Here is a 288,358-nt window from a genome sequence, read left to right on the forward strand (position 1 = left end):
CTCCCCGGGCAGCTCTTGTTGGCGTTAGAGGGTTAGAGCGCTCTACCAAGACGCAGCGGTTTTTTTAAGTGCCCTAAACGTGCAGTTAGCTTACAGACGTCACCAACAAGTTGTTTAGTGCGCGGAAAGGCAAAGAGAAGCGAAAGCGAACCAAAACACTGCATGACCACCTATCAGCCACGCAGCGCTAATCCCGCAAACGCCGCGGAGAAGCGGCGGCAGGCGGAGCAGCGATCGCGAATCTCGAGGCGTATAACACACACCCATTGGCAAACATTTTTATTTGCACACTGTCTATTTCTATGCTAGCAATGGCATAATTGTAACTTGGAAATAACAAATAGCGCAACACACATTCCTGTAGAACACACGATTTTACTGGTTGTGTACAAAACTCTCAATCATAGGTTAAATGTTTAGTGCGGTTAGTTAATATGAAAAGACGAGTTTCTGAAAATTGAAGTAACCTACTTGTTTGCAGCGTCTGAATTAGTTTGTCGTGATTAAAAAGATTAAACGCGTTGCCGAAATTTAAAAACAGCATCTACCGGACTTGTTTTGTCAACAACTATTGTGAATCTGTCAATCACTATAATTGGTTGCGTCAGGGGGCACCAGGCTTTTCCTGAATCGAAATTTACCGTGGGGAACTAAACATATAATGTATGGAAATTTGGTCATGTAAATGTAGTAGCTAAATGGTGCTCGAGTAATTTACAGCACGACGACGTCATTGAGTCTTAACGATAATGTGGCACAAGTCAATCATCACCTTTTTTAAACAGAGGCACAACCCATGCTGTAGCGAGTCTGGCGGGTATTGTACAAACAACATATTCGCAGAGAATATAAAAAAAAAACCGAGGGATCAGTACAGCACACCGGTGGTTAGAGATTCCGTATGCCATCGGGCCTAGATAAGGCTTATTTTTTAAAGTTTAGAAGTGTGAAAACAACGCTGTGCGGAGATTAAAATCAGATTCCAGCGCGGCGTACAACGACGCAATAGGATCGTGTAGAGAAGTTCGTACCATGGAGAAGACACTATGAATTTACTTTTTCAATTTACAAGGAATATCATGTTTGTCACTCAAGAGCACGTTACCGTGTTTGCGTGGATGGTTTCGTTTGGAAATATTTCAAAATTTTGATGAAACATTGCGAATAAAAGTAGATAGACTGGTGGGGAAATAACAACATTTTCGCGTTTTCAGGACTTAATTAATTTATGTTTGGTCAAACTGTACGTCTACACTGGGACACCTCCTTTTTCTGCCCTCTTAACTTGCTTTTTATGGTTCATGACGTCTCGCGTCACCAAGGGCGTTATGTAGGATGTCTTTTTTTCATTTCTGATTAGAGTAATTGAGGCAGGGAATACATACTTCTTAAAATCGGTTCCGTATTTGTGTGAGGTGGGTATCATAAAATCAGTAAGACATTATTCGGGGCACTTAGGCGCACTTTTGGTTGTTGCATTACAGAAATCTTTTACGCATGGCTTTTAGAGAAGGGCGCATTGCACAAACATAAAACAAAAAAAATTCCACGTTTTCTTGCAAGGCACTACACCATCTACAAGTCGTGTTTTATGTTCACTCCCGCGACTAATACAAAAATAAAATTATGACGAAAGATGATGCATCGCAAATTCTGGTTCGTTCAGTGAGAATTTGTAGCTTGTCATGACTACGTACATGACCAATAAGTGCTGAGCAGGTCAACCCAACACAGGACCGAAATAGCTGCACTTGACACCACGGATACCAATATATTCAGTTACAATGACCTCACGATTTCTAATAAACTTGATATAATTGTGACGGTCACACACAAATTTGGTATCGGAGTCTGGGGCACGGTACATTGCAAAAAGTAACAAATACCGCTCACATCACAAAAGCCACAAGACGATGCTTTCATGGCCGGCAATGTGATAGACAAGCTATCCTAATAAGTTACTTTTCCCAATCGAGCAACACCGCCACCTCTCGTAGATCTTTCCCGACAAAAATCTGCGAATAGGATGAAATTAAGTCCCAGGCATTGATTTCAGAACACACCCAAGATTTGGAGATGATGGCCACTTGGGGTTTTTACCCCAGAATAATTAATTTCAGCTATTTTCTGCTCTCCTTGAAAAACTGCGGGAATTGATGGTAAAAATGCAGAAATCTTTGGCAAAAGAGGGCGAAAGTCACTCATTGTGACTGGAGTTTGTTTTTGCAAACAAAGTGTTTGCATTTTTCGGGTTTTGGACGATAATTTCGGTGGATGACTGAACACTTGCTTTTTTGCGTCAACCCTGGTATAGAAAATATGTTCAACGCGAACACGGCAGCAGTTATTTTTTTATTGTATTTGTGCTGCATGCAAACATGTATACCCTAAAGTTTGTCCGCAGTTTTTATAACGATCGTGTTTTTGTTGCAGTCATAAAAAACCATATATGCTGGCCTTTGCTTACCAGAATTCTCAAAAACATGTATTCTGCCAATCGTATTGCAGGTAACCGCGTATTAGTCTTCAAATTTTGCTTGGTTGTCGCTTCACTATTATTGTTATTTTAGTCAAAAATTTAAAGGTTCGACCGTCTACATCGATCTTATATTTCCGAGTTTCCACCTTCAACGTTACGTACTGCAGGTTCCAAAGTATCAATTTCAGCCCGTTCCTGTTTTATATAATCGAACTGCGCAGTAATGTATTCTATCCTACATCCAGTAATTTATTCGATCCTACATATTTTATTCTATACTACGTTAGCTTGGTAACTTTTAAAAGCTACTTCTGTGGTCAACCTATCCTTTCCAGCTAAGAGCTGCTCCGAAAACTTTGCAACAGGCGTGCCAAGCTTCAATTTCAAATCATCGCTCAATAGTAGTTTCAAAAAGCAGAAGGCATCAGACGCAACCGTAATACACTGTTGGTGCCCGAGCAGGTCCAAAATACCACTACAGTTACTTTTAATTTAGCTACCTAAGTAATTGAACTGCAAAACTCAAAAGGATAGATAAAACTACATGTCGTCATGTCTTCTGTGTTTTCACTTAGATGACTTGATGTGAACGGTTTTTATACTCGGGAAATTTGACGCCCCTTCCATAAAACGCGATTGAGCATGCGGAACGTCACATAATGACAAGAGCCACTGGCCTGATGGTTGCTGTGCACTTCTATCTGCATGTACATGCGTTCCTCTATGGGGATCTTGCTTTTGGGAATAATTCTGCACGATTATCACATAACGCAAAATGCCGAGGAAGGCCTGATGCGTTCACATGCTGAGGGTAGGTTCAGCGCTCCCTCTCCAGTGCCTACTAGTTACAATGCTTGGCCTCTCTCAGCAGTCCCTGTCGCTCAGTGGCACGGCAGATATTTTATGAGTGTCGCTTGTAGGGCAGCGTGAACCTGAAAATAAATATGGGTGGTTTAATTAAAAGGAAGTTTGTTTGTTTATTACAACAGCAAAAAAAGGCCACTACTTTAAACTGCAGCTTCAAAGAATGGCAACCGAAGTAGTGCTAGCGCTTAGAAATGTTGAGCTGAATTGAACAAACCACATCACGCGTGCTCACCAAAGAGGAGGGAAAGAGCATGAGGAGTGGAAAGTGGACACAGGATTGCTAGTTACATTGCCGGGACAGTTGATGCCCCATCTTTCGATGATTTTTTTCAAAGGACCAAACGGATATGCAGGAAGTAGTTCTCACTCCGAATTGGTTCGGCAAATATTCGATATCAGATGTTTTTCGCACATCAAACACTGGAAAGCTGACGCCGTCCATACACATCTTTTATGCAACTCCGTCGATATCGGAAAGTACAAGGACATTTGTAACGTTTCAAAGCATTCAATGAAAAAAGATCAATGCCAGTATTGAACAGAAAAAAATACGAAGCCCATTCACCCCTGTGTGGCTTAAAATGTAACTGCGATTGGGCTTGGATGCGGTGTATTCTTCAATTTAGGCACAATACCCAATTTGTGTTTTAGTGTGTACATTTTCAGTGTGCATATTGCCAGTGCCTGCACTTCATTGTGTGTCTCCATCTATCACTTGAGCTACAGCGCTAATAGAGCCATGGCAAGTGGGAAGTAAATCTCAATTTAGAGCAGTTGGACATGTCTTTGAGAACTTCAAATTAGGATCACTATTTTAACTCAACTTAAATTAGAGAAAACATAAAGAAGGAAAGACGTTGTCTCAGTATTTCCTTCTCCGATGGGGCTGAAGCCTGTGGTTACAACGGGCATCTTGTGCCAATTATACAACCTTGAGTTGCGTTAGTAATTCTTATTGCAACCAAAAATGTCTCCCAATATGCTGATTCGTTTATAGTAAATGCGCTTGTACCGTTGGTGGCTGAGCCTAGCAAGGAAAAATCATGTGACTCGCTGGGCCATCTTCCGTCCACCACGGGCAATGATATCTATAGTCCTGAGGTTAATGTGGGTGAAGGATACAGGAATAGGCAATGCATTAGCAAACTGTCGTTGCCAGCTACCTGGCAACGACAACTTTTATACCTGGAATGCCATGCGGTGCCCTGTGGTGCCGTATTCGTTATTCTGTGACACAGAGAAAGGGTCCTAGAATGTCCCTGCCTTGCGTAGCCTAGCAATGCTTTGCTAGAAGGTGAACTGCCTGACGAAAGCGAGCGACAGCACTTGCGAAAGCATCACTGACCACCAATGTCAGCCAATGCGAATTTCCCTTGAACATTACCCGCTCAAACGCTCGGAGGCAGTCTGATGCAGCTATACCCGGCCGGTGTCATTTTATGCGCCTCGTTAACGACCTGTAGAGAACCAAAGTCTCTTAAGTCTTTAAAAGCGAAAGCAAAAGTTGTAAAAACTTTTGTATTTTCTAAGAATCCTCTAAGATACAAAACTTTTCTTTATTGCCATACGGGACTGGAGTGGAGATTGACGGCAGAGGCTACCATTTACCGTATCTGCATGATTTCTTTACAAACAATGAGCTGCACAAGAGAGGAAACACGGGGCCAGTTTAGGTGCATTGCCTAAGCAGACCAAAACACAGGAGAAAGGAAGACTAGACACACGCAGTGCTGTGTATAGTCTTCCTTGGCGCTATCTTTAACGCTGCGTTATTCCATTTGTACAGAAAAAAGTCATTCACACTGTCCCTGCAGTTTTGTAACAGTATAAAGGTGGATGTTCTAGAGAACACAGAGTTGACTCGTGGCGTCATGCGCTATTTTGTAGACAATTTAGGCGGATGTTTTTGTCACACTTTTAACCTCTCCGTAAGAATGCTTCAGAAAAGCAGCTGTAGGAAAAAAATGTTTTTCTTCCTGAGAAAAAAAAAGATAATCATGAGCATATGCATTGGTTCGTTAGAGATTTTAAATGGGTAGGCAACGAAATACCTCAGATTGTCTCTGACGAAACCATTTCAAGATTTGGCATTTGTAATGCTTCCTAAAAATTATTTTTTGTCTTAGCCGCCTCTGCATACAAGTATTTGGCCATCACTGGCACAACTATTAGGTTTGTTCCGCTGAAGCGTTTTGCTTAGCTTGACGTCAGCGTGTAAAGACTCGCTAAGTACAGACAGAAGCAACTTGGCCGGTATAAAAAAAAGCTATAAGAAAACATAGGCTACCAGACCATTTAAAATTTCTTTTAACACCAGTAACTTCCAAAAATTAAGAAATCTTCTATACACAAAAGAAAATAGGGCGGGCTTCGGCTGTTATTATTCAAAGGGCCAGACACGTGCTCATGTGTTCATTTCTCTTTTTCAGCTGGCAACTTGTCTGTTGCGTAAATAACGTGATATCTGTTATAACCGCAGTCATTTTGTAACTGCGTCAGAGGGTTCTCAAAGAAGTAGAACTATTTCATTCAGAGTACAAATAAATATCTACACACGTGCGAGGGCAAACTCATCAGGGGAGTTGTCAAAAAAGCCAGTTTTCGGCCCAAGTGTCTGCAGGCATGCTTGAACGCAATAAAATATCCGACTGACAGAATGTAACCCCACGTGGAGTTCCTTTAAAACATAATAAAATGCCAGTTTGTGACCTGCTGCGAGAGTAACATCACAGATGTCGCGTAATCGTGGCCTAGCCCAGCAGTGCTTGTGAACTCCATGCTTCAGAATAAGCTCCCACTTGCTCCGGCCAGTTCGTAGAAGGCGCAAACTCCAATGGAATACGCCGTTACCAGATTCAGGCTCCCATATTGTTGTCTTCGAGAAAATCCAGAAATCATCTCTTATTTGCTTCATAGCCACAGGTCAATTTCCACTACGAGAGCGACACCGTGCCGGAAATACCCAATTTAGTTCTTAGGCTGTTTTGGCGAAGCTATACGCTTCCCCAACAGGCGTTCCCATTAGAAGCAGTGTTTTGGTTTTCTCAAACCATAAATGCTCGCAGTGAAAGCGCGGTCTGTTGTAAATAATAAAAAAGCGTAGAGAAGGATTTGATTTTTCGCTTCACATAACTTGACAGATGTACGTTCTCTGAAACGTACTTGTGAACGGTTGCACCCTGTGGGTACAAAATACGACTAGCGGCGTCCGTTGAACCTTTTGCTGCTTTCAATTACTGAGCTTTTACTTTTGTGGGGTAATGCAAGAGTAAAAAAGCTCTGGGTTTGACCGAGCCCATGATAAGAGGAGCGAATCCAGAGCCAAAGCCGTTGTTATACCGCAATCGCAAAAAGCATCACTTCAAAGGATATATTTTAGTAGAAGGTTGATGGTGCTATAAATATACGCCTGCTCACCTACCCTACGTAAAACAACGGAAGAAGGTTCGTATTTTCTTCACATTATACTCCCAGAAAATGCTCCGCGGCCGGTTAGTTGCATTTCAATATTTTTGATACTTCGTGGTCTGATAAAGCATAACAATAAAATCGAACCGCAAGCTTTTACTCGTTCGACCTGAAGGGTTCAAATGTATGAACACATAGTGTACGTTTGCAAAACATTCGTTCAGAGATTTTGGCGTTCTGTTGTGTAGATTTATTTTGCAGGTTGACTGATCCTTCCCAGGGTAATGAAAAAAATTGAATTTGTGGAAGATCAACAAACATCCCATACTTGTATTATTTTTTTAAATTACTTTTGTCGCCTTCGAATATTTACTGTCTACTCATTATCTACACATTCGGTCCTACCGAGTGTACTGTTTTATCTGATCATTATAATAGTTGCAGAATGAAACGCTGCTTCTACAGTGGACACGTATTCAGCTATCAAGTTTACCACAATTATATAGAATTATAGTTCCTCAAAAATGTTTCAAAACTTTCTGACTGGGAACAACCTTCATGAAAAAAAACGCGGGAAGCCTATTTCAGTTTTAATATTCGATTCAAACAATCGGTAATTTTAGCATTTTTGTAAATGGAAGGTTTTGGGAAACGCCATTTCATACTCTGTGCCTACAAAACTCTCATTAGAATGAAGCGTACATTTAAAATTGTCATTTATTTCTGTCCAATTAGGGCTAAATGAGGAAATAGTAGTCTTTATCCTTACGCCTAAACAAGATTCTCTTATGGGTACCAGGTAACATGCGCTGCATATTCACTGTGTCTCGGTAAAAAATTTTGAAGAACAACAAAAAAACAAAATTTAGCTTCCCCGATACTACATATATTCCCAGAAGTGCTGTATTTTTGTGTGCGTTTAGGTCTTTTACTACATTTAATAAAGGTTGGTCCTAATGCAATTGCTAAAATACATTATATAGTATTATGTTGTCAGTTACGATATTTGCAGATTTTACTGCGTAGCTTTTGATTTCGTACAATTCTTATATTTGTGAAACGGCAAGGCAACATAAGCATTTCTACAAAAAGGCATTCCGACAAGCATGAGTTCTTAAACAGGGTATTTGGTGAAAGCTTTCGTAGAATGTTTAATAAGTGCTCGTGAAATATTCTCCACAAGTCTGGATGTTATATCAATCAAACTGAGTCACTGGTTAAGAGCGCCTTATTTCTTTCACCTAGGTGCTTCCAGGAAGGTGGATCTTTCTAACAGACCCGGTCAGCAATTAGTTTCGAAATTGCATATATCTTTGGTCAACCCTTCAACACGGAATGCTTTTTTTAAAACTGGTACTCAGCAGTACGCCTGGGTTATACTTATAACAAAATGACGGCTTTCAAACGAAGCTAAAAATACCTACCAACATGCAGAATGGTTGCTTCCATTAGGAAGGCCTCTGGTTTTTTTCCCGTCGGCGTAAGAAATACACCTACGATATATACACTTACAAGACCGGCTCCGCATCGAATATTTTTTGCTTGTTTGATTGAAACCTAAACGAGGTAGAAGACGCTCTCCAGCCCTGAAGAAGTTCTCGTTGCATGCAAGAATCAAGGCAAATGCCGAAAGCAAATAAATCGGTGTGCTGCTTAGAAGTAAATATAAAGGTACTCTGTGCCATAAATTTGCATTGTGAGGGCTTTGGTGCTTCAAAACAATGAAAACTTCTTTTTTTTTGGCTCTAAAAGATTTCCCACTTTTCGTTTTATTTACTGAAGCTGTAATTGTGCAAGTGAAGAAACAAAAAAGCAGAACAATAAAACTATGAGGACATTTAGTTAAATCCTTGCAGTTTTGTTTTAACAAGTGTTTTCAAATTCCCATTCAGGATGACCACAATAGAGTTTCGCATCCTCATTGCAATAACTTGTGTCCTGTTGGTCAGCATCTGCTTATGGGTGCTTCGGAGCCTCAGGCAACTAAAACTGTTCAAGAAACTTGGTATACCAGGTCCGGAACCACAATTTTTCTGGGGCAACATCAAACAAATGCGACAGAACCAAACTGAGGTATTTCCGCTGCCTTTCACAATATTGATCGTGTTTCCCTTTAACTGTTTAAATATTGTAGGTCTCCCGTACACTGTCTTGATTGCAATTTATGCAGGAGCTGCCAGAAAAACTTCCAGCAAGTTTTACGCCCTGTGGGTACACAAAATACCAAATTAGGTATATTTTAGGTATAATAAGTTGTTAAATACAGGAATTGTAGTTGTACCCGCGGAAATGTTCCCACATAATTTGGCAGTGATGTCTTGTTTATGGCTAAAAAATTTTATTGATAGCGATTCTTTCTCAAACAAATTGCCATTTGATTTCACTTGTGCTTCTTCCATGCGGCGTCATCATGTGGGTAGCGGCTACCGCCGCTTTAATAGGTGCATTTTGAGCTTCGTGCTTTTTGGTGATGCATGTGTTGTCTTGATTGGTAGGAAATTGTCGATGAAAAGATTACATTACTGGTAATATATTGTTATGAGATGGATTTATTTACAGTGAGGTCGGACGGTGTACGACGAGCGCAGATGGTAGAGCGGTCCGTGAATGATGGTGCCAAGCCGGAGTGCAACCTCGTTCTCCTCTTCTTCCAATCAGCTTGCTCAGATGGTTGACCGTTGAAATGTCATAAACGCATCCGCGAATATACGGCATTGATGGTGTGCGTAACATTTCCCCCGTCGCAGACGAAGCCCCCAGGGCGAGTCAGCTTGTGGAGCGTTCTTCACAGCGTTTGAGCCGGGCAACATGGACTACTTGCGTTCTTTTGCTCTGTCCGCCAGTCGAAGTCAATCGCGAGACGACGTATGTGACATCGCTGAGACGTTGTAGCACAACAAGCGGACCCACGTAATGAGGCAGGAACTTCTCACACAAGCCGCGCTTACGCAGTGGTGTCCAAAGCCACACTAAATCACCCGGTGTGTATGTTACATCACGCCGACGACTGTCGTAACGCTGCTTAGAGCGCTTCTGGGAGGCCAGGATTCGCAGGCGGGCAAGCCGACGTGCTTCTTCGGCAAGGCAGAGCGTCCTAGCTAAGGAAGGATCGTCATGGTTGAAGAAAGGGAAAATCGTGTCGAGACAGCTACCGGGCTGCCGGGCATAAAGGACGAAGAAGGGGCTGTAGCCGGTTGTTTTGTGCTTCCCAGTATTGTACGCGTATGTGATAAATGGTAGCAGATCGTCCCAGTTCTTGTGGTCCGAGCTGACATACATAGATAACATGCTCGCTAACGTGCGGTTGGTACGTTCCGTCAGTCCATTTGTTTGAGGGTGGTATGGCGTAGCATGGCGAAATTGGACGGAACAAAGGCGAAGCAACTCTTCAACGACATTTGCAGTAAACTGACGTCCACGGTCACTGATTATGACTTGAGGTGGTCCATGGCGTAACAAAATGTAGCGAAGCAAGAAGACGGCGATCTCTGTAGCAGTGGCAGACTGTAGAGCAGCCGTCTCAGCATAGCGGGAGAGGTAATCCACACATACAATGATCCAGCGATGTCCATGCGATGAGCGGGGGAAAGGCCCTAACAAGTCAATCCCAACTTGTTGGAAAGGACGACTGGGCGGGTCAGCAGGGTGCAGTCGCCCTGCTGGAGCAGTTGTTGAATTTTTGTACCGCTGGCATTGGGTACAAGTGGCGACATAGCGCTCAATAGTCTTGCGCATGTTCGGCCAGTAAAACCGTTGTTGAGCGAGGTGCAGAGTGCGCGCGAGCCCCATGTGGCCCGATGTGACGTCGTCATGCACAAAACTTAGAACAGCGCTACGGAGGCTTTTTGGCACAACAAGTAGGAGACGAGGTCCGACAGCCGAATAGTTCTTTTTGTAAAGTATTTCGTTTCGCACGCAGAAACGGCTAGTAGGCTTCGATTCATCAGCTAAAGCGAAAAGCGAGTCCAAAGTTTTGTCGTTGCACTGCTCCCTTTTGAAAACCGCCGGCTCAGGGAAAGATGTCGAAATAGAGGCGAGATACTGGTCAAAGTTGTCTTCGTCAGAGGCCACTGATTCCAGTGGCAGCCGGGAGAGGCAGTCAGCGTCGGCATGCTTGCGGCCGCTTTTGTATGATACGGTGAAATCATACTCCTGCAGACGGAGATTCCAGCGTGCCAGCCGCCCACAAGGATCACGAAGGTTGACGAGCCAGCAGAGTAAGTGGTGGTCTGTGACGATGGTAAAAGGATGCCCATAGAGATAGGAGCGAAATCGCTGTGTGGCAAAAATTACTGCCAGACACTCCTGCTCCGTGACAGTATAATTCCGCTCCGACTTGCTGAGAGTGCGGCTGGCGTAAGCAATAACATGCTCACCATCACTGTGGCGCTGAACAAGCACGGCCCCAACTCCAATCCCACTGGCATCGGTGTGAACTTCTGTAGGCGCCTGGGCATCAAAATGGCGGAGAATCGCTCCGGACGTCAGAAGATGTTTCAAGTGACGAAAAGCGACGGCACAGTCGGTACTCCATTTGAATGGAACGTTTTTCCGCAGAAGACTTGTCAGAGGATGGGCTATGTCAGCAAAGCCAGGGATAAAACGACGAAAATAGGAGCAAAGTCCCAAGAAGGTGCGAAGTTCCTTCGCAGAGGTGGGTTCTTTAAAGCAGGTAACGGCTCGTATCTTGTGTGGATCGGGTCTGACGCCATGTTTGTCGACAACGAGGCCTAAGACAAGAGTTTGCCGCTCTCCGAATCGACATTTTTTTTGAGTTCAAGATGAGACCAGCCTTTTTAAACAGTCCAAAACAGTGGCCAAGCGCGTGTTGTGTTCCCGAAATGTGCGACCAAAAATGACGATATCGTCGAGGTAGCACATGCACACTTCCCACTTGAGGCCCCGAAGTACCGTATCCATGAAAGGCTCAAACGTAGCAGGGGCGTTACAGAGTCCAAAGGGCATAACATTAAATTCAAATAGTCCATCGGGTGTGATAAACGCTGTTTTTTCTTTATGGTCGGGGTTCACGGGAATTTGCCAGTAGCCTGATCGCAAGTCAACTGAAGAGAAGTACGAAGCCGAATGAAGACAATCTATTGCATCATCTATGCGGGGAAGAGGGTAGACGTCTTTTTTAGTAATTTTATTGAGGCGCCGATAGTCAACACAGAAGCGCCATGACCCGTCTTTCTTTCTGACCAATATTACCGGAGCTGCCCAGGGATTTGAAGACTCTTGAATCACGCCATTCTGCAACATGTCTCGTACTTGTTCATTGATAATCTTGCGCTCGGATGGTGAAACGCGGTACGGTTTTTGTCGAATGGGCCGGGCTTCCCCAGTATGTATTGAATGGTGGGTCCGTGTGGGTGGTATTGACGAGCATCGATGTGTTCGCCCGAAGTCAAATACGCGTGAGTATTGTGCAAGCACGGCAACCAACGCATGGCGTTTTTCTGCTTCAAGGGATTCGTCGATCATACTTTGCAATTTGGCAGGGTCCACCGGGGAAGGATCAGTGGACGGATTTATGGCTTCGGACAAAACTCCTACTGAAGTTGAAACATATTCGATCCCTTCGGCAAGTTTCAGCCCGCGTGGAAGTAGAGTGGGTTCGGGCGAAGAGTTGATAGTCCACACAGAGGTTTGTCCCCTGTTTACCGTAACAACCGATCGAGGCACCAATACATTTTTCTTTGCACAGTTTAGGGGAATCGGCTCCAGCAAAGCTTCAAATTTATCCAGATCAGTTCCCGTGCAAAGGACTGACACGAATGCGGCTGACCGCGCCGGCATGATGGTGTCGCTCAATACGCAGAGTGTGCGGGTGGTATCGGGAGAAGGATCTTCTACAAAGGCAGATAGGGCGGTCCCGTCCTCATATATCTCCCCATTACGACAGTCAACTGTGGCACCACACTGCTTCAAGAAGTCTAGACCTAAAATCACATCGTGAGTTGACCGCGGCAATACTGCAAACTCCGCCCTGAATGTGTGGCCGCCAAACGAAACAGTCACTGAGCAGATTCCAAGTGGGCCTAGGGACTCACCACCGACACCTTGAAATGTTACCATTTTGCCCCAGTGAAACATTACTTTGCGGCCAAGACGGGATTTAAACGCAGAACTCATTACCGACACTGTTGCGCCCGTATCAATCAAAGCCATCGTTCGGGTGCCATCGACTAATACTTCCACTGTGTTTTTTAGCATTGATACAGGCGAAGGTAGTTCCCAGTTAGGCTGTCCGGTAAGAGGCATTTCACGTGACAGTTGTGCCGCGGCCTCACCTCCATTGGCCGCGCTGGCTAGTTTTCCGGCAGCGGTGACCGACGCCGGGGTGATGGTGAACGCCGCTGTCGTGAGCGGGTGGGGTCAAGCTGCGGTCAGAAGCCGGTGAATCGCGGCGCGGTGGTGCCTCGGAGAACAAAGCTGTTGGCAGGCGAGTGTCGTAGCGGGCATTTCGGGCGTTCGGGCGATTCCACATGGGAGTTTGCTGGTACCGTGGAGCTTGGCCGCGACGGCGGCAGTAGCGGGAAATGTGGCCCTCAAAACCACAGTTTTAGCAGACGGGAAGGTCACGCTCACGGGGAGGGAAGGATCTCTCGTAGACGCCATCAAAACGGCGATCATAAGCCGGGCGCTGAGGACGCTGGTCGTAAGTTGGACGTTGAGGGCGCCGAGAGAACTGCTGGACATCGTGGCTGTAGCGTGGTGAATCCCATTTGTCGAGGCGCTGCGGGCTTTCATTGCGAGGCGTATAGCTCGGATCACGGAACTGAGCACTCGAAGGCGAGAGGGTATTGGCCTGTACATTTTGCAGCACATAACTTTCGTGAACGTGCAAGCCGTCAGTATAGCGCCGAAGCTCTTGGTGTCGCAGCAACTCCTCGCGGACGATGCGCCGGATAGTTTCAGCGAAGTCCGGTGGTGGGGTCACATCAACGCTTGCAACAGTAGTTACATTAGTCAAGCGACCGAACTTTGGCGTAATACGACGCTTCTTCAACGCCTCGAAGGTTCGACAGTGCTGAACAACGTCTGACGCGGATTCCAACTTTTCACGTCCTATCAAAAAGTTGTAAACGTCTTCAGCGATCCCCTTTAACAAGTGACCCACTTTATCGTCCTCAGACATTTGCGGGTCGACGAGTCTGCAGAGCTTTAGCACCTCTTCAATGTAGGTGGTGCATGTCTCACCTGGGACTTGGGCGCGATGCAGCAACGTCTGTTCAGCCTGCTTCTTCTTTCCGACGGAGTCGCCAAAGCGGGCTGAAATTTCTTCGACGAAACGGTCCCAGGTTGTGAGCTTGCTTTCGTTGTTTTCAAACCAGGTCAGGGCAGTCTCATCTAGCGAGAACACGACGTTCGCGAGTTGTGCAGCGGTATCCCAGCGGTTGTACCGGCTCACTCGCCGATAGTGCGTCAGCCATTCCTCAACGTCCTCATCGGCGTTCCCAGTAAACATTCGGGGCTCTCGCGGGGGATGCCAGCCAGGCGTGGGGGCTGGTGCAGTGTTCCCACCTTGAGGCATCGTAGGAGACAGCGGTGGCAGACCCGCGACACGTCGGCTGCGGCGGAAATCCTGGAGGCCCGACGTGGCGTACCCCGCTCCTCCACCAAACTGTTATGAGATGGATTTATTTACAGTGAGGTCGGACGGTGTAGGACGAGCGCAGATGGTAGAGCGGTCCGTGAATGATGGTGCCAAGCCGGAGTGCAACGTCGTTCTCCTCTTCTTCCAATCAGCTTGCTCATATGGTTGACCGTTGAAATGTCATAAACGCATCCGCGAATATACGGCATTGATGGTGTGCGTAACAATATGTTGAGCTGTAATTCAACCAACTTTAAAGGGTTCAGAGACGCTGGCCCATGTGTACCTTAACTATGTACGCTACCACAATTGAAAAACAAAATATTCATGTCCCGACGGCACATTTATTTATTAATGTTCAGATATTTGCTCATTCTCCAGCAGCCATAGACTGATACTGCTAGCATTGCTCTCTTCGTGTAATATTTACCTTTGTAAGCTGAAATTTTTGTTTAAAATTAGCAGTATAGAAGCCTTTATGATCGGTCAAACACAGGACAACAATTCATACCTGCGCCGACCATGAACATTTCTAAAAGCAAAAACGTTTGAGATTGGGGGACGGAAGCTTTGTTCACACTGAAACAGCGGCAAAAGACACCGAACAGTGTTCCCTTTAATGTGTGACGTAGGCAATGTGCGTACCAGTGTGTGAAGTTGCGTTATTAGAATCAAGGCTCTGCTGCGTTGTCTGTGTTGTCAGGTATACAAAATAAAGCGGAAGGTCTTGTTGCGATGACAGAATGGAGGAAGTTACATCGGCAACGTCCCACACGTGTTCACGTTCACTACGTCACACCTTGAAGTAAAAACAACGGATTCACTCTAGCCCCCATTTCATTGTAAAGGGGGCTCCCATGTGGGGCCGAAAAGTCTTTGTTTTTATAAACTGTCATGGGTGGAGTCAGGTTTGAATCATCGTAATCAAATTGCGCTAACAACTACCCATGTAAACATAGAAAAACTTATGATAATTGTTTGACAAGTATTAACGCTGCGGTGGATATTTATTCTAAGAGGTGCAATATTTATTCTACCTGGTTGGTGTACAGAGTACCAGGCCGGCATGAGAAATGTGTGAACCCGTATTGTACGTTTGTAAAACATTCGTTCAGAGATTTTGGCGTTCTTTCGTACAGATTTATTTTGCAGGTTTCCTAATTCTTCGGAAGGCAATAAAAAAAATTGATTTTGTGGAAGATCAATGAAACTTTTTCTAGTGATGTCTACGTGTGTCCACTACTAAACCTACAACCCGTTTCACTTTCAAACCTGAGAGAAAATTTGTTATTACCGCGATAAAACGTTTTGAGCTGTTGTGAACTCTGAAGCTCAGTACACACTTGCCCAAAAACAAACATTTTTTTCAATTGGTTAAGGTCCGCTGCAGTGCCATGGCTGAATTCTTGAGTATGTCAAGGGTCACGACACAAAAATACAATCGGGAGGGTAAACAGGAAACCTACATAAATACCCCCTATCTCCAACTTTGATAGGAAAGCCTGTTAGTTGACCGTAGCCTTGGTGGGAATAATTCAGAGCAATTAGGGCTGCGAAGAATCCAAAGACCATACCGTACATATTGTTTTACATACCGCGTAATTACCCTACCTATTCAAATGATATATTCTGGAGGTCATGAAGCAGCAAAAAATGCCTTCTGGCCCAACGATTTTCCTAGCACGAACGTGCATCCTTTTCTTTATTACCAGAGCAGAAAGGCCACATTTACCTTCACAGAACTTGGTGGTCATAAGCAACATTTCCGACTTTCTTTAGCTTGAAGGGGCGAGGAAAAAGCTCGACGTTACTACCTGTGTAATGTAAGCAGGTGCAATAAACAACTAAGCCACAGGAAAAAGTTCCGAAAGGCAGCACCAGTTAACCTATGAGGTTTGACTTATCGAGCAGCAATACACCTGCAGCTCAGCACAAAAAGTCAGTCCGTCTCAAAAGAGGTGCTACCCTATCATTTCTTGTCATAGGTAGGTGAACAGATTTGATTACCAATCAATATAATTATATATTCGTGCTCCTTTCCTTTCTCTTCTGAGTATTTTCAATTTGCTTTGGCTTCATTGCTTTTAAACAGGTCTTGATGAGATGGAAAAAGAAATACGGACGCACTTTTGGAGTCTACTTGGGAAACGATCCTTGCTTGTGCATCACCGACCCAGGCATGGTGTATGAGTGCTTTATGAAGGAAGCGGCAATATTTCAAGACCGGCCAAAGTGCTTTCTTGACGCAGAACCGTTTCGTAGCAGTCTCTTCCAAACAACCGGTAAATGAAAAGCGAGATAACCAGAACTGCTACCCAACAACAGATATTTATTTTACGAACGGCGCTATTTCTCCAAGACGCCTGCGCCCTGCCTATGGTCATGACGACTGTGAGTGGTGTCGTAGCGCAATACTAAGACAGACCGTTATCAACACTCAATAGCTTATAAAATTTCCGTGCATACCAAAAGTAAAAAACGCCCTCCTGCAAGACGTTCCCGCATACCAACTCATTCCACACGTCATTAATTCCAATATTTCACACACCAGCGATATTCGTTTTGACGCCGCCTCGCTGGTTGTTTTGTTACCCGTTTGAGTAAAATTGATAAGTTCTGTGATCGGGTTTCACCATGGTAACACCAATCGTATTTTCTATTTGGGCTATATTGCCGACTAATCACGCTTAGAGTTATGGGGTTAACCCTTAACCACGTTGAACTTAACACTTAAACCTTCAATTTTTTGTTGCCATCCACAAATATTTTCTGTCGGTTTTCATTAACTTTAACGCCCCATCACCTTACAAATGAGAAAATGAGTTTGTGGTGCAAGTAATTAGCACTTTACAGGCACATCTAAGTAGGTGATAAGGTAATTTCACCTTTATAATCAGTACAAACGTTTCTTGCTTCTTTTTGCAAGTTATTCCCCATCGCAAAAAAGCTAGTAGTCCCGCTATTTTTAGATTTAGAGGCAAGGTCTAAAATTACGACTTTGGTGGGGAGGATCATCTCAACGTCTGCCTTGTGGGGTGGCCGCTATGTCAGCCTTGTCCTCGCTGCAGCCCCTTCGTTTTTCAAGCGTTCAGCTGTAGAAAAAACGAAGAATGAAACCATCTATCCCATAACGCACCCTTGAATAACGGTTTCCCAGAAAACCAGTTATTTTGAATTTGTTCTCTATGCGTTAAGGAAATTTTGGAGAACTTCCTCGAACAAAACACTTGGCCAGAGAGAGTTAACGTTACTAGAGTTTTACGTTTTTCAGACCTGTTTTTAGACCTAACGTTTTGTTTTTAAGTGTCACATCTTTAATCGGTACCCGTAGTTGGACGTACAATGATCGCATTTTCAAAAGACACCACTCGACCATATCTGAACTCTTATTGAGGCATAGCACACTTTGTTAAGGTTATTATGACGTCTTAACGTTTCTATTCACGTAAAAATAAGCCTTAGATCTTGGCTTACGACGTAAAAAAATAAAATTCTCACTGCGCCCGCAGCTGTAAATACTGGTTCAAGACGTTAGCCTGGGGTATGTCCTTTACTCAACAAAATCCTTTTGTAATGGCACGAAGGCCCTTCTTTTTGTACACATGCACATGTACACAACCAAACTTTATACCAAAATAACGAGAATCTTCCAACAATTGGTTTCACGATCCAAAAATAACGCAGAAGACTTTACAAAACGGGGTTTACGTACTTCCTGTGAAACATGGAAAGGGAAGTTGATGTGCATACTAAGCAATAAATGTGGAATCCGAGACCCCAGTGCCCTTTTAATAATCAGTTCTTTTAAATATTCCTCACGCATTATTTACTGTAACAATTAGACGGGTGCTCGTACTGAACTATTCAAAACAACGCAGTATGTGGACTCGTTTTCTTAACTCATCTAGTGAGAAACTGTCTTTAGTAGCTATTTGTGCTGTACAGTAACGTTTGCAAAGGTAAGGTAAATTACCCATGATAAAACTTTTACTTGTTTGCGTCTAATGCAATTAAAAACAATTCCCGGCCATGGCGTCCGCTTTTCTGAAGGAGGCAAAAAGCAAAAACGGCCATATATACGAGATTTTGGTGCACGATAGAGATCCACAGGTGGTTCAAATTAATCCGGAGCCCTCCACTACGGCGCGCCTCATCGCCTGCGTTGCGTCGGCGCGTTAAACCATACACTCAACTCAACTCAGCAATTAGAAACTGCATGCAATTAAAGGGCCTGAAGAGAGAACGGTTGAGTTAACCTCGTTTAGTACTTGTCTCGGTGTTCCAAACTGAGCAAATTCACTTGCGTGCGCCCCCATGAACCACGCCCCTTCCCGTAAAGGCCTTCTTGAGTTCCCAAAAAGATCAGACATTTGTGTGGACGACAAAGAGCACCTGACTTCGTGGATATTTGATGTTCTCCGTGCTCTAGTAGACAGATTAGGAATAATAATCTATTGCAGATTCGGCAATGTTACTACACTAGCGTTCTATGGCACTGACTGCGAGTTCTTATACTAAAAAGCAACATCGCGAAAGTGTAGCTAATTCCAAGCAGAATGCACATGAATATAACTACAAAGTAGAAACATAAATATAGGTTTTTGAACAGAAACCAGTGCTTAAATTTTCTTAACCCATGCTCATGGCGAGTGATCTTTTATGAGGCCGCAAACGCAAAAAATATGTTTGTGTGCGCTTAGTCTTAAAACATCTGCTTTCTTTGTTTTTGTAAAAATAATAGTGTAGTGGCAATAGTTTTCTGGGGCTTACCTTCAGGCCCTTCAGTAATCTGACGTTGACAACTGCTTGAGCAGTTGCTCCGAGCAGGCTGAACCTTCAGGGCAAGACAATGCAACGTCACATGGTCCATTCGGAGAACTCCCTCCAAAATAAACTTTCCGTAAACTTTCTACGAAACCAATACGGCTAAGGGCTACTCGTATATATTTGACAGTCCTCCCAAAAATTAGGAAGATTTGATTGTTTTATAGTACGCAGCCCTTGTCATTTGTTCTCACGCAACCCTATCACAAGCAAGGAGTACCTTTGTTGGCCTAGGGTGAAGAAATGTTTTAATTAATAGCCCTGGAAATCGCAAGTTGAAAAAATAAATATATGCTATTTCAAGCCACCGTAGTCCGCCTACGTAGACAGGTTTATGATAGCTGAAGTCTGCGACACAAGACGGGTCACCCGAGAAATTTCTCCTCCTGAAAGTTTCAGGAAAACATAGTCTTAGAATACTTGTAACACTTTTGCGTAGTCCTTCTTCTAAGAGTCTCCAGAGCTCGGTGAGTGTACTACTACTTTGACCGAAATAAAGGTTTAGATATGTGCAACGCCGATTAGACTGTAAAAGTGCGTCCAGCTGATATCAGGTTATTTGGCCTCAGTTCATATTGCCGTGGTGATGTTGAATGCTACCACCAACAAAACGTAGCTGTCCATAATGACGTATTGGGAAAATCTTAAAATATGTTACCTAAAAGGCCATGAAAACAAAATACAGATTCTTAGCGGGAGAGGGTCGGTTTTGTCCGGAAACAACAATGACAAGTTTATAACCACTGCAAATATATAATTTTGATATTAAAGAAAACCAAAATCGACTGTGTCGATAACATATCCCGTTTCCGGCAGTTTTTGGCATCACAGCATCTCATTTTGTGCACTTAACGGACGCCAACGTAAGCCACCACAAAAATCTCTGACCGACAAATGCTGCTGGGGCCTCTGCTTCTGCTTAATAGCATACCTTCAATGCTAACGCACCGTGAGACCTATAACAAAAGTTTTTGTGATATTGGCCTGTAAGCCCCACCCCTGCCCATATTACGCAACTAAACAGCAAAATTTGGCTGACATTTTCTCACGCTTTTCTTAAAACCGCATACCGTAGTTCCACTAGAGGCTAATAAGCTATTACGGTGTAGTTTGTAAAGCCTAAAAATCGCGTTTTGTCTATGTTTCCCTTTTAAGGGTGCAAGCTCTCGTGCATGGAGAGCGCGAACCTTTTTGCAGTATGTCGCTCGTACGCAGTGCCGAAATATTGTTATTCCAAAAGTAGTGGGTATGCCAAAAGAGGTCCGATACGGCTTCAATTTTTTAGCATAGCGCGTTTCGAAAATCGTACACTGAAATCCCTAAATATTGCCCGACGGATTATGTTAATAAACCCTTCCGCGAAAATAAAGGTTTGGTAGTTGGGAGTTGCCCTGTGTCAGCGAAATATTTTGTTATTCTTTTAAAAAACTCCGCAGAGTGATTTTGTAACAGTCTGGAGTGATAGTATTGTGGGAGGGGAAGGGTTCCTGCCCAGGTTTGTACAAATCTCTGAGGTTAATCTCTTCGTAGGCTTATCAAAGGGTACACCACTTTGGCTTTGTGCCGCTTCATAATTTAGCGGCATCATGCCCCTTAAATTATTCACGTTTTAACGCCGTTGTTTGTAATTCAGGGGCACTAATTAGCATGCCGCAAACCACGCCACGGCAACGTGAGAAATTCCTCTGTGCTGTTAATGCCAATGCATCTTTGTTGATTGAAATTCCGCAGACTTTTGTAAGTTTTCACATTTAGACACGTTTCTTTGTATTCTTTGATGTGCGGACGTTTGATTGCGTTTCTTCAGGTTACCTTTCAAAGTATTAACGGCTAGCAGAATGCCTGCACACATAATGAAATTCCGCCTCATTGCTTAGAATATAGGCGCACTTATTCTCACACACAGCATTCGACGTGGTATTTAAAATGATGCAATCCTCAGTTGTCTTTGTTTGTTCTACAATTCCTCAATTTTCTGGCAGTAGATATTTACTCATAATAACACAAATGAAGCTTATTTATTTCTGAAGGTCCCACAGGCCTCTTCTCAATCGACAAACCACCCCGATACGCCATACGCGAAAATCATGGGTCTCTTATCCTCCCGAGAAACTTCCACGTGCAGGCATATGCAGCGACGTACGAATTAACTGCGCAACAAGCACGAACGCAAAGTACACACTGTACCACTTGTGGAGAAAATCAGTGCTTTGCAAAGATTCTCTATAAAGTATATGTCACTACTGTGGGCTGTATGCAAATGGGACTAGTGGAGCGGTCCCGTGAGATCGAGTGCTGTTTCAGCATTATCGAGATTCACTTGGTGGTCATCGTAATGTTTATCCGAGAGATAGGCTCATAATCCAGAACACATAAATAAAAGTCACCTTCAGTAGGCTCCGCTCGTGCAAATTATTACCTCACAAAAAAGGGGTTCGGTTACTGGGAATAAAAATTATGCAGTACAAGGTCTTGCTTTTGGTTAGCCCTTTGTCTGGCTACGCAATGGGCCGTGCGGCATGCATGTGTTAATTCGCTCCCGGCCAAATCAATGCCAAATTGGTTGATTTATTGCTTTCAGTACTGAAGTGCTGAGGTGCACGCCCTCCTGGAATTCCAAGGTCCTGTGCTCGTTCCTATTAAGACCAACCTTTTATTCTTTTGTTTTAACACAAGTTTTAGTTTACCCAGGAACGCAGGTAATGGGGACGAGGATAATGATATCAACTCTTTGAGCAGAGCAGATGGTGTTATTCGCTTTCCTGTGGGGACAGCTTAGTCCTAGTGACATGTGCCAGGCACGTGCCACATGTACCCTGGTGGCCGAGACCATCTTAAATGCTCCAACAAGACAGCAGGCCTTCCTCTTTCATTCTGGTTGGGAGGGGTGAGGGGGGATGACCGCTGTAGCGCTGCATTCTCACATGCAAGTGTACAGGGTGCTGGGCCAATGTTGAAGTGGCAGTCATGGACACCTTTTAAGAGAGAAAGGGCACAAAATAGCCCACTGCTGGCAGAGGCATTATTTTAAAGGATAAGCCTGTTTACGTTTTTGCTTTTTGGAGGATTTGGCGGTGCGCAAAAGCGCCTACAGTGAGAGTGTGGGGGCAGCGGCTTCAGCGGCTTGATTCTCCGGAAAAGACTCATGATAAGCTGGGTGAGTGACTTCGGCCCGAGACTCCTGTTGACACTAGGGATATTCTGCCTAGTTCGCAGTACGACATTCGCACTGTCAGTTCAATATCATGGTAGCATATATTCTAGAGCACGGGCACGCACTTAAGCGATTTTAGTGTATTTTTTTAACTTGTGCGGTGCTATTCTAGTGGCCATTGCAGTTTTTGTATGTTCTTCTGAGTCGGCTACTACCACTATAAATGTTCGATGAGTTTAGGCGTCGCTACGTTTCCGTACAGGTTTCAGTCACCAAATTAAACAGCGTTGTAGTGCTGCCGAGCGCAGCACGTGGTTGTGATTTTCACCTTTCGGTTTTTTACGCGAATAAATGGTAACGACAAAGATAATTTGATTGCTGTTGGTTGGCGACTAAATGCCTCAGGAGAAATAGCTGTATATTCAAGCTGCTGGAGGAGTAGTCACCCCGTAACCATAAGCAACAACCCTTCTCTCTGGCTAAGCCTTTGTCCCTCTGTTAAGTTCAGGCGAATCACCTAATGAGAACCTGCAATGAACTTGTATATTGGTGAGGTAGCGTGCATTTTTGTGATTCATTGAGTTATGTCGGCCGGGCACGCGTAGTTTTAAGCCGGGCGAAGCGTAGCCGCGCTGGCCTGTTTTACCTGACATTATTGTGAATCTTTCATGGTTAGAGTATGCTTAAAGTCACGACGACTTGCGAGAATTAGGGGACATTTGTTATGGTGTAACAAGAATTATTAGGTGGAGTGTTTTTCAGAATCAATTATCGTTTACTGCTTTCCTTTTTTGATTTATTTAGCAGTTATATTTAACCATCTACTTTTGTGCTTAAAAGATTCCGGCCATACCGAGAACACTCACCGCTTTCCCAACGGTCTAAGAGTCATTACCAGCGAAGTAGTAAAATAGAAATAGGATGCGGTAATAGGCGCAATGATATCTTTGTGCTGTAGCTACCGTTAATTCGACAGTCCCGGTGATTGATTTTTTTTTGTTACAGTGACACATCAAGCCTATAGGCGAACTTTGCCTTGAAACACTTCTTAATATTCAGTAGAGCTCAATTCTGTATGGCACCCAGGTTGTACACGTCTTGTAAAAACATCTGCAATAAACCACGCAATAATTGCAAGAATGCACAGCTTTCGGCGAGAAGTAAAAAACTGGTATTGTAAGAAATTGCAAGTCTGTAAGAAACTATCCGTTATTATGTAACTTCTGGCAAACTTTGAGCTATAATGACTACTCACTACATCCTTTGTCTTATGCAAAACAGTCTAGCATGCAGATACGTTGACTTTTTACACGTAGTCCAAAATTAAAAACAAATATGGCTATTGTTTATCACATATAAACACACAGTGTTGTAGCTGACACCATTATTTACAATTAACATCACTGTCTTAATTTCAGGTACACAGTGGAAGTTCGTTCGCCGAGTGCTGAAGCACGTTGCTCATTCAGGCCACATAATCCAGCTTTACACACAGGCCAATCAGACCATTACTCGATTAGTTGAGTGCTTAACAAACGCCATCAAGGAAAAAGAATGTGTTGACGTGACTGACTTCGCCATGCAATTTGGTTTGGACTTCGTTGCGAATATATTGCTATCATGGAAGGTATGTACTAAAGCTGACATGCTAATGGTTCTTATTACTTCGTGTGCATTCCGTTCTGCCATTATATTAACTTTGTCTTCTGTGAATTTTGAGCCAGGAGGTCCCCCTGACAGTTTTTACTTCGGGACCTCCTTCTGTACTAACCTCAATAACGCATTTTGTAAACCAAACATTTATTGAATAAACCTTGAAACCTTTCAAACAAAAAAAATCTTGTTTTAGGCAAGCGCGAGACGAAACCATTCCTTGTGGCCCAGAACGCCCACACCAGAACATGCGCTGGAGTTATAGAAATAAAGTTTGTCTAATGGCCACTTACTCGTCACGACAACGGGAAACGTTGAATAATAAAACTAAGAAATATAGGTCAGGATTCTATTGACAACTGTGATAATTCAATTTGCATTCTACAGAAGAAACACCCCACAGATTAGGAATGTGCGCTAACGTAAACGAAAGAATAAAACAAACACTTTTGCGCACGAAATTGAGGAAGAACAAGAGAGAAAATAGTAGTGCGATTCTTATTTCTATCTGAGCCACCTCACCACTACGCAACATCTTCCCCAGCGGATAACATTGACGGATGCCTTACCAGATTTTATTCTGCCGTCGTGCAAGTGTAAACCCTTCAAATTTAAAATCAGCCAAAATGTATATTTGTTAATTTGTTTATTTTTTGTTTCTATGTTGATATGATAGACTATCCACAGACGACGTCGGCCTTTGACCATCATTACTTCTGTGAGACTATGTTACAAACATTTTCGATAGCACGGCATCTCATTCACTTTTTTGATACCCACGGCATCCCATACAGATTTCGTTTTAGTGGTGAATGCGAGCCTAACAGCAAACATATATAATTACCTACCTGTAAACTCTCAAAATATTTATGTTTTTGGGTAGGTCCCCATTCATGTAAGGCAACCCATTCTTTCGCATGCACGTGTGAAGAACAATAATAAAAGAAGCTACTCGCATCATTACTGGACAAATGATAGCGGTCGCTCCTCCTTCTTTATCCAGAAGCGCTGTTCCATGGCATAGAAACAACACAGCCGAATATATTACATCTAAATATATATATATATATATATATATATATATATATATATATAAAATAATAGGTGTGAGTGTAGTGCATCAGTGTGAAAAATGAGGAGCTCGTTGAAGTAACACAGGTATAAAAATTGGCAGTCAGGAAGGCGTCAGAAAGCAATGGAGAGAATGCAGTAGGTCGTTGAAACAGATCAAGAATTTCGAAAGACACAAAGAAAGTGAAGAAAAAATTCCCGCCAGCTGCGATCCCAACCCGCGACGTCCAGAATATGCGTCTGGTGCGATACCCACTACGCTACCGGTGGGTCTGTTTCATCTCCAATTTCTCGGATATTTGTTAAGGTATTTTGTTTCCTGGGCTTGATGGTGGTATCCAGAGCCACTCAGAAAACTAGGCGTGAAAGGGACATTCTTTTTAACCCCGCGGGCCGTGCGGTATTTTGTTTCCTGTGCTGGGGGTGGCAGCCAATGCCACTCAGACTACTCTGGGTGAAGGAGACCTCTTTTGTAACCCATTCCCCGTGGGTTAAAAAGAAGGTCCCCTATACCTCGAGTAGTCTGAGTGGCGCAGGCTTCCACGCCCAAGCGCAGGAAGCAAAATACCTTCACATAAACCCCCGAGAGAGTGGACGGGAAACAGCCCTGCTGGTGAGGTAGTTATAATCGCAGTGGGAAAGGGTAGGGTAGCGGTTATTCTGGAGGTCGTGTGTACGGATCCCACCCGGCGGGTATTTTTTCTTTACTAACCGCTTTCTCCCCTCAGCTTTCCGAGGAATTTCTGACTACCGGTCCTCATTTCTGTATATATATATATATATATATATATATATATATATATATATATATATATATATATATATATATATATATACAGCTGAAGAAGAAAATTTTCCAATGGTCCAGAAGAAATATCAAAAATTATAGTCTCACGGACGTCTCAAAGAACAAAAAAACAGAAAACAAAACGTTTACTTACGTTTCGACTGCAGAACCAGTCTTCATCGGAGTAACAAGTAGAGTACACTGCAGCCCGCTTTTGATTGTACTTGTGGAGCGAGGAAGGTGCGCTACAGTGCGCCCTAAAAAAGGGCCCTTCTTTTTAACCCCTCAGGCAGTGAGGTATTTTGTTTTCTTTGCTAGGGGTGGTAGCCAGCCCCGCTTTGTCTACTCGGGGTGAACGGGACGTTCTTTTTAACCCCCGGGACATAGGTCAAAAAGAAGGTCCCGTTCACCCCGAGTACGCCGAGTGCCACTCGCGAACACATCTAAGAGCAGGAAGTAAAATACCTTAACAAAAATAGCCGAGAGAGCGGAGGATCCCACCCTGCGGGCATTTTTGCTCCACTTTATTTTTCCAAAATTCTGTATTTGTTTCAATGACCTACCGCGTTTTCCCCCCTGCTTTAAGAGGCGATCTTTAATGGCAGTCCTGATTTCTCTATAAATATATATATATATATATATATATATATATATATATATATATATATATATATATATATATATATACAGAAAGAAAAGCCGGCAGTCTACAACGCCAAAGAAGGCATAGGGGAACGGTTAGGCTATTTTTTACCGTTAGTGACGTTACATTGTTTATTATTATTATTATTATTATTAATTAAGTGAGAAAGAAAGAAACAAAAATACGCGCCCAGAGTGGGGACCGAACCCACGCCTTTCGATTAGATCTCGCATGCCTTACCAATTATGCCTTATATCTAGAATGCCTTACCAATATATATATATATATATATATATAGACTAGGGTTGGGCAGTCAAGAAAACCACGGAAAGCAAAGCGGGGACTGCGGTAGGTCATACACAGATGAAGAATTTTTTGAGCCAGAAAGAAAGTGGTGAAAAAATGCCCGCCGGGTGGGATGCGCACCCACGACCTCCGGAATACCGGTCTAGTGCGATAACCACTACGCTACTGGCGGGGCTATTTCCCCACCACCTTCTTGGGTATTTATGTTAAGGTATTTTTGTTTCCTGCACTTGGGGGTGGTAGCCAGCGCCACATTTTTTCACCACTTTCTTTCTGATACAAAGAATTCTTCATCTGTTTCTATGACCTAACGCAGTCCCCCTTTGCGTTCCGAGGTTTTTTTTACTGCGAAACCTTATTCTGTCCTAATTCACTGAGCCCCTCAATTTCCCATTTCTGATTCGCTACATGCATAGTGAGGGCCTCTGTTCTGGCAGTCTTGGTGCCAAAGGTAGCTTAAGAGGGTTCAACGCAGGTGGCCACTCTCGACATGTCGTAGACAGTCGAGTTAATGGCCGGGGGTTAAAAAGAAGGTCCCCTTCACCCCGAGTAGTCCGAGTGGCGCTGGCTACCACATCCAAGTGCAGGAAACAAAAATACCTAAACATAAGTACCCCAGAAAGGGGAGGGGAAATAGCCCCGCCGGTAGCGTAGTGGTTATCGCAATAGACAGGTATTCTTGAGATCGGGGGTTCGGATCCCACCCGGCGGGCATTTTTTCACCACTTTCTTTCTGCCTCAAAAATTCGTCATCTGTTTCTATGACCTACCACACCCCCCCCCCCCCTTTGCTTTCCGAGGTTTTCTTGACTGCCAGCCCTTACTCTGTAGTAATCACTTAGCCCCTCAATTTCATATATATAAATATATATATATAAATATATATATATAAATATATATATATATATATATATATATATATATATATATATATATATAAATATATATATATAGCCACCTTCACGGTTGGGATAGTACCCTTTTTTCATTTAGTACACTCCCGTGATGAGGAGCAATGAGACAATTCATTTATTGCAAAGCCAGTTTTATTATTGCCGAAACCGCTAATTCAGCCTCTGCCCCAACCGCTTCCTTCCTCTAACAAACTACTCAAGGAGAAAACAAAAAAAAACGTCATCATATTGAAGAACCTACGCAGATCCACTGGTGGACGTAGGCCTCTATTGACCTTCTACCACTCCTGTGCTGCGCTTCGCGAGTTCATTCTTGGCATCCCAACTTCTCATGCGGTCGTTTCATTGCATTACTAGATTTCCCCTTTTTCTGTACCCGCCTATTGGTATCCACACTGTCAGCCTGGTGATCCACCGGTTGTCATTTCCCATCACGACATAGCACGATGAAGTCGATGTCTGTTTTTATTTCATTTGAACTACTATTTTATACTCTCCAGTTTGTTCCGTGATACAGGAGCTTGTTTTGCGTCTCTAAGTGATACTCATGCCGTTATGCATTCCATTTACCGTTGAGGCAATATAGGTTTGCTTTCGTGCTGTTCAGGAAGGCGCAGATTTTTCGCTCCATACGTTATCACCTGCAGTATGCATTGGTTACATATTCTTCTGGTAAATGATAGAGGTAGCGTGCCTTTATTTAAGAGCGCCTGCCTTGTGTATCCCAGATTATACCTATTCTGCGCCGGTTTTATAGCTCTTTGTTTGACTCAGCACTGACAATCGGTGGGAGGTGGTTATATTATTCTCCTTCTTGTACTTATTTGTTACCTATGCCAAAAAGGGCGCTCAAGGCATTCTTATTTATAATAACGCTAGATTTATTCACATATATTTTTACCCTCAGACGCCTTATTTAGGATTGTAGTTACCAGGACAATTTTTGCAGATGTACTGCAGACACACTCCGCTAGAGTATTCCGTATGCAAGCATGAAATGCTCAAGTAGATTTTTGGTAATTCAGTGTTGCCCCGGCCAAGCGTCCCGATTGCCCCATCCAGACATGCAGTGACGAGTTTTCATGATAAGGTATCTCTTTGTCGCGTGCTTTTCTGATCAAAAATATGACCGTTCTTCGGAGGGATTCTTCAACCGCACATTTCTTATACATGTCGTCTGTAATATTTATTTTGGTCTCTTCTGTTCCCCGGCCTTAAATGCTCCAGGCACAATTTCGGCGTGGACTAACAAAACAGTTTTAGGTCTATAAGTGACATGTATTGTGTTTCGTGTAGTCTCCGGAGAACTTCATTGACAGCGTGCATGTTAACCATTTGTGAGCATCTTCATTATAGACACAGCCTCCTCCTTGGGTTCTTGGAAGTCTTCCCTGTCACCCGATCAATAATTAATTTTGTAAACGGATTGCTTGCAACTGGGAGTAGGCTAATGGGTATGTATTCTTAACGTGTGTGCTGTCCTCCTTTTCATGAATCACAGTTATGTTATCGTATTATCAGGCTATAGACACTTTTAAAGTGCTTAAGCATTCTGAAAGAAGTGCCACAAGTTCTCAGTACTATATGTTCACTGTCATGGAAGAATCCACGGATATGCAGTCGACACTTGCAGGTTCTACTCTCATCATGCTGTTGAGAGCTCTTTCTGCTATCTCTTTAGTTACTGGTGGGAAGTTAGAAGCTAACATTGTATGCTAGGTAGCTTTACCTTGTCAAACGTCACTGGCGTGTGCCTTGGCATAAGATTGTTCTGCCATATTCTTTATCACCTTCGTGATCTGTGTAATGTTACCCTGCTCGTCTAGAAGTGCGTATATTTTGTCTTGCTGAGACGTAGTTTTCTCGTAGTTGCTTTTAGGCTTCCCCCTATTTTTAATGGTTCCTCGATGACTGGCATATTGCGCGAAGGAACGCCCTTATTTCTTATTCCGCTAATCAGTTTCCCCAAGTCTGCTCATTTTATTTATCCGTCGTAGTCTAATAATTTATGCCCTTATTTTAGCAAGCAGTTCCTTAGTTTTCTGAGTACGTTTCCGGCCTTTTAATGCACCTTCTCCCGCATCAGCTTCTGATTCTCACATGGCTGTTTTTAGGTTGCCATTTCTACTGTCTACGCTCTCTTGGTTCTTCTCGTTTAGAATAGCGAATTTCTTTCGAAGGGTTATTCTAAATTTTAGTTTTCTCTTTTGCAGTTTAGCATTACTTTGAACCTAACCATGCTAAGATTGTTGCTCCAAATTTTTCCTGGCCCCTCCACGTCGTGCACGATACATCAGCTTTCTTGTAAAAAGTGAAAAGCAAAATTTCTTGTCTCGCTGGTACATTCTTTGTCGAATTTGTATTGCTTTGTGAGCACAAAAATGTTTTCATTACCCTCAAGGTATATTTATTTGCACAACTAGCGATTGCATCCCCTTGAGTGTTGCGACGGACCATTCCAAAGTTTCCCTCTGATCATTCTCCTTTTGGATGCGGAGCAGCTTATAGTCGCGCCTGTTCCCTCCGCCGTTGTGCGGCCGCCGTTATGAGGCGTCCACACCCCCACTGCGCATGCGCATTCTCATCCCTCTCCTCTCCTTTCCTGGTCTCATCTCCTCTCCTCTCCGGCAGTCATCCTCTCCCCTCTGACCCTCCTCTCCGGCATTCCTCCTCTCCTCTCCGAAACTCCTTTCCTATCAGGAATGCCCAACGAATGGCAACACGTGCGGTTCCGTGCGCGATAATGCGGAACAGCTTAGGGTTAGAGGCGCGACGGTAGCATCTGCCTACTCCGCTGGGGGCTCCTCTGTATCTCCGCGCTATAAATGACGCGCGCGCGCTGTCCGCTCCCCTCATTCTCCTCAGGCAACGCCGCGATTGAACTGAAAACTAATGGGAACTTCAGTCGACCCCATGGCTGATTCACGTACTACTCAGGGTTCCCTTAAGAGAAGATGGTGAAACTTCTTGCCTCCCACCTACTTTTGCTTTCAAATTTCACATCGCAATCAGGATCTGACTTGTTACCTCGCTGGCACTTCCGTTACATATTAGAAGTGTTTAGTTGCACTGCAAAAGGTGCTCCACTGTCGTTAATGCTGACGACTTCCGCAAGCCTTCCTGCTATTTATCGAGGGAATCAAAGGGCCACCCCGTGTTCTTTTTTGCCTGAGTTCCTCGGTAGCCCACAATATTCCCGCTAGTCAGATCAATAAAAATTACTCATCTTACTTCACATTAGCCTCTATTACCACCCCTAATGTTGGAAAGCTCTTGTAATATTACAGCTCAGCTTCCCTTGTTTGAAAAGTTTCGCACGTTGAAAGTCTCCAGGTTGAAGTTCCAAAGGTGGTCTGTGCGTACCCAGAAATTGTACCACCATCTGTTAAGCCGCAGGCTGGTAGAAAACATGGTCGTGTGCTCTACGGCTGCTGAGGACTAAGGGCCAAGAGTATAGTGTTCAGTCTTCAACGTGCCAGCTGCTTCAGGATTCACGAACATAAATCCCGCGATGTCTCTTACCTAAATCGTCTGGTTTGTGTCGCCGGGCACCGCGTGATACAGCGGATCCCTGCCCACTGAGGCATCATAGGCAATGAAAAAGCAGATGAGGCTGCCAAGAGAGGATTACGACTGTGGAACGGGAGGAACATTTTTTCCACGAAGCACGATGCCTCGAGACCACGGTGTAAGAATATTTAGGTGTTGACACTACGCGCGGCGGCGCGGCCAGATCTTGTTCGCCGCTTCAGGTGCTTCTCGGGAACGCCGCCACAGTGCGCCCCGCCACGAGGGCCTGTCTGCTCGCCGAGCTACGGCAGCCGTAATGCAGGTGCTGTGGGATCGTTCGGTGGAGCGGCCTGTACGTGAAGTTTTTTAATTGCAGATAGGCACAGACAGATTGAAAATGCTGCTGGCAGCAAATTATTTTGGGCAACTTTCATTTTCACTCACAGAAACTGCAGCAGTTTGCGGAACAGCAGCAGTCCGTGGAACAGCAGCGAGAACGCGGTCGTTCGACCCTTCCGAGATCGTAGTCGAAACGCTTCTATTGCGAATAATTTTTTTTCGCCCATCCGCACGATTCCCGAGAGTGTAGTTACTTTGCCGCCTTTTAAAGTAAAAAGTTGTCTCAAACGCACACGCTCGCCCTTTTGCGCCGAAGAGCCTACGCGTAGCATAAAATGTTGCTTGAGCAGTGTAAATCGCCCAAGGTGTCAGGTGGTAATGCCCGCCGTGTAGAGAATATGGTAAAATTTGTTCAGCTGTGGTTTTTTAACGTGTCCAGATACGTTAGTGACGCTTTTGTATTTCGCCTGTATCACAAATGCTACCTCCATAGCTAGGCACACAACCCGCAATGTTTTGCTGTGTAGCGGGACGCCTGCGCCGTTGTACGTGCGAGGGCACGGAACGAAGCTAAACGAAGACAATACATATGCGACATTTTAATGGCTAAGGCACTGCAGTGCTGTGCTGCCTACTCGATGCGAAAATGGTCAGTGAAAATTTCCCAAGCGTTTCTCTATCAAGCTCAGCTTTTACGACGATACTGGCGGTGCTGAGCGGTTGCCTATCTCACGGAATTACAGGCGTGCACGCCCAGACATAAAATACTGACGGGACTCTAAACTGGGATTGGCGGATATCAGTTTGGAATAATTGCAGTCGGCGTGGTAAGGCGACTTCGTGGACCACAAAATTCTCCACAGAACTTAGTAGGGTCAGGGCAAATTATACAGCTTTATAAACGTATTATGTTAAACCAAAATGTGCAGCGCGTAAAAACTGCGACCGCGGTGGCTGTATAAACTTAACCACATCGCTGCCATGGCATACGGCGTGTGGTGTGCCTGTGTAAATGCTTCTTTGAAAACACATGAAAGATACCGGCATCGGTTGCCTCAAATATTTCTAATAAATTTGGAACTTGGGCTAACTTGTTCTTTCGCCCATTTTGTCAAAAAAAAAACTGCACGTACACAGGGCGAATAAAGGAATATACAAGAGCTCGTGTTTGTATTTCCTTTATTTGTCCTTATCATGCACGGTTTTTTTTGTGAAAATTTGCGCAAGCCTCAATTATTTCGTCCGCGGACCTTGTGGCCTCCAGACTTTTGATATTGTGAGATTTTACTGATCAGGGAGCTCAATCTCACAATATAAAAAGTCTGGTGTGTAACACTGACTGCGGTATCAGCGAAAGAATGCAAATGGTGCCCAATTCTGTACAATTTAAATAATCCCATTTGGTCCTAATTTCAAGCCTTGCATTGCGGTGTCTATTATTTCCCGGAGAGGCGTATCGAGAAATTATTTCTGGGGGTTGCTATACGCCACAGGTTAAAAAAATAAAAACAAACAGATCCTGCAGGTGAAGCAATTTTCGTTTTTCTGCCGTAGTGATGTCTGTGTTATTTATTTCGTCGACGTAATATTTGCACAAAAATACGGGTACGTACAGGACTCTGAAGGTACCTTACTTCTGAACAAACCAACATACTTGTTATCCTTGTTTTTACATTTTAATATAGCCATTCGGTGTGTTTATAGCATTGCTCTGTATAGGCCCCTGATTACCCATGTATACATTCAGCATAAAGATAAAAGTATTTTTGTTCCACAAAAGCCAAAATAGCCGTTATGTGTAACATTCATTTTTAAATACAAGTCGCCTTTCTTGCTGGAGAAAACACAATGCATTACAAGTGCCGTTCGCAGAGATTTGCCATCGAAAAAGCACATGGGCCGCGATATCCACGCACTGCGGCGCCTTTCTGTACCGCGTGAGTTCCACAACGCTCTTCGCAGTGATCGGTGACGAACACAACGTGGAAGCTGAATCATAATGTCTACTCCTCACTCTGGCAGCAGAAAGCACCGAAACGCAGCGTGAATCACACGGAAAGTCAAGCACGCCCCGTATCCACCACAGCTGCGCCCGCTACTCCGCAAGCGATAGCCTTCCGCTCATTCACAGCGCCCCCGCGCCCCTGCGGTCTGCGCATGTACTAAGGGCGAACACGATCTGGCCGCGTTCTCCGCCGCGGCGGCCGGCGAGTGTCAACACCTAAATATTCTTACACCGTGCTCGAGACTAGCAAAGGAGCTTGTTTTCATGGAAAGAAGCACCTTCTGGTCTCTTCCGGAAAACCAGCACCCATTCCTGCATCATGTCGACCCAACCTTGGCACTGAGGTTACCGGAGCGACTTCCACGTCGCCTAGAGACTTTGCTCCATCGCTTACGTCTCAACGTGGCGCTAACACATACCTACCGCTATCGCCTTGGCCTAACCTCGAACCCCTATTGTGACAACTGCGGTTCACCAGAAACCGTCGAGCATATTTTACTGGAGTGCCAACATACTGTCCAGCAAGGAACAACCTCGCACAGAAGATCCAGTGCCTCAACCACAGTTCCTTGACTTTAAAAGCACTTCTTGGACCATGGCCATCTCCCTCCTCTCAGGGTGAAGTGCTAACCGCATTATTTGAATAGCTTAATGGCATCGGCGTCGCTGACCTGATATAGGACCAGACCATCCTTGCACTGTACAACCGTCCATACACTTTTCACGTGTCGCACTGACGGTCCCCAAAGCACACGCTACCACCTTTTTTTTACTTCTTTTATTTTCTCCTTTCTTCCCTCCCTTCCGCCTTTCTTCCTGTTGCAACTTTATTCCGTCCTCCCGTACCCCGCAGAGTAGCATGTCGGCGTTAACATGCCGGCAAACCCCTCTGCTTTCCTCTAATAAAGAGCTTTCTCTCTCTCTCTCTCTCTCTCTCTCTCTCGTTCAAAAAAGGGCAAACTGCTGCGCCATGGTGGCCAGATTCTTCTCTGCTGAAGTGGTACTCTTTTTGTACAAACAAGAGTCTATCGCGTGGTTGAGCCTCCTTATTTTAGCTTATAAGGTACCCGGGAGGATGGTAACTCTAGAGCATAAAACTACAGTGCATTCATTCTTATACTAAATAGAAACGTTTGAATCGCGGTCGTGTCTTGTGAATTTTGTACCTAGGCGGGTTTACGCTCAGCTCAGACGTACTACTGATGTGTGTGGTAACTTGCTTTTATGACCATGCGTGGTCTCTGAGCGGGAATAGCTCTACGAGGGGAATGCCTCTATGCTAAGTATGCATTTAGATCAAAACCTGTAAAAATAGTTGATGACTTCACTTTACCAACAATTGCTTGCCCCTTTTCTAGAATCTCGCAACAGCAACGTGAAAAATTATTTCACGAATAAGAGAATTTACATGAGTTGGAGGTATAGGTTTAAGATTTTGCACTCTCTTACAGCGAGAAAAAGCTCCGCGAGCTGGTTACAGGAAGTGGAGTTTAGAAGTGCTTGGTGTATTGCGTTTAAAAGACAATTACTAGACGGCTTATACCTTCTGACAATTAGGCTGGCCATGTTCGACTAAGAAGGACCGCAAATGAATTGGAGGTACCGCTTTAGAACTATGTACCGAAGACGCTCTGTGAGCGACCGAAAAGGGCTGCCGTGGCTGTACACCTCACGCACGCTCTGTATGATAACAGTTTTCCCCTGTTTCCCCAAGGAGACATTCCAATGACCCTTTTTTAAAAAACAATGAATGGGCATTCAATAGCTTTTTGAGGAATGCATTAAGTTTACAGCTACGAGAGATCGTCGGGTCCCAGCAAAAACGACGAAGCACTCCGAAAGGGCTGGCGGCGAATCTCGCTAAGTACCAAATGGAGGTCAAGTTTGCCCCAACAGGCCTTAGCCGAGAAGCCTCTGGAACACCTACAGCATTCCATGTCGTTTACATCTAGGAACAGCTGTCGTGCGTTAAGCCAATAGCCGCTATTTTTGAATGCCGATATGTTGGGCCGCCGTAATAAAATGCTACGTTAGAACAAACTTCAAATTATACGATGAGCACATGATTGCGTGACAAAAAAACAATGAAAGTAGCGTGTCCATTGTTGAAGAACCCGGGTGTGTGACGTCATGATATCGATGTGATTTTGCTTTGATATGGCTTCAAATTCGGGTCTTTCTGGCAAATTTGGGGAAGCAGCGCGTGGTTTTCCTACGAAACACGAATCCTCACCTGGAAGCGACCGCCACACATGAGAAGCGAGCGTGTCGTTCAGTTCTAAAAGCAGCAACATGTATATGTGTCGACTTCCCCATAGCCCCAAACCTAACACTAGGAATACTTCAGTCTTTAACCGCTACACGCAGCTTATGTTACACCAAGGTTAAGCAATACTTTGCAGTCCTTCGGTTTGAGGCTATAGCTATCAATCGTTATAGTAAGCAAATGAGTAATAAGGACATCTTTTGGTCGCTTTTTCTGCTTTCCGATGGCGAGCAAAACCGGAAGAAATACTTGGCGCCACTAGCGTAAGGCTGGAGAAACAGTATAGTGAGTGGTCGACCTAGCTTGTCCCAGAACGGACAGCGGATACCAGGAGAGAGAGAGAGACCAGCCGGACTCCAGCAGTGAAAAGCCATTTTGTGTGGCACTATAAAGCAAGGATCAATATCGTGTATACCGAGTTTTATTCACTAGCTATCGTGGTTATCACTTACTTCGTCATCGTATGTCGGCATGACGGCACATTCGCTGAGGGTATGTCTACCTGTAGTGCGTCCTCGCCTTGGTATAGCTCCACTTCGTTGACAGCTGGTCAGGTGGCACGTGTGGTGGATTGCAAAGGGGTGGCTTGAAAGATTATTTGTCCGAGGTTCCGGCGCGCAGGACTGGAGCACGACGGTCCTGAGATGACAACGAAGACTGAGGCCGAAGCTTCTAAAAGACGTAATTCCCCGTGCAAGTCTTGATGGCACCGGGAGGTCGCGGCGAGGCACAAGCTCATGTGCGCCCGATGTATTCAGGCTACGCCGGATGAATTGTGTCGGCGTAAACAGCTGTGCTGTAAAAATGCCACCGATGATGCCAACGACGATCACAATGACGACAATAACGATTACTATGACCATGATGTGAAAAAACGTGTGCTCCCAAAACTAACTTGCAATGCATTACTAACCTTAACTCTTTATCACTGCAGCCTGGCACGCCGCAGAGTTTTTTCAACAATACGGCTCAGTCCTTCCGGCTTTCGCATTGACAAGTAATAAAACTAACGCAGCTCTCCTTGTACCCATGACGCTGGTTCATTGTGATACTTCCTTAAGTGAGATTTTCTGTCGCCAGAGTAAAACTTTGACCCACAGACGGTTTTGATATTGAGGTTTGAGTTTGTCTGTACACCGTTTTATATTCGATGAAAGCAGCTTCGAATTGGACTCCTCGCCATTTCATTAAGCAGAAAGAATGCTTCCCAGCCAGCCATCATCGTCCTAAGATGGAGGGTGCCTAATTTTGCGTTTACTTTTGCACCTCGATACACTCCTCTCCAAATCCAAACTGCTTCACCCATGCAGAAATGGAGCTGAAGGACGGAAGTGCCCTATTTAAAGTGATTACCAGAACTAGCTGGTTGGTTTGTTGCCTAAGAGTATGGTGCATCCCTATGCGGGGATTTGGCTAAGAAGCTCTGTACCTAATCAGGACGTGACCTATAATAAATCTCAAAATTAGAAAAGGAAATACAGAGAATAATTTTTAATATGCTTATTTGAAATTAGTCAGGAAGAAAAAGTAAATAAATTTGAATGCTTACCTGGCTAGCAGAAAAACAGGCATGTCACCGCAACATAAGAATGAAAGGATTGGGCCACGTCTGAAGAAAAGGTCACCAAATTTTCCACAGAAAAACTTGAACTTGCCACTACCGGTGTGCAGTATGAACGTGTACACCGCCTTCGTAAATTTTCCATTGAAAAACACCGGCCCATTATAGCAAAATTATCTTCATTCAAGGACAAACAGAGTATCTTGTCCGCAGCCCGGAAACTTAAGGAAACAACGTTTTCGATTGGGGAAGACTTTGCGCCATCAACACGTGTGGCTAGAAGAAAGCTGGTCGCTTTTGCCGGAACATTTAATAAACCGTTCAAGTTGTTCCTTGACTTGTTCATTGACCTTGACTTAGATAAGAAGGTATATGTGTACGATGCCGTTAATGACAACGTTGCACAATCTACCAGATAGCTAGACGTAAGCTTAAACTCGCAAGCGCCGCCTCTTGCGCCCCACGCAGCCTTTTCGCTCTCAGTCGCATACACAAACATTCGAAGCCTGTTACCCAAACGTGACACGTTTTGTTCATTTCTTGATGATAGCGATTCGGACATAGTAGTGCTAATGGAGACATGGTTGAATCCAGATATTTGCGATAACGAAATACTACCACAAAATGACAGTTAAAAAATTTATAGGAACGACCGCATAAATAGGCGTGGTGGCGGCGTACTTCTTACCATTAGGAAAACGCTCCATTCGCACTCATTGATTCGAAATCTTCCATTGAAATTGTTTGGGCAGGTTTGTCTATGTCATCCAGTGTGGTATTGATTGGGGCTTGTTACCGTGCACCAGATTCTGATCATTCTTTTTTGAAAGACTTGCGTGATAGCATCTCTCATGCCATTCAGTTGTGTCCATCTAACCATGTTTATCTTCTTGGTGACTAATTTTCCTTTTATAGACTGGGAACACATGTCATCTTCATGTCACGCGTCTCTAGAACTAATATATCTAACGTTGGATGTCAACCTCTTCCAAGTAGTCAAACAACCCACCCGTGCTTCCAATATCCTTGACTTTGTATTCACTAACGCTCCTGACACAATACTTTCAATTTCAAATGTGAGTGGTTTTAGTGACCATAACCTCCTTCAAATTACTTTAAGCATTCCGAAGCCCATGTCTGGTAAAACAACAAAACGAATTCGCTATTACAATAGAGGAAATTACGCGGCCATTAACACAGAACTAGAACAATTTTTTTTGAAAGTATTACTACCTACATTCAGTTGTCGATCCGTAAATGAAAACTGGGTACTTAATAGGGATAAATTACTTGCGCTTGTCGATCAGCATGTTCCCTTACTGTCCATAACCAACGATAAATTAAGCCCCTATCATGTCCAAGAAAATGGCGTACCACAAGGTTTCGTGTTGAGTTGCACTCTCTTCATAGTAAAGATGAACTCTCTTGGAAAGGCACTGCCACCAACAATCTCTTATTCTATGTATGTAGATGACGTGCAAATATCTTTCAAATCATGTAATATGTCAATATGCGAACGTCAAGTCCAGCTTGGTGTCAAGAAGCTTTGCGGCTGGGCAGACAAGAATGGGTTTAAATTGAATCCTGCAAAAAGCTCCTGCTTTGTGTTCTCCAGGAAGCGCGGGGTCCATCCGGACCCAGACATTACTTTTAATGGTGTGTCGCTTCCTGTGAATAAGGAGCACAAGTTCTTAGGTGTGGTGTTTGATCACAAACTCTCACATTCATTCCCCACATCAAGGAACTTAAAAATAAATGTCTCAAAACAATGAATATACTAAAGGTTCTTTCCCACCAATCCTATGGTTCCGACAAAGAACTCTTACTTCGCTTGTATACTGCTTTGGTTGGGTCTCGTTCGGACTATGGCAGTGTGGTGTATGGGTCGGCGACTAAAACAGCGTTGCGAATGCTTGACCCAGTGCTACACTTAGGGCTACGGCTGGCGTCGGGTGCTTTTACGCACTAGCCCTGTTGAGAGTCTGTATGCCGAGTGTAATAAGTGGAGCCTTGAGAACCAACGGACGTACATGGACTTACTTTATGCTTTTAAAATTTCATCGCTGAATAACCATCCTTTTTATCCTGTCTTTAACGACACATCCACATCTCTGCTTTTTGTAAATCGCCCATCCGTTCCTCGGCCCTTTTCACTTCGAGTGAGAGAGCGAGCCTCGGATCTGAGCGCTTCGTTTTTAGACGTGTACAGATAATCCTTTTTAGACATTTTACCTCCTTGGAAAGTTCGTCCTCTTTCCTCTGACCTTTCTTTTATGAAACTTGACAAAAATCGGGTACCGCGAGCTGCTATACTGCAGCACTTTCTGTCTCTGCAGTTTAAATACCCACTTGCAGAATTTTACAGTGACGCGTCTAAAACCTCCACTATGGTCTCCTGCGCTGCTCATGGTCCGAATTTCAGTGCAGCCAGAACCATGAGCGTCCACACAAATATTTTCTCAGCAGAAGCATATGGAATTATATTGATTGTACGACCCATACTTGAAAATCAAATTCCAAAGTCTATCATCTACACAGATTCCTTGAGTGTTGTTCGCGCACTGTCATCGCATACACCCCCCAAAAACCACATAGTTAATCTTGTATTTAAATCTATCATGTCTGTGTATGCGCAGAAGCATCAGCTGCTCCTCTGCTGGGTCCCAGGACACGCTGGGATCGCTGGAAACGAGTTGGCAGACGAGAGGGCAGCTGCTGCTGCACTCAGGAACACTGTCGACATAACAAGCGTACCATATACAGACCTCAAGCCTCACATAAAACAACACCTGCGCAGAACATGGCAAACACACTGGGACGAACAGACAGACAACAAACTACACGTAATAAAGCCACACTTGGGACGGTACACAACTGACTCACACAACAGACACACAGAAGTCGCCTTGGCAAGGCTGCGGATAGGGCACACCCATGCGACGCACTCGCATCTGCTGACGGGATCTTCTAGACCCCAGTGCAGCAGGTGCGGAGAGGCCCTATCCGTAGTGCACATACTAATCACATGCAAGGCAATTCACACAACACGACACAAACACTTCAGAGAACTCTACAGACAACATATTCCCCTACATCCATCATTTTTTCTAGGTGACGATGCCATTGTTTCTGTGAAACGTGTGTTTGAGTATTTGTTAGACGTCAAGTTTTTAAACCTCATTTCCTATCACGCATAATCAAATCTGGCCCTATACACCAGCCATCACCATTTTCTTTAATTGATTTTACTATGTTCGGTTTACACTTTTTTTTCTTCTTTTTTATACCTACCTTTGTATGGTAATCACTTCTCCATTAAATAACGTCTTCTCTGGCGCTCTTTGCCCTCGTTGGCCTTGCGCCATTAAACACTAACCATCATCATCAAGTCCCTTGGCAAATTACGAAATAAAAATAAACGTTTGTACAATAGGGGTAAACGCCTAGGCACGGATGACGCCTGGCAGGCATACAAACACTGTTTGAAAACCTACTGCTCAGCAATAAACTCAGCTAAAGATAAATATAATTCGCAAGACCTACCAACCCTGCGTCAGTCTAATCTCAAAAAATTTTGGCAAACTAAATCACCAGCTAGAGATACAAACACTATCACTTTACATGGAACTGACAACAAACTCATTCCTAGCGCTTATTGCCCCTCTGTTTTTAACAGGTTCTTCTCATCTGTTCTCACCTAGGAGGATTATTCCAATGTGCCTACTTTTCCTGAACTTGACGCCGCCTATATGGAACCCATTACTATCACGGTTGGAGGCATTGCATCGCTCATTAGTAACCTAAAATTAGCCACATCAGCCCGTATCGATAACATTTGTTTCAAGATACTTAAAAACACCCTCCCCATATCAAGAAAAATATTATGACAAATTTTTAAAGAATCTCTAATATGTAGGATGCTACCCGACGACTGGTTAATAGGAAAGATAAAACCAATTCAAAAAACAGGAGATATTCACTCGCCCGACAACTATCGACCCATATCTTTAACTTGCATATGCTGCAAAATGCTTGAGCACATAATCAGTTCACACGTGTACAATCACCTCGAGTCGAACAATTTCTTTTTTCCTAATCAGCATGGTTTCAGAAAGGGATTTTCGTGTGACACACAGCTGTTTGAAATCACCAACGATTTACACTTTAACATGAACAGAAACCTTCAAACGAACTGTATGTTTCTTGATTTTTCTAAAGCCTTCGATCGCGTGCCCCACTGCCGAATAACCTCTAAGTTATCTGCTCTACGACTTGACTCTTTAACATTATCCTGGATTCGTAACTTCATTTCTTTTCGACAACAGTTCACTGTTGTTAACAATTTCGCGTCTCCTCTTTCTTCTGTCAGTTCGGGTGTACCGCAAGGCAGCGTCCTTGGGCCCTTACTCTTTTTAATCTACATTAATGACTTACCCTCCGAGATGACTTCTTGCATGGGTCTTTTTGCCGACGATTGTATACTATACCGTTCTATAAACTCCAGTAATGACCACTTAACTATTCAAGCAGATCTTAATCATATTTGTAACTGGTGTGACAAATGGCGCATAAATTGAACTTTACAAAATGCGAGGTAATGTCCTTCAGCCGTAAACACGTAAACTCTGAATTTTCCTATTACTTAAACAACACTATGCTTTTCCACACTTCTTCCTACAAATGCCTTGGTGTTCTTCTCACAGAGAATCTTTCATGGGCCTCACACATCGTGTCTACCTGTGCCAAATCGTCACGTTCACTGGGCTACCTACGCCGCAACATGCGAAATGCTCCTACTAAGATTCGAAAACTAGCCTTCCTTACCTTTATTCTGCCAATACTGGAATTCGCCTCAGCAATTCGTTCCCCTCATCAAAACTACTTAATCATAATGGCAGAAAAGATTCAAAATAGAGCTGTCCGCTTCATATCACATAACTACGACATCAGCTCAAGCATAACACAAATAAATTAGACCTTCAACTTCCGCCACAAGAAAACCGCCGCGATATTGCTCTTCTCTGTCTGTTGCAGAAATATATTACCTCTAATAAACGAACGCGGGTTCAGCTTCAAACACCTCACTCCTTTTCGCGCAGATTGGATAATCAGTTCAGCTTCATGCGCATATGCGGTACATCTAATGCATTCAACTCATCACCACTGCCTCGGGCCGTTCGTCTTTGGAATGACCTCCCTGATTGCGTAGCCTCCATATCTAATCCCGATACATTTTGCCATCAGCTCCTGACTCTCTTCACCATAAGACCATGTTCCTGAATTCTGAGTGCATTGCGTATTACGGCGATATGTATTTTCCTTGACCTTTATTTGTTGAAAATGTATCCCTCTTTCGCCATGTTCAAGTCAGCAAATAGTGTATCTTCAAATTTATCTTACCCTGTACTACGATATATGTGATTTCATTTATACTTTTTGTTGTTGCACGGACCCTGCCTGTAAACTGTATGTTATCTGTCCTGTACTTTCCTGATTTGCCCCTTTACCTAATGCCCTGTCCTGGGGCCTGTAAGGTTTTTTTGAATAAAGAATAAAAAAGGCGGACGCAACATCCCTATGGCAGACTTCTAGATAGGAAGCGTCTGGTGACAACCTCGGAAGCCGGTAGCGGAAGGTGGACGCGTCAAAAGGTTGACTACAAATGCGTGCGTCGCATTGGGGAGAAGCAGCAGCAATTAAACAGCAAATGTTAGATATTTTCCAGTTCATCGCAGAAACAACATTGTGGGGATGGAGCCTGACGAGATTTATAAAGATAATAATTTATTGGGGGAACTTTTCACAGACGTTTTATGATTGCTACCTCGCATAGCCATGATTCGCAAACAATCGGCTTCCATGCAGTACGAAGGTGGCTATAATCTCTAGAAGAGAGAAGGGTGTCTTACCGATAAGGCTGGAGTAGATGTAAACGTCTAAATCTTGCCCCCAAAAGAAAGCTATCATTTGGACACCGCACGGCCACAGTACCACTAAGAGACATACGGGCTAATTTATCAGCAACTTCATTGTATGAGATTCGTGCATGTTCTGGAAGCCACACTAGCCTAACCTCACAAAGCTGATGAGGAACAAATGACCGGAAAGAACTAGAATGGCAATGTACGTTATGTTTCTTTTCCCTCTTTTTTATCAGCCGAAGTTCGGAGGATGATTTTTATGAACCCCTGAGGTGACTTTTTCTAATGGGAAAACAAGCTAATAAAGAAAAATATTACGGCACAATGGCGGAACCGCATAGACGTCAGCCTTATAAAGCACTCGACCAAGGCTTGATTCCGATCACAGGAAGCGTAATAATTTTTAATCAGTAACCCCTTCATCACCATCATCAACAGAGAAAGAATAATTCTCTACAGTGCGTTTTGTGGTGCATACGGACGCTATCCGTGGGGCATGGAAAGCTGCGCTTGATAAGTTTCTAAGCATTTGGGAGGGTTTTTTTAGAGGGGGGCAGAAACCGAACACATCTGCTGAAATAAATTTACTTTTGGTATCAGATTCATGTAAAATACCGCAGAGCTAACGCCCTGAAACTTACGGCAGAGCTAATGCTCCGAGCTAACGCTCCGAAGAGCCTGGCGTTTTTTTTCAAAGGCAACTGTTGCGCCCAAGTAGTGAGAAGTGTTCATGTTTTAAAAGCAGGTAGTGCCATCGAATGGGCTTTCGAATTCAGGGTGGCTATTTAGCACAAAACTGATTTTAAAGAATCATCTTACTGGCCCAAAATATGTTTCTTGTGCGAGAAAAACTTCTTAATAGATGTGATAGGTTGCCTGTACTCATGTTCTGACCGCTGTAAAATCATAAAAACCAAAAAACAACGACCCGTATCAGTTGAAATGTCAATAGCACACTGCTTTTTACTACTCCCTTTAGGGAAATTACTAAGAAATATTCACAGTTCTATTTTTTTGCAGGTGAACACGGAGAAAAACATTAACAACGAAGCCCTCAGAAGCTTGGTCGATTTATCCAAAGAGATGAACAGTGCGGCCATCGACCTTGCTTTTACACCGCCTTTACTACGCTGCATTCTTTCGTGGCTGTATCCATTCACAAAGCACGCAAGAATGTTCAATTTCCTCATGAGGCGTGTACAGAATACAGTTGAATCGCGGAGGTCTGGCCAAAACACCCAAAATGCAGACTTACTACAAGTTCTAATCGATGTGCAGCCGTATGGTTGCAATAAAATTCTGCAGGGCAGTGTTAACAGAGAAAAGCACTTTTCTGACCAACAAATTTTCTCCAACGTTGTGATTTTTATGTTCGCTGGATTTGAGGCAATGTCCTCTGCTTTGTCTTTTTCAATCTACCTTCTGGCAAAGCATGCGAGTGAACAGGAAGCAATACTACGCGAATGGAATGAACGGTTCCCCGACAAGTCTGTGCGGGAGGTCACATTTGAAGAGGTGCGTCAACTGAAGCGTCTTGACATGGTCGTCAAGGAATGTCTTCGGCTATACCCACCCGTTCCGGTGGTAGTCGTCAGAAGATGTTTACAAGACACGGTGGTTTCTGGTCAGTTCATTCCCGCTGGCATCAACGTGGCCGGCTGTCCTTGGCTTATACATCGCGATTCCGATATTTGGCCAAACCCCGAAGTGTTCTGTCCCGAACGGTTCGCTGAAGGAGCTACAAAACAAAAACGAGGCGCGTATTTTCCATTCGGACTTGGGCCCAGGGTATGCCCATTCAAAGAGCTCGCCTTGATAACTTTGAAGTGCGCGTTGCTCAGACTGCTGATATCATGCACCCTCAAGTTGACAGGAGACAGCGCTGGAGAAGTTCAGGCGTGTGCTCGTTCGATGACTCTAGTGCCCGAAAGAGGCATTCATATCAAACTAGATCGTAGGATGGTTTAGACATTTTTAGTAAATTCCAGGCCATGGACTTTTTGTTCTTCCTACGTACAAAATTTAATTAACGCATGAGCTTTCTTCAGTGGCGAACCAGCCTAGCACTACCTGCAGAGAACGCACATAATAAAGCTACAGGCACCAATTTGGTTCTCCTTAACTCAATATGATTCCCCTTTATCAGCGGATGAGGAGGATAATTTTCCTACATTAAGCAACGCATTTGTTGCGGAGCTTTTAGAGAAAACGTTCATTTAAACATTCAAGGCCTAACATTTTGTACCAAATTTAGAGGGTGAACGCTCATTGATATGTGTTTTCACATTTCATGTTTTTATAACAATAAAAATGTTCGGTTTTAGTAGCGCACTCTGTACAAAATGGTTGCATTGGTGAAGTAAACCACTTCCACGCTGCTTGAAAGTTTTGGTAAAGGCAGGAAGCTCCAAATAGATGTACCATGTTAGGTAAAAATGAAAGAATACTTTATTGTACTGTTTTACCGTTCATATGGGAATAAAATCACAACGTTTTTCCCGCCTTTTTTCTTCGATGGGTAAAGCAATGTTTCCAGTAATTGTGACTCGGCTGCCTGCAGGACCTGCACATATTAAGAGAGGTTTTTTTTCAGATTACTGCTGCCGTTTGTAAACAGCAAAATCTGTGGAGGTGGCACGACAATTGCATAAGCGTTGAGAAACCACTGATCTGAGTAACTGTAAATGCTGTAAAATAGAACAAAACAATTTCATAAAGTACTCAAGCAAACTCCATCCTTCTACGTAAACCTTTCTTGTAACTTCGAGCGACTTGAGGTCTAATGTATGCATTATATCGCGAGAGGCTTGTGAATCGCTATATTTGACTACCTAACTATGCCAATGTTGCTTTTGTTAGGCAGTTTCAAATTACCCGAAAAAACTTTATTCGTGTGAAGTTGCATGTTCGTGAAAAGGGAATGCACGTCAAATGTAGCTTTATGGTTTGTTCATAGCTAAAGCGGCAAAATCATGACTTATAGAGCTGATACTCCCGTTAATCACTACAACATAAGTGCTTGTATTTGTAGAATGTATTTATTATTAATTTTGAAACATTCCTGAAAGAATCTTCCATCAGTTTTTTTCAAGAAGACCATGTACACGTGTCTACTGCAAAACCGTATCAGTCTGGTTCTTGTTTGTACACAATAAATTTCCAAAATTAGCTCTAGAACACAACCAGAAAGCATGGCAAGAATGAGTAGTGCTCGACACCCTCCCATTCACACTTTATTGTCCTGTTCTACCGCGGTTTTCAAAACTACATTGGTTTTCTTACCCCCCAAAATTGAGGAACGCGGCCAAAAAATATTGAGCATTTTTTTAAGTGAGCAGGCATGAGACAACCCGAAGTATTTTACGTCAGTTGTGCGCTTCATATCTCTGATTATTTTTGCATCCTCATACTGCAAGAGAGACTATCGCACACCACAGAACCCTAATATTGAAAATATCTGCCACATTACATACAAAAGCGCCCAAATATTTCGAAAAAAAGGATGAACTCTTTGAAAATGCAAACAATGTTGGCGGCTGTATTATTCCCACCATAGTTTTAAAAACAACAGGAATCTCATAGGTATTGCGCTACACGTTTTTAGCATAGATCTTGCGTCTTCTCAGTTAGGCTTTCGGGACGGGTTTAAATGTTATGCCTCACGCTCGTGATTTGAACGAACAACGAGATTGCATATCCTTAGACGGTTTCAGAACAAATAGAGACGCCAGGAGTGTGTTTACGTTCATCTACACAAAATTCCCGGAACACCCTGTCTAGCTTTAAAGCCTTGAATACCGCATCTATTGCGACAGTTACCTTGAGATGTATTGCGTAGGAGCACAGGTAAAAGTCCAACTCACATACACATAATAACTTTTTCTCCACGTTGCATGTCGGAGGCGCCAAGAAAGAACCATGGAAACTTGAAAGTGCCCAAAAAATGACAAATGGTTTCGGTGCGGAAGGTGCAATAGACATATCCGGCAAAACAGACTATGTCAGATTAGCCAATAGACACCTAGAGCAAACCAAGTCTTATAAAGCACTGCCCGGCTATCCCACTAACAAGCATTGGCTCATGTTCAATATAAACGTGGTGAGATGAAAAGTAAAGCCGCTAAATAGACCACCGGCAGCTCATCTATTTTTAATGGTTCTGTAGGTACATTCTACGTTGTTACTACGAATGTCAAAGAAAATATTACTGCCACTGTGACCTAAAATATCATACGTTTTGTTGTTTTTTATTAGCCGCAGTCAAGTCAATTGACGTGGCTTTTTAAAGAATACAAATGAATTCTTATCGCGCTGCTTTTGGTAACGAATCGACATTCTTAAAAAGGTATAGAGGCAAATTAGGTCGCAGCTACACCATTTAGAGTGAAACTCATAAACTGATTTTCTTTTGCAGAAAGAAAATTAACGTATATAAATTCCTGTGATTTGCTAATGACTACACGTTACATTTAGAATCCCACTTTTACATAATGAGATCAGTTCAGTAAGACCTGGCGGGAATCCCATAACTCTTCCAGGCCAGCTTCAATGCACTGCATCAATTACTAAAGGACGAAACAGATTGCCCGACGACAATTGCAATGGGCGAAATTAAGTTTTGTGGAGATTTTTAGTGTAATTTTGCTGCTTTTCTGACCCTTCAAAAGTTGGAAACCAAAGTGGGCATAAATGGTGCATCGGCTGAATGCTTTTATTTGAATCTAAGAAATTATGTGTTTAGTTCACACCCTGACACATTAAAGCAAACCTCAGATCCATCTTGTTAACATGTGTTCAAACAAGGTTATTTTTAAAAATACCTCGTCTTGTTCGAGCAGTAGTCGGGGCTTTACGGTAAAGCGTGAATGTCTGGGCCTCTAATTCCTTTTTTACTAGTGAAGCAACAAGGATTGTGAACGCGGCCACAAGACTGTTTTTCAACTTTTCCGCTACAAATGTGGGCTCTAGTATATTGAAATACGGCTGTTACTTGAACAGCATGCCATTTAATACAGGCCGTTTTAGCAACATCATTTTACGGAAAAATATATTACGATAATAAAAAGAAGGTACTTTTTTAACTGCAGGTTGACATGTTCCACTCCTAGAAGACGGAGACAAGGGCGCAATGTTTTTGTGGATAGTTGCCTCATTTCGAATTTGAAACGTGGTTTTGAACGTTTTTTTTAATTCCGGTGGAGAAACGACAAGCACAGAAAAACATTCACATTAACACGCTGCAAACACCCTTTATGTACTGTTTTTGAAATAGTGCAAATAATACCTTCTTGCTGAACACTGTTGACCTATAGAGCATATTTCTGGATCTCTTTGATTGGAAGTGTTTTACCTTTTGAACATTTCACTCAAGAATTTAGCTTCATCTTTGGCCGCGTGGTAGAATCGAGAAAAATCCCAGCCGATGGTTGTTCGTGACATAACTTCGAATTATTTTTGTATATGCGTATTACTGTGTCTGTATAGTAATGCAATAGCATGTCTCTTACCATTGTCATTGTCTTTGTGTGCATGTATGCATTGTACATAAATGTGCTTTTTCTTGTGGTTGAAGTGTACATATTTTTGTGTATTGTCAAATAAACTGTTTTTACAACCAGGCGGACGTTCAGAAATACTGAAGAATTCACGTTTTAGTAGTAAAAAAAAGCTTACGTCTCTAGAATATTCTTCTATGCTCTGTGCCGAAGCATCAAAGGAGAAATTGTTGAGGAAGTCGCAATAGTACGGTAGCAGAAAAACGCTACTGTTCACCGGAATGAATGCCTGAATTAGGAGTACCGGTTACACTTCATTTTGCTGGCATAACCGCAAACTTAGCCTTGACACATAGTTTGTTTCTATGCAACTAGGGGCCGCTGCATATTATGGAATTCCTGAATAAAGAAGAGCCCCCGCTCGCAGCTCGCCTGCTATGTCACACCAGCCGATCGTGTCATATGGGGAAGGGTGCCACCATTTATTCATTAACTTAAGGGTTGTTGTTTGATCAAGACTACTGGGAATTTTTTTCGAAGGCTCTCGAAACAGGGGTGGTTGAACAAAAATGCATTTAGAAAGTACGCCGCTCTTTTCGAATCGTCAACGCCCAAATCCACACGTCACTTTGTTGAAAGCTCCTTAGCCGCAACCTTCAGTTGTCAAATCACCTAAAATTTGTATCACAAATTATCCGCTCCAGATTTATCAAAAACCTATTGACAAAGTTTGGCCCAACTGCAGCTTCTACTAACGTTCATGAACTTCCTCATAATGATCCCCGTTAAGCTCAAAATTGCCACGTACGAGGAACGAATAGTAAAAATCTATTATCAGCCATAACAATTACATATTTGTCGCGTCAAGACAGCTTCTTCACGAATGAAACAAATGTTAAAGCGCCTGCCCGGCGAATACTTGACAACGGTAACACTCACTTTTTTATTTTGTTGTTATATTGGCAATGCTGACACGTGCACTATCAAGGACCGCTCAAAGTTAAAAGGTTGCTCAAAATTTGCTCCTAAAATGAACACTAAACTTTTTACAGCTGTCATTGTCAAGCTTTATAACAAGGGGGCGATGCCATTCCACCTCCCCTGTTTGGTTTAAGATATTTGATGGCATCATTTTTTTTCAGAACCTCTAAAGATAAACGGCTCTATAGCTCCAGCGACAAAACTGGACATTCGCGGCACGCTACTAAGGCTCCTTACCGTGCCCACTCATGTTCATTTAGCTGTGTCTAAGGCCAAATGAACATTTTCACAATTACTGTGACACATGTTTACCGGGCTCGCCCCTTGCCCTATGAGCAGCTGCAGCAGCCTTGCCTGCGTTGCTATTGCAATGACGAGATTGGTATTTTTATGGGGGCAGTGAGCGTCAGCTTCACAAGTGGCGCATTTAAAGGTTACAGACATACACCCACTGTCCCACCCCGCAACATGAATCGAAATCTAACCTTGTCAGCCGCATTCCCTTCATAATCATTAGTTTTCTTATTAGTAGCACTCGTCAGTAGTAGAAAGAATAAATTTATTTTCCGTCTGTCTCAAGGTCACTCCTCCAATTTCGAAATACCTCGTTCTGGTTGGTCTTTTCAAATGGATGACTGACTTTCTGGGAACTGACTGATCACTGTGCATACACCATGACGACCGACAAGACAACCATTGAGTTACCTGCGGCAACCACGATCTGGAAGAGGTTAAGTGCGAATTAAACCTTGGAAAGTACCTTTCTATTGTTACAGTGGTAACACATTGGTGGCGTGGGTACAGGCCGCCAGGACGTAGCAAAAAAGTCGCGCTGTCCGGAATTTCAACGTAAATAAAAAGGACGTGGTGTCCACCTGAAAACCCGCACCTCATGCTAGGAAAGAAGTGAACGAGGGTATTCATGCCGAGCACTGCTCCGCTGGGTAAGTGAATTACTCGAGCCGACTTATCAATCCAGCTCAACACCACATAAAAAAGCCTCCGTTTCTGAGCAGGTCACAAAAAGCTGTACATTTGCTACGTGTTGCAAGAGAATATTCAGCGACATTGGCTTTCCACATTCTTCATAGTAACCTCTTTTAAGGCTATGAGTTACAAACGTTACATAGAACTCGTTTAAACATTCGGACACAGCTTTTAATTTTCCCGTATATCTTCTTCGCTTGTAAACATTATGAAATCCAAAAAAATCAGCATGGTTTGGTTTTGAAAGCAGCGCACATTTGCCGGTCGGACATTTCAACCACCTTTGTATGTACACAGGCTGCGCGAGGAAACGTTTTTGTAGAAAACCATTAAAATTCACGGTATTTAAAAGCATGGAGTAGTTAAAAGTTTAACATTTGAAATTCATGCAAGAGAACAGTTAAGCCTGATTGCGCATTCCCATGTCGTGAATAGCTATCGACCAGACCACGCATTACCCTTAATCCTGCAAGCCTTCGAACTCATCATCATTGTCCACAAAATGGCCGCTCTAATCCCCACTGCCTCGCTGGAAAGAGAATATCATCTGGCCAATTTGGTTAGGGTAAGTCCTTCGGGTGCACTATCTCGCTAACAGCTTGCTTGTTCCAGGCACAAGTCCCCTACACGGACGTAGTGCACTGAGCTGTCTTGACGTTAACTATCTCCGTATCATATCCGTCCACCTCCGCTTTCTGCGGCCTCGGGAAATGATCGCCCTTATTTCTTTTTGAAAAATCAGAAAGTTTACCAGAAAGAACCAGAACGTTGACTAAACTATTGTAGATCCAGTGTGCCATGAAAATAAATCGCAATATTTTTCCTAGCACTGGCGGCCGAGTAGTTGTCTAAGACGTGGAAACGTCGTGGTATGTCGCCCTAGGCTCACCAAGTCATGGTAGTGAGTTCCCCGACGGCGTACTTTTCCAGTTCATCCCTAAGCTCTAAGGGTTTACCAGATGACACTGCGGCGGTGGTGAGTCTCCTTCAGACTTTTCAGTGCTAGGAGCTCCTTCTGCAACAAAAAATGCTGTGTACCAGTGGTGAGCAGGGTTTGTCTTGGTCCGTAATCACCAGCCAGCTGGTTAAGTCTGTCCCTGACAAGCTGCAAATTTATGCAGAGCACGCGCCTCCTACAGTTGTGTCACTACCAGATAACTGGATCCAGTTGGAGTGCGAGCGCTAAGTCACGACATCGGCTCGGGTAATCATGTGGCAAAGCGTTGGCTGTTGATTATTCCAGGTGTTTGACAATATCCTATTGTGTAGAGTTCTCTCTGTGTCAACTGTGCTAAAACATTCAGAACATGTCCATTTGACGCAGGGGTAAGATTAGGATGGCGTATTTTGTTTTGTACATAATCTCGGATTGAAAAATTTATAAAACATCCCCCGAATGCGAAAAGGGTAAGTGAAGCACTTATCCCTCAACGCAAAATTTGGTTGTCACAGTACGTAATCCTCTCTGTGGAACAAGCCACCTTGCGAATTGTCAAAGCCTAACGTAGGCAAACGTAACCTGTCCGGGCGACTATCAGGGTTTTAAAGGTACGACACAAAAATAAAACAATGGATGCCAATTAGCTTGGTAAACATGGGGACACGTTGCTTTAAGTAATATACTTTGTACTTTCGTTGTAATCGGTCAAGCGGGCTCTGTCGAAGAAGCAGGTTTTTTTTTACCCGCACGCAGCACAAATATTCTAAAACTAACTTATCCGGCAACCCTTTTTCAATACTATTGGTTTAATAAACTAAGGAATGAGAATAAAAAAAGCTGTGGGTAAACACTGTAATCGGAAATTTTGGAGCGAAGGCTTCGTCTGCGCGCCGAGAGACGATGTGAACTCACCCTAGAGTGCAACACAAGACAAGTTTAGGAACAAACGCGCAGTGATTGCGGGCGCAGCTGAGTTTTGAATTACTTTCTCATGTCGAACCTGCTAAGCCTTTTCAGCTATACCTTTTTTTGCACCCCCTGCCTTAGCACTAAGAAGTGATTACACGATTCCACTCTGCACAAACACTGAAGGCTTTGGATTTCCCTTCGCTGAGCTTCAAGGGAAAACTGACGCTGCGAGCCATTTTCGGTTTTGGTACCAAGATTAAGAGACGTATTGCTGTCAAGATGCAATTGCTCCACCATTTCAATCCCTGGTGTGACACTGTGCGGGTACCTACAAAATTTAAGAGGCTGCAAACTATTTTGTTCACCTGAATTCCCAAAAATTTGACATAAAATGTGGCATATTTTGGCACCTGAAGAGACACTTTACAAATTCTAAAAGGATATATTGGTTTGAGATTGACCATAAAACGTGGAATGGGGTGACATTGTAGTGAATCCTTCTGGTTTAGTGCGAAAAAAGCAACTGAACAAAATTTCAGACATGGGACATTGCAAAAGATTGACAGTAAAACAAAAATTGCACTATTTTTGTATTAGAGGTTTCCTTACCCCTCCCTGTGATCAAAATGTAGTAGGCCGTGTGACGAAGCCGTACTTTTCTTATCCTTTGTAAAATGTCTTTAAGAAATGCGCTATTCGAAAAGTAGCGGCAACAATTTATGCCACCGACATCTAACTTTCATCGGTATATCTTATTACACTTTATCCTAGTTTAACAAACAAGGAAATGACAATTCTTAAGCATGTGAACATTGTAGCATTCAAGTATTGGCATAATAATAGACATAAATAAGCACTATCTCCCCGCTATGTGTTCCGTTGTGTTTTGATCCTCATTTAGCATGTAAGAGAAGCAGCTTCTATACCATGGTTTTTTATTACGCAGTGTTCCAACACACAAAAAAAGCCACGATTCAAGTCGTTTTATAAAACAAATATAAAAATGAGGCCTTTTGGGATCCTTTGTCATGTTCGTTCAATACATGGACCCATTTAAATAAGCAAAATTTGTTAGTTCCAACCGATGACGCCATCGACAAAGCCAACTGACTTTTGTTGCGAGAACTAGGTGTTGCCTGCCTTCTACTGCTCACCTGCGATCTGACTCCTAAGGGTTTTCTAGCAATTGTGTACGCCATCGCTCTCGTGTAACTATCGACATACTTTTTCTCTACCTAAGCGTACCGTAGTTTCGTCATATAACCCGCCCTTTTTATAATACACACCCCCAATTTCAGCCTGTCCGAAAAGAAAAAATTCTCGCGCATCTTCCTCATATTAAATACAGGAAAGGATTCGCCGAAGCTACGGCTCAAGCAACAGATCACCTCCTATGAAAACAGAAAAAAATGTGCTTGGTGTCTCTTTCATCGGAATCGATAAAACACGCAAGTGAGCTGTGCTTTCACAGGAGCATTTAAATGTTTCTTGTGCATCCTTACGAACTTGAACATGGCTATTTATATTACGTAGTAATGGCACCGTTCGACACATCAACGTTAGACACTGGACTGCTCTCTCCGGATAATTGTGTAAATCTCACTGAAACAACATCACCTTGAAATCCGTGCAAACAAAACCGCACCGAAACAGAAACCGAAAGCATTAGGGGGCGAAGGGTGCAATTCACCCAGGTCCCGGGTACACAAATGCGCTGATATGAAGTCGTGACTGTCGGCGCTGCTCAGCGTCATGATGAACTACTTCGGGTCGCCTTTCCAAGGCGGCAGCACCATCTGAATAAAGATGTATGGGGAAAGATATAGTGCGTGCTCGTAAAACTACTTGCGCTTGAAATAATAGCGCTGTGTGCATAGAGCTGTATACCTCCCGTAGCGGCGAGGCAGTTCATGACTTGAATCCGCGAGTAGCCGGGTCAATAGAACTTTTTTTGTTGGTGCAATTCCGTGACGGATATGACGCCGGTGAGATGATGGTGTAACTGAGCAGGAAACACTTTCATGTAAAACGTATAATTAGTCAATAAAATACCCCGAGTGCAAAGCGAAAGGAAGAATTCACTCAGTGTCACTGCTCTCGCTCCAGCTATCGCTTGAGCCGCAGTACTCACAGCTGTACACAAGGTCATCTTCACGGCACAACGCGCATTGCCTTCAAGCTGCACGTAAGGAAAAACCCAACATACTGTCCGCCGCCCTACTTTGGCACTGAAATTTGCGCATTTTTAGGGCAAGGTATACCACTAAAAATTCGGTAATGAAAAGCTATCTGGACTGTCAGGCCGCGTGTTAAGCAGTCGGGCGTGCGGCCAGCGGAAGAGGATCGACGACAAGCGATGCCATGGCTTGAGAACAACTAAAAAGCATATATTCTTTTGCGCACACAAAAACACCCAGGAAAAGAACTAGGGATCTGAACGGCCACAAACTGCAGCAGACGTGCAAGGCGGAGGAAAGACTAAAAACACAAGTCCGAACCAAAGTTCGAGCGGAAGGAAAAACGAGGCGATACGCTCAAATTCCAGTCTTACTCCACGCTGGGCTTTGGTGGAACGGCTGAGAGCTCCCCGTGTACGGCTCTGGTGGTCCGAAAGCGTGGAAGGACACTTTGTTTGTGGAGCATGTTGAGACGCAGTGGCCGCAGGCTGGAATGGATATGCCCGCGCTCGTGCCTGGCCTCTCTAGGCCTCGCCCCGAATTTTCGCCCGGAACACGCCTTGGAATCACGCAAGCGGATACATTGACCCCGCGTTGCAGCAGAGGAACCCCCCGAACAGCTCCCGGGACGATTCTCGGAGCACGGTGCAAGCACGCTCCTGGCTTGACCTCGAACCGCCTCCAGAGAGGAATCCTTGCACCCGTTCCTCTAGCGCTGTCTGGTCGCTAGCCTCCGCCGGCTCTCTCTCCTCTCGTGCACCGGGTCCGCGTGGTCCCACTCGTCGTCGTCTTCTCTTCCACCGTGGGCTCGCCTCCGTCGTTTTCTGGCGCGCTCTCGCACCCCGGGTACATCAATCATCACAAGGACGAAAGACTAAGAACCTGTAGTACTCACAAACTTTTCTAATAGTTTCTGTGTTCATACAAGTACTTTAGCGGCATGACCAGTCATACTATAAAACCGAGTAAAAACAGAACTCCTGAACAGTAAAAAAGGGTTATTGAAAATACCCAGTTTTAGACGCAAGCAATCATGTGTGTCGGAAAATGTTTTAGTGTCCCCGCATTGTGTGCTTCAAGGAAAGACACCAACAACTGTTACGCACTGGCAGGAAAGGGATAGGGTACGAAGCAAAATGGCTGCATGCCCGTAAAAAGGGCATTCTTTTATATGCTGTCTGCGACAGAAAGAAAACCACAACACTAATATTGTTGGCGTGACAAAGACAACCACAACCGCAGCAATCATCACTCTAAACCGGTCTTTTCAGCTCTAGAGAACCCGTTGTTTCTAAGCATTTAGCTGAGTAGAAAATATCAAGGTTTACTGCATTTTAAAGCACTAAATACCTGCATGGTTTTATACAGATACAGGTTGCCCATGCAATACATATTACGGTTTTGCTGTATAAGAAGTATGCGTCCATTATGAAGTCGTGGTATTTATGTTATTATTCATGCAGCGCCTTCAAGATTCAGTTGCATACTGGAGACCTCCAAATAGAAACATTTTTCACATTGCGACGCTGTTTAAACTAGCTTATTCGCTAACACCCAAAAAAACTTGGTATTTTATTTTCGCAATGCAGTTTTAATTGCTATGGTACTTGTTATAACTCCTTAAATATAAAACGCTCATCTGTTTTTAATTGAGAATTCAACCTACTGGTTCGTGTCCACCTATTTATAATTCTCACTTCTGCATTCAAGGTTATCTACTCCATAAAAATATCCCCAAAGGTTTTCACGCTATGTTTTTCTTAATCGCGCCTGTTTGTGGCTTTTGCTTAGCAACTAGGAACATTACAAACTTTTACCATGCGTTGTTTAAAAATACCGATGCCATCAACCATTCGCCCATTTCGTAGTGCCCATCAACTGCACCACATTGATTACAGATTGCTGTCATTTTTGAAACGGACTGTCGGCGTCGTTGTGTCAACTTAGATTCTGAATTTCCTTCAAAAGACTATAGCTTTACACAAAACGGCTTAGTTCGTTCTCCTAGCTTGTAAATAATGGTATAACTGAGTATTAGTTCCAACTTCTGACACAATAACCATTTGCATTGTTTTGAGTTTGTGTGTGCATGTTTATGCTGAGTTTTGTTTATAAAAAGTCTTGTTTATGTAATAGTATTATTTAGTAATTGTAATAGTATACGGGCAAGTAAATGTTTTCGTATAGCTTTTTGAACCTTTTCTGAAATTGTTTCGATCACTTTATCACAATAGGAATGTATATGCTTCGAAATACCGAAACTAACAAACCTTTTCAATGAAACATTTCATAATTTTTGTACGTTCAGATTCTATCAGCTGTTTGATGCGGACGGCTATACTTAATGTTAACAACAACCGAGGGAAAGAAAAAATTGTCACAGAAACAAACTTCCGGGAAACAGATCGTGTGACGCTCATAGTGCAATATTGTTGTGGCCTGAGTGCTCTCGTCCGGTATGCCATGATTTACGTAGTCAGGCGTTATTATTCTCGGCAGCGGTACCCGGTCCAATTCAGTCAAATATCCGCTTTCCAACCTCATACAAATCTGTGGCTTGTGCAGAGTATTTGTCAACCCATTTCTGCGTTCAGAGAAGAAAAAAGCATTCGATTTTTGTAGACGTGTTTGAAGGGTCTCTCCAAAACGCATGGGACAATTTATGCAGCACCATTTCCACATTCGAGCTATCTAGGAGCAGATACGTTCGAAATTTACCGAGTCGAGCCCCCACTGCTTACAGGAAGAAAAAGGTAAGCGAAAGAATACAGTGCCGTTAAGAGTTTCGTATTTTATTCGCAGTCTTTTTAATAAGCGGCACGTATTCTCGTTGTCAGCTTGAAGTAAGGTAACATGTTGAATATGTAACGTTTTTTTTTCAGCAGCAAGAACCCGTAACTCAGGGTACCACAGTGGAATGGGACACTAATTCAATTAGACTTCCCAGTGCCTCTCAGAAAGTTTTTTTGACGTTAGAAATACTTGCTGCTTGGGTGTCGCCGATTTTGCTTCTGCACAAACGAAGTCTTTCTGTAGTAAGCTAAAATTCCACGACTAACAGTTGAAATCTCTTTAGCAATATCAATGCAAACGCTTAATATTTTACTTTTTATGTTTTTATGGTACATTGAGGCTCTATTCATGCAATATTAGTCACAAACAAAACTATTTTATAATATTGTCACGAAACCAAAGACAACGCAGTTGTCTTCAATGAAAACAACTTTATTCGAGCGAACTTGCGCTTCCCTAACAGCTTAAAAAATACACAGGCTGGGAAGCAGCATTTAACAAAGTGACGTGCGCAGTCGAGCGCCGATAAGTCGAATACTGCAGCGCCGGCTCTGCAAGCTTTTATCCTTCGGAGCGAATTTTTCTCGAACTGTCGATCTACAGCCAGAACATTGGAGATCAAAGATTATTCTGGGTTAGTGACGTTATGGCGAAAGGCCCTCCTTACAAGAATGAGATAACCCGGGCGGCATAAAAATAAAGAATAGAACACGAGCTTCGTTTGGGACACAGTTAACACAGCCTGTGTGCAGCCGTGCTATAAAAGCGAAAACATAAAGAACAATTTCACCATCTTCCCGTAGGGGAATCCTTAGTAGTATGCGAAGCAGCCACGTAGTCGACTCAAGCTCCAATCGGTTTTCAGTTCGTTCGCGGCGTTGCGGGAGGAGAATGAGGGGAGGGGAGCACGCGCGCGCGTCATTTAGGCCGCGAAGCTACAGTGTCGCCCCCCAGCGAAGTATGCAGCAACTACCGTCTTGTCTCTAACGCTAAGCTGCTTCGGATTATCGCGTGCGCAGCCGCAGGTGTTGCCATTTGTTGCGCAATCCCGGAGAGGGGAGGAGCTTCGGTGAGGAGAGAAGGAATGCCGGAGAGAAGAGGAGCGTTGGAGAGAAGAGAAGGAATTCCTGGCATACTACTCAGGGTTCTCCTACGGGAACATGTCGACGGTGTTGTAACGCGATGCTATCTCATGATGGATTCTTCGGCTGCCAAATCCCTAGGGGCATTTTGCCACAATCATCATCAGCGCTGCCTGGATAGGCATTCGCAGTTGGAGTGTGGTACTCAGGGTTCCCCTACGGGAAGATGACTACGGTGGTTGAACGCGAAGCTATCTCGTGAAGGGTTCCTTGGTTGGCCAATCCTTAGGGTCATCCTGCCACAATCATCATCAGCGGTGCCTGGCCAGGAATGCGCAGTGTGGGTGTGGAAGCCGCACAACGGTGCCACACAGCGACGGAGGGAACAGGCTTGACCAAAAGCTGCTTCGCATCAAAAACAAATCTAGTTCGTGGTTCGCAGCATTACTCCCCCTTTAAGAGTGCATCGACCCGATGCTAAAATGAAACGACCGTCCGAACAAACAAAAACAGTCTCTCATCTGGCGTAGTACGGTTTTAAGCAAACCAAATGGATGACTTCAGGCCGCGTGCGTCGTCCAGATGTTCTGCAATCACCATCTTGGATCACCTCGTTATAAAGTTTGTCAACACGTTGTAGAATCCGGCAGGTTCCGAAATACTGTCGCAGAAGCATCTCACTAAGTCCACTTCGTCGGATGGTAGTCCAAACCCACACACGGTCCCCTGGGCGGTACTCGGCGTCTCTGTGTCGGAGGTTCTAGCGTCTGACATAAACCAGCTGCTGCTTCTTTGTACGAACTCGAGCGCGCTGGCGGGCCCCCTCCGCATGCTGAAGGTATCCTTGGACGTCGGCGTTGAGGTCTTCGTCTTCAACGTGCGGAAGCATGGCTTCAGGCATCGTAGTCAGCCGTCTTTCGTAGATAACCTCGAACGGTGTCATCTGAGTAGTAAATTGGATACGTGTGTTGTACGCAAACGTGAAGGTAGGACTTCTTCCGAAAGGACTTCTTTCGAAGTCTTATCCTTACGTCATCGTACATAGATAGCATATCCACGATCGTCCTGTTCAGGCGTTCCTTTATTCCGTTCGTTTGGGAGTGGTACACAGTCGTTCTACTCCTTGCTTCAACTCCGCAGTAAATGCCGTTCCGTGTTCCGTGATTAGTACTTCCGGGGCTGAACGTTGCAGCACAACTTGGCTTATAAAGAACTTTGCCACTTCTTGTGCAGTCTCCCTCAAAAATGCGGTGGTTTATGTTTAGCACATCATTTATTCTGTCGCTATTACAATGCACTTGCTGTAGCGTCACGTAGGGAACGGCCCCAGAAGGTCCATTCAAATCGCTGGAAGGGCCTTAATGGGACGGCGATTGGCATTTTTGGTCGCTGGCAGTCACGGAATCTGCGGACGTTGTGGGTGACGTCACAGGTATGGCGCGGCCAGTAGTACCTTGCCTTAATTTTTCAAATAGTGAGAGCTTTGCCGAGATTTCCGGAAGACGGGTCGTCGTGCCACGCTTCCAAAATTTCGTCAAGAAAATCAGCCGGGATGACAAGAAAATAATTAGTTCTCATTCCAGGGCTGAAATTCTTCAAGAGGACGGTGTTTTTCTAAATGAATGATGGTAAGTAGCATTTGAAGGCCCTGGGCACGGTGACTTTGCGTCCCTGGAGGTAGTCGATCATGATGCGTAACATGGGGTATGCATTCGACTGGGCGGCTAGGTCGCTCTCCGTAACGACTCCAAAGAACGTGCTGTTTTCATCGGAGTATTGTGGTGGTGGGTCAATGGGGGCGCTGGAGAGACAGTCGGCGCCGGAGTGATTTCTTACCGGATTCATAGACTACTGTGACGTTGAACTCTTGCAGGCGCTATTTCCACCGCCCTAGACGGCCAGAAGAGTCCTGCAAATTGGCGAGCCTACACAGAGCATGCAGGTCTGTAACAACCTTGAATGATCTGTCATGCACGTGTGGGCGAAATTTGAAAATCACCAATGCAATAGCGAAACACTCTTTCTCTGATGCAGAGTTGTTTTTCTCCTCCTTCGGTAGATCACAGCTGGCCTAGGCGATTTCTAGACGAGGATTGCATCAAAGCCTGTATCACACTGGCGTCCGTGTGGGTTTCCATTTCGGCGTTTTCATCGAAATGAGCGAGCACGGGCAAGTTTCGCTGGTGTTGTTGCAGCTGGCGCAATGCTTTTTCGTTAGCGTTTTCTGAGCTCATAGGAGTGGTACCTTTCGTTAAGCGTGTTAGTGGCCCTACAATGCGTGTGAAATTTGGGACGAAGCGCCATCAGAATGCGCACTGGTCGAGAAATCTTCGCACGTCCTTCTTGTATTTGGGTCTTGGAAAGTTCGCTATGGGTGAAGTTTCTGCCGAGACAGGCTGGCCGTCTGCAGCGTTGACGACATCGCCCAAAAACTTGAGTTCCCTATACGCAAAACGATACTTTTGAGGCTTCAGCGTTAATCCCGACGTACGAATGGACTCGAGTACAGACTCCCACTTTGCTAGGTGTTCGTAGAAATTCTGGGCGAATACTCCAACGTTCTCGAGGAATACGAGGCAGGTGTGCCACTTCAGGCCAGCTAGCACAGAGTCAATGACTCTTTGAAACGTTGCGGGCGCCGTGCACAGCCCAAAGGCCATCACCTTTATTTCGTAGAGTCCATCTGAGGTATGAATGCAGTCCTCTCTTGGTGTATCTCGTCCGCTTCAATTTGCCAATAGCCGGTCTTCACATCCATCGATGAGTAGTACTCAGTGTCGTACGGAACGGCATTACAAGGAACGGCGTTCCTGGAACTAGTTCCTTTTTGGAGGAACAGAGGAACGCCACCGTTCCATTAAGTGTCGGTGGACCTGTAACGGGAACTCGTTAGGTTTTTGAAGGAATGGCAGTAACGGCGTTCCTGCCATTACATCGCTAGCATTTGGCGGTTTTTGATGCCAAGGCTCGAGTACAAAAATCCACAAGTCGCTACTGCGTTTCTCGTCCTATTAGCTGGTCAATTTGCCCGCCCTTCAGCCGTATGTGCTTCCTCGAAGGTGAAAGGCAGAAGAATAACCACAAAGCAGACCGCAGCTTGTGCTTACTTTTATGGTGGTTGAACTTACGCGGCGTTCCACGGGTGAATAGCGCCGCCGCCAGAATGCTTTTCACCTTTCATCGTTTGTCTGGGGAGGCCAGGACGCGCGTCTGGCCGATAGAATTGGTCCCTGGCGTAGAAAGATTGTCTAATACGAGATCCGGAGATTTCGGTGTCGGACATTTTGGTGCACGACGCCTTGGCGCAGACATTTTGAGTCACGGAATGTCCCAGGCATTCTTTGAACATTTTAGCTTGTATATTGTAATTTCGTGACTTTACGTTAGAGACATGTGCTTGCGCCGCCGTGCATGGAAACGAACGCTAAAACCTGGCGGAGCATAGGCCCGTAAAACCCAATTTCTGTAGTAGATGGTAAGAATTAACGTTTTTAATTTGCATCCGTTCAACGTTTTTTTTAACATTCATGAACACAACCCTGCTACTTTAAAGGGACCCTGCAACACTTGCCATCGACTATTAGTAATGTATTTTGGGATAAAGTCAATTGTCCCAGAAATCTCCTCCCGCAAGAATTATGAAAATCCGTTCACAATTAACAAAACTACGCGCGATGAGAAACATAATCGTTCCCTCTCAACTCGACCGCGGACAACGCGACGAAAGCTGCGCGCTCTGTCCCGGAAAGGAGGGCGGCTCGCGGCGTTCTTTTCGGCGGCCTTCGATATATCACATGCCGGGTAGTTTTCTCCGTTTCTCCGCAACGCGGAGGGGCCTGTTTCCGGTCTGGTGCCACAAAAAAGCAGGCATGAGTGCCTGCTCGCAAGTGCGCGCTCGGGCTGGTAGGGCGTTTTTGAAGCAATAATCGCTTGTAGTCGAGTGGTCCCGTTGAAAGGGAAGTAGTGAGCTCATCAAACAAACTCCGCGCGCACTCAAAACACAAAAGAAACCGCAAAACTGTGCCTACAGGTTCAGCCATAGAAGAGGTTCGTACACAGCCATTACGACGACAGAAATGGGAGAATCTAACCGCGAAGTTGACCAGTGACAGCCGATCGGGTAGCCATGGCCTATGTGACGTCCCTAAGGCCATGCCAGGGGTCGCATAATGAGGACAACTGAAGAGAGAGCGGTTGATTTTTCCGCGTCTTTCAAATCGATTTGCGCGCTCTCCGCTTCACGTGCACGTGTAATATTTGGCTCAGGTATTCCTGGAAGTGTAATCTAAACGTCGCGCAGGTTTACTTGCACTGCTCAAAGAGTGTTGCAGGGTCCCTTTAAGTGTTACCAAAGCGCTTTGCTTTCACTTCACCCAACTGTGCAAGACACGGCTGTTTTTAGTCCATTTTTCCACTCCCCCCCCCCCTACAGCAAAACATCCGCGAAAAACAACTGAAAAACGCGGTAGATTAAGCGCGAGAGCCTTCCGTTTTAATTATTTCCTCAATCAATCTCGTAATAGGTGCATTTGGTGACGGTTATACTTAAAACAAACCAACCAACGATCGCCCTTACGGTGGTGTTACTTAGGGGAGGGGAAGGCTGAGTCCCCCCGGCTACCAACCCCCATGGTAGAGAGGGGCGTCACTTGTGGTTCACCATTGAGTGAACTGGATTTCGAAAACTTGAAGCGACTGTTGCCGCTCTCCTCACACTAGCCTATTCAATTTTTTGCTCCTTATAAATGGAGAAAGCAATGTATGCCTCGGGTGTCCTGATACGCGCGACTTCAAGAGTTAATTCACAATGGGGCGACTTAAGACGAAGAAAGAGCGATTCCTGGAGTGGGGGTGCCATCGGCATGACTGCGACGCGCGGAAGGGCGTAGCCAGCAAACGTTAGTGCCATTGTGTTCTCAGCGGCTTTTTGGGTGGCTTTTTTTTTTGCACCGTATAGAGGTTTCGTGAGCTCCAGGTGAATGTAAAGCTTTTTCCTGTATCACTGCGGTGAGGCTTCGGAGACCGTGAACTCCGCCACGTCTGTAGGATTTCGAGGGGAAACCGAAAATAATATGACTGACACAGAAATCTGGCCGAGATTCGAGCGTGCAGGCGGGGAGGTGGGCGCAGGTGGGGGGGGGGGGAAGCAGGGGTGGGGGCGCTAGGACAAAGAGTTAAAATGTTGTGAATGTAGGCATGTAAACATAAAACGAAGGTTGGTTTAACCGAACAGATTGGGTGGAATTCGTACGCACAACCCGTACGCGCCTAATCAACATTTACGACATTAGAAGCTGCGGCTTTTTCAAAAAGGCCCGTTCTTCCTCCACGACAATATCCAGACCAGAGTTCGCAAATTCATCTTAGCAATGCAGCCCAGCCTACGTAATGCCCTTCATAAGATTTTCTGCATTCTGGGGGGCTAGCTAACGTTACGTTTTGTATATTGAGAGTGTGCATGTCATTTATGTAATTTGAGGGTGTGTTAATTTAAAAAAATACAAAAACGTGCCGGACCATCGTAAACACCGGTTGTCTTTGCTAAAAAAGAGCGAATATAAATTACAACCTGTTCTGAATAAAAAAAACACGTGTGCTGAAGACTTCAATCGGCTGAATAACAGGTGCCCCCAGGAATAGATATTAAACTTAAATATATGAATGTAGAATTTGTAAAAATACCTGGGAAAGATCAAACATGGCATCAATCAAAAAATAAATTCGCTGCTCCAGATTGTTGTCCATAACCCACGTTAAGCGGAAATAAAAATATAACGGCTGTCGCACACAGGCAAGCACCACATAATTTGGTCGACGAAAAGATTGCGCACCGAAATGTCCGTACACCGAAATGTCCGTGCACCGAAACGCCCGTAACCGACATGTCCGTACCCCGAAATTTCCGCACCGAAACACTGTGCACCAAAATGCCGTCTGGAGTTTGTCCGGTGCTCGCTGAAAAAAATCGCCTAGGTGATTTTTTTTTGATTATTTATATCTCCAGATAATATGCTGCCGGCGGTGTTAATATTCGTATTATATACGTAGTTCGATTTTAGTTTTGAATTTCTCGTTTAATTTGGCCCAGGATTATCCGACACTATATTTTAATTTAAAAACCTAATTGTAACGTAATGTAACGATACGTTCCAATTTTTGAAGTAGAACTGGAACGCGTTCCTTTCGCAATAAAGGAACTTGGTAACTGAAACTCGTTTCAAAATTGGGAAGGTACGAGGAACGAGCTTTCGTTCCTATTTTAAAGTAACGTGTACAACACTGGAAGTACTTCACGTGGCAGAGTTTGTAGAGACCGTCGTCTATTCGGGGCAGGGGTACACGACCTTTTTGGTGGATTTGTTCAGTCGACTGTAGTCAACGCAGAACCTTAATGTGCTGTCTTTTTTTTTTCACGAGTACGACCGGCGCAGTCCAGGGTCTTTTCCATGTCTGTATAATGTCGTCGCTGAGCTTCAAAAAACCAGTGCACGCTTCGCGGAAATACATATTTTTACATGATTACTGTTAGGAGATCTGAAAACTCAGTTAAGCAGATTTCTTGCTTGACTCTGTAAATTTATCTGTATCATCATCTTCCTTTAATTACCTTCGGTTCAAAAAATCCGCTACTTTTGAAAATATGTTATACTCTAACAATTAGGCAATACTTTCAAAAGCAGTCTGGTGTTTTACATTCGAGTTTTCAATACATATTATGATTTCACCCACAAATTGAGTGAAACATTGTTCAAAGCTTTATTATATGATGTTGCTGGTTCAAATCCTCTTACATAGAATGATGAATGCAAGGAACATAATTACATCCAAGAATTGAGAACTGCATAATATTTTCCGGTAGGCAAGAACATCAAATACATTGGCATTGCAAAGCTAGTTAATGTCAAAGCACTGACTTATGTGATGTGAAATTAAAGACCTGTATTAACGGTGCTGAATATGCACAATACCTTAAGCCAAGTGTAGTTCACTGCCGAAATTATACCTTTTCTGCTGATTTACTCCGGGTGCAGTTGTATTCCTGCGGTTCATGTCCTCTCCCGTCCTAAAGAAGCAGACAATATTCAGCCCACAAAACAAACTTTTTCCGTCATCTTCACACAATTTCATGTTACATTTATTTTCCCTTTCGAGTGCTCACCCTTTTTTCAAACACATTTCAAACACCTTTTTCAAATATGTGGTTACATCGGGCTCCTGAAAGATTCAATCGGCAAAACGCGGTTATTTGTGTCATTGCTCCTTAAACACTGTTTTTTCTGTTGTTCTGTATCTCTCAAAACACCATATGTTTACGTTTTATTCGAGGTGCCTCCCTGCAGTGCGAATGCACGACAGCCTGTACCGGTAATCCCGTTTTATTGTATAAGACATCATGGATATTGTCAACGTTGTAAACGCTAAGCTCTCGGCATACATGCACCGGCATGACCCTAGAGAGTAGCGACTGTATTTTATTCGCTAAAGAAAGGCCGTGGGTATGTCTTGCAGAGAGAAGAAAAGTGTGTTGCAGAAGTTCCTTAAATTTCTCTTTCTGCAGCTGATTATAGGCATCCGAGAAGCTCGGCGCTTAGCTCTCCAGGATAATGGCTACAGTGTGTGACGCATGGTGACGGGGGTCTCATTTAAACGTTTTGACATTTGTCTTCATGGAGTTTTGTTTGTTTTCGCATCCGTCTTAAGTGTCATTACTGAGCCTAGGTTTTATTCTTGACTGACTTATCAGTCTGCATCGTAAAAAATTAAAATAAAACTCATATACAGTGACATTTTTATTTGATGATATCCAGTTCACTTCGATCTAGTGTTGCGTTCTACACAGAAGCGGTATTACCTTGGCTTTCTTTAGTATATTATGCGTCCGCATCTCTAAATTCCAGTCGCTAACATCACTGAACATGAATTGTTTGTTAACAACTTGCGAACATATAGATATATGTCGGTCAGCTAAAATATAAGTATGACACAAGAAAATCTATATCTGGTTGTCCTTTTTATTATCAAGAAAAAGTGCACACACCTAAATTGCGAAGAGCAACCAACCGAATTACCACTGATTTTTTTAGGTAAACAAATTGAGATATAATAAATATATCCCAAAATATATTACCAGCAAACGAAGGTTAATCTGATGCTTTTTTTTAGTTAGGAACCATAAATGTAAAACCAATAGTTTTCCTAATATGACATGGTTTTCGAGCTGTGAATCTCTGTATACTGCGTATGTTTAAACTCAGGTGATAAAATTTTGTAATTTTCTCTCGTGCACAGATGAAAGCAACCATAGCGGGCGGTGTCGTTTACTCACCTTACCCTGACGTCACGCCAATAAAGGAATCAACCATTTTTGCACTTCTCAAAACGAGAAATAAATGTTATGGTGAAAAAGTTGCTTTGGTAAGGTTTATTCCTTTTTCGTTCGAAAACCTAATTCAGACATCAACTTCATGAAGAAACTTGATGTCACCTGTACTTTTGTGATTGCCAGCTGGAGCATTTTGATGGGGAGCTAAACATTTATTTTAGGTGCAGAGTACCTTAGGACCGCACAATGTCAGTCCGTGTCCACGCGCATAGCATTTACAATCGGAAAAAATCACACAGCCACCTGCAGAATTCGAGCCGGTGTCTGGTAGAGCAGACAGAGTTAGTGTCACTCGTCTCACCCGAGAGTCGAACGGTTTACTCCCTCGCCTGTAACGGTGCGGAGTACCTTAGGACCTCTCAATGTCCGTACGCGTCTATCCGGGCGCACACCACCATCAAGCGAAAATAAAGCGAAATTCAATTTGTGCCGTGAGTTTAAGTTTTATTTAGGGAATAATCAATGTGCAATTCACGGCTCAAATCGAATGATGGTCGGGGCGCAATTCGGATGGCACTCGGCGTGCAACTTGGATGTTATTTTGAGTCCCCGTACTCTGCACCCTCGCCATCATCCATGGAGTGAAGATGCTGCTATTTTTCGTTTAACATTAATATTCTTAGAGAAGTGCTTACCCTTCCTTTGCGGTATTTGTCGGAAATTTTTGTATTAATTTGTGCTTGTCTATGCAGAGATAATATTTGGCCGGCTGTAGCTTACGCACGTTTCGCTCGACTTTTTTCTGGTTTTCGCATAGTGCTAGCTCTCACGTTAAATATAAGTCAATGGTTACTTCAATCCAAAGTACAGACCGCAGCAAAATTTGACAATCCTGTAATTTGCGAACATATTCTCATAAAACACTAACCGCAATCTTAATATTCATAGGAATAAAACTCTCTACTTTGCTATTCTTAATCATTGAACAATTTATGCAGTACATCCGCCACGAAATATACCCTATTCATCTGCACTATTCTTTCCATTGGTATGCAAAAACACGTTCTACAAACATAGTGGAGCGCCGATGAAATATTTTTCTTGGGAGGTATATTGTGGTGAGCCAGACAAAACAAGTCCTTAACAATGTGACTAGTGTTTTCGGAATCACTAAGTTTTCCAAAGAGATAATTTGGGCGTTTGAATTTTTTCTTATTGAATAGACGTTTGTTTCTGAAGGGAAAGTTGCTCATTCAGGCTTGTAGGCGGTTTACTCTCCTACTGGGCGCATAGTATAATTTATAAAAAGACATTATCAACTCACATTTATGTATGTGATGAGCAAGCCATGGTGTGTGGTGTTCTGCATGTCGTTAAATTGGCCCTGTAATGTTCCCGAATCAGAGACACTGAATTTTCACAGGTGAATTCATAGGATTTTTTGTGCCTTCGTTAGTGTATTCGCCTATTATTTCCTAGATCCTTTTTGATAGACGCTTACTTACGAACTATTTCATGGTTTTTTACAAGACTTCTTTTTCTTTCCCTTAAATTGGAGACTGTCAAAAAAATAGTTATATTCAATATAAGGGCTGTCGCTCTCTACAATCGTCTGAATGATACCAAATACATAAAACATTGAGGACAGAGGCTATCACTTTTGATGCTTGTTTGCATGAGACCATAAAAAATAAAACTAAAACCCACAAGACGGTCATCAAAAACTCGATTTCGTTACGTCTTTTCGTTTAGAGATATACTGATTTTACCGCGCTCATGTATTGAAGAGAACCTGGCCATTTAAATTCTATACCAGCCACCTCTCTTCAAGAAACCTAAATTATAGCTAATTTGACGTCCGGAGACTGTCGACAGAGTAGCTTTCTACAAGTTGATCACTTGTAATATTTCTACATGAAGTGGCAGCCTCGACATTCTTAACTAATGGCAACACTGGTACAGGCATTCAGTAAAAGTTGCAGTGAAATGAACAATGTTTTACTGCAAAAACAGTCAAAACCTTTTAGCTTGTGTCATAAACACGAACGGCGAGTACACCAGTTCTAGGATGGTCCTTTCTGTGCACTAAGTTAGAAAGATAGAGCTATTATTTCTGGGTACGTTTCGTCGCAGGTGTTTCAATATTATGCAGAAAAAAAGATAACATGCTGAGACGACAGGCCTTACTATTCCCTTTCTTTTGCATATGCGTTTAGGAGCAACCTAAACGGAAAAAAACGGCATTTTTTGGTCTCCGATATTAAAAAGAAAAAGGCCCTGACAGGGTTTCAGAATAGTGGCCCCGCGGCGCACGTGTTCGTCGACCTACTGATCCAAAATGAAAAGCAGTGTTTGAACTGGATGTGATTTTACATGGGCATTACTGTCTGTGACTTTGAAAAGCTTTGCTTGCGACTTGACAAATATTCTAGATTTATATTTTATGATAAGTAACCTAATGCTGAAAATATTATACACTTTGACTGTTGTTACTAGTGTACTTCGGCAGATAGAAAGTAAGAAACTTGACGCCTGGGTCACTGGTGGTAATTGTGTTGGTTGAGTGCTGGATTTCGGGAAGGACGGTAGCGTCACAAGCACCACGCAAATGTTAAAAAGGGAAGTTTAGGAAACTAAGCGCTATCCCAAGTCCGCAATTTACTGTGAAGACAAAAACGAAGCGCTTTTTATACAGGTGACCTGGAAAAAACCGGTACATTTGTGTTTCTTTTTATCCCGAGAAGAGTCCGCAGTGTGCCTGGAAGAAATGCGGTCTTGTTTGTGTTCAGTAGACCTATATTTTACCCGTGTTTGTAATTTAAATATAAAAATACTACAAGAAACTTATTTTTAAAACTCACCTGTAATACATCTTAAACACAAGGTGTGCAACAAGGAGAGTAGGCGTTATCCTGCAAGCGCTATGTTACCTGTCGCAATTGAAATGCAAAAGATACAAAGGCTTAGTTACTCCTAATGAACTGGAAAAGATTAGATATTGCTTTGTGGTAAATGTGCATAGTTACTTCTAATGAATTAGAATATATTAGATAATGCTTTCTGGGAAATTCTCAGATGTTGCTGCTTTACTACGGTATAGTACGTGTAAGAAGAAGCAGCAGGAGCAGTCAGGCCCAAAAATATTTGGTGTACGTCATCTTTGTTATGAAAGACAACAAGCGCATTTGTCGCGTTTTAAGTAATGCGTGAAAGAAAGTACCTTTGTGTCCATTTTCCGATCCAGCATATGTTAAAAGTACATTGTCTGAATAAAACACGCAAGAACGAGAGTTTTTTTGCAACCAAAAAACACGAGGCTATCTGTTTACCCCCCTAGTATATCGCCGCCAACCATGTATGGGTTTGTTTATTTATTGTTTGTTTTTACTGCACGACTGCGCCCGGCTCTGTTATCTGTTACTGCCTCGGTATTCTTTAAGTTGTTAGGGGAGCGCAAGTTCGCTCCAATAAACATTTTTTACCTTCGAGTCAACTGCGTTATCTTTGGTGGTGTGACAATATGATGTATCTAAAGGAGACAATATTTTGGCAATATTTACAACATCTCAGTGAACTGCGCAATAAAAAATTAAGTGGAACACGAATTACTGCTAGAGTCACCATAATGGTAAATTGTCGTATATTTTGCTTTCGAGCACTTTTTAATAATTAACCACTTAAGCACTTTTTAAAATTAATAAAATTTAGGCATTTTCTGAAACCATATTCTCTCGGTAGATGACCCCATTTTGAGTACTGTTGTTTCGTTTCTAACGTTAACAACTTCACTTTGAAGAAATTGCAGCAGTTAATACTGGGCGTAATGTTAAGTCTTTCTAACAGGTTAATAATTATGGTTCTTTGCAAGATACCTGCAGTTGGCTGAGAACTACAAACCATTCGCCAAAGACTTGATTTTTTTGCAAGACTCCAAATTTTATGTCAACAAGTCTCCCACGCAGACGCCATACGGGGAAACAAAGGCATATGCAGCATTGACGTAAAGCGTTAGAAAATTTTAGTCCACATAAAAATTATCTAACAGCAATTCGAGCTTTGCTATAGGAAAGGGGGTATCGCAGGGATAACTGTACTAACTTTTCAGCGGTGTCAATATCTCATATTTAAATGCCAAGAAGCACTTTTTTCCAAAACTCAAGGACGGTGAAAAATTGCACCAAGGCTACGCAGAGTCCTATGGCACTCTTTATGTTGCTTGATATGATGAACGAAGTTTTAGCTTGTTCATTGAGTTTTTTTTCTTGCCTTTACAATAATGTAAAAAGCCCCTTACCTAGATTTACCATAAAACAAGGAGCGATTGAGATCTCGGTAGACGACCATTAGAAATTATGCATTAAAAAATTTACACCATCTTCCCGCGATGGGACCCAAGGGGTAGATGCGACGCATCGGGTGCTGCCGTTGCGTTTCCGTTATGTTAGCGATGTCAGCGTGTGGATTGCTGTTGTTGTGTATCCTATTTACGCAGCATGTTAACCCCCGATGCGTCCATCTACGACATGGTTCCTCTCGCGGGAAGATGGTATATATTTTTAACCGAGCGCAAGCTGCGCGCTAAGGCACAGCTGGCACGGTGACGGTAGCGAGCGCAGCCGAGCGCAAGCTGCGCGCTGACCGCGTTGACAGACAGATGGCGCTGCGGTGAGAGCGGCGGAGCGCGCAGCTGCCGCGGCGAGGAGAATGGAGGAGGGATGCGTACTACGCCGCGACAACGCGGGACAAGGCGAGTTAAAGAGATGCGTTGCATCTAAAACCGGGATGATACGACGCTCTAGTGCACATGGTCCGCTTCATACGACGTGCCCTGGCACAAATAAATAAGAGTTTTTGCCATAGTGTACTCCGCTTCGGCACTTCGTTCCAACCTTCTTTATTCTAACCCCGTTTGACGGTGGCTGATGGGCAAAGATCCGCAGGCGGGCCAGACCACTTGCCGAACAGACGCATGCAAGCAGGCGGGTAATTGCTAGCGGGAGTTAATTTTCGACTTCCCCATGCGGGAGCAGCACACAAACGCGCCTATTGCGAGAAGTTGCAGGCGGACTGGGAATTTGAAGCTCCGGTTAGGCCGCCGACCAACGCAAAAACAGGCGACAGAACAATACGGCGATGACCGACCAGCCGCTTTTCAATACCGGTCTATCCACGTTCCTTCCGTTCACTACGCTCTCTCTCCGTATATCTCTGCTGTCCGCTGATCAGTGTCTTTTAAAGCCGCGTTTTCACAAGGTCCTTTATTTGCTAGAGTGCCTCGATTCACGTGTGCCCCCCGCAAGGGTGGAGACACCTATAGGTTGACACCGGCGTTTTGGGTCCCTCGCTGGCTCCGCAGCAAGTCACCCTGAAATACCCCGCTATAATGTTCACCGCAACATTGTCTTCTCGCCACGGTTGAATCAACCTATCCATTTCGCGTTGATGGATCTTGTGGAAAACTAAAATAGCTCCGTTGAGCGCTTTGACCCAAAAGCGACTGCACGGTACCGCTCAAGGGGTGTATCCGCCGTGCACGGTAATGCCGTTTTTTCATCTCAGCCTTCTACTATCGTTCACACTCTTCTCTTCCCCTTTCCGTTTGCTCAACCGGATATATCTCGCACGCGTGAGACACGGTGCTGGCGGAGTATAAATAGCGCTGTGTGGCACGGGTGTACCGTAGCTCGGACACCATGGAGGGGAGGGGCAACAGAACATAGGCATTGCTTTATATTCAAAGTTGGGATTTCAGCTAAAATTCGTAAATCACGTGAGAAGGCGTTAATTACAATTGTTCAATATGTGTTTAGCCTCACTGTCGCGCTAGCCATTAATTTTGCAGTCATTTAGCCAACCCCGATCGTACAACGCCCCGGTCATACGACGCATTCTCGCGCTCCCTTAAAAGTCGCAATATAGAGGTTCCACTGTACCAATATTCGGGAACGGTTGTTTCAAGTGGCGCAGACAACAACCTTCCCTGTCTATTTATTGATTTCATAAGCGGTTGGCTCAAAACATCCTTTACCCCTATGTTATAATAACTACGTTTGCTCCGCACGCTGTTCTGGAGGTAACTGAAACTAAACGGACCTAACACTTCCGCCATATTAATAATCTTTCCCCGAAAACAAATTCTGGAATCAGAGCGAAATCTGCTGTGATACATGTAGGGCGAGGTGCCTCCGAGATCCTGCTGTGTCGAAACCTTCAAAAGCGCCACACTTAAAAAAAAAAAACTCGACACAAACGAAGGGAACACAGGTCGCGCGCTTACTCACAACTGAATTGAAGGTTTTCACATGCAATTTCACCAACTAACCCACCTCACCATTCTGCTGATCCTGCTGTGTGCGTCCACTGCAGGAAAAGGAGTCAAGCTATGAGCAATAACTGCCTATCAGCCCTGTGCTCTCCGCTCTAATTTTAGGACATCCTACGTGAATGTCAGATATTAAATTACGGTAAGCCATACTACCTGTAAAACACTGCCGAGACCAAAAGTAATATAATCTCCAAGTCAAGCAAAAGCCTACTGCTTTTCCTGAAATGTTTTGCCTTTAGCACGCTTTTGTTTCACTAAGAAACAATCGCAAATGAAAGATTGCTACTTCCATTCGTTGGAATTGGATGTTTTTGAGATTGGATGTTTTTGAAATTGGCCGAAAACATCTCACACTTCTATTCGCGTGTTCTTATAAGTGCATTCTTATAAACGACACTTTGCGTTGAACTTGCATAAAAATAAAATTGAGTCAGACAACATACATAAATTTTTTCCATGTGATATTGTTTATACGCATGCCAACGACGTCACAAGCTGCGATCCGCTTCTCTCTACTTTAGAATAAATATTTCCACGTGACCACAAGAAGTGCATTGTTCACTGACGTTGGTATGGTACCAAGGTATTTTTCTCTGACAGATTCTTAGCGCTGTCACAATTTGCATTTGCCCACACCTACTTTTATAACCATACTAGAGGTTATACCCTGCGATGCCCGAGTGGGCCACTATACTATTTACACGAAGGGGTGTAGCTCTTTTGAGGTTAACTCTCTGTTACTTATCATACCTTGGCAGTTCATGATCTAGTTCTACATATAGAACTGTTTTCAACACACGGGAACTTCCCTGACTGTGTGGTTACAGGAAGGGGCTGGGATTCATGGATTATTCGAATCACCCCGAAACAAATTGTACCAGGTTTGTGTGCTCAAAGGACTACTTACTCATAGAACCTATAATGTGGTAGGTGCAAAGAATACCCTATAGTAGCAGTTTTAAAATAAATAGCACGGGCTCCTGCGAGGGGTGCCTGGTTGCAGAAAGTCGCAACAGATGGCGAGCGCTGTGCGAAAGCGTAAAGATTGAAATGAAATACACGGCCAAAGGGGTAAATGAAGAATCCCGCAGGTCTCTGTGTACGCTTGTTAAAACCAAATCCTGAAATTGGTTTTTCGACGACTGTGTGTGCAGCATTTTTAAGGAAAAACGAAGCATGAATATAAACGCGTGCAATGGTGATTCAGGAATGTGTAAAAACCCGTAGTTTTTTCCGAAATCCTCAATGTCCCTGTTAGGTGGCTCTCACAAAAAAAAAAGGTTGAACTGTGGGTAGATACCTGAGTAAGTTGCCGATATCAACACCAACCAGCTCCGTATGTCAATCGGCCTGCAATGATGAATAAATTTCAGAAAAAGTATTACACCGCTTTTCACTATCTTCCTGGGGTAATTTTTAAACTTTTCAGCAATATGCAGCTCCCGCAATAAACTCATTTTGCTTATAAATGTCGAACAGTTTGAGCTGGAAGATTGACTAGGCATTGAAATCATTTTTCTTCCTTTGGGATCACCAAGCATGTCATTTCAAAAAACATCGCCCTTTTACAAACGTTGCGCTGGGAAATCCTTACAATCAATTTTGCTCCTTCGTAGGAGTAACATTCATTACCAAGAGCCAACTTGATAAATAAATCAGTGAAACATTTAGTGGATGATCTTTTAAAACACCAGTCTTTTTCCAGAATGCTAACTCGCACTGACAGTGATATTAGGTCGAAACCGTAAAATGTATTTCAGAGATTCTTTAAAGTTACACATGCAACCAAAAGGCACTTCAGTGGGATTCCCGCGGAGCGAGATGATGAATAAAAAAAGAAAACAATATTTCCTCTTTTCATCCGTTAGGAGTACAATTTCGAAAAATCCCGGCTTAGTGAGTTGCTACGCAAGGACAAAAACGTACACAGGAAGTTTTAAGTCACTACATTTGGCAGTTTTTGCTAGGCGTTGATCAACGGGTAAGTCATGCAATGAGCCAGTCGGTCCGTCAGTCAGTCAGTCTGGCACAAGTTTACATTAAGCAAATCACTTTATCACTTTTCTCACGTTATTGCAGTACATATATGGGCTACATAGGTATGATCACACAAACTCGCCAAGCACATGGCATCAGCTGTAGCGAATCCCCAGTGGGCCAAGGTGCTTCAATCTGTGCAATGATTACGATAACACTTATGTGTGACCGGACAATCATAGCATACAACCTAAGTTAAAACTAAGGAGTAGCCTTCATTGGAAAAAAATTAACTTGCGCGGTTTTGAAGGCAAACTTTGTAATCAAAGCTCGCCTCACGACAATACAAGCCCGAACCGTGCCTATGGGGTTTTCAAAATAGTCATTCATATAAAATAAAACAAGCAAACTGTCCAAACTAAATATTACTCTCAAGAATGATTCCGACTGAACTTTTTCAGATCTGTGAAGGAGAACGCATTACGCACAGCCAAGTACTGGAAAGGCTTCAATGGGTCGCCTCTATTTACCAGAGCAATGGAATTGGTAGAGGCGATAGAGTTTGCGCCCATATCTCAAATGGCATCGACGAGTTCATTGCCGTATGCGCAATCACTTTGACCGGCGCGACGCTTGTGACTTCCGATGTCCTTTTCAAAGAAGGTAACACCGCCACTACGAAAATACCACGCCCTCTTGGGTCTTTAAAGATGCAAATTTGTTGAGGCAGGATACTCTAACTACTGGTGTAAACGTTGTATTCACAATACTGCAGTCAAACCATTTACAGAGTGGAGAATAGAAGCGGTCTCTTTTAGGCTGGTAGGGGTGTGCGAGGTAACAAGACTTATTGCGTTCTCAAAAAATTACTTACCTAGCTAATTCGTTTTGCTTTTCTTTTTTTACCTTATCTTGCATTTTGCCCCACGTCATTCTCTTTATATAGGCTGCTGGAACCAAGCTTTCCTGCAGCCAGCTTTCCTACAACTTGTTTCCGAGGGCCTGTTATAGTAATATAACATACCTGTGTCTCTTTTTAATTTAGGAGAACTTCTGGCACACATGAAAAATACGGATACCACTCACGTACTTACGGATGCAACCTACGCACCTCTATTCAGCAAGATAACATTGCAACACAAAATAAAGGTATCGTAAACTCCCGTTGTTTTCTTTGAGAATTCGGGTAGCAAGAGAGCTCTGTTTCGATGTACCAGGACCTGTGCAGCTCTAACGTTTTTCCTGGTGTTTCGTTTCCAACTTTCTATACAAGGCAGCAGCTCTTGCTAAGGATTTTTTTATGAAGAACAAGATGTATTGTTGGTACCTTCTTCTTCTCTAAATTATGTCATCATCATCATAACCAGCCTATCTACACCCACTGCAGGGCAAAGGCATCTCCCATTATTCTACAATTATCCCGGTCCTGTGCTAACCGCGACCAATTTATCCACGCACACTTTTTAATCTCATCTTCCCATCTAACTTTCTGCCGCCCACGGCAACACTTGCCTTCTCTAGGGATGCACTTTGTTACCCATAATGACCAACGGTTATGTTGCCTTCGCCGTACGTGCCCTGCCCACGTCCATTTCTTCTTCTTAATTTCTACTAATATGTCCTTAACACGCGTTTGTTCCCTGACCCACTCCGCCTTCCTCTTGTCCCTTAATGTTACACCTATCGTTTTCCGTTCCATTGCCCGCAGAGCCGTCATCGATTTAGGTTGAACCCTCTCAGTGAGCCCCAGAGTTTCTGCCCCGTAGGTTAGTACCGGTAAGATGCAGCTGTCATACACTTTCTTCTTCAGGGTAAATGATAGGCTGCTACTTATTATATTAGGATACCTCCCGTATGCACTCCACCCATTCTTATCCTTCCAATTATCTCTGCAACATGGTTGGGATCCGGGGTAACAACTTGGCTACATTATGTACACCACGTTAAATGAGCCTAGCTTTTTCTAGGGGTGAACCACCTTAGGGGCTGCGGCTGTTGGCGTCTCCTCTTGTCGCCGTCGTAATCGTCGTGTCATGTAGTCGGTGTACCAAAACTCCGGGAAGCTCATTTACACCCGCCCTAGACCATATAGCGTAAAAAGAAAACACACGGACGCTCTATTACGCCTCGCGCTATAGAGGTTCGTAACGCGCACTAAAAAAACACGGGGACACTCGTTTGCGCCTCGTGCAAGAGAGCTTCGTGCTTCAGAGACAAGAGAGTTTTACAGCGAAGTTGTATACCGGTACCCCTCATCCGCCCACCCCGTCTCATCTCCTTTGGCAAAAATGCGAAGGCGCCACCAATATACTTATACGCTTCATGCTTCGCTTCTCCCCAGTTTTCAGGTTAGTGATGGTGGCCCGGGCTCTTGTTTTATTTTAGTTGCCGCTTCATTGATGTCTGCACAAGCTTTTACTACGACGTTATGGTTTCTCACCGTACACAGATGAATTAAATTGCTTTTCTGTTGATTTCAATACAAGGCGTATGAAAAGTAGAACGCTAATGTACAGTGATCAAAAATCTCATTCGAAATGTTTACACGAGAACATTATTTTGTTTAAATGCGGCTCTTTCAAATACCAATAACTCAGGTTTAACTGTGCCTGATGCAAAAAATACCTTCTATAAAAAATCACCTAAACTATTAAAAATACGTTTCAGGAAGATCGTAAACCCAACATAACTCTCTTATTTATTTGGTGTTACTTTAGCGAAAATATGTCACTATCTCTCTGTTGAGGGCATCCCTTTGCTTCCTTTACTGTGGAGATAATATTGAACCTAGTTGTATGGTATATCTCTTGCTTTTCACATCGTCATGTCGATGAAAAAAAACCATGTGACGTTTTTTTCAACAAGCGCAACCATGAGAAACCCCCGAAAGATATCCCACAGTCGTAAAAAACCACAACACTGGCAAGGTTTTTGTTAAACCGGGGAAAATAATGCAGGTATTTTGTCGTGGTATATACAACTCACAAATTCATAGCACTACGTTGTGTTCTTGCTTCAAGTGTTGGGAAGAATAACAGCGCATCACACCGTATGTAATTTGCAGAAAATGTTTGCAAAAGTTCGTTTGTGACAAGTTGGACACAAAAACGCCCAAACTGTTTGGACAGCTCATAAGTAAACAAGCTAATAGTTTATGTTCATGGCTACACCACACCGGGGGAAGTTACGCACGTTAAGGTTTACAGAGTGAATGCGCTTATAAAAGCCACTGAAGAAATTGGGCACCATACCCGTCACTCGTGAAGTCGCTCAAATTCATTGCCTTTTTCTACATTGATTGGCCGAACAAAATTTTACCATGGCCGTTTTTTTTTTGTTGGGGAATGGCCAGAAATTTATACCATTGATTCGATACAGATAAGTTCATTGGTTATACTAGGCTCACAATGCCGGAAGCTTAGAAGTCAAGGTGTCCCCGGAAGATATTTTCACTCAATACCTTACTTTGCCCTATTATATATGTTTACAATTTTCTAAACGCATTTTTCCAAAGGAATCTGTTTCCTTGAGAAGCCCTTTTAAAAGTATTGAAAAGCCCGGAACGTTGTTGAGTATATTATTCAGAAAATTATCATCTGCTCCCGCAATAAAATGACCGCGCTTTCTTGCATCATAATAAACCTATATCGGCTGCTGTAGTTATTCAATTGTGTCACCTACAATTTTGCACATAAATAAAAATTTGTAAGGCTAAGGAATGCACTTGCTTTTGCGAGAGAAACAAAGAACAGCATTGCTGGAGCACCCTTAAGGAAATGAATTGTGGTAAAACTTATAGCAGACGACGTCTAGAAGGTAGCCAATCGTTTTCAACAAAAATTACTGCAACAGCGAACAGCACGAGCAAAATTTTAATCAGTTACGTCGCTATTTTTGGCGATTCCGAAAGGCAAACTGTGGTTTATAAGCAAAAATTATATGATGAGAAGGGGCATTCTTTCTTGTATTTACTTGCAGCATATAGAATCAGGGATACCGGGAATGCTTCCCTCTACAAGGCTGTAATTATTATATAAAACTTACATATTTGCTGCCTCTCCGTAGTTACCACAATCAAGGTCGTGTGGTGACCTAATAACTGGAAAATACAGTGGCATAAGTAATTTGTGCTATGTTTAGAACTTGTTGGAAAGTACCACAAGACCCAAACCCGAACCTTTTTCCAGCATAATTGCGAGCTTCTCAATTCTTCCAACAGCCAAAATATTTGTATTGAGCTCAATTGTTCTTGACTGCTAGGTTTACATAGTGCAGCCTGCTGACTGTCAAAAGTGTTGAAATGTTATGTCTAACGGCATGACAACTGTTGGCTGTGGTGCAATTATGGATTTGGCCTTCATTTCTAGGCCATCTTCTCAATGGACGATGTCCCTGGAGCTGTCTTCTTGTTCAACAAAAACAACCCCCACGACTGCAAATATACAGAGCCAGAAGGTTCCCTACACAACGTCATCATAATGAGCCACACATCTGGAACAACCGGAACATCAAAGATAATGGAAGTGGACGAAAATCGATTTCTTCTGCAGATGTGTTGCAGGCAGTAAGTCTACCATGACGGTCCTGGGCACGACAAAGTTGGCGATAATTTGTATCGTTGGTCAACACTGCATCATCACCTGGTTATTAGTACCCGCCAGCTCAGTCACGCTCAATTATTTTGTTTGCTTGAACTCTTGGGTGTGAATGGTGTTCGGGTGCTTATTTTATTGAAACATTTCACGATGTAAGCGTTAGTGGGGCTGCCGGCACTGAATGCTTCGAGTCGGCGATATGTAAATGGTCGTGCCACCATAAGCAGAGATGCGCAAACGTAAACTTGGCAGGCAATTTGAAGAATAAGTGACAGGTATAGAAAGACATCGGATGAAACAAAATCGCAACCGCACTTGCTGAATAGTTGCCACGGTTGCGAAGCAATGTAAAGTCACACTCACGGAGACAGAGTACAGTAGCGGGTGCAGCCACAGCGGCTGCTTCCCTCTGCAACTGCATGGCATGGTTAAAGGCTATTTTCAACTCAAAATTTGTCGTTTGACAAGTGCGTTTAAAAAAGTATCGAAAGCTTCCAATGGTATCACACATATCTCCAGAATGGAGCAGCACACATTCGCAGAAATCTGAGACTTGTTATTGGGTAATTCCGGGCTGGCGACGAAGGAATTTATAGAGCTGTATCGGGCAATAACGCATCGTCGTGCAGATCGGATTTATGCAGAGTTTTTATTTTGGCTGTCTATAGTATCAAAGTAACAAAGCTTTGTTCTGGTACCAAACGTATTCTTCACTTTGTGACGAACAAGACACTTATAAATAATATATCTAGCGGACTACTTGACCATAAGGTCATTCTCAATCGTTCGTTTAAATTTAGAGGACTAATACCTACATTTCTTTTTTTTTTGTCTGCGTTGGCTGCATATTGGCATTCCCAATGAACATCAGGGAAGAACCACGCAAGAAATTCTACGATTTCGATAAATAAGCCTCACTTGTGGCGTGTTGTACTGTTCCACAATTTTATATGCAAAATTGCTTTTTAGGTGGAGGAAATGATCTTAAAAGATCATCAGTGCTTTCCTAAACATCAAGCAAACATTTTAATTGGTTACCTTCTGGGCTTCGTAGGACACACCAGCAGATTTTGCTGCTGATTTGGACCTTTGGGGAGGAAACATTGGTTATTAAGCCTGTATTCTGTCATGCCATCTAGTTGTCAAAAAAGCAGCACTAGGCCACACTCCACGCGACACAAACTCTGGACAACATTCGGGTCTTCAAAGAATGAATAATGAGCATACAAAGCAACTTCCTAAATTGGGAAAAAGAAATACCAAGAGAAATAAAACAGATGGGAAATAATTGAATTAGCAAAACAGAGCAGGAATAGTAGAACGAGAGACTGCAGAGGCATAAGGCGGGGGAGAAAGAAGTAGACAAACTGGGAAAGGGATGCGAAATTATGTGAAAGTGAACTGGCCAAAAAAGGAGAAAAATGCTTATGGAAAGGAAGATGTTGGAGTAGGGAAGACAGGTTGAGGGTGAACGTCAACTGAAATACGGAACTGGACAGAGGGCAAATAAAAATGGAGCAGTATTACTGAACGTCAAAGCTGCCAGGTGCGGAGCAATGATTCGGCAAAGAGACTGTGGCCCAGACTCGTGACAAATTTGACTATTGCGCAGGCGTTGGTACTGAAATAAATCGGGACAAGCAAATGCAGCCTTTGAAATCTCCTTTCAACCGACACTGGATTGCGTTTCGGTTGATTTGCGGTAAATATTGTGGTAACTCGCGATTTTATTTTCTGAGTATATTATTGCGTACTCATTTGTAGCCTAGAATTGTCAGTGACCATTGCAACGGCACTGCCCAAAGATAACCATATAAATTTCGCATATGAATAACAAGCGCCTGCGTGACCCAATAAAATTGACGTCACCTTGGCAATTCGAAGTATCCAGGTTTGATTCCTAACATGGGAAATGATCATTTTTTGAGGCTTTTGTTCGGATGGGGACGCTGCACTGCAGATTACGCCTTACTACGGTGGATAGATGACATGACCCTGGACGAGCTACGGCAACAAGCCGGGTCTGTACAGTGCTCCGCTCCTAAAAAGCGGACGGGAAGCCTGACAATAGTAGGTATGGAGACTGGCGGTGGGTCTCTTAAAAAATATTGTTATTTTATAAACGCGCTAGAATTTCCTGTTTATGTTTCCGTACTCTCTGCGATGTGAACCGGTGAAACGCGCAATGCCAGTGCGTGATTTTGGTTTATCGTTCGATGGAAAACTACTGTACTATACTCGAATGGGACCTCGTAGCCTAAAAATTCTCTCCCTACGCTTTCGGTTATTTCCCGTTTCACTAGTGGTCCAGCGGGAACTCACGCCAAGCGAACGAAGGCAAACTCAGCGGTAATGGGTCTTACAAAACAAAACATCAATTACAAAACATCAATACATATGAGATAATTAGTGTTTTCTTATTTGAAATGCACGAGTGCTTAAAAAGTACGACCGTAAATACAAAGGCTTGCACCCACGGTGCCCTTGGCGACATTTTAGGAAGTAAAACGGCAACAGTAACGAAATATTCCAATACGGGCACGCGGTACGGGCGTGGACAAAACGTGTGGAGTTCTATAAACGTTGGTTCTATAAGGACGCCTATAGCCTGCATGCGCGTGCGCCTCCGTAATACGCCGGCGTTAGCATAGATGTTCCCAGCGTGGAGAAGTGGCATGCGGTAAATTTAATTGACTTTGGCAACCCTCTCAAGTCTCGATCTTGGGAGGGGCCAGACCGGAGAGGAGAAGCGTGAGACGTTCCCGTAAATCAGAGGGAGGCATTTTTGTTGCATGGTCGCAATGCAACAATCGTATTTTAACAGTATTTGCCACGAAGTAAGCAAATCTGCGGGAAATTTTTTTTTTCTCTCCGTCGAGTAAGTACGTCGGGAGACTGTATTTTTAGAAAACAGTTGTTCACGTTCTTGCAGTAGCAGTGATCACGACATCTGTGTATTTGTTCAGGAATATTGGCATTCTTGCGCCCGAGGACGTGGCTGTCGGCGGAGGAAACATATCATTCTACTTCTTTTTCTCGTTTGTGTTCAACATTTTAACTGTTGGTGCGACAATCATCCTGCTGAAGTCAACGGACGTCCTTGATTTATACGAAACATGCAAGATCAACAAGGTACGTTACGCCTTTGGATTTCGTTTATTTAGTGCTGAGCATTTGCAGCAACAAGTGATGTCGATTGAAAATGGGGCCCATACCTTAGTTGACCAAAGTACGGAAGCGACGGCAGTCGGAGAAAAACAGTGTTTGTCGATTAACGTAAAACCTAAAAATAAAGAACGATGTTTGTGCGAATCAGATTATACCAACATGAGGTGGTATTTTCATACACTGGTTGTCTTTTATATTCCAGACTCAGAGGGCTAGTTTATTTTTTATATTTTCTCCAAAGCAAAATTCTTGAAATTTATGGCGTCATTTACATTTATCTAGAAAACGTTTCACCTTAAATGGGTATGGATATTGAACGTAGGTGCCCAACTACGTCTGATGTTAACTTGATTATTTTTTTAGCTATAAACTTGACATGTTAGAGGCTATGTGTAAAAGAATTTTAATAAGACTGTGCAAAATTTTATACAAAAATTTAAATAGTTCCTAAAATACAGGGTTTTAGTTTTTTTATGATTCTTTCTTGGCTTAAGAAACATTTACAGAACTTCTTTTACAGGCACAGGGCTGAAATATTTTCTACATTTGTTAAATGCCTCATGCTTTCTTTGGAAGCAGAATAATAATGGTGGCCATAAAGATTGATTTTTATAAACTGTATCAATTTTTTGCCCAATCACCAATTTAACTGATTATTGAGAGGAAAAAGTGTCAATGAAAGAAAGAAAAGTTGGTGAGAAGACGCTTATTCTTGTTTATAATGTACATATTGCATTTATAAATACACACAGAAAAAATTTTGGTAACTCAAATAGCGGAAGAGAACCTGTTCTTTTTTTTCATAGGACAAAGTATTCTGAGAAATTGCTGCTTCAAAGTTGTCGTTTTATTTTTTTTCAGCTTGTCGTTGCTTGTGCAGATTCTGAAAAAGGCTAGGCAAGGCTACTAGCCTAGCGATCTTCCGTCTTACAGGATCATTTTAATATGTCGAGTAAAAACCACATGCGTGGGCGACCACCCTTACATAGACAAACGTTCAGCAATTTATGCGCAATGATATTTCAACTAACGCAGTGCCAACGCGGCTTACAGTGTACCACAGATACATTCAACTACCTATGCGCTATATGGGCCTCTAATTCTACAAACAAAGATAATGACACGTTTTAAAGAAAAACTAACCGTGAAAACACAACTGCGCAACACACAAAACTTGAAATGAATAGTCCGGGTTAATTGGGGACCCGTTTGGCAGCAGTTTTAAATGACATCTGGTGCACATTTCATGATGCAACTTCGTGGGGACGTTCTCAAAGAGTGTTAAAATATTTTGGCAGTATAACAAGGACAATCCAATTTGTAGTCGGTTTTGCTATCTATCCCTCCTTAACAAACGCTTGGTGCTATGTATATGATGCTAAATTAGGGTAATCTTTTCATGTTAGTATCAGTTATCAGGTACTTGCCATTAGTAAAAAAGGTTTGGCAATATCTGGAGGCCATATTAAAAAGACACTTTTACTAGTGTGACTGCTTACACAGTGTACTTTAAAATGTTTACCTGAACAAGACTAAGAGGCGACCTAGCCGTATCCTTCCGCAAACCTTTCACTTTTCATCGCTGATCTTTCAAAAGAGCTTTTAATTGTCCTTCTAGGTAACATTGATGAACGGAACTCCCCAAAAGATGCTAAAAATTGCTGAGGCGTTCAAAAAGAGTGGCTTCAAATTGCCCTGTTTGAAGAAACTTCGCACTCAGGGAATGATTCTTCCTGAGCGGATAGCTCAGGAAGTAGTCTCAGCACTTGCTCCGAGTGAGCTTCGTGACTGCTACGGGATGACCGAAGTGAGCGGCTATCTCGCCGTACCACCCAACGGAGAAATTTCTAAGGGCGACGTTGGCTTTCCCGTTAGCAATACCAAGATGAAAGTAAGTCATCATTTGCAATTTGTTATCATTAAAATCTGCAGGTGTAAAATATTCACGTAATAAATCGAAGTGCTATAGTTCCTGCCTATTGAAGACGGGATAAGGCGATGTAATGCTCTAAACATTCCATAAGGCGATTGCAGGGGCCGTATTACGCAACAAAACTGTCTTCGGTAAAGTTCGCCGAATAATATGACCGCTAGGCCACACGCTAGAAAACGATTATCATCATTACGCTGATAGGAAGCAAAAATGTTTTTTAAAAATACAATACTGGCAGAAAAAGAAACCAAAACTCGCACTATGCGTCAACAGAAAGTGCTCGTAAAAGACACTTTAGGCACCACAACGGACAAGACTGAAGACACTTCAGAGTTTCACAGTACGTTCACACAAAACTGATTTTATATATTACATTAGCATTTTGTATCAAAATGTTTGTTTGTCGTGGTGCTTTTGGTCCACCCCAAGTTACATGTAAACGTCAGCGACGCCGTTATACTTCTGGAAATAATTATGAATTCTAAGACACTAACCCCCTTTTCTGTTCTTAGATTGTTCACACTGAAACGAGGCGACTATTAGGGCCTTTGCAACGTGGTGAAGTTCTATTCCAGTCCCCGTATGTAATGAAGGGATACTACAAGACCCCAAAGGCCACTTCAAGTTTTATTGACTCCGAAGGATGGATACACACAGGCAAGCAATCATTAATATTTGTTCGGGGTATTAAATGCAAAAATGTCGGTGCTTTTTGTACAAGCGGCCGTAATTTTTTATAACACTAGCGCAAACATTGTTTAATTTATTACACGGTAGCAAAGTTTCATATTCTTAAAAAAATTATTTGCTGGTTCTGCAAAATTATGTTGGCAACTTTATTATCGCCTTGTTTGTGTAATATATATGACCTGCCTAATTGCTGCGCGGGGTGTTCTTTTTCCACAAGGAGAATTTCTAGGCTAAAGGTCGTAATTACAGCATGGTAAATTTTGGAAAGAATAAATTTCATTTTGAACTTCCGCGAATCACATTGGTGTTGACGTTTCCTTGACGCCGTAAAACTTGACAAGCCATAAATCAAAAATGGTTGGAAAAAGCGCATGCCGGTCAGTCCTCTTTTTACTAAAGCTAGTAAGTGGTACCATTATTGATTGATTGTGGGGTTTTACGAGCCGCCGCAACGCAGGCAAGGACGCGCGCCGTAGTGGAGTGCTCCGGATTTATTTTTACCACATGGCGATCTCTAACGTGAGCCGAAATCTCGTACACACGGGCGATTTTGCGTTTCGCCTCCATCAGAATAGCGGCCGCCGCGGCCGGGAATCGAACCGGCGGCCTCGTGCCCAGCAGCGCAACGCCTTAGCTACTGAGCAACCGCGGCGGGTAAGTGGTACCATTATTCTCTTGCCATAATTTTGAACGGAACACCCCACTCTTCTTATTCAAATTTCATCTTCTGCCGGGGTGGTGCGATGACCTCAACTTGCAAAGAATAACTTTTAAACCGCGTTTTATTCTATTTTCGGCACTTCATTGGTCTACGGCCCTAGAAGGGGTGACACGGGGTGATTCTATTTTATCCTAGTTATTTGGCTCAAATTCTTAGGAAACAAACGTAATATATAGTAGGTTTTCCATCTCAGTTGTGAAAACAATCAGAAGAGTATACGGTAACCCTTCTACAGCTTTACAGCACACGTCGGGAATATACTCAATTCGTGGCGACAGCAGCTTATTCACGTGTAGTTTGATATTTGTTCCTTTCTTTTTTTGTAAACGTGTAGCATTTACGACGCTAAATTAATATATATAGTCCGTACTTTCTACTTATAGCACAAGCAGTGTGGACCACTTGGATTGTTTCTGCACATAGATATTGTTTCAAAATACACAGACGAGCTGACGATTGTTTCTCCATATTTTGTTTTTGGTTTTTGGAACTCGTACTAACGTATCTCCCACCGTCTTCGACCTGCCCTGAAGGACAGCTGATGGTTCGTAAAAATACGTTTTTGGATGATTGTGCAAATTAGTGGAACGGTCTGCAATGCTGGTATCTAAAACTGCGCCAGTTAAATAAAACGTTGAAGCAAGCAAATTCGCTTTTCCGTGCTTTCACGCGCTTTTAAAATGTTCTGAAAAATGTAGTCATCTTTATACTTCCCCCATAGAAATCTTTATATACCTTTCTGCATTTATGCCTTACATTGATATGCCTTTCCCCAAGGTTGTGCTACCAAAAAAAAAGAAGCGTGCAATTTCTCTTCTCTGTCCCAATGCGTAGTTTATAAAGGAAAAGGACCTTAGGTGGCCCATTCTTCGCCAAAGCCCGTTCGTGTTCCAGTTGTGTGGTAAAAGAACTGCAGTAAAACGTAAATAAAGAACACGTGAAAAACGCCCTGCGGCCAGTATAAAAGAACAGTTGGTGTTGTTCATCCTTTTTGTGGCACTACTAACTTACCGGGTTGTCAATATATTGGGAGCATTAGGGGCTTTTCACCCACTCAATAAAAATCCCAAAACTATTACTTAACAGCTAAAAGATGTAGAATAGTGCGTTTCGCGTGTCTCCTCAATCTGGTGCTCGTGAAGTAGAAGTACACACCCGTCGTCCAGGACTTTTCCTTTACGATGTAGTAGTGTATGTCGGACTGCTTTCTGACGTGAATTCCGTCATAAGACGAAGAATGCAAAGCGAAGAAAGTTAAGACATGGGAAATGACCCAGAGACACGCTGTAAAAAAGTGGGCAGAAGTACACACTGCTAGAAAACAAAGGAACAACAGACCAGGAAGCGACGCAAACATGAAATCGCAGCAGGTAAACTATGAGAGTAGTTAGGCTGTCGCCTTCAATGTGCGGAAGCACATTTAACTGCCTAGAATAATTTCATTTAGCCGTTGCCCGCTATATCTGCACATGCCGCCCTCCGTTCTTAACATCTCCATCCGGCTGATTCTCCAGTCTTGTTTTGTACTTCGGGTCACAGAGCACTAAAACGCATTGCATATATATATTGCCTTAAATGTGGCCAAATTTTTATATTCTGCAAGTTGTCTGTTTATTACGTACTAATTTATAGGTAATTTCACCTAACCAATATATGTTTATATCGACATTCGTTTTCTGCCGTAGCCAACCTTAGCATAATCAATATAGTTGGAATTTTGCTTTTCTTAGAGACGCAGCACCCCTAAACAAGAAATAATATTTCACTTGCAGCGACACCATCGCCATCGTCATAATTAGCCCCACAATCACCATCAGCGGGGCTTGCCCGGGAGCGTCAGCAGTGCCACGCGCCAAAGACAGTTGGAACGCGACTTAGCAGCTGGGGGGCCGCTTGTTCTGGCCGGGCTTACGCGACCTCAATAAACGTGGGAAGCTGCATCCGCTACACGCCTGCTCCCTACAAAGTGGTGACCCGGACTATCCGCGCCTGTCACCCGCACAGCGGCACACCGACATGGTGACGTAGGGAGACCCGCTTATACCGGAGTTTGACCCACGCCACCTCAGAGGTTGACTTATCAATCTTGAGGCTACGTTCTCGCTCAACTACGTCACCTTACAGCCGTTCAAGCACTACATCCTTCGGGAAATGCTTCCGCTCGAGATGCGTTGCGCCCTCACCTGACGACCACCCCACGAAACCCCCTACGACGACCTTCGGGTTGCCATGGTCGCACACTACAGCCTATCCGGACGATCTGTTTCGGTCTGCATCAGAACGGGTACACGCACGCTCCGCGCCAGCTTCATAGCCGCACACTGTACTCTCTTCGCCGCCGTCCTCGCCCGTTGACACTAGTGTCGCACCGCTGAACTCCACCTTCAGCGCGGCAGCCTGACCTACACCGACGGAACTGGCAGCCGACGACATCGCGGACGCTCACCGACTACAGCCTGCCTCGTCCGCTAATAACATACCGCGAGGAGGCGTGGGTGAGCGACGAAGCACCGAGACTGCGACCTACATTCCGCCTCGGTTAACACTGGCGCCACCTACATATACGGCGAACCTTTCTCTGACATCACCCTACGACCAGCCCATCGTAACGCTGCCCCCTCCAAGCCAGCCAACACGGCAGGCGCTGTGGTCCATCGATGGGACACTCATCGAACGCACCCACCACCTGTCGTCGTTATACTGCGTGTACCGTCTCGGTGAAAGATAAGGAGCAGCATGAGTCTTCTGAGCAAGACGACATCAGCTGCAACAACATTGTGGATGCAACCGACGCGCCTTGGGGCAACCTGCGTGAAAACCAAGACACATGCAGGGCCGCAGCCTCTGAACCAGCGGAGATTGTTATTTGTGAACTTCTTGCGCTCGCAATTTTAAAAGGAACGGTTCAGAACCTGGAAGATACCATTCGCCCTCTTCCGCCTCCTTCCTATCCACCTCATGCACTTGCACGTGGTCCTTCCCCAAAGGACGCCGTGTCTTCTGGCCCAACTCAGGACAACTACACGCGAACGCACCACCTCCGTGTACCTTGCCCCCGACTCGTCACTCTAAATACATGCAACACTTCCATGACAGTGCAGACGTCACACGCTCAGTGGAGGCGACTTTTCGACCGTACCCATCGACAACAATTCGGTTGAGTTCGGATGCCAGTAACCACTCTACTACATGACTCGCGTGCCTGCACACAACATAAGCAGCGTCACTTCAACCCCTACGACGGTGAACGGCCTATCTCTCGCTCATTCCTAGAGGAACGTGGCGGAGACAGCGCTACTTACGCCGCACAAGTGGTCGACCTTGGCGCAACGAGAAAGCTGTCAACATATCGAAACCGCCCAACTCTCGTGGATCGTCTCATACCGGTTCCTTGGCAGCTTTTCTGGCTCCGACAGTGCACTCGAACTTTCGGGGACATCACCCTCGCCTCCGCGCGCTGCTAGCAACCTCCGCCCCGCACGATGCTAGTTTTCGCGAGCGACCACTGCACCACTCCCAGGCAAGGCTCACGAGGGAAAAGCACACACCCTATCCCTCCCTGGACGACTAGGACAGTGTAAGGACATTGACCGCGGACAAATCTCACTGATAACCGGTGTTATACACACCTATACATAGTTTTTTTGGTTCCGCTGAACATCCGTCCTCCATTTTCTCATAACGCACTAGGGGGGCGGGAGGAGCCCTATAGCGAAATCATCGCCATCGTCATCATGAGCGCCAAAATCACCATCAGTGGTGCCTGAAACGCGACTCAGCAGCTGGGCGGCCGCACTCGTTCTGGCTGGGCCTACGCGACCTCAGTAAATCTGGGAAGCCGCATCCGCTTCACGCTTGCTTCCAACACACTTACTTTCACAAGAGAAGCAATTGCACATACTCAGTATGTCATAAATGAACGTGGAAAAACTGCTTTTCGGAATTCAGCGAAAGTAACAGTGCCTGACCTATTCAGAATAATTTCTTCCTATCTCAGGGAGCACGGTGTGTCTTGACTTGATAATATTTTTTGGAAGAACGGTACCGCATTGGGTTTCCTTCTGCCCATATTTTAAGCAACGTGTTCTTTTTGTTTTATTTTTGGAACACCAATCAGGTGCGCGCTTCCAATAAAGCGCCATTAATGAAGCCTGAAGACTTTGGCACAGCTGGTTGCGATTTGAGGTCCTAAGGGTTACACGTTTTCTTAGAATATTGCGCCTAATGTATTTCTCTAACCGCTTCCTTCATGCGACCAATATGATGTCGAAGGGCGATTCAACTCAGTTTATGGAGAGAACGTTTAATTTTTGTGTCTAGGATTAATGTGGTTTTGAGCCACCAAACCTGAATCCACTGGAACCTTTTTCTCCGCAAACTCGATGATTGTAAAAAAGGCATAGTTCAGTCGTTTGCTGGCCAATGTTGCCTAACAACTACACTTACCTTAAACAAATTTTCGTTTCTTGTGGATGTACTCTTGTTAGTGAACATTGCTCTCATATCATTTCTCTATAGCTTCAATAACTATGCTGATAGCAGGCCGTCCAGGTGCCAAGGCAAAAGAAAATGTAAGTACGGCTATCGTGCCCTACACCTAAAAAGGACTGGCAAAGAGTGCAGTTATATTCACTTTTATTGTGCCAGATAATTTTGCACGGCTATAACGAAAAGTAACTTCAAAGAGCAAAGACCTATAGATTCCGGCTCAAAGCAGCGAAAGCCATTTTTGCGTGCAAGGAAAAAAACATTTTCCTAATGCCAGGTAAAAACGCCCGTCGCGCATTCCCGAAGATGCCTCTATGGCCGGCTTTGTGAACACGACAATCACGTACAGAAAGTAGCTGTGGCAGCCACCTTGCGGCGGAATTACAGCGGAAGTACAGACAATTTTTAGGATAACTGCACCTGAAAAAATAGTTGCGACAAAAATACCCGTTAGCATATCGAGGCGTAAGAATTTTGACCGTGTAGTGAGTGAGAAATGAAATTGTAGGTCAGCCGAAGACTTCGTGGTCAATAAATACGATTGCGGCCACCCTAACGGTGACTTAGTGGCTAAGGCATTGTGCTGCGAAGAACGTAGAAGCGTATGCAATTTACGGCCTCAGCTACCACTTTTCTCATAAAGGCGAACATCAAAAAGTTGCGTGTGTACGAGATTGCGGCGCACGTTAAAGATCCCAAGGGGGTCAAAATTGATCTGGAGCCCCCGCTACGGCGTGCCTCATTGCCAACGTTGCTTCGGCGCATTAAACCCTGCAATCAATCAATTAAAGTGTGACCTCCTATTCCTGAGAGGATAAAACCTCTATTCGAATGTACTATATGAATTTTTAAAGTGGATACATTTTGATCATTCGGAGAAACATTTCTGGTACCAGAGCTAAGCCCGTGTGCCGTCTCTTCTGTGTCCGGTTTTAACTATGCTAGGTTTCAACCTTATCAATATACTATCCAGCACATCAGTCTACACTCCCTTCTATTGGTGCTTGTTGATGACAGGGGACCTCGGCTACTACAACCACGACGGAAGACTATTTCTGGTGGGACGAATCAAGAGCACCATGTTCCGGCTAGGCAAACACATCAACCCTTCTGACATTGAGCAGTGTCTGTACGGCCATCCGAGCGTCGCAGAAGCTGCCGTCTTGCCCTTAAAGAGGCATGACACGGATGATGACCCGGCGGCCATTATTGTACCAAAACATGGCGTTGTCGCTGACGGAACGCTGGCCGAAGAAATAAGGACTTTTGTGGCAGGTAACTACTCAATCCTGAACGCACAAATCCTTTGGACGTTTGTCTACAAGAAATAGATCTCGAAATTATTTTTTTTATTCCAGCGAAATTGTAATTCGCCATTTCTGTATCCCTTACAAGAGAAACACAAGCTTTGCGTTATTCTTATCATGTCTCAGTTATTTTAATGGCTCAGTTTAGTGCAGTAAGCATAAATAAGGACTAAATTGAACACCTTCTTTGTGAATTTGGTAGTTTTCACCGCGACGTTTAAGACCCACAAGTACATTAGGCATACACTCTTTATATTGGCCAGTTAATTCTCTTTTAATGAAATTTTTTATTATGAAACAAATTACCCTTCACTGTCTTTCTCATCTGTCAAGAAGCGGGAACACGGTGAAGTTGGCCAAAAGTAGGATTTTTTTTAAAAACGACAAAAATGGGGCTGACATTTTTCCTACCACCTCAGAGGGTTTACGTCCTGTGTAACGGAGAAAACCAATCCGCTCGAATACAAAGGACAGCCGTCGGGTCGCATAGTGTTTTGAACCAATCAGATTTAAATATTCCAGCAGCACAATGAGCGCGTTATTGTTCTCTGCGTGAAGTCTGTCCTTGCTCATAACCTCCGGCTCCACTAACGTCTAGAGAGAGAATAAGAACATTTTATTGTCGGCTTGGGCTACTATATCTATTTACCTTACGAGAACAATTCACGTTTTTGTGAGTACCGCCAGTTTTAGTCGACATCAACCGTCAAATGTAGGGAACCTCCGCTGTGATTTACATCGCCCTTGTCTCACCCACAGCGGTCTTTTTGGTACTTGCGGCCACAGTAAAACCATGCTGTTCCTTTTGTTGTCGCGGTTTTGCTTCGCCTTGGAAATGTTTCCTATCTACATCACTTCAACGCATTGCCCTTACTCTATAACTTCTTTTCTTGCTTTTGTTGGAGGCTACATGCCTGTGACTTTTTGCAGGGGCGTGGGTTTGGGTCATTCACGCATATATTACGAATTCCACATGCCGGTTCTCTAACCTCTTCCAAAAACAGATCTTTTCCACTTTCTTCTAGCACTAACGTCGATCTAAAATTTCCGTACAATTATACTAGGCAAACACGTGGCAGTTTCTCCCCTTCAGTTTTACACTCATTTTACGGAATTATGCAATAAAACATCTATCCCAATTGTTTGCCAATGCCTTAGGTGTGTATCCCCTAAAGCGGAACGAACACCAACCCTGCCCCAAAGCACTGCATGCCTAGACCAAGTCACACCAAGAACCCTCAAAATCACACCACGAACCCATCAAGGAGGAAACAAAATTCTAGATGTGTGGTGCAAAAAATATTGGTGTGCGCCCGTTTATCTGGGCACGCGTTTTATAAAATCCGAAGCATACGCAATGGCGGCCACAGTAAGAGAGAACACGGCAGTGCATGGGGCCGGATACTACCTGAGCTGTTTAACGCGGGGGACAGATGTCAGTCCAATCTATCCTGTTTCCGATGTGCCGGGCGAAATATCTAGCAGGCTGGATGCACTGAAACAGTCGGTGTGGCGGGTCATGCGACCGCTCAACCGGGTCTCTGGGCGGAAACGCGTGCGGGGACCCTTCTCTTTGCGCTCATGTTTTCGACCCTTGACGGCGCCGCGGGGAAACAGTCCGCATGCACGTTGTGGGTGTGCGGACAGCACAGAGCTCATTGGGCGCATCGCGTCAATAGGCGGCAGCCTACAGTTAGGGTGCCACGAACAATGGAGAAACGTCCCCATCCCTGCTTAAAAATCGAGCCCCGCAGGTTGACACCCTTCCTGACTCTGCATGCCAGGCGCCGCACGTGGGTGAAATCGGGTATGCAAGTGATCAGCAGACACGAAATTGTGTGAGGCAATAGCGAGTCTCCTTGGTGTAAGCTCAGAGCGCAGTGAATCACAGCAGCATGCAAAATGCAAGGCAAATATTGGCACAAGAAGATGTTAGGGAAAGCTACACTTTCCGCGTCAGCAAGCTGCCTCTCGGCACTACGTTCGGGCCAAAGCAAGAACCCAACTATATAACTAATGTATCAATTATTTTGAAAGAATGTAGTTTTGAAATACCCTTGTTTGAAAGTGATTTTTTTTCTGCTTTTTATAGGCATCCCTCAGTCGAGGTAAAAAAAGGTAAACGTAAACGTGCAGAATAGTGTTTTGCGGTTTTAAATCTCCAAAAGCCTCTTACATGTAGCCTAACTGTCAGAACACATTTCGCGTTGTCCTTGGCATTTGTGCTTTCGTTATTTATGAGGAAATAAGAAAGGTGACCTTTCTACCCGAAAAGGGGGGTAACACTCAACGAGAAGTATACACTAAAATATTGAAGTACTGTTCGCAACAGCTGCACGTACGAAAAAAAAATGACGCACACTAAACTCCCAACCCTGTAAGTGCATCACCAGGAGCGCGGTGTGTAACTGATAATAATTAACCAAGCTCCACAAAGTATGCTTAGTGTCGTCTAGATCATAGCATAGTAAACTAGTGGCTTTACCGTAACAACGCGAAATGCGATGGCATCACATTCATTCCGGAACACTTGGGGTGTTTTTTCCGCCAAATATTCACCCTTTGAAGAACTTCAGTAGGAGCAAGAGCAGAGGAGAAAAAGATTATTTAATTAAAGCCCACAAGAATTTTTCTTTTCCCCGAGTGAAGAACGCCATACTCAATTCCCAGTAATCAGAATGCTAACGTGTTTTTTGCTTTTATCCCGGGCCTTCTAGCCTTTCCTTTTGTGAATTCCAAAGTTGTGTACAACCATTGTGACTTGTTTTTTTTTCCTTTTATTCCTCAAGAACGTTTAGCGCCATACAAGCACCTACACGGTGGAATATACTTTACGCATTCTATTCCGAAGACGAGCTTTGGGAAAGTGAAAAGGAAGCTTCTTCAGGACTTGGTTTTGTCTTTGAAACGCATGGATCACGAGCCTTCGTAGCCTGCTACAATGAATCTTCGTGGAAGCGAAGCCGCAATAAAAGGATACAAAAAAGTGCTTTGTTACACTTGAACCAGCGTTGAAAAGTAGTTTTTACCTGTAAAAAAAAATTCTTGCGAATTTTTCACAGAAACACCGAAGCATCGATTTCCGATAGATCCACAAGTGTACTTATTATTACGCAAATCGGTATAGGGCTAGGATCCAGCTGGTCGTATCGGGCAATGGAGCGATGTAGAGACGAATCGCACGCGAGAGTACCCCCATTGCGGCGCCCACTCACAACCCCAGGATCGTAAGACTGGAAGCCACACCTTCACCGCAAGTGAGAGGAGGAGGAAAAAACTTAATTTGTCCCATCCGTTGAGTGCAGTCACTCAAGACCAGTGAGGGGTGTCCTCAGTCCAGGACTCCCTGGCTGTAGCCGGCCTTCCGGGCCCTATTCACCAGCCGAAGCTGGGAGCAGGGGTCGTAGCTGGTCAGCGCCGCCGCCCACTGTGAAGGAGTAGGGTTGGGATTGGGAGGGAGGTCTGGGATGTTCGGGCATTCCCACACTATGTGGTATAGTGTTCCTGATGTGGGGTAGAAGATGCACCGAGGGGAGAATTGGATGGGGAATATTTTGTGCCAGAGCGTGTTGTGGGGAAAGGTGTTAGTTTGAAGCTGGCGAAGTATAACTCCTTCCTCTTTGGTCAGTTGCTTATGTGGGGGAGGAAACTGTTGGCGGGATAGTCGGTAGTGAGAGAGGATGTCGTTTTATGTTAGCAGGGGTTGGGGCGTATAGTTAGTGGGGGTGGTTGGCATAGGGTTGTGGCTGTCCTCAATGGCCCGGTGTACTGCTTCTCGAGCCGCGGTATGCGCCGCTTCATTGCCGACTACGCCTGAATGACTTGGTGCCCAGATAATGCAGAGGTCAGATAAGTGAGTTTTGGTTTTGAGAATATTGAGGGTTGCTGGGGAGAGAGAGAAAATGAAATAAGTCCGGGTTAACAATTGTCCTAAAGGGCGGATAAAAATTTCCCACAAAAACATGCCCACACAGCAAAACGTCTGTGCTTAGACCTGTAGCCGCCTTTATCGAGATCGTTGTAAGCTTTGCTTCATAAGATGTCTTTTCCACATGGAATATTGCTCATTGAAGCAAGTCGGTCTTCGGAGGGAGTGCCATTACAGAAACATGGGATGTCTTGTGCTTTATTGAAACTATCTTCAAGCACACTATATGACAGGCAGCCGCAAGACAACCCCAATACTATTGTGAGTTTTATTTAGTTTTGAAAGTTTCAGAGTTCCCAGTGAAGTGTTAAATATCATAGAATTGTCGTTCGGTTTAAAGACATGGTCTTCTACAAGAGAGAAACGGGCGGCCTCTTTTTTCCCACTCGAGTAAAACTCGAGTTCGCCAATGCTTGTATAGGCTGAATAACTAGAAATTATGCTCAATCGCAAAATACAAAAAGACGTGTTTTGTTTTGGGCATTCCTTGGACTACGACCCGCACAAAGCATACAGTCAGTCACATTAAGGCTCGGCACCATAGCTTTGCGGATAAGAATAAAACTGCGCAAAAGGACGGGACGGAAGAAGAGGACAACAAACCAGGCGCAGACTCACAACTAAATTTATTCAGAAACAGCCTACGCACCTATATACCCTTCCGTGCAAATGCGCACAGTCGCATGCGTTTAATCACAAGGACGCGTTTAAAAATTCATACTCACTACAATACAAAGATAGTGACGCTTCGCTAACGCATTTATCACCATTTTTTCGTATATGAAAGGCCTCTATTAGTTCCCTTGCCACCTTTTCCTTGCTCCGGCCCAGCACTGTGGTTTTTTCCAGTTGCGGCTTGCAGGACTTGTTTTCACATTTCTTGCAGTGGTGCGGAAGGTGCGAGCCAGCTCCATTCTTTATTGACAACTGGTGCTCTCTTAGCCGGTCGTTCACACATCGGCCAGTTTGGCCAATGTAAACCTTCCCGCATACAAGCGGAATCATGTATACAACCCCAGTTGCGCAACCCACATACGGTGTGGTATGTCCCTTCAGGCAGTCTTTTTTGTTGTCCGGTCCTCTCAGGATTTTGGGGCACAAACTGCCAACTTCCGGGGGGCAGAGAATACAACCGGCACTCTGTGCCTGTTGGCTACATTTTTGAGGTTGTGTGCCACCCTGTGAACATAGGGTACAACCACCGGTCTCTTGCGCTTAGTGGTGTCCGTCGTGTATGCGGCCCTGCCCTTCACCTTCTGTAGCAACGACTCGGCTACCGCTGTCAAAACGACCACAGGAAAGCCAGCCGTCTGCAGCCTGGCAACCTGAGCGACGAAGCTCTCTTGCACCCTGTGATGGCATGACTTCATCAGAGCACCTTGTAGACAAGAACTCGCAATGGCCCTTTTAACAGTCTTGGAGTGCGCGGAACCATACGGAAGCAGGCCTTTCCGCACTCTTGGCCGGTACAACCAACAAACGTGGTCTGATAAAAGCGTCATGTTAATATCTAAAAACTGCAGGCAGTCATTGTGAGGCAGCTCATGGGTGAAAGAAAGACCTTTCCCCAATCGTCTAAACTCGCCTAAAATCTTGTTAGTAGCGTCCAGGTTAGTTAATACCGGTGATGCCTTTACAAAAACCAGGAAATCATCGACATATCTAAAAACTTTAAGTACTATTTCTTCGTCAAGGTCACGCTCTAGATTTCGATCCATACTGGCGAAGAAAATTTCACAGAGAACAGGCGCCACGCATGATCCTATACACACACCCCTTCGCTGCACGAACAACTCGTCCTTAAAAGATACAAATGTAGACTGCAGATAAAATTCAAGCAATGACAGCTCAGTGCACTTAAGTTGCAGGATCCTTTCGTGACCAAAAATTCACTGGAGGTTGTCTCGTTTTTGAAAGAAGACCCGCCTGTTGGCTCTGCGTTTTCGGTGGATGTGACCGATCTGTTTTATTCTATACCGCACAAAGAATTGTTCCTTGCTGTAATAGATTGTATTGAAGAGGGTAACGTTGTTTCTTTCCAGAATGCCTGTGGCTTGACTGTAGACAATTTTATGACATTGCTTGAATTTTATCTGCGGTCTACATTTGTATCTTTTAAGGACGAGTTGTTCGTGCAGCGAAGGGGTGTGTGTATAGGATCATGCGTGGCGCCTGTTCTCTGTGAAATTTTCTTGGCCAGTATTGATCGAAATCTAGAGCGTGACCTTGACGAAGAAATAGTACTTAAAGTTTTTAGATATGTCGATGATTTCCTGGTTTTTGTAAAGGCGTCACCGGTATTAACTAACCTGGACGCTACTAACAAGATTTTAGGCGAGTTTAGACGATTGGGGAAAGGTCTTTCTTTCACCCATGAGCTGCCTCACAATGACTGCCTGCAGTTTTTAGATATTAACATGACGCTTTTATCAGACCACGTTTGTTGGTTGTACCGGCCAAGAGTGCGGAAAGGCCTGCTTCCGTATGGTTCCGCGCACTCCAACTCTGTTTAAAGGGCCATTGCGAGTTCTTGTCTACAAGGTGCTCTGACGAAGTCATGCCATCACAGGGTGCAAGAGAGCTTCGTCGCTCAGGTTGCCAGGCTGCAGACGGCTGGCTTTCCTGTGGTCGTTTTGACAGCGGTAGCCGAGTCGTTGCTACAGAAGGTGAAGGGCAGGGCCGCATACACGACGGACACCCCTAAGCGCAAGAGACCGGTGGTTGTACCCTATGTTCACAGGGTGGCACACAACCTCAAAAATGTAGCCAACAGGCACAGAGTGCCGGTTGTATTCTCTGCCCCCCGGAAGTTGGCTAGTTCGTGCCCCAAAATCCTGAGAGGACCGGACAACAAAAAAGACTGCCTGAAGGGACATACCACACCGTATGTGGGTTGCGCAACTGGGGTTGTATACATGATTCCGCTTGTATGCGGGAAGGTTTACATTGGCCAAACTGGCCGATGTGTGAACGACCGGCTAAGAGAGCACCAATTGTCAATAAAGAATGGAACTGGCTCGCACCTTCCGCACCACTGCAAGAAATGTGAAAACAAGTCCTGCAAGCCGCAACTGGAAAAAACCACAGTGCTGGGCCGGAGCAAGGAAAAGGTGGCAAGGGAACTAATAGAGGCCTTTCATATACGAAAAAATGGTGATAAATGCGTTAGCGAAGCGTCACTATCTTTGTATTGTAGTGAGTATGAATTTTTAAACGCGTCCTTGTGATTAAACGCATGCGACTGTGCGCATGTGCACGGAAGGGTATATAGGTGCGTAGGCTGTTTCTGAATAAATTTAGTTGTGAGTCTGCGCCTGGTTTGTTGTCCTCTTCTTCCGTCCCGTCCTTTTGCGCAGTTTTATTGTTGTCATGGAACACCAACTAGCCCAACAACGTGCTTTACTTTGCGGATAATCCTTCTTCACAAACTGGACGGGCACTGTATTTTTAATAAATTTGGATCCATGCTCTATTTTAAGTGCGAATGCACTTCTTAAGCGAGCCTGAATCGTCCGCCGCCGTTGTCCGCATAGCAACAGCTGCGGGTGCGCGCGCTCCTCGTCTTCCTCCTCGTCTTCCCTAGCAACGGGGGGAGATGGGCGCGTGCTACTCTCCTCCTCCTCTCTCCGCTCAGTGACTGCGGGTGTTGGGCGCCTCCTCTCCACTTCGGGCGGGAGAGCTCTCGCTCGCGTAGCGGGCGCTCCGCATTCCGACGCGTGAGGGCGCTCGTGTAGCCCTCGCCGTAACGGCGGGCGCTACTCTCCTCCTCCTCTCTCCGCTCAGTGACTGCGGGTGTTGGGCGCCTCCTCTCCACTCCAAGATCACGATATCCACCGTAATCGCGCAATCAACAACCGTGCATTCCCACTTACACACTCTCCCCCTCGGGGAAGTGCGAGGGAATTTTTTAAAATAGAGGCAGGTCAGAAGTGTCTAGTCTTTTCAAACAATACATAAAAACCACGGATCTGTCGAATAGCGAATGTGTGCAATTGTGTCGAATCTCGTTTAAAAGGCAGTAGTATTAGGACAGTAATTTAGTTCGTTATATCCAGAATTTATTACAACAGTATAGCCAAAAATCTTCAGAAGGTTCTGTAACCTAGTTCTCAAAAACATTCTTGCTAGAAAGACGCTATATCTTTATCTTCAAACCTGCTACAAGCACGGTAACTCTTATCTTTCTCTGTATGCCATTTCAAGCTCAATGAACCAGAACATGAAGGAGGAAATTATAACCTAACAAAGTGCATTGGACAAAACGGGCCGGTGAACCATTTTTGTTCTTCAAGGAAAGATGTGTTCTTTGTCTTCTGGTTATTCACAGCGCTTAGCCGCATGAACATTTACGTAGTGTCCACGAACAGCGGGTCCTCTCATATTTCTGCAGTTTTGGACGTCAGAAATTTTTCCAAGTTGTTTCACAGCCTACTGGTCAAAGATGTCTTTTGTGCACGCCGCTCTGACAGTTTCACTTGCAATACAAAAAAATAGGTGTCATTGAAATAAAGCGTGACAAACCCAATTTTGTATTTATTTTGCAATAGGCGATAGTTAGCTATACCATGGTTGGTTGTAACTAAGTTCAACAGTATAATAATGTCAAAGAAGAAATTTAAATTTTCCACCTTCGTAAGTATGTATATTTGTGTAAAAGTACCTATGTATTTATTTATGTATGTCTGCATGTATGCACGCATTTAGCTATGCATTTATATTTAAAGGACGATGAAAGTTTGAAGATACTGGTAAAACAAGAGGCAAAACCTAAAGAGATGTAGTGGCCTCTGTATGTTACGTACGAACCTTTCCAGAAGAAAACTTCCCTTGGTCAGCGTAACAACGGCCTACCCCGGCACCCTCAAAACAGGCATAGGTCCCCCATCTGAGAACGTGAGAAAGAGAGAAAAGGGGGTTGGGATATGGAAGTAGAGCGACAGCAAGTTGAGCTTGAAAAGAGCAAAAAACGCGAAGCAAATGAGGATGTATTTAGAAGGGAAGCTTTGTGTGTGCACACACCGACTGTGGTTTGTGATGAATTCCCAGATGGCGACAGGGAAAAGCCAATATGGAAGAGACTCTATAAACATGAGAAGAAAAATAAGGTGGGTAGAAGGCGTTTCGTAGTGGCGCTGTGCGACCTGTACTATTCATTCAATTTTTAAGCGCTTCATTTTTATCTTTAATGGTTGAAAATCTTCTGTAGATATTGTGTAATTTGAGAGAGCAGTTTTAGAAGCTAGTGTTTGGAATAGGCGGCCAGATGCCTTTGGTTTTATGCTGTTCGTTGAGCTATACGTTCGTTTTCAGCTCGTTCGTACACTTGTAGGACTTGTCCAGAAAACCACGGTGGATGTGACTTTGTCGAGTTAATTTAAGTCGTCCCTGTTATCAGTGAATCCTGTTCTGGTAGACTTTTCTACTAAATCTATTGTTTGAAATATTGATGGTGACTCCTAGTGCTGTGTAGGTACTGCTGCCTGTCGGTCGGTAATATATTAAGGGTGGTTTTAAGCTTACAACTGTCTAGAACTGCGGTAGCATCCTGGGAGCTGACTTCCTAATCTGAATGCAGGAATGTGCATGTAGCAACCAGATCCGAATAAATAGGAGGTTGGGGAAACAGAAGTTTGTGTGAGTACGCGTTTGTGGTCCCCAGCTATTGAGATAATTTCTATGTAGCGGATCTATATCTGAGGTTTATGCAAGAAAGTTTTATTAATGGTTGCCTAAAGCTGTATCATAGCATTGTTGGCGTAGTTCGTCGTGACCGGAGAGTAAATGCTGATTCTGATTATTTCCAACTCGTAAGATGAGTGAAGCACAAAAGAGTTAGGAGAACTTATTTCATGCGGCCGCTTACAACAATGCCGCCTGTTGGTGAGGGTACGGTACCAAAGCTTTTGGTATAGCTAAGATCACATCTACAAAAAAATTGCGTCTAATCCACACTGGGAAGGTGGTTGGAAAGCAAAGCTTTAAACGACTCTCACAATTATTGCCCATGTGGCATCACTTGAATTCACACACGTGCCTCTGCAAAGAGTAAAATCAGGGATTCTGCCAGCCATTCGCACCAAAGAGGGCAATCCCCCTCCCCTCACCAGCCGTTACCTGTAATTCGCGTGGGTAGCGTCCGGAGCGAACGTGCCTCGGCGGGAACAAAACGGAGAGGAATGTCTTTCAAAAGGTGAGCAGGCGGCGGCACGCGCGCTGATCCGTCTTCTCTCTCACTTCCTGCCGTCACTCTTCTTTCAGCTGTTGCCATCAAAGCACCCTCCTGCTCTTCATGCGCTGAATTTAAACCAGGCCCTACGTTACCTTAACTAAAGCAGATGGCCAGTTCGTCACGACGGCGCGCCCGCCGCTGTGAGCAAGCACCTGCGCGGGGAAGGCTGGGTAACCATTAGTGATGCCATCTACGCTGTGCTCCGTGATTGAACAAAACACCGCCGCCGCGGTGGGCGTTCCTTGCACCACACGCCAAAAAAAATTGTTGCCTGGTAAAGCTAGAAAGCTTCGCTTTAAAAAGCGTGTTTCAAACTCAATACTGACTAAACGTCATGCATGGAGTAGGCACCTTTAGAAAAAATATTCCCTCGCACTTCCCCTAGGGGGAGAGCGTGTAAGTGCGAATGCATGGTTGTTGATTGCGCAATTACGGTGGATATCGTGATCTTAATGAGTAGTCGAGAGATTACACACACGCACACAACTACAAAGAAAGATATTTCACTCGTTATTGCTGGTACCGTTGCCCGGTCCGCCATCATCGTTATCGAGATGCAGGACCAGCGACCGCTCTCGACAACGGCGCGCGCTCGACTAATACCCTCCCGCGCCGCGCGGCCGCTACATGAGCGCCCTCACGCGTCGGAATGCGGAGCGCCCGCTACGCGAGCGAGAGCTCTCCCGCCCGAAGTGGAGAGGAGGTGCCCAACACCCGCAGTCACTGAGCGGAGAGAGGAGGAGGAGAGTAGCGTCCGCCGTAACGGCGAGGGCTACACGAGCGCCCTCACGCGTCGGAATGCGGAGCGCCCGCTTTGCGAGCGAGAGCTCTCCCGCCCGAAGTGGAGAGGAGGCGCCCAACACCCGCAGTCACTGAGCGGAGAGAGCAGGAGGAGAGTAGCTCGCGCCCATCTCCCCCCGTTGCTTGGGAAGACGTGGAGCGCGCGCACCCGCAGCTGTTGCTATGCGGACGACGGCGGCGGACGATTCAGGCTCGCTTAAGAAGTGCATTCGCACTTAAAACTACACCCATATATTGAAAAACTAGTGTAACTGGTGCAGTGCCAATACTTGACTAGACAACCCGCTGCGTTACCAAAAAAAGACTTGTAGATAAGTATCAGACGTATAACGGTATACAGGGATGACACAAAATGCAAAATATCTACACAAACTCAAATCCGCCCAAGCAAGCTGGAGTCGCCCCGTCATCTAACGTGATCAGGCCAATATACGCCCTTCGAAACTGAAAATGGCGTAGAGCTCAACCGCCATGTTGCAGCGGAACCTACCGATCGCGGGCCCTACTAACTCAATTTTCAAGCAAAGCTTTCTAGCGCTACTAGCCAACGGTTCTTTCGTGGCGTGCGGTAAAACAAACTCTTAAAACTTGGGAGGTGAAGCGGAGGAGGGAGGGTTCCACTCACGAAGCACACTAGAGATAGCGCCGCGAATTTACCTTGCAATTCCCGAGCCGGAGTGCCTGCTTGCCGTCGGCGGCGTCTGCGGTAATAATTTGTCGTCTGCTTCAGCGGCGGTTTTTTTTTTGCCCTCTTTCGGTGTAGCTTCGCTTTCATTGGGTGGTGCATCGGCAAAGCTTGATGAACTTGTTCGACAGTGCCTCCAGCGTGACCCGCACCCGACACAATTAGGTGATCAGATGGCAAATATACGTTAAGGATTGGTTTGCATGGCGGGAAAAAAATGTACAAACCCCATACATACATCTGGCGGGTAGAGAAACGCTACCTTTTGCGCACTGCTTACGACTAATAGGACTCCATTTGCTAAATTGGTGATTACCAATTTGGTTGTGTTGTAAGAGGTACTACAAAAGGCGAAAGTAGTAAAAAGTTCTGAGAAATAGGAATTTTAAAAATTCCCTCAGCGTTCCTGCAATTGTCAACCTAACTAAGCTAAATAGTTTAAATCGACATAAACAAAAATTACTAAAGTCACATGCCGCATTGTTTGGCGTCTGCGCTTGTGTAGCGGGTGGTGTAGCCCCGAGATAGCAGATCAGGATGGCTATGTTCCGCTGTGTCGCCCTTCGAAAGACGCTCCTCCCTGATTTGTCTTTCCCGACTGACGGCTCGGCTACAGCGGCGGCGTCCGCCGCTGTAGCCCGGCCGTGGCCAACGCTTCTATTGCGTTTGGGACGTCGCCTCCGCGAATGCCAGGTAATAGCTGGCAGAATCTTTAGTTTCACTCTCTGCAGAGCCACTTGTTTGAATTCAAGTGACGTCGCATGGGCAATTGTTGTCGGTGTCATTTAAAGGTGTGTTTTCCAACCACCTTAAGAACGTGCATTCGACCCATTTTTTTTATCGCGTGCCTCAGCATGCAGAATATCCCCAGAAAACGCACACAACGTTACCAGTATTGGCTAACCAAAAAGACGTTCTCATCCGGAAATGTACGAACCTAAAATATTATGCATGCTGTCATGTGTCTGGGCACCCCCTAATAGGGGGACGCATCAAAACCCCCGAAAAAATGAGGAGAAAGAACAAAGGAACGGCCATTTGAAGTGCGCGCCAGGAGCGCGCCAATCAGCAAGCGCCAGTGCCGACGCACCAAGGAATCATGGGCAAAGGTGGCAGCACACTGGTCGGCCAATCAGGGAAGGCCACGCATGGGACAAGTGGCGAGATGGCCATATAAGGACAGGGAGGAAGCAAGAATCCAATGGTAGTGCGCCACGGGAGAGCCCAGAGGGTATAAAAGCGGGGCGCACAAAGAGAAGGAGGAGGCAAGGAACCGAAGAAACCAGGAGGTGGCCGGAGCACGTGGGCTTTAACGAACGAGCCAGGGGGACGCGGCCAGGCCATCGACTACGCCATCCGAGCCTGGGTGGGAGCGGGCCGACTTCGCATCGGCACCGTCATCCTAGGTGCACCACGAACCAGTGTTTTCGTGGCCCCAGTGGCATCGGTCGGGCAACAGCGGCCAGCGTCTACGCTCCGTCGACGTTCGTCTTGACGGCCCCGAAATGCTACGTTTGGGCCGAGCCTACCTGGAACCTCCAGCGGCAGCGGCTACCATGGGGTAGCCACCGAGGAGGCACGCTGCCGAAGGGATGACCGCGCGCGTCGAACGCCGGCATCAAGGACCTCCAGCGAGAGCGGCTACCAGGGGGTAGCCACAGAGGAAAGAAGTGACGATGCGCGGAGCCCACGCCGTCCAAGGAGTGACCGCGCGCATCGAACGCCGGCACCGAAGAAGCTAGACGAGGAAGGCGACCACCGAGTCACGGCCACGAAAGGGTGCGACACGTCAGCGCCGGCGACCAGGGTAGGCCAGTCCCATAGGGACGCAGTCTTAGGACACAACTAGGGAGTTGTGGTTTAGTGAGATCACCTTGAGGGTGATAGAATAGGTTGATTTTGACGAGTTCTGTAGAACTTTATATGGTAGAGACCTTTGGGTTAGAGTTGAATTGTATGTTAGGATTGTTAGTTAGAGATGTGAGTGTTTATCGTTTGTGTGTAGTTTAAATATTGAATGCTTTACCTGAGGGTTTTTTGTGTGTGCATTAAATGGATGTTGTTAAACAAGTCAACGGCTTCCCTATGTTCATTACTCACAGCTGGTAAAGACCACCCCACCATCCGTTCACGTGACACATGCTCTTTGACATTGCTGCTTCCCAGCAACCAGTCATAGGCCCCTTTTCTACTTCTTAGTTACAATGTCTGCAAGCATCTGCGGAGGGACATTTTGTTATACCACAAATCACCCATGTTTGAAAGACTCATTCATGTCTCCCGTGCCCGTTCACATATATTGTGCACGTGCACTTTCACATATATTTTTTCACAGGAAATATACAGGAAAACCTACCCAGCGTATCAAATCAAGCCTTATTATTTGTAAGGCGGTTACATCTAATGAGGACTCCATTGTATTCCCGCATCGGTTTGACAACCCGCGCCACATCTGTGAGGATCTCGAGCCTTATAAACAGCAATCAAATTTTAGAACTCCACTGCATAGAAAATTTTAAAAATTATATTATTTCGTAACTTACAGTGCCCAAAAACTTCTAGAAGTAGTGTTTAAATCGACGAATAAAATTCATTCCGGTAATAAAATCACCTTAATTATAATACACTTACACGACGCTTACATGGCGCTTTATATAAATCTCACATTTGCGCCTCCAACACTGTTACACTGATACTTTGTGCACTCAGCTGCGTACACACCGCCTGCTATTTCAGCGCTGTTTCTTGTTTTTCTGTAGAAATGTATTACATGTTTACACCTAAACTGAAACTTTTCTACCTCCTTGCAGCAGTTTTCTCGCGTTCTGTAACTGCTTCTCATTTCATATTTGGTATCGCTCGGAAGTAAATGCTCCAAAAAACTTTTCTTCCACTTATCTCAAAAGGAATTGTTAAATATCCGTTGTTTCTCGTTTTATTCGAAGTTTGAATGAATATATACATATTGAATCTTTGGTTACTCATACGTCTTTGATTTTCTGGCTTTCTTGAAACTTTTGCTCAACGTCCCGCATCGACACTACCGAAATACTTCTGCACCCCTCCTTTGGTCCCCTATGCAAGTAATTACCAGACAATTCAATCACAATGATGCATCGGTGCGGCCATACGTGATGGTGAGATCCTGTCGATGGTTTGTAGGTTCGCTTTTGGCGGTGAAAATTGACGTTTTTGGAACACGGCAGTCCATCAAAAGCACACTGGCCAATGAAGACCGAGTGGTACACGCAAAAACAAAACAATATTTACAATAATGCACAAGAAATTATGTACAGACCCGAGGGCAGAAACTTGTCTCTGAAACGGACCAAATGACTATTGACCTAGGTACACAAATTTAGCCTTGGACTGTTACGTATTTACACCTTAGACAGGAATTGTTTCACGTCCTGAATACAAGGAGACTAATTGTTCCCGTTGCAAAAGTACCGCCAAGACTGCCATTGACAGTCTCGCACGCGAATTTAACATGTTAAGCCCATTATACGGTGCATCACCGCAAGTTTCAGTGCTCTCTCTAGACCTTCCAAAGAAAAAAACAATAGCGGTTCCGAACGCTCCCTAACTCACCCTCCACAATTGACTCCTCTACAAACGCATTTTCATAATTAAAAGCAAAATAGGCCCAGGGGCGTATTTTGTGCAGCACGCGAGAAGCACAGCTGCCGTAGTGGCTTTAGGTGTCGATGCAGCCTGCCTGCTAGGCGCACCATAAAAATTACTCTTACCGCTAAAGTATGTGAAAAGACAGTTCGTAAACGACGCTCTCTCGTTACTGCCACAGAGGTAACGGCATCCCGTGACATCGCTGACGAGAACCGCGTCCCTCAAAGGCCATTGCGGTAGAGACTCCAAAGAGACAGGGGGAGGTTGTTCGAATGTGCGCTTCACTTGATGTTGTGCATCTTTTAGTCTCGCCACACCCGCGCCAGTGCGGAACAAGAAATGAACAGCTTTAAATGCGTAAGAAAAACGCGGCAAGTTCGTGTTACTTCCGCTGCGATCACAACACTGCTCATATAGGCCCCGCAGACACCGTCCGGTAAGAAAGAGCCCGTCCGCTTGAGCTTCACCAATGCTCCGTGCAGTCTCTTGTGTAAGTTGTTAATTACTGAAGTGGTAAGTTTGATAGTTTACCAGTGTTTGATTCTTGTAGCACTAAGATGAATGTTGATGTTGCGCAAAATGCAAAGCAGAGATGTCTCTTATCTGCTATGTAACTGACACCTTTATTACAAAAAATTGAAGTACGCAAAACCGTTATTCTGCGTGGAGAGCAAGGAGATGGTATCATATACGCTTTGGCCTCTCCCGTTGGAAAATTTCGAGCAAGATTTGTGGCTCCCTTTTATGTACGTTTTGATATTTGTAACAGCTTCTAACCCAGCGAGACCCGCCTAAATATTTATTTTTTTGTACATTTAAAATATATATTTGTATGCTGCGTTTGTCGTCCTGAATTTAGGGTGAAACAAAGGCGGGGACGAGGGCGCTTTTTGTTGTTCAACAGTTGGTGGGTTTCGGCGGGGTGTACGCATTGGCGTTTCTGCTTGTGCATCCAGGTCAGCTATCTTTTCTGTATATCGAAATTCTTGTAGGCTTTTCGGCACGTGAATAGTGGTTGTACACCTTTTCTGCCCAAGGTTAGGGGTTTAGAATGTCGATTTGGGGCAGAACAGAGACTCAGTAAACGAAGGGTGGGCATTTTTAAAAATAGTTCGACTGAAAAACGGTTACTTAAACCAACTGACATTGGTGTGGTCGGGCACCGTGCCAATTCTTGTATAGCCTGCGTTCCGTGCCTTTAAGAGAAAGGGGAGGCAGACTTGTTTTGCACGTGCTGAGTTACCATTTCCGTACCCAGATAAAAAACGGTAGCGACACACCTTCATTGTAATGGACTAGGCATTCCGTCAAAAGGACAACTGTTCAGAGATGCCAAGTTGGTGCGGACTAGTGATCAAATGGCGTATACTGCTGGCGGTCAAGCACATGCGGCTGTGTAGGGAAAGTTTACTCTTACGGTAGTGTCGTATGTTGGATCTAGGTTGTGTAACATTGGCAGTAAATATGTGGGGTTGAGTTCCAGCCAGAATAAGCTCCCAAATCTGAAGAAGCATGGCTTAGTTACTGGAAATAAATAACTGCAATGGTGCTACTCGGATTTTACGGTTTATAGAAGGCACTTAGCAGTGGGAACTTGTGGTGTGTCGTGAGGAATAGAGCAAGTGACAAGCTATTTTCTCACAAGGGTATTGCCTAGGTCGCATTGTGTTAGGGTTACCTCTCCGATTGCATTCATCGGTAGTCTCCACCATCAGTATACAGGTGCCGACCCTGACTATTATTATTATGCAAACGTGAGTTGGTTTTCCACTTACGAATAAATGTTCGGCACTTTGCAGTGAGCGGATGCAACTTTCGGAAAACACATCCACGTATCACTTTCCCCAACGATTCGAAGGGCATTGCAGGCACACCAGTAAGAAGCAGTTGTTGTCTTCGAGAATGTCGGAACTAAAAAGCGAAAGAAATCTGGTACTCAGACAGCATGTTTTCAAAAGTTGATATGCGTCAGTACTAGCGTACTGAAGGTATACCGACAAGGCACAGAAAAAAACCCACGCAAAGACGCTATGTGTTTGCGCTCGAAATGCGGGATGCGTTATTATATTTTCGTATCGATAACAACTACCTCAAGTTGTCTTCTGCTTTTCAAAGAAAGTAGCCCTGTACTGAAACGTAAATACTCTTTTTAGGGATTCATTATACTTTCTGTGGTCTGTACTAATCGAGGAAGCATAGCAAAAGAAAACCTGCGCAAAAGCACAGACGCACTAGGCAACCGGAAAGAGACGACTGCGCTCCTGTCGTCGTTTTTCTTCAGAAGGATGGCACGTAGGGCTAGTTGGTTCATAGTGACCAAATAGAACATGAAGCGCAAAAAAGGACGGGGCAAAAGAAGAATAAACGAGGACACAGCGCTGAACTCGCCACTAAATTTTATTAGAAAACACACACATATAAATACCCAATTCTGAAAAACCACGTGGCTTCCCATCATATCACCCGCGATTGCAGCAAAAGTACAGCGTTGTGAAAGTACACCTTCCAAATACCACATAAAACGCACTGCGCGAGACAGTAAAACAAAATTCACTCCATCAACTTGGCAAACGCGATAATATCACTGACAAAATGCACGTGCCAAAGACCACCCTACTGCGCACCGCGACCATTCAAGAACACATCTCGGCTAATCACATTGACGGAACGCTGACACACCTTTCTCCATTCTTTCTAATGTGATACGCTTCTATAATTTCCCGTACACATTGGTCCTTATGTTTCGCTTAAGGACAAACGTGTCGTAATTGCTAAACGTAAGCACCAACGTGTACGGGAAGTTATAGAAGCGTATCACATTAGCAAGAATGGAGAAAAGTGTGTCAGCATTCCGTCAATGTCGTTAGCCTAGAGTGAATATGTGTTCTTGTATGGTCGCGGTGCACAGTAGGGTGCTTCTTGGCACGTGCATTTTGTCAGTGATGTTATCGCGTTTGCAAAGGTGATGGAGTGAATTTTGTTTTACTGTCTGGTGCAGTGCTCATTGCGTGGTATTTGGGAGGTGCAATTTGACAACGCTGTACTTTTGCTGCAAGCTCGGGTGATATGATAGGAAGCCACGTGGTTTTTCAGAATTGGGTATTTATATGTGTGTTTTTTCTAATAAAATTTAGCTGCGAGTTCAGCGCTGTGTCGTCGTTAATTCTTCTTTAGTGCCGTCCTTTCTTACGCTACTTGTTCCGTATTTTCGGTTTTCCTTTTTCAAGCCTGTGTATTTTTGCTCAGCTTTTCGCTCAGAACGAATACTAACTTGATCAGCTTCCCATCCTACACTGGAAACATGCTTTATATGGCAGTTCAGTTTTTACTGTCACGATAAATTTAAATATTACGCTCTTACTTTTCTACATATGTGATGTTACTTAAAATGCATTTATCGACCGTCAGCGAACTCCCCTAAACCATTTGCTGTGAAAATAGTATTATGTACACTCTTTTTAAAAACCGCTGAAATCTCCAAGGGGTGAACTGAATCTTTAAAAAGGCATAAGCAATAAAATGATTACGATTTCATCAAAATACACCTAAAGGAGTGGATCAAACATTTATTCCTCCGCATTGACGTGTCATGACTTATGGTGCATTTTCCACGATAAGGTTTCAGAGCCCTCGTTGACTACAAAGGACGAACCGGCAGCGTCCAGAACGTTGGGTTTATCCTCTAAATCGCTTTCGTTTCCGGCACGCTGCGATCACATCCGGAGTGAAAGCAAGCTTCTCGCCACCTGCGCAATGAGTACGGAAATGCCCGGCACGAGCTTTGGAATCCTTGTCACAGGAACACCAATATGGGAACGTAGCCCTCTTCGTCAGTGCGGTGTTCTACGCGTGTAGGCGGCAACAGACAGCACAGACCACACAGGAAACGAAGCAACCATGTCACTGTACGTTCACCGGAACACTTCGTTCTTTATAACGCAGTCTCTAGAGTGCCGTCCGACGGCACTCCAGCTGATCGGTGCAGGCATGGCTAGCGTGCCGCCCAACGACATTCGAATATTTAACACTAGGCTAGTACCAGTCGAAGTGTCGGGCGTTGTAGTGTAGAGGATCTGTCTTAGCTTCTTGGTCCCAAAGTCGCTGGTTCGAGACCGGCTTCTGCCTCAGTATATTTTTTCATTATTCCATTGCAGTGTAATTTTTGTTCCTTAGGTGTGTTTTGGTGTTTCAAATGATTTCTTTGTGTGCGTTAGGTTTTCTTATGTTATGTTTAGGTTAGGTTGCCTAGCTTTACGTAATCTAGAGCGATGTACTGCCAGATGCGGCAATTTTACCACAAAACGCCGGCGGGCGTCGATATAGTGGTGGTCCTTATAATACCGTCGCACGGCACTCTAGACACGGCCTCTTTATAAAGTGTGCACCCAGCTCAATAGTGCTGGTTTTATGTAGCTTTGAAGACATGAACATGTCGTTGAAGTTCTGAAGCCTGACAAACAAAATTTGTAGCCAGCTTTGCTTGGAGACCCGAAACATGTGAGACCTGGGAAACATTAAGGGTCACCAAGAAGGTGTGGACCTAAATTGGATGGAAATATTGTGCTTTGAAAATCAATTTAAGTGAGGTGCATTCGCAATATTTTGTCGTGAAGCACCAGCGATACGAAAATATCACTTCGCTGAGGAAAACATTTTCACGTAGAAAAAAGTTTTCTAATGTCATTCTTCCTTTCTTTTTTTCTTTTTTGCAACCAGTTTTTATATTTATTTTAAATTCGGGAAAGCCAGCCTCAAAGGCTTTAGAACGTGCACAACCTGACGCGTTCTTCGTGTAGTTTGTGCATTTTGCTGAGTAATAATTCTTTCTCGAGCGATTTGATGACGCGTTTGTACACGATCAAACCAATTAAAACTTCAACAACTTGAGACAACACCAGAAAAACTTAAACATGTATTGACCATATCGGCATTCTTATGTAAAGTTATGACAAAGCACATTTGTTTTAAATAGTAGTGTATTTCAACACTTGTTTACCACCCCTCTTTTCTTTCTTGTTAGGTACCGTTCAGTGCCTTTCACGCCGACTTTGTTTCCACTTCGATAAATTCCTGCTGCCATCATGTACTAAGGTCTGCAAAGTTGAAGGCAGCTTCGCACGCACTATTTCGCTCACACTTCAGTCCCCACATGGTCGCAGCGGCTGTAGCGGCTTTTCGGGCAGGGTGGCACCACGCGCGCAATGAGGCACTCCAGAATTAACAAAAAGATGGTACAGCTATTGTGACGATCACCTGCACCGCCCCCCGTAACTACTGCATTTGTCCTAGCGAATATTATTCAGGCATTCGGTTATTTCAGTTCGTTAGAAATGCTCCGCCGCGGTTCTTCTGTGATCCGTGTTCCTGTACCTGACGACTCATTGCCAGAGCTCTGCATTTAAGGCTGTCACCCGGTGCGTGATTACGGCTTTCGGAACTCCATGTCACAGCAAAAGTTGGTGTATAAGCATTATGGCTACTTCTAGTGCAGTCCCCTTGTTGGCAGTGGCACTCTCTGCATAGCACGCCGTCTACTTCAATATCTACTTCAAGGTCCATTTCAATATCTTAGGAGGGCCTCAATTGTACGGGTATGGGTTTGAGGAGGGTGGCGCATATTTCCGGGGGCGTTCTTTCTCCCTGGCAATCACAGCAACTACTGATGTTATGGTTTACATCAGATGTTTCGCAAGGCCAGTAGTATTTCGCTTTCATTTTTAAAGCAAAGCTTGTTACCTATACCCTCCAGGACTTATATCGCGACCGTTGATGTCAATAGAAAACTGCCACCAACAAGTAAAAGAAGCTATACGCACGACCAGGAATCGAACGTGGAACGAATACAGAAACGTACCGAGAGCCCGTTGTCCTCCCGATTGACCTACGAGCCAGGGAGGAGACGGGGAAGGTCGACGGTGCACTAGCCGAGCACATCGGCGGCGTTACCGACACCATTCTCGCTGAATGCCACGTGATAGCGTCACGCGGCCGGTCGCGCCGCTGTGCACTCCATCCATTGCACGCGTAGCGGCCGTGTGCGTGCCTTGCGCGTGCGCTAGAAGTTGTAAAAATAACCGAAGCTCAAACCAACACATGACATCGTCCTTCTCTGTCTATGTCGCCGATCTCGTCGCCTGCGTCCCCGGTGGCAGAGACGGAGAAGTGAGATCGTCCAACACTGGGTTTGACCTCCCTCCAAATTTCTAACATAACACAACTTTATTAGAGAGAGAGACGTCGGTCGGCTTAGGGAAAAAAGTAAGATAGGGGGGGGCGGTGTTTCAAAGGTACATTCAGCGGTCCATACCGGAGGAGCGCGCGAACTGCCACAGAGAAAGGAGCGTGGACCGTGTAGTAGCTGGTTGCAGCGACATTTTCCAGTCTTGAAGCCACTGGACGCTGGGCGGGAGACACTTTAAACGGAGAATTTAGAGGTCAGGGCACTCATGATCATCACGACCATCTCTTTACCCTAAGGGCCCCTGATGGCGTAGTACGTAAGGGAGGGGTGTGGAAGCCCGAATAATCATACACAAAGGCAATTGCAGACCAAGAACATAAAGTAGGATACAATTCAAGAATTGGAATTACAGGGCAATATTAATACAAAACTCAATATACAATTATTAGCACCATTCAAAGTGGCATAAAAAAGGAAAAAAGCAACTGGTTACACACCTAATACAGAGAAATTATGACTGTGCAATTTTCAAATGAGTTTTACAGTTTTAAACTATAGAGTGTTACGCTCATTGGCTATTTCGTTTGGAAGCCGATTCTAATCCTTGATTGCTAAAGAAGGAAAAGATTTGTTGAAAGCGTTAGTTGAAGTTTTTAATGTTTGAACACTCAAAGAATTCAAGAGACGGCGCGAAGTTCGAATCGGTGGAATAAGCAGGGAGCCATGTAAGTAAGCAAAATTGAAATACAGTTTGTGAAACAAACAAAGGCGTTCTATTTTTTATCTAAGATACAGAGAGTTGCGAGACTTAAAATTTGATAGTAGTAACAATTGTGCGGAAATTGTACTGAGAGGTTATAAACCGACCCGCGCGATTCTGAATGGCTTCAAGGGCGTCGAATAAATAAGATTGGTGTGGAGTCTAAGTTGGGGAAGCATATTCGAGTTTACTACGGACGTAGCTTCCGTAGGCGAGTTTACGAACTGAGGCCCGTGAGCAGGACAGGGACCTTCTGATAAAACCTTTTGCTCTGGAGCCATCGACCGTAAGCGGTGAGATATGGTCAGTCCATGCTAGTTTGCTGTTGACAAGTACGCTCACTTATCGGTACGATTGTGCTAGCGCGAGATGGTTACACTGCAGAGAATAAGTACAATTTATGTTGGAACGCTTACAAAAAACGTGCATAAATATACATTTAAAAATAATAAGCTGCATCAACCATATAGAATACCAATTTTCAATTACGTTTAAATTATTTTGGAAGGCAAGTTGATCATAGCTACCACGTATACGGCCATAAACGACACAATCGTCTGCAAAAAGACGCATGGAAGATGTAAAACTTGAGGGAAAGTCATTAAAAATAAAAAAAAGAGACGGTCATTGTCGGAACCTTTAGGCACTCGAGATATTACATTTGTAATAGAGGAACAGTGACCTCAGAAGACTGTGTATTGGGATCGATTATTGAGGAAGGCATGTATTCATGACAGTAGAAGCGGGTCGAGATTAAGGGCGGAAAAGTTAAAGAAAAGTCGTTGATGAGTAACCGATCGAATGCGTTAGAAAAATCAAGGAAGATTACATCAGTTTGAAATGAAGAGTCAGGTTTAGGTCGAGTTTCGTAAAAAAACTCCAAAAGTTGTGATTCAAAGTTAAAACCTGGATGAAAGCCATGGTTAGTTATAAAAAAGAAGGCGTTGTTTCAAAGATGGGTCGCCACGCTAAAGGAGATTATGTGCTCAAGCAACTTTCAAGGTATAGACGTAAAAAAATTCGATGATCATTTGAAGGATCGGACTGATTACCCGCTTTAAATATTGGAGATATGCTGCTTTGCTTCGAGTGATGAGCAATCGCACTGTCTTTTATGGTTTGCTTGAATATTATTTCTAATATTTTGCTGCAAAGCGTTAGCGTACCTTTAAGTATTTTAGCTGTGATGTTATCTGGTCCCGGGGCACAAGATATTTTTTATTCTTCTAAAAGTTTAGCAATACCAGAAGCAGTGATGCAAATCGGAAGCATTTGGGAGAAACGTTGAATGGGTAAAGCGAGGCTATCAAAGTCATTTTCACGGGTAAAACGGACAGAAAATATCTCTTCATGACGCCAGAGCGTTGGTCCTATGGTACGTTTGAACCATCGGAACTTCTCAAAGAAACTGTGTGCGGGTCGTTGTTCGTCGGAGTTTTAAGAATTTCAAGATTCGAGAATTTACGGGGTTAACGCGTAAAATGTTTAACATGTCATGGTGATAAAACGTTTTTTTTAGAGTATCAGAGAAGACGCGTGTATTCATGAAGGCAATTGGAGTACTTAGTCCACTTGGCGGCAGTAGTGCGGTGTTTTGCCTCAAGAGAGATGCGTTTCTTTCTTTGCGAAAGTTTTTAAGGCATTATAATATCATGGTTGATTTGAATCACCGCGAATACGAATAGGAGGAACATTAGTTTCGACTACCTCTCCTATTTTATGTTTACAGAGTAGCCAATTTTGATCGACTGTCCTCTGCAGTGTGGAAACCCTTAAAAAGCTGTAGAAGTTTCATGATTGCTGTTGATGCTAGTAAAGTTTGCTCTGTTGTAATCGCGAATATATTTTATGGAGGGTAACCGACGAAGAATTGGAGTGCGCATGCCGAACAAAACAGTTTTGTGGTCACTTTGCCCATTTATGCACAATAACAATTGAGTGACTCCAACGTCTACAGCCTGTCATGAGCGGGTAACTGGCGGGAAGCCCTCTTATGCTACCTAGGCATCAAGGCTGCCAGAACCGAGACCCTCGCTAGGCTTTCGCAGAATAATATAGTAAGGAAATGAGGGGCTCGTTGAGGAAATACAGAAAGATAGGTCAGCAGTCTACGACGCCAAAGGAGGCATAGGGGTGTGGTTAGGCTCTTTTCTTTTTTACTACGGTTAATGAAGTGAACATTTTTTTTAAATATACAGAAGAAAGAAAGAAAAACACGCGCCCAGAGTGGGGACCGAACCCACGCCTTTCGATTACATGTCGAATGCCTTACCAATTCGGCTATCTGGGCGACTGTATTCTCCTTCACTTTCTGGGCTATTTATATTTACTAGAAGTGTATCTGACACTTGAGGGTGGTAGCCAGCGCCACTCTGACTACACGGGGAGAAGGGGACCTTCTTTTCAACCCCCGGGGAGTGACTCCAACGTCTACAGCCTGTCATGAGCGGGTAACTGGCGGGAAGCCCTCTTATGCTACCTAGGCATCAAGGCTGCCAGAACCGAGACCCGCGCTAGGCTTTCGCAGAATAATATAGTAAGGAAATACAGAAAGATAGGTCAGCAGTCTACGACGCCAAAGGAGGCATAGGGGTGTGGTTAGGCTCTTTTTTTTTTACTACGGTTAATGAAGGAACATTTTTTTTTATACAGAAGAAAGAAAGAAAAACACGCGCCCAGAGTGGGGACCGAACCCACGCCTTTCGATTACATGTCGAATGCCTTACCAATTCGGCTATCTGGGCCACTGTATTCTCCTTCACTTTCTGGGCTATTTATATTTACTAGAAGTGTATCTGACACTTGAGGGTGGTAGCCAGCGCCACTCTGACTACAGGGGGAGAAGGGGACCTTCTTTTCAACCCCCGGGGCGTGACTCCAACGTCTACAGCCTGTCATGAGCGGGTAACTGGCGGGAAGCCCTCTTATGCTACCTAGGCATCAAGGCTGCCAGAACCGAGGCCCTCGCTAGGCTTTCGCAGAATAATATAGTAAGGAAATGAGGGGCTCGTTGAGGAAATACAGAAAGATAGGTCAGCAGTCTACGACGCCAAAGGAGGCATAGGGGTGTGGTTAGGCTCTTTTCTTTTTTACTACGGTTAATGAAGTGAACATTTTTTTTAAATATACAGAAGAAAGAAAGAAAAACACGCGCCCAGAGTGGGGACCGAACCCACGCCTTTCGATTACATGTCGAATGCCTTACCAATTCGGCTATCTGGGCGACTGTATTCTCCTTCACTTTCTGGGCTATTTATACTTACTAGAAGTGTATCTGACACTTGAGGGTGGTAGCCAGCGCCACTCTGACTACACGGGGAGAAGGGGACCTTCTTTTCAACCCCCGGGGCGTCACTCCAACGTCTACAGCCTGTCATGAGCGGGTAACTGGCGGGAAGCCCTCTAATGCTACCTAGGCATCAAGGCTGCCAGAACCGAGACCCTCGCTAGGCTTTCGCAGAATAATATAGTAAGGAAATGAGGGGCTCGTTGAGGAAATACAGAAAGATAGGTCAGCAGTCTACGACGCCAAAGGAGGCATAGGGGTGTGGTTAGGCTCTTTTCTTTTTTACTACGGTTAATGAAGTGAACATTTTTTTTAAATATACAGAAGAAAGAAAGAAAAACACACGCCCTGAGTGGGGAGCGAACCCACGCCTTTCGATTACATGTCGAATGCATTACCAATTTTGCTATCTGGGCGACTGTATTCTCCTTCACTTTCTGGGCTATTTATACTTACTAGAAGTGTATGTGACACTTGAGGGTGGTAGCCAGCGCCACTCTGACTACACGGAGAGAAGGGGACCTTCTTTTCAACCCCCGGGGCGTGACTCCAACGTCTACAGCCTGTCATGAGCGGGTAACTGGCGGGAAGCCCTCTTATGCTACCTAGGCATCAAGGCTGCCAGAACCGAGACCCTCGCTAGGCTTTCGTGGAATAATATAGTAAGGAAATACAGAAAGATAGGTCAGCAGTCTACGACGCCAAAGGCGGCATAGGGGTGTGGTTAGGCTCTTTTCTTTTTTACTACGGTTAATGAAGTGAACATTTTTTTTAAATATACAGAAGAAAGAAAGAAAACACGCGCCCAGAGTGGGGACCGAACCCACGCCTTTCAATTACATGTCGAATGCCTTACCAATTCGGCTATCTGGGCGACTGTATTCTCCTTCACTTTCTGGGCTATTTATATTTACTAGAAGTGTATCTGACACTTGAGGATGGTGGCCAGCGCCAATCTGACTAAACGGGGAGAAGGGGACCTTCTTTTCAACCCCTGGGGCGTGACTCCAACGTCTAAATCGAAAGGCGTGGGTTCGGTCCCCACTCTGGGCGCGTGTTTTTCTTTCTTTCTTCTGTGTATTTAAAAAAAATGTTCACTTCATTAACCGTAGTAAAAAAGAAAAGAGCCTAACCACACCCCTATGCCTCCATTGGCGTCGTAGACTGCTGACCTATTTTTCTGTATATATTTATATATATATTTAAATATATATATATATATATATATATATGTATATATATATATATATATATATAGCAGAACAGAGAGATACGGGACGAGGGACTCGGTAAAGGTACATATCAAGGTTGCAGTCGTCATTGCCAGTGCTATTCGGCTTTTTTTTTCGAAATATTTAATAGGGCCGAATGACGTGTGCTTGTCACGTTTCTTTGATTCAGTGATAAATAAGCGAAAATATAAGTCGAGAAAAAATCCGCCGTTTTCCGGGAGCGGGACTCGAACCCACATCTCCGCATAACCGGTGCGGTGCGTTCGCCATTACGCTATCCCCACAGCGGCTTCTCTCTCGACTTTAAAGCGGGGGTTTATATTTACAAGAGCTCTGAGGCCGGTCAACTAGCGCCGCCCCTCGACTACCGCGGGAGACGTAGAACGTCTTCTTTTCCAGCGGCCGCCACGTAGAACGTGGTCGGAGGTCGGGGTTAGCAATTGGCATATCCGAACTGCTGGAGCCAGTGCCTCGTAATGATTGTAGCAGAACAGAGAGATACGGGACGAGGGACTCGGTAAAGGTACATATCAAGGTTGCAGTCGTCATTGCCAGTGCTATTCGGCTTTTTTTTTTCGAAATATTTAATAGGGCCGAATGACGTGTGCTTGTCACGTTTCTTTGATTCATTGATAAATAAGCGAAAATATAAGTCCAGAAAAAATCCGCCGTTTTCCGGGAGCGGGACTCGAACCCACATCTCCGCATAACCGGTGCGGTGCGTTCGCCATTACGCTATCCCCACAGCGGCTTCTCTCTCGACTTTAAACCGGGGGTTTATATTTACAAGAGCTCTGAGGCCGGTCAACTAGCGCCGCCCCTCGACTACCGCGGGAGACGTAGAACGTCTTCTTTCCCAGCGGCCGCCACGTAGAACGTGGTCGGAGGTCGGGGTTGGCAATTGGCATATCCGAACTGCTGGAGCCAGTGCCTCGTAATGCATGTAGCAGAACAGAGAGATACGGGACGAGGGACTCGGTAAAGGTACATATCAAGGTTGCAGTCGTCATTGCCAGTGCTATTCGGCTTTTTTTTTTTCGAAATATTTAATAGGGCCGAATGACGTGTGCTTGTCACGTTTCTTCTATATATATATATATATATATCGGTAATAGAAAATGAGTGGCCTGTTGAATTACGACAAAAATTAGTGTTGGCAGTCAAGAAAACGCCGGAAAGCAAAGCGGAGATTTCGTAGGATATTGAAACAGATAGCGAATGTGGAAAGACCGAAAAGTGGAGAAAAAATTCCCGCCGGGTTTACCTGAACGTTGCTTCTGGCCCGTTGCAAAACTCATCGAAATCTATATATATTATTACAACGCTACCTACGCCCACTGCAGGCCAAAGACCTCTCCCATTATTCTCCAATTAAGCCGGTGCTGTTCTAACTGCGACCGATTTTTCCCCGCAAACTTCGTGACCTTATCTGCCTATGTAACTTTCTGTCGCCCCCTGCAACGCTTGCTTTCTCTAGGGATTCACTCTGTTACCTTAAGGACAGACGGTTATCTTGCCTTTGAATTAAATGCCCTGCCCTCATTCATTTCTTCTTGTTAATTTCTACTAATATGTCCTTAACACGCGTCTGTTCTCCGACCCACTCCGCTCTTTTCTTGTCCCTTAATGTTACACCTGTCACCTCCTGCTCCATTGCCCGCTCAGTCATTCTCAAGTTAAGTTGAATCCTCTTAGTGTGCCTCCAAGTTCATGCCCCGAGGGTGAGTACCGGTAAGACGCAGCTGCGATACACTTTCTTCTTCAAGAACAATGGTAGGCTGCCATTCATTATCTGAGAACATCTTCCGTATGCACTCCGCCCCAATCTTATCCATTTAATTTTCTGTGCCTAATGGTTGGGATCAGGGGTCACAACTTGGCCTAAGTAGATATTTCTTATTTGATTTCTTTTTTCTTGGCAAAAACCAAGGGGAGGCAAGACTAAAGGCGAACGTGGTCTGATAGAGGCCTCAGCCACCCGATGACCACTTCCACGGCCTCGCCATCTATTTGAAACCGCCGTGCTGTTTTGAGGTTATTGATTATAACGATCAAATATAATGATCACATAATGATCGATAACAATATAATCAAAATCATATATCAATAATATATAAATATACATATGAAGTAGAAGAAACTTCTCGAGGAGGTGGAAGAAATAGTTAACAAAATGTTAGACGCACGAATAAAACAAATGCCCTGGTTTACTGATGTTTCGAAAGCAGGGCCAGTCTTCGTCTTGAGTGTACATATATATTGTAAAGGGACATAGCAGTAGGCAATACCCTACAGCGCTTTTACAAAGCACGAACGACGACGACGACGAAGAAGGTGCGTGCGGACCCTGCTTTGGCTGGCCGATCGGCGCCATGTAAATATGTAAATATCTAGAGTTGTCACCATCTTCATGGTTCGTCTCATCTGCTTTGCCGCCAGGTTACAATATATATATAAATAAATAAATAAATAAATATATATATATATATATATATATATATATATATATATATATATATATATATATATATATATATATATATATATATATATATATATATATATATATATATATATATATATATTTATTTATATATATATATATATATATATATATTTATTTATTTATATATATATATATATATTTATTTATATATATATATATATATATATATATATATTGTTACGATAGAAGCGGAAGAAACAAAATTTGGAGCAAAGACGACAAAAACGAACTGACCGGCCGCGAGTGGTAAAGAGGAGGAAGACGTTGGTGCTGCGCGCTACTCGCTCAGTACTCGCCGCTCCTCGCCTAGAAGTTCCCTGCGCACTGGTCGCCCCATCTTTAATAAAGCCCATATCATTTCTACGACCGTGTCAATTGGTGGAGGAGCCGGGTATCGACACCCCCTGGAAACAACTGACGACTCTTGACGGAGCAGGCGGATTGCTGGGCTACCCTCCAGACAGACCGGCATGCCGAACACCCGAGCTACTGACGCCGCTGCACCATCAAGGGTGAGCATCTGGCCCTACCCGAGGGAACCGCGCAAGTTTTTGGGGGCTCCGGATGAGGACGTAATGATTGGCTGAAACATTATGAAAAGGTAGGCAAGTACAACCACTGGGACCCGGCGTTACAGCTCGCCAACGTGCCCTTCTCTCTCGATAAAACCGCCCTTGTGTGGTTCGAAAACAACGAGGAAAAGTTCACTACGTGGGATAACTTTGTTACCGAGATTAAGAAGTCTTTCGGGGATACAGGCGCTAAAACGAAAAATACTGAGCAAACTCTCGCGCAACGAGCCCAGGTTCCAGGAGAAACCTGCACAACGTACATCGAAGAAGTGCTCCAGCTGTGCCGCTTGGTTAACCGTAGCATGTCCGATGAGGACCAGGTGGGTCACCTGCTCAAAGGAATTGCTGAGGACGCGTACAACTTTTTAATAACGAAGGAAGATCTTGTGACTGCACAGGACGTGATTCGCCACTGCAGGGCGTTTGAGGCACTGAAGATGCGGCGAATTGCTCCCAAGTTCGGTCGTCTAGCAAACGTCACCACCGTAGCGACTGTGGACTTCAATTCGAACCCTTCCGAAGATATCGCGTCACTGGTTCGAAGAATTATCAGAGATGAGCTTGGCCAGCAAAGCGTCTGCCGCGACTCGCCCTGCCATCATTGTCCCGCTCCAGTCCGCCCCGTCTACCATCAGTGTGCATTGCAAGAGTCCCCAGAAGAGCCTCCGATGCCTTGGTGTGAGGACAGTTCGAGGTGTCGGCCAACCACTTTTCGGAATGAACGCTCTGGAGCCCGGGCTAATCGGTCCCCGTTTCGGAGGTTTGCATCGTCCAATAGTGACCCTCCGTACCGAACTTCTGATGATCACAGACGACCCTACCAAGGATATGTTGCGCCCCGACCGCCTCCTGTTTGTTATAACTGCGACCTCCCCGGTCATATATCCCGATTTTGTCCCTATCGCCTACGGCAGCCTCAAGCACACTTCGCGAGACCACCTACGGCAATGCGCAACAACCCGCCTTACGACACGACTATACCGACTTCCACTTTCTACCGGTCCAGCCAGTCAAGCAACATGCGCCACGACTCGCCCGCGTCCGACCGCAGCTTCTCTCCTCCACGTACGCACCAAGCCCGATTACCCTCGCCGCGGGGAAGGCGAGGATCGCCGACGCTGGGGAACTAGCTTCGGCGACCCACGGGGGTGAGGTCGCGAGACGGTCGCTTTCACCAATTTCCCCACCTGTGATAATGTCAAAAAACAAAGTGATCGTTAGTGTGAATGGTTTAGAAACGTTAGCTTTAGTGGACACTGGTGCCGCAGTTTCGGTTATGAGTCTTTCTTTCAGGAATCGTCTTGGACACAAAGTTATGTTTGCGTGTGATCGCAACGTTCATTTCCGCGGTGTCGGGGGCGAGCATCTGCACGCTATCGGCGTTTTTCCGCGACATTTACGCTTGGTGAAGAGGCATTCCGGACGGAGTTTATTGTGCTGGCGCAAGCTACCTATGATGTTATTTTGGGTATAGATTTCCTACGCGACAGCGGAGCTATGCTCGACTGTGGTACTGGCGAGATTTCTTTCCGGAGTGAAATTCTGCCCACACCAATTGACGATCCCAGCGAGACCAGCGCAGGTGTGCTTTCAGTTGCTGAAGTCACCCTGTTACCAGCTATGGCAGCTTCGTTTATTCCGGTGAACTCTGCTCGTTTTTGTTCGAAAAGCTGCACTATTTTAATTGAAGGCGGTGCGAACAACATGGTCAAGAAAAATATTTTGGTGCCCCGAGCTCTGGTCGAGGCCACAGACGGACGCAGTCATGTGTGGACGGTAAATGCATCCAGTGAGCCAGTAGTCCTTCCCTGTGGATTCAAGATAGCCAGCTTCGATGAACAAGTCAACGTCGCCATTCAAGCGGTGAATCACAACCCCGACCATGCCACGACAGAAAAACCTGACTATACCACCGCCTTTAAGCGCATGATCAACAACTCCCTTTCGTCCGTCGAACAGTGCGAACTACTGAAAACGCTCGCTCCTTATGCCTCGACTTTCGACTTTGCCCAGGGCGATCATTCCTTTTCCGTTCCTGCCTCCCGGCTACAGCATCGAATCAACACCGGCGATGCGACCCCTATACGCCAGAAGCCATATCGAGTGTCGCCTTCCGAACGAAAAGTAATCAATGCCCAGGCGCAAGAGATGCTAAGCAAAGGGGTGATCCGCGAGTCCTCAAGCCCTTGGGCCGCACCCGTGATCTTGGTCAAGAAAAAAGATAACTAATGGCCATTTTGTGTCGACTATCGCCGTCTCAATGCTGTCACCAAAAAGGACGTATATCCCCTACCGCGCATCGATGACACTATCGACTGCCTTCATTCCGCTTCATACTTCTCCTCTCTCGATCTCAGGTCAGGATATTGGCAAATTCCGGTGCACCCATGCGACAGGGAAAAAACAGCCTTCGTGACACCAGGCGGACTATTCGAATTCAATGTCATGCCTTTTGGGCTTTGCAATGCGCCTGCGACGTTTGAAAGGTTTATGGACACCATTTTGCGCGGCCTTAAATGGGAAATATGTATGTGCTATTTGGACGACATCATAATCTATACGACGTTTAGCGAGCATAACCAACGCCTTGGAATTGTTCTCGACAGGATTCAAAAAGCAGGGTTGGTTTTGAATTCAAAGAAGTGTCATTTCGCAGACCGTCAAGCAATCGTGCTCGGGTTTCTCGTCGACAAGGACGGTATTCGGCCCGACCCGCAAAAGATCTCAGCAGTTCGAGGCTTCGTCACACCATGTTCGTTAAAAGACCTCAGAAGTTTTTTTGCCTTTGTTTCTATTTTCGACTTTTTATTAGGAATTTCGCTCAACTTTCTCACCCCCTGAATTGCCTGCTACAGAAAGACACCCCTTTTGTGTGGACGCCAGAATGTGAAGCTGCCTTTCAGCAACTAAAGGTTTTACTTACTTCGAGCCCAGTTCTTCACCACTTCAACCCAGCTGCTCCTACCGAACTTCACACCGACGCTAGTGGAGTCGGCGTTGGTGCTCTACTCGTCCAGCTCAATAGCGGCGCGCAGCACGTCATCGCTTATGCCAGCCGGACGTTAACGAAAGCCAAACGTAACTACATCGTCACTGAACTTGAGTGTCTAGCTGTGATCTTCGCCGTTCAAAAGTTTCATCCATACCTGTATGGGCGTCACTTCTCCATCATCACGGACCACCACTCGCTATGCTGGCTCGTTGGCCGGCGGGACCCATCTGGTCGGCTCGCTCACTGGGCATTGCGCTTACAAGAGTAGGATTTCTCTGTGTCGTACAAGAGCGGACGCCGACACACTGACGCGGACTGCTTGTCACGCCTTCCTGTCCCGGCGCCTCCGTGTGACGACGATCACTTTGATGACTGTCTGCAATCTCTGTCGGCTGCAATTCCCAGCGCCTCCAACTTGAAGGAAGAACAACTTAAGGATAGTTCTTTAAAAACCATGTTTGATGCAGCGCAGCGAGCGCAGCCATTGTGCCCGTTTGTCGTGCGCGACGGCTTGTTGTTCAAGAGGAACTATTCGGTGGATGGCGCCCGCTTCCTTTTGGTTGTTCCAGCTAGCCTTCGCGCCGCCATTTTGCATGCTACACACGACTACCCCACAGCGGGTCACCTTGGCTTTGTGCACACGCTACATTGGCTCAAACAGAATTTTTACTGGCCAGGAATGCGGCGATTTGCGAAGCAATACGTTGCCGGCTGCCTGCAATGCCAGCGTCATAAACGCACTGGGAGCCCTTCGCCGGGACCTCTGCATCCCGCGACTCCACCTACGTCACCATTTGAACAAGTCAGAATAAATCTTCTTGGACCTCTACCGAAGTCTTCGACAGGTCACCGGTGGATTATCGTGTGCGTCGATTACTTGACCCGGTACGTCGAGACGGCCTCTCTTGTTGCAGCTACAGCTGAGGACGTCTCAGCCTTACTTCTGCATTCTGTTATCCTCCGTCATGGCGCTCCGGGCGTTATCATCAGTGACCGCGGGCGACAGTTTACGGCAGACGTTTTAGAAGAACTATTGAAACTTTGTGGCTCTGTCTCTCGCCATAGCACCGCATACCATCCGCAAACTAATAGTCTCACGGAGCGCACAAACCGCACGCTGACCAATATGCTATCAATGTATATTACGTCCGACCAGAAGAATTGGGACACCGTGCTACCATTCGTTACGTACGCCTACAATACCGCCAAACACGAAATTACTGGCTATGCTCCGTTTTTCCTACTGTATGTCCGTGCTCCACGTACATTTCTCGACAGCATCTTGCCCTTCTCACCACATCACCACCTTTCACTCGCCCAAACTTTGTGCCGTGCTGAAGAGGCGCCCCGGCTCTCCGGTATTCGTACTCTGAGCTCGGAAGCTCGTACCAAGGCTCGCTACGATGACCGACATCATCCCGTCGCTTCCACTCCGGGTGAACAAGTTTGGTTATGGACTCCGGTGTGCAAGAAAGGACTGCACCAAAAATTCCTCTCCACTTACTCCGGACCGTTCGTGGTGCTCTCCCGCTTCAACGATGTCAACTATGTCGTCGCCAAAGTCACGTCTAATGGTCGCCGCTCGAGCAGGACACAGGTCGTGCATGTAGCTCGCCTGAAAAGCTGTCACTCTCGCACTCCTTAACTCGCTCGGCGAGCTTCGTCTGCCCCGGGGGAAAATGTTACAATAGAAGCGGAAGAAACGAAACTTGGAGTGAAGAATATGAAAATGAACTGACCGGCCGCGAGTGGTAAAGAGGAGGAAGACGTTGGTGCTGCGCGCTACTCGCTCTGTGCTCGCCGCTCCCCGCCTACGAGTTCCCTGCGCACTGATCGCCCCATCTTTAATAAAGCCCATCTCATTCCCTACGACCGTGTCAATATATATATATATATATATATATATATAAATTTACATATTTATATATATATATGTAATATAGAGGTTGGCAGTCTGCAACGCAGCGGAGGCATTGGGGTATGGTTAGGTTCGTTTTGTTTTTACGATTGGGAATCTCGCATTTTTAAAATTGGCGTATGAAAGAACGAAATAAAAACACCCCCCCTATAGTGGGGACCGAAGCCATGCCTTTAGATTTGATCTGGAATGCCTTATCAATTCTGCTATCTGGGCGAATATGCCTTCTTGACATTCCGGGGTATTTATATTTAGTCGAACTTTATCTGACGCTTGAGGGTAGTAGCCAGCGCCACACTAGTTCTATTTCTCCTATTGCTGAAGCACCTCGAAGAAAACAACGTCGCCATTTCTACGCTTTCAAGCGAAACATACCTGGAATGTGTCTCAAGAAACGAGGTTCCCATAAAACAAACATCAACCGTTACACAAAAACAAAGCATATTTCTTCATTCTGGCAGTACACTGTCACGATAATTCGAATGCGTGTCTTAATGACCCGTATTTAGGACCCTTGGGCGCAGCTTGTACAGTAAAAAAACCGCTCTAATCCACCCTGTGAAGGTGGTTGGAAAGCGAATACGTAAATGACACCCACAACGATTAGCCCTGCGACGTCACTTGAATGGACACACAAAGCTCAAAAAATAGCGAAACCTGTGAGCAGTGAAATGAACTTATTCACAGCTTTAATTATTTCAAAATAGTATTTGTTGCAAAGTTTAAATATAAATCACTCAGGAACGGTGGTTGGTTGAGTGGCGTTCGGGAACCACAAGAGTGAAAATTCTTTTTTTAGAAAATTTAACGCAGACTGCGGGTCACGGCCATGACAGTCGTTCAGGTAGACTGGGTCCCGGTACACGCACGCGGGATCGGCAGCAGGACCGCTTAAGCGTCGGCTTAAGCAATCGGTGCCGAATTTGGGTCCACCAGTCCCCACTCCCCTTCCCGTTCAATTGCCCCGCGGCGCAGAAGCTCTCCAGCATAAGACACGCGTTGGTGCCCCGCTCGGCGATGATGTGTTGGCCAAGTGACGTGGCCAAGTGCCAAAACTTCACAAAATGTCACGTAAGTACTGAAAATATACTCAAACTCTAAGTGTACTCAATACTCAAACTAAAAGTGTACTGAAAACTCCAAATTTACTCAAACTCAAAATGTACTCAAAACTAAAAATGGACTCAGAACTCACTCTGTCTAAGGCGTACTCAAACTCAGCGGGGCTTCAAGTCACTCAAGCTCAAACTCGCCATGCCCCACTAGCCTCGCCCTCACACAAACTCAAACTCACAGGTGAGTGTGTGAGTCCAAATGAGTCTGAGTGAGTGTACTCACGAGTGAGTACGCCGACCTCTGGTAGAGTGACAGCAAGTGGTGCTTGAAAGGAGCAAAAAAACGCGAGGCAAATAAGGATGTATTTAGAAGGCAACCGTTTTTTGTTCACACACCGGCTGGGTTTTGTAATGAAATATATATATATATATGTATATATATATATATATATTTATCTATATATATATATATAATATATATATATATATATATATATATATATATATATATATATATATATATATATATATATATATATATATATATATATATATATATATATATATATATATATATACAGAAAGATAGGGCAGCAGTCTACAACGCAAAGGAGGCATAGGGGTGTGGTTAGGCTCTTTTCTTTTTCACTACGGTTAATGAAGTAAACATTTTTTAATATGCAGCAGAAAGAAAGGAAGAAAAACACGCGCCCAGAGTGGGGACCGAACCCACGCCTTTCGATTACATGTCGAATGCCTTACCAATTCGGCTATCTGGGCGACTGTGTTCTCCTTCACTTTCTGGGCTATTTGTATATACTAGAAGTGTATCTGACGCTTGAGGGTGGTAGCCAGCGCGACTCTGACTACACGGGGAGAAGGGGACCTTCTTTTCAACCCCCGGGGCGTGACTCGAGCGTCTACAGCCTGTGATGAGCGGGTAACTGGCGGGAAGCCCTCTTATGCTACCTAGGCATCAAGGCTGCCAGAACCGAGACCCTCGCTAGGCTTTTGCAGAATAATATAGTAAGGAAATGAGGGGCTCGTTGAGGAAATACAGAAAGATAGGGCCTCAGTCTACAACGTAAAAAGGAGGCATAGGGGTGTGGTTAGGCTATTTTCTTTTTCACTACGGTTAATGAAGTAAACATTTTTTTAATATACAGAAGAAAGAAAGAAAAACACGCGCCCAGAGTGGGGACCGAACCCACGCCTTTCGATTACATGTCGAATGCCTCACCAATTCGGGAATCTGGGCGACTGTGTTCTCCTTCACTTTCTGGGCTATTTATATTTACTAGAAGTGTATCTGACGCTTGAGGGTGGTAGCCAGCGCCACTCTGACTACACGGGGAAAAGGGGACCTTCTTTTCAACCCCCGGGGCGTGACTCGAGCGTCGGCAGCCTATCATGAGCGGGTAACTGGCGGGAAGCCCTCTTATGCTACCTAGGCATCAAGGCTGCCAGAACCGAGACCCTCGTTAGGCTTTCGCAGAATAATATAGTAAGGAAATGAGGGGCTCGTTGAGGAAATACAGAAAGATAGGGCAGCAGTCTACAACGCCAAAGGCCCCGCACGGGGCACCTTGAGTATTCATGGTGACGGTGTTGGCGACACCGCAGACCCCGAGCCCCCAACATACACTGTAACCTACCGTGGTGATGTGTTTAAAGGTGAAGGGTAGAAGCCTCAAACGGTGGCCGTCGGAGCCCAGGTCGAGCTCCGGCGGATGGGCTCCCTGTCTGTTTACCAGGCAGAGAGCTCCGGGACCTCTCAGGCTATCAGGGTAAGGTTTGAGAAGAAAGTACCCCCGTCCCCTGCCTTTTTTCTATGCTGTATGGAAAATTCAAAACCCCCCTCCAAACGTGATCGGTCCCTGAAAAGGGGCCGCACCGAAGTATCTTTCCCTCCACTTCCAAGCATGAGCTTTCCAAAGCCAGACAAATACTCTCGTTTTCTTGTTATCGAATCTCTAGATACAGCCTGCTCTCTTGCTTCACAATCTGTATTTTTGATTACAAAATATCTTGATGGAATAATTGGGAACACCTACAATGCCAAAAAACAACGCACAGGCGAAGTGCTCGTCGAGGTAAAAAACCAGCAGCAGGCAACCACACTTCTTGGTCAGACGAAAATGGTCGATCTGGACATCAGGGTCACACCTCACCGCAGCCTGAATAGCTCGCAGGGTGTGATCTCTGAGGCAGATCTTCTTAACGAGACAGATGCCGACATTCTTGAAGGTCTAAAGGATCAGGGTGTCACAGCCGTGCGCCGCATCACAATGCGTAGAGATGATAAGGTAATCCCTACGAAACACATTATCCTGACCTTCAAATGCTCCTCACTTCCTGATCATATCAACGCAGGGTTCATCCGATGCTCCATTCGTCCTTACATTCCAAACCCGCGCCGCTGCTTTAAGTGCCAGCGGTTCGGGCACGGAACCAACTTCTGCCGTGGTCGTCTGACCTGCGCAAAGTGCGCTCAGCATGATCATCCTTCCGATAATTGTCCATCGTCAACCCTCACCTGCGCCAACTGCCAGGGACCCCATGCCGCCTACTCTCGAACGTGCGAGAAGTTTAAGCAGGAGAAGGCGATCATTAATGTGAAGGTAACTGAGAACATCACCTTCCCAGAGGCGCGAAAGAGGTTCGCCTCTTTCCCCCTGGGGAGGTACGCCGACGCGGCTCGCCGGGGGGCGGAGCGGCGTCTGGTGTCCAAAGGGACCCAGTTCAGCGAGTCTGACCTGGTCCCTCCACCGCCCCCCCCCCGGAGTACCTCAGGCAGCCCAATCCGTTGCCACGCCGCTTGCTGAGGCAGCAGCGGTTGTGGTGACAACCTCTTCTGTGGGGACCGGTGCCGCTCCCGCGTCTGCCTCCCCGTCCTCCAGTGCGTTGGAGGTTGCCGACCGGATGGACACCGGGGGCCCCGCATCGGCTCCCGCCGCCACCGCCCCTCCCGTGCCACCTCTGGTGCCCCGGACGCCCTCGGCGGTGGCGGCTCAAACGAAGGGCTCCCGAAAGGGGGCCAAGTCCGGGGGGCCTGGTCCGCCGGGCACCCTTCTGGCATCCGACGAGGAGATGGATGTCACGCCGTTCCTGCCTGCTACGCAGAGCAAGGAGCGGCCTCCAATGTCCAAGCAGACAGAAAAGCCTAAAAATCCTAGAATAACAGCCCCGAAAGACGACACATGAACAAACACACACACACACGCTCCTGTTATTCTTAACTTAAACAATGGGAACAGAAAACATCATCCAATGGAAATGCAGAGGCCTCCTTAAAAATCTTGACGATGTGTATGAGATTCTGCATGCCAGTCAGCCAAGTATCATGTGTCTCCAGGAAACCCACCTCAATTCTAAACAAACAAATTTTTTAAATAGGTACATGGTATTCAGAAAGGACAGGGTTGGCTGCACACACTCTTCAGGAGGTGCGGCAATTGTCGCCCGGAAATCCTTAGCCTGCCACCCTGTCACTCTGAACACTGTCCTTGAGGCTGTAGCAATCCGTACGATAATATTTAATAGGTTAATAACGGTATGCTCTATTTACACCTCTCCGGATTTTGCACTTCTGAGCTCTGACTTCGAGGCGCTGGTTGACCAGCTGCCCGAACCATACATCATAACAGGCCACCTTAATGCGCACAACTCTTTTTGGGGCTCCTTTAGAACAGATGCCCGAGGTCGCCTGATAGAGAAGTTTCTTACATCCTCCGGAGCATGCCTTTTCAACACAAAACAGCCTACATACCATAACTTAGGACACAATACATACTCGCATCTTGACTTGTCTATTGGTTCCGCAGTTCTCTTTCCATGTCTTGAGTGGGGTGTGGGCACGGACCCATATGGTAGTGACCATTTCCCCACTTCATTAACGTATATAGGTATAGGCCTGAGCAGTCCATCTTCCCATAAAAGGTTTAATGAATCAAAAGCAAACTGGAGCACATTCACACAAACATCTCAACTACACAACACATCCATAAAACACCTACACGTGGAGGAAGCCGCCCAACTCGTCACGGCGCACATCCTCGACGCTGCCGAAAAGTCCATTCCCCAGGCCTCCAGTGGGTCCCGCACCCCAAGGAGGCCCTGCTGGAACGTGGACTGCAGGCGGGCGCGAGAGGCCCAGAACAAGGCGTGGGGTGTCCTTCGCCGGTACCCCACGTCACATAACCTCATTTCTTTTAAACGGACAAAGGATTTTGGGAAGCGAGTGCGTCGTGAGGCGAAAAGGAAGAGTTGGCGCACCTTCCTCACTTCCATCAACTCATACACTGACACACACAGTCTGGACACGAATATGAAAACTAAAAGGACAACAGACACACAGCGTGCCCCTGGTTAGTACAACAGGGGACACACTGGAAGACCAGGCTAACACACTTGCACAACACTTCGAACACGTGTCCAGTTCAGCACACTACACCAACACTTTCATTAAACACAAAGCATCATGTGAGAAGAAGTCCTTGCGAGACACTAATAAGTCGAACTCATCCGATAACACCCCCTTTTCACTTCATGAGCTGAAGGTCACACTCGGTACTTGTAAACCTTCAGCTCCAGGTGCAGACAGGATTTCATACACAATGATACAATACTTACATGCAGACACACTTGAAACACTTCTTCACCTCTACAATAAAATATTTCTTTCGGGGCACTTCCCACGCTCTTGGAGGGAGGCCATAGTAGTGGCTTTCCTAAAGAAAGGGAAGGACCCTTCCTCTCCCGCCAGTTATCGCCCCATTGCCCTGACAAGCGGCCTGTGTAAGCTCTTCGAGGAGATGATAAACAGGAGACTCGTGTACTTCTTAGAGTACAACGGTCTTCTCGAGAGCTGTCAGGCAGGCTTTAGGGCGGGGCGATCTACGAACGATCAACTTGTTGCGTTAGAGTCATATATTAAAGATGCTTACCTCCGTAACCAGTACTGTATGACAGTATTCTTTGATCTTTAAAAGGCGTACGACACTGCTTGGCGGTACGGCATCCTCAGCGATTTGAAGTCCTTTGGTATGTCGGGTAACATGTGGAACACGCTTGCCAGTTACCTCTCTGAAAGAACGTTTCGCGTGCGAGTTGGAACTGCACTCTCTAGAGTACATTTGCAGGAAAACGGAGTTCCGCAAGGTGGAGTTTTGAGTTGCACGCTGTGTTTTGTAAAAATGAACTCTCTTCGGAAGGCTCTGCAACCAACCATTTCCTGCTCAATCTATGTAGACGACGTGCAATTATCCTTTAAGTCTTGTAACCTGTCTATCTGCGAGCGCCAAGTCCAGCTTGGTGTTGACAAGCTAGCTGGCTGGGCAGATAGCAACGGTTTTAAATTTAATCCAGTGAAGTGTACTTGTGTTTTGTTTTCGAAAAGGCGCTGCATTCGGCCGGATCCAGACATCAAACTCAAGGGTGTCTCAATTCCAGTCAGAAATGAACACAAGTTTTTAGGTGTAGTCCTTGACGAAGAGCTCTCGTTCATTCCACACATAAAACAACTTAAACATAAATGCTTAAAGGCCATGAATATACTCAAGGTTCTCTCCCACGCTTCATATGGGGCTGACAAACAACTTCTTTTACGTGTTTTTACCAGCCTGATAGGTTCACGATTAGACTATGGAAGCGTTGTTTATGGGTCAGCAAGTAAGACATCCCTCAAAATGCTGGACCCAGTGCTTCATCTGGGGCTCCGGTTGGCATGTGGCGCCTTCCGGACTAGCCCGGTCGAAAGCCTCTATGTGGAGTGTAATAAGTGGAACCTACAACGTCAGCAAGCATACACAGATCTTGTTTTTGCTTTTAAAATTTCATCTATGCCACACCGTCCTTTTAAATCGGCTTTTTATGATACGTATCAGACTGCACTACTCCTAAACCGACCATCGATCTCTGCGCCCTTCTCTTACAGAGTTAGAGAGGAAGCGTCAGAGCTTTCTGTCTCCTTTTTAGACACCATACAAAGTTCTCAAACAACTTTTATAGCACCATGGCATCTCCGCCCTGTATCATGCGACACATCCTTCACACATGTAGATAAAAACCGAGCTCCCACATGTGCAATTCTGCAGCACTTCTTGTATTTGCAGCAGAAGTATCAATTTTCTGAATTTTATACGGACGCCTCTAAAACTGCCACGTCTGTGTCCTGCGCGGCGCATGGGCCCGGCCTTAATGTCACTAGAACTCTTAACAGTAATACCAGTATCTTTACGGCAGAGGCTTATGGTGTACTTCTTGTTGTTAATCATATCCTTCAAAGTCACATCCCACAATCCATTCTATATACAGACTCCCTCAGTGTCGTGCGGGCGTTGTCGTCAACAAAGTCTTCAAAAAATCACGTTGTGAATCTATTAGTCAAGGGTATTATGTCGGTGTATGTACGCAAATTTGAACTGGTTCTTTGCTTGGTCCCTGGCCACAGTGGTATAGCCGGGAACGAAGCAGCGGACCGAATGGCTGCTGCTGCTACACTCTCGAATACAGTAGACATAACCACATTACCCTACACTGACGTGAAACCACACATCAGACAACAACTTCGCAAAACATGGCAAACACACTGGAGTGAACAAACAGGCGACAAGTTACACGTAATAAAACCACACTTGGGACCATACACCACCGACACACGTAATAGATACACTGAAGTCGCCTTGGCTAGATTACGGATAGGGCACACTCATGCAACGCACTAGCACCTTCTCACGGGGTCTCCAAGACCTCTGTGCAGCAGGTGCGGAGAGGCCCTATCCGTGATCCACATCCTCATACACGCGCCCAGAGTGGGGACCGAACCCACGCCTTTCGATTACATGTCGAATGCCTTACCAATTCGGGAATCTGGGCGACTGTGTTCTCCTTCACTCGACATTACACGACGAAAACACTTCCCACAACTACACACACGACATATTCCACCACACCGGTCATGAAGCCATGTTCGCTGTTCAGCGAACCTTAAGGTTCCTATCTGAAGTTCATTTCTTAGAACTCATCTCTTATCACCCATAGTTTTACCCCTGGTCCTATACACCAGCCACCGTATTTATCTTTTAACCACTCACGTTCTTCGCCCTGGCCCTTTACACCAGACGTGCTCATAGTATTTAACTGACTTTATCCGATTTCTCTCCTTATCAAATAACTTTGTATTTGGCGCTCTTTGCCCATGTCGGCCTTGCGCCATTAAACTTAAACCATCATCATCATACAACGCCAAAGGAGGCATAGGGGTGTGGTTAGGCTCTTTTCTTTTTCACTACGGTTAATGAAGTAGACATTTTTTTTAAATATACAGAAGAAAGAAAGAAAGAAAAACACGCGCCCAGAGTGGGGACCGAACCCACGCCTTTCGATTACATGTCGAATGCCTTACCAATTCGGGAATCTGGGCGACTGTGTTCTCCTTCACTTTCTGGGCTATTTATATTTACTAGAAGTGTATCTGACGCTTGAGGGTGGTAGCCACCGCCACTCTGACTACACGGGGAGAAGGGGACCTTCCTTTCAACCCCCAGGGCGTGACTCGAGCGTCTACAGCCTGTCATGAGCGGGTAACTGGCGGGAAGCCCTCTAATGCTACCTAGGCATCAAGGCTGCCAGAACCGAGACCCTCGCTAGGCTTTCGCAGAATAATGTAGTAAGGAAATGAGGGGCTCGTTGAGGAAATACAGAAAGATAGGGCAGCAGCCTACAACGCCAAAGGAGGCATAGGGGTGTGGTTAGGCTCGTCTCTTTTTCACTATGGTTAATGAAGTAAACATTTTTTTTTAATATACAGAAGAAAGAAAGAAAGAAAAACACGCGCCCAGAGTGGGGACCGAACCCACACCTTTCGATTACATGTCGAATGCATTACCAATTCGGGAATCTGGGCGACTGTGTTCTCCTTCACTTTCTGGGTTATTTATATTTACTAGAAGTGTATCTGACGCTTGAGGGTGGTAGCCAGCGCCACTCTGACTACACGGGGAGAAGGGGACCTTCTTTTCAACCCCCGGGGCGTGACTCGAGCGTCTACAGCCTGTCATGAGCGGGTAACTGGCGGGAAGCCCTCTTATGCTACCTAGGCATCAATGCTGCCAGAACCGAGACCCTCACTAGGCTTTCGCAGACTAATATAGTAAGGAAATGAGGGGCTCGTTGAGGAAATACAGAAAGATAGGGCAGCAGTCTACAACGCCAAAGGAGGCATAGGGGTGTGGTAAGGCTCTTTTCTTTTTCACTACGGTTATTGAAGTAAACATTTTTTTTAATATACAGAAGAAACAAAGAAAGAAAGAAAAACACGCGCCCAGAGTAGGGACCGAACCCACGCCTTTCGATTACATGTCGAATGCCTTCGACATGTAATCGAAAGCCGTGGGTTCGGTCCCCACTCTGGGTGCGTGTTTTTCTTTTATTCTTTCATCTGTATATTAAAAAAAATGTTTACTTCATTAACCGTACTAAAAAAGAAAAGAGTCTAACCACACCCCTAGGCCTCCTTTGGCGTTGTAGACTGCTGCCCTATCTTTCTGTAGTTCCTGAACGAGCCCCTCAGTTCCTTACTATATATATATATATATATATATATATATATATATATATATATATAGTAGAGGCCTTAGTCGAGATTCAAGATGGAGCGGGTTTAATCTAGTGCGTTCGACGCTAGCGATGCTGCAAACTGGCGCTTATTGTCGTCGTCGTCAACGCTGGTAGTTCACCTGGCACCGGGCACTGGCGATGCCGCCTACGCAGCCACTGTTTATGGCACACAGCCGTTTCGCTGTGACTACTCTGTACACCGTTCGTCCCCATTACTCTTTCCCCGGGTTGAATAGGAGCCATCCTAGTGACCCTTGGGCAAGAGACGACGACGGGGTCCTAGTAACGCTTCAGACGTTCCACGTGCACAGTCTCGTGGCCATGGCAATGGTTTTGGGAGAGGGGAGTCAGAGGCTCTGCGACATAATTCACGGTCGATGTGCGTTCGCTAATACAATAAGGGCCATTGTACTGTGGTTGTAGCTTGCCTGATAATCCCGGTGGTGTGGTTGGAACCCAAAGCCAAACGAGATTGTTCGAAGAAAACACCGTGTGAGGTCTCGATGCCTCTGGCGGAACATTTGGCGTCCTTGTTCGAGGGACGTGAATGAACGAGGCAGTTGCCGACACTCTTCAGCACGTCGTGCGATGTCGTCAACCGAACTGCATTCTTAGGCCTCGGGACTGTAAAGGGCGATCGTGTCGAGTAGACACAACGATTCGCCTCCGTACTTAAGAAATAAGGGAGATAAGCCTATGGTGGCCTGCATGGCGGTATTCTATGCTTAAATCCCGAAACGAAAGACGGTATCCTAACTGAAATGGTGGGATGACACCCATGATGAGCATGTCCCGTTATGTACGATTAAAGCGTTGTGTTAATCTTTTCGGCTGCGGGTGATATGCAATAGTCATGCGGTGAACGATTCGGCATGCCCTGAGTTGTTCGATTTCGTCAGAAAGACACGACCCCGGTCACTGAGCAGCTCACGTGTGGCTCCATGACGGATGATTACGCGATTAAGGAGGAACGTTGCTACGGTGCCTGCAGTACCGTCACGTAGGGCGGCACGTTCTCGTTACCGGGACAAATGGTCGACGGCTACGATGACCCACTTATTTTAGCCGCAGTGTAGAGGAGGGGTCCCTAAAGATCTATGCCCACACGATGGAAAGGTTGAATCGGGCATGGCGAGCATGCACTAGACCAGAAACAAGGCGGGGAGATGGTTTGCGGCGTTGACAGGCTTGCACAAGCGAACGTAGCGGATAAGAATTCGTTTATGGGGTTGGGTACTCGAAATCTCAGCTTTTGTTTACCATAATTCATCCGCTTTCGCGGAACTAGTAGTTTTACCTCACGAAGATTGTTCCTCTGTTGCTATCACAGAACAGAGTACAATCCATTTCGGGTAATGTATGGAAACAGCCGCAGATAACTCATTTGGTCAGCTTTTGAAATGCAGTGTTTAGCAATCAAGGGTTGCGTAACGAACTTTCCTGGTGCCCCTTATTATCTCTCAATAGCACGCAAGGCTCTTTTTTGTATTACTGAAGAAGGTCACCGTGCTTTGGCTGCACATAGGCTCCTTTCTAATTATTTTTCGACCTGTTTTACGCATGTGCTGCACTTTTTTGGTGCTAATGGCTCTTTGGAGTTCAACGCTGTCGTATATCTCCTGTACTTTTGAAGGGACGAGGCTCAATCGGAACTGTGGAGCAAAGCTCGTTTCCACCTGCGCGACGCGTAACACCAGCGCAACGTCCGCGCCACCGGCCTCCCACCCGGAGCTGCGGCCGTCGTTGCTGCTGCAGTAAGCCCCGTCGACATTACTCCTCAATGTGCTCCCAGACCTTTGCCTTGTGGCTCTCAGCCATCACTGCCCACAACGATTTCTTGAGGCCAATCGCCACCTCATCCAATCGAGCATCAACAACTCTACCGCCTGCCTCTCTTGCTCGAGTGCCTATTTCACGAACTTTGCCTCCATCACAACCCAAACCTGTGACTCGAATGGATGAAGACGTAATAAAGCTTGACTTTGGGCTAGTTCAGTACACATGACAGCTTAGGAAACAGCGCGAAAAACGTGCACAGGTAGAGGGAAAACAGACACGAGCGCTGACGAGCAACTCGTGAAATTTGATTAGAGTTGGCAATAAGTAGAAGAAAGGAACAACGTAATCATACGCCATTGAGAGAACAAAAAGCGAGATAAACAAAGCCAAAAAGCGTCGTCGGCTTTCTCGCACTGGCGTATGATTACGTTGTTTCCTTTTTCTACGTATTGCCAACTCTAATTAAATTTCACCAGGTGCTCGTCAGCGCTCGTGTCTCTTGCCTCCTCTCTTTCCACGTTTTCCCACTGTTTCCTAAGCTGTCATGTGTACCCAACAAGCAAAGGTCATGCTTTAGTACCTTACTTTTCTAGTACATCAGGCATCATTTCGTATGTTTCTTTTACTATCCTTAAACACCCATCTTTGTGTGTCACCCTCATCGTCCAAGCTACCTGTCAAGCACGTCTGCTGGCCTTCGCCATCCGTAGTTCCTACGTCCCACCGGATGTCGCCTCCATGGCAGGACTCCTACCACTGTCGGCGGGTATTAGCGCCAGGATGTCCCGTATCCTCCACTCGGAAGCTCACTGGCAAGTCCGCTTGCTTCAGTCTTGCCTAGAAATGGCACACTCGCAAGTTGCACCTGCCAGCCAATTTCCAGGCCGCGTGCGTTCGGGTCTGCGGGTGGCGTCCACAGTCACTGAGTTGCCTGGAAAGGGATCCTGACCAATCTTTCAAGAAAGGAACGCAGGAAGAAGCAGAAACAGAATATTCACCTGCTGGGGGTCCAAGCTCTTCCAAACGGAGTGGAAAAGAGGCTGGAACTTGGCTGGAGTTTTTCCTACAGCCGCAAGTGGAAAAGCCTGAGTGGCTCTTCCTGGTGCGTCGCACAGCCGAGAAGGCCGCATGTGAAGAGCAATACCGATGCATCTTGGAAGGAGTCAGCATGCTGCCGGCAAAAAGCATCCGCCAGCGTATAAGCAAGCGCGACGTGGCGACAAGCTTGCAGCAAGCCGGACTGAAACTACTCTTTGCTGGCAAGGAAGGCGATTTAACGGTTGCTACCACGGAACAGTATGATACGAGGGCCGATGAGGCAATTGGAGCGAACTTCCATGCCTTGACGAGGGGAAAACCTAAATAGGCGAAGGAGGATGCCATCCGCTTCTTTGAGTACCACGAGTTTGCTAAGCTAGCCACCTGAACCAAGAAGACAAAGGGTTTGCACTAGAAAATCTTCTTTACTGCCAAGACCCACAAGGAGTTTTGCCCATTTTGGGTGATGGTCATGGAAACAGGCGCTTGGCAGAACGCCTTTCGGCACTACCTTCAGAAGCATCTGTCAATACTGCCGATAGACGACCCCTTCTTGGTGCGGAACACCCAAGTGGTCTCACAGTTTTTGGAGACGCAGCTCTCTGACCGTCTGAGTGGCTTATCGGTGGACCTTAAAGGCATGTTCTACTCGCTCCCTCGTGCCTCGGCTCTGGAATCGGTGAGAGAGGCCATCGACGTCTTCGGGAACACAAAATTCTAAAGTGAGTGCGGCATCGGTATGGAAGCCTTCCTTGACGGGCTAGCATTTTACCCGCAGTCAACTTTTATAATGCACAACAACAAGCTGTTTCTCCAGCGAGAGAGTGTGTGCATTGCCTCCTCCATAGCACCCGTGCTCAGCGACCTTCTGCTTGCTGCATTGGACAGGCGCCTGTAGTCCGCCGTTCCTGACCTGGCAGTCGTACGAAAGTTTCCGTATGTTGATGGCTACATTGTGCTATTCGAGGTTTGGAAAAACCCATTATACCAAGGAGACAAGCTTCTGGAGGCGTTTTCGTCTGTTTTACCGACATTCACATTGACGAGCAAGAGGCCAGAAGACAAGAAGCTGCGATTCGTAGACCTGGAATTAACATTCGGCAACACGTCTGTTGGCCATATTCTCCACGTACACAAAAAGCACTCCTGCCGTTCAGTTCGGTGCACTCGAAGGTGGCGAAGCGTGGGATCGCCGTGACAGCCATTGGAAACACAGTGACTCGGTCCTGCCTTCGCAAGATGAAGAATAGTTTGGATGGCCAGGTCAGCAGGCTCACTTCGTCAGGGTATCCCACCCTGTTATTTCGCAGCACAGCGGAGGCCGTTTTGAAATGGGTGACTTCGAACAATGCTACAAACAAGTCTCAAGTGAATGCCAGGGGTCACGTCAACGTCATCCCCAACGATCGCGGCGTTTCACACCCCCCGAAGAAGATAGGCGACAAGGCAGGAGTGCGGACAGTTTTTTCAGTGCCCAACAAACTAGCCACAGTGTGCGTCATGGTCAATGATTGGAAGGATCTCAGGGCTGAGTGTGTGACGAAGCACGGAAAAAAGTATAGTCATTGCGTGGACTGTATAGTACACAAGATCCCACTTTTGTACGGGCGGGTCTATGTGGGCCAGAGTGGCAGCTGCGTTAAAGGCCGTCTTTGGGAGCACGCATATACTATGCGCACAGGAACAGGTAGAAACCTTGCCCTACACTGCAAAATTGCAAATATTACTACTCGAGACTTACGGAAACCCGCATCTTAAAACGGTACCGTGACGCCCGATCTGCAATATGTTTCAGGCACCCGCCGCGGTGGCTCAGTGTTGCGTTGCGCTGCTTAGCACAAGGTCGCGGGTTCAATTCCCTGCCGTGGCGGCCGCTTTTCTGATGGAGCCGAAAAGCAAAAACGCCCGTGTGTACGAGATTTCGGCGCACGTTAAACATCCCCAGGTGGTCAAAATTAATCCGGAGCCCTCCACTACGGCGCGCCTCATCGCCTGCGTTGCGTCGGCGTGTTAAACCCTACAATCAAAATCATCAATATGTTTGAAGCTTCAAATATAAGCATCAAGGGGGAGGGATGCGTGCGTTCACCTACCGTGGCAATCTTTGAGCGGGAGTTTGCGTATCTGGCAAGATGAATTAAATTTTTGTGTGTTTTATAGTCATGTAAAGCCGACGGCGCTTTTCAGCGTTGTTTATCTCGCTTTTCGTTCTCACACTGGCGCATGATTACGTTGTTTTCTTCTTACACGTATTGCCAACTCTAATAACATTTAACCTGTTACTCGTCAACGCTCGTGTTTGTTTGGCCTCTCTCTGTCCAAGTTTTTCGCGCTGTTTTCTAAGCATTAAGACGCTCAGTCTCAAGACTACAACTGTCACCAAGAGGACCCCACCCACCCCGGCCCATCGCATTCAGCTCCTCCGTCAACCTGCAATCTTCCGTGCAACAAGTGTGGCAGTGGTGCCGAATAACGATACCAGCTGAAGATCGAGTAACTCGCACTGACCAGTTGAGTTGGCCCCGCACTCAACTTGAGCTACGACCACTCATCACATTGAGTGTTAACGACATTCCCAAGCATACATCCGCATATGTCATTGAAACAACTGCTCCCAACAAATTCTAGCGGAACTCAAATTGAATCTGTTTTTCAGAAACTGCCCAAGCAAAAGACCACCAAAGAGCCCCATCGAAACGTCCCGTCACGTTTTCCAATCCCTCTATACCTCATCACATTCGCGCTGGTTCTCTTACCACATATGTGCTTCACCGTTACGCTCCAGTTTTGGTGCACTCCTCCGTAGCTATCAATCAGATTTTTTCTAGCGAATTCTATTGTAACAATTATGAAGTCGTCGCGATGCCCACCCGCCTACCTAGTTGTAAGGCTGGTATCGTGACTACTGCCAATTACAAACCTGTCAATGCAACAAATTCTGGAGGAACTGGCTTGTGGCTACCCTAGCGCCCTAACGCAAAATTAGATTAGCGCATTTCCCCACAGCCGGCCGGTATGCGTTCACGGTTGGCACCCTGGATGGGAACCTACGACTTACTACCTCGACCGCGGTGTCCCCAAAGGGTCAATTTTAGGACCTCTACTTTTCGACCTGGCCATGAAAAAAGCAGCTGGACAACGTTAAATTGACTGAGGCGACCGCTTCACCATGTACGCCGATGATATCAAGGTCTTAACGGAAGCGGCCGACTTTGATTCTTTAGAGGGCCACGTTGTTGATGTAAAGGTCACGAATAATAGCCTTGAGCTCACTCTGGGTCAGCAAGGTCTACAACGCGCAACCAAAAAAACTGAATTTCTGGCAGTATACGGCTGTAAGCCAGCTAAACAGCCCCAGGAAATTGCAGTCAACATATTCAACTGCAATTTATATGCTTCAACTGAGCCCATCACACTCCTGGGCCTTCCAATTGGAACAAAAAAACAGTACTAGAATTTAGCTCACAAGAATAAAGCAGAATTGGAATGTCATACTGCACTCCATCCGTCAATTGTCTAATAAATATTCTGCAGCGTCGCAAAAAGTCATCTTGAATAGTGCCAGGGATGTCACTGTGAGCACCCTCACGTACGGTGCAATGGCTTGCGGCCTCAACAAGTCCAACAACAAAACTATTCAGGTGCCACAACGGAAGACCCTCAGGACAGGCACTGGCTTACCAAAGCGTACACCCATTGGTAAACCGGAAAAAGCTGTACTATTTCCTCTTATCATTCAGGAGGCCAAATCCAGGCAGACTTTATAAGACCTCTTACACACCAGGGCCACGCCTTAGCAGCGTGGGACGCCAGAACGCTACTAGTACTAATACTAATACCCAGACCCGTTGCACCCTGGCGGCGACTAGCACTTGACACTTCTACGCATAGCAAACCTACAGGGCGTAGTAATACATCATCGCGACAGCGGCGAATCTAACGCCCCCAAAGGCATCGCCTTCAGATCGAATTAGACGATTTCAAGGATGCAAGCGTGAACCATCGCGGCGCAGGCCTAGCTTGGGCAGGCCGTGAGGCCCCGGTTCTCTCAGGGTACACCACCATACTTGGCAGACAGCTTTCCAGCCTCGATGCGGAGATCTGCGCTATTAACCACGCAGTGTCAGCTATCGCATGTCATTGTGACCCACCTCTACCGCCATTCGTACGCATCCTCACCGATTCTAACGATGCCCTCGCAGCTTTGCCATCATATAATCCCACCCACTCTATCGTCCATGAAATTCAGTTTCAGCTTCAACTCCTCCAACAGAACAACACCCGCATCCCCGTCGAATGGGTACGTGGCCACAAAGCATTTTCTTCAAGCAACCACGTGGCCATGAGGCCGCTAAGGATAATTTCCCCTCGTATCGTCCACTGATGCCTGGGGTATGGCCGTCGCCGTTCCCCGCGCCCTCCCAAACGATGGGCAGCCACCAGTACAAGAAGGATTGACGCGCCAATTTAAAATAGCAAACTCCCGCTGACTACATCTTCCACCTTCATCCAATTCCCCGCTCAGGCGAAAGCTATTACCAAATATATTGCAAATCCAGCCTACACACACTAAACACTTCACAAGTAATATATCCCACACCTGCCCCCTCGATGTCCTTACTGCCATACCACCAGTCCATCAAACCTAACACACCTAGTTTGGTGGTGCCTAGCTTTCGCCAGGAACCGTACATTAAAATCACCCCAACCACATCCCGATCCGCAACAAACTGATGCACAACTATTATCTGACAAAGCAGGTTATTCAATAAAGGCGGTCTAGCACCGGTTGTCTAAGCAGTCTCCCCCGAACGAACACGCAAACCAGCCCAAACTATGCACTCTATTGCGATTCCTATTAGGAGGAGCCCAAACTGAACGACCAGCATTTGTTTATTTGTTTACCCTCCTACCCCATTCCTTGTGTCCATCGTGGCGAGTGGTCATCCTTTTCTACTAAAAGTTCTCTATCTCTATCTTCTTGTATTACAAGTATTTTTTTGTTATTGGCAGACGTAGTCATCCCGACACAAGACTACATATTCCGAAATGGTAGGGGGAGTTTATTTCATACATAAACAATACAAACATATTATTACACAGACTACGGTCGCAAAGTAACCAAACTGTAAGGGGACCCTCGAATATGAATGCACAATCGATTTCGTGAAAGCAGCAAATAGACCTGAGAGCTCTTCATATAATTGAGCAGTATAGAAGACATGTTAAGGCAATGGGTAATGTACATACACTCAAAAAGTAAGCATAAAATAAATACAAAACGTTATACACACAACTTGAGGATAAGAAGAAAAAAATTAACACACAAAAAATTATAAGAGAACAACAATCAACAATACAAACGAAACAAGATCACTATTAAACCAAAAAAAAAATTCTCCAAGATTTTTTTAGAGCCCGTAATACATGACGATGATTTCGCCGTGACCGGTAAATATTTCAAAATTTGACAGCTGCGAAACAAGGGATTTTCTTACCGCAGTTTGTGCGAACCATTGGTAATTAGAACGTATTATTGTTTGAAAGTCTAGTTAAGCTTTTGGTTCGTAAACTAACAAGATCGATATATCATACGAATGGTAACAGTGCATTATTTTAGTAAATAAATTTTTCCAGGTTTTAATGAAATACTGCATTATTTATTAGTATGTTAATCTGACGTAGTAGACCTGAGGCAGAGGAACGACATGAACTAAACGTTCCATTGCGAATGCATTGTGTTTTAATATGTTGAACCCATGAAACGTGACAAGAGCACGCATTGCACCATGAAACACTGCGATAATGGAAGTGACTGTGAACAAAACCAAAGTATAAATACAAGAAAGCATGATGAGGGAAAAAGCGGTGAGCCTTGATTAAAGCTCGAATGCCGAAAGCAGTTTTTGGCTATAGATTAGAAAAGTAAGATTTATATGTAAGGTTACTGTCGAGATGAATGCCAAAGAATATAACGTGGTCACAAGGCGCAATTAAATGAGGCCCAAGTTTTATTTCCGGAAATATACTGATAGGTTTTGGACATGACCTGAACACCATAAATTTAGTTTTTTTTCTGGGGTGATATTTAGGTAATTGTAATTAGGTAACTAGTAATTGCAATTGGGTAGGTAATTACGTAATATTTTGGTTAAGAAGAGCGCTTCTGCGTTTTATAGATTCATCCGCTTTTGGCTTAAGCACCTGTTGCTGTAGACGTTACAGGGTGTGTTGAAACTCTTACTCCATATCTTCCGATATCGAAATGATGAGCATGGTATTAGTTCACGAAAGGCCAAACAATTGGAACAGGTAAAAACAATCGATGGAACGTAAAAATAGGCACATGTTAGGGCTACTATAATTTTCGCCTGAATATTGCTAACGCAGACATACCCATGATATACACGTCAGTCGTAACGTTCTTTGCTGAACGCGCAAATATTTAGGCTGTGCAAGTACAACGGTTATTGTTTTTGTATTGTATAAGCGCGGAAGATAGAATTCCACGTTGAGCTACAGTCACCGCAAAACACACGCACACACACACACACACACACACACACACACTCATGCACACACACACACACACACACACACACGCACACACTCATGCACACGCACACGCACAAACACACACACTCACGCACACGCATGCACGCCCGCCCGCCCGCACGAGCGCACACCCGCGCAAACGCCCACGCACACGCACGCGCACCCGCATGCACACGCACACGCCCAAACACACACACACACGTGCGCCCGCGCGGCCACGCACACACGCACGCACGCCCGCATGCACACACACCTGCACGCACACACGCGTGCACGCACACACACATGCACACATACACACTCGCCCGCGTGTTTGCTACATGAGTCGCAAAATTTTACATGACGGAGGTTCCGCAAAACATTTCAATATACCGGTCGGACCATTATGGACCGAAAACATTTGCCAATTTGGAAACCATTGGCCTTGTAAATGACAAAGTTGTGATGTTCTAAATGACTAAGCGATATTTTAAACAACCACCGCATTCAATCGCTATCCCATAAACCTTAAAAATGTCGCGAGTATACAAACGTCACACACTTTGTACCTGCGCTCAATTGCTGGTCGGTCGCTTTATCTTGCACTTGTGTCCCTGCAGAACATTTATAAAAGCCACGGAGCATTGACACCGAGGCAGGAAGCATCTGTTGGCCTGTGGCTCGGGCGCCGACGAAGCAGCGGGCGAAAAAGGTAGTACAGGTGCGGCGAGCTGCCGCCGAGCGGTCCTGCTCTGGCAAGCTGCAGTGAAAAGAATAACTTCCAATCGGATGTTCAGCTGTGGGCTCAAACAGTTCTAATTTGTTTTTATGTTAGTAGAGCACCAGGTCCAATCAACAGAGGTGTGATAAATAATCCCCAGGACCACATTGACTTTAAAAAAGAGCAGTACAACGGTTTCCCGTGCTTATCGTGCCTACAGATTATTTTCTTTCAAGTCTGAATACTCTCATAAAGCACAGCCTGTATATCATGAGGGGTGGCATTTAAGATTTCGGCAAAAGAAGTACCGCAAGATGATACACAAATATACAGATATACAAATATACATAAAAATATACAAAATGATATAGAAATGCATACACAATACGATGTGTATACCGGCGCAGTCTTTGCCCCTTTTCCGTATCCTGGAAATACGTTCATTTACTTTTGTGTAAAGGTATATGAATAAGCAAACACCATATTTTTGGAAGTTTTAAGGTACAAAACCCACTGCGCTATTTTCAAGCAACTACATATCAACTCTGGGTGGCCTACAGTGCTAATATAAAATTTGGTGGCGATGTACTGATCAATGTTACCTTATATATGATTACTTGTTTTTAGGGTTCAAAGTCGACTAACGGCGAATAGCGCTATACAAATGATCTAAAATATTTTGGAGTGGGAATAACATCAGCGGGATACAGTCAGTGTGAAGGGGCTTAGCCAACAGGGATTTGATGCAGATATGAGTTCACTACATAAGTTTCGTTCCATGCTTAATAGCTAGAGCTTGGAATTTAAAGCGCACATGAATGAAAGAGTACACGGATCCGTACATTTTTTGTTGTGCAGGCCGCAAGGTACTAATACTGAGGGGAAATATTCATCTTCACCAGCGGTAAATTGAGTGGCTTCTGGTTTTGAGGTTAGTGCTGGCAGTCCTTCTGACAACCACTTTTGGGGTGGAAGAATGTGTGGCAAGATGGTGGTGTCGCACCGGTCTCCCTGACGACAGAATTAATCTGACCCTCAACTGTTTCTTTAACCATCACTCTTCCTGGGACCGCTGTCCCCGGTTCATCTGTCCCTCGAACTGTTTGAGGCCTAGTGGCGAAACTTGCTCTCAGTATTGCCCGCATCTCTCACCAGATATATATGACACCTAGCTTCACTGACAGGCGTGCCAATGCCCACTCGCTCGCCTCTAAAGCTTTCATTACGGCTTTCTTGGCAGCGTCTCGTTCGACTGCCCGTTCTTTCCATTCTCGTTCGCATTCCAGGTGCATTCATTGGCGCAGTTCACGGCCGACGATACTGGCCTCCCTGGGTTCACCCAGGAGCTTCTACAGACTCATCCCGCCTTCTCACGCACGTCAAAGATTGAACCTTGGATTTTTGTAAGCCACAATTTGCGGTTCGCTTGAGCCTAACGACGAAGTGAGCCTGGCTCACTGGTCCAGTTTTAGTCGCTGGTAGAGCGCGCCCTAAGTCCTACCTAAATTCGCCACCGCAAATCTCGCTGCGAGCTCGCACTCCAAGACTCGATAGCTTCCCGCTCTGCCAGCAGTTACTCGGACGTTCAATTGTCGCTCACTATTTCGTCCCCACGACTGCGCCTTGCCTTCGTAGCCACCACATAGAAGTATGCATGACAAATGAATAGTGTCTGGTGTAACCATCCTGGCCCAATGTGAATTAGTGATCATAAATCTTGCCAGTGATGCCACTACTCATCACAACCAGGAACATGAACATTACCTAATTGCGAATTTATTTCAGTTTGAGTTTGGTGTAAGCAGCTAAGCCCTTACCTGATCCTTTCAACGAGTTTCCTGATCCCTTGCTTGGAGCGTCTAAACTTTGCTCGAAACCCTTCATCACTCAAGCGAAATCTTGTAGTGCGATCTTCACCTTGTCATAGTCATCACAGTCAGAAGCTGGCATTTGACCGTGGGCACTTAATGCCTCCCCTGCCAAGCACAAACTCAAGGCCGTAGCTCACTCAGGCTTTCCCTAGCCCTGAATGATGGCTCTTCTCTGGAAACGTTGTAAGTGTTTAAGTCATCTCGTTTTTCATAGAAAGGTGCCATCAAAATGTGAAGGGGCAGATCTTTGGGGCTCCATGTGATACCCAACCTGATGTTTCTCAAGTCTGCACCACCCCACCCTGCGAAAAATATTCAGCGAGCTTCAGTTTAAGTTCCAAGATTTTTCGTTCTCTCGTTGCTCTTTCCTGCTCTCGTTGGGCTCTCTTCTGCTCCTCCCCGGCTGCTTTTCGTACATCGCCAACGCCTCCTCCTTCGTCAACCCACATTCCTCTGTAAGGGGTAACAGTTTTTCTAGGTGCATAATCTACCAGCAGAATTGACAGGAACAATGAAAAACGAAGTACCCTAACAGGCTCGCCAAATATTTTCTCACGCCGCTCGACCAGCATAGAAGAAGAAAACGGGTGTAGGCTCCCAAAAATACATTTATGACAAACCAAACCTCGAAACAAGCAAAGCACAACAAACAAAGCCACTCAGAAGCGAAAAAGGACTTTTAAGGAAAAAGTACAGTTGCGCCACAAGACGACATGAATAGTCTTTTATGATAGCCATCAAAGCCCCTCACAAACCTGCAATAATTATGCCTACCCAGTGGCCGGCGCTGAAGTGAACCAGACGAGTGGCTGTGGAGAGTTTGAAGAGTATTGGTTTTGTTTTCTCGAAGTTGTGCGAGCATCGGAGTGCGACTCGGTTCGGAAGTGTCGCCGTTGTGGGGGCCGTCGTAGCTGAAGACGACGGGTCGATTCCACTTCCCAAATACACGCGCCCGTCGCCGCTGGAGCTGCCAAGGGGTGTGTTGGAGGAGTGTCGGGAGACGGGGAGCCGATGGGTCGCCGGCCCGCTCCCGTTCAGGCTTGTGTGGCCCACGTCAGTGCCTTCGATTGCGTCACCCCAGGCTTCGCTCTTCCGGAACCTGGTGTGGTGGTGGTGGTGGCCCATAAAGTGGCGCATACGCAATCAGGAGGATTGGCCAAGAAGATTTGTTTTCAATATTAAGAACCTGATAGAAAAAAGTACAGTCGAGGAAAAGATTTATTACGTAGGTTGAAGACAAAAAAAGAAAAAGAAAGAGGAACGAGAGAAAGAAAGAGGAACATCCGCATGGCAGCGGCGTAGCTTCGTACCTCCAAAAGACAAAAGCACTGGCAAGGTAAGTGACATTCCAAGGCACCGCAGGGAAGCCTCTAGAAGCCTTCTTCGGTGAGGCGATAATCGGAGTCAAAAAAGGAAGAAATGCTCATTCGTTTCAATTTCATGGCAGAATTGGCACAAGGGTGAGGTTTTTAGATCTGCCCAGTATGCGTACCTATGGTAACGTATCAGCAGCTTTATTAAAGTCTAATCTACAGTGGCCAGGCAGCCAAACAAGTCTAATTGCCCGCACATAAGTGGAAACGCAGGAGTAAAACGCTTTAAGCATGAGACTGACAGTTTCCGAAGAAAGGACCATGTACACAGAGAGGCAATCAGTGAGTATTAACTGTAACGATTGCACCGAATCGAGTTTCAGTACAGCAAGAAGAATAGCCAGACATTCTGCATAAAATATAGGAATATAATCTGGTAGGCGCCATCAAAAAGACCACTTCAATGCCGGAGAGAAGATACCCATGTGTGCTCGTCTGCCCCTGCCTAGATCTCCTTTACCTCCTCTTCATCCATCTTCTTTGCTGGGGTATCATTCGGGGATTGTCCTTGTTTCATGACAGTCATTATCTTGTTGTGGTGGTAATGCGGTCCTTATCGTGCGTTGTTACCCGGATGGCAGGATGATCGTGAGCAAGAGCATTTTTTTCGACGAGAGGGAACATCGTGACGAGCACCGAAACCACCACCGGTGTCGCCTTCTTTCACATCATTGCGCTCTACGTCGTCGCTGCTCAATGACACCATTTTCGTCTAGCACAGTTTATATTGACAACAGTGTAGAAAGAATCCACAGTGTTTCATTTGCAGGCATCTCCTGCGGTTTCCCCTTTTAAGTAAAGAGTCCACTGCAGCTAGTGCACTGGGATAAAGCTTGCGGCACAAGCACCATTGCTTGTTCTCCCGGCTTGTCTGCGGGAGGAATACTCGCCACCTTCAGCTGCCTTCCAAGGTCTCCAAGGGTTGGGCCCAGGTAGCGGGATAAGAACCCTGCGGACGCATTTTCTGCCTGGCCCAAGATCTGGGTCTGGAATTCTAACGGAGTTTACTTTGCAGTGTGGTCATTTCGTAACTTTTCGGGTTATCACTGTCTATCAAAATCACTGAGAATCACTGGTTCTGCAAACTCCCGTTATGGCCAAGAAGAACGCTGGAGATGATGCGATGTTTCTGCACGCTTGTTTCTGTACTACTTCTAGAAATGGCTGCGTAATGAAAACACTTGCTTTGATGCCCCCTCGGCTGGGCGGAGGAAAGTTCGTTTCATGTTGGTTTGGTTTATCACATTCCTGAGCTCTTCGTCAGCAAAATATGTGTGGAGCAAAAATATGTGGACGAAGGCACGGGCCACGGAGACCCCTCCTGATGGTGACTTTATTCGAACACACTTATGATGATGATAGTTGCGCACCGGAAAAGGATATCTACTTATTTCACATCCCCTGCGGAACAATGAATGAGTATGGTTCGTGGCCAAGAAACTGTTCACTGTATTCAGCGTCGCTGATCGAGATGGTCCTGTCCAGCATCACGTCGATTGAAGAGCTGGCGACCGCGCTCAGAAGGAAGAAGGCGGCGTCGTCTTCGCGTCAATCTTGTTTCGGCTCGCGGACATCTCGTGCTGTGTTCGGGCGAAATCTCTTACGGCTGGGTTCCTTCAGACTTCTTTCTCTTAGGTTCCCCGCTTTTCCCCAAATGGGCTCCTTCCATGGGCGGCTTCATGCCCAATCCCCTGAGGTGAGTACGCGGTAGAAGAGTAGCGAAATTGGCGAATTGTGGCTCACCCTTGGAGGTCCCTTCTGCCGAGTTACGGCACCAGATATTTCAGATCAAGCAGGGAACGCCGGACCCAAACGCCCGGTGCTCGTGGTGGTCATGGAACTCTCAAGCTCGAGCGCGCGAGTGCCGCCGATCTTATTCTTCCAGCATTCGTGCCACCTCCACCTGTCTTTGCTTCTGTCACCCGGCCAGTACACCTTTGTTTTTCACAGCCGGCACATCCGGCTGTAGAAGCACCCCCCCCGAAGCCCCTGCCTATAACCCCACCCGTCCGACACATTCACCGAATTCAGCCTCTACCTCGTAACCTCCATACCTCTCACCTCCACCACCGCCGTTTAGCCCGAGCACAGTATCATTAAGATATTACCCCACTTCCAACCACACGCACTACGTAGACGCAGCCGCCTATTTTACTAGCAAAGCGTTTGCTCTCGCTGTTATGAGCGGCATCACGCATACCTCTGTAAGCACTACCACAATACGCACCGCATCGCCCACCTCAGCAAAAGGAGGCAACTTTTGCCCTTACTCTCACCAACAGCCCCCTCACCATATCTTCTCAGGTTAGCAACAGACAATTCGTTATTACATTACAGGACGCGCTTGCAGCCCTGATCTCACCATTATACTCTGCAATGCCTCTCCGACCCCGTGGCGCCGGTGCGCACTCTGGCCCCCACTGGAATCGGGGCTAATAAAGTTATACAGGACTGTGCTCGAGGTTTGAGTCTCTGGGCTCGTGCTTGTTTTACGGACTCCCGCCGGGCCCCTGAGCCAGTGGCTTCTGGGCCACTTTTAACTTACAGCCCATTACCGGGCTCCACTGTTTCCTCCACCGAACTCTGCCTCTCCCCGACCACTCCCCCAACCACGCTGCAGAACTAATGTGGCGAAATCGGCGAACTCGCACCTCCCTCTACCACACCCAACTGGTCAACACACACACCCACAATTTCTCTTCTCCCAATCGCTCAGCAATCGCGGTTCTAAACTCCCATTACCGCTCATTTTGCGCGTGTTCAGCTGACGCAGGCCCTCTCCCCTTCTCCACCCTCTAGTAAACCGCCCCGGGGAGCCCAGACATCCTTGATGAACTACTAATGACGTCACAGGTACCGCACCCCTCTTACTAAACCCAAAGGCAAATAAAGTTTCTTCTATCTATCGTTCGCTCTCCCTCCTTCATTCTCCAAAATCTGGCAATGCCAGATATTCGGCGGCGCCTATCCCCCGAGCAAAATGAGAGCTACCGCTCGAGCCGCCCTTTCGGCCTTCTGGGGCCAGGCAGACACGGCTACTGCGGCGACATTTGTTGCATTTGATGTCACCGAAGCAAAAGACGCCATCGGTGAATAACAACGCGTGCTATCACTTCGTCAGCCTGTAATCCGGATGCTCGCCGTCCCCGCGCGTGCCCCGCGATGAGTCGATGCTGCTGCGTTTTAGTAAGAAGCTTGCACTAAACCTACTGATACTCCGCGGTTTGATGAAAAGTCGATGCTTATCTGTGTTACGATGACAGTTGAGCACAGTAACCAGAAGTTTCAGTAGTGACCCCATCAAGTAAAGGAAAACGCGGTGGTATCAACCGTGCGACAGCGCAAGCTCGCACGGATCAGTGTAGGTGCTTGTTCTCACCGTCATTAGGAGCCGGGTGCTTAGACACGACAACGCGATTGGAATCAACGCACGTGCATTACCGCTTTAGAGCGCGTACTCAAATAGGAACCCCTGTATTCATTAAATTTACCCGTTATGCCCCTGGCGTGGCACGTATTGGAAACCAGTACGTTCTGAATGCGAAGCGAGGGCTGTCATGTGAAGGCTACGTGCGATGTGCTTATCAAATCTAAAAAGACGGGAATAATATAAATGGCTAGCCGAAAGAATAATGGTTTGGCTCAGTCGGTATCGACAGAGTGGACTAGATGAACCAATGTTTTTTATACTAGGTCAATTTCCCGCTGCCCAGAGTTAGGAGTAATCATTGTTCAAAAATAAATTTATTGTGCGCCTTAATTCAACTACAACGATAGTTTCACCTAAATGGAGCGCTTCAAAGCATGAACATCGCTTTTGCAGAAAAATCATTGAATCACCTGCAGTAGAGTTTTTTGTTCTAAACACCTGCCACCTGCAGAAAAGAAAATAGAAATTTCGGTTGCCGAGTTTCCGCTTGGTGGTTATTCTCGCCATCTGTTTCCGACTACTTGGCTCGTTTTAAACGCCCCCTACGTCGCTATTGTTCCCGAGCGAATAGACAACATCCACATCGCACTCTGAAACAGAAGTTTGCGTTTCATTGTCGAAGTGTTTTCCTTCTTCTTCGTCAGTAAGCATTTAGGACAACGGCAACGTGAGGAGCTTTGCAATCATATCCCAGCCTGACAGCAGCTCCAGGTAAAATTGCCATTTTTTATCTTTAGGCTATTTATTGCTGCCGCACGAACACGTTTTTAGATCAGAGGAAGAATCATGGGTGTGGCAAATTGTATATCGGGTACGAATGAATTGAAATTACCAAGCGAGCTTCCCATACAGAAATACTTAAAAAAATCTCTACTGGTAGGGCGCAAAGGGAAGCATTTTGATGACATGTTCATATTTTATTGTTTGCTTTTGAGCGAACTCCACACACTTGACTGCTATTCAGATAATAACAGTTCATTCGTTTTTGAACACAAGCTTCATTGACCTAAGTCATGCCACGTAGGCTGGCGTTTAGAAAGATGCGTGTCAGTTTTCTCTACACTACTTTCAAACTTGTCTTGGTCGGCACACGTTCGTGGGAGAAAAAAAAGAAAAAGAAGCGTTTGCGGCGCTGTTTACTTTTCTACTATCACAAACTCATCTCAACGTTTTAAATCCTCCACTAGAGCGAACGAACTCGCCTGGCCAAAAACACAGGAGGCCCTTAAGACTTTTTTTCTAATGGCGCAGGCATGCATCATTTTCGGTGTTGCCTCTAAATGAGAGTATTAGTGTAAATATCTTGCTACGTCTTGACGTGGGTGGCACACTGAGCAACTGTTCATATTTTTTCAATTGATGGTGCCGTCTTTTTCTTTGTGGTATTATTTCGGTTTTACTTGCTTGTTTTTGAACACGTGCCCTTAATATGTGGTTAACCCTCTCCTTAACCTTTCTCCTACTTCGGTGGTGTGGTAGTGCGGTGTTTTGATACAGCCAATTGATGTGCTTTGCTCCTCACTAATCATTCCGGTTGGTTTTATAACATTTACTTTCAAAACTGGTCATGCCGCAATTGACACTGCTGAGGTGAAGCGTCTCGATGCCTCGCTTTCATTTCTGTATCGCCAAGTGGGTGCGGGACGACTAAGACAATGGGCAATAATGTCAACGCTGCTCTCTCCCACATCGATCTCCTGCCATAGCCTGGGTTTTTACGGATGTCCTCGGTACATTCATCGTGGCACAGTCTTATGATTTAAAGCACATTGCATTGAAGATTTCATTACGCTCACAAACAGGACGTTGTTTTATAAAGTTTTGCCGAACATTTCTCGAAATGTAGAAGGTGGTGCGACTATAATGGGAACACTTTAAAGAAATTTCCTGAGCGAACCACGGCTTTCGGGCTCAAACTTCACACGAAGGTAACATTTAGAGGTCTTTTTTGTTTGACACCGGCAACATAAACGGTACTTTCCTGGTTAATCTGAAAATAAAGAAAAACGATTTTCGCCTATTGGAAAATGGCAGCTGATTTGGACGTGCGAGGCAACCCAAGTTGATGTTGGAACGATGGCGCCACCTGGGGTATGTAGAGTGAAACGCACGCTTCGGATTCAAGGTAGGAAGAAGCCAAATGATGTAGCAGACGATTACAAAATATTTTTCCTTCCTCGTTTGCGGTGATCACAAATACTTGCATAACAGCGGATGCCAATCATAATAAAATATTTCGACGGTTCATCGTTTCCAATAAACGTTAAATTTGTTTGCTCACCAGCTCTTACATCACATAAAATGTGTAGATCAGTGTGTCCAATATGATTTTTCAGTGACGCTTGTGTTTCTTTAAAGTTTGCTTTGTTAAGAATTAGAGAGAGGACATTGGGGGAAAAACAAGTTAAGATGCTTTCGCTCCGCAGCATTTGTCGGCCCTAACAAGGACCTTTTCTACGGCAATTCACGTCAACGACCGAGTATAAAAACAACGTTCTCATTTCAGCGTTTAACGTGGTCGTCAACGTAAACAAGGAAAAAAACGAAGTGCTCTAGTCCTCATTTTTCGAAGCGACCGCCATCAGCGTCGATGCACTTCTGGAGTCTATCAACATAGGCGTCAAAGACTGCTTCCCTCATCTTGTCGTCGATGGCTTTGAAGGCGGCCTGAATGCGTCTTGCGAGGGTCGCGAGATTTGCCACTGGGCCTTGCGGTACACCATGGATTTATCGTAACCCCACCCAAAAAGTTGCAGTTTGTGAGGTCGCGAGAGCTCGCAAGCCAGGGCATTGAGGCCGAACCTAGCCCCATCCTGCAGTGGTTAGGAATGTTGTCGTCCAGACAACGGCAGACTTAAGTAGCGAAGTGGGCGGGCACTCCGTCTTGCTGCAAACCGCAAACCTCTTTATGCATATGGTATTGAAGCAGTTCGGGCAAAAAGCCTTTGTTGAGGAGGTTCAGGTACGAATCGGCTGTGACACTCCCGTAAAAAAACGGCCTTATCACCCTCTCCTGCCATATTCCACGATCAAAATGGCCCTATGACCCCCTTCCGCCAGATTGCACACCATACGATGATGCCGGGGGAATTTACGGCTCATGTGGTCACAAAATTCGAATTTGTTTTCGGCCAAAAACGTGTACATTGGCGGTTCACAGGCCCATCCAAATTAAAGGCTGCCTCATCGCTGAATACGAAAAACGACAGGTTTTCAGGGTCTGTCGCGATTCGCCTGAGCTCGAAGCGACAAAAGCTCAAACGACGCCCCTTGTCCTCGTCCGTCAGTCTCTGGTGCCCGAAGTCTTTTGTTATCAGGGCACGACTGACGGTTGACGCATTAGCCCGCAGGCCTGCATGATCAGCGTGGTTGGCTTCAAAAGCTCCTACTACGGCCTAGGCAAGAACCGAACACCGGCTCCCTTTTTCGTTCCGCACTGTACTCTTGCAAGGATCCCATCGCTTCAAATGCGTCCCTCCAACGAACCACAGATGGGTAGCTCGGGGTCGCTTGCTGATACTTTTCTTGGAGAGTGCGCGCACTCGATGGTACGACTTCGTCGTTACCAAGAAACATACCACAGCTGCCTTTTCTTCCACGCAAAAGCGCTAATCTCAACGCTTCGCGATGACAGACAGACAGGCACACACAAACACGCGCACGAAACTTCAAAAATAAAACTAGAACAAACAAAAAAGGGCAAAGCAAGAATCGCGAGGCCGTTTCGCAGCTCCGGATAACCTGGTAAAGCTAGCACACGATCAAAAAATGTGAAAGCAGGTGAGGAAACAAATCCAACATTTATTGGCAACGATGAACCGTGGATTTATTTTATCGTGATTGGTATCAGCTGTTATGCAAGTATTTGGGATCATCGTAAACTAGAGACGAGAAAGATTTGGCGATCGTCCGCTACACCATTTGACTTCTTCCTACCATGAATACGAAACGTGCGCTTCGCTCTGAATACCTTATGTGCTGTCGTGGTTCCAAGATCAACTTGCGCTGGCTCGCACGTCCAAATCAGCCGCCATTTTCTAATACGCGGAAATGGTTGTTATTTATGTTCCGAATTACCAGGTAAGTACCGTTGTTGTTGCCGGTGTCAGACAAAATAACCCACAAAAAGCGACCTTCGTGTGAAGGTTCAGCCCGAAAGTGGCGGTACGCTCAGGAAAATTATTGGAAATGTTTTAATTATAGTCGCACCACCTTGTACGTGCTATTGGGTAAGTAGATCATTGTGGTGGGATTTTATGTAGGCATGCACGACTTTCTTTGTGGTTACTACTATTGTTTGCGCGCTTTTTTATATAATTTGTCCAAAACTAAATGCGTAAGCCTTTGGGGAGGGGTACTAAGGTTCCTAACCTAACATTTGTCAACATTTGGCTTACGATCGCAATATGCTTGTACATAAGTGGTCGCACTTCCAGGTGTATGCGCTCTGTAGGGCGTGTAGCCGTCAAAGTGAACATAGGTGGCTAAAATCAGAAATGTGAGACTTGTTTTTTTTTAGTTCACCAGGATATGGGGTTGAAGAGGGGACATATATACGAGCGCAATATTCCCTTTACGCAGATAACGCATATGTTGGCGTGATAGAAACGGGTAAAAGGGGAAATGAGGAAGAGGTAAAACAACAAAAATTGAAAAAATGAAGACCCTTTTACTCCGTGAATGTTGGTGGCCTGGAAGGCTTGAGTCTACCTGTCTCTTTGAGAGGATGGTTGGCATCAGGAGCTGCATGAACTCAATCACGCAAGTTGTTGGAACCCAGAACAGATGGTACAGGGTGAAAGCAGACATTATCTACACAGGCCATACAAAAACAAGCATTTAAAATTCTTAAAACCTACGTAATGCTCCGGCAATCTTGAAAATGCTACCAAGTGATACCTGAGTGCTCCGAAATGCATGCGGAAATATTGAGATGTACAGGCTTGAAATCAATGTCAAGGATTGGAGCGACATGAAACTTCGATGATGCCCGCGTACTTAAGAGTCTGCACACCATGGTGGTAGTTTTCAAAAACCTAGCCCCGTGAATTCGCCCCCTGCTTCAAAGACACGTGACGTTTTTTTGCCTTGATTAAAATCAGACGGACTCTGGCCATATAATTTAAAAAAATCAGAATAAAATAAAAAAAGGCCGGGCTTATTTGAGCTCAAAGGCGGGTATTGAGGCCGCACTGGCAGAGGTAATGGAGTACGTGCCTGTAGATTGGCCGGTTCAGAATAGAGGGGCCTGGAAGTATAGGTGGCTGTCTGTGGTGCGGGATGGATGCCTCAGTTACCGGTAGGCAGGAACAAGTTTACGGAATACCCACTGTACTCAGAGTACCACACCAGACCTGCTCCATGCTTTCAAAGTCTGGAAGCCGGCGCACATCTAGGAGTCGTTCCGGCTGTGTCAGTGTAGGCCTCATGCTGCGTTTCAGAATAATGCGCCAAGCAATGGGGCGGGACCACTCTGTTTCAATCACAGCGGAAGACATATATTGTATGCATAGCGAGAAGAGTACTTGCGCGGGTATTTTATTTAGGATCTGCGATGCATTGTTCCGTAGTGCTGGTGAGGGTATACGAACGATGAGATAAATAGACGATGTATTTAAAGTATATCTACATGGCGGCCATGACACAGTTTGCGGAGGCTGCGCACCCGTACAGAGTTTTATCATCACAAGGAAAACAGAGGTACCTTCCACTCCACCCTTCATCGTCTCCTCATGATAGGGCCCCCGGGTTGAAGCGCTTGTCCCTTTCTATGCCGCAGTAGGTAGGCGATGTGGTGAAAACTGAAACTAGGGTCAGAACACAGAGTGAAGTCCTTGCCGCAACACATGACTATGGTGAGTTTGATTAACAGTGTCCGCCAAGCAGCGATGCCCACAATACCGTGGCGAACCGGTGAGGGTGTTTGACGCCGAGTCGTACCACAGGGTGGCGGTGCGGTATGTTCGGATAGTCCCAAATGTTGGTGGTGGCATGGTCGCAGATGCGCATGATTCGAAGTGCAAGTGCTTCGGATACTGGGGGAGGACGCCGCCGAGTTTTCTCGACTGGCTCGGGCTAGGGCTGGCTGACACGGCTCGCGAACAACCGACTACTGCAGCCCCACCAATTCGATGCGAATCTGTACCCCGGATGGGGCTGAACCCTCCCACTCCACCAAATATTACGTGGCGGCAGAACAGAGGATTTAAACCACGCGATCGAAATATGACGCCTTTACAGTTTCTAAGAGAACGACATCTTTACAGGCTGTAACAACAGAGCCTGCACACGCTGCGCGCTCATACGGAGCATTTGTATTGTCAGAGGCTGGCGCCACAGAGCTATGCTTCAATGCCAAATTCATGCTATTCTTGTGGGAATAGGTTCTATAGAATACGAGTGGGTAAAATTCACTCTTTACTACCAGGGAAACTGCTTATGAAAAGAGAGATTGCCGGAATCACACCGAAGGTCTTGTACCACTTAAACTGGCTACTCAGATCCTTTTATTATATCGCCGCGAAATATTGGTAAAGTGCGACGAACCCTTTCATAAATAAACAATTATAAATTTGGCTTTTAAGAAAAGCAACTACCATTGGGCAGCAGCAATGTGAACCTGCTTCGTCATCGAGCCGTCACTCGTGTTACTAATAATAAAATTCTCTGGCATTCTCCGGGCAATAGTATGCTGCTTGAGCTGTGACAAATAACACTATGCGCGTTTGTTCCTTATAAAAAAAACATGAACATGCGTTGATTGGAGGTCTACGTGGCTGATATGAGGAGAAGGGGCTTTACTACAAAGTACATCACACTTGAGGTGAACCGTAGCGTGTAAAAATGAAAAAAAGTACCGCGCGAAAATTACTCCCCTATCTATTTATTGTCGAAGCCGTAGATTCCCTGAAGTATTTATTCCTTCAATGTCCTCCTGCACTGAGACGGAATGACTCGTGGCTGCAAGTCAAATGAATTCCTAGCGGATAGTCTCAGTAATAAACTCCCATTTGCAGAAGGACGCCATAGCATCACAGCATTACAAATGCAGTTGCCTGTCTCAAACAGCTCACTTTGCGTCTGTAGTCCCATTGAGGACTACAGACGCAAACACTTTCAACTTCAAAATACCGAGAGCAGGATGACTGTGCCGCGCCGGTGTCTTCTCCCTAAAAACAACATTTCCGTGAGTCGTTGGCCTGGTCTTGTTGGTCCTTCCAAATGATTCAGTGTAACATCGCGCCGAGTATACACCTGTATTGAAACAACATGGTATCTACAGGCTGTTGAAGCATCCTCCATAATATTAGGAGAACGCTTCTCCGCGAACTAGCTCATGGTGGCCATTTTAGTTGTTTGATAGTTGTTGCCGGACCACTTCCTCAACGTGACGTTGCCACAAATGATGAAAGGGCCCAAACTATGTTTCGGAGCGATTGCCCGTAGTTGATAGGCGCCACCGAAATCTTTGCTGCTGTAGCACTAGTAGGCGTATTCGCGCTCGGCGTGAACACGCAGCATAATATATGCAGGAATTTTTTATAACAAACATCGTTATTGGTGAAACACTTAACAACACACCAGACCAAACGAAACACCCTCCGAAAGAATGAACAAATCAACAGTACAGGGCGCTTTTTACGAAAGAATAATTCTTCGTGTTGGTGAAACATTTGCGGTCAGAGGTATAGAAATAGGGGGGCGGTAGGTGCGCAATGTGCCCGACTGCTCAATAAATAGAAAACGAATCGGTGAAATCTCAAAATAACACCACTCTTCTGAGTAAAGGTGCCAACAACAAAGAGACTACTTGATTTCAATAAAAAAAAAAGATTCGCTAAACTTTCGCCTCAGTGGACGTCAAACCCGGGTGATAATTATTAAAAGAAGAGTGTGTAACGCATGGGCCACAATAGAATTTTCTTACTTATTAAGCCTGGGAAACCAAACCGCCATGATTACCTCTGACTGAAAGTTTACCTAGTAAAAGGGGTGCGACATTCAAATTAGAAACGTGTGTTAGAGACGTGTATTTATTACCAATAGATACGTTTAAGCGTGGTAATTACAGACGCATGTATTATGTAAATAAAAGGCTTGTTCAAGGGGCCCGCATATAGGGCCCGCAATTTGGATTGGCCAGGTATCTCATTTCTGGTAACCGAATGCGAAAAAAAAAACTTCTCAAGAAGACAAGGTGAAACGATGGAAATGCTTGATAATAATAGTTATCAGAGACTGCATAGGCACGACTAGACACATAACACTAGGCAACCCATCATTCTCATGCATAGAATGATTGAACTCTTATCCAAGCGACACTTGTTACCAAATTTTATTGGTGCAGTGTATGAGGTGACAGACTGAGCCCTCTGCATTTGAACCAGCTATGAAACAAAATTCCACCCACCATACCGGTATATTCTTTCTACAACTCAACACAGTATTTCGCGTTGATCTCCTAATGAGAATTGCTTTAATCGCGAATTTTTCGGTCACTGTTTGAGCAATACCCTGATTTAGCAATCAGAACAACAAAATAATCCCCAAACGGTAAACCTGAATATACAGTCATTATTTGCTCATCTATACAACTATACAACCGAAAAACATAAAGTAATTCAGAAAAGAAAACTACACAGTGTAGACATTGGCTTTCCGTTACGGTACAAATAGGCAGTGAATCAAGATAGTAAATATCTCTTTGCATATACCTTGTAAACACATGTTTCCTCAGGGACACTAGACAATTTGGAACCTAGAAGGTGGTTGTCCTGTCTGCATAAAACATCGTACGCCAAATTCGAGAGAAAAAAACTAAGTTCCACCATTTTCGACATAAGTCCGTAATTCCACTAGCAAGCATTAGCTGATAAGGGCCGATTTTACGTCATTGCGAATCTTGTGCTAGGTTTTGTCACGCAGACAGTGAGCATTATTTTACTTTACTAAAACCAAGCCAATTTTGCTTACCACTGAAATGATCTGTAGTATACTTGCCAAGAGCAGCGCTGACCACCATGACAAGAGAGATACTAGTCATAATCCGGAAAGAATGTTTATTCATGCAGCAGATCCTTTACCAGGTTAATAAAACGTATTGGAATGCACAGCTAATTTTAGAACAATTTATTTTGACTTCAATTTATTACAATCGGGGTGTATGTCGTCATCAGGATTTACTGTCAACTTTTTTTATTTCTCAAAACATTTACAATATTTAGGAAATGTTTCTCTCGGTCTGATTTTATCTAGTTGTCTTGCTTATCGACTGTCAACATAACATCGAAGTCCAGCTGGTCCTAGAACTGGTACGGACCGTTGTTTCCTTGCGCCAACCAACCAACGGACAAAAAGGTACTGCCGGTTTTACATTCAAAAAGCGCAAGTATATTAGGAGGCAAGAAAATGCTTGGTATTGAATTACCGAAAGGCGAGTTTTGTGAAGATTTAAAAATTTAGAATGACAACAGCCAATACGAACGTGTTTATGGCTAGCCTTGTGCTCTGTAGCGGCGCTTTCCTGCGCTTGATCGCCACCATGAGCAGCTCAGTTACATCCCTGTTCTGAAGAATGCGGCATAAAACCTACTTCAAAATTTAAAAATCTTCCTTCTGATCGATCCCTATACACATGAAAACCCGCGCGTTAAGCCTCGATTGTGTTTGCTTGTTTCATTTTTCCACCCCCTGGAGAGGCTGGCGAAAGGCGTGAGAAATGAGCACGTGTTTGGACGAAGTTTACACTCTGGTCGCGGACCTTTTGACAAGCCGGTATTATAACAGAACGCTTTTTTTACCGAAGCTGTTACTGTATTGGTATTTCCTATTTCACAGCTATTCAATGGGCGAAAACACTGCCCGCTTTTAATTCACCATTGTGGTAAACTGGTTGCCATTGAAACCTCATTCACTATGTCTGCGACGTGTTCTCGGAATGGACTCTTGGTATTTTATTTGAGGACGATACACAAAACCTTACGACAAATTTTATGCACAAATGCACACTGGCATTGTGACTGAAATAAGCTTTTACTCATTTACTACATTTACTCAGAAAAGAAATATAGTACTTTATTGTAATCGCTGTTCTTTTCAAGCAATTGTTCTGTAGCACAAAAATGTGATGCGCAACGGTGTACCCTTGCCTATGGCGTTTGTCCTGCGTGTCATTTGAGTTCAATTTCCCCGATCGTTCGGTTCCAGTAGAGGATATCGTCGCTGAAAAGACCTCTGCGCTTTTGCAGCAGTAAGACAGCTGATTGGCGTGTACACCGCTGTGCACAATATCGTTTTTGCGAGCCTGTAAAACCAAATCATCAGCGAAAACAGCTGCTAGACTTCCACATAATTGACGTAGCGTCACAGAGCGAACTGGCAGGTCAGGAACGAAAGACATGTCAACTTCTTGTTTCTGCTTTCTATGTGAACACGCTGCCGGCTCGTATTGGCCAGCTGCCGCAATTTTCTTGCCTTTATTTTCATTCTTACGATTAGCATCGTTCTCAAAGACGAGCAAAATGAAGTGTAGAACGTTCGTCGTGTCTAGCCTTCTTTATTACTTGGAAAATCAGCAAGGCTCGCGTACCTGCGACGCAACACATTCTACGGCATGGAGTATCTGCGACGACTCTTTGGACGACATCGTTAATTTAAACGAATGCTGACAGCTACGAAATTTCAACCGTCAGACTAGGGGGCCACACTGAATACTGGCGAATATTCTCACAAATGCTAACAAAGCTGCAATATCTTTTGTTCCGATACCTAAAAAAACTGCAGCAATAATAACACCAAAAAGAAAACGCATTCGCTCAAAAGGCGCTTAGAATATCAAGACTAAAATCTCTATTGAGTCATTTTCTTCGTATACCGCTACATCCTTCCAGCCCAAGAACCTCACTGGGGACCACTATCGAGCCGGCAAAATTCGACTTATCAACGACGCCGTGATGGCGGCAAAATAATGTCGCACTGACTGTGCAGTCTAATCTCAGAATACAGTAATAAATTAAGGCCTTTTTTCTGACATAACTTATTTACTTCGTTCGGCAACCTGCATTTGCTGTTCTTTTATTTCACCAGTGGTCTGTAAATATAGTACAGTCCTATGCGCCAACAACCAGCAATGATAATGAAGCCGTAGACCGCTTCGCCGAGGGTGTCAAAGTGGCAATGAAGAAGACAACAACGAAATTAACAATTTTTATGGGATACTTTAACACAATGGTCGATCAGAAGCCCATGACCAAACAGTCACTATGAGACTTCGCAGTAGACCAGCGCAACAGACGAGGAATGAAGACATTTACTACGACATTATTTATTTCATTCGAAAACTCGTGTTTCTTGCTGCTTGAATGGATCAGTTGTCTGGCAGAAACATTGAAATCCAAGGGCTGACCATTACATTGTCCCGCATCCTAATGTACTCGAGCGTCTGGGTTGTCAGAAAAAAGTTTTTTAGAGGGCGTTTTTTTTAAATAAAGCTTCACCATTTCAACCTCTTTGTATTGGGCTTATCTCTCGGTACCAGAAAAACACTTTTCCATTCATACTGCGGATCTTTTTCCGGTTTTCTGCCTGTGGAAGGAGTTAGACGGGAACACAGTCACGTGCAAGGGAGTCCGCGAGCGCCGCTTTGCTAACCACAATCTCAAAGTTTTGGTATTTTCTATTTCCTGTATTGGTATTTCCTATTTCACAGCTATTCAATGCGCGAAATCACTGCCCGCTTTTAATTCACCATTGTGGTAAACTTGTTGCCATTGAAATCTCATTCGCTATCTCTGCGACGTGTTCTCGGAATGGAATCTTGGTATTTTATTTGGGGACGATACACAAAACCTGACGACAAAATTCATGCGCAAATGTACACTGGCATTGTGACTGAAATAGGCTTTTACTCATTTACTACATTTACGCGGAGAAGAAATATAATACTTTATTGTAATCGCTGTTCTTTTCAAGCAATTGTTCTGTAGCACAAAAATGTGATGCGCAATGGTGTACCCTTGCCTATGGCGTTTGTCCTGCGTGTCGCTTGAGTTCAATTTCCACGCACGTTCGGTTTCAGTAGAGGATATCGTCGCCGAAAAGACCTCTGCGCTTTTGCAGCAGTAAGACAGCTGATTGGCGTGTACACCGCTGTGCACAATATCGTTTTGGCGAGCCTGTAAAGTCATATCATCAGCGAAAACAGCTGCTAGACTTCCACATAATTGACGTAACGTCACAGAGCGAACTGGCAGGTCAGGAACGAAACACATGTCAACTTCTTGTTTCTGCTTCCTATGTGAACACGCTGCCAGCTCGTATTGGCCAGCTGCCGCAATGTTCTTGCCTTTATTTTCATTCTTACGATTAGCATCGTTCTGAAAGACGAGCAAAATGAAGTGTAGAACGTTCGTCGTGTCTAGCCTTCTTTATTACTTGGAAAATCAGCAAGGCTCGCGTACCTGCGACGCAACACATTCTACGGCATGGAGTATCTGCGACGACTCTTTGGACGACATCGTTAATTTAAACGAATGCTGACATCTACGAAATTTCAACCGTCAGACTAGGGGGCCACACTGAATACTGGCGAATATTCTCACAAATGCTAACAAAGCTGCAATATCTTTTGTTCCGATACCTAAAAAAACTGCAGCAATAATAACGCCAAAAAGAAAACGCATTCGCTCAAAAAGCGCTTAGAATATCAAGACTAAAATCTCTATTGAGTCATTTCCTTCGTACACCGCTACATCCTTCCAGCCCAAGAACCTCACTGGGGACCACTATCGAGACGGCGAAATTCGACTTATCAACGACGCCGTGATGGCGCCAAATTATGTCGCACTGACTGTGCAGTCTAATCTCAGAATACAGTAATAAATTAAGGCCTTTTTTCTGACATAACTTATTTACTTCGTTCGGCAACCTGCATTTGCTGTTCTTTTATTTCACCAGTGGTCTGTAAATATAGTACAGGCCTATGCGCCAACAACCAGCAATGATAATGAAGCCGTAGACCGCTTCTCCGAGGGTGTCAAAGTGGCAATGAAGAAGACAACAACGAAATTAACAATTTTTATGGGATACGTTAACGCAATGGTCGGTACGAAGCCAATGACGAAACAGTCACTATGAAACTTCGGAGTATACCAGCGCAACAGTCGACGAATGAAGTGATTTACTTCCACATTATTTATTTCATTCGAAAACTCGTGTTTCTTGCTGCTTGAATGGATCAGTTGTCTGGCAGAAACATTGAAATCCAAGGGCTGACCATTACATTGTCCCGCATCCAAATGTACTCGAGCGTCTGGGTTGTCAGAAAAAAGTTTTTTAGAGGACGTTTTTTTTAAATAAAGCTTCACTATTTCAACCTCTTTGTATTGGGGCTTATCTCTCGGTGCTAGAAAAATACTTTTCCATTCATACTGCGGATCGTTTTCCGGTATTCTGCCTGTGGAAGGAGTTAGACGGGAACACAGTCACATGCAAGGGAGTCCGCGAGCGCCGCTTTGCTAACCACAATCTCAAAGTTTGGCCGGTTCGTTTATATTTGGTAATTGGGAGAGGAGGCTCGCAGGGCGGGCTCTCTAAACGTCACGAGCAAAATGTCAAGTGGGCTTTTTTCAATTCACGCTTGCTTGCCGACTGTATTAAACAAATTCACTAAGGCTAGCGCATCATCTCAAATGTCTGGTTGCTCGTGGTGGTAACGTGGAACAAATGAGAGTGGCGATATAAAAAAACAATCCATCCCCCTCCCAATATTGTTTCGAAGGGAGTGGACTTTTCAAGGAAATTTTTTTACACACACTTTGTCCATTATGATGAGATCTGTAACAAGTACTGCCGCGCCTAATTTGATTCGCAACAGGCGAGCGGCCACCGCAGCTGCTCCCCGGGAAGCGGTGGCGCCTTGCAGCAGAGCATTCGAGAAGTAAATGGAGAGGTGTCAGCTGTTCCGATACCCATCGGAATCCCCCGTGTGCACCATTGCTGGCTTCTTTCCTTTGCGGCTGGTATAACTTGTTACCTCACAAAATTTTCGGGGTGGCTCACCGCATCGCCAGCGATAAAATTTATCATTGGCTGCAATACTCTTTTGCAGATTTGCGGAAGCCTTCCCGTTTGGCAATAATAGGGCGTCGCGAAATATCGATAACGTTCAATCTTCCCAACAAATAAAGATATCTGAGACACTGGCTCACCGCATTTTTGTATAAACTGCTTCTGCCTCTAATTCTGACAATGCCCCGCACGGGGCACCTTGAGCAATCTTGGTGACGGTACTGGCGATACCGCGGACCCCGAGCCCCCCAACATAAGCTGTGTCCTACCGTGGTGATGTGTTTTTAAGGTGAAGGGTAGAAACCTCTAACGGTGGCCGTCGGAGCCGTGGTCAAGCTCCGGCCGATGGGCTCCCTGCCTGTCTACCAGGCAGGGAGCTCCGGGACCTCTTTGACTACCAGGGTAAGGTCAAAGGAGAAAGTACCCCCGTCTCCCTGCTTTTCAATGTATCATATGGCATTTTCTAAACCCCCCCCCAGACGTGATCGGCCCCCGAAAAGGGGCCGCACCAAAGTTTCTTTTCCTCCTTTGCAATCGATCTCTCCCCCAAAGCCCGATATTTTTTCTCGCGGTTTCTGATCATGGAATCTGTTGACAAGACAAAGCCCATCACTTCCCAATCTGTGTTTCTAATCTCCAAGTTTCTTGAAAGCCTTATCGGAAAGTCGTATAAGGCTAAGAAACTCACAACGGGACAAGTTTTGATAGAAGTAGAAAGCAAGCAACAATCCTCTAACCTCCTCAAGCAAACGCGCATGGTAGATGTTGACATCAAGATCACGCCCCATCGCAGCCTCAATAGCTGCCAGGGCGTGATCTCTGATCGCGATCTAATGAATGAGACTGAAGCAGACCTGCTCGAGGGCCTCCGAGAGCAGGGCGTGACAGCAGTGAGGCGAATCACCATACGCCGAAATGACGAAATAATTCCAACCAAGCACATAATCTTGACACTTGACCGCTCTAACCTTCCTGAGTCGGTCAACGCAGGCTTCTTGAGATGTCCAATCCGACCCTACGTGCCGAACCCGCGCCGCTGTTTCAAGTGTCAGCGGTTTGGGCACGGCACAACGTCTTGTCGTGGTAAATTGACGCGCGCAAAATGTGCAGCACATGATCATCAAACTGACAATTGTAAATCCGAGAACTTCACCTGTGCCAACTGCCAGGGACCACACGCTGCCTATTCTAGGAGCTGTGGAAAGTTCAAAGAAGAAAAACAGATCATTGCCTTGAAAGTCAACGAAAACATCTCCTTCCCAGAGGCACGGAAGAGGTTCGCCTCCTTCCCTCTGGGCAGGTACGCCGACGCAGCTCGCCGGGGGGCGGAGCGGCGTCTTGTTTCGGCGGGGACCCAGTACCGAGAGTCGGACTTGGTCCCGCCCCCGCCCCCCCCCTGGGTTGCCTCTGGTAGCCCAACCCGCCACCACGCCGCTTGCTCAGGCAGCAGCGGTTGTGGTGGCAACCTCTTCTATCGGGGCTGGTGCCGCTCCCGTCCGTGCCTCCCCATCGTCCAGTGCGTTGGAGTGTGCCATGGACACCACGAGCCCCGCACCGGCTCCCACCGCCACCGCACCGCCCGTGCCACTTCTGGTGCCTCCGACACCACCGGCGGTGGCGGGTCAAACGAAGGGCCCCCGAAGGGGGGCCAAGTCCGGGGGGCCCGGTTCCACGGGTACACCCAGGACATCGGACGACGAGATGGACGTCGTGCCGTTCTTGCCTGCAACGCAGCGCAAGGAGCGGCCTCCGACGTCCAAGCCTACACATAGGCCGCCCAAAAAGCCCAATCCAAGAGTCACAGCCCCGAAAGACGACACATAAACAAACAAAACATACACTCCAGTAGCTCTCACACTAAATAATGGGAAGAGAAAATATTGTTCAATGGAACTGCAGAGGCCTTCTGAATAATCTTGACGACGTGTATGAGATTCTGCATACCAATCAGCCAAGTGTAATGTGTGTTCAGGAAACACATTTGAATTCTAAACAATCAAATTTCTTGAATAGTTACCTGGTATACAGGAAAGACAGGGATGGCTGCACACACTCTTCTGGCGGTGTGGATATAATCGTCCGGAAATCCTTAGCATGCCACCCTGTCACCTTGAACACTATCCTTGAGGCTGTAGCAATACGCTTAATAATATTTAATAGGTTGATAACGGTATGCTCCATATACATCCCTCCTGATGTTACACTTTTGAGTTCTGACTTCGAGGCGCTGGTTGACCAGCTGCCCGAACCATACATTCTAACAGGCGACCTTAATGCTCACAATTCTCTTTGGGCTCTTCTCGTACGGATGCCCGAGGTCGCCTGATAGAGAGGTTTCTTACATCCTCTGGAGCATGCCTTTTCAACAATAAACAGCCTACATACCATAACATAGGTCACAACACATACTCATGTCTTGATTTGGCTATTGGCTCCGCAGTTCTCTTTCCTCTTCTCGAGTGGGGTGTGGGCACGGACCCATATGGCAGTGACCATTTCCCCACTTCATTAACGTATATAGGTAAAGGCCCGAGCAGTCCATCTTCCCATAATAGGTTCAATGAAGCACGAGCTAACTGGAACACATTTACAGAGACATCCAAACTACACCACACATCCATAGGACACCTACACGTTGAAGAAGCTACCCAACTTTTCACGGCGCACATCCTCGACGCCGCCGAAAAGTCCATTCCCCACGCCTCTGTTGCCCCGCGCAACCAGCGGAGGCCGTGGTGGAATGAGGATTGTAGGCGGGCGCGAGAGGCCCAGAACAAGGCGTGGGGTATCCTTCGCCGGTACCCCACGTCGAGTAACCTCCTCTTGTTCAAACGGGCCAAGGCGTTAGGAAAACGTGTGCGCCGTGAGGCAAAACGAGAGAGTTGGCGTACATTCATAACATCAATTAACTCCTACACAGACACACGGAAAGTGTGGACACGAATACGCAAACTCAAGGGACATCAAACACACAGCCTGCCTCTGGTCAGTACAACAGGGGACACACTCGAAGACCAGGCTGACACACTCGCACAACACTTCCAACACGTTTCTAGTTCAGCACACTACACAAACACCTTCATGAAACACAAACTCGTGGCCGAAAAGAAACCTTTACATGACAATGACAGGTCAGCCACCTCTGATAACTCCGAGTTCACGCTTCATGAGCTGAGGGGTGCTCTGAGCACGTGTAAACCCTCAGCTCCAGGCCCAGACAACATTACATATACAATGATACAGAACTTACACACAGACACTCTTGTAACACTTCTTCACCTTTTCAACAAGATATGGCTTTCGGGGCACATTCCAAAGTCTTGGAGGGATGCCATAGTTGTAGCATTCTTGAAAGAAGGGAAGGACCCTTCTTCTCCCGCTAGCTATCGACCCATTGCCCTGACCAGCTGCCTGTGTAAGCTTCTCGAGAAGATGATAAACCGGAGGCTCGTGTACTTTTTGGAGTACAACGGCCTTCTCGAGAGCTGCCAGGCAGGCTTCAGGGCGGGGCGATCCACGAATGATCAACTTGTGGCACTAGAGTCATATATTAAGGATGCCTTCATTCATAAACAGTTCTGTTTAACTGTGTTTTTCGACCTAGAAAAGGCCTATGACACCGCTTGGCGTTATGGGATCCTTACTGACCTGAAGTCATTCGGTGTTTCTGGTAATATGTTTAACACCCTTGCTAGCTATTTGTCTGAGAGAACCTTTCGCGTCAGAGTTGGCTCTGCACTGTCAAAGGTACACGTGCAAGAAAATGGCGTGCCGCAAGGCGGAGTTCTAAGCTGCACTCTCTTCATAGTAAAAATGAACTCCCTTGGGAAGGCACTGCCGCCTACAATTTCTTACTCCATGTATGTAGATGACGTACAGATATCTTTTAAATCATGTAATATGTCCATCTGCGAACGTCAAGTCCAGCTCGGCATCAAGAAGCTTGCCGGCTGGGCAGACAAGAATGGGTTTAAATTGAATCCTGCAAAAAGCTCCTGCGTTGTGTTCTCCAGGAAGCGCGGGGTCCATCCGGACCCAGGCATTACTCTTAATGGCATGTCGCTTCCTGTGAACAAGGAGCACAAGTTCTTGGGTGTGGTGTTTGATCACAAACTCACATTCATTCCCCACATCAAGGAACTTAAAAATAAATGTCTCAAAACAATGAATATACTTAAGGTTCTCTCCCACCAATCCTATGGTTCCGACAAAGAACTCTTGCTTCGCTTGTATACTGCTTTGGTTGGGTCTCGTTTGGACTATGGCAGTGTGGTGTATGGGTCGGCGACTAAGACAGCCCTGCGAATTCTTGACCCAGTTCTACACCTGGGCCTTCGTCTTTCGTCGGGTGCTTTTCGCACTAGCCCTGCTGAGAGTCTTTATGTTGAGTGTAATAAGTGGAGCCTTGAGAACCAACGAACATACATGGACTTGCTTTATGCTTTTAAAATTTCATCGCTGAATAATCATCCTTTTTATCCTGTCTTTAACGACACATCCACATCTCTGCTCTTTGTAAATCGCCCATCCGTTCCTCTGCCCTTTTCACTTAGAGTGAAAGAGCGAGCCTCGGATCTCAGTGCTTTGTTTTTGGATGTGTACAGGTCATCCCTTTCAAACAGTTTACCGCCTTGGCAAGTTCGTCCTGTGTCGTGCGACCTTTCTTTTATAAAACTTGACAAAAATCGGGTACCGCAGGCTGCAATACTGCAGCACTTTCTGTCTCTGCAGTTTAAATACCCACTTGCAGAATTTTACAGTGACGCGTCTAAAACCTCTACTATGGTCTCCTGCGCTGCTCATGGTCCGAATTTCTGTGCAGCCAGAACCATTAGCGTCCACACGACAATTTTTTCAGCAGAGGCGTATGGGATTTTGCTGATTGTACGGCACATACTTGAAAATCAAATTCCAAAGTCTATCATCTACACAGATTCCTTGAGTGTTGTTCGCGCTCTGTCATCGCATACACCCCCCAAAAACCACATAGTTAATCTTGTATTTAACACTATCATGTCTGTGTATGCAAAGAAGCATCAGCTGCTCCTCTGCTGGGTTCCAGGACACGCTGGGATCGCTGGGAATGAGTTGGCAGACGAGAGGGCTGCTGCTGCTGCACTCAGGAACACTGTAGACATAACAACCGTACCCTACACAGACCTCAAGCCACACATAAGACAACACCTGCGGAGAACATGGCAAACACATTGGGACGAACAGACAGACAACAAACTACACGTAATAAAGCCACACTTGGGACGGTACACAGCTGACTCACGCAACAGACACACGGAAGTCGCCTTGGGTAGGCTGCGGATAGGGCACACCCATGCGACGCACTCGTATCTGCTGACGGGATCTTCTAGACCCCAGTGCAGCAGGTGCGGAGATGCCCTATCCGTGGTGCACATACTAATCACATGCAAGGCACTTCACACAACACGACGCAAACACTTCCCACAGCTATACAGACTACACGTCCCACCACACCCAGCGTTTTTCCTCTCTGATGATCCCATGTTTTCTATCAAGTGCGTTTTTAAATATTTAGAAGAAGTTCATTTTTAGACCTCATTTCATACCACGCGTGATCACTCCCTGGCCCTATACACCAGCCATGCTCATTGTCGTTTTGTGATTTTACTTTTGTTTTTGCTGACTGTTCGTTGTGTTTAAGGTTTCACCCCTCATATATGACTATTGTTTTGGCGCTCTTTGCCCTAGTTGGCCTTGCGCCATAAACATCCAACCATCATCATCATCATCAATTCTGACAATGTCTCACGGTACGAAATGCACTACTATGCTTTCAGCTACGTCACTAATGGCCACTGCGCCGCTAGGCTTGCCTTGCCATAATGAAAACCTATAAGTGCCGTAAAAACAATATGCTAACAAAAAAAATATGCATGACGCTATCTTCCAAGAAACCGTTATTTCCTACTGCTTTCTATTGGCCATAGCGTCACTTTCACGCTGAAAAACACGAGGAGAGCACAAAGCACTGATGCCAGTTTTTATACGCCCCTTTCAACGCCCTTTTCGGCTGCATTGTCTTTTTTCACAGCAGGCTGCACCATGTCAAGAGGGCCTCTCACTGTGAACGTGTGCGCATTGTGGAAGTATGTTTGAAAATCTTACACGCAGCGAGAAATCGCTGAATTAACTGGCTGATCAACGAAAACAGTGAACCGCGTTATTTAGGCTTGTAGAAATGAAGGGAGAATTTGTGCCGCTCCTCATGATCTTTGCCCTCGAATTACCAGCGCCATCGAAGACGACGTTTTGGTCGCTGCGGCCTATGCTAATCCGTTTGGCACTGCGGAGCAGCATGCTAAACTTGCAGATGTTTCAGCTTCACTGTGTACTGTGAAAAGAAGGTTGGCAGAATCCGGACCGAGGAGCCATGTCGCCGTGCAAAAGCCTCTTCTATCCCACAAAAACAAAGCAGCACGTCTCAGGTTAGCGTCTGAGCACAGCACCTGGAGCGTTGATGCCTAAAAGCAGGTGGGGTTTTCACACGAATCGACGTTTACCGCAACATGAGACCAGAAACGTCCGCTCTGGCGTCCTGTGAACACTCGCTACAAGCCGGAATATATAAAAGAAGTGGCCTCAAGTGGAAGCACCGCCGTAAACGTGTGGGCTGTCATGTCCAGAGATGGACTTGGCGCACTTCACCGAATTGAAGGCTGCCTAACTGCAAAGAAATATTCCGAAATCCTGGAATAATATTGATCCCATATGTCCTAGACGGCTCATTCCCTGACAGCGATTACCTCTTCCAGCAAGACCTGGCCCCTGTGCATACTGAAAAAAGTTTCAAGAAATTGTTAACTACCCTAGGTGTGCGCCATCCTGAATGGATCCCTAAAGATGCCGCCGTGAGCATCATCGATCCTGTATGGTAAAGGATACAGGTAGCGCAGTCGAAGGAAGGATTGCAGCATTGAAAGGAAAGAAGAAGCAGCATGGAACGTCATTAAGGGGGACAGAGGCAACGTGGAGGCTCTTTAGGCATCGCTTCTATCCAGAATCCAACATGTGATTGCTGCTAAAGGTGGCATGAATTGTTACTGAGGCACCATCAACTTCGTCTCCCTAAGGTTTTTTTTAAAACTAGAGGTATTGTTATTCCATATTTTTCCTTTGGTGTTGTCTCATAACGAACATACATGTAACGACATTACAGTGGCGCAGGTCAATACACTTTTTCTAAAATTATTTTGGTGAGTTTAAATTTGAAATGAACATCTAAAGGTAAATATGGCTTGTGTATGTCCGAACGTGTTGATATTATTAGGGCAAAAGCCTTATTTATATCGTCATTCCGTGAAGTACTTGAGCGAAAACCAATCGCCAATACCTATTGTATAAAAGTTCTGGACACCTCCAGCGAGTTCAAGGCAGTTCGAGCGGACCAAAGCATGACGGCGCATAAGTGGATGATAAAGCGAATTGAAAGTTGTTAAAGCTAAGAAGAATCAAAGCAAATTATTATGAAACAAAGTAAATAATATGAGCGAAAGTGAATTATGATCGATCAAAGCGGGTTAGGAAGGACGACAAAACATGAGAAATTATTGGGAATTAGGACGACTCGAAGTTAATTTAGAGGAATCAAAGTGAATGAAAGGGAATGGCTAAGTTAATGAAGGGTATTAAAGAGAATAGAGGAATCGAAGTGAAATTAAGTGTATTAGATGGCTGACTAGGTAAATTAATGGGAAATAAAGCGAGTTAAATTTATTGAAGACCGATGACTATGCGATAGAAATGAATGAGTCAGCAAATTAAGATGGATCTCTAAAAGCGAGTAAAGTAGATGGCTCGATGGTTTAAAGGAGGTGGCGAACCGTAATATGGTGGTTGAATTATCAAATTAGGCCTAATAGTAATGGCGAATATTTATTTACTCATTTACTAGCCTAATTAAGCATACTAATTAAGGTGGGAAATGTGCATGAAAGAGCGATTTTTTCTGGACTTCAATATCAGGGTTGTCGATAAGATATTCGCGCAAGAAGAGCAAGAAAGATATGTCTACGGTCAACACGAATGCGAACAAAACGTGCAACCAATTAAATGCATATGTCTTTATGCAGCGGCACTCGGGCTTTCACCTTCAAGTCGTATTGAGTATAGCGTAAAAGACAGTGTTAATTTATAAGATGGTAAACAACAAAGCTTTTAAAAAATTCGTTTCATAACAATAGCCGAGCCACCGTTCATTTCGTGGTAATAGCAACGAAGCCATCATGCGTCACAATTCCGGAGTTGCAAGGCTGCGCCAGGCTCAACTACATTGGGCAGCTTCATGCGCACCTCATTCAGAGCGCGAAAGGCAACAGAGCACTCGGGGGTTGCTGATGATTAGAGGAAGAGCGGATCCCCTCTCCCTTTAATTTTCGAGTGCTTCGCTGCAAGGCGACAACACCTCCCGGGGAGCAGCTACGGCAGCGGCTCCCCTGTTGCGAGTCAAATTGGGCGCGATAGAACACAATCCCGCACGACCACATGGGCACTGTTTGAGGGGCTTTTATAAATTTGTGCGTCCAGATTCAAACCTTCCGCAACAGATCAGCCGGTTCAGTTTTTCAGATTTAAGTTTCCGTTTTCACAGTTTTGTTCTGTCTGGAACGAGTTTTATTCCCCTGCATGTACAGCTACATGAACGCTTGCAGGGACGTAGGGAAGGTGAAAAAAAGTTGTTTTTCCTAAGTTCACCGGAAACGTCATTCCTAAAAGCGAAACACCGGATGCACCTATGGTATGACTATTGTGGTTTATGGAGCACGTACACTGGAAAACTGCATGTATCCTCGAAAGGTCGCATTCCACTGCAATATGTTTTTTATCGAAAGAAAGAATTGTGGTTGTGAATTCTGGGTTAATATTGAGACAGACTATTTATGTCAACCAAAATAGGCAATAAAATGATGCTGCAAATCACAATTGTATAGCGGCTGCTCTCAATTCTCTCTTGTATTAGTGCATATGCTGCACGGGTCTATGATTGTTCGCTTTTGACGTGCAACAGTTATCCTAAACAAAGCATATCATTCACGCTGGTAATACTGTGCATGGTACGCTCAGAAGGCATTTGGTAATAAAAAAGTTTGGGCAAAGTGAAGCTTCTGTACGATAGTACCATGTGTCATCGGCTTCGAAGATTTTATATGAACCACGTCATCAGAAGCGTTTCCGGACTGCAGTACGTAGTGGTGTGGTTTGCAATGCGCTCACAATAAATGCGGCAGGTCGCCAAACAATTGTGCCGTCAATCCGACCGCAGAGCGAGCATGCATCTGTTCGACGACATATCGATGGGTCTATTCCCTCCGTCAAAACCTTTATTCGTTTTAATTTTAAAGTACGCAGCCACTGCAGTCCAGCAAAAACGAACAACGCCCGCCGGGACACCTTGTGTATGAAGGTGACAACAGTGGCGAAACCACGGACCCCGAGCGCATGTGGGTTTGATGCACCCACGCCAAGGCTGTTCGTGGCATTGCCGTATCTCAGAAAAAGGGCAATCTGGTGGTAGAGCCAAAGCCAGGGTTGTTTCGAACCTTCAGGGGGTCCTGCCTGCAATTCGGGAACCTTGGGACCTCCTCCTGTATGTTACCCCAATGTTAATTCATTTTTGTACTTTTCTAAATACCTTTCAAAAATGACAAATTCATGGCCCCCTGGCAGCGGCAACACTCCACGTTCGCCCCCGCTTCTCAAAGATGGTGCCCTCGGTCTGACCCGCCGTAGGGGGAATCGGACAGTTGGCTTTTGTTGTCTTGCTCTTGGTTCTTTTACTTACGTCTTTTCTTTCCTAACCCTGCCCTGCAATGTCTTTCCTTCCTTATTTCGATTCCCGGCCGCGGCGGCCGCTTTTCTGATGGAGGCGAAAAGCAAAAACGCCCGTGTGTACTAGATTTCGGCGCACAATAAAGATCCCCAGGTGGTCAAAATTAATCCGGAGCCCTCCACTACGGCGCGCCTCATCGCCTGCGTTGCGTCGGCGCGTTAAACCCCTCAATCAATCAATCAATCCTTCCTTATTCTACATTTTTCCAGGCGGCGAGGGTTAACCTTGTGTAAAGATGTCAGTCTTGAGATCAAGCATAAGGTTATAGTAGGAAAATACGGTTAACGTGTACTGCACAGTGACGTTCTCTTGTTGGGCTGGCTGGTGGGCTAACTAATTGCCTTCTTATTGACTCCACGTTATATGGCTACCCTTTATTCTCCCCTCACAAAACTTGATCGATTTCCTAAAGGGGGTCGCTCCGAAGAACTGCGAATCGAACCACACCAAGGAACCTTCAGCAAGTACCTAGTGGTACACTCAACCGACGGCAAATCACCAGTCACCGACCTGTCAGTGTTCTTCATTCCCGACTGCATTGAAAACATCGTTGCGAGGGTTACAATGCCAAAAAGATGCCCTCTGGAGATCTACGTCTTGAGCAAATAAAAAAAAACCGTTAGAGAAAACCTTCTTAGGCAAAAAAAAATTGCCAACTTTGCCATCACCGCAACGCTGCATCGGTCTCTAAACACTGTCAAAGGTGTTATTTCTGACCAATAACTACTGCATGAGACAGAACCTTATTTCCTTGAGGGAATGCAAGACCAAGGTTCAAATTTGAAAGTTTACACTTTATTTCTCATAAAGTACATACAAATCGTTATCAAAAGAAATCGAGAAAAATTTGCTCAATTGCAACTTGACGGGCCCACAAAATTATACAGGAACAGGTTAGCGGGCTAACACAATCGTCTTAAACATAGAAGGTGAGAGAAACGAAGAAAAAAACACAACATTACCAAATCAAAAGGCATAGAGACAGCGATAGGTATCAAGCACGTGGTGAAATAAAGAAACGATAATACCTTCAAACTGCCGGTCATCCAAACAAAACGGCAGACACATAACGGCGATACAGTCACCAAAATTTCTGTAGTAAATCGCAAAGCAAGTAAACATAATCAAAACAACGTACTGGGGAAAACAAAACAACATATTGGCGGAAACAACCTACTGGTGAAAAGGCGAAAACAAGACAACAAATCCTATGTGCAGGACAACGTTCAAAGCGTTCGGATCATTCCAGGAAGCAAAGAAATCTTTTAAGCTACATAAAGAGGTTATATCAACCTGCTCGGCCGGAAGGTCAATGCAAAGAGTAAGCATTGTATCGTGAAGTGTTTCTATACCGTAGTTCATTCGTGAGCGACGTACTGGCTCTTATTGTGGTGACCTAGTTGTATAAGACTTGATGCGTCAATTTTTTTAGGCTAAGTAACTTGAGCGGATTTGGACAGATGTTTCATCCTTTCTATATGGTGAAGCTAATCGATAGGCGAATAAGTTATAAGTTTTAAGAACGTTTAGTTGTCGAAATAACAGTTCGGTGGGGCAGGCGAATGGTGCTTTGCAAATTAAACGAATTATTCTCCTTTGTAATAAAAACAACTGCTTTAAACTGAAAGCTGTTGTCGTGCCCCAAGAAAGGGGGCAGTTGTTTAAATTACTGCAAATGAAAGCATTATAGATTATCATTTTTACCTTCGAAGGGAGGTATTTCACACATAAAAACATTCTTACAACTTTAAAGAGTTTGCCCGCAAGAACGTTTATGTGTTTAGTTCATGACAGGCAGTCATCAATAATGACACCAGTCGTTTTGACTAAGCTTACGTTTTTAATTTCACAACCATCTAGCATAATGTAACTTTCCAAGGTAATGTTGTTTTTTTAGTGAAACAGAAGGGCTTTCTTTTTATGGACATATTTTTTAAGTCCACTATCAATGGTCCAACGGTAAACTTTTCAAAAACAGAACTTCCCGTAGTGGCAAGGATGGCAGCACAGTCAAAGTTAAATAACAGACTTGTATCGTCGGCATAAAAAATCTATTTCAAGTTGTTATAAATAGGCACTATATCATTGATATAAATATAAAAAAAACAAAACCCAGTATGCTTCTCTGCGCAAAAACAGCTTTCCCTAGTAAACATTGGGAAGCAGATTTTATCAGAACTAAATGGCTTCGATCTCCCTCATAGGATGTAATCAGGTCTTGGGTGACACCACGCTTGCCATAACGACTCAATATTTGAAGTAGGAGCACATATTTAATGTGATCGAAAGCATTGCTGAATTCTAATAAAACACCTCGCGTGAGCGTGTTTCTCATTTTTTAGGATAAACTCTTTTCGTTCAAGTTCGGTATGTTGTATGGATGAGCGCTTTCAGAAGACTTATTGACCTCAGTAAGGACCTCTGTACTTTCAAAAAATCCGGGCAGACGATTAAATATATTTTTTCAAGATATTTTGAAAAGACTGGCAGTGTATACATTGGTCTATAATTTGTCATCATAGCTTTATCTCCTTTTTTAAAGCTGGTAAGAACTTTTTTTACGTGTGTTTTTGTGGCAAAACAAACACCGGTCGAAAGACAGAGATTATGGATATGTGCATTACAAGAGCAATAAAATGTAGGCAATATTTAGCAAATATAATCTGCAGACCATCCAGATCACATGCGCTGATATTGCTCAGCTCAGAAAATTGACAGGTAACTTCAGAATAATTTGTGGGGAACAAGTGCATCGTTTCAGGGCACCTAGTTGTGAAAATACATGCAAGAAAATTTAGCGTTGAAGTTGCGATTTTGAGTGAAGTAATCATTAAATGCATTGCGTAATGATTCACACCAAACTTTTGTGCCGTGTTGGACGATTCGTTCCATGGTCTGGTTGTTTTGCGTCCGATTGCTTAGAAAACTAATTTTTTCCAATAGCTTCCTGTTATCGTCACCGCTAGATGTGAATTACTTTTCGTTTTAGTGAGCTCCTCCTCGGCGTAGTGCGTAATATACACTATCGTGGAAGCTCTTAAACATTGTTAAAACAGCTATTTCACGCGATTGGATAAACGTACTGTACAGGTCTTTCTTAATTCTATTTTCCTGTATAGTAACTCAGTTCCCCATGGTTTACAAATGTTAGCAAAAAGTATTTGGTGAGAGCCAAGGAGAGAATATTTTTTGTAGCAATTACTAAAACAAAGAAGGAAAGCTTGATATGCAATATCTTGTTCTTCCGTTGTGTAAACGTCTCGCCAGTCAAGAAGACCCAGTTCATCTCGGAAGCAGTCACGGTGAGAAGGCATAACTTACTTTGCGGGGATTTCATGTGGCACGTGCTTTTTGAAGCTTCGGTACCTCGTGGTCACTGATGAGCCTGTGCGGGCTAAAGCTAGCGACCAACGCTCTCAAGTAGAACTCGTGATTGATAACATTCCTCTTCCACGTAAGGCCTGGCTGCGCGTCCTCGGCTTCGACCTACAGGATAATGGGAAGGCCTTAAAGTGGCTCAATCGATGTAAGGCTCAAATTGCCCAACTAACTCACATAATCGGCAGGCTGACCCGACGTCGCCAAGGCCTACCAGAACACGATATTACGCGACTTGTGAACTCTCTAATATATACTCGCGTTCTTTACGCACTGCCGTACGTAAAATTAACGTCATCGCAGCGATCCCAGCTTGAGCGGCTCATCCGGCCTGCCACCCGCCTGGCTCTAGGGGTACCTAGATATACCCCCCTCGCTAAGTTGGAGGCTGCTCAGCCGTTCGCATCATTGTCAGAATAAGTTGATCTTCATTTGGCGGCACAACACACTCGTCTCCAGCTTACTTGGCATGGGCGTCTTCTCCTATCCTCACTTCATTACGAGGTAGCTTCGTTACCCGAAATTACAGCGACATACCCCCCTTGGTATCCACTCCCTCGCATAAAAGTTCCTACCATTCCAATCAATGTATCCGCAACCTCGCATGCAGGACGTCGTCGAGCTCGAATATGCACTCTTCGCTACCGCTATGGTGATCTAGCAACAGTGACGTACACAGATGCCTCCTTCTCATCCAAAGACGCACGCGGGGTCACAGTAGTTGTTCCTCCTACCCACCCGCCCTTGCAGAAAAGATACTCGGCCGTTCCTTCCGTCCTGTCTCTAGACGCTCAAGCAATAACTGACGCAATCTTATCGATAGCTACTCCTGGTAACCACGTGATCCTCAGCGACAGTCAGGATGCTCTGCGCTTGTTCCAGGAGCAGACGCTTCCCATCAATATTATGCATGCACTCCACACTCATCTGGCCAAACACACTGGTACTAGCTACGTGCTGGACTGGGTTCCTGGTCACGCAGGCGTTCTGGGCAACGAGCTGGCGCATCAGCTCTCCCGTGCTCCGTCCTAACCGGGAGACTCGGAGACGCCCTGGCCAAATCCTTTCCACCCACCCACGCAAGCGCGACAAGCCCGTCTCCATCGACACCAGACTGTGCAACAGTTATTCAGGGATAGGCAGACTCTTCCATCTCCCTCTCACCTGTTACCCCGGGCAGATGCTTGTCTTATCCGGCAAGCGCAAACGCACAGCCTTCCAACTCCGCACATACTGCACCGACTACAAGGCCATCGCAGCCCTGCGCGGTGCTCCAAGTGCTCTGGCTTTCCCAATACGACGCATGTTCTTTGGGACTGTTCTGGTTCGCAACCATCACTCGCAATTCATCTTAAATCCCTTACACCTCCTCCCTCTTCTCTCCAAGACTGGCTCGCGCCACCGGAGGGAACAGACCGAGTGGCCTGGTGGCGAGCTTTGGTGGCTCACGTTCGTCAGGTTCTCCCGTCTGTATAGATAATTTTGTTTCTTTCAGAACCCCGGACTTTGGGGGGTCTTTTTCTTTGTTTTTTGTGTGTCAGTAAAGTTTACCAACAACAACAACAACTGTTGTTGGCGTTCCTATAATCGTAATGAGAAGAGTCGAGGCAGAAATTAGGACCCTATGCAACATTCTTATTTTCGCCGTTTCTGAAGTACCCGATACAATGAAGGCAGTTTTTATTAGCTCTCTTGTTTGCGTCTACATAAGTAAGCCGAGGCGATGTTTTAAGGGTCAGCAATACGGACATATGATAGAAGCCCGCGTTGCAAACTCACGTGTCTTCAATACCGCGAAAACGATGACACCCCTGAAGAATGCCACCAGCCACTTCAGAATGGTCCGAACTGTCGTGGCTCACACGCTGCGTACTCGCGATCCTTCCCATCTTCCGGGAAAAAAGGAGATGATTCATATCAAAGTAACTGACAGTATAACTTTCCCAAACGCCGCCTGCCGGGTGTTGGAGCGACGTTGGGTTAGTACTACGGCACAGTGCAGCGTAGCCGATGTGTCGGCCACCAGCTACTTCTGCCTCTACAGCAGTCTCTTGTGGTTCCTCCTCCTTCCGGGCGGCCATTCACAGCCCAGCTCCCCAACGCAACTCCTGCGGATCCCGTGGAGGGCGTGAAAAGTGGCGCTGTTGCGACTGGTCCCTCTTCTTCCAGTTCAGGTCCATTGTCCCCCACGATACCTGAGAGCATTGAGAGCAGGAACAGAGGGGGCCCACACACACCCCTTCCCTTCCTGCACCGCAGGCTCCGAATGAGAAGCCTGAGGCCACCTCAAGGACCATTTCACGAGGTTTATGTTGGAAGAAAACCACTTCGTTGACATTTGAATAAACGAGGATATGGACACTTCGGCCTCTCAACCTGAACATCAGGCACAAACTGGACGCAGCAGCGCTACTGTGCGTGAAAAAAAAACAGCTCCTCGCATCACAGGCCCTAAACAAAACTCACTGATGTGAACCACACCAGAAAACTAACAAACTTCATTTTTCCTATGCCTGATGCATAATTGCTGTTGAAAACATATTTCAGTGAAACTGTAGGGGTTTAAAAAAACTTAGGTAGTGTATATTAACTCCTCTATAAATATCAAACCCGTATTTGATTGCCTCCAACAGACCCACCTGAATCCTAAGCAAACTAACTTTCGCAAACTTCACTGTCTTCAGGAAAGATTTAGATGTCTGTGCTAATTTATTTGGCGGGGTTGACATTGTGACACGAAAATCCATCCCATCCCATTCCATTAGACTACTCATCCACCTTGATGCGGTTCCTGTAGCGGTTATTTCCAGTTGCCTAATTGCTATAAGTCCTTTATACCTTACCGCGGGCTATCGCCTATCTACCTCATAATTGCAGTCCTTGGTGGAGAAGCTTCCTAAACCCTTCTACCTAGTCGGAGATTTAAATGCACACAACAAAGTCTGGGGTTCTTGGAGGACCGATGCTCTTGGCCGTTTAATTGAACATTTCTTGGTATCGTCTGGTGCGTGTCTCTTTAACAAAAAACAGCCAACATAAGTTAACACCCCACACAACGCGTACTCACATATATATACTTGTCAATCGGTTCTGCCGTTCTTTTGCAAGTGCACCAAAGCCATGATAAGGCGCATTCGCCGTCAAGCCAAAATTCATAGCTGGAGATCCTTCTTAAGTTCAATAAATGTTTCCACAAATACGCCCCAGGATTGTAAAAGCATAAGGAAACACAAAGGATAAAGGACATATAGCTTACCTCTTGTTAACAACACTGGTAGCAGCTTAGATGACTAGGGAAATGCTCTGGCACAACACTTCGAACGCGTCTCAAGCTTTTCACACAGCACAAGCACAATTACATTTATACACTACAAAAAGTCAGCTGCGCTGAAGTTCATACCGGACCACAATAAATCAAAGGAAACTTAGAGCTACCCATCCTCCCTTCACGAGCTCATTACTGCGTTGGCTGGTTGCAAGACTTCACCGCCAGGTCAAGATACATTACGTACACCATGATCAAACGCGTTCATAAAGACACAATTCATACTCTGCTCATTTTATTTAAGAAAATATGGCGTCCCGGGCACTTTCCTCAGGCATGCAAAGAGGCTGTCATTGTACCACTGCTAAAACAAGAAAGGGATGACTCCTGAGATTAAAGACATCGTCCGATTGCACTGACCAGTCCTTCTGTAAGCTTGTGAAAGTAAGAACACAGTATACCATAATTAATATTGATTTCAGTGCTAAAGTTTGCAAGAATCAGGCTTGAAACAAGGCAGTTTGAAATTATGGTCTCGGTTGCAGAAACGAGGCGACGTGTTGTAGAGTTCGCAGAACGGGAAAAGACGGCCGAGTATCTGCTCGTTGTTGCAAATGTCGTTAAAAGATGATAGTTTGTGTAGATATTCGCCAAGGAAATTCCCCCTTTGCTTTCCCGCTCAACTCTTATGCTATTCCTGTACCGTCGCGCTCATCCCAAGGTAATAACACTAAAAGTTTGCTCAATGCGATTTGAATTAACCGCATTCCACTGCTACAAGCCGGGTCCCTCGATGTCAGGGCTGCAATACGGCGGAGACGCGCGTGAATCGAGGCAGCCAACTTCAAGGTTTATAAACCGCATGGCCGTTCTCCACGTGCCTTTCAAGCAGAACGTGGAACCTTGCTAGTGGAAACTTTCGTTGCTGTTGCAGCGTGATTTTTAATATGCCGCCAAGAGGTGGCGCGGGCAACAGCAGGCGGTGGTTTTGTAGAATGTAGGCGGTTTAGTAATTGTAGAATATCATTTGCTCTCAAAAAACGAAGTATCCATTTTTTTACATGCGAACCATCTCATCCTCGGGCTGTGTCTCTCCCTCCCTCATTATCGTTGTCCACCGTCCGCGCTCTACTGCGCATGCGCGTCTCTTAATCCCCGTCAGCGTTTGGGCGGACGTCAGCGCAGTTCACTATGAAAATAAATTGGCGGCGCCCGGTTTTGATCCCACGACTGCCTCGCCGCAACGAGAGGTATTGGCGCTCTTCCCACTACGCTTCAAACCGATACGGGAGCATGTGCTACAAACGCGCCCAATGTCCTTCACTCATTCAAACTACTTCAAGAAGCTACTGATACAACGAAGACAGGCGAAGCTGAATGTCAACGGAAACGATGAACTGAAAACTAATGAGAATTTCAGTCGGCCCCATGGCTGCTTCTCATATTACTTTGAGTTCCCCTACGGGAAGATGGTGTAATTTGTAATAAAGGAACACTGTAAATATCCCTTGTGTAGTAATTTTCTGTCCTACATTTGCGTAATGTCTTGTTCTTGTACAACAAAGTTGACATCTATGAACGTATAAACCGGGGTTAGACGTTTACATTTGCCTGTGAGAGCTATATTAATTTGGCCGGGTGGCTGAATCGGGTCACAGACCGACAGACAGACAGACAGACAGACAGACAGACAGACAGACAGACAGACAGACAGACAGGCAGACAGACCAAAATTTCTAAGTTTAAGTAGCCCAGGAAAGACTACCGTCTTCAAATCTGCTCATGATGAATACTTTCGTCTGCAAACTGGAGAGCTGAAAGAGGACGTGGAGTAGTCCGAATGGGGAACATAAAAATTAATAGACCTCATATTATGCGATAATCCAGTGTGGTGCAGGACGTTGAAGTGTTCGGAAGGAAGAGATGTAGTGACCACCGATTGTAATATCTCTAATTTGGCTAGAATATAGTAGGGACCTTAACACAACGGTACGAAAGAAGCCGATCAATGAGCTAGAAGTAAGACGGAAAGTTGAAGAATTTAGAATCGCGTTGCATAACATTTATTCGGCTCTTACCGAGGAAGAAGAATTTAGGACACAGGAAGCCAGCGACAATCGTATACACATCACGGAGTGTGCACGAGAAGCCGGAAGTAAGATCCCTAGACAGGCTACTGGTGAACTTTCCCAGCAGACGAAAGATTCAATTAGGGATCGGCAAAGTATAAAAATATCTACACCAGCTGATAGAATTGAGCTAGCGGAGCTTTCAAGCCTGATTCATAAGCGTAAGACAGCTGACACGCGAAATCAAAATAAGGAGAGGATTGAACATGCTGTGAAGGATGGAGGCAGCCTCAAAGAAGTGAAGAGGGGTGTAGGCATGTGGAGAATTCATATGTGCGCACTTAAAGACAAGCAACACAATGTCATCGCAAATAGGGTTCTAATAGTTATAGTAGAAGAGGAGTTATGTAGTCATCTGTACAGTAGCCGCGACAGCCCGGATAATATATTACGAGGAAGTACTTCAGAGGAAATAAACATCGCACTAATGACGACAAAAGTAAATAGGGCTTTGAAAGAAATGCAAGGGGGTAAAGCCCCTGCTCAGGATCTGATGACAGACGGCCTCTTGAGGGATGCCGGACACATGGTACTAGAAAAAGTGGCAAACCTGTATGCGCAATGCCTAATGAATGCGAGTGTACCATAACCGTGGAAGAAGGGGAACATCATCCTATACCATAAGGAAGGTTACATAAAAACTTGAAAATGCTTACTGTCACTCGTGTTCAATGTACTTACCAAGGTAATAGTTAACAGCATTTCGGCCACCTTACATTTCAGTCAAACTAAACAACAAGCAGGTTTTCGTAACGTTTATTCCTTATTGGACCATATTCACGCGCTCAATCAGATGATAGAGGAATGCGTAGAGTATACTCAACCACAATATGTAGCCTTCATAGATTATGAGAAAGTATTCGATTCTGTCGAAACCTCCACAGTCATTCATGAAATGCGGAATCAGGGTGTAGACGAGCATTACGTAGGAATACTAGAGGATATCTACCATTGGTCCACAGCTACCATCGTCTTACATAAGGACAACAGTAAAATATCAATAAAGAGGGGCGTCCGACAACAAGACAATGCCTCCAATATTATTCACAAGCTGTTTAGAAGAGTCATTCCGAACATTTGATTGGTATCAGGTGGGGGTTAGGGTTAATGGAGAATACCGATGTAACCTCAAATTTGCTGATGACGTTGCCTTGCTAAGTAACTCCGGTGACGAATTGCAAAGCAGGCTTTCCGCACTGGTGATGCGAAGTGGAGTCGTGGGCCTGGAAATTGTGGGCAGAAACCTAAATTATTCCTTAATAGGCTCGGGAGAGCCCCGCGATTTGAGATAGGCTTGGAATGACTGGAAGTGGCAAGCGAATATGTCTACTTAGGCCAAGTAGTGACGCCGGGTCCAAAAAATGAGAAAAAAATTAAAAGTATAAGAATGTCGTCGAGTGCATGCGGCAGGCATTGAATGGCTGCCTAGAATTGTCCCTAAAGGAGAAAGTGTACGACGGCTGCATCTTACCGGTGCTTACCTACTGGAAAGAAACTTGGATGCTCACTAAGAGGGTTCAACCTAAATTGAGGGCGACTCACCGAGCAATGTAACGGTACATGGTAGGTTTACCATTAAGGGACAAGAAGATAGCGGAGTATGTCAGGGGCGAAACCCGTAATAAATACATATTATTAGAAATTAAGAAAAAAGATTGGGTGTGGGCAGGGCATGCAATTCAATGGCAATATAAATGTTAGTAATTAAGGCTAGCAGAGTAGATCCCAAGAGAGGGCCAGCGTGGAAGGGGGTGGCCAAACGTTAGATCGGCAGATGAGATGCAGAAGGTTAAAGGGATAAATTGGTCGCACTTAGCACAGGACTGGCATAATTGGATATCCATGGGAGAGGCATCTGCCCTGCATCGGGCGTAGATAGGCTGATGATGGTGCTGATACCACGACGCAAGAAAACGACAGTTACCTGACCTATGCGCCTACCTAATACCCTCACTCCCATCCCTGTTTTTATCTGATCAACCCCCGATCAGAACTGCACACCTTTTAGCCTACCTTGCTAATTTATATTTTCAGCATTTTTGTGATACCATGCGTCATATCAGGGTGACCTGATGCAAGTGCTCTGAGCGTTTTCGTAGCGTGTGCCAAGGAGGTCACTGCCGTTGCTTCAGATAAGGACATGTTATGAGGCCTCGAGAACTGTATACTTAACCATTGTCATTGTCACTGTGCTGAGGTAGCTGTCAAGAGGGGTGGCCAATCCGCCAAAAGGAGGGTGATAACGTTTCAACGAGGAATCCCAGCCGAGAAAGGCAGAGGAAGAAGAGGCAATGATGCTCGGAACGGAGTACGACTGCCCAGTGGGTACGTCGTGGTTTTCTGTAGCCTGTCGTAGGACGGCCAGAACCGCGGTGTCCTGTGGCCGTTGTAGGACGCCCAGGCACCCCATCCCGACCATCGACCTGGTGAGCCTCTACATTGTGTAGAAGTGCGGCCGCCATCACTTCGCCCTTCGCCTCTGCTGCAGACTTCGCATGGCCGCTGCCTCAGGCTCATCATCAACGCCCTGCCCTCGTGTGCCTCACCACAAGCAGCCATTTCTTTACCTCTTAAGAACGCACTAACTGTTATTTTCAACGTACTGTGATAGTGAGCAGTTATCCCTTTTCCTGCTGCCCGAACATTTGCTCCGTCGTCTTTATTCGGGTAGTATGTGCCCTTAATCGTCTACGTCTATCCCTGCGTGAGTCCCTACAAATCGGCGTGTTTTTGTCTTAAACCTGCTTCCCATTACCTCGCCTTGAGTCTCCCGTAACCTCAAATCACAGTTACCTCTGATTTAAATCGTCGTCGCTTTTTAGACTAAAGGCCCTTTACACCAATAATACACTATTTTTACTAAGTACACCACAATCATCGTCATTGTATTTTAACGTAAAAAAACACCATTGTCTGAGAATCTTTGGCCTCAGACGATCTTGCGCCAATAAAACACACATACATGTATAATAGGAAACCGGATGAGGTCGGGACAATGGGCGGCTTCTCCTGAGCAACACAAAAGAAAAGAACAGCCAATTCTGCTCCTGAAGCCTGCGAACATGAGATGTTTATGACTCGAATCACACTTGGTATGGTCCCAAGGTACCCGCGAAAAACGCGACATTGTTTACAGATAAACCCGGAGCAATGCGTCCGCAATAAACCGAGCCTTCCAGTGATCTTGGCTATAAGATACCTCCTTTCGGTGGACCGGCTTTGCGGGTACTCCCCCTGTTGTTGCATCCCCAAAAACCAATACTCCGGAAACACATAATCATACTTGCGGCTCTGAAGGGTACCCTCGGCGATCTATTACGCCTGTGGTGGGATCGCATCGCCCGGTGCGCATGGAGCACGCTACGCTAAGTGTTCAGAAGCCAGTGCAAGCTTCAACTTGCGGACTTCGCACTGATAGCATCAGTTGTAACTGTGTTGTAGTACCTTTTAGAAAGTAGAGAGCAATGCAGTTGTGGCAATAGAGTTGTTGAGAAAAAAGGAAGGTTGAGGAGGCTCCAACTGAGGCGAAACCTGGACTTTTAGCGAAAGAACCACCACGCGCTAATACCTGACCCTACCTGCTATGTCGATACATGTGTTCAAAGAGGAGCTCGTGGTAGAGCACTGCAGTTAAGGTGGCTGGGGGGTGGCAGTGCACACCAGTGTTTAAAGGCATACCCGTTGCCCGTACAAATAGCAGTATCTTTCTGGTTGTGCAGAAAGCATCTAAGATAACTGCTTCACATAGGCATGGCGGATGTGGTGTCAACTAAAGAAAACGTTTATTGAGTGCTCGCAAACTTCGTTTGTGCAGCATCTTTAGAATGCTGCACCGGTACATCGCTGAAGAGCGCCGGTTCCTCAACACGAATCCAAGTCAAAATACAGATACGGTTAAGATAAGGGAGTTTCCTGACATACCCCCACCTCACTGAAATCAGTTAGTTTAATGTTCATGCTCGCACTAAAAATGTTTTAGGCGTAAGGATCATACACTCTGTGATGTTGTCAAAGATTACCGTATGAGCATGAATGGTGGTGGAGGTACCACACATCCGTTACTCGGCCTGCTAGAATATAAAATTGAGATTTTAAATGCCGCTTAGTCATAAGTGCTTGATTACATTCTTTGAATACCTAGTAAAGCGAGCCACAACATTGGTTTAATCTTTTGCATGTGTAGTTTATTCAATAAGAATTAGTTGATATTCACCGTTAGGACACTCATTCATTGCCTCAGTCCTTGTGCATCTGCGCTGTTATACAAGTGCTGTATTAAAACCAAGGCAGCGAACATGCTACCTTAACAACCTTAATGCTGTAGCGGAACCACTAGCACCAACGCGATGTTTCAGTTCGTATACCATCAACGGGTTCATTCCGGAAGTCGCAGCGAGCGACGTCTCTCGTTATCATCTTTCGACTGAAATGCAGACAACATGGGGGGGACCAGAACTCTTGTTTTTGAAATCAAGGGAATAACTTCTTATCGCTTATAGATATTGGTGCGGAACATAGTTTTATTTTCCACACCGGTTTGTTTACTTGGACTCGTATTTCGCCTCTTTTTGACGCCGTTTGTAACGGTTTTATTTGGGAAACGCCATACCGACATGTACTTTTGCATGAAGAAAGCTTGCATTAGCGCTTTTGGAGGCTGTTTTGCTTCATGTATGTCTGATGTTTACTGTGGAATAAACAATTTAGATGTGTGTGGGCCGTGCAAACAGTCGCCGTAACTTCCAAATTTTTTCACGACTTCAGCGCAGTCTCGATCACGGAAGCGTGGAAGCTGCTTTTCTAAGGGAAGCTAAATGTGCAACGTCCATGTGTTGATATTTTGAAACACGTTACAGATCTCCTGGGCGTCAAGATTTTTCGCGAGCCCTCCACGACAGCGCGCATCGCAGCCTAGGTTTATTTTGCGCGCAAAACCGCAAAAAGTTGAATACTTGAACCTTCGCAACATATTTTGGGTATAGAACACTACTCGTTTTCATGAATGACACAGACGTTGTGTACGACGTTTGGGAGTGGCCGAATTGTTTTTGGTAGCGGTTCCACGGGATAAAAAAACGGCTTCAAAACACAATGCCGACCGGTCGGAAAGAAGATAAGAGGTTCGACAGAATTTGTATCAGATATAAAAGGAGCAAGGAAACATGCAACATAACCACACGTACGAAACAATAAACTGTTCAATACAGTGCCTCGAACTCCATTATTTTCTACTATCTCCGCAGATCAACTGTTACAGCCATGTAATTGAGCCTTTTTTAGACACCCCTCAAGCATAGGCGGAAACCATTTTGATTCTATCTTTTTCACACATTACCTCGGAAGAATCATCCCAGTGTAAAACAAGTTAGTCTCTTCGCCACTTCCATATCAAAGTGCGTTGGTAACAATTACAAAGTGAATCTCCTGCCGTATCATACAAAGCATTTATATCAACCGTTCATCGGCGTCACTTTCGTGAGTTGAAACCGGCCCCATGCGCATGTTTTGAATCACAGATGAGACTGCTTTACGATCTGCTGTAAGCAAGCCAATATTGTAAGTGTCAGTGCTTTTTCGGTCATTTTTCGTTTGCATTAGTGCTGCTGCATTTCGTTTTTCTATCACAGGCCAGGAACTCGCTCCACTCTGTAAAGCCATTTAGGAGGTTAAGGAAAACACTTAGTAATTAACTAATAAATAAATACCTGTGTTTTTTCGGTTATTTATGGTCCGCCTTCTACCACCTTTTCGACATGCATATATCCTTCGTGTCTCACCACAACACACGCACATCCAACCCTTTCATTCAGTCGTAATGCTGTCTTTAGCCATTAGCCACGGCCTAAATCCAGTACATTATTGAAGCCGACCTATATTCACCCATTGTCGTTGTTGCTTGTAAAAAATAAAACCTCTTACCTTGAGTTACTTTTGAAACCATCTTCCGCAAATGAATAATAACGGAAAAGTCTCTTTCAGACTTTCAAGCACCTGGTTGACAAGGCAAACGCAAAACACGGAGATGGAGATGGATATGAATGAATTGAATGTTGATACAGAAGATGTAATCGACAAGCCTGTGAGAAAAGTGAGCCTTGGAATCTTCTCTGTTCCGTAATCCAGACCAATCTTGTTTGCGAATTGCTCACGCTAACTCTACATGTATTATGCTTTGGCTAGCCTTTTTTTGTTTGTAATGAGACCTAAATCAATATTTTGTTGGTGGAGGCAATATGTAATATGCATGTGTTGCCGAACGGTTCAGGAAAAGTTTATACTACCTAACGCCGCAATACAGCCCATTTGTGGATGTTTAAGGGCATTTCGAGAAGCGCCGTAACAAACCAAATGAATCCGGTCTCTGCAATGGTCTCAACCCTCCGCATACACAGAAATTATAAGACGCTATTGCGTTTGTTTCTCTGTTCATTACTATGTAGGACAACAATTTGAAAACGTAATTATGGGTGACTACAAACATTGCAAATGCTTTGCAATACAATGCTTTGCTCTGTCTTGATGGGCAGTTTTAATGATTTGGGCAAAATATTACCTGACTTCAACACAAAACTGATGTGAAATGCAATACAGAATACTTCAGAGTTATATTTTGGTAGTACATTAGGTAATGACTGCCGGTTTTATATTACATAAAATAAAGTCTGCGACTACGCCATATACAGTGCAAAATCAGACATCAGCCAAAAAGACTGCCCCCGAACGCGGTAATTGATAATTTGGGTGTTATGGCGCACATTAGCGTCGCAAGTGTTCCGTACGCTTGCAGTAATCACTCACGTTTTTTTTTTCTGTCGTGAATTACGGTGGTGGCAATATTTTCAGTGTGGACGTATTGATTCCGAACAACAGTGTCTCGAAGTTTATACTTCAAATCTAGGCCAACGATCATGAAGTGAGACCACACCGCAATTTCGAATTTTTAGCATAGTCAATAAGAGCGACTGGTCGGTAAGATGGATGTTTTTTCTCTATAATTGATACCTTATAAAATAGGCAATTTCTGATACCATTAGGAATTTACTACTCTCCCCCGTATCTTTTTGTTTTGAAAGCCTTCCAAACTGGCGTAGGACATTACTTCTCCAACGCTTCGTGCGTAAAATGAATCCCCTAGTTATTGTTTGAAGTTTGATGAGTAGGCTTTCCGTACAATAGGAAACCTGACCTGTAAATTCATTATGTTCACTTGCGTGGTGGCCCGTAAAATTGTGTGATATTGGTACTAATTTATGCTAGGTTCTATACACTGTATTGAGCCGTATAGCTTTCTTCAATGTCATCAAGATGACGTTTCTTTTTTCACTCAAGCTTGCAAATCAGAAACGCAGTTTTTGCTTTTTTTGCTAGTAATGGGCTCTCGGCATTTTAGTCTTAACTGCTCTTTAAATCATCTTACACTTTAAAGCTACTACATTCTTGTTGATATTCCATTGCAAAATTGCGAACGTATATTGTTCTTTTTGATAGCTGTTTGTGTTGCTGTTTCTATTCTTCTTTTATAGATGCAGGCGAAAATTGAAAACTTCATTGTTCACTCGCCTTACCCAGATTTAGAAAAAACAGAAAATTGTTCACTGTACAAATTTTTAAATTCAAGAGTGCAAACTTATGGAGCTACCACAGCAGTGGTAAGTAAATTATTCTCTTATAATTTTTATCGATGTCTATCTACCGCCTTTTCGGCATTGATGTATAAAGAACAAGATAGACTACAAACTTAAAATCTTTTCATGTTGTACCATAGGCGACATTCTGTTTATATTATAAAAATATTGCGCAAAATTCAATACGTATTCGTGTTTCTGAGGTAGGTGTGATCCGTTCTGTTATCTGGTTGATTTTACATTCAGAACTTCAACGCAAACTGTTCAAAAACCAAGACTTGCTGACGTTTGCATAAACAAAAATATGGTGATATTTACCTTCTGCGTGGATGACCACTTCGCAGGTATGTATTTACGCAAATGAGACAAGATGAAGTGGATTGTTCTTTTGAATAGTTATCACAACCTTCACATTGTCCTACGGGTACGAAACATTAAACTATGCTTTTTTAAATCTTGATGTGTTTGTCAACAAATTGCGTTGACGTTCCTATTTATCGCTGACAGAAGCGCACACGTTTTTTTCATACTAAAATGAAACAATTTAATCATCAAAATGTTGTACTCAAGTTCGTAAACTTCTTTTTCAAGTACTTCCGTATGAATAAATCCTTCCTGCCTCACAAAGACACATGTAACTCGTTTGTTCTCATCGGAACACGAGCGTTTTCTGCCGGGTAACTCAGCAACTTGCTCAGCAACTTGTCAGAGGTGCCATCTTTGTCCATGCTCGGAGGAGTCTTAGTTAAAGCCGCTTCTAATAACTAGACTTTTTATCGGCCTGCAGTTCCCGTTAGCGCAAGCGACCCTGAAAATGGAGCTGTGGTGACAGTGAGAGGGCAGTGATTTACTTTACATTATTGTCTCCCCTCATTAAGTGAAAAAACTAAAGTCGTAATATCAAGGCTAACAAAGTGACCACTGATCAAAAACACTATTGTATGGCATCAATGCCTCCACATGTCTGGAGTAGAAAAACTAAAAAATCTGTACTGTGTATTGCGGCTCTCTTATAGACAATAATACGCTGTCCAAGTTTAATTTGAAAAATTTGTACCCGCTCCACCCTTAGCGATATTTGCGCTCCGATCGCAACCAAAGGAGCTCATTAAATTTTGGCAGATTGATATCTGTGCTTTGCTGGTAGTGATGTTTAGAGTACAGTTGTACTCCCATAGGGATGGCTTACATTAGGTTTTCGTTAGAATTTTTCCGAATTGGAGACGTTAGTTTGAGTGTCGCCAATCGCGTCTCGTTATTACAGTGTCCAAACAGTTCATCGACAGATATCGCAACCGCTTTACGAAAAAGTTTAAAGTGCCAAAATATAGCTTTACAATTCGCAGGATTTTAGTCGTTCTTCACTAATGGAACACGGCTGCTCTAGCGGCCCGCGGTGGCATATTAGTAGAAAGGTTTCTGCTTGCAACTACTTAAAGGTGCTGTTGGGTTACATGCAGGACTACAGCCATAGTGTGCACGACGTGGAAGCCGAAAGTAGAGTACCATTTACGTGCGTTTTTACAGAGCTCGTGATACCTTGTTTTCAGAGCAGCTCAAGGGCGCCTAACTGCAGGTGTGGCGATGTGGAACATGAACTTAGTGCACGAAGCACGCGCTCATACATAGGCGTCCCAAAATGTTATTACGAGACAAAACCACGTATTTCGGAGCAGCGAACTTATGCTTTAAAAAGAAATGGCTGTCCTAGCCCAAAAACGTTCACGTTACGCACCCGTATTGAGGAGCAAGCCGTTTGAACAAAGTGAGATTTTCAAGCGTACTACCTGTGGTTCCAAAACCCAATTCTTCGGGATGCCAATCTGAAATACTATACTTATGTGGTACTTAATAACACTTTATCACGAGTAATTCCCAATCTTGGACGCTATTGCTTGTTAAAACTAGTGCTGCCGAAGAGGAAAATTGTTTTTGCTCTATAGACACTCTTTTTTTATTAAACACATATCCATAAAGCAGGTCTTATTCTCTAGACCCACATGCTAAAGCTATACATAACGTTCAAACGTGCCATGTTCATTTTTATAAAACGGGCTCATCGCTATAACCGTATAAAAGCAGCATTTAACTCGGCATTTATTGCACATATTCGTGTTGCAACCGAGCACGCGTAAAAACGGCTTTTCTGCCGAGCAATTGAAAATTTTGAATAAAACATACACCCAACGCCCAAAGCACGCTTGTATAACATTTCATGCCATTTAAGCAGAAAATAATGAATCCCTACCCAGTTCCTCTCTCTAGAACCTCACATTTCGCTAGCCTCCCTCTGGAGTCCTGTTTTGGGGTGCGCGCAAGTCGTCCTACAGAATGCGCAGCAGGGTAGGGCACGGGAGGCACGCTTTAGCCCTCGCATGAGAAGGCGTGACCAAGGATTTCTACCGCAGTATTCCTAACTAGTAATAGCGTGTAGAAAAATTTATTTTCTGTGTCTCCCGTTTGGAAAGCCTGTGGTCAGCCATCATTGTATTCGGCGCTAGGTGCGCAGTCGGACATACGTGAGCTCGGTTTGTAATAAGGCGAAGCACTATTTAGTGGCCTCTTTAGCTACGTATTAGGCCACTTCTGAAAATAATGTAATATTCCAGGGCGAGGCGTCAAGGGGGTGGCTCAAGGCAGTTCCTCCACTCAAAATTTCTTCCTCAAACCCCTTTTCTCGGTGCCAGAAGTTGACCATTTTCCCCCATGAATGGAAGCACCCAGACGATATTTTTCAATTCATAACCAGACTATCAAGCAATCACTAAAGTGTGATTTCGGAGTTCCCCAAGGCAGGAACTCTGGCGGCACTTGTTTGGTCAAAAACCGTTTAAACACGACGGGACTCAAACAACGACTTCATCTATAACAAAAAAGTTACAATAAATATGTGCTGGTGTTTGAATTTAAAACAGTACAACAATGACATAAACCATTTTACGACGACTGAAGACATCATCAAGAGTGCAGGTCAATCGAGTTTATTTACGCAAAAACTTGGCATCACAAGTGTCCACAGAACACTCTCACACATAGCGAGCCACCAGCGTTGTAGTTGCTGCAGCACATCTTTCTTAGCCATATATAAAATTGCAGGGAACTAAAGGTAATCTTCAAATAACGCCAAGCAATTTTAAGCTATTCCCAAGGTAAACATGGTTTAACAAAAAACACAATGCAACCGCGCTTCTCGCAACCTTTTTTATATGTTTATGTAACTTTAGTTTCAGGACAGAAAAACACCTGGGAAGCGCTGGATGTTTTTGAGCAGGCGTTACCACGAAAGGCCTCTTAGACAGGCGTAACCTAAGTGATATACTAGTATCTTCTGTGGGCTGATCATTGAAGTTATGCTTAAGACCCATTTGAAACGCATTAAAGCTCCGAACGTAGTTTTTAAAGACCATGCAAACTACAAAAAAAAAACATTGCTTTCAAAACCCATAATAATTCTTGTCAAGGGGTATAATACTTCAGTGGTCCCAAAGTATGCAACCAACAATGCGAGGACAAAAAACGAGAGATTAGTTTTGAAGTCACGTCGTGTTTCTTTGGCGACCCAAAATGGCGCTTCCCATCTAAGCTGCTGTTTGTCGACGTGTGTAGTGGTTCCTTCTTAAGAAAACAACAATTGTTATTTGCTTTCTTTAATTTTGGTCAAAGAATTTACTGTTGTCGGTATAAAAAATATATATATTGCTTTCTTCATCTAAGGTTTGAAGCGAAGCGGTTTGCCACAGGGACATTTTCCAGGAACCGTCTTTTGTTTTTTAACAACCTGTATCTGGTACATTTCTCCGGCTTTGGTTACCATGGCAACGGTGTTCATTTTTCATCAATGTGGAAATTTCGCCAGATTCTTGTTTTATTTCTCGATAACGTTGCGTTTATTCTTCATGATGTATGAGGTTTATAACAACTATTTATTAACTAACCACTGCGTTTGTTCGATTTTCCGTATGTATAAGACAATTTTACTGATTTGTATCTAGGTCTCCCTGTGCTCCCAAATATAAAAAGAGCAAGAAAAACACTCTCTATTATAATTTGTTAGAATTCATGTGTATCCCAAAAAGTGGTTGTATAAGGCACGGAGAAAAATGTTGATCTTAATTCAGTTTTCGAACGGCGGGAAGCCTATGGGAAGTAAAGGGCGTTTCTACTTGTCAGCTATAACAGTGAATGGACAGAGGTATTCAGGAATGGTTTTTTGGGCATTCCGGACAGGGTAAATACGGACGGTTGGTTTATTACTCTGGATCATTTCCGGTGATCAAGCTGTAATTATCAACGCTCGCTGAGCGCTGAGGCTCGTCGCAAGCCCTGTTCCTACAGCAAAACATAAAACGTAGTCTGCAGGAATTCACGTCATCAATCGGAAGTAGCGCGCTTCCAGAAACGACCATAACATATTGAAATATGCTTGTGGGAAACATTGAAAGATTTAAGTACAAAAGGCTGAACCATGATTGTTTTGTATAAACGAATTCTGGTTTAACTATGCCTAAATTCATTGCCTTTTTAAAGTTGGGTCCATTCTCATATATGACATCATAAAAGATTTAAGGCGTTACGAATACAAGAAAATAAACAATAATTATAGAGAACGCGGGAAAAACAGGCATTGAACTCAAAAACAGCGCGTTCTATTGAAAAAGAAGCCTGAAAACACCCTCTACATTTTATATGAAAAAACATCATCCCCAGACATGCCGCGACCTTTAAATCAATTCATGAAATGCATTCATGCAGTTCCTTCGTGCATCAATAAAATCTACTGTATTATTTTATTTCACACCAAGCAGCAGTTTTTGAGGCTCTGTCAAGCTATCGTGAACAAGTTATCCTGGCCGAGTACTCGCAGATCTTTAAAAGTACACATAATTCTGCTTGGTTTTCTCTAAAACAAGAAAAATTGAAACAGCGGAAAATAAATTATAAAAAGGGTTCATTGACAACGTGGTGATTTGTGTTAACTCATCGTGGTAGTGTTTCTTCCCGCTGTCCTCCGCCTTGTTCTCTTCGAGCGCACTTTTCTCGCAAATTCAATCAATGAGGCGCTTTTTAACCTTCATCCTATTAGTAGTTTCCCTTAGAGAATAGGTACTGTAAAATTTTCATTGAATCCAACGCTATTTCGCCTTGACCCTATTTAACAAACCACATTTAGGGTAAGTCTCCTATGTGGAGTAAGCTTCTTAGAAGGAAAGTTTGACATCCAACTCAATGCAGCCGAACGGCAATAAAAGAAAGCAATACAGCTTTCTCAGAAACTTCTCTGTTGAAGAAAAATTCATCTGGTCCAGGATGACCCTATTTTAAAGTTATGCCATAAACTATGTATACATGTCCAGATTTCTCCTTGCGAAGCAAGGTAAAACTTATCTCTGCCATTTTTCTTAACGTTAAATGTTTGGTGTGCATTTACTTGTGTGGTCAGAAATGCTCGCAAACAAGACAAAAAATTACCCAAGGTGGCGTATCCTGGTTCGGGTAAAGAAAAAATAGTAGCAACAACCAACTGTGAAGTGGTGTTGGGAAGTCGGTTATACATGGCATCATTGGCCTTCCACTTTAAACTTTACAGTTTTGTGGCGTTAAAAAACATTGCATGCGTCACAGCACTGAAACCTCAATGTGCTGACAGTGTCAAGGATAAATGCCATTGTAAAGTGCTTTACAAATGTTTCCAAATGATTGAAGGCATGGCTTTTTGAATGACGCGCTTATTTCTTTTACACTAAAACAGGTGTACGGAAAAGAAAGAATTGAATTCTCTGAATTCTTTGAGAAGGTAAAGAGGGTGGCCGCTGGTTTTCAGTCTCACGGCATCTGCAAAGGCCACAGGGTCCTCGCGCATGTCCCAAATGGCATCGACAGCTTTATTGCGGTGTGCAGCGTTCCTATGACTGGCGCTACACTTGTCACTTCAGACATCACGTTCAGTGATGGTAAGTTCGACTTCAATTTACATATTCCTTCCGTCAATGCTGCGTCTTTTCTGGTTCGGACAAATAAACAAGACAATTGTCGTCTTTACGACGGGAGAAGGCATCGAAAATATTTTGGTTGTTGGGCCTCCTTAAACTATATGCACAAGGGCGAGCTCTTTGGATTTAGACATCAGTAAGGCGTTACCTAAAACCGATGACACTTGATTTTGAAAAAAGAAAAACTTAAGTAAGGAAGCAACCATTTGCATTCAATACGCCTGCTTGGCATTTAAAGTTTTGAATGCAACTCTAAACGGTATCAGCGCAACGCCGCGTGCCTTAGAAGGAGGCTACAAAATAGCTCATTATAATAGTGCAAAAAACAACGGCAATTCTGTTTCTTTTGCGGATGTTCGGAAAAAATGGGCGCGTATTTGCTTACTTCGCTGCCATTGTCGAAAAAGAATAGACTTTCGCTGCCGCTGCCACGTCAATGCCACACTTATGTCTCCCACCAACCTGTTCCGCTTTTTTTCATCCCGTCTCGCGCGTCCCACGGTAAATACGGCGAAGGTTTTCTTCAGTAAATTGAATTTTAGCGCGTTACGCTGCTCGTGCGGCACCTGCGGGAGCTTTAGGTACTTCGTTAATTCCTGCAATGCCGCATGGAGAGCTAGTGCACCGCGGGAACGCTTTGTGTAGTTTAGGGTCAAAACATTTTCTTCGAGGCGTATTTTTATAAGGCGAGGCGTTTAAGCTTCAGTTCCATCCGTGCCTGGAGTTGCTCAAAACTCGGCGCGGCAAACTGCTGGGGTATAAAAATGCTAAGCCGAAAAGTGTGTGGGAAAGTGTCGATAGAGCAAGAAGCCTACCAACAGGCGTAGGTGTCCATGCCTCAAGAAAATAACTAATGCACTGCCGCTCATTGTAATAGCTGTCAGGAAATGCGGAGCACTGGTAAGCAAGTGTTTCCCTCGTGGTATTTTTGTATTTTGCGTTTGTGTTGCTTTTTGCAACGTAACCTGTTTAACGTCGCCATATACAGGCGGCGTTGTCCTACCCTCGCGCCAATAGAACTGTGACTCCCTTTCTTGACAAGTTTCAGCATCAACCTGGCGTTGACACCAAAATTCGTCAAGAGAGGTCGCAGCAGTTCCTAAAAAGCACTGCAGAAACATTTCATGGAGGTTTTTAATTTTTTCAGGTTAATAATGCCTAAACTAATTATGTTTGGCTCATTTTATATTATTGTCTACTTATTTAGGACCGAGCTATGGCAGCCTCCATGGCAGCGGCGCAGCGCCGAGATAACCGTAAACACTTTGCACATCAGTAAAATCTTTCCCTGGCCCAATGGGATAGATATTACTTTCATGAAGCCAGGGGCCCAAGTTCAATCTCGAGCCGGAGAAGCGGATTTTCTAACCGAAATTTCTGTTTGGCTGCTTGAATCCGTGACCCCAGATGAGATATGACTTGAAGTCGGCCCACGAAAGTGCTCCGAACTTTCAAAAAGGTGGAGCCCTTCCACTCAACGCGAAAGCTGTCGGGGGTGCTGAGCACGCATTCGCCATAAGGGCCTGTGGCGCCGTTATCCGCTCACTGCTACCACCCATCACGCTCTTCTCCTCCCTGTCTCACTCCTCTGTTGTAGAATTGAACGGAGGTTCCTCCTATGCAATTCAAATTTCCCGCCTTTGCAGTGCTCGCGCGCCCCCTGTCTGGAACCGCGCGAGGAGGAGTTCGGTTCTTTTTGGGCTTGCTTTCATCCCGCACGTGCTGGCGCCTTACTGCGCAGTTTGGAACGCGATGTTTTGGCAGCCACTTGTTTCGCCTACTATCGTAAAAGCCAACCCATCGGACATTTCTAACTAAATGGAAAAGGGGGGCTGCCGGTTATATAAACAGATTTTGCCTGAAATGTACCGGGAGTTTTCTTTGCGCTAAACAACGGGTAAATGTATGATAGCCGCCGGCGGTTCAGAAGATTAAAGTCGCTGACTATAACAACCGCTTGTTTTTAAATGCCTGCCTTTGTGTCTGTTGCCCCCTAACGCCGTGAGGCTCTAGTTGGGTCCGTTATCTGACTGACCCGTCTGATTCCGACAGTCGCTTGACCTTGTGACAGCGATTGTACTACGAGGACAAGGTGAGCCCCAAAATGCTCCCATTTAAAACGCTTGCCTTGCCGTAGTCGAGGCTGGGCCTCTCACGTTAATAAATTGACGTGTATGTCATGGCGTTATCATTGCATTCGGAGTGACCCATATATCCTTTGGGTATGTAGCGTAGGCGTAGGCTTTGGACGTTGGTTGTGTTCAAGTGGACATATGCTAGGAAGGGGAGCCCGTCGGAGATTTCTGTGCATAGTAATGACGTGAACTCTAAGGTAAGGTGTTCTTCTAGTTAAGATACACAGCGCCCGCATGAAAACGCCTAGATGTAATTGTCTGATAAGTTTCGGAAGCCTTAGAAAAGCCAAGTTAGAGCTAGCGAAATTCACCACCTCCATTGGATTATAAATCATTGCATCATAGTTGCGAAGATTGCCGAATGTTCAGGGGTGAATCCCCTTAGGCGCTCTGGCTGTGGGCATCTCCTGCCGTCGACTTCTGATGTAGTCACGGTACAAAACGCAAGCACACTCGTTTTGCAAGCCATTATGCTAGAACGTAATGCGTTGTAAAAGAACCCACCAGGCCACTCGTTTTACAACGCCTAGCACTGGAACGTTGCATCTCATTAGGCCAAAAGCGCACTACAATAACATACCGGGACACTTGTTTTCCAACGCCTCGCAGGAACCTTTGGCAACTGGCAGTGGCGAGTGAGCGGAAGGACCTCGTAAGGGTGCTGTCTAGGCGGCTAGTTAAAGGGACACTGAAGTGAATTTGTCAAGCTCCAGTTTTTGCTTGCACTGTGTAGACTGGCTCAAATTAGCACACTTTTCATCGTTTATCCAGTTGACAAATCTGTAATTATTTTACAAAGTGCGAAAGAAGAAAAACTACCATGCGCGGTTTGCGGCGCCCGCACAAACTAAGCTGTGACGTTGGGAGGAGGGGGCGCCGTGATTTTACGATGCCGAAGCTTAGCAATCAAACAAGTTTCGGTTTTGGTTTCGGTCTGTAAAACAACATGTTTGACATTCGATGGCGTCGTTGGATAGGCATTCTCAATATCCCAGTTATCGTAGTAGCGCGCTTCTGCCATGTTGTCGGCTGTAAAATGCATAAGATAAGCCTCCCAGGACGGCTTGGAATCGTATCATTCCCTATCTGAGGCCTAAACAGTGCAAGAACGCCCTCCACGTCCCCGCAGACGCTCAAATGCATGCGCTTTTCCCCCATATTTGGAGCTTGCCTCGCTCATGCCTGTATTATAAAAAGCGTGTTCGCACCAGGCCAAGGGTCTGTTGATTCCGGCCTGTGCCCACTGCCCGCAAGCAGTCAGTGTTTATGGCAACAGCACGCCATCGAGAACTCGCTAGCGCGGCAGTGCCAGCCTGCGCGAGTTCTGTGGACTAGTTCGTGGAGCAATGAACTTTGCGGCCCAAAAAAAGGTGAACTCAGTATAGAAAACATCGGCGAAAAACTAAAAAGGTAACTCATAAAAAAAAAAGCATGTACCCGCGGCGATTCGAACTTGTGACTGGCAGAACACTTGCGGTGACATACCTAGCGCACCAGACGACTAGGCTACATGGGGCCGCTGGAGGCAATGGAAAATATTAGGTATATAATGTATAACCAGTTTACACTTTTATTTACTTTTAGTATTTCAAGCAGCTTAGGTGACTATTTGTTGTATTGCGCTCGTGCAGTAAGCGTCCCCCGAGTTTCCACAATAGCTCACGTGTAGCAATTGCATTTCGTAGACGCGAAAGCGTTCGCAGATGCGTAGTCGTGCTCCTGACCGCTCTGCTTGTTCGCCCACCGCAAACAAGTGCTTCCCGCACCATAGTTTTACGCTGTACGGTAAAAATATCAGTTGATTTTATTTCCTTAGTACCGATATTGACTTCGCTCACTCTTCTGCCCCTTCAAGAGGCCTTATATTTTCCTACTGGCGTACCAGTCTGCGAAGCGTGGCATGTGCGCTTGTGCAGCGCTTGTGTGAAGCGACCGTGACTTGGAGCAAGCTACAGTGTACAAACTAACAATGTAAAGAAAGGCGCATTCTTCCATACCCAAACGTGTTGTGGCTTAGTTTCAACTGATCGAGCGAATTGCGACGACCCGTTGACGGCCGGCGGACTAAACGGTGGGCCGACTGACTCGGTCGCGGAAGGTCGGCGAGCCGTGCAGTAGCGCAGCCAATTGTCAGCTCCTCTCCTGCTGACGTCACACGAAAACGCCACAGAAAATGGGCGAGCGTAAAGAGAGGAGGACAGCATTTTCGAATTGATTTTTCTACTCAATAAATTCGCGTAAACGCGCACAGAGTGGTCGAAACAGGGCCCAGGGACTCCGGACTACAGTTTGCGCTCGTAATCCCGCATTGTTTACAAATCACTTCAGTGTCCCTTTAAGTGGTGGCAAGTTCTACAGAACGTCAACAGAAAGTTCAAGAGCAGATCCAAAGACGTTCTAAACAGGAAATCGTTTTTCTTTTCTCAGACGTTTAAGCAGCCCCGTCCATGGTTTCTTTTCGTACAAACGAGTACCCCGTGTTTGCCCTATGAAAAAGTCATGCACCTATTATCGGCGCACCATTTCTTCGGCATTCTCTCGGCAGAGCCTACGGCCTAACTTGTAGAATACCAATAATGCCTTCTTACATGGGAGTTAACGCTGTTCACGCCATTTTATGGCAGAGCGAATAATTAGTACAGGCGTAACACAAACCAGTCTGGTGCGCTTACTGGTTTATGGTCGACAATTCTTTCTTTTGCAGCTTTGTCTAGGTTGCACAGAATTGTGACTAACTTTTACAAAAAAGGACATTTGCTTGAGATACATGACATAGTTTTTATGGTCGTTTTAAAACATACTTGGCATACTGCTTTCTCAAAATTAAAAAAAGTTTTTTTAAATAGGGATGGCAAGCAGAGCGGATTTTGCCATTTCAGAAGATAAAAGTGTTGCAGTAACCTTCCGGTCACGATACACATTATGTTAAAAAAAAGAAAAACACGATTGACTTCCATTTCTTTCAGATGAAGTGTTGGAGCATGTAAAGAACACCGACGCTACTCATATTCTGACGGACAAAGCATTCATTCCCCTTTTTAGACCTGCTGTACCGCACCTTCAAGAAAAGGTTTGTGCTAGCTTCCAACTTTGCCTACTGTTCTTTGTATCACGACACGCTAAATATTAACACGCAGGCCCTCGGCGTGTAGGGAGCTCACAGGCGAAATTAAAAGGATAAAATCCAAACACTATTGGTCGTTCGATATAGACTGATTACACTGCATCGACCAAGGTAACATATGTTTTTTTAACGCCGAAAGCTAGGCACGTGGGCGTTATTTTTTGATAATCCTTAAGCGCGGCAGAGAAAGAACAAAGACTCATATTTTGTCAATGCAATGTGCCCGCATTATGTGTTCTGTGGCAGAAAATAGGAACGAGAAAGTTTGAGTAAAACCTGCAGACCTCCTTCTCGCGCATTATCGTATCACGCCTGGCCATCTCTAAAATTCTCCGCGCATGCGCTGTTCTTTATTTAGAGAATATTACCAAATTGCAGTTCCTTTTACCCTACGTATTTATTAGTTTTCAAATATATGCTGCTGTAAAGTTAACGTTTCCTAACCATAACATTTCTATGTCATTTAGGAACGGTATTTTTTTCCACGTTGCGGAAGTAGAATAGAGGATTATATTATTTGAAAGAATTCATGGGAAGTGCCTGGTCCCACAAAATGGCAAAAAGCCATTAACGAAGTATGCTCCACAAATGGAAAAACAAGCGACAAGAAAAAATACACCTGGGTGCATACTGTGGTCGTAGGAGTCGAAGATGATTCCTTACATTGTAGCCCACAACAAATAACAGAAGAGTCTAAAACTGAGCAGGCCTCTCCCCAGTGTTCTTCTGGTACCCGTCACAAAAATTAGCTTCCCTTGAAGACTAAAAAGTGTGTTCCTTACGTGATCTCGACGTACTTATGGCTAATTTTCTTAATGATTGCTATTAAAAAATATTCAGTACATCCTTTTGTATTACAATACTGAAGCCCAAATGTCCCGAATTTTCCTGCATCTCCTCCTATCCCGCAAACACACTTCATCTCTAAAAGGATCCTGCAACACTTTTTTCAACTTTTCTTTAAATCCTCAGTTCTTCCAAAACCTAGTCTCCAAACATACCCAGCTCTCGGATTGGGGAGTCGCAAAGTACCTCCGCAAAAACTTACTGCTCTATGCCCATCAGATAACTGGTAAACTCAAACAAATTATTTTCTCTGTTTCCCAGTCTTGACGTTCTTCGATGAATCAAACTGGGTCACTAAGGCCTTTTAGTGGCTGTTGGCCGGTTTTCCCTCGGTTGCAGCAATCAACACTTTTCGATAGCACCCTTAATGAAGCCACAAAAACAAACCAGAAGTGGAAGGCCCATTTAGTGCTACGAGAAAGTCACGCAGTGCCGCTCCGCGTTGGTGATAACTATAGCTTTTGGGGTGGCTCCAGAAGCGAAGTAAAGAGTGACAGCGCTTATCGAAAGTGTTACTTTTATACTTATAATATCCTGGAAGTTACCCCCAACCAGCTTATACATGTTAGGCTATACACGCGGCGGAATGCTTTAATACGGCCAGCAAAACGTGGCTCGTATCAGCTCTCTTCACTGAAAATGTCGTCACAAAACAATAGTTCTCTGTCGCCCCTCCCAAATAAAGAACTATAACAACTATGTCCAATCCACGGCACACCTCTAATGTTCTTTGCCACCCAGTTTGCTCATCCCACGATACGTATGGTAGAGGTTTGTCCAAATAAACTTAACTTAACCGAGTTTCACTGCTTACCTACCATTTATTGGCCCTTTGGTGACTGTTCTATTTATTGAAAGGTCCCCACGTGGCCTATGCTCTTTTTGGTATTTTGGGGTGCGAATAATTTTTTCAGCACGTATTTTGTATTTGCTGTCACAAATATCTAGGGCGAAAATATTGAATTAAAATAACACTACTTAGTAGCAGTTAGAAATCGACGTTTTGCCTCTAATAGGCATTATGTTGCTTTTTTACTCAACACTGTTGGCAACTAGGGCGTATGAAACCGGATACACTGTTTTGAAAGGTTTTGCCTGTATAAACTTTGTGTTTCAGAATTTCTTTATCTTTTTGGCTTATTGGCTAAGTCGAAGTAGAGAGACAGCCAGACTACAATGGGCTACAATGTAAGACAGACAAAACTGTAAGCTTTAAAAAAAACAAAATAGACAATCATTATAAAAATCACCCTTGTCTTCAAAACTACCTCTGAAAAGTGCAGGTGTGAAAAGATGCCACACTGATAAGTTACTATGACATCTTAATGAAGGAAGGATTCAAAAGTTGTAGCAAAATCATTTCGCAGTTACTAATGCAAACGCTGTGTAAACTGTATGCCGCAAAGGGCATTTGTCCCTGTGCAATGTTCTTACACATGTGGTGTTCAGATAAGCACATAAAGCAAACGTATTTGCGAATGTTAGGTTTTAGTGCACGCCACTAACTAAGCCTAATAAAAAAACAATTTCTTTCAAACCATTATTATATATCATTTATTGCTCTAAAAATGTTTATCCATATTTTATTGAACGTGATTTAATTTTATCTGTGGGAAGCGTTTTGTTTCTGACCCCACAATTCTTCAAACTCGACAGGCATCGAAATTGCACGAAGTTGCTGCGACATCCTCAATATAAAACAAATTCTCCTTTGCAAACCTAAAGATTTGTGTCAAAGAACGACTTCTGAAATGTCACAGGGGCGTTCGTCCTTCCGCGACTCTTAATATGTATTGCCCATATTTCAACACTGCCTAATTATATTTTGCGACACAGGACCTTTCAGAAATTTATGGCATAGTTTATGCGGAGTTAGCAACTCAACCTGGAAGTATTTGCAGGAATTATTCCTTTTTAGAAAGAAAAACTCACAGAAAGTTTACAAACAAATTTCTGTAACTCAGTTTTGAATTTGCTAGCGGCAATTCGATTTGCGTCACTAATTTCTATATTATACTAACAACATTTTCAGACATTCTTTGTAGTGTCAGACTTTGCCGGCTGCGTAAGCGTTTCAAGTTTTCTTCGCAACAAAGCACTCAACTACATCGAGCCTGTCGGCTGTGGAAAAAGCATCACGTTTGTCGGTCATTCCACCGGCACTACGGGGGCTTCGAAGATTATTGAAGTTACACTGGAAAACTTCCTTTCGCAAATCTCCTGCCGAGAGTAAGTTGGCATCAATTTTGAAACATTTTCAGTGAATATAGAGAAATATGCAGCACATCTACAACAATGCGAAGAGACGTACAAATATCTTAAAGCAATCGCTCTTTCAAGGCTCGAAATATGCTGAAGGACATGGTTATAAACAGAGAATGTGTTGCTAAAAGTTGTGGGTTTATAACGCAAGTTGTGAGTGTGCTTTCGAGATAGTTTACGCTGCAAACAAGTAAAGTTTGAAATGCAGCATGCTTTTCTTGTTTCTATAGGTATGTTGGGGCAGTTTTTAGTGGAAGTGCGTATGTGCAGGTACGGTTGATCCGTGCTTATTTCCTTCTTTATTTTCAGTCTTTATGTAGGCCGTTGCTTTCCCCGCTTTAATAGAAGACGTCGTGTCAATTTTCCGACGTCCATACCCATATTAAAATATTTGTGCTCCAGAGAATAACTTTGTCAAAAGTGTAACAAAATATTTGGGCATTTTTGACATACTAGATTGGCACACAAAGGCGAAATACACATTTATAACGTGCATTCGACCATAAAGAACATGTAACATTGTGTGCAATTCTTGAAAATGCCGCAATTTCAATTTAAAAATTTGCATGCCAAAACAGCTTACATAGCGCGAGGCAGGGGTGCCCAACAAGAACCCGTAATAAAAGACTCGTTCAAGTATAAAAAACGAGATAAGAGATGACCAACGACGCCCAAACAAGCTAAATGTTGTGAATAAGACACTATAAAATACAGAAACGCAAAAGCTGAGAATAAAGTTTCCCACAATATGATCTAAAATACCACGGAAGCAGTAGGAATAAACACGGACCGCCTAGGGGAAGGATACGCTGTTTCAAAAGCTCTTCTTATGGCGACGAGTGTAATAATAATATAGCACACGAGTATGCCCACCTGCGCAAATAGAGGGGTGATGCGGGACCGCACTTACTTTCTATTGCGGACAGACATTTTTGAACACGCACTCTAAAATATTGAACGTGTTCCATTTTAACCTAGAATATTTTGTGGGAAAAAATATTCTTCTACACGGGTATTACTTAACCTACACATTAATATACGCGGTATTACAATTGACGGTATTGTCTCACTTGAAATCAGGTATACTGAGCCACCGCAAAGCAGCCTGAAGCCCATTCTACATGCTGCAAGCTTCCCCGCAACTTCGCGGATACGGCGCCCCCCGTGCGTCAAAATTACCTATTCTTTTTGCTGCCTCACGCTAAGAAAATAGGTAATGTGTCGACACGAGCGGCGCCGCCGCTGCATTTTCGCAGGGAAATGTGCACTATGAAATATAGGCTTGAGCCTATGTTTCGTAGCCGTAAATGTAGTTGATAAACGTTTCTGTTTTCCTGTGCTGAACACGTTCACTTTAAGGAAAAATATTGGCCTGATTATACAAATCCCAGTGCAATCAGCTGTACTCGATAACTGGTCTGATACGTGGTTTAAGATGAGCAGTTTCGCTAATCTGAACCACCATCTTACACATGCAAAATTTCACATTACTTTCTTCTTTGAACGTTCGTGATATGCTCGCTGTACGTCAGACGTGGAGTAATTGTGCAGCTTTTGTATTAAACTTTCGGTAGTAAAGTTATAGGGAAACCTTATTCCCACAAGAAAATAGAAAGGGTGGTGATTCCTTTTTCTCCATTAAAACATTTTCTAGCCCTTGTGTTCATTTGGCACTATTTGCACCCTTATTGTATGTTGGCTTGAGCATACCGCAAAAGAAACTGGTTATTTATGCGTCTTTTTTCACGAAAGAAGGTGAACGGTTCAGAAACATCAAACGTTTACTCTCACCTCCCATGGTTTGAAGCGCGACAAAAAACACGGACGGTGAAAACAGAGTAAACAGGACAGGCGCAGCGCCTGTCCTGTGTACTCTGTGTTCACCGTACATGTTGTGTTGTTGGAAACTACTCAGCAACTATCCGAACAGGAGGTTTTACTTGTGGACTGGTACTATTTCTAGAATGTCACTTTAAAAATTCAAAACATAAGTAGGTCCTCGGACAGATTTTCGAGGTATGCCAAACTGTACAGGCGGGCGGCAAGAGCTTATATTTGCCCCTGTTCACGACTTTTCCTTTACTAAAAATATAGGCTTCCATCTTTTTTACGACTTCCCTTTTTTTTCAAGTTTATTTAGGCCGCGGGGGGAATTGTTGGTATTGACAACTTAAAAAAAGCATAAACTAGCAAAAAATAATGTAAAATCGCTTTTGGAAATCGAATACTGCTTTTGGCTCTTAAAAAATTTCGACTGACTTCGCCCCGTCAGCGATGATCCACAAGTGTCTTAGTTCGGAGAAAAAGTTAGAGCTGGTTCAACATAGCAAGTTCAGAAACGTCCCGGTGCTTGAATAGGTAGTTACGCGAAATGCCAAGTAAAACCAATCTCTGTAAAAAAAACTAATATGCCATGGTGTATTTGGTGGCGCATTCTAGATTTTCGCAGTCCTGGGAATTGCAAAATATAATCATCTGGAAATAGGAATACGCTTCATATGCACATTCAGCTGTGCTACGATAGTTATCGTCCAGCTTGACGTAAGCCCAGAATCTCCGCGGAGTTAAATAGCGGAGAGTTTTACACCCTTATCCTATCTTACTGGATGCAGTGGTCGACAGGTGATTTCATGTCTCATTGAAATTTTCATATCGAAATTCTTTATACTGAACTTTTTCTTTTCTTATCAACATTTTCGTCTCAAAACTTCGACTGTTTGCAAACTAGGTTCGAATTTTTGTATCCCTGCTTTGTTTTTGTGCAAGTTTTGTAAGCCATGGGATACACCGGGGCTGCGCATTAAATCACTGGCCCGTATTTTTTCGACGCACAAGCCTCTTGACAGAGGCCGTGCGCATCCTTAAAACTCCTTCCTTCACCTTGTATAATCAATTTGGCTCTGAGCAGAGCAATTGCGCTCACACTTATCACCCAAGCCACGGTTCAATTCCAGTTGCTGCGGTTGTGTGGTTGGCTTCATGGCGTGATTCACTTGTGTGTGTCAACTCAAGTTCACAATTGTGGGCGGAATTTCAAACGAGACCGTAAACACCTGTCGCCTAGCGTGTACCCACTTCTTCATTCCTCGGCAGGCTACATAGAACAGAAATTTCTGCGTATGTTTTTCAAGAATGAGGTCCCTCTTCTACTCTTCCTTTGTAGTAAACAGATTTTCGACGCATTGCCAGTTCTGAAAAGATGGAGAATTTCTCGCGGCCTATTTTGCCCAGGTGAGGCTTTTGGCGCATCCTGACTGTCATCGTGGCTGACTAGCTCCTAAATAGGGGGAATCCTCTCACCAAGTGTTGTGCCCGTGGAAGGCTGCGCCCATCTGAGTGCCGCTTTTTACTTTGCACGTACGTCATGTATATAGTGCGAGGTAACAAGCAAGAATACATTTTTGAGGGCACGTTTTGCAGAATGGGGCCTTTTTCTGGCATCTGAGTATTTCGCAAGGCCGCGCTAAGTTTATCGTCAGTTCGTTTTTCTTGAATCACTTGAAAAAAATGTCCAACAACTCTTAAACGCGTCTTCTTAATCGTTAGGGTTTCTCTTTTTCAGAAAATTTGGGCTCGCGAAGACTGGTGATGTCTGCATCGGGGGCGGCAATGTGTCATTTTATGTTTGCTTCACATATTCATTCTTCGTCATATCGATTGGAGCAACTCTAGTGCTTCTCGAAAAATACAGTCCCATTCCTGACGTCTTCCAAGCTTTCGAAGAACACAAGGTGAGTTTCTTTTGCATGGACGTGAGTCTAAAAACACATCAGAAATACCCCCTTTTGTTAGTTTAATAACGACTCAACGACACCTAAGCCTAGACGAATACCGGAATAAAAGGCCCGCAACCATCCTACTTGTTCATGTGCATTTCCTTTTTTAAATTCACTACGAAGGTGAACGTAGTGCACGGAACTCCTATGAAGCTGCTCGAAATCGCCCACGAGACTAAAAGGAACGGGAAGAAATTCCACCACGTGAAAAGCTTCACCTCTTTGGGGACGCCTATCTCGGAGAAGATAAGCGCTGTGATCATGTCAGTTTTTGAACCTGAGGAACTGCGAAGCTGTTACGGTATGACAGAAGTGAGTGGATACCTCTCAGCCTCTGGCAGGGGCGAAATATCTACTGGAGATGTGGGATTTCCTGTCTCAGGAGCACGACTGAAGGTGAGAAACGTTTTCCATTATAACAAAATGCACACAGAACAGAAAATGTACGTCAATCAGAGAACAATTCTTTCCCACATTTTGACATATTGGTCAATCAAGTCAAGTTTGTTCACCACAGACATGCCAGTGTAAGTCCGAATGGTCTACAGGGCTGTAAACGGCCTTAAGTGCCTTGACAGGCCCCCAGGAGCCGTTGTGCATAGAACAACTAAATAAATAATTAAAACAGCTAGCAGGAAATGAAAGCGAACAATAAAAAAATATATTAGTTTTACGTCTAGAGTTAACTCGGAAAGCATAAACAAAAAAGAAATGATCTAACTGGCCTTGTGCAACGCGTATATAATCAACGCACACAATGTTACAACGATGTCATGTAAAAACCATGTTTACGGTTGTTGCATTTTCTGGTATGTTTGATCTAAACTGTGTAAAATACAGTCAAATCTTGTTACAACTACCCCACATAACAACTTTCTTAAATGCACAAATATTTTAAGACCCCCCCCCCTGCTTTGCCCATATTTTCATTGCAAAAGTATTTCAGAACTACGAATTTTTATATAGCGCATATTTCAGAATAGCCCACGTAATTTATTTTCCCAATTATCATCGATCACCATCAGTATTACGAATTCGGCTAAAAGTAATGACGTCGCAACTCTTGCGTGAAACAAAAAAGCATCGTTTCTCTGTGTATTTCCTTAGTGCAGTAGCTGTCATATTCACCATATGGATTGCCAACAGCTAGCGCCAACACAATGCTGGGGTTTAACACACAGTAGCCTAGCAGCCCTAGCCGCGTTTGCCTCTTTTCTCTCTACTTGTGTTGGGTCACGGTGCCTGGTCGGTCCGCCGCTCGGTGGCCGGTCGGACAGGTATTTCTTTCTTGTAGAGCATTTGGTCGCGAAGTTAGTGCGAGATCTAAATATGAATCTAAAGATGAACCTGAAGATGAATCGAAAGATGAGATCTAAGGTTGGGGAGACAAAGCAAAAAGAAGTAAGAGCATTCATTGCCTTTAGTGACAAGGAGACGTGAAGGAAGACGGCTGTGTTTCACCGAACACAGAAGATGAGATCGTAGTGAACATTGATGTCTTAGTGTCCATGCACAAATTATGCACTTTCATTGCTCGGTGCAAAGACGTACCGGAATATGTAGACGGAATATGCATGTAAGTAGAATATGTAGAGGCATTCCTAATCGGCCCTGCATGCTGCACGCGCGAGAAAAAAATGAGGGATATATAAAATAAAATATCCTTGGGGTGAGCGCCACATTTTAGTTTGAGAGTTTGCCTGTCTGCACACGCGTGAACTGCTGACGTCCATTTTAAAAACTTAGGTTTTAATGCTTGCTTATAACGGTCAGTGTTTCACTACAGAAACCTTTCGAAATAACAAACAGTTTTTGGTAATCAAGCATAATTTGTTATATGTACATTTTAAATCTGTTCACTGTAATGTAATTTTTCTAGCTAAGCTGCATATGCCACTGCTTCCGTACGTTTTCGGGGTCTGTGCCTCAAACTTTACGCGACCTCAATGACGACGCAAATTGATCTAGTAAGGAATGTTCTAGTAAGCCTAGTAAAGAAGGTTCTAGTAAGCAAATTGAACTAGTGAGCCTACCAGCAGGAGCACGCACGCCGTCTAGTTTCAACGCGAAGCGAACGCCACCACAATACACACACAGCTTCAGCCTCCAGCCTGAGTGCAACACTTTGTTCTAGGAGTGTACCTCCATCTACATGTGCGCGCCTTGGTCTACATATGCGCGCCTCCGTCTGAGGCACGGAGGTGCGCACATTTAAACTTTCTACTTTGTTTGGGCAGACAGCGATACATTAGGGCGCGAAAAATGTCCTATCAGACGATAATTACTGCCCACGGGAGGGCGGAACCGTGGGAGGCTAGTGCACTACTCGCCGCCATTCAGTAAAGAAGGAGAGAACATTTATATGACTACGCCAAAGGTGCAATAAGCGTGCCAACGGCCACCAGAGCCATGGCATGGCGCTTGGGTATGTTGGCACGGCTTGAATTATACCTTTATATTTATAATTGTTTATGACTTGTGAACGGTACGTGCAAAGAAATATTTGAAATGTTTCTTTGAGAGCCTCTATTAGCGGTTTTCGTTTTGTGATTCGCATAGTCTCCGTTTACGCCGTGTCTGCTGGGCGTCTTATAGCTTCATTTTTTATGACTTACGCAAATATTTTCAAGCTACTGCCATTAAGTCCGGCATATTTTTTTCTGCGGATGTCAATCTATCTATTTAAACCACCTTCGGTTTTGTCTTCAGTGTTCCTTTTGTAAATGGCAACGTTTTACACATTGCCAATTTCGAACGTGCAATGACGTGTTGCTGCCCACCTTTGCTGAAAACAAAACTGACAGGGAAATTAAAATTTTTATTTCATTGAAGAGCTTCGACATGGCGCAAAGGGTGAATGTGCAGTGGGCGTGTTACTGTGTACCAATTTGGGGAAACCTCGGACGGCAACCTTCGAAGTGTACGGAACGCGCAAGCATTGCTGACATTGAGGTGCTCTCCCATGGCTCTGTAGGACAAACGAAAGCCTGTACCCATCCAAGTGATCTTGAAGGTGAAATGTTTTAGTGCCAAATCTCGGCTTCGACATCAGATTGGGGGCTCGTACCACTGCAGTCTGCTACATTAGGCTTGTGTGGGTAAGAGTTCGTCTGCTCAAACACGCGCATTTTGGTGATTGAACAAACATCGGACGAGATTGAAACTACTATTGTTTAAGAAATAAGGAGAAGGATCTACTGTGCTAAGGCTCTATTTTTCGTGAGCTCAGCTTGAACTTGTCGGGAACCGCGGGGTAGCAGTGCAGCGCAAGAGAGAGAGTACCAGCGTGGCAGGCTTTTGGAATCGAACTGCCCGTGCGTGCTCATGCACCCAGCACGCGCAGCTCGTCACTTTATTGTCGTCGTCTTTAATAGCCAGCACCTTGGCGCCGGATAAGAGCGCTGACAAAAGGGCGCTACAGGGCCCCCCGCCCAGACGGAATGTCGAACCTCACGTGACGGCGAGGCAGATGAACGTTGGATTTGGGGTCGAGGAGTTGAGTGTCTATTCCTGTCATGTCTGAGCGGAGTTCGTTAGGTGGCGTCTCGAGGTAAGCCGGTTTGAGGCGGTCCAACGAGACGACTTCTTCTCGGCCATTCAACAGTATGGTGGCGGACTTCTGGGTCTTGTTAAGGACACGGTACGCCCGTCGTAGGAGGGAGTAAGAGGCGCCTTTACAGCGTCTCGCCTGAGGAAAACGTGTGTCGAAGACGCCAAGTCGGGATGCACAAAGATGCGGTGGTCAGAAGACCGAGGCGGGACAGGTCGCAGGTGCTGCATGCAGTCCTGTAGGCGTTGGAGGTACTCAAGCGGCTGGGGCGAGGAGGCCGAAGGGACGAACAAGTCCCCAGGAAGCCGCAGGGGTGCACCGTAGACAAGTTCAGCAGTCGAACAGCCGAGGTCGCGACGAAGGACGGCAGGCAGGCCAAGAAGCACTACGGGAAGGTGATCGACCCAGTGTTGTCGATCCAGACGCGCAGTGAGAGCACTTTTTAGCTGGCGATGGAGCCGCTCAACGATGCCGTTGGCACATGGATGGTACGCCGTGGTATGGCAGTGTTTTGTGCCAAGCAAGCGGCTGAGGGAATTAAACAGAGTACATTCAAACTGCCTGCCTCGATCCGTGGTAACAATGCCGGGGCATCCGAAACGGCAAACCCATGCCGAAACGAAGGCTTTTGCGACCGTTTCTGCCGTGATGTCCGGAATCGGTACGGCTTCAGGCCAACGGGTGAAGCGGTCAATCATTGTCAGAATGTAGCGGCAATCACGAGAGGGAGGAAATGGCCCGACCAAATCGAGATGCACGTGGTCAAAGCGACAGCTAGGTGGCAAAAAAGGCTGCGCGGGAGTCTTCGTGTGGCGGGTCACCTTGGCTGTCTGACAAGCGAGGCACGAACGGGCCCACTGGTGGACATCCGCATTGATGCTCGGCCAGACGTACCGCTGTGTAACGAGGCGCTGAGTGGCTCGGATGCTGGGGTGGCAGATGTCGTGGAGCGAGTGAAAAACAGCACGACGAAAGGCAGCCGGAACGAAGGGTCTAGGCGCCGCCGCTGACATGTCACACCACAGTGAGCCAGGAACGAACGGATGAGGCATGAGTTGTAGACGGAGGGAACCCGGGTGGTCCCGGAGGGCTTTCAGCTCAGGGTCTTCAATTTGCGCCTGAGCTAGGCGTTCCCAGTCCACAACAGAGGCAGCACTGCCGATGGAGGTAATGCGTGAAAGTGCATCGGCAGCCTCGTTGTCGGTACCTTTGATGTGCCGAATGTCCGCCGTGAATTCCGAAATATAGGCGAGCTGACGGAGCTCCCGTGCGACGTATTTGGAGGAGTTCGTACGGAAAACGTACGCCAGAGGCTTATGGTCCGTGAGAACGGGAAAGGGCTGGCCCTCCAAAAAGTGCTGGAAGTGCTGGATGGTGGCGTAAATGGCGAGCAGCTCCCGACCAAAAACGCTGTAGCGCGTCTCGGCAGGTTGGAGCTTCCGAGAGAAGAAACCCAGCTGGTGCCACTCGGAGTCGATTCTCTGCTGGAGAACAGCGCCAATTGCAACGCTGGAAGCATCCACCATGATGCGAGTGGGGACGTCGATTCTAGGGTGGATGAGAAGCACCGAATCGGCGACGGCTTGTTTAGCAGCGTTGAAAGCCGACTGAGCTTCGGGAGACCAGGAAATCGCGGATGAGGAGCTCTTGGTTGTGCGCAGAAGCTCAATCAGTGGATGCAGAAGTTCGGCACAGTGGGGTATAAAGCGTCGCGAGAAATTCACCAGGCCCAGGAACTCACGAAGCTGGCGGAGGCTGGTAGGTTCGGGGAAGTCCTTCACGGCTTGAACGTGAGAGGGTAAAGGGCGAATTCCTTGCGTCGAGATGCGATGGCCCAGGAACTCGAGCTCGGAAGCCCTGAAGACGCATTTCTGGGCGTTGACAACCAGGCCAAATTGTTGAAGGCGTTCAAAGAGTTCTCGGAGGTGACGCTGGTGATCTTGTGGAGTGGGACTCGCAACGAGGATGTCGTCAATGTACGCAAATACAGCCGGAAGGCCGCGCGTCACCTCGGCAATGAACCTTTGAAATGTTTGAGCTGCGTTGCGTAGCCCAAAGGGCATGCGCACATACTCAAACAAACCGAAGGGTGTAGTGATGGCCGTCTTCGGGATATCGGCAGGCTCGACGGGGATTTGGTGATACGCCTTGACAAGGTCCACTTTGCTAAAGATTGTGCACCCTTCCAAGTGGCTGGTGAAATCCTGGATGTGGGGTAAGGGGTAGCTGTCGTGGACAGTCTGAGCGTTGAGCGCCCGGTAATCGCCGCACGGGCGCCAGTCTCCACTTTTCTTTGGAACCATATGCAGTGGGGGGGGGGTTGTGGTTCGCGACGGGAAAATGAAAGGAAATTCACTGGGGATATTTTGAGCTCGGCAGGGAGCTCACCTGCATACAACCCAGTGCAGGGGAAGGGAAGTAGAGGGGGAGTGATAGGATAAGGTAGAAAGAGAGAGAGAGAGAGAGAAAGGTATAAAGAGAGCTGTCAGTCCTAGAACGGGAAGTGTTCACTCGTCTGCTTCACTTCCTGAAGACGACCGGCCTCACGCAGCGGCTGTAGCCCGGAGTGCAGTGATTGACTGGTGTACCATATGCAGTGGAGACGCATGGTTGCTGGACGATGGGCGGATAATACCGAGTTCCAGCATATGCTCGAATTCACGTTTAGCAGTCGCCAGACGCTCACCGAAGAGGCGGCGCGGCCGAGCTGCGACTGGTGGACCACGCGTGACGATGTGGTGGGTAACGCTGTGCTTGGGCGGCTGCTTTAAGTTGCAAGGTCTCATAACCTCAGGGAAGTCTTCGAGGATTCCTGCGTATGGGCATGAGGGAAGCAGCGTGCGGATGCCAGTTGGAGCGACAGTAGACAGTACGCCCAGGATGGAAAGGCGAGTCTTGCTGTCAATCAGGCGATGGTGACGCATGCTGACGTCGAGGTCAAAATGGGTGAGGAAATCGGAGCCGAGGATGGGCTTATTGACGTCGGCTACTACGAAGACCCACCGGAAGGCGCGCCGCAACCCGAGGTCGAGGGTGAGGGACCGCAGACCATACGTGGCGATAGAGGTAGAGTTCGCTGCACGAAGCGTAGGTCCAGGTGACTTAGAAGTACGATCATCCTTGGTGGCTGGTAATACACTGACCTCAGCACCCGTGTCCACAAGGAAGCGCAAACCAGAAATGCGATCCGTGACCAGAAAAAGGTGGCCAGGTTGTAATGCGAGGTCACATGCCGCCATCAGTGATCTCGCGTCGCGTTTCCCGACCAGCTGCATGGGGAAGTGCAGTGACGGGCGCGGTGCTGGAAAGTGCGATGGTACCAGCAGATAGACGACCTTCGAGGGCGGCGCGAGAAAGAACCGCCTGGGGAAGACGAACGACGGCTAGGACGTGTGGAGGAGCCGCATCGGCGATCAGGGGATGTCCGAAGCGCTTCAATGGAAGCGGAAAGTTGATCGATCCGAGACTCTAAGCGGGACACGGCCGATAACTCTGCTGTCGAAGCGAGGCTGGCGACGGAGGGAGAAGTCGCGTCGTGAACTCTATCAGCAAGCTCGGCGGCGCGGTCGAGGCTCAAGTCCCCTGCAGCAGCTAAAACGATGCGAGTGGACTGTGGCAAGCGCTGCAGAAAGAGCTCCTTTAAAAGCGCACCATTCGAGTCCACGTTGCCCACGCCCACGAGCTGTCGCATGGTGTTGAGTAGTTGGGAAGGGCGGCGATCTCCAAGCTCTTCGTTGGTGAGCAGGTGCCGGAGGCGCGCGCTGTCGGACGCCGTAGTTCGGTCCACAATACTCTGCTTGAGCCGCTGGTACGGAGCATCGTTCAAAGGTGCACCGATGACGTCTGCCACTTCATCAGCCACCTCAGGAGGCAGGTTGCAAAGCAAGTGGCGAAACCTAGTAGTCTCCGAGGTGACGCGGTGCAGATCGAAGACGGCTTCGACCTGGGCGAACCAAACGTGCGGGTTCTTGCGCACGAAAGTGGGTAGACGGAGCTGTAAGACTGCGACGTCCGGCGGCCGCGAGGAAGCGTCCGGCAAACGAGGGCCCGATGGCGCGAGGTTGCTGGGGTCGGTCATGTCTTTGTCCGGGTCACCACTGTCGGGAACCGCGGGGTAGCAGTGCAGCGCAAGAGAGAGAGTACCAGCGTGGCAGGCTTTTGGAATCGAACTGCCCGTGCGTGCTCATGCACCCAGCACGCACAGCTCGTCTCTTTATTGTCGTCGTCTTTAATAGCCAGCACCTTGGCGCCGGATAAGAGCGCTGACAAAAGGGCGCTACAAACTTTTAGCGACCTAACATTTTTTTCCGATGAAGGTTCTCCATGACTGGCAGGCTGAACTCGTTTCATCCGCAAGCTTTCCCTTTTGGTCTCAACGTTGACTACGCTAGCACACGCTATAACCTGTGGCCAAGTCCGAAGCCAACGCCCGCACTACGACGCCAAAGGAAAGGCTGCGCGCCCGGAATGTGATCATAGTTTATTCGGATACAACGTCTGTTTCATAAAGCGAGGTACTCGTTCGATTCCGACCATGCAAATCGGGATTTTTTTGTTCTGATTGGCTGCACATGTTACAGTTCCCTGCCACTGCTGACCCCGTACCCGTAGAGTCTTTAGGGCTGTCCAGTGGTTAGGTTGCCGGTTTCACCGCGTAAATGTCCCGCGTATGATTGGTGGGACCTACATATATTCACCTTTTTTTTGAGGCCGCGATGCTTGTTGAAGCGATTGACGGAAACGCTTACCCAAAACAGCTGTGCTGTTTGAAGCTGTGTTTGGAGAATGAGGTGAAAATCGGAGAGTATATGGGAAGGAGAATACGATATAGCATGAACATCGTGACGTTACCCAGAAAAAATAGTGTGTCTTGATACTCCGGATTGATAAAAAACAGTAATATCAAAACAGATGCCTTTGATTGGTGAATTTTTTTGTGAATGGTAGGGTATCCGGAAGGCGAACAAGCAGGAATGGTGGTATGAATTGAGCACCATTAAAGCATTCAATCAGCAATGGTGTAAGAAAGAAAGGGAGAGGGCAAATGACGCCTAGGGATTTTTGGGCGAGCTTAGAAAAAATCAAAATGAAGGTTGGCAGTATTTCTGGCGGTAGCGAAGTATTATTCAGAGAAGAACATATTCGCGCAAACAGTTCGGTTCTTCAGACAAGTTTAGCGCCCAATAAATTTATCTGAAAAAATTTGTTAGCTTCTAATACCAATAGTTGTAGTTACAGTCGTAGTACAGTGCAAATGCTATTTGGAACTGTAGCCGGTAGGAAAATACAGTCATTCAAAACGTACTAAAAACAGGCGTCTTTCGCGTTCACGCCTAAACTTGGACTTAAAAATGTAAACCAGCTGTAACACAAAAACAACGTGTCCAAATATCAAAAGAAAATAACAGGAGTCAAAGCTTTAGCAAAATATTTGAGAGAACAAAAAGTGTAAATAAATTCAAAGCAGTATCGAACACATGAAGCACACCTTGCGATGGGTTTCAACGGCGCGGGGGTAAATAACAAACAAAAAGATAAAACATGTTGAGTTCGCGCTCAGAGTATGTCCTTTCTCGACAAATCATCCGCGGAGTGAGTGCGAGAAGCGTGGGGAGCGCTTCCACTGCTGCCGCTTCGGTTTAGTAATAGCGATTTAATGGCGGGCACGGCCTGAGGTGCCTTGACAAAGCAGCTTATAACAATTGCCGTTCCCTTTGCGCCTGCACCAGAAAACAACGTTCAGAGATAAGCTGGTTGATCGTACCTTTCTGGAGTGACGCGGCAAAATCATCAACTTTGCAAGTCAAGCTTTTTACTTCTACCCCCCAAGGGTTCTGTGGTGACCATTGATGTCAAGCGAAAACTCCAGTGAACAAATGAAAGAACTTACCTGGCACCACCAGGAATCGAACGTGGCTCGAATAGAGAAATGGAGTGCGAGCCCGTTGTCTTACCGATTGAGCTAGGAGCCCACTCGGAGACGCGGGAGACAGATGGTACACTCACCTAGCTCATCTGCGGCTTTAAAAACTGCGTTCTCGCTGAATGCCACGTAACAGCATTACGCGACCTCTCGCGCCACTGCGCGCCCCGCCAACAGCAGGTGTGGCGGCCGTGTGCGCGCCTTGCGCATGCGCTGGGAGGTATAAAAATTAAATGAAGCTGACACCAAAGCAGAAAATCCAACATTTTCATCTCTGCCTTAGATCTAGCCGCCGTCGGAGCCGGCGGCCGAGACGGAGGAGAAGTGAGAGTGTCTAGCACCGGGTTTGCGCTTCCTTTTTTATACAAAAAAAAAATGTTCCCACTCATGCGCTTCACCAATACAACTCAACCAACCACAGTTCATGAATTAGGGGTTGATTGAAACTTAGCAAATAATATGTCTTTGAAGTAATAAAGCTTGCGGTTACGTGCATTTCACTTGTCTCTGCTGACTCTTTGTAGACCCACGTGTGTGAATTCAAGTGACATTGCATGGGTAATTCTCTTACAGCTTATCTTTCCAACCAGTTTTAGAGGCCGGAATGGCGTGTTTTTTTTTCGCCAAGTACTCGAAGTGGTTTCCACAGTGAATGCTTGCCTCCATTTGCTGCGGAAAAAAATCATTTATAACCGGACAGCACGCGCTTAAAAATGCGCAACCGTTTTGAGAACTCGGCCAAAATATACGCCTTCCGCATCCACCTATGTGCCCAGGGCCAAGCTTTTGGTTTCTCTCTTTAATCGTCTCAATATACCAACATAATATTGCAACAGTTCTTTGGCATTGCATGGCGATCAATAAAAAGTCTCGTTTTGGGGCAATTGAAAATGTATGAACTAACACTCACAGACATTCCGTGTTTGTACAAATTTTAAAATCAATTAAGCTGTCCAGATAAAAGCCTGCAGTTTTCGTCGCAACAGAAAAGGAGTAGTATATAAGCATTTTTGGTAAAGAAACCACTGCCAAATGTTTGATATGCTCAAAAAAGAATCATCTGTTATTTCACCCGGGAAAACTATGTTCCCTTAAGACTAAGGTAGCATTACTGCTCAGGGGCTACAATTTTCGAAAAACAGATCGCAATACGACTAAGATCTGGGTTATGGTTGTTTTCGGAGTGTTAATAGGCTGGAGTCTACAAAAGAGTTGTTTTAATGCAAAGCTTTCTAGGTCTACCAGCCAACGGTTCTTTTGTGGCATGCGGTACAACAACTCTTAAAGCGCGGAGGTGACGGCGGGAGGTTCCACTCACAGAGAACACCATACAGGATACCGCGAATTTACCCAACATTCTCCGCGAGGGAGTGCCTGCTCGCCAGCGACGGCGTCCGCGGTACGACTTAGCCCTCATGCACGCGGCTGTTTTTCACCCCGTCACGTCAGCGTCACGTCACGGTCTTCCGTCATGGGTGACAGTTTTTCGGGCGATTTCAAACCGAAAACGGTGCGACGGCGACGGGAGGCCAAGCTCCATGTTTCCGTCCCGTCAACGCGATGATACCTAGCCCCGCGGTAAACCAGCTCATCAGAAAAATTTTTTTACGCCTAAATTTAGCAAAAAGGGAGAACAAGCCATTTTCTTTACTTTTAGATTAGGCACGCTCAATTCTAGGCTAAACTGATCAGCAGGCCGACGACCTTGTATTCTGAGGGAGAGATCCGGTACGAACGCTACACCGTTTACGTCTCCGTCGCGGTTTCTTGACGTGGCGGTGCCCTGACGGAGAATGCGACGGCTGTGTGAATGAGGGCTTAGCCGTCTGCTTCTGCGGGTGGTTGTTTTGGCCCTGTTTCGGTGCAACTTCGCGTCTATTGCGGGGCGCCTTCGCACGGCTTGAATTATTTGTTCGACAGCCCCTCTAGGTTAGCTAGCACCCGAAGGAACTAAGTAGTCATACGGCAAACATACGTTAAGGATGGGTTTGCAGGGCGCAAAACCAAATGTACAAACCCCATTAGGTCTTCTGGCCGCTAGAGAAACGCTACATTTTGCACACTGCTTGCCACGAATGGGACTCCGTTTTCTAAATTGGTGATTATTAATTTGGTTGTGTTTTAGAGGTATTACAAATGGCGAATGTAGCAAGATATTCTGTTAAATATGAATTATAAAAGTTTCCTCAGCTCTATCGCAATTCTCAATCTTATCAAGCTAACTAGTTTAACTCGGTATAAATGGGAATCTCTAAGCTCACATGCAGCATTGTTTCGGTGTGTGCGCTTGTGTCGCGCGGTGGCCTAGCCCCAAGCTAGCACATCAGGATGGTTAGGTTCCACTGTCTCACCCTTCGAACCACGCTCCTCTCCGTTTTATCTTGCCTGACTCACAGCCGGGCTACAGCGGCGGCGTCCGCCGCTCTAGCCCGGCCGTGGCCGCGGCTCCTGCTGCGTTCGGGACGCCGCCCTTGCCAATTCCAGATAATGGCTGGCAAAATCTCCGGTTTCACTCTTTTTATAGCCACGTGTGTGAATTTAGGTGACGTCGAATGGGCAATTGTTGTGGGTGTCGTTTACACCTTTGCTTTCCAACCACCTTCCCAGCATGGATTGGAGCCAAATTTTTCATTGTCAATCTCTTTTCGGTAATACCGTCCATTCTCGATAATTCGAAGTCACTCAATTTCCAATTTCGAGTAAGTAGAAGTTATGTGCTTTTCCCTGCATTTTGCGCACAATCCAATGTCAAAAATTGCTCAATAATTTGAAGCTCAAAGATAGAGTACGGATATATGAAGGTAAATTTCAAAATGGGGAATCGAGCTGGCCTTCATTGCTGGATAAATTTCAAACTCTACGAGCACATAAGCACCGGTGTATTTTGTACCGATAACCGGAGCATTGCAACTGCAGCAGCACGCAGTAGGTAACGCGGCAGGCCTGTTTAGGCTCGTGCCAGACTAGGCATCTCTCTTTTTTGCGGTCCTCAAACTTCTTGGTGGTACATAGCGATGTGTGACCAGTTTGTGCGCTCTACGCATCAGGTTTTTAGCTAAGTCTTGAGTTACAGGGCAACTTGAATAGTACGCGCTCGGCTCTGCAACCACAGTCAAATGTGATTCAAATAAAAAATATATACGTGTTGTGGGCTTATCAGCACGCTGTAATTGCGTGTTGCGTTCAATTAGAAGTTTGCTGTTTCGAACTGTTTAGCGAGGTCTGTGTGCTTCGGAATAACGGTAGTCGATTGTATAAGCGGCAGAACTTTTGTTATGGACCGTGCTGCAACGGTGACAGTTATTTTTTTATTTTTGCGTAAGGTAATAGGCCTTCTCACTAACCAAGGTATCCTTTGCAGATTGTTGACATCAACACAGGTGTTGCTTTAGGTCCGAACAATGAAGGGGCTGTGCTATTTCACGTGCCTTACACCATGGTTGGCTACTACAAGAATCCTGCTGAAACAGCTGAGTTTAAAGATAGCGATGGTTGGGTTCACACAGGTAATTTTTTTTAATCCCAAATTTGAATTTGCAGTGTCAAGATAAGCTTAAGAAGCCCCACTTATGTATAGAAATTTGCCTATAAAATGGCGCAGTGGTAAAATCTCATTGGTCAGCTATATTCGTTGTCGTTTTTCAAAGATATCCACTGTGACGGTTCTGCGGCTAAGACTATATGCACTTCAGCTGAGCTGAAGAGCGGAGTTTTGCTCGTGGCCGCAGCGGCGGACTTCTTCAGCATAAATCCACAAAGCAGAAACGAATTGGTAATACAATATCCGCTACAGTAAACGAACTCAACATAGGCCGCATGTCTAAATTATTCCGTAACGCGCCCTCTTCACAACGCGCCTCGTACCTTTTCTGCTGCCTGGACTCGCAAACTCATTATATGGGCACTTTTACCAGTCATCTCTGTAATTCCAAAATCGGTATTCTTGCGCTCATTATATAATTACACAAATGTTTTGAAGTTCTCAAGCTTGCGCTAGGAGTAAAAAAAACAATTTTAGCATTGAAATACATTGGGTACACAACACATATGATATCTTTTTCAGTCTGGTGAAATACACAGAAGAATAATCATTTCTGAGGTTTTTATTTCAGCATTGAGATGCTCAGTGTCTTTATTTACGTTTCGTACCTCCGCGGCAAAATATTTTCTAAAACATCGGCGAGGGTACTTAATACATTGCGTTGTATATTGCATTTTTTCTGCGAGGATCCTTACATTTTGTCACGAGTGCGTCTGCTATGAGACGGAGCCACGAAGACGACGACGACGAAAGGCTTCTCCACGTGGCGCGTGTAGAAGAGTCCGTGGAACGGCTCGTGCTTTGGAACGCTGATTTGGCTGATCGGCGCTTCGCGTGAGACCACGTCTTTTTGGTGGCTTTCTTTCTAGAGGCACAAGTTCGCCTAAATAAATCTCCGTTTGTCTTTGCCCCAACTTCGCCTGCTGCACTTCTTGCAACAGAACACTGGTGATGGTGCGGGGTATGTCGAGCAGTCCTACCGGCAGCCGCTCATCTAGCCCCGTCAGTCCTCATCTCATCAAAACGCCTGTCCATCGCAGCAGCCGTCGCCTTCTGGGCCTAACCCCTGAATTCGGCCTCATGCCCGGGAACGCTCAGGCGCGTCAAGCTCGCGAAACGCAAACCATGGAGTCCAACAACTCACAGGTGATTTTCCAACAACCTCGGCAGCCACCTAGCTTCCATGGCGAAGTGTACGAAGACGTCGACGACTGGCTAGACCAGTACGAACGAGTCGCTTCATGCAACCTCTGGATTGCCGTCCACAAACTAAGAAACGTGTACTACTCGCTAGAGGACGGCGCCCGTATATGGTTTGAGAACCATGAAGCAAGCCTTCGAACGTGGGACGACTTCCGTCACGACATTCGTGAGGCATTCCCGAACGCAGATTGTCGGGACAACGCATTGCAGCTCCTTGAATCGCGCGTGCAGAAGCCTAACGAAAGTGTGGCAATGTTCGCTGAGGACATGGCGCGCCTTTTTTGCCGAGCCGATCCCGACATGTCCGAGCCGAAAAAGCTCCGGTACCTTATGCACGGCGTGAAGGAGCAGCTCTTTGCCGGACTCGTGCGAAACCCGCCACAGACTGTGCCGCAGTTTATAAAAGAAGCTAACGCCATCGAACGAGCGCTGCGGGATCGCTGCCGCCAATACAACCGAATGGACAATGCGACTTATGCGCACGCCGCCATTGTTTCACCAGCCAACGAAAATTCGGTGCGTGACCTCGTCCGGAACATCGTCCAAGAAGAACTGAGAAAGCTTACCACGAGTTCCTCGCAGCCAGCCATTGCTACCATCCCTGAGGTCGTCCGCGAAGAGGTTCGTCAAGCGATTGTCCCACCTGAACCCAGCCACGAAGTTTTACAAGTAAGCTATGCGAATGCCCTGGGTCATCCGTCGTCTGCACGGCCCTCTTTCCCAACGCAACAAAAGCCGCCTTCTGGGACATCGTCCCGCACTGAGCCAATCTTCCAACCACCCATACGCAAGACCAACGTATGGCGCACCGCAGACCAAACACCGCTATGCTACCACTGCGGTGAGGCGGGTCACGTTTACCGTCGCTGCCCACACCGCGAGATTGGACTTGCCGGTTTTTCACCCACGGCTCGTCGCCCTCCTCGTTTCGGGGAACGACCACCTGAAATCGACGCCTATCTCGCGGCGAGGCAAGAGCAGTCTGTGAGACAGCGACCACGCTCGCCCTCGCCGGCTCGCTTGAACACTTCGTTCAATCGTCGAAGCTCTCATGATGCGTCAAGGGGGAGGTCTCCAAGTCCCCACTGGGGAAACTAGAACCGGCAACCCCTGGAGGCAAGGTTGCTGCCGATGGAAGCTGCGAAGACCCTCCAATGTCGCCGGCGGTCGATCGGCGTACGGCGGAAGAGTGCGCTGATGAAGTGGTGAGCGCCGATCTTTCTGTTTTAATCGACGGGCAGGAAGTAACTGCTCTGGTGGACACTGGCGCAGATTTTTCGATAATGAGCCAAGGACTCGCAGACAAGCTCAGAAAGGTAAAAACGCCGTGGACTGGGCCACAGATTCGATCCGCAGGAGGCGATGTAATGACGCCGACGGGCAAGTGTACTGCGAGAATCTGTATAAGTAAGGCGAATTTTGTCGGCACTTTCGTCATCCTTCCCCAGTGCTGTAAAGACCTTATCTTGGGAATGGACTTTCTGCGAGAATATCACGCCATTATTAATATCCCAGAGCGCCTAGTCACATTCTCTACCGACGTCACGGCTCGAGACCTTGATTCCGAACAATGCTCGTCGGCTTGCGTATAGTAGATGAAGACGTCGTCTTGCCACCGAGGTCGTGCGCCTTGGTTTCCGTGAGTGCGAGGGTTCCTGGTGTGCTGAAGGGGTAGCTGAAGCAACAAGTGACCTTCTTTTTACCCGTGGCATCTCGATCGCGCGAGGAGTAGTGCACCTAAAGGATAATTGCACCGACGTACTTCTAACAAACTTCAGCCGGAAACCGTTCACGTGGTGCGCATGAAACCCTACTATTCAAGATGAGCCGACGTTCATGCCGCAACACTCCGGGACTGTGCCCATTTTCTACCATTTTCTACGGGTAGCTACTACCCTGAGCATCGGGACGATGCCCTTTAGAGAGGAGGGCAAATGTCACGAGTGCGTCTACTATAAGACGGAGCCTTTCGTCGTCGTCGTCTTCGTGGCTCCGTGTCATAGCAGACGCACTCGTGACATTTGCCCTCCTCTCTAAAGGGCATCGGCTCGATGCTCAGGGTAGTAGCTACCCGTAGAAAATGGTAGAAAATGGGCACAGTCCCGGAGTGTGGCGGCGTGAACGCCGGCTCATCTTGAATAGTAGGGTTTCATGCGCACAACGGGAACGGTTTCAGGCTCAAGTTTACGACGTCCTGCGGGTACAGTGCTGACCGGGATAACTTCATACGTAACGTCACTCAGCCGACGCAGAACTTTGTATGGTCCAAAGTATCGTCTAAGCAGCTTTTCTAAGAGCCCGCGACGACGAACAGGACTCCACACCCACACACGGTCGGCATGTTGGAAGTCCGCGTGCCTGTGGCGGAGATTGTAGCGGTTTGCGTCACGGCGCTGCTGATTACTTGTGCGCACGCGAGCAAGTTGCCGAGCCTCTTCCGCTCGCCGTGTGAACTCTTCCGTGTCGACATGGTCGTCGCTGTCGGCATGTGGTAGCATAGCGTCCAACATGGTCGACACTTCGCGACCGTAGAGTAACCTAAAGGGTGACATTCGGGTCGTAGTTCGCCTAAATAAATCTCCGTTTGTCCTTGCCCCAACTTCGCCTGCTGCACTTCTTGCAACGGAACACTGGTGGAGGTGCGGGGTAAAGACAAACGGAGATTTATTTAGGCGAACTTGTGCCTCTAGAAAGAAAGTCACCAAAAAGACGTGGTCTCACGCGAAGCGCCGATCAGCCAAATCAGCGTTCCAAAGCACGAGCCGTTCCACGAACTCTTCTACACGCGCCACGTGGAGGAGCCTTTCGTCGTCGTCGTCTTCGTGGCTCCGTCTCAGCAGACGCACTCGTGACAATATTATACTTTTAGAAGTCTCTTTATCATAATGTCAAATGATTTTTCTAAAATACAAGCTGAAAAACCACAAGCTTAAGCAGTATCTTACACACACTAATCTGACTCCTCACATTAGTTGCACCGTGTTTACACGTCTCTGTGTGTGAGGATTGGTATACACATATCCTTCACTGCCCTTCGACGCCGTAGCTATACATCTTCAAGGAAAGTGAATGTCTGCTTTCATAAACCAAACGTTCCGATAGCCTACGACCAATTCAGCTACAAACATTCAAGCTGATTGGCTACTTGGAACCTCCTAAATAGGATGGCATAAGTTTGGGGTTCTAAGCACTTCCGCACAAAGAAAATATATCAAGTCCATCAAAGGATCCTCCGCTAGGGGGCCAAACGGAGCAGGTGCGCTTCGCATGGGCTCCGCAAATAGCTCTTTCCTAGTGGAATATTTCTACGTCATCCTCATTAATTTTATTACTGGTGCGTCGCTGATGTACTCCGCTGCCCACCTGACCGCCTTCTGGAACTCTTGGACCATTTCCTTGGACCCTAGCTCGTCCGAAGTTTGCATGGTCCAGCGGCTCGGCTAACCCTAAATTCGAACGTCGAACGGCACCCCGCCGGCGCCGGCGGCCACGTCGGCGCACCGGCCCCCTCGCTACAAGCCTGCCACGCGGCACCAGTTCCAACAGCGACGCCTAAGGCCCAGGCCTCAACGTTGGGAAGACGGAGCCCGTTGTGGTTCAAGGTGAGGACATTTCTCCCGATATGGTCACCCCCGAGCGGGGATGGCTAGAATGCTACCGCCAACGTGGCGCTCGCACTCTGCAACAGCATCAGAGCGCACAACCCAGCTCCTCAACCGCCAAGCAGGATAAGTCCTCGCGACAGCCTCGCAAGCCAATCCGACCACCTCAGCTACCGAGGGAACACCTCAAGATAATCATCCGCCCTCGTAACGGCTTTGATGTTACAAAGGCCGGCATGGCCGAACTCCGAGACGCCATCCTTCGAGCTGCTGTTCTCCAAACTAACGAAGCCAGAGAAGACATAATGCGCACAAATCCAGAAAAGAATATCGTAGTAGTAAGCACGCCGAGCCTTGTCCGAGCAGAGAAATACAATGCTATTGCTTCTCTCTCCCTCCATGACCTAGAATACCCGACCACCTCTTATGCGGCCAGCCCTGAAGGTACATCCAAAGGGGTCATTCACGGAATCCCCGCCTACGGCTCCCCCGAAGACATCACAGCAAGCATCATACACCCGGGCAACCCAACAGCGCTACAGGCGCGCCGCATGGGTCGCACCAACACCGTCCTCATTGTATTTGAAGGCTTTCGGGTGCCACACTACCTCTACTACCGAGGAGCAGAGTACCGCTGCCACATCCATCAAAGAAAGACGGAAGCCTGCCTATCGTGTGGGGCTCTCGGTCACCGCGCCGATGTCTGTCCCAATCCTGACCCTTCTCGCTGCCAACAGTGTGGTGTCCAAGTATCTACAAGTGACCAACACTCATGCGAACCCACGTGCGTCGTGTGTGCAGGCCGCCCCCTAATGGGTGACAAGCTGTGTAAACAACGTTTCCAGCCGCCAATACATCGTTCACATCCACACACCTCCATCGCACAGCGACAAGTTGGTGCTGTTCCTACTGATGCATCCCAGAAGCAGGCTTGCCATCCCTCCCAACTTGCCATCCCTCCAAAAACGACAGCAGCCACTCAACACGAAGCCCCTTCCACAGCACGTCTCGCGCGGAACACTTCAACGTACGAGCTTAGTGCTGGTGAATCACGTGGAAAACCGCCTCAGCGCACTTCGGGCCACCACCCCAGGGTAAGCTGGTCAGTTGTGGCCTCCCGCTCTCCTCAAGCTACCGAAACAGCACACCTTAAGCAATTACTGGACATGGTACTAGCTGAAAACGAAACTCTAAAAACTGAACTCAAAACTCTCAAAGCATCCATCAACAGTCTTACTCCTCCCTCAACCTCCACCACGCGGGACGACGCGATGGATATCGAATCCCTCTCTACACCGAAATCGGAAGCGAAATCCCTCAAGTCCTCGACTAACACCATTTCTCCCCCTCTTCCTCCTCCTCCTCCCGCAACCTCCACATCGCGCGACAATGCAATCGATACCGAATCTCACCCTGCCAAGCGCCGTGCGCCCCTCTCTTCTAAACCCACACCAGAATACATCACTAAAGAGGAGATTGAATCACAAATGCGAAAATTCCATGCCAATGTAGCCGAAACGGCAGCTAAACAAGTAGAACCTTTTGCTGAACTTGTAGCGACACTCCGCTCTCAGATAACAGATTTCAATGCTCGAATGACTGCATTTGAAGCCAACTGTTCAAGACCATCCGCATTATCCAAAAAATCTTCCAAACCCTACGACCGACCCAAAACCCCCGCTGCTTCTGATAATGGAGGTACAGAACATTATTATCTGGCAGTGGAATAGCCGGGGATATCGCCGCAAACGTGGCAATCTCCAGCACCACATAGACTATAAAACCTTAGGCCCACCCCCAGATGTCATTTGCCTGCAGGAGACGGGCTGCATAGCAAAATTATCCGGGTACAAATCCTTTCCAAACAGCGACCTCCAATCCCGTGAAACGACCATCCTCGTCCATCGTAACCTCCCAGTAATACAACACGATCTCCACCTTCCCACACACATCGACCATGTTTTGATCGAGCTCATTCTTCGATCCAGTAAACGACAACAGAGTGTGTTCATATTAAACATATATAGCAGCCCCCGACTACAGCACCGTTTCCACGTACTCTTTAAACAAGCGATCACTCTAGCAGGCAGACACACCCTTGTAGTAGTAGGCGATTTTAACGCCCACCACCCCGCCTGGGGATACCCAAGAGAAAATGTTAAAGGCCGCCGTCTCTGGTTAGACTGCCAACAGGAAGGTCTCACGTTACTCACAGACCCCGCATACCCAACTCGCTTAGGAAATAGCGTTTGCAAGGACACGTCTCCTGACCTCACCTACACAAAAAACACTCATCCCTGTCCGATCTGGTGTAACACGCAAGCCGATCTAGGCAGCGACCATAAAATATTAAAATTGAAATGGGCCTACCATCAATACGACACAATCAAAATAAACAGGCCCGAATAACAAACTGGGACACCTTCAGGGCACTTAAAACCGGACATCAAACCCCCACTGAACCCGTTACCATCGCCAACCTCGCAAGGTGGGAAGAAGCTCTACACGAACGCCCACGCAACTCTACACAAACAGTAGACATCCCAGCAGATTCCCCAGAACCTGACTCCAAACTCGCCCACATGTGGCAAGCAAAGGCTAGTCTCCAAAAACCTCTCTAAACAGCGGCACAATCGAACCCTTCGAAGGAGAATAGCTGCTCTGGACCACGACATTGAAAAATACACCCTCCAGCTCCTCACTCATAACTGGCATTCTGCATGCGAGGCTTTCAACTCGCACTTCAATCTTTCGCAGACGTGGAACATTCTCAAACACCTAATTGACCCCTCTTCCACACGCACCGCACAACGCCAACTTGTATCCCACATCATACATCAATTCACTGGTACTGATACCGAACTCCTCGATTATATTCAGAAAAAATACGCTCCTGCTTGCCCCACCTTAACTCATTCAAGTTACTGTGGGGATCCCAACCCAGAGCTGGACGCACCCATAACGGAGGCGGAGGTGCGCGCCGCCATCCAACACCTCAAAACCAAATCGTCTCCTGGCCCCGACAAAATAACTAACAAGGCGCTTCGAAATCTAGACGACCCTACCATCGCCGACCTGACTGCAATTTTCAATGAATGTTTGGAGAAGGGGGAACTCCCACCTCAATGGAAGACAGCCAAAACCGTTCTTATTCCAAAACCGGGGAAGCAGCCACACGTTGATCATCTACGACCTATATCGTTAACATCGTGCCTGGGCCAGCTCTTAGAGCACGTCGTTCTCACCCGGCTCAACAGTGACATCGAAAAGCACCGTCTGCTTCCTCACTCCATGCTGGGGTTCCGACCCCAGCTCTCTACTCAGGACGTCATGCTACAACTAAAACCCCACATAGTAGATGCTCGATTCAGTTCCACACATAACACCAAGGCGATCTTGAGCCTCGATTTAACGCGAGCGTTCGACTCAGTTAGCCACTCGGCAATCCTGGAAGGAGTAGCCGCGGCTGGAGTCGGTGCGCGAGCATACAACTACATTTGTAATTTCCTCACGGGTCGAACAGCCACACTCACCCTTGGACAATTGACTACACCCCCGATCACCCTCGGTAGCAAAGGTACCCCCCAAGGATCGGTTCTTTCCCCCTTTCTTTTTAATATGGCCCTACGAGGTCTACCCCCACTCCTCAACGCCATCCCTGACCTACACCACAGCATATACGCCGACGACATCACGTTGTGGGTTACTAGAGGATCTGATGGTCACATTCAAGATACCCTCCAAACCGCAACTGATGTCGTCGAAGCGTATGCTGCCTCTCGTGGTCTGTCCTGCTCCCCAACAAAATCAGAGCTTCTTCTATACAGACCTAAAAGACCAGGAAAACAACCACCTTCCCCACTCTCCCTCATCCAAATCACTACCTCAAACGGCCAACCCATCCCAATAGTTCACTGCATCAAGATTCTAGGTCTCCGTATACAGGCAAACGGATATAATGTAGATACTCTCCGTGCCCTAGAAAAAGGGGTTTACCAGACTACACGACTCATCTCTCGCATAGCTACCAAACATCGAGGAGTAAAAGAAAACAATCTAATACGTCTCGTACAAGCCTTTGTCATCAGTCGTATAGCATACGTCACCCCCTTCCTAAACCTCAAAGTCAGCGAAAAGCACAAAATTGAAGCTATGATACGTAAATCTTACAAGCAGGCCCTAGGTCTCCCCATTACACTCTCAACAGACAAACTACTCTCGCTCGGTCTACACAATACATTAGACGAAATTATCGAAGCCCAACGGGTCTCGCAATTTGAGCGACTCATGAGGAGTGACACTGGACGCCACATTCTTCAGAGTCTTGGTCTCAGTCACCCCACTATCTCTGACACGCACGTCGACATTCCCACAGTCATTCGAGACCAACTGGTAATCCACCCCCTCCCTAAACACATGCACCCGATTCATAACGAGGAAAGGCGCCGAGCGAGAGCACAGGCTTTACACAAGCAACACTCCTCCAACCCACAAGTAGCCTTCGTGGACGCTGCAGAATACCCAGGACGCGAAGCCATGGCAGCGGTCGTAGTTGATTCATCTCTCCGAACACTAGCCGCCCTCTCCTTCCCTACTCAATGTCCAACCGTAGGCAAAGAAATGGCTATCGCTCTTGCCATTATTTCCACCCCTAAGGTCACTACTATAATAAGCGACTCCAAATCGGCCATTACCAATTACTCCAACGGGCGAGTTGACCCCCGAACTTCACGCCTACTCCTGCAGGCACGCCAATTCCCGAAACGAAAAATGTACATTGTTTGGGCACCGGGCCACTCCGAACTCCCAGGAAATGAATTGGCACACGAGGTTGCTCGAGAACTGGTAATCTGAGAGCCCAGTGACGCTGCAGAATCTCCTCAACCATTCTCCCATAGGGACCGCCTCCTGACCTACCGATCGGTACTCGATCACTACCGGCTGTCCAGAGCTCGCTTCCCACCACCCGACCCCTCCCTCTCCCGCCGCCACGCTGTTGTATGGCGCGAACTTCAAACATCCACATTTCCCACCCCTGCCCTCCTATCACTCTATTACACCGAGTTACACTCTAACCGATGCCCTCGTTGCCATAAATACGCAGACCTATCACATGTGATTTGGTCCTGTGAAGAAAAACCCCTCCAAACTCTTAAAAAGCACCCCATTTTATTACAAATTACGAACGAGGAGCAGTGGGAGGCCGCGCTGCTCAGCACAGACCCTATGACCCAAGTCTCACTAGCCCAGGTGGCTGAAGACGCCGCAGAGATCTACATGAATCCTGCCGTCGCCGGAAGGACACCGAAGTCGACCTGAAAACGGTCCCACCCGTGGCAACAATAAAGTTTAATCTGATCTGAAGTCCATCAAACGCTCCCCAATTGTTCAGGTTGTTGCAGACTAAAAAAAACGCGTTTCAAAAAACTCCCACCTCCCATCGCGGGAACCCCTGTGTTCATGCGACGCATAGGGGGCTCACGTTGCAGCGTTGGACAGCGGAGGAGCGGTGCTGGAACGATGGAGCGGAGTGGCGAAGGCACCGCGTTTTATAGCGGGCATAACGGTGAGGGGCCGCGCCGGCGCCAGTGCGTCTGCCGCGGCTATAACGCAACACAATCCACTTTAATCCAATCTCATCCAAATCCAATCCAATCTAATCTAAGCCAAGCCAAGCCAAACCAAGCCATTCCAAGCCAATCCAATCGAATGCAATCCAATGCCCCTCGCGAGAGAGTATTCGCTTTCGGAGAGGAGAGGGGGTGAGCAGCGGAGAGCGCAGCTCGCGCGGCGAAGACAATGGGGGAGGGGCGGACACCGACGACGACGGCGGATGCACGGACAAGGCGAGTGAATGAGATGCAGTCGCATCTAAAATAACAAATTATTACTTCTTTTCCATGTCTTGAAAATTTCCACCTTAACTTACTTGCCACTTTATTTGGTCTTATTCCTTAGATACGCGTCATTCTAATTACCGAATTGTGCAAAACACAATCAGAAAAACGGCAATAACCATTATCCGGAAAGTACAAGTGCATTGTCCACGTTCTAAATAAAAGAGCACAGCCAGTCAACGTTCATTTTAATACATTCTGCACCGGAATTTTTCTAGAAATTGTATTTAAAAGCTCTGAGAAAACTGTATACGGATGTCCAAGTAGGGTAACAGTTATATGGCTAGATTTCGAGAAACTCCTTTAAATAAGCAGCTACCTGGTTTTCACGGCGTGCGCGATTTTGACCCGTAATCCAGCAGAGAGGAGAGAGGACCGTCTGGCGAAGAGTGAGGAGAGGGCGGCACGCGCGGCTATGATGTCATTTCTCTTACTGCCTCAATTACACACTTGTTCCATGCGTCAATGTAAAGGACCGCGCTCCCACTCACACATTCCGCAGGTGCTGTTGCGGTCACTGTTAAGCCAAGCCAGCGACATTTGCGCGGGAGGTTCGAACACGATTGGAAACAACACGCTTGCCTGCGGCGGCGACGCCCTGCGAAGAATAGCAGGGTAGCGCGCGCCGCCTTGAGTTTTCTTATCACATGATTACTTCCTGATACGCAACAGATATGCGCCGACACCCAGGAGACTGCAGTTCACACTGCGCACAAATTTAGCATTAGGGAGCATAGTTCTCTTCAGGGCACTTTTTGTCGATACTACAGAGGGACACAGGGGCTAGAAAGCGGAGCGTGTGGAGAGGTCCAGGTTAATATAGGCCGCCTGGATACCTTTACGTGCGCAGAAATCTCAACAATCAGGCCTTTTTGTTTCTCCGCGCCAATGTAAAAACAGGCTCCTTCTACCCGGAACAAATTTTTCAATTTCGGTCAGCACCTGGCCATCTCCTAACTTCTTATTTGTTAACGTAAAAACATGTACTGCACCTTGGTTTTTAAGAAGAGAAACTCTGTTGTGAGCACGGTGATTAGACGCTTACTGATACACCCATCGCTGTGGCTCAGTGGCCAGGGCGTTGTGAATCTGTGTATAAAGATGTGGGTTTTTATTTGGTCTGGCTCGCTGATTTGTAGGTACAAGCGAATCGCAATAATCCCTAGCATTGAAGCTTGTGTGCGCGTTAAGATGCCCAGCTGTTAGTGTTAATCTGGTGCCCTCCACTACGGAAATTTTATGCCCACGCGGAGAACCCCTGCATTGCATCCCCAGAATTTAGAAGTTGACAATTATTTAATTAATATTTCCTAACTGTGGTATACAATAGTCAGTAATGAGTCCATAAAATTACAATAAGGCCGGAGCTCAAAAAAAATTGAAACCGAATCCAACCATACACATCAAGTGGATGATGAACCTGTCATAGACACATCAAATATTTTTCTGGTAGACGTAGCCTAACCTGTACTCACTAAAAACACACAGCTCCTGTGCAGCGCAGAGGTCTCTCGTCCGCTGCTCATGTAGTGTGCTGTTATAGCCGGTGGTATTCTGCAATTGTTAACTGAAGCCTCTGCTTCTGCTTTGTTAATTTTTCTCAGGCGACTTGGGCTACTACACGACAGAGGGCAGACTCTTTGTCACTGGCCGAATCAAAGCAATGGCAAACAAGTACGGGCTGCTGTCAGCCGACCTGGCCAAAGTGGAGGAATGCCTTGTATTTCACCCTGGAGTGGCGGAGGCTGCCGTGGTTCCCATGCCCATTTCGGAGGACAAGGCCAAAATCGCTGCGCTAATTGTCGCCACCGACACAACAAGCCCAAGTCGCGAGCTCGCCGAGAGCATCAAAAGCTTTGTTAAGGGTAAGCTATACAGAAAGGAGGATCTTTTACACGAAAAGAATAATTACGCTGCATTCTTCAAGGTCGTTCATCGCGCGCAATTGACCTTCAGTTGCGCTTTATTTATCGCTCCCCTCCCTGGAATCCTCTGCGACGTCCGAAAAAGTGAATAGGCGAAGGTGAAGCCGCTGCTGTGACCCCGCTTGATTCATCAGCCTCAGTCTCCGCTCAGGCTTTCAGAACAAGCGAAAGAATTAATCAAATTGCACATTATCGATGGCTAATTGGCAGGCTACAAAATATCTAGCAAAGGCACACTTCTACAAAACACTGCGTGTAGGCCAACTGCCTTTGATTCTGATTACTGTATTCAGAGGTGTCTAACGTCAGCCATTATTTTAACGCTGCAAGTACTTCTGTGAACATACCAATAAGTTCCCAATTGAGTTTTTGCTTTACATGTGCTGAGCAGGATACCGCTTCGTAGTACCTTCTTTAGGTGAATGAGAAAGGGTAATAACAGTTTCCTTTTCGATCAGAAAAATAGGAATGTTAACCTCCTCTGTGTCCACATTCACAAAAGAGATGACATACTTGAGAAGCATAGTTCTTGCCTAGCTCCATTGTAACGATTCTGCAATTTTTGGTAATTTAGGGGCACAGGGTAAGGCGAAATTTTGAAAAAATGACTTTTTGGTTTTCTTCACAATTACGAAAGTTCAATTCCTTGTGCACATTTTCCATATTCACACTTGCCTTAAAAAGTCTTATTTCTCGCTAAAAAGCAGTTTTCCCGTAAGCAAGTAGTAAGTGCCCACATCCCTTAAGAATGTTCTCAGGGTTTATTGTCATTTTTATCATAAAAAACTTCCCGTTTCAGATCAAAATGGTTTTCTGTAACTAGCTGTATTATGCAATTGCTTAGCAACCATTGCATAGCTGATTTTTAAGTGAGGGCAATCCAAAGACCTTGGTGCACGTTTTTTTCACATTTGCCCTTCGAAGCTGCGCACAAAAAAAAAACATTTTTTTTGGGCTTCACACTCTAATGATAGCAACATTAGAAGCTGTTCTTTCATTAAATGGTGAAGCAATGCATGAGCCAGCATTTTTAAATCATTCAGACCAAAACCTGGGCGCAACATCACCATCAAGTGGCTTAAAGAGGTTGACCACAAGCAAAATACTTTGTGAACAGATCTGTACGATAGTGCACAAAATAAATCAAGGAAGTACAGAAGACCGGGTGAAAAGAACAAAAATGACTTTGACAATGATTATGAAGCTGGTGGTTTTTAAATAAATGGCTTCAGTGGTGTTTATGACAAAAAAAGTATTGTTTTTTACCTTTCTTTTACTTTAAACTCAATTATCTCAAAACAATGTTTTTTCTTACATAGGTACCATTATTTCCTATATTTTCAAAGACAACAAGCTGATTTTTTTTCCCTGCCATCTACATAACTTGTCACACCTGCTGTACTTGAAATAAAAATTTGCACGGAACAGTTTTTTTGGTACACAACTTTTAATACTAAAATAATGCCAAAATTTAGGTACTAACCGACAAAAATTTATAAAAAACTGAATTTATTAGGAATGTCTTTATTTCTAGTACAGTTAAAAGAGCAAAATTTGAAATAAAATGATATATAAGTTATGTAGATACCTTTTTTAGATGCTGAGAAAAATTTACCTCAATATGGCCAAAAATACATGGGAAGTATAGGGCTTACCGTGTGCCCTTAAAACTGAAATAAGCACCGTGCTTTAAAACACACGAGTAACAGCTCTACCTTCCATTCCAAAAATAACGCTAACGAAAGTAGGATGAGCCTGCTGTCTTCCATCTAACATTTGGCTACGCAGGACAGCGCAGTCGCCGTTTAAAAAGTATGTCTTTAAAAAGAATGGGACTATGTTACTTCAATTGTTTGTGTTTTTTCTACACGTATTTCGACAAAATCCAACTTTTGAGGAAAATATTTTTCAAGTCACTCAGCTCTATTGCTCCCATGACAGAGGTTTTCTAACAAAAACGCAAGAGATAATAAAACACGCTGAAATATTTTGCTACACGACATCGGCAGTGACGACGTAGCTTCAGTAGGGACGAAAGAAAGGTCAGCACTGCAATTTCAGCATGCTGTACTACTGGCAAATTATTGGGTTGCCGTTGTGACTCTTCGCTATCTGGCTTCCACTCGGACAATAAGAACTCTCTATAGAATGGCCGGTAGGAAAAGAACCTTCTTAAACTACGCAGAGAGCATGCCCAAAGAGCTGATCGAATTTACATTTGTTTTTTTTTATCCTCGTGGTCTCAAGCGCCCCTTCGATTTAGGTGTTCCCATGTAGATTTGCATTTTTCTTTTATCGGATGTAAGTTGACAACATCGTAAGACTAAACGTTATTTCTATATTACCAGCATATGTTAGTATGTGGTGAGTGTTTAAATATTTCTCATTTCGGGCGCTAATAAAAGAAATTGCATCCATCGGCTTTCAACATTGCAGAGAGATTCGACCCAGTCCACCAGCTGGAGGGTGGGATATACTTTGTGGACGTCATCCCAAGAAGCGGATTTGGAAAAATCAAGAGACGCCAGCTTCCTCAGCTTGTGAACTCTCTCGACCGAATGGATCTAACAACAAATGCAAATCGCGTCCTTTGATGCAAATATAGCAATGTTTCTGGCCACAATGCTACCAGAAACGTCATTGGCAGGATGGATTTATTTAAAAACACCTGTCAATGGATGTCCTGCCCACCTTTATACGGGTACCCGGAAAAATATAAATATCTGCGAAAACTTGCACTACGCTGCGGAGGCCCGAAGTAGTCATATAGGCTTCTATGCTTCTTCTAAGCTTCTCGGCTTCTAGGCTTCGTAGGCTTCTTTTAAAGAGAGATTTTTTACGCCGTAGTAAGGAAGACACCTAGCGGAAATATCCTACAAGGACAACAAGTGAGATAGCTGTGTGCCGCCAATAAAGATGCTAGGGTGGGCCTGCCGCTTCCTACATCACATTCATGTGGCAGGTCACGATAACGCAGTTAGTAAGCGAAGTCTTTCTGAGTTAGACGAAGGCGTCCTGTCAAAACTCTAATGTATTTCCCCGTAGAAAGGTTGGTTGACTGAAAGCTCTGGGCCTAAAACGCGTGCGTGAAACAAGTCTAGCATTGTATAAAAAATGGTTACTTAGATATCGCAAAAATGAACGGTTCAACAAAATCAATACAAGCGTTGATAACAAATGAGCATAATATATATATTTATCATATAAACCACGTATCGGTACACATTTCGATCGCTCGTAGATGCGTTTACTTTATCCGCAAAAAATTGTCGCTTTGCGCGGCAACTGTGCGCAAAATTGTACGAAAAATTGTTAGTGTGGACTCTAACTACGCTTTCCCTACAAAAATCCGTTCTGCTGTTGAACACCTTTTTATTATGCTTACAAAATATGCGGATGTGTATAGTATCTGACAGTGATGGGACGTGTTGCGCGTATAATTTGCTTAACAACAGTGTATATGACACAATTGCCAGAGTTGTACCTAACAGTAATCATGTAAAGGCATGTTAACTTTCTAGAAAATGGTCGCCTCTCATGCGTTTATTGTTTCTGTTTTTGTTGTGTCGTAATTTATTTCCTTCGGGAATACGTAGAACATTGGATTTTAATCACTATTTCGGGCTCTCAAAAGGTATTTTACGCTGGTTTTAATGTATGCGACGCCAGCGCACGCGGCAGTGGCTTTCAACAAGAATATGAGAAATGCTATGTTCAACTGGTGGCGGCTTCGTGCGATCATAAACAGGAGCAATTTCAGTTTACTGTCATTCTGGCGGGTCGGGCAGGCCTTCGTTTCAAATTGTTTCCAGTTGTACGAAAATTTATGGTACCTATATTTACGACGTTGGAAGCGTGAAACGTTATTTCGCCTACCTGTTTCTGGCACCTCAGTGCACTTTTTAAGGGCTGAAAATCCTGCCTGTACTTTGACACCATTTGACGCCATCGCACTCGAGTCAAGCTCGTTTCCACGCCTTGGACGCTGCCACTGGCGCAATGCTTCCCGTAGCGTATCCCGCGTGTGTCACGCAGCGCATCGCGCCATGCCTCATTCCACGTTTCCCGTCTCACGTCGTGCAGCACACACCGTGGCCGTTACTCATCTGACAGGAACTGCGGCTGCGGTAAGCGATCGCGCTCCTCTGACAGACTCATCTGGCTCGACGCAGCAAAGGCAAAACTAAACGTGCCAGCGTTAGCTTTAACAGCGCCAATTGTGGCCGAACCACTCCGAGCAGCTGGCAGCCGTGGATTACCACCCCGACTACAACAAACTCCAACACCTCCGCGCAGCAAACGCGACGCGGGTACAAAACACACGCCGGCTTACCTAAGAACTACTAGAAATCAAGAAAGAACTCCAATCACAGAACGCCCAGCCAACCGCCGGCCCACTTCAGTCGCCCGGGAAACATGCACCTGCTGTTTCCCCCGAGCAGAACATCGACACGCCGTCACACCAAGGGACAAAATCAATGAACACTACCAAAGGGGAGCCCCTGGAGGAGAAGACCACTGACCCAACCCACAAAACATGAGCACGCACCACATCAGAAAACTACCCGGAACTGAACCGATTGGAAACTCAGCTCGAAACCAAAACTGAAGCGTTCACCCACACCTACGCCAAAACGGCCGCCGTCGACGACCAACGACTGGCGCTGATGGAGAGTAGTATGGCGTAAACGCGGGTCGAAGCCTGGTGAACGTCACGACGCGTTACAATGTCGGTTATCGGTAATTCGATAGAGTTATTGCTACCCTATCCTGGCGGAAGTATCACGTTCAGTTATTATCATAGCGTAGAGGGAGGTACTTAGTCGAACAGAATGGGGAACATCGCAAAACACGAATAGAAAAAGTAACACCTTCGCGAAAAGGATCTGACTAAACACAAAATATGCATTTTATACACCTCCCTCAAAACCGAAGGATAAATAGAACATTTCCGAAGAGAACATTGAAAACCCGCATTAAAAATAGCGAGAACACCCGAACAGTGCAACTACCTACTATTCAACAAAAAGGCAGAACAGACGGAGCTAACACGTCTAATTTTATAATAGAATAAATGAAAGTAATAGTTTGTAGACAATTTTCAAAAACCAAATAGTCAGAAAAGAGAAAAACAACGGCAAGAATGATATGACAAAAGACAAAATATGCATCTTATAATCTCCTTGAAACACCAAAAACAAAACAAGAAATTTCTAGGAGATAACGACCAAAATATCTTAAAAACGGTAAAAATGGACCAATCTACACTATCCCTATCATCTTCCGAAACAAAAGAGCAACTCATCGCTATAATTATTTTACATTTACATCACTGGAGAAAAGGAAAACCAAAAAACACCGAAAAAGTAAAATAATCTTACGTCTTCTGGTACTCAAAACCATATTTAGCTCTAGAAACGCACCCTGTAGAAAAGCGGCGTGAGAAGAGCGAAGCATTAGTATACAGCTCGGTGAATTTTTGCAGATATTTTATCACAGACAGTGCCGCTGACAACACTACTTTCTCTACGCCACCGGGGCTAAGCCCTAGGCGATAAAACATGGTGACAACATACGACGAATTTCCTCATAAAACTTTGGGCACCACTTCTTTCTGAATAAACAAAAAACTGTTGATTTATTAAACCTTCCTGAAAAAGACGTCAGACGTTTGGAGTAAAAAGCCACGATGTTGCCTAAATACTTCGCTTGACTATTTTACTACTGAGCCGCAATTCGAGAGTTTTGAGGCCTTATGGTCGCTGTCGTGGGGAGCTCTTTTCCGCGCTTCTTGAGGGAGTCGTTCGGTGGCACCGCTACAACAGCGCCGTCAAGTAGCAGAAGGTGGAGACCACCGATGTCGCCTGCCCGCCGCTGCTACCATGAATTTTCTGAACTCTACCAATTTCTTCAACCTATTCCAAAGCTAAGCTTTTTACCTCTACCCCCCAAGAGTTCCGTCGCGAGCGTTGGCGTCAACAGAAAACTGCCGCGAAAAAATTAAAAGTGTTGCTGGCTCCGCCTGTAATTGAGCCTGCAACAAATTTAGAAACGGAGTGGGAGCCCGTTGTATTACCAATTGAGCTACGTGCCCATTCGGAGAATAGGGAGCCAGACGGTCCGCTTACCGAGCACATCTGCGGGCATACGCCCCGCATTCTCGCTGATTGCCGCGTGATAGTGTCACGCGACCTCTCCGGCCGCTGTGCGGTCCTCCCAGGGCGCGTGTAGCGGCCGTGTGCGCGCCTAGTCTATGCGCTCGGAGTTAGCAAAAATAAAGTAAGCTCATAATGTCAATAGGTAAGATGAACAGAACCGTCACAGAGGCATGGAAGGGAGCAACGTTGGCCATTTTAGTGTTTACCAATGTTGACACATTGCCGCTTCTGTGGCCTCGCCACTAACTTTGACGAGGTCATTTGTGAACAGCACTGCGGAAGACGCACCAACACGGGACCCACGTGGGCTGCTGAAATGCTGTAAGGCGCCTTCTCCCTTATTCGCGTTCGGAATGACGCCTGTCGCACGATGCCGGAGAGCAAGGACGGTAACCTGAGACTTTCAGATTTGACCGACAGAAAACGCTTTCATTAAATGGCGACGCCCATCAAACGTAGCAGTGTCAACAAATATCACGTAATGCGAACTGACGAATGATGATGGTGGCGGTAGAGACCAATAGGAGAAAAGAATGCGGATACTCTGTAACGTGACCTAGTGACACCAGAAGCTCACGCCAACGCATGGCATCTTACTCTGTCCTCCATCTGTGCCGCCGATCTCGCCACCTTCGTCGGCAGTGGCAGAGAAGGAGAAGTGAGATCATCTGACCCCGTGTTTAAGCTTGCTTTCGTTTCATAAAAAAAACGTTTGCACTCAAACGCTGACTAATAGAACTCAACCAACCACCATTCATGGATCTTTACTGATTAGACCTTAGCGAATAATATGTCTTTGAAGTAATAAAGGGTTTGGGTAAGTGCATTTACTTCTTTCCGGTTTCACTCTTTGTAGAGGCCGGTGGGGGAACCAAGTGTCGCGGTTTACCTAATTGTTGGGGGTGTTGTTGGAAGCTTCGCTTTCCAACCGCCTTAGCATGGTAGAAAAAAGAGCAAATTTTTTTGTTAAGAGCAAAGCAGTTCAAAACAAGAGGTACCTTGTAGGATGCCCCTAGTGATTCGCAGTGTGAAGTGTGTGCGCAGCTTGCTATTGAGGCAGGACGTGAACTTCACCTGTGGATTCACAGAAGGGCACGAAACATTCCCACGTACTGGTTTAGAAAAAACTTGTGAAATGCTCACAAAAAAAACGCACGCGGCATGGGTCAAATCGTTCCTGCCCGGAGCACTGCTTTCACGAAGTTACGAACTGAGTTTTAAAGCAAAGCTTTCTACCTCTACCTGCCAACGGTTCTTTCGTGGCATGCGGGACAAAGCAGACAGCTTCCATGCTTTTGTCGTCGCCGGGCCGGGCTCCGCGGTGAGCAGCTCCCTGAACTTCGTTTGTTCCTGCTCGGATCATCGGGCTGAGGGACTGCCAGTGCCTTGCTTATCCGGGACGTGTGCGTATCCGCACAAGTAAACCTAAAGCATGGCAAACTGTTCGCATGGCGACGCAGTGAAACATCCCCCTCGCGAGGGGCACGATCAAATTCAGAGCATTTCTGGGGGCGCACGACGTTAAGTAGTTTGGGTTACGTTAATGTAGTTGCACTTGTGGCAACTGCTGACGAGAGAGCGCTCGTCAGCATTAAAATTGGCAGCCTCGGCGCACGTTGATTCCGAGAGAGGGGAGAGAGTGTCCTTGAAACGTGCCTGGGCGCGCTATCGAATGTTGATCGCGCCGATAGCGAAACGCCTGAGCCGGGCATGTCTAGGCGAGCGATGCGGAATACTACGGACGCCTATAACGAGTGACATCGTGAGTTAAAGAAATGCTCTGCATTTAAAATCTAGATGTCTTTGAGGGGTCCAAATGCCGAACTTCAAAAGCGAAGATTGATGCGTTAACCAGTGTGCCACCCGTGCAACGGGGTAAGTGGCGAGCACTTCCCATACAATGCCTGCTCGTCAATGAGTATATATGTTTGTGTGTATGTTTTTTTGCAGATATTCTATCCGTGATAACGTTTGTGCATCATACACTGGTCTCACAGTTGAACCCCGTCATGCTAATACTACTAGAAATTAAGCCTGAACAAATTCATTGATCTAATTCGATGTTTCCTACACAGGTAACTGAGCTAATTCGATGTTTCCTACACAGGTCAAGGAACAGTTGTATTTGGTAACACCTTATCATTAAAATACTTTGCGTGAAATTGCTTCTTGGCAGCAAATTGCTGCTATAGGAAAATGGTGTGATCGCTTTCGGGGAACAGAACGGTGCTTCCCAGTGCAAAAGCTGTTAGTTGTGTAATAAACGGCCACCGGATGGTGCCACGTGTACTGCAGCGCGCATGCCTGCTCAAGAGACTCCGTGACTCACCGCAGAGTGCGCGCAGCGTCCTGCGCTTTTGTGTCTTTGGTCTTTTTTTCGTTTGTACGGGCGTATTGTCTTACTCCTGCGCGCCGCGCGCTCGCGCGTATTACGTTTCAATAAAGAAGATGGCAGCTTGACGGCCGCTCGTCGCTTCTTTCGGCTCCTCGCGAAGCTGCCGCATTCTGCGCCCTTCGCATTGTGGTCATGCTGCACACAAGAAAATCTAGTAGGTTATGGGCCCAGGACGGTGCATCGACCATCATCGGCGAAGAACTGCAACGGACTGCTTTGTGATGAGCTGCGAAAGTTTCGACCATGAAGAAGCGTGAACCGTCAAGCCACGCCAATTCTCTGCTTCACGAGCTACAGTCCACGAAAGAAGTTCCAGCGACAAGCGTGTGGGGGGGTGAAAGTGTCTGGACGAAGGGACTGACGAACGGTGTGTGCCTAATCACGAAGAGTGTGAAACAGGGCGTGTGGTTTTTCGTTAGAAGGACGGAACGTCATACGACACCTGCTTCACTGCTGACGCCACTCGAGCTGATGCTTACAGAAGGCGCAGGTCACAATAAGTGGCGGAACATCACGTCTGCGGAGAAACGAAATTGTAGGAAAGAAGGGACTGACATTGCGTTGTGCTCTGCAGTTGTGGTGTGAAAAATAAGAGTATTAGAAGGAGAGGTTGTGCGTTTGCCAAACTAGGGGAAGACCATTTCTGGTTGGCATTCAGTTCAACATCAAAATGGCAGCATCAGACGAGTTCAGGATACCAAAGTTGGCGGCGGACAACTACCATACCTGGTCTATAAAGGCAAGAGCCGCTCTCGTGCAGAAGGGATGCTGGGACGCCATCGAACCCGGTTATTCTGAGGAAATGACAGATAAAAAGAAGAAGGTAGACAACAAACCATTGACCTTCCTATTCCTGGTCGTTGAGGACAATTACCTGGATTACATCGGCGAAAGTAAAACTGCGAGACAAGCGTGGACGATTCTTGAGGAGATGCACTCGAAGTTTGGTCTTCTGCATATACTCCAGCTAATGCGTGATTTCTTCAATGTAAGGATGAAGAAACAAGAATCAATGCAGAACTACCTGGGAAAACTTATGGAGCTGCACAGAAAACTGTCAAGTGCAGGACATGCATTCACAGACAGAGAAGTCGCCTTGGTGATGCTTATGGGGCTTCCAGCGTCGTACGAAGTGCTCATTCTCAATTTGGAGCAGGACGAAAAGCAACTGAGCACGAAGGTAGTGAAGACGAAGCTGCTCATTGAAGAAAAAAGAAAGCTGCGTCGCAATGAAGAGAGCGTCGACAACGACGGCAGTCATACTAGGGCGCTGGTCGGCAAAATTTGTTCCACATCCGACAGCAAGCCGCAAAACGACAAGATGAGCTGTCAGCCTGCTCATAAGAAAGACGACAAGGTTCGCCAACATACGTCAAGTGTCCAAAAGAGGTGCGATGCTTTGCTTGTGGCAAGATCGGTCATATAGCAAATGACTGTTACCAGTTTCCGGATGAAGAGAAGGACCAGCAAAAGAAGAGAAGTCTTCCACACGCAAAAATAGCAACGCTTATGGCCTTATGTGCGAAGGACGAGGCAGCGTCACACCCCGGTGTATAGCACCTTGACAGCGGTGCTACTGATCACATTACGTCCCAAAGGTGAAAGGTCACTGAATTCATGCCAGGCGAATCAGCAGTTGAGACCGCAAATAGAGAGTCCATCAAAGTCGAAGGGAAAGGAAGAGTCGAGATTCAGCTGTCTGAGCAGTGCGGTGGGACAAACATCACGCTCGAAGATGTCCTGTATGTGCCCGCTTTGAACGGGAACCTCCTATCGGTTGGAAGGATTGAGGAGCGAGGGTTGCAAGTTACGTTAGCTGCTGGCAAAGCCTTCGTTTCCAAAGACAACGGAGAAGTAGTCCTTACTGCAGCGAAGCAAGGGAGACTGTACATCGTGAAAGAAGCAGAGGTGTCATCGAGGCTCTCCAAGACAAAAGACACATCTCTTTGGCATCGGCGGCTGGGCCATTTGCCTGAGGATGCTGTTCGTGGCCTCTGCGGAACCGGCAAAGATCACATGGAGGATCATTGCGACGTTTGTCGCCTAGGAAAGCTGAGAAGAAGAAGCTTCCCAAAGGGAGAAGCAACTCGGGCCAAAGCGCCATTGGAGCTGATTCATTCAGATGTCGTCGGTAAAATCGTGCCGACATCCAAGGGCGGCTCAAGTTATTTCGTAACCTTCACTGACGACTACTCACGGTACACCGTTGTGTATCCTATGAAGGCGAAAAGCGAAGTGCTTCAGAGGTTCGAAGAGTACAGATGCATGGCGGAAAACTTTCACGACAGAACAGTAAAGGTTTTACGTAGTGACAACGGGGGAGAGCACACCAGCACTGACCTCAAGGAGTACTTGACTGAGCATGGCATCAAGCACCAACTTACCATCCCTGGCACACCTGAGCAGAATGGAGTTGCTGAAGGGATGAACCAGACACTGCTAGACATGACAAGGTGCCTCCTAATTGAGTCAGGTGTCCCCAAGGAGCTTTGGGCTGACGCTGTTGTCACTGCAAGCCGTATAAAAAACAAATGTCCATCCAAAGCGATTGAAGGAATGTCGCCGGAAGCTTTGTGGACAGGGGGAGAAGTGAAGCTGGACGGCCTCAGAGTATTTGGATGCAGAGCATGGAGCGTGCGAGGTAGGCTGCGGAAGAAGAGCAAATTGGATCCGAAAGCAGAGGAGTGCTTACTGGTCGGCTACCCAGAAGGGTGAAAGGCTACAAGCTGTGGAACCTTGAAGACCAATTCTTCGTTAGCAGGGACGTCTCTTTTGACGAGGATAACTTCCCATGCAAGCATGTACAAGCTGCAACCACCGGCCCTAAGGTTTGCGACAGCACTGTTGAACCAGTAATGTTTCAAGTTGAAGCAAGCTCAGAGGACCCACAGGACGCTGATAGTGCTGAGCATAGCGATAGCGATGACCGAAACGACTGTGCAGCCGTTTCATCAGACGAAAACGAGCAAGCTATTCAACAGCCGTCCACGCCACGGCTGATAGTACTCTGGCACCGAGACGCTCTGAGAGACTTGCAAACAAAGAAATACGTTCAAGAGAATGCCCCGGGTGCTGTGCAGCCAGGCACAGCTTGAAAGACCCAGGGACGCTTCAGGAAGCTTTGGCTGCTCCAGACAAGGAAGAGTGGAAAGCAGCCATAAAGAGCGAACAGGACAGCCTGAAGGCATCAGAAACATTGGAGCGTGTGCCACGACCAAAGGGAAGACAAGTCGTGAAATGCAAGTGGGTATTCCGTAAGAAGTATGACGCCAATGGTGACTTGAAGCGGTACAAGGCACGCTTGGTAGCATGTGGATACTCGCAAGTGGAGGGAATTGATTTCAAAAAAACCTTCTCTCCTGTAGTGAAGCTCAAGTTCATCAGAACGATGCTGGTGACAGCCGTCGAAAGGGGGTGTAAAATCCACCAGGTTGACATCACTGCAGCAAATCTGAACGGAACATTAAAAGAGGCCGTCTACATGGAACAGCCACAATCTTCAAGAGCCCGTGAAGATGGCAAGGTCCTCCTTTTGAAGAAGAGTTTTTATGGGCTAAGACAGTCGGGGAGAGTGGAATCTCACTTTGGACAGTCTCCTGTAGTTGGTTAGGGATGACAAGATCCAAAGCCGATCCCTGTGTTTATGTCAGCGAAGGAAAGGAACTCATCGTGGGAGTCTACGTTGATGACCTCCTCATCATCGGAAAAGACGATACAGAAACCGCTGATTTCAAAAGCCGGTTGGGTCGAAAATTTGACGCCAAGGATCTGGGAGAGGCTAGTCACATACTTTCCATGCCACAAAAGAAAGAAGGAAGTGGGAAGTTGTCTCTTGATCAGACGGCTTATGCAAAGGATATTTTGGAGACGTTTGACATGACAGTTGCAAGACCAGCGTTATCTCCATTAGATCCGGGAAGCAAATACGAAAAAGGAGACAGCAGGACCCGCCGAGTGAAGACCTAAAGTTTAGGTACAGACAAGCAGTCGGTGCACTGCTTTACCTTGCTGGAGGCACAAGGCCGGACATCGCTTTTACCACTGCATACATGAGCCAGTTCAACGAGCACCCAACAGAAGAACACTGGAGTGCATAAAGCACATTCTTCGCTACATAAAGGGGACGAAGAGTTATGCGCTTCTTTTCAGGAAAGCTTGAACTTGCGTACAGGCCTTTTGTGACGCATACTGGTCCAGCGACCGAACCGATCGGAAGTCATTCAGCGGATACGTGTTTACGTTGGCTGGTGCTGCTATTTCCTGGAGCAGCAGAAAACAGCGATGCACTGCATTGTCAACTGTTGAAGCTGAATACGTGGCCATGTGCGAGGCCACAAAAGAAGCGCTCTGGCTTCAACAATTCTTGGGGGAACTTTCCGCACGCAAATTTGCCCAAGAACCGCAAATTTTGATGGTGGACAATCAGGGCGCTGTTTCTCTCGCCAAAAACCAAGTGACTTCGGAGCGAAGCAAGCACATTGACCTCAAGTATTTCTTCCTGAGAGAAAAGATCAAAGAAGGAAGGCTGCAGCTGCAATACGTTGAGTCGTCAACGAACAGCGCGGATCTTTTCAAGAAGCCGTTAAATGGAAAGAAGACGGATGCGTATTGTGAGTGCTTGGGAGTGAAAAGTGTGTGCTGTGCACTTCATTCTCCATAAATCGGTGGCAGTTGATTAAGGGGGAGTGTTAGTTGCGTAATCAACGGCCGCCGGATGGTGCCACGTGTACTGCAACGCGCATGCTTGCTCAAGAGACTCCGTGACTCACCGCAGAGTGCGCGCACCGTCCTGCGCTTTTGTGGCTTTTGTCTTTTGTTTTTCGTTTGTAAGGGCGTATTGTCTAAAGCCGCGTTTACATGAATGCGACAGAATGCGATAGCAGCGCGTCAGATTTCCTAGCGCATTACAAGTAATGCGATGCGCTAGCGTTTACATGTAGCGCATTACCCCTGGTGCGATGGTGGCGCCATACGGTGTCGCACATCGAAGGTAAAGCAGCGTTTCTGGCGCTTCCAAAGCTTCCGGAACGGCTGGTTCTGTTCTTTTTTCACGACTCGCATTTTCTGGCGTCTTACACTCTATTTTGACGTTTTTAAATGCAAAGCTGCGTTTGCAGGGCTTACTTTTCTTGTCGACATAATTTCTAATGCGATGCGCTCGCGTTTACATGCACTTCGAAAGTCGACTTACGCGTCTCAATCCACCCCGGTCTGGCGCATTTATGCGACGCGCTTTCCTAGCGCATTAGCCCCGTTTACATGGATGCGATGCGCTCGAAAATTGATGCGATGCGATGCGATGCGCCACTTGTCGCATTCATGTAAACGCGGCTTAACTCCCGCGCGCCGCGCGCTCGCGCGTATTACGTTTCAATATAGAAGATGGCAACTTGACGGCCGCTCGTCGTTTCTTTCGGCTCCTCGCGAAGCTGCCACATTCTGCACCCTTCGCACTGTGGTCATGCTGCACGCACCACACAAACTAACAAAATCACCTCCCCAATATCGAGACGCTCGCACCGCACTGAATCCTGCGCCCAATTTGCGATGCTCGCCGACAATGCCGCCTTTGCCATCGACGCGGTCATTTGCAGACCACAGATATCGTCATATTGAGCGCAGACGGACCCTTTGGCATGCATATTAGCGCAGCGCGCAGACGCCGGATGTCGATTGGTGCTGGGAGCAAAGAAAGCGGCTCGTGGCAATACGGCCTAAAGGGAACACGGTAGAAAAACCATTCCATTTCAAGGAGAAAATAACTGAATTTAGTTGCCTTTCGCAGAAGTAAAATCTAAAAATATAACGTAGCCCGATAATGTATGCCCGTGCTGCTATTCGCGATGAAGATTTATGCTTCCTTTATAGAAAAAGATACAAACTAACGCATCATTTAGGCTACTTTTGTTGATACAATGACTTTACAAAATATTGCAAGTAGGGTGCGTGGGGTCCCCACGTTGCACCGTCATATCGGAGGCTTTGGTTGTTACGCAGGCCGTGCCGCATTTGTTCGTATTAGTAAATGTGTAATATTGAATACTTTTGTTATTTGCGCACCGATCCTGATAATTATTTTTGCGTCTGAATCTGACCGATACTAAAAACAAATATAAGGCAGAAAAGTACAAGAAAAAATGTGTTACAGGGGTTCTTGAAGTTAAGCCTCTACCAATGCATCGCAGCACACTTATCTTCTGTCTCTGCCGCCGATGTCATTGCCTCCATCGGTGGCGACCGAGATGGCGGAGAAACTAGATCGTCAAACTCCTGGTTTGAGCTTCCGGTTTTTATAAAAAAACCATTTCTGTGCTCCACCAATACAAATCAACCAACCATCGTTAATGAATATTGCATTCATTTACTTTTAGCAAAGAATATCCATACAGTAATAACAGCTGAAAGGGGTACTGACACCAATTTGCGGTGTTGATATTATTGCACAGTCCCCTTCCTTTACCTATCAGAATACCCTGGCTGAAATACGAGCGGCCTGCGACGTGAAGAACATACTTCCATTGGATATCATTTATCGCGCCGTCGGAGCAGCACGCGGAGCGGCATTCAGTGGATGGGCACTCAGCAAATGCACAATACGGAAGTGACGTCAACAATTCTTGACGTCACGTGACGCACGCGGCCCGCGAGGGGCGAGTGGGAGCCGGCGCATTCACAAACGGGTGCACGTAGCCAGACAGACATGCACAACCGCTGCCCAGAAAGGCTGTGTTAGCAAAAATAAAGTTCCACACACGGGAAACAAACGATAACGTAGCCCGAAATAGCAACAGAAGTCACCATCAGGACTTTTATTGAAAGCGGTCATTCACTTTCCTCCGCAGTGATAGGCCTAGCACCTTCAGGCAGATCAGACGTGCAGCTCCGGCGGCAGTGTGGTCGACACAACGCCCCCACCGGCCTCCGCAATGTTTTGACGTCCGCACAAAGCAGTGAAGTCATGCCGGAATTCTCTCATACGCACCATTCGGCATGGAAGCGTAGGAAAGTGAAACAAATGCTTTTCATGCCGTTTAATGTTACTAATTATAATTATACTAATTATGAATATAAGCAGAAGTATATAAAGTTCTGTGTCGGGTTGGCGAGACCATTAGGCATCAATAAAACAAAAAAAATGGAACATAGAATTTTAGTCTCAGTACTCTTTTAGGGTGTGGTTAAATGCATTTCACTGGTCTCTTTTTTCGCTCTTTGTTAGAGCCACGTGTGTCAATTCAAGTGAAGCCAAATGGGTAATCGTTGCGGGTGTCGTCTGCAGCTTAGCTTTCCGATCACCTCCACAGCGTGGATTGCCGGGCCATTTTTAAGTGACACGTTCCATTTCAAGGAGCAAATAAGTGAATTTAGTTGCCTTTCGCAGTAGTAAAATCTAAATCTACGCAGATTAAGGCAAATTGATCGAAGAACTGTCGTGAAAACAGTGTGTCACTGGAATCAATTTCTTGGAGAGAACATGTTCCTACGCTTAGTAATGCCCAAACATTGTTGGGCGCATAACGAAACAAACGAGAGAGGCGCGGAAGCCTCTGTGTTCATAACATATGGTTCTGCAGGGGAATTAGTGGGGACGGCTCCTAGCCACGCACGCACAAGTAACAGGAGCAGTGCTAGCCGAACGGATGACGCCCACCTTTATTGTTCACAACAGTACATAGCAAGGATGGCGTGTAGCGGCCTCCACATTTATTCCCCGATGTTAGACCATAACGAAAGAAAACACTTCACAAGTTAAGTCTTCTCAGAATCTTGACCCGACGCCTTAACCTTGTAACACGCACTCCCGGAGATTCCTGGTGTCGCTGTCATCGTGGTGGCATTTACCTTGATCTGATCTGATATTGTTCCTCACCTTTTTCATTTGAAGCTGGATGCGCAGCTGTATTTCAAATAGAGCACTAGATGAACCCTATTACGCAATAGCAAAGTCGTGGGTGTTTCCACGACGTACGAACAGGGCTTGGCAGCTGGGGTGCGAACACGCGCCATAGCCTTTACGTCTCCAACCCACACCATATCTCCCGGCTGCAGCGGGGAAAGGACGGTGGTGGCATGACGGCGGGCGAAGTCTTTCTTCTGCCGCCTTCTCATCTCTTCATTTTGGCGCTTGACGTCGTCAGGTGGAGCGCAAGTCTTTTCCAGACTGTCCGCCATCTTGGTAAGAATCGTTCCCGAGCTCCTTCCCATCAGCCACTGTGGTGGGAAGTACCCTGAAAACGCTACAGTGTTTCTGTACGACAAAGCACGAGAAAAGGGTTTTCTGCTTTCGTAAACAATTTGTTGACCGGGCGCACCATCCTTTCACCTTCCCCGTTTGACTGCGGGTAGCTTTGGCTTGACGTAAGGTGCTGAAAGCCGCACATCTTCGCAAAAGCTGCGAAGGCATGCGATGCGAACTGTGGTCCCATAACAATTCACACTACTGCGAGAATGCCAAAACAAGCGAAAATGCATTTGCCCGCACAGATGACTGCACAACAGTTTGTGCTTCGCAAATAGATGACTTCGGGGTAGCGAGAACGATATTCCACATCGAGTAGGTAGCCTCGGCCCTTGAAAGAAAACAAGCCCATTCCCGCATTTGGCAAGGTTGCTCTGGAATCTTGGTCACCACCATCGGCTCACTTCTTTGCAGCCGTACGACGGCAGATCGTCTACAGCGGTTGACCGTGTCCCGCAGCTGCGCCGACATTCCGCACCACCACACCGAATACTGGGCTCTCAGGCCACAATGGTAAATGTCTCTGAGGCTTTCGTGGATTAGTCAAAGTGTATCCTTTTGCAGTGAAGCTAGTATGTCGACGCAATTACCTTTAGCAGTATGCCGTTGAACAGAGAGATATCCACTATGACTCAAGTACTTCTTCGCATGTTCAGGAAGCGGGTCTCAACGACGCCAGCCTGGGGTGCAGTACTTGAAGCGCAATAGGCATTCCCCGTTCATTTATTGGTGCCTGCGAAAATTATCAACAGTGACCAGCTTCGTGTCTGTTGCGATAGGAAATTTAAGCTCTGAAAACTCTTCAATACCATCCACTTTACAAATCGATGGCTTCCCCTCTGGAGCCCTTGAAAAAATGTCCGTAGTCGGTAATTTTGTGCCCGGAACGTAGACCATGCGGAATTGGTAGCGCATAAGTTTGATGCGGAATTGTTGAATGCGTGGGGTCATCGTGTCCAAGTTTGCGTACCCAAGTAGTGTTACAAAAGGCTGGTGGTCGGTTTCTACCGTCAATGTCATGCCACGAACATACTGGTCAAATGGTGCACTGCCCATGCTACCGCCAGTGCCTATTTTCTTTTGCGCTGTAGCGCTGTACCGCTTCGTTTAGCGACCATGATGCAAATGCTTCAGTGCGTTGTTCTACCACCGGCTATTCCTGCAGAAGAACAGTTCCAAGACTGAATTAGCTAATGTCGCAAGAGGTGATGGTATTTCGAGCGGGATGATACTTCGCAACGCACATGTCTGAGGTGAGCATTGTCTTTACCTGAATAAAGGGAGTCTCGTGAGGTGTTCCCCATTGCCATGCATTTCGTTCGCTTAACAAGGCGCGAATAGGGGCAGTTACTGGAGAAACGTTGGCCAGGAAGTGACCGATGTGATTGACCATTGCTAGAAAGCGTCTGACACCGCAACATCCTTGGGTGGTTCCATGTTGCGCAGTGTTTAGAGTTTTTTGGGACTAGGCGAGATACCGTTGCTGCCTATGACACCAAACAGAAATTCCACTCCGGCTTGACCAAAGCAGCAATTTGCCTTCTTGAGCTTAATACCGGCTTTCCTCAGCCGTTCCAGAACTTCAGCCAGCCACATGTTGTGCTCGTCACAGTCTTTTCCGAAGACAAGAATGTCATCTATCACGTTCACGACGTTTTGCTGTCTCTCCAACATAAGAGCATTTCACGCTTAACATACTCCGATGCCGAAGTGAGTACAAAACGATGACAGCAGTAGTAGTTGCGTGCGAATGGCGTGAAAAATATGACGTAATCTTCACAATCTTGGGAGAAGCGCACTTGGTGAAACGCAGCTGGGTGTCGAGTTTTGAGAACAGTTTTGCGTCTCCCAGTTTCTCGAGCACCCATTCGACTGTTGGAAGCACGTGCTTTTCGCGGCCATCTTCTTTGTTGAACTTCGTTATAGGTCTACGCAAATTCGGTATCCGCCTGATGCCTTTGGTAGTGCGACATGACCGGCACAGCATGGTGTTGGCTGCTAATGCGCCTAATAAGGCCTTACTTTTCCATATATTGCAGCTCCTGATTTACCGTGTTGTACAGAGGAGCGGGAATTCTCCGAGGGACAGTAGGAGCAAATGATTTTGCTCTTGTCTTGAGTCGAATAGTGTACTGATGCCCTACTTCACCTTGCTGTTCGAAGATATCCTGGCCTGGGGCTGAGGCATTTACAGCGCAAGCCTATTTTTGACTTCTCTGGGCAGCATAAATTCACTTAACGACGCTCAATGCGAGGATAGCAGGGTTGCCCAGAAGGGGAGCAGTGTGTGCTGGCATGACCTCCACTACTTGCACGCTGCTGCGCCCCTTCCACTCCAATTAGCTGTGAATTGGAGAGATGCTTTCGAAGGATGGAATCATGAAACAGTGAGATGCGTCTCGGGATTTTCGAGTTATGACGGTGCTCCCGAAATTGTGCCTCGAACAAAAATGACTTCTGCTCTTGAGTCGACCTTGAACTCAAGCGGAATGCCGTTAACTTGAACACGAACAAACTTTATTTTTGCCTGACGTTTGGCGTTCATGGCTAAAAGTGTAGTCCTGTAATGTTAAGAATCGTTAAAAAAGATGTCCAGTCAGCTCGGCGTAACAAAAGTAAGTGTTTAAAAACGTTATAACTGGTCTATTACTTGTTTTCGGCTAACTGCGAACACGTGCCGGATTCCTATCTAAGGCATAATTTTTTTCTTACAACGCCGCTAGAGAAATTTTGAATATATGTACTGCTGTTCCACTACAGCTACATTGCATCCGCAATGCGCAGCTGGTTTTTATTGTGAACAATGACGTCTTGTCGGCAAAAGTGGATGGCACTGGGCATCAAAGCTGCTGAACGTCAGCTGTATTGCATCCGCTATACCCAGCTGCTCCTCCTTGCGGGGGTTCCACGTTCTGACTTCTACGAAAAAATATGTGAACGTTACAACAATCTGCTGCGTGAAGTGCAATGAACCAGAAAAATGGCATTCTGCTAAGGCTGCACTCACTCAAGGGCAATCACAGATGTCAAAATACGGGTTCTACTCAAAGTTCAACTTAAACATAACTATAGGTGCTTCTGAGCCTAAGGACACTGGTTGGATTTGGGGCCGGGGTGGCCGCATTTCTGATGGAGGCGAAAAGCAAAAACGTTCATCTGTACGAGATTTCACCGCATGCTAAATATTCACAGGTTGTCAAAATTATTCTAGAGACCTCCACATCGGCGCGCCTTAACACGTATGAAGCGCGGGCCACTTCGCCTGTGATGCTCAATCAATCAGAAATAACTATAAGATCTCTTGCAATCTATTAACACTCTACCACAGAGTAACGCTTGGTGCCTTTTCAAATTTATTTAATGGTCTTGCGCCCGTTTTTGTGCCGAAGGAAGTTTTTATTGCATTGCAACATTTCTTTCAAGCTGCTTTTATTGCAATTTGCCTAGCTTTTTTCTGCAATTGAATACCCATCCACGGAGATTCGCAGTAAACGACAGAAACACCAAGTTGGTTTTTATGTATAGGACGAACCGTTTCCTGGCCCAGACAAATTTGTTTCAGCCTTTTCGAACTCCAAAACAGCACCTGCGGTGGGCGACATTGTATTTCCGAAATAAACTAGGGAGGGATCAACGCAGTTCTGGCGTGGGCAGTGCATTGGGCAGGGCGGAATTCGAAGTCAAGCTGGATTATGTCTGTCGACCGATGTATTAAGGCTTACTGTCTACAGCTGGAACTTCTGGTTAATAAATACCACAATTGTGCGTTCCCTACCTCCAGCTTAGCTTTTTGAAGAGAGCTCATTTCAGTGTAGTATGCATAACGTAAGCAACCTATCTCGCCAACGAATAATGGTTTGCACTATTTTTTAAGGTAATAAAAGGTAACAGCTATGTAAAAGGCATTCAAGCAGGAATTTTTGGTTAAGTGTAACTGCTGGCAACTTTAGCATCTTTGAAATAACCCGTACTGAGATAACGAAATCAACGATAACATTATATAAAAGCGTGTAGTTATCGCGATTTACGTTCTATTTTATTGTTTCGTCGCCCCGAGGTTAGGAATACGGGCGTCTGAACTACTGTTCGGCAGTGTAGGCAGCGATATGTTTTTTTACAAATGCGTGTGCAATTTCTTAAAAAAGCAGTTTGCTTGTGCTAATGACAATGGCTATGATCATGCGAAGCCCGCGGCATGTACATTAAGGGCTAGAGCCCATATGCTGCCCACGAGCAAGTATGTAGCTGGAGGTGCATTGAAGCAGCGATAACCTGCATCCTCAGATTACAGCAGTGCCCGTAGAAAAAACGTTCAGCTATCGCTGCATCTGTTCCACTCAGTAATGTTTATAAAAACCGGGAAAGTGTTTCAAATCTGCAAATCAAATGAGGCTAATTGTGGTTCGCACCCATCGTTCCTGGAGCCAGTAAATGAAATTCGTCTGCATTGTTGCCGAACACTGTTGGTGATCGCAGAGACTAAGACAATCTTAATAAGAAGCTGCAGTATAGAATTGAAAAGAATATATCGTTTTTTTTTAAATCACACCAGGATTGTAGTCCCCTGAATGTCATTTTCATTCTACATTGAACTGACTGGACAGCAGCGTCGGCCCGCCGAACATTTGCTAAACTTCGCATTTCTAAATGTCACAAATCAAGCAGGCCTTTCCTCATTAACAGCGGTAGTTGCATTGAAACCAAAGTCAGTTGCCCGCAGGTAGTTTTATTGAAGGTTGTCTCAAATGGGTTTAAATTCAAAATTGGTCACTGCGTTTAGTTGCCTGTGACGGTAATTCCTATCAACTGCGTCTAAATGTATTACCTCGAATATCCTCGTTTATCTTCAAATTAGCGAGGTCTGAAAAACTTTTCAATTTTTACTGAATATATAATCAGCAACATCTGAAGGCACTAGTAGGGATTGGAAACCACCCTCGATTCGAAAGGCGGTATTTGTTGCCGAAGTAATCCTCAACCCGAACCTTACAAGCTACAGGGACAATCGCTACAGCCTAGTTTTCGTTCAATAATATTTGCCCTTACATTTGTTACAGAGGGACAGGATGCGAGAGAAAGATTTAACATTAAGACAGCCCCGGTCTACCCCGGTGTGACACAAATTATTTATTACGCGACAGTCGGTCTGTCGATCTGTGCATCTATTAACAGCAATAGGGTTTATTCTGACGTTGCGACGGCTAACGTGATCAGAAAAACCTTGCCCATCTATGACATCATCACTCACGACGGTACCGCTTGACCTTAGAGAACGCACTGCACAGTTTTCCTGGCGTAATCTCTCCCGTACTTTTCTCATCGTCAGTGCATGAGCGTTCACGCCTCAAGTGAGAAGCACAGCAAAGTCACCCTCCAGACGTCAAGTTGGCCAAACCGGTTTCGCTGGTTCTAGGGCGAGCGAACACTGTACACTTTGGGAGAAGCGATAAAGCCTGCCGTCGAAATTGTCCGGGCAGGTGAGTCATAAAGAACTTTCAGTGGCAACTTCTGAAATCCACGTGAGATGCAACAGCAAGCTCTTTGGGGAAAGGAGCGATGAGACGTTAAACTATGAGCGCAAAACCCGAAGATGAAAAAGTCCGTCGCGAGAACTACCACGCCGCTTCCCCAGAAACACATCAGGCGACTTCGGTCCAACCGCTAATGTCACGCCCATGAAGCTCCGGCAAAGCGCAAGCGAGAAAGAGAACATTCGGATTTATGACCTCGTGTAGATTGCACATGCTTTTATTTGCGAGTGTTCAGTACTTTCTGGGTGGCAAACAAGGACACCACGCATAGAACAACACAGAAACGCTGCCCTATACTCCAAGCTTTGCCAGGAGTAAACTTTGCGAAACAAATACTCAGCTACTGGTGCCGCCAGCTTATCTGTTTATCCAGTCTTCGTGCCAATAGAAGTAAATGTCCCACACTTTTAGAGCGACAGCGTAACTGGGCAAATTTTTAGATTTTTTTAAGGCAACTAGCCGCCCGCTATCAGCTGTTTGCATCAGCGGTTCACGGAAATACGCCATCATGGCCACTTCTATGCTAATGAGGTTGCCAGGTGAAACGCCTCGCGGGAGTATGAAATATGGTACATCGTAACTCCAGTGTTAAAGGGGGGGGGGCTCATACTTCTGCACAAACCAAATTAAGATTGCGCATTTTCAGCAGTTGTCGCGCCTGCTTATTAGGTGCCGTAGAAATTTGGGCTCGTTGGTATATAACCTTCAAACATGTTGCGCAGAAGACGAGAAACACACCCGCCGCGGTGGCTCAGTGGCTAAGGCGTTGCGCTGCTGAGCACGAGGTCGCGGGCTCGATTCCCGGCCGCGGCAGCCGCTTTTCTAAAGGAGGCGAAAAGCAAAAACGCCCGTGTGTACGAGATTTCGGCGCACGTTAAAGATCCCCAGGTGGTCAAAATTAATCCGGAGCCCTCCACTACGGCGCGACCCATCGCCTGCGTTGCGTCGGTGCGTTAAACCCTACAATCAATCAATCCGGAGCCCTCCACTCCGGCGCGTCTCATCACCTGCGTTGCGTCGGCGCGTTAAAAACTTACAATTAATCAATCAATCAAGACGAGAAACGCAGACAAGTAGACACACACGGCGCTAACTTCGAACACCTTTACTGAAAACGATATCACACATATATCAGCTAGAATTCTGTGACGTCACACACATGCGTACGTCAGCGCAAACGCAAGAAGGCAATCTCTTCTTCTGATAATTTGAGAGACGTCGAACTTACACAGGCGCTTCCTAACCTGGTTATCTTTTTCCTCTCAATGATTTCACGTGTACACTTGTCCTTACTCTTACCAATAATAACATATTTATCAAGCAATGGTCAGCAATCTGCACATGCGTTACAGTGCATAACTACTAGTTCATCTTGTTCAATCTTGTGTTTCAAATTGCGATTGCGCTCCCGAAGGCGATCATTTAAACAACAACCGGTTTGACCAACACACTGTTTACCACAAAAGAGGAAAATCTGGTAGACAACACTATCTATACATCGAACAAACGGAGTTTGGTGTTTAATTTTACAATTATTAGATATCTGCCGATCAACCTTATTTGTCTTACAAAGCCTATCCAACTTCTCAAGGGCTGAAAATGCAACTGGCACTTGTATTCGTTTCGCAATCCGTTTCAAATTGTGGGACAGGTACGGCTTCACTACCATTTTTTTTCCTATTTTGATCAGGATCAGCGACACCGGGATGGTCTACAGATTTAGGGTTCCTAATAAGGCTTCAGCAACAGAGACTTGAAGATGGCGGGGATATGCTGTGGGCGAAAGCCTGTTGCACTGTTGTAGAAGACTATCACACATCAAGTGCGGACAGGATTTACAAAGGGTATTAAGAAAGAATAGGTTGGCAATAGCTCTTTTGACTAATTTATAATGAGTGGAACTGAACGGAGGAAGCGGTTTCTTACTGCGTGGTTCATACACCCAACAAGCATGCATTGGGTGAAAGATGAGAGTAATATCAAGAAATCTAAGCTTGTTGTTAGTAGGCGTTTCATGCGTTAGAACGAGTGGGGCTGAACATTTGTCTGAGCACACTGAGTATGCAAAAACTCTGGGATTCAAAGGAAGCCTGGTCACAATCAATAAACAACAAAAAGTCATCCACGTATCTAAACGCTCTCAAAACCCCCATTTTATCTAGGGTATCTTTAACGGACGTGTCCAGTTTGGCTAAAAAAAGTCACTTAGGATTGCCGCAATGCACGACCCGATACGAATGCCCTCGTTTTGAAGATTGGGTTTATCGTTCCTCAAGACAACAGTAGACCTCAGATAAAAGGATAAAATTTCTAAACAACAAAAATGAACAAGATGGACTATAAGTTATGCACTGTAACGCAAGAACAGATTGCGGACCATTCCTTGATAAATGTGTTAATAATGGTAAGAGTAAGGACAAGTGTACACGTGAAAGTATTGACGCGGAAAGGATAACCAGGTTAGGAAGCGCCTGTGTAAGTTCCACTTCTCTCAAATTAACAGAAAAACAGATTGCCTACTTGCGTTCGCGCTGAGGTACGCATCTGTGTGACGTCACGGGATTCTAGCCTACATATGTGTGATATCGTTTTCAATAAAGGTGATGGAAGTTAGCGCCGTGTGGGTCGACTTGTCTGTGTCTCTCGTCTTCTGCGCTACTTGTTTGAATGCTTATTAAGGTTTGTTTTACGCCCCACTGGTGGAACGCTTGGGAGACAAGGTCGCCAGCCTTATTCACAGCTGACGCCATCACACGAAACCACCTTTCAACTTAGTGGCTTTATCAAATTTATATGTTCGACGCTTCACATTTGAGAGCTACATCCTGCCTACGAGGCGTTTGCCATATTCCGCCGTTCTGAATTTGCCAGAAGCCCAGTTTGGCAATATAGTAATGGCACGAGACGGTCAAGTGAAAAAACATCTGAAACGCAGTGACGGACACCCTTCCAGTGAACAGACACGAGAGAATGCTCAGCAATGCTCAAAATGAAGCTGTTGATCCTGGGTCAGAGTAAAGAAAACAAAGAATATATTTAGGAATATAAAACAGCCGAGCAGGAAGAGAGCAGGAAAGGGACATGAAGAAACAATAAGACTCGCGCATACACTGTTTACACGCCGGGTATCGGCAAGTCAACCGCACCGCGTGCTCGCCCGCACCGGAGAAAAACGAAGACGCACCATTATCGCGGCGGCATATAAAACACGTAATAAAGGGCCTTGCAGCACTTACCACAGTCTCAAATGCGTGCCATCATCATAATCACCATCAGCACTAGCCTATCTACGCTCACGGCCGGGCAGGGGCCTCTCCCAATAATCACCAGTTACCCCGGTCCTGTGCTAACTGTGACCAATACACCCTCGCGAAACTCTTGCTTCTCCTCAGGCAATCTAACTTTCTGTCATTCCCTGCAAAGCTTCCCTTCTCTGTTACCTCTTGCCTTCTCTGTTACCCTTAATCACCAAAGGTTACCTTGCCTTATATTACACGCCCCGCCCATGACCATTTCCTCTTCGTAATTTTTACTATTATATCCTGAAAGGCGTTTGTTTACTGACCCACTCCGCTCTCTTCTTGTCCCTTAGTAGTGCACCTGTCAGCTTCCGTTCCATTTCTCGCTGAGTCGTCCTGAATTTACGTTGAACCCTCTTAGGGGGCCTAAAAGTTTCTGCCCCGTACGTGAGTACCGGTAAGATGCAGCTATCATATACTTTCTTCTTCAGGGACAATGGTAGGCTGCCATTCATTATCTGAGAATGTCTGCCGTATGCACTCCACCCCATTATTATCATTCTAATTATCCCTGCTTCGTCCTTGGAATCCGGGGTCACAACTTGGCCTAAGTAGATATATTCGCTTACCACTTCCACTTCCTCGTCACTTATCTGAAACCGCTGTGCGGTCCCGTAGTTATTGGTCATTAATTTTGTTTTCTGTATAATCATTTTCAAGCCCACGCTTCTAGTCTGGTTGTCCAGTGCGCAAAGCACGCTTTGCAATTCGTCCCCCGAGTTACTTAGCAAGGCAACTTCATCACCAAATCTGAGGTTACTGAGGTACTGTCCATTACCCTTACTCGCACCTGTTCCCAATACAATGTTCTGGATACTTCGTGTAAACATGTGTGAATTACATTCGAGAGATTGTGTCTTCTTGTCTGACGTCCTTCCTTATAGGTATTTTACTGCTCTCTTTATGGAGGATGATGGTAGCGAAGGACCCATTTTAGTTATCCCCTAGTATTCTACATAGTGCTCCTCTACACCCTGGTTGCGTAATGCCTGAATGACTGCTGAAGATTCCGCCGAGTTTAATGCTGTCTCAAAATCTATGAAGGCAATATAGGCGGGTTCAGTATACTCAGCGCCCTTCTCTGCCCCCTGAGTGATCGTGTGAATATGGTCTATTGTTGACTAGTCTTTACATAGCCCTGCTTGTTCTTATGGTTGACTGAAATCTAAGGTGGCAGAAATTCTATTAGCGACTACCTTGCTAAGTACCTTGTAGACGACTGGCAGTAAGCTGATTGGCCTGTAATTTTTCAAGTCCTTCATTTCACCTTTCTTAAGAATTAGGATAATGTTTGCGTCCTTCCAAGATTCTGGCACTCTTGCGGTCATTAGGCATTGAGTATACAGGTTTGCCAGTTTTTCAAATAAAATTTCTATGCCGTCATTCAAGAGGTTTACTGTTATCTGATCCTCACCAGGTGCTTTGCCCCCTTTAATTTCTTTCAAAGCCTTCCTTAAGTCTTCTGTCGTTACTGTGGGATGTCTATCTGATGTCTATCTACTCTGAACTAGTTTCTCCTTCGCCATTATCCTGGATGTCCAGGCTACTGTAGAGATCACTATAGAACTCCTCGGCTACTGTGACTATTTTATTTCTATTTGCGATGACATTGCCTTGCTTGTCTTTAAGTGCATACATCTGATGTTTCACCATGCCAAGATGACTCTTCACTGCTTGCAGTGTGCCACAGTTCTTTACAGCATGCTCGATCCTCTCCATTTTATAGTTCCGTAAGCCAACTTTCTTACGATTATTGGTTAACTTCGAAATCTCCCCTATTCTGTCAGCTGGGGTGGAAATTGCTATGGTGGAAATTGGATCTTTCATCTCCGGGGAAAGTTCACCAGTATTCTGTCTAGCCATCGTGCTCCCGACTTCTACTGCACACTTCCTAATGATGCGTGTAAGGTTGTTTCTTTCTTCCTGCGTCTTAAACTCTGCTTCCTCTGTTATAGCTTAATATTGGTTCTCCAAAGCGATCCTGAATTCTTGTACTTTACGTCTTACTCTTAGCTCAGTATTAGCCTTCTTTCGTACTAGCTTGTTACGGAACCTCCTCAGGTACAGCCTAATTCGAGTTTCTACCAAACAGTGGTCACTCACCTTACCCTTCACAGCACTTCCACATCCTGCGCAACGCCAGGGTTATCGCAAAAAATCAAGTTTATTTCTTTTTTATGCACCCCATTCGGGTTCCTTCACGTCCACGTCCGGCTCTCCTGTTTGCAGAAGAAGATATTCATCACGCGTAGGTTATTCCGTTCTGCGAAATCGACTATTATAGGTCCCCCCGGCTATTTCTACCGCCCAGACAATAGTTACCCACTGCCTTGTCTCCACCCTGATTCTTGCCTACTTTAGCATTGAGGTCTCCCATAACTAAGTTATGCTGTGTTTTTACTTTATCCATTATCGCTTCGACATCTTCATAGAAGCGTTCCCCACGTGGTTGTCGTGGCTGGATTTGAGCGCTTATCCTTGTACCACCATGAGTTTGTACCTCCTATTCAGCCTAATTACAAGACTTGCTGCCCTTTTGTTAATGCTATAGTATTCTTCTATGTTGCCAGGTACGCCTTTATTGACTAGAAGTCCCACTCCCAGTTCTCTTCTGTCTATTAGACTATGGTAACAAAGGACTTGTCCATTTTTATGCACCCTAATGGCTTCACTTGTCCTGCTAACCTCACTAATCCCTATGACAACCCCTTTAATGCCCTTTATTTCTTCGAACAACACCTCTAGACTCGCCTCACTAGATAGGGTTCTCGTGTTGAGCGCTGCCAGGTTCAGCTTCCAATGTCGGCCTCTCCGGGTCCAGGGATTCTTAGCACCCCCTGCTGCGTCACAGGTCTGACCACCCCCCGCACGGGGCACCTTGAGTATTCATGGTGACGGTGAGTAGCGACACCGCGGACCCCGAGCTCCCAACATAAGCCGTGTCCAACCGTGGCGAGGTGTTTAAAGGTGAAGAGTAGAATCCGTAAACGCTGGCCGTCGGATCCTTGGTCAAGCTCCGGCCGATGGGCTCCCTGCCTGTCTACCAGGCAGGGAGCTCCGGGACCTCTTTGACTACCAGGGTAAGGTCAAAGGAGAAAGTACCCCCGTCTCCCTGCTTTTATACTATGCTATATGGCGTTTTCAAAAACCCCCTCCAAACGTGATCGGCCTCCGAAAAAGTTTCATTTCCACATCTTTCAACAACTGTCTTTCCAGCAACCGTAAACTGTCCCCGTTTTCTTGTAGTTGAGTCAGCTGACACAGGAAGATCTGTCTCTTCATTTTCTGTCTTCTTGGTATCGAAGTTTCTGAGGAGTATAATTGGTGAGGCGTACAAAGCCAAGAAACAAAGAACTGGGCAATTGCTGGTCGAAGTCACCAAGCAGCAGCAGGCAGAAAAACTCGTGAGCCAGACCCGACTCGGTGATTTTGACATCAGGGTCACGCCCCACCGCAGCTTAAACAGCTCTCAGGGCGTGAACTCCGATCCGGATCTACTGAACGAAACTGAAGCCGACCTGCTGGAGGGCCTTCGAGGTCAGGGCGTAACAGGGTTCAGGCGCATAAACATACGTCGAGAGGACAAACAAATACCTACAAAGCATCTTATCCTAACTTTGGACAGGTTGAGCCTTCCAGAATACATCAATGCAGGTTTTGTTCGATGTCCGGTCCGGCCTTACATCCCTAACCCGCGGCGCTATTTTAAGTGCCAATGGTTTGGGCAAGGCACCAACTCCTGCCGCGGCCGCCTTACCTGTGCAAAATGCGGCCAACATGGCCTCCCGTACGAAAACTGCAACCCCCAGAGTTTCACCTGTGCCAACTGCCAGGGGCCCCATGCAGCGTGGTCCCGCATTTGTGAGAAATTTAGGCTAGAAAAACAAATCCTAAATGTTAAGGTCACTGAGAACATCACCTTTCCAGAGGCGAGAAAGAGGTTCGCCTCTTTCCCTCTGGGGAGGTACGCCGACGCAGCTCGCCGGGGCGCGGAGGGGCGTCTGGTGTCCACAGGGACCCAGTTCAGCGAGTCTGACCTGGTCCCTCTACCGCCCCCCCTGGGTTACCTGTGGCAGCCCAATCCGTGGCCACGCCGCTTGCTGAGGCAGCAGCGGTTGTGGTGACAACCTCTTCTGTAGGAACCGGTGCCGCTCCCCTCTCATCCTCCCCGTCCTCCAGAGCGCTGGAGGGTGCCGACCGGATGGACACCGGGCGCCCCGCATCGGCTCCCACCGCCACCGCCCCTCCCGTGCCACCTCTGGTGCCCCGGACGCCCTCGGCGGTGGCGGCTCAAACGAAGGGCTCCCGAAAGGGGGCCAAATCCGTGGGGCCTGGTCCGCCGGGCACCCTTATGGCATCCGACGAGGAGATGGAAGTCACGCCGTTCCTGCCTGCAACGCAGCGCAAGGAGCAGCCTCCGACTTCCAAGCTGACAGAAAAGCCTAAAAATCCAAGAGTAACAGCCCCGAAAGACGACACATGAACACACACGAACGCACACACTCCAGTTATTCTTAAATTTAAATAATGGGAGCAGAAAACATCATCCAATGAAACTGCAGAGGCCTCATTAAAAATCTTGATGACGTGTATGAGATTCTGCATGCCAGTCAGCCAAGTATCATGTGTCTCCAGGAAACCCACCTCAATTCTAAACAAACAAATTTCTTAAATAGGTACATGGTATTCAGAAAGGACAGGGTTGGCTGCACACACTCTTCAGGAGGTGTGGCAATTGTCACCCAGAAATCCTTAGCCTGCACCCTGTCACTTTGAACACTGTTCTTGAGGCTGCAGCAATCCGTACAATATTATTTGATAGGTTCATAACGGTATGCTCCATTTACATTCCTCCTGATTCGCACTTCTGAGCTCTGATTTCGAGGCACTGGTTGACCAGCTGCCCGAACCAAACATACTAACAGGCGACCTTAATGCGCACAACTCTCTTTGGGGCTCCTCCTGAACGGATGCCTGAGGTCGCCTGATAGAGAAGTTTCTTATATCCTCCGGAGCATGCCTTTTCAACAAAAAACAGCCTACATACCATAACTTAGGACACAATACATACTCGTATCTTGACTTGGCTATTGGTTCCGCAGTTCTCTTTTCATGTCTTGAGTGGGGTGTGGGCACAGACCCAAATGGTAGTGACCATTTCCCCACTTTCCTAACGTACATAGGTAAAGGCCCATGCAGTCCATCTTCCCATAACAGGTTTAATGAATCAAAAGAAAACTGGAGTACATTCACAGAAACATCTAAACTACACCATACAACCATAAAACACCTACACGTGGAGGAAGCAGCCCAACTCGTCACGGCCCACATACTCGACGCCGCCGAAAAGTCTATGCCCCAGGCGTCCAGTGCGTCCCGCAATCCAAGGAGGCCCTGGTGGAACGAAGACTGTAGGCGTGCGCGAGAGGCCCAGAACAAGGCGTGGGGTGTCCTTCGCCGGTACCCATGGCCGATAATCTCATTTACTTTAAACGGGCAAAGGCTCTTGGGAAGCGTGTGCATCGTCGGGCGAAAAGGGAGAGTTGGCGCGCCTTCCTCACTTCCATCAACTCATACACCGACACTCACAAAGTCTGGACACGAATACGTAACCTTAAAGTACAACAGACACACAGCCTGCCCCTGGTCAGTACAACAGGGGCACACTAGAAGACCAGGCTAACACCCTTGCACAACACTTCCAACATATGTCCAGTTCAGCGCACTACACAAACACTTTCAAAAAACACAAAACATCGTGTGAGAAGAAGTCCTTACGAGACAGTAATAAGTCGACCTCATCTTATAACACCCCCATCTCACTGCATTAGCTGAAGATCGCACTTAGTACTTGTAAACCTTCAGCTCCAGAGGCAGATAAGATTACATACACCATGATACAACACCTACATCCAGACACTCTTGAAACACTCCTACACCTATAAAATAACATATGGCTTTGGGACAGATTCCACACTTTTGGAGGGAGGCCATAGTAGTGGTGTTCCTGAAGGAAGGGAAGGACCCTTCCTGTCCCGCCAGTTATCGTCCCATCGCTCTGACAAGCTGCCTGTGCAAGCTGCTTGAGAAGATGATAAATCGCAGGCTCGTGTACTTCCTTGAGTACAACGAACTTCTCGAGAGCTGCCAGGCAGGCTTTAGGGTGGGGCGATCTACCAACGATTAACTTGTTGCTTTGGAATCCTTCATAAAAGATGCATTTGCTCATAAGCAGTTCTACCTTACGGTATTCTTTGATCTTGAAAAAGCTTACGACACAGCCTGGCAACATGGCATACTTAGCGACCTGAAGTCCTTTGGTGTGTAAGGTAACATGTTAAATACCATTTCTAGCTTTCATGTCCACGAGGACATTTCGTGTTAAGCTTGGGTCCTCCCTGTCCGGGATACATGTGCAGGAAAATGGGTGCCGCAAGGTTGAGTTCTAAGCTGCAAATTGTTTATAGTTAAGATGAACTCCCTCCGAAAGGCATTGCCACCAACCATTTTTTGTTCCATCTATGTAGACGATGTTCAAATATCTTTTAAATCCTGTAACCTGTCAATTTGCGAAAGTCAAGTACAGCTCGGTGTTAAGAAGCTTGCTGGATGGGCGGACCTTAACGGTTTTAAACTGAACGCGGGCCAAAGTACATGTGTTCTGTTCTCCCGCAAGCGCGGGCTTAGTGCGGAGCCTGAGATTGCTCTTGGCCGTGCATTTATTCCTGTTAAAAGAGAGCACAAGTTTTCAGGTGTCATATTTGACAACAAGCTCACGTTCATACCTCATGTCAAAGCACTTAAACATAAATGCCTCAAAACACTAAACATTACCAAGGTCCTCTCCCACCAATCCTATGGGGCAGACAAAGAACTACTTCTCCGGGTCTTTACCGCCTTAGTCGGGTCCCGGTTAAACTACGGCAGCGTCGTGTATGGGTCGGCATCAAAAATCGCACTAAAAATGCTTGACCCAGTACTCCACTTGGGCCTCCGCCTTGCGTCGGGTGCGTTCCGCACTAGTCCGGCAAAGAGTCTATACGTTGAATGTAACAAATGGTGCCTTGAGGACCAACGAACGTACATGAACTTGCTCTACGCTTTCAAAATTTCATCGATGAATAACCGTCCTTTTAAACCTGTTTTTAATGATGCATCCACATCACTAGTGTTTGTACATCGCCCGTCCGTTCCTTTGCCATTCTCACTTAGAGTGAGACAGGAAGCTTCGGATTTCAACATCTCCTTTTCAGACATTTACACATCTTCATTTACTGACGTTTTACCACCCTGGCAGCTTCAACCTGTGTGTTGTGACTGTCTTTCATGAATATTGATAAAACCAGGGTACCACAAACTGCAATTTCGCAGCACTTCTTCTCCCTGCAGTACAAGTATCAATGTGCAGAGTTTTATAGTGACTCATCAAAAACTGCAATCATAGTGTTTGCGCTGCTCTTGGACCAAACTTTGATGCATGCAGAACCATGAGCACATACACCACAATTTACTCAGCTGAAGCATATGGCATCTTACTCATTGCACAACACATTCTTGAACACAAAATCTCAAAGTTCATCATATATACAGATTTCTTGAGCGTTGTGCGCGTATTGGCATCATACAAGCCATGCAAAAACAGAATTGTCTCGATGGTTTTCAACAGGATCATGTCTATATATGCCCAAAAACTTGTTCTGGTGTTGTGCTGGGTTCCAGGCCATGCTGGAATTGCTGGCAATGAGGTTGCGGATCAGAAGGCCGCAGGTCCTCCACTCAGGAACACAGTAGATATAACCATACCACCACAGAGTGACCTTAAGCCACAAATCCGACAATACCTTCGTAGGAAATGGCAAGCACAGTGGAATGAACAGACAGATAACAAACTACACGTAATAAAGCCACACTTGGGACGATACACAACTGACTCACACAACGGACACACGGAAGTCGCCTTGGGTAGGCTGCGGATAGGGCACACCCATGCAACGCACTCGTGTCTGCTGACGGGATCTTCGAGACCCCAGTGCAGCAGATGCGGAGAGGCCCTATCCGTAGTGCACATACCAATCACATGCAATGAATGAATAAAGCTTTATTGAGAAACTACCAGCCGGGTTAGGTACCCTCAGTTCAGGGCACCTCTAACAAATTTCTTTACAAAATCTGCAAGGCGGCGTTGGTCGTTTAGGGCTGGTGATTTGAGTGCTGCTCTCCCTCCGGGGAACGGGCTGCATCCTTCGAAGATGTGGTCCTGGTTGAGGGCCTTGGAGCACTTTGGGCAGCTGGGGGTTGGCGTTCCGTTGTAGAGGGCCACTCTGGCTGGGGTTAAGAGGGTACCCATTTGCGCTTGCCTAAAAAGTACTTGTTCGTGTTTCGATAGTTGTGGGTGTGGGCGAACGTACGAGTTTGGGTGATGGCGGAGTTCTTGAAGAGTAATGGGTTTCGGGGGCGTAGGTTCCTGGGGTTGGCTGCGGCTGCAGGGAGCCCGGAGAGCGGTGTCACGGGCGAGCTGGTTGACTCCTTCATTGCCCTGCAGCCCGGCATGACCAGGCACCCAGTAAATCCTTACGTCTCCTTTGATGTTTTGAAAGAGGCTGTGTGCGCTAAGTGGAATGTTATTGTGTAGTATGCGGGTGCATGCTTCTTGTGAGTCAGTATAGATGTTAAGGGGACTGTGTGGGGATGCATGGTGGACAATGGCTTTTCCGATAGCGTAGGTTTCTGCTTCTGTGCTATTAAGGCAGGGGCATACGTCGGAGGAGGAGAAGCGAGCCTCGCACGTACTTACTGCCCAGGCCCAGATGTTCTTAGTAGGGTGGCATGCCGCGTCCGTGAAAACATGTTTTTCATCAAGGGCTCTAGTGATCTTTTTCGAAAAATATTTGGCTCGGATTTGTCGTCTTTCGTCGTTTTTGCGAGCCGCCATGTGCCTAGGTATTGGTGCTACAGTGATGCGGGCATGGTCTTCGCGGGGAATGGCTAGGTTTGCCGTGATTGCCTGATGAGCGGTAAATCCCAAAGAACTTAATAATTCCCTGCCTGGTTGGGTGTTCCGAAGCCGTATTAGTTGATTGTGCCGATGGGCCGCGATGATTTCCTTGCACGTAACATAAAGCCCCGTGTTCTCTATGTGGGTGTTCGCCGTGCAGATAGGAACACCTAAAGCAAATTTAGTCGTCTTTCGAATGAGGGCGTTAATCCTCTCGTGATGTTGATTTGTTAGAGTGCAGTATGGTAGCGCGTATCTAATTCGGGAGATAATAAGAGCATCCTGTAGTTTTAGTAGATCAGCTTCCTTCAGGCCGTGGTTTCGATTTGCAATTCTTCTGCAGACACTGAGTAATTGCGCTCCTTGTCTTAATATATGCGCTACCGCAGAGTCTGCTTTGCCATTGCTTTGGATGTGTAGTCCCAGTATCTTAATCTCCTTGCTGGTTTGGATGGGTTGGTTGTCTAAGTGCAGTTGAATACTTGGAGGATTCCAACGTGGGTGGTGAACTGGGAGGAGTTGGGACTTTTCAGGGCTGCATTGAAGACCGATTTCTTTGGCGGCTGAGCTGATGGCGAGAAGGGCTGTTTGTAGAGTGTCTTAATTTGTCCTGGGGAGCCATTCGAGGTCCAAATCGTGATGTCGTCCGCATATATGAGGTGTTGGAGGTCGGGTATATTCTTCAAGGCCCTGTGTATTCTTAGCGTGGCCAACGTGAACAGTGTCGGGGAGATCACTGCTCCTTGGGGAATTCCTCGTTGTGGGTGTGGGATAGTAGGCGTTTGGTGGTCTCCTACCCGTAGGGTCAGTTTGAGTTCCCTGAGGAAGTCCCGGATGTAGTTATACATCTTTGGCCCACATTTTGTAGCCTCCAATTCACGTAGAATTGCATCGTGGGCTATGTTATCGAAGGCTTTCTGTAGGTCCACTGCTACGATGGCTTTGAGTTGCGCCGAGCTGGGCTCCTTTGTGACGTCTTCATATAGGGCCAGCAGGGCGTCCTGGCTTGACAGTTTGGGCCGAAAGCCAAGTAAATTGTATGGGAGGCGGTGAGCGACTTCCAGGTGGTCCTGAAGTCGTCTAAGAGCCATCCTCTCTAATAGTTTTCCCGCATTGGAGGTTAGAGTGATGGGTCTGAGGTTTGTGGTGGTGATGGGTTTTCCGGGCTTTGGTATGAAGATCATCTGGCCCGTTTTCCACTCCTCGGGGAGCGGAATTTTGCCTGCCCAAATGTCATTAATTTTTTCCAGGAGAATTTTCTGATCGGCATCGCTAAGGTTGCGGAGGGCTGGAGTGGTGATCTGATCAGGCCCCGGGGTTTTGAAGCCTTTGCAGGTGTTGATGGCCGCTTTGAGTTCATTCATTATGAAGGGTGCGTCCATGTATTCGTTTTCAGGACCTTGATAGTCTACATACTTGGGGGAGGCCATTGGTGGAATATGTTTTTGCCGGATTTCTGTAAAGAGTTTTTGCGGCTCTTCGTGTTCATTGACCAGTTGGGCTATTTTCTGAGTGCCCACTCTCTTGGAAATTGCTGGATTGAGCAGGTGTCTAAGTAGCTGCCATGTCTTCTTCATACTAAGCGTTCCTTGAAGGCTGTCGCATAGATCCGACCATTGCTGCGCTAATAATTTTGAAGTATATTGATGAATGTAATTGTTCAGTTTGTTGATACGAATAGGGAGTGAGCGATTCGTTTTGTTCCTTTTCCAGCGTTTCGTTAAGCTATGCCGAGCTTGCCAGCATTGAAGTAAATGTTTGTCTGCAGCGGGTTCCCCTTCGTATTGTACTGGATATTGCGTAAATTTTTTCCACGCCCGTTTGAGCTGATCGGTCCACTCTGTGATGTCTTTTGCTGAGACTTGCGAGCGGGTGGCTCTGACTTTGTCCCAGTCGGTGAGTTGTTGTCGTCTCCACTTGATACGAGGTGGTGCAAAGTCGATGTCTATTAGGATCATGTTATGATCACTACCGAGATGTTCTTGTGTGTTGTACCATCGGATGTGTAGTCCTGCAGTGGAGAACGTCAGGTCGGGGGACGTATCGCGCTCTACCGAGTTCCCGTGACGTGTGGGCTCATGGAGGTCGTTGTGCAGCACGTACTGATTGGCGGTGGTGTGTTTCACCAGTAGTGCTCCTTTCTTCGTATCTCTGATGTATCCCCAGGAGGTGTGGGGCGCGTTGAAGTCGCCGAGCAATATGGGGACTTCCTGATGGGAGGAGATGGGAGGAGATGTCTTGCAGTTGGTGTTTAGGGGGGCTGTAGATATTCGTAATTATTAGCATCTGCTTGGGAGGGCCGATTTGTAATGTGAGCACATGCTCGTCATGATGAGCGATGTGAGCTAAGAGCTGCTTGCTCGTCAACAATGCAAGATTGGGGTCGTATTGATGCGTTACGTATCCTCTGATGTTCGGTGTTTTACCTGGTTCTTGAAGGGCGATGATGTCCGGTGTTCTATCTTGTGTGTGAAGCCATGCGGTGAGCTCTCCTTTTTTCTTCGGTAGGCCTCGGCAATTCCATTGTAGCACTCTAAGCGGTTGTGCCACCATGTTGTTGCTGAAGAATGCGTAGAATGGAATCCATCTTTGATTCGAGGTTATGGATACGTTGTGAGAATTGGGCGTTTATTTCTTCTTGTTTTTGGATGGACGACAGGATGGCTTCGAGTTCAGTTAGCTTTTGTTGAAGGATGCAATTTTCCCTCTTTATCTCTTGTACGGATGCAGTGAGTGTCTCTATAGCGGACTGGATGGAAACAATGGCTTTCTGAATGGAATCTAGCTTGTCTTGCGTAGGCTCTTCCCGTGTTCGCTTCTGCGATATGTGCTCTGTGTCCATCGGAGTGATGTGCTGGCTGTACGTAGAGCTTTCATATATCGGTGGCGCTTGAGGTGTTGGTACATTTTCGGTTTGTGGATGCATCGGACTAGGTACTTGCGGTGGGTTGGGCGCACTTGGTGGTAGTGAGGGCGTGCGGGGCTTCTTAGTAGGTGGAGGAGGTTGCGGAAAATGTTCTGCTGTATCGGGTGGTGGTGTTTGTTCCTGTGTTTTTGTTAGGGGTTCAAAGGGGTTGTGTAGTTTTGTGAATGCTGCTGGTGGAATAACTTGTGCGTAGCTAAGTCCGTTGTGGCGCTTCGAGGAGTTAGGTGTAGAGTTTTGTCTACTGTCGGGATTGTTGTGCCGTTCGGCCTGCGCTTGCTGGAATTTTCGGGTGGCCAATCGTTTTGCATACTCTTGTTTTCGAGTAATTTTGCTTGACTCGATACGAGCCGGGCATAACTCATCCAGTGCTGAGTGGGGGCCAGAGCAGTTAATGCACTTCGTAATGCAATTGTGGGCTCCCGATTTGTTCTGGAAGCCGCATTCAGGACATCTCTCTGTCGGCTGAGTACAAACATCCTGTCGGTGGCCCAACGCTAGACATTTGTAGCACTGTTGTACCTTTGGGCGATGAGTGTAGCATCGTATTTGTGTGTACTCGTATCGGACGGTGGTAGGGACGTAAGTGCCTTGAAATGTAATCAAGGCTGAAGTGGTTTGTCCCATCATACGTGCGGCCAAGATTTGATATCCTGGGGCTGATAAATTGCGAAGGAGTGTGTCCGAGGGGGTGTTGGCTGGAATTTGGTGAATCACTCCTCGGCACGTGTCGCGGTCTGCTGCGTGGTATACGCTCACTGGGTACAGCTGGCCAGAAAACTGTAACTGTTTTACCCGCAGCAGTTTCTCTTTTGCGGTAACGGAGTGAGTGATTATAACTATTATGTTCTTCATGGCTTCTACTTGCATGGTGGTGTTAGCCGATTCATTCGGGGCAAGCTGAGCAGTCAGGCCTAGCTTCTGTGTCACACTAATGCGGCTATGTGAGGCAAGCGCAAGGGTACCCCCTGCCCGTAAAATCAATTTGGTGGCCCTCACCTGTTGGTCCTTGGCGAGGGGATGGTGCCATCCGTTTTCGTCCAGACGGTAGTACCTTTTTGGGGCCATGGCAGTCCTCGCTCGAGTCGGCGTAGTCGGCACTGCCGTGGTCGGGTCGGCGTCACGGAGGTTGACCGAGTGGCCTTCCAACGTGCAGGGTCGAAAATTGGCTTTAAAAATCCAACTTTTCGGCGAAACCAGAAAATTTTGGTGTCATATTGTTCAGGAAGGTGTCCTGAGTCTTCTGGTGCCGATGGTTTTGGCTGATGGTCAAAATGTCTGGGTGATTTCGGTGGATAAAGACGGAGCGATGTGAAGACGCGTCCAGCGCTCCGAGCTCTCGCACGTGCCCCGGCACTTCACACAACACGACACAAACACTTCAGAGAACTCTACAGACAACATATTCCCCTACATCCATCGTTTTTTCTAGGTGATGATGCCATTGTTTCAGTGAAACGTGTGTTTGAGTATTTGTCAGAAGTCAAGTTTTTAAACCTCATTTTCTATCATGCATAATGAAATCTGGCCCTATACACCAGCCATGCCCATTGCTGTTTTGTGATTTTACTTTTGGTTTTGCTGACTTTACTTAGTGGTTAAGGTTTCACCCTCAGATATGACTATTGTTTGGGCGCTCTTTGCCCCAGTTGGCCTTGCGCCATAAACATCCAACCATCATCATCAGGTCTGACCACCGCCGTGCTGAATTGCTTTGCAGCCACTAGAAACTGACGCCCGTGGGTAATGTGGCGTTATCAGGGCAGGTTGTGGCCGGTACTACACCAGGGTGGCCAATCTTGCTCTGGTGACGGAGTGCCTTTCCGGCAATGGCAATTGGGGTCAGTCCACACCCCAATTCCCATCCTGCAATTCCATCAATACGCTGATTTTTTTTTAATTTGTTGGAAATTTTCCGGCACCGGGATTCGAACCACGGGCCTTCTGCACGTGTGGCAGACGCTGTGCCTCTACGCCACCGCTGCACTAGACGTATAATTTTTCGCAAAGTATATTGTCCCAGCAAACTCTTCCCGCAAGAATTATGGAAATCCGTTCACTATCAGCAAAACTACGCGGGACGAGAAATGGCACATGTTTGTTCCCCCTTAAATCGTCTGCGGGAATGCGACGGCAGCTGTGCGCTTTCTCCCGGACAGAGAGGCGGTTTGTGGCGGTCTCTCTGGCGGCCTTCACTATATCACAGGCCTGTCAGTTTTCTCCTTTCCCCGTAATAGTTTTCCAGTCTGATTCTACAAAAAAGCGGGAATGGCTGCATGCTCGCAAGCGTAAGCTCGCGTTGGGAAGGCGTTTTTAAAAGAAGACTTTTGCATTCGTTACTTACACTCGGCGTGCGCTGAAAACAACAAAGAAACGGCAAAAGTGTGAATACAGGTTCAGGCATAGAAGAGTTTTATACGGTGCCCTGACAACAGCGGATCGTCACAGAAAATGCGAGAAATTAGCCGCGAAGTGGACCAGTGAACGCCAACTGGGCAGCCACGGCCTCAATGACGTCGTTGAGGCCATGTCATAGATGCATATTGAGAACATAAGAGTGCGTGGTTGGTTTTTTTATGTCTTTCACAGCGATTTGTGCGCTAACACTATCATGTGCACGTTTCATATTTGGCTCAGGTATTTCTGATAGTGTAAGCTAAGCGTTGCGCACGTTTACTTGCACTGCGCAAAGAGTGTTGCAGGGTCCCTTTATTCTCGCAACTAAGACCACCAGGGTGACATAATGAATACCATGAGATGGTCATGGTAGGTGGGAAACAATATTACCGCTTTAGAGAGACAAAATAAGAAAATACAGAGAAAAATTAGGAAAATTCGGAAGAAAAACTTGACCTGGTCGTTTTAGAAAGTCACAGATAAACTCGTCCTGGACTAAGTTAGCGGCCGCGAAACCAAAATCGAAATGGCATAGTATGTACGAGAGGCACCCCCTCCCGCAAAAGAAACGACTGACCGCCATGATGCACGCCAGGTTGCAAAATAATTTCAACAGGGAATACACTCAAAGGAATGTACAAAAAGTGGAAGCAGCAATTGTCGCAGAGTTGACTACTCTCGCACATTTTGTGCCGCGTAACCCTCCTGTAAGAAGCAACGAATAGGCCCAATGCTAGCCAACGTCATAGAAATGCTAGTAGCAGACGTGCAACCATAAATGCCTGTCAGATGCTCGAGGGGCTTTACACTGTTGGCTGTGGGCAGAACACTCAAACGCTTTGTTAAAATTCTCCCGTATAAAATGAGGAAAGTTTGCGGCGTCACATGGCCACTCAGACATAATGGTCTGGTAGACAACGCGGAACCGACTAAGAAGCACGTGAAGTTATCATAAACATACTCTCTAATACATGCGGCCAGGACTTCCGCGCTTCCCTCACCGAGAAATGTTCAGAACGGCTCCTCCTGCCACGCCTGGAAACACGACCCTTCTTCCAACATGGTGGTCTGAATGCTCAAGACATACGTTGCGAAGATGGAAACGTCAGACATTAGTCCAACCTGTGCCCATTTATTGGAGAAAACAAAAAACCCTTTTCCATAATAAGCGGCCATGTCCAGGGTATGCTCAAGAAAGACAACTCAAGCATTACACATTACACCTGTAACTATACGTGGGAATGAGCACTGACCCGCTCGTGACTTTAAGATCACCGTGAGCTGATTGACAGAGCAAAGAAGGAAAGAAGCTACTCTATCTTGTGCCTGCAATTTGAGGTTTTATCCTTGAGCTTTTTACCACCTCTGTATCCCCCTTTCGCTCTTCCTCAGCAAAGGTATTCACGCTCTCTCTCCCTCTCTGTCGATCCCATTCTCACGCTTAACAGACAAGCAATGCCATTCAGTCCAGCCTACCCATTACGAAATAAACACTTCGAAACATTTAAAACACTGACATTGTCGCTACTCCCACCAGCGTTTGTAGAGGATGATTTCATAATTTTTTCAGACCGCACGTTTAAGTTTTGTAGCGACATCAAAATTTTAGAGCCCATTTCCTATCACGCGTAGTTGTCTTTAAATTTATTTTGTACCAGGCTTCATCACAGCCTGCCATTTCACAGCAGCCATGCTCATTGATTTTGACTGATTTTACTTTTTTGTTTTAGTTCAGCGATTTTTGGGTTCATCACTTTATCCCTCATACATTACCACTGTTTTCGCGCTCTTTCCCCTAGTTGACCTGGCGCCATAATTATGAAACCATCAAGATCATCAACACTGACAAAGCCTATCAAATTAACCAAAACGTAAAAACCACAACTTTTCACGCTCAAATCTTTACCCACCGAAACGCAGAGGGCCTCTGACTTTCTTGGGGAACGCAGATTAATATCCCTTGTTACTAGCCTTTCTCTCTTCGCGCACCTTCAGTGCTCGAAGAGCAGACATCGTATTGGCGGATACTCCATTACAAAACGTACCCTGGGTGTAGAAGAAACTCTACCTTGTAGTTCATCTAATGAAAAAAAAATTGGATGTCATCTGCAACTTTTTTTATCCGATGTCAATGTGTCATCATTTACACCCGACAAGTTTTCACGTTTCAGCCACTTTTGGTTTGCTATTTTGCTTTAACAAGTAAACATGTTCCCGACTATAATCTTCCTTCCCTCCGTGAAATGACGACGATGGTTGATCACTAAGCTTTCTTGTGATGGGTTCTTTTGTAGTCGTCCAACTTTTGCAAACCATTTCTACCATGTCGAAACAGAGAAATTGAATAGATTCCGTCTTCATAGCACGAAGCATTTTATTCCAAGGTTTAATTTCTACCACAGGAAGCGTTTTGTTTGTTCAAAGGTAATTTCTAGAGGTAATTCTTTATAAAAACTGAGAACTGTTTTTTTCCTTCTTTCAGTAAAATCTTGAATTCTACACATGTTTTCATAAAAGCCCCGTGCTTATGTATGTTTTGTGATGTTTTTATTGTAATTATTGTTTCTTTCTGAAAAGTGAAAGCTCATTGTATATGTGTACAAGGATGTGCATTCATCTGCTATTTCTATTGACGGAAAGCATGTGCCTTTCCTGCAGAGTCGTGCCACAACATGGGCGGACGAGGGAAGGGGAGCGGGTGAGAAGGAGAGTGGAGGACGTCACTTTATTTGGGTTCTTTTGTAGCCTATTTGACCGTTCCCATCGAAAACTATTATGGCATTCCTGCACATCTTGTCCCAATCAACTTTCAACTTTCGCTTCGGCAGTTTTGCATCACAGAGGCAATCAATGAGATTACATAAAGCTTCGCTTTAAAAACCCGCAGCTCAGGAGGAGCAGTTGGGAAAATATTTATAGAACCCCTGAGGAGTATACCTATAAGTCAGTATGCTAAACAGTGAAATTTGCCATTTAAAAATATGCCTTGTGACACCATATGTGAGAGGGCCTCGTGAAATCTCCCTCTTGTAACTGCTCAGGCTATACCACGTGTATGCTAAAAAGTGTGAATGAAATACGAAGCGTACCACAAACCACAACACAAAACAAATCTCTCTGGTGGACCAAGAAACAAAATTTATCTCTTAGCTTTAAATATCCGCACTGCATGGGGACGAACTCAAAGATTCACGAGAGTTCTGTACTAAAATCGAAAAACAACCAAAGGTTATGAATCGATGTCGCTGAATTCGCACTAGGCTATCTACATTACGTGAACACTTGCGATATTCCAACATCATTTTTTTTTCTTTTATGCCTTGTGCATGCTTTTCAAGTTATAACACAATCAATTTAAAGAAGAAATTACTAAAATTAGGTCACTTTTGCTAAAGTAAAAAGTACATCCACGCAGATTCAGACAAATCCATCAAAGAACTGCGGTGTACATAGTTTCTCACCCGAGTTGGTTCCTTAGTAAGAACATGTTTGTAGGCATAGTAATGCCGAAGCAAAGTTGAGTGCGAGCACGCGCCATGAAGCGAAATAAATGAGGGTAACGGAAGCATCTCTGTGCATAAGGCTTGGTTTAATGCTCATTGAACATCGAGCGTTTGTGACAGTGGCTGTATTATGTATGATCTTTTTGGTTGTGTCGTCGCGCTGTAATTTATTGCAGAAAACATTACAATAATTAAGCTTGCACATGTCAAGGTTATATACCCAAGCCATCAATCGTGAGTAGTAAAACGATGGGGATTTCGCGATTACCTGCGGCGTAACACCACTGCCTTGAAAGGTGCCTGTGACACACGAAAACATACAGGTGCCTGTGATACAAGTGCCTGTGATACAGGCTATACAGGAGTTAGGAAAACCTCAAAGACCAGACTGACTAGTTCTTAAGTTTAACCTGCCGCCATTATACAGGCGATGATACGCGTCGAAGTGGAGGGCTCTTAAATAATTTTCAACACCTGTGGATGTTTATTGTGCACAGGAATCTCGAACACCAGGGCGTTTTGTATTTCTCCCTCGAACAGAAAAGTTGCAGCCTCTCCTTAAAATCGAACCAGTGGCTTTGGGTTCAGCAGCACAATGGCATAGCCACTGAGCCTCCATGTTGCGTAGCTTCGCAAAAGAATACCACGTACCGGATGACACCTCTCAACAAAACACCTTGCCGTAAAGTTTAGCTGAAAGTTAGGCCTGTAAGCATATTGAAAGCATTAAAAAAGCGACGTACAAAGCTATGTCAAGGGTTCATGACTGAAAAAAAAATGCTTGATCTGATCAAAGATTTATTTTTCGCCGCTTGAGAACCTCCTGATGTATCGGGGTGATAGGGGGCCTCATTCTTTCTTCTGGCAGAATTTTTTTCCCTCGCAAAGCCGCTACAGAACATTTGAATATTGGTACCGTTGTTCCACTACAGCTGCACAGTATCCGCAATGCCCAGCTGGCCTTTTTGTAATCAGAAATGCCGTGAATACAAAAACCGGATAGCATTGCTGTACGCAAAGCTGCTGAACTTAACTATATTGCATTCGCGATACCCAGCTGCTCTTCCTTTCGAGCGTTCCAAGTTTTGACTGCTAAAAACAAATATGCGAAACTCCCCAAAATCTGCGGCCTGAAGTGCAATAAACCATCGACAAATAGCATTCTGCAAACGCTCCACTCGTACAGGGAGATATGCATGCACGTCCTCTACTCGAGCTTCAATTTTCAACTAATATATGCGCTGCGGAGCCAACGGACACGGGTGCTATTCCTGGCTGCTGCGGCCGCTATTCTGATGGAGGCGCAAAGCAAAAACGCCTATGGGTTACAATGGCAACGTTAAAGAACCCCCGGTGGTAAAAATTAATCCAGATTCAGATTCAGATTCAAAAAATTCAGATTTGTTCACTGGGACGAAGTCCGTTCTAACGAACGAGCTTCTTCACGACTGCCGAGAACCTAATTTCTACACTGCAGTCCGTACTGACCGGCGGAACTTGCAAGCCATGGAGAGGAGTGGCAGCATGGCTGACCAATCAGCCAGCATTCGCCTGGCTCTCAACATCAGCCCATGGGAATTTGCGAACAGAGCAGCCATGAGTTTCTTTTCTAATCACCAACAATTTATGGCCACCCCTCCGTCTGCTCTGGGGATGAACGAATCGGGTATACCGAACCGTTTGAGATGGTCGAGCTTATCGCGGCCAATAAAGAAATAAAAGCGCACTCTTCTCCAGAGTATGATCAAATCCCGTATGATCTGTTCAAGACTTTGGAGGGGGGGGGCCTTGAACGCACTGCTTCGTTCGTAGAATGATGTGTGGGCGAAAGTTGTTGTTCCACCCGAGTGGAAACACTCCGTGGTAGTGGCTATCCCCAAACCGGGAAAACCACCCACGGGTAATATTGCACTAAGACCAATTTCTTTGACACCGACAATATGCAAGAAATTTGAGCGAATACTGGCCACTCGGTTATTCTGGTGGCTTTAGCACAACAGAAAATTCCATCCTGTTCAGATTGGCTTCAGACCGCACCTAGGTACAGAGGATGGATGCTCTATTCTGGCTGATATCTTGCATGTTTCACCCTACTTCCACTTTGTGCGGACTGTGGTGGCCACCGACATTTCCAAGGCCTATCACAGCGTGAAACAGAGGAAAATACTCAGAAACATAGATTCCTTCGGTATTCCACTTCATGCATCCAAAGTGGCACAATCCTTCCTCTGCTCAAGGATGTTTTTTATGGGAGTGGATAGGAAGCCAGTCGGCATATTTACATCTAATCGCGGGGTACCGCACACTTGCGTGCTAGCACCGCTACTCTTCAACATCGCATTTGCAACGTTGACATGGAACTTACTAGATATTCATTTTTTGAGATTTCTCATGTACGCATGATGTCACATTGTGGTGAAAAAACTGAGACCTCGGTTTACAGGGCCGTCATCCCCAGCAAGCCCTAGAAGCTTTCCATGCCTTTGTGGACTCAGCTTGTTAATAAATTGCAGCTGAGAAGCCGTGTTACGTACAAGTGCCTAATAAGGCAGGAAGAAGGTTAACCTCCATTGCTAACTTTAGAGTTGAAATTGGTGCAGCTTCCATACCAGCCAAAGAAGAGCTGCGGGTGCTCGGACATCTGATCCACCAGCCAGGTTCTGGTATTCATTGGCTCTGAAAGGCACTGAAGGACTTCTCGATAACCTTGCACTTCATCAGCCGCATTGCATCGCGTAGTGCAGGAGCCCGCGTGGAGGTGGCTAGACGACTCGTACCTACTGTTCTCCAGCCGCGCCCTCTCTACCAGGCACAAGTTCAGAGACTTACCATGCAACAGTGGGCGCAACGTGAGTCTGTAAAAGAGAAGCCATGCGCAGCGTCACGAAACCTCCTCTTCTTTCCCCGACACCCTTCTTACAGGAACCTGCCCAGATGAATACTATAACGGATCTTATAAACTAGCGCGAAGAAGGACGGTAGCTCAAGTGTTTGTATATCCCAATGGCTGCAGCGCTTCATTCAAATTTTTGTAATGAGCCTCCCTTCACTTCAAACTCACACGATCCTCTACCATGGAGGTACACAACAATGACAACGACTGAGATAACCAAGCATAACCGCCATGACCAGCCAGCGCCACCCTCCAACACCAGTCCCTCAAGGTCACTCCTTACTATACACAGACGCAGCTCTTCGGCCGGAAAAGGACAAACTGGTTTTGTCAGGGCCACGCACCCGTAAATTAAAGGCTCGCGCTGTTACACTACCGACAATCTGGACCCGCTGCTACTGGTGCTCCAGGCTGTTCTTGATGCAGTCAAGGCGGCAGGTGCACTCCATAGTATCACGGAGGTGCATATATACACAGACTCGCTCAGTGCTGTGATGATGCAAGTAAAGAACACACCTATAATCTGCAAGCAGATTCGCTACCTCCGCAAATCAGGCTTAACCATTCGTGTACATTGGGTACAGGGACACGGTCAGAATATACTTAACCGCTCGGCCTAGGTACAGAGGATGAACACCTTCCTCAATCTTCTTCCCAGGGAATCCTGCCCTAGCCCCCTTCCTTGTGATCCGCGCTCCTGTCTATTAGCCCGGAAATCTCTCCTTAGAAAGGACACACGTGCCCTAATTCCCCCTTGTGTCTGTTCCTCACCCTAATCTTTTCCGGGTGGAGAAAGGTTCCCTCAGGAGGCTTCGGGCTGGGATGGCCCCCACTCCTTCAGTCACATGGACTTGGGGACACTCACAAGACGACCCAGATACTTGTACCAAGTGTCCGTCTCCGGTGGCTGAAGCTGATGCCAAGCACCTTTTGTGGACGTGCGCGGGCGCAGGGAAAGCTCGAGACGACATGCTCAGAAAGGTTGTTCTTTGGTGGGATAAACCGGATGACTGCAACCGCTGACTGCAGGAAGATAAATACTTCAGGTCACTAATGAACTTTGTGCACGCCACTGGGCTCCATGCAAACCTGTACACTAGAAAATCTGTCGGTTTTGTGACCATGTGTGCTTTTGGCAGCCCCTCTCTCTCTCTATATGTTGTTCTCTTTCTCTTGACTTCCTACTTCATAATCTCTTCCCGTCTTTAAACCTCATCTCAAAGGCCGCGTGGCCAAAAGACGAAGATAAAAAGTATTTCTGTCCTAGAGAATTTGTTTTGAAGATCAACAACTGAGCTTTGAAAGTCCGTCATTAAGTATGCTAGAATTGCCTGTTTATTTTCCGGGCAAGTTTATTCATGGCTCTCGAAAACAATGCCGTTTCTTCGTTATGTCTGGTGTTCGGTAGAATGTAGAAGGGCAGAGAAATTTGTTCATGTCTTCTCCGGACGCTGATGAGGTGTCAATATCAAAAAGGTCAACAAACACACATATACTTTTACCGTGACTGGTCACCACAAAATTTGAATCAAAATACTCAACCACTTTGTTTCGTCCTGCTCTGTGTACTCATATACCGCAGCTGTGGGGACGTACCCGTAGCATACAGGGTCTGCCCTTAAAGAAACCTGAACACCACCCATGTGTACTGTAATATTATGATCGGCAGGAGATGGGTAAGTTTTAGATGGACTGGTTGGAGCTGAATTTGTTGAAACGAAAGGGGTTGGTCTAGGGGTCAGTGTGCTTCTGTAATTGGATGATCACGAGTGTCATCTGATGGATCTTTCAGCCCAACGGCTTTAAGGATGTCAGCGTGCAGTGGACAGAATTTAGGTTATAGTGTGTGGCGTGGAAATCATGTGGAGTACACGAATTTCAGGATACAAAAGGATCATACTTTTTTCTATGCCTGTATTGGGCAGGGACGTGCGAACATCTTCTGTAAACTATTTCGGATGTTGGTTTAGAGAAATACGTGGTGCAATACCAGAAAGAGACGAGCAGTCTGTAGAAACTCTGTCTAGCGAATGAGCCGCCTCAATTTCTACGAGCTAACTACGGCCCACTGCGACTGGACTTTTATGCAAGTACTGAAGTAAGTTAGATGATCACGTTAACGATGCCGTCAAATGTAAGTGTAGTGGCGGCCTCAATATCTGCACTCACCACCACAATTATCATTATACGCATACACCACCAGCATCAGCAGCGGTGCTTCGCTTGGTGCGTGGCCCGTGCCAGTGAGGCTTCAGAATAAACCGAACCGCCCGCTGCCTTTTTATTAGTCATCACTGGACTCCACTTGTGGAATGGCTTGCGCTCCTGAAAAAAATGTACGAGGCCACATTCATCTGCGAGGACTACGGAACATTACTGGATGTCGTGACCAGAACGTTTACAAGGTGGTGATCCGGAAGCTGAGAGCTTTGGACCCGGCGAACGGTACACCGGTATGATGACCTGGGCCCTACCGAAGCCGACGTTCACGCCGCGCCATATCTCCGGATGGTTTTTTAAACTCGAGGGCAAGCTCCGACTCAACCACGTCAGGATACAGGCTCTCAAGCACTCATTTACTGCTTAAATGCTTCCGGTGGCGGACGGAAGCTAATGCGCCGCAACACTTCGAACGCAACCCCCTACGTTGACGTTCGCCGGGCCAGATCAGCACCACACGACTTTAGAGGCAATCGGCTGCGCCTGAAGCGCAAGAGGGACTAGCCATTGTACCAGCACCACCGCAACACCAGCGTTGCCTTCTGCACCTAGCCTTAGACCCTTGCGTACCGTTTTCCAACGCGGAAGCCACACCTGCATCGAAAGGACTTGCAAAACACAACAGACACGGCGGATGCCACTGGCCCCCAACTAACTCTTCCGCTGCTGTCACACCATGGAAGTATCCTGGTGAAGCACTTCCCTGTGTGGCCACCAGATTCTATTCTACTTTGTCGCCGTTTAAACAACCGCCGCACGTACTTGGCCCCCTGACTTGGCCACAATGTCCTACTGAACCCGCAGTACGGCCCGTATAATATGCACATTGTATCGGCCTACACCAACCCCGAAGAACTCACGCCTCCTGTAACGCTGCTGCGAACAACACACGCAGTGTTTCTAGAGCTTGAGATCACCCACCATGCAGTCTACATCCAGCCACCCTTCTCCCCTGCGACCTGAGGAATATCCTAACATCTCCATTCTAGAGTGCGTTCACAGACTGCCTTCAACAGGGCGACACTATTCGCCGCTCGCGACCAAAACGACTAGTCGAAGTGAGACATGGAGGTGCCACACGTTCACCTTGAACCTGCTTCACTTTGGCACCAATTGAGGTCGCTACGACTCTCGGCGGTGACGCCACCATCCATGTCTTAGGCTCATGTCAAGAAAACGGGTTTCGCCACTCGCGCTCCAGCGTCTAACCTCAAGGGCCGTCAGTGCCGCCGTGCTGGACGCCTATGGTACAAACTCTGGACACGACCAGCGTTTTAAAGAGTGCATTCTTTGACGAGTAGGTCCACAGCCACGATGGCTTAGCCTCCTGCATTTCCACAAAAATACATATTTGGTGCAATGCCTCCAAGTAAGATTTATAATAGCGTACATACAGATATTTGGTCGAAGATAATTTTCAAAAAACAAAAAAATTAGCAAGAACTGAAACAAAACTTCAGAGAAACTTGCGGTCACAAGCAAGACGAATGGTGAAGCTGTTGTAGGTTTTCACTGATGGACACAAAGTTGAGTTTTAGTGTCATTGTGGTGTCGTGCTTGACGTCGGCGGCAAGCCATTTCAATGCTCTTATGTTGAGCAAGGTAGCGTGAGCTCGTCGTTTCGGTAGGCGTGCTCGCACTCCACTCTGCAAGCGCGACTTATCGTCTCCAGCGGATGGTTTGCACGCCGAGCCTCTCGAAGCGCGGCCTCTTCGTTGTCCGGGCGAACTATATTCGCCTTGGCCAAGTGGACTGAATGATCAATCACCTACAGCAGACTCGACATTGAAGTCGCGGCTCTTCTACGGTACAGAGCGCATGCGCACGACGACACGAAGACGAACGAATCATAAGCGTACGCTATGACTCGTCTTCCTCTTTCTGAGCAAATTTTGCAACAATACCGAGAACGCTGGAGTGTTTTTGCGGGCAATGTCGGCAAATCTCCCTAAGTTGGCATGCTTCGCTTGACGAACGTGCTTTCGAGTTACGCGTGCAGGAGCGATCGGCCTTTTCTCGGAGAGTTTTAGGCGCATGACCTCCGAACCTACTTCCAGGAACAACAGCTGCGCTGCTAAAGTATGAAGAGTTGAGAAGCGTGTAACGTGCATTTAAACCAAAACTGCAGATTTGACGGAAGCTCCAAATCTGTAAGCGTTATAGTAGTGGAAATGGCGATAATCTGTCGAACAGCATTTTGAAAAATAAAAAAAAACGACAAAAATAGCGGCAAGTGTCAAACAATGTAATGTCGTGCATTTCCACAAAGATAAATATGTGGTGGGAGTTCCACCTGTAACCGTTATAATGGAGTAAATAAATGCAATTGGTAGCCTGATATTGTGAAAAAAAGAACATAAAGTAAAAAA

The 288,358-nt window shown here is 45.7% G+C and overlaps 3 protein-coding genes across 4 annotated transcripts; all 3 read left to right on the plus strand.

The window, feature by feature from the left end:
- Window positions 1-44,334: 44,334 nt before the first annotated feature.
- LOC144141241 (cytochrome P450 3A29-like) lies at window positions 44,335-45,305 on the plus strand. The gene has a single exon (XM_077672799.1). It carries the CDS (start codon window positions 44,392-44,394, stop codon window positions 45,274-45,276), a length of 885 nt encoding a protein of 294 aa, XP_077528925.1. The 5' UTR covers window positions 44,335-44,391; the 3' UTR covers window positions 45,277-45,305.
- A 12,006-nt stretch (window positions 45,306-57,311) lies between these two features.
- On the plus strand, window positions 57,312-95,167 carry LOC144142045 (uncharacterized). The gene is made up of 10 exons (XM_077673473.1): window positions 57,312-57,550; window positions 66,962-67,087; window positions 75,759-75,960; window positions 76,343-76,446; window positions 79,665-79,861; window positions 82,859-83,024; window positions 84,679-84,951; window positions 85,506-85,650; window positions 91,910-92,167; window positions 94,989-95,167. The coding sequence occupies exons 2-10, from the start codon at window positions 66,962-66,964 to the stop codon at window positions 95,129-95,131; spliced, it is 1,614 nt and encodes a 537-aa protein (XP_077529599.1). The 5' UTR covers window positions 57,312-57,550; the 3' UTR covers window positions 95,132-95,167.
- Window positions 95,168-111,243: 16,076 nt separating this feature from the next.
- On the plus strand, window positions 111,244-240,277 carry LOC144141242 (uncharacterized). Of its 2 annotated transcripts, none has more exons than XM_077672800.1 (11): window positions 111,244-111,374; window positions 192,017-192,125; window positions 193,561-193,686; window positions 199,412-199,613; window positions 204,754-204,857; window positions 207,790-207,986; window positions 211,582-211,750; window positions 211,919-212,191; window positions 224,630-224,774; window positions 237,116-237,376; window positions 239,873-240,277. In XM_077672800.1, exons 1-11 carry the CDS (start codon window positions 111,367-111,369, stop codon window positions 240,028-240,030), a joined length of 1,752 nt encoding a protein of 583 aa, XP_077528926.1. In that variant the 5' UTR covers window positions 111,244-111,366; the 3' UTR covers window positions 240,031-240,277. The 2 variants fall into 2 exon arrangements, with proteins under 2 accessions (XP_077528926.1, XP_077528927.1); XM_077672801.1 differs by lacking the exon at window positions 111,244-111,374 and adding an exon at window positions 153,909-154,047 and having other exon boundaries at window positions 239,873-240,276.
- The last annotated feature ends 48,081 nt before the right edge of the window (window positions 240,278-288,358 follow it).

This window comes from Haemaphysalis longicornis, unplaced genomic scaffold (genome assembly GCF_048455015.1).
Source record: "Haemaphysalis longicornis isolate Haplotype H1 unplaced genomic scaffold, Haemaphysalis longicornis Haplotype H1 scaffold_6, whole genome shotgun sequence".
Classification (NCBI taxonomy): Eukaryota; Metazoa; Arthropoda; class Arachnida; order Ixodida; family Ixodidae; genus Haemaphysalis; species Haemaphysalis longicornis.

Bases quoted from the DNA above. Each gene is read 5' to 3' on its own strand.
- LOC144141242 (XM_077672800.1), top strand. The intron at 193,687-199,411 runs GTAAGTAAATTA...ACACTAAAACAG, and splicing joins ATGGAGCTACCACAGCAGTG to GTGTACGGAAAAGAAAGAAT. The intron at 199,614-204,753 runs GTAAGTTCGACT...CATTTCTTTCAG, and splicing joins AGACATCACGTTCAGTGATG to ATGAAGTGTTGGAGCATGTA.
- LOC144141241 (XM_077672799.1), top strand. From the start codon at position 44,392: ATGAACAGTGCGGCCATCGACCTTGCTTTTACACCGCCTTTACTACGC.
- LOC144142045 (XM_077673473.1), top strand. From the start codon at position 66,962: ATGAAAGCAACCATAGCGGGCGGTGTCGTTTACTCACCTTACCCTGAC. The intron at 67,088-75,758 runs GTAAGGTTTATT...GAACTTTTTCAG, and splicing joins ATGGTGAAAAAGTTGCTTTG to ATCTGTGAAGGAGAACGCAT. The intron at 92,168-94,988 runs GTAACTACTCAA...TTATTCCTCAAG, and splicing joins AATAAGGACTTTTGTGGCAG to AACGTTTAGCGCCATACAAG.